We start from the raw sequence: 288,358 nt of genomic DNA, 5'->3' as shown, positions 1-288,358 counted from the left end.
CAATGTGGAGTTGAAATTTGCAAATTTCATTTTTCTTGCTGAATTACAATTTTATTCAATTTTTTTGTGTAACACAGAAGGTTTTACCAGAGAAACACTACTAAATATGTGTTGTCCAGATTCTGCAGTTTTTAGAAATGTCCCAAATATGGCTCTAGTGCGCTCGTGGACTAAAACACAAGCCCTAGAAGCAAAGAAGCACCTAGTGCAATTTGAGGCCTCTTTTTTATTGGAATATATTTTAGGCAGCATGCTAGGTTTGAAGAGGTGTTGAGGTGCCAAAACAGTAGGAATCCCCCAATAGTGACCCCATTTTGGAAACTACTCCCCTCAAGGAATTAATTTATGGTTTTTGTTTTCATTTTGACCACACAGTTTTTTCACAGCACCTATTTTAATTGGGCTGTGAATTTAAAAAAATAAATTTTTTTCCAATAAGATGTAATTTGTGATCAAAATTTCCTATTTTCAATACCCCATTTTGTTGCCCAATTTGTCCTGAGTGCGGCAATACCCCATTTGTGCTGATAAACTGCCGTTTGGGTCCATGGGACGGCTCAGAAGGAAAGGAGCGCTATGTGTTTGTTGGAGTCCAGATTTTGCTGGATTGGTTTTCGGGTGCCATGTCGCATTTGCAGAGCCCCAGAGGCATCAAACCAATGGAAACCCACCAGAAGTGACCCCATTTTGGAAACTACACCCTTCAAACAATTCATTTATGGGTAATGTGACTATTTAGACCCCATAATTTCTTCACAGAACTTATTTGAATTGGGCTGGGAATTTAAAAAAAATATATTTTTTCCAATAATATGTAGTTTTAGCTCAAAATTTCTTATTTTCACAAGAAATAAAATACTCCATTTTGTTGCCCAATTTGTCCTGAGTGCTGCAATACCCCATTTGTGGTGATAAACTGCCGTTTGGGCCCATGGGAGGGCTCAGAAACAAAGGAGCGCTATTTGTTCTTTGGAGTGCAGATTTTGCTGGATTGGCTTTCGGGTGCCATGTCGCATTTGCCGAGCCCCAGGGGTATCAAAGCAATGGAAACCCACCAGAAGTGACCCCATTTTGGATACTACACCCCTCAAGGAATTCATTTATGGGTGTTGTGACCATTTTGACCCCAGAGTTTTTTCACAGAACTTATTTGAATTGGGCTGGGAATTAAAACAAAATTATTTTTTTCCAATAATATGTAGTTTTGGCTGAAAATTTCTTATTTTCACAAGAAATAAAATACCCCATTCTGTTGCCCAATTTGTCCTGAGTGCGGCAGTACCCCATTTGTGGTGATAAACTGCCGTTTGGGCCCATGGGGGGGCTCAGAAGGAAAGGACCACCATTTGGCCTACTGGGGATTTTTTGGTGCGAAGCCATGTATGCAGAAGCCCCTGAGGTACCAGTACAGTTGAAACCCCCAAGAAGTGACCCCGTTTTAAAAACTACACCCTTGAGGCATTCATCTAGAGGTGTAGTGAGCATTTTGACCGGAGATATACACCCCATAAACTGTAATGTGGGTTCTCACGGGTATGGCAATACCCTCAATGTGGCTGTTATCAGCTGCCTGGGCACACAGCAGGGCTCAGAAGGGTATCTATTGTAGTCCAGGATGCAGTCTTGTTTGGGGGTCTCTGTACTGGTACCTCGTACAGGTACATGGATACTGGTGTGGCATCTCTCTTGCTCTCACCCCTTCTGAGTGTTTGCCCTGCAGAGTCTTAGGGAGGCCTCTCAGGTTTCTTCTAGCAGTGCCGCATGCCGCAGGACTTCTGGAAGTGAGGCAGTTGAAGAGTGGGACGCTGGTATAAAAATTATCCAGGTAGAGGTGGTAACCCTGGTCCAGCAGTGGGTGCACCAAATTGCACACAATTTTTGCATTAACTCCCAGTAAGGGGGGGAATTCTGGGGGCTGAATACTGCTGTCCTTCCCTTCATATATCCTAAATTTGTAGGTATACCCTGATGCACTCTCGCACAGCTTATACATCTTCACGCCATACCTTGCCCTCTTACCCGGCAGGTACTGGCGGAATTGAACCCTCCCTTTAAAATCTACCAAGGACTCATCAATAGAAATACACTTCTCGGGGGTCTATGCTTGGAAAAACCGGGCACTGAAATGGTCTAATAGGGGTCTCCGTACAAACGGTCATCTCGAAGTATTGCCTAATTTATTTATTTTTTTAGGTTCCAGTTCAGTTCTGAAGTTGCTTTGAGGGGCCTATATATTAGAAACCCCTATGAAACACCCCATTTTAGAAACTAGACCCCTCAAAGTATTCAGAACAGCATTTAGAAAGTTTATGAACCCTTTGGCTATGTTCACACGGAGTATTTTGGGGGAGGAATATCTGCCTCAAAGCTCCAAACGGAATTTTGAGGCAGATATTCCTCCCCCAAAATACTCCGTGTGAATAGCAATGATCGCGCCGTTTTTCGCCCGCGGCCATTGAGCGCCGCGGGCAGAAAACACGCTTTCTCCTGCCTCCCATTGAAGTCAATGGGAGGTCGGAGGCGGAAGCGCCCGAAGATAGGGCATGTCGCTTCTTTTTCCCGCGAGGCAGTTTTACTGCTCGCGGGAAAAAGACGCCGACGCCTCCCATTGAAATCAATGGGAGGCGTTCTCGGGCCGTTTCTGCCGAGTTTTGCGACGCGGTTTCCGCGTCAATAAACTCGGCAAAAGACCCCGTGTGAACATAGCCTTTAGGTGTTTCACGGGAATTTAGAGCAAAGTAGAGGTGACATTTTCATTTTTTGTGTCAGAAAATCCTTTTTATACCATTGTTTTTTATAACACAAAAGGTTTTACCAGAGAAACGCAACTTAGTACTTATTACCCAGATTCTGCAGTTTTGAGAAATATCCCACATGTGGCCCTAGTGCGGTAATGGACTGAAGCACCGGCCTCCGAAGCAAAGGAGCACCTAGTGGATTATGAGGCCGCCTTTTTATTAGGCACCATGTCCGGTTTGAAGAGGTCTTATGGTGCCAAAACAGTGGAAACCCCCCAAAAGTGACCCCATTTGGGAAACTAGACACCTTGAGGATTTCATTGTAGCTTTCATGGGGTGCATGCGACTTTTTGATCAGTTTTTATTCTATTTTTAAGTGGCGCGGTGACTAAAAAACAGCAATTATACTATTGTTTTTTTATTCTATTTTTTTTTACAGCGTTCACCGTGCGCTATAAATGACATTCACTTTATTCTGCGGGGCGATACGATTACGGCGATACCATATGTTTATAGTTTTTTTTTATGTCTTATGGCGTTTGCACAATAAAATACGTTTTGTAAAAAATCATTTACTTTTTGTGTTACCTTATTCTTAGAGCCATAACTTTTTTATTTTTCCATCAATAAAGCCGTGCGAGTACTTATTTTTTGTGTAACGAACTGTAGTTTTCATCAGTACCATTTTTAGGTACATGCGACTTTTTGATCTCTTTTTATTCCATTTTTTTGAGAGGTGAAGTGACCAAACAATTGTGATTCTGGTACGGTTTATTATTATTTTCTTTTACGGCGTTCACCGCGCGGGATAAATAACGAAATTATTTTGTAGTTCAGGCCGTTACGGACGCGGCTATACCAATTATGTATAGTTTATTTGTTTGTTTATATATTTTTATTAATAATAAAGGACTGATAATGGAAAAGGGGGGATTTTTACTTTTATTACCGTATATATCGGCGTACAAGACGACTTTTTACACCCTTAAAAAAATGTCAAAAGTGTGGGGTCGTCTTATATGCCGGACATTGTCTTGTACACAGGTTGTGTCTTACCTTGTGAGCCTGCAGTCCGGTACACAGGCTCCCGGGATGCACGGAATCCGCCACGGATCTGAGGGAAGCCGGTATTAGCCGCCAGGGAACATCTCTGTAAGATCCTGTAAGCCTCCGTAGATCTCCCTTTCCTCTCATTCCCTGCCTCTCAGATCTCGCGCGATGAAGCAGCCTATCTGCGCATGCGCGAGTTCAAAGAGACAGAGAGTCCTGGGTCCTGCCGCCGATGTCCATAGTGAAGCGCTCCTGCACGAAATGGCAAGTATATCTTAAATTCTATATTTTAAGGGTAAAAGTTGGGGGTCGTCTTATACGCCCAGTCGTCTTATACACCGACATATACGGTACTTTTAAATCTTTTATTTTCTTATTTTTACACATCTTTTTTTAACTTTTTTTTTACTTTATTACTTTGTCCCATTAGGGGACTTGAGGGCAGGAGGCCCTGATCACTATTCTAATACACTGCACTACATGCGTAGTGCAGTGTATTAGAGCAGTCAGCTACTCACTGACAGCAAGCATAGCGGGTCCTGACTTCGTCAGGACCCACTAGGCTTCCGTCGATGGCATAGCCGGACTCCATTGTTTGGTGTCCGGTTGCCATAGTCACCATCGCCAGCCGCTATCGTATAGCAGGCTGGCGATTGTAGCTTAACCCCTAAAAAGCCATGATCGCTATTGAACATGGCTTTTCAGGGGTTAATCAGCGGGGACACAGCGATCGGTCCCCGCTGTAGGAGCTGTGACAGCTGCTGTACGAGACAGTAGCTGTCACAGCTCCTGTATGTGTCGGGAGGACGGCCGAAATGGCTATTACTCCCGAGACGTACTATTAGGTCATGGAGCGCGAACGATATGGTTACCATGACCTAATAGTACGTCCAGGAGTGGGAAGGGGTTAATGACCAAGGATTATTTTTTGTTTTTTCACTGTCGCATTCCAAGAGTCATAACTTTTTTTTTATTCGGTGGACATGGCCGTATAAGGGCTTGTTTTTTGCGGGACGAGTTGTATTTTGTAATTTCACCATTTTTAGATGCTTATAATATATCGATTAACTTTTATTAACTTTATTTTAGGAGAGAATTTAAAATAAGCAGCTATTCCAGCATTGATTTTCACGTTATAAATTTACGCAGTTTACTATGCAGCGTAAATAACATGTTAACTTTATTCTATGGGTCGGCACGATTACGGAGATATCAAATATGTATAGGTTCTATATTTTTCACTACGTTTGCACAATAAAAACCCTTTTAGAATAAAATTACTTGTTTTTGTATCGCCGCATTCCAAGAGCCGTAATTTTTTTATTTTTCGGCCAATGTGGCCATATGTGGGCTTGATTTTTGTGGGCCAAGGTGTAGTTTTCATTGGTACTATTTTGGGGTTCATAGGACTTATAGATTAACTTTTATTTAATTTTTTATGGGAGGAGTGGGAGAAAAGAGAATTTTGCCGTAGTTTTTTGCATTTTTTTGGACGCCGTTCATCCGGCGGTTTAATTAATGTGTTAATTTTATTGTTCAAGTCGTTACGATCGCGGGGATACTATGTATGTGTATGTGTTATTTGTTTTGGCACTTTTACTAAATAAAACCACTTTTTGGGCCAAAGTTTTATTTGATTTTGACTGTAAATTATTTTTTTTTTTTTCACAAACTTTACTTAACCGCTTTACTTTTTTTTTTTTTTAGTCCCACCAGGGGACTTCACTATGCAATCTGCTGATTGCATATATAATGCTTTGGTATACTTAGTATACCAAAGTATTATTGCCTGTCAGTGTAATGGCCTAACAGGCATTTGCTGAAGACAGACCTGGGGGCCTTTGTTAGGCCTCCGGCTGCCATGGAATTTCTTTGCGGGGGCGCCAATGGGGTGACAGAGGGAGCCCCCTCCCTCAGTCAAACACATTAGATGTCGCTGTTGACAGCGGCATTTAATGGGTTAAACTGCCGGAATCGGAGCACACTTCGATTCCGGCAGTTGCAGCAGGAGCCAGGCTGTGTATAACAGCCGTGCTCCTGCCGCTGATCGCGTGAGTACACTAGCAGTACCCACGCGATCAGAGGACGGATATATCCGTCCTCCGGCGCAAACTAGCAGCTTCAGAGGACGGATATATCCGTCCTTTGGCGTTAAGAGGTTAAAAAAATAAATAAAAAAATTGTGTAGTACCGTGTTAGCCAGAAACAATATACAATGTTAAATACTTTTGTGTCAAGTATAGTAAGTATAATACTTTTATTGGCTAACCATAAAAGTTCTATATGCAGCTTTCAGAGCACAGAGGCCCCTTCATCAGGCAGTTTACAAATGAATGTCTTAGAAAAAAGCACAACATTTAAGATCTTAACCCTTTCCCGACCTATGACGAAAATGAATGTCATGGTCGGGTGCTAGTTGCCTCACCAGGACGTTCATTTTCGTCAGTATTTCAAACTGTCACTCTGTGTAAACACAGAGTGACGAGCCCGCGCTGACAACTGTCCCAGACAGCTGACACATCAGCCTTGCCGGTCAGCGGACCAATTACCCCCTTAAATGCGGCGACCGATTGCAATCGCAGCATTTAAGTGGTTTGAAGCACATCGGCAGCCTCCACAAAGTGATTGTGGGGGCTGCTGATGCTTGTTGTGGCAATCGGAGGCCAGACAATGGCCTCCGGAAACCATGTATGGAAGCCTCGGAGGAGCAGCCTCCGGCCAGTCCTCCTAGGCTTCCTGTCAGTGTGACTGTCACGTCACAATGACAGTTAGAATACATTACACTACGTAGGTAGTGTAATGTACTCTAGCAGCGATCAAAGCTGCAAGTCTAAATGTCCCCTAGTGGGACAAGTTAAAAAAGTTAAAAAAAAAGGTAATAAAAATGTTTTTAAAAAAAGGGTAAAAATAAGTTATAAGTTACATGAACAAAAAATGCATTTTTAGACTTTTATTATAGGGAAAAAATTATCACGTTAAAAATGTACACATATTTGATATCACCGCGTTCGTAACAACCCCAACTATAAAACTATAATGTTATTTTTCCCAGACGATGAACACCCCAAAAATATCAATAAAAAACTACGCCAGAATCACTATTTTGTTGGTCACCACCCCTCCCAAAATAAAGAATAAAAAGTGATCAAAAAGATGCATGTACCCAATAACAGTACCAATAAATAAATACACAGCTTTTTTTGACTAAAAAATAAAACAAATTATGGCTCTCAGAATATGGTAACACAGATTTTTTTTTTTATATAAATAAGTGATTTTATTGTGCAAACGCTGCAAAACATAAAAAAAAACTATATACATATGGTATCGCCGTAATCGTATCGACCTGCAAATAAAATAAAGCTTTCATTTATAGCACACGGTGAACGCCGCAAAAAAATAAACTAAAAAACATTGTCAGAATTCCTGGTTTTTGGTCAGGATTGCAATAAAATTTAATAAAAAGTGAGCAAAAAATCGCCTGTACCCCAGAATGGTACCAATGAAAACTACAGATTGTCCCGCAACAAATAAGCCCTCACACGGCTCGGGTGGTGAAAAAATAAAAAAGTTCTGGCTTTCAGAATATGGCGATGCAAAATGTGCAGAGTGTTCCAAAATCGGATAAGATTGGGCACCATTTATCAGACATCTATGAATTATTATTTATTTACCGCATTATTATACCCTCTTATTATGCCCTGATGTACTCTGCCCAGCCTACATGTGCCCCCACATTATAAGCTGAAATACCAGTAAAACTCCAAACTACTACCAAGCAAAATCTGCGCTCCAAAAGCAAAATGGCGCTCCCTCCATTCTGAGCCCTGCAGCGTGCCCAAACAGCAGTTTGCGCCCACATATATGGCATCGCCATACCCGGCAGAACCCGCTTAACGTTTCATGAGGTATTTGTCTTCAGTGGCACAAACTGAGCACAACATATTATGCACTAAAATGGCATATCAGTGGAAAATTGCAATTTTCACTTTGAACCATCCGCTGTGCATTAACCCCTTTGTGCACTATGACTTAATAGCACGTCATGGTGCGGGGGTTGATGTATGGAGCCGGCTCACGTGCTGATCCCGCTCCATACTCTGCGGGCGTCAGCTGTGTATTACAGCTGACACCCAGGACTAACGGACAGGTACAGCGATTGCTCTGTTACAGAAGCCTGTAAGGGTATGTGCACACACACTAATTACGTCCGTAATTGACGGACGTATTTCGGCCGCAAGTCCCGGACCGAACACAGTGTAGGGAGCCGGGCTCCTAGCATCATACTTATGTACGATGCTAGGAGTCTCTGCCTCGCTGCAGGACAACTGTCCCGTACTGTAATCATGTTTTCAGTACGTGACAGTGGTCCTGCAGCGAGGCAGGGACTCCTAGCATCGTACATAAGTATGATGCTAGGAGCCCGGCTCCCTGCAGTGTGTTCGGTCCGGTACTTGCGGCCGAAATACGTCCGTCAATTACGGACGTAAATAGTGTGTGTGCACATACCCTAAGAATAACAGTATACCGCAATACATTAGTAGTTATTGCAGTGTATTGTACCAGCGATCCAATGATCGCTGGATCAAGTCCCCTAAGGGGAATAATAAAATGTGTAGAAGAATTAAAGTTATTAGTAGTGAGAATTGTTTTTTTTTTTTAAAGTTCAAAAAAACAAAACCTTTTCCCATTTTTCTTCTAAAGTAATATAAAAAAAATGAACAAAATTGGTATCGCTACGTCCGTAAAAGTCCGAACTATTACAATATACCATTATTTAATTTGCACAGTAAACACGGTAAAAAAAATAAAATAATTTAAACCGCCAAAATCGGGTTTTTTTTGTCACCTTAGCATTAAAAAAAATGTAATACATCTTTTTAATAACTTTTTATGTACCAAAAAATTGTACCAATAAAAACTACAGCTCATCCTGCAAAAAATAAGACCTCCCACCGCTCAATTAACCGAAAAATAAAAAAGTTCCGGCTCTCAGAATGTGGTGAAACAAAATAATTTTTATTTTAACAAATAGATAAACTATATCACTTTGGTATCACCGTAATTGTATTGAGCCGCAGAATAAAGTAAAGTTTAAGTTTTTACTGCACGGCGAAAGCTGTAAAAACGAAAACCCCAAAAAATGGAATTAGATTTTTTTCCAATTTCAGCCCGCAAATAATTTTTTTTGAGTTTCCCAGTACATATTAAGGCACTTTAAATGGTGTCAATAGAAGCTACAGCTCCTCCCGCAAGAAATTAGCCCTCACACCACTCTATTGATGGAAAAATAAAAAAGTTATGGCTCTTGGAAGGCGGGGAGTGAAAAACTAATATAAGAAAGCAAAAAATGGATCCGTCCTGAAAGGGTTAATTCATTTCTAATGAAAAGACGTATGACCACATGTGGGGTATTTCCGTACTCGGGAGAGATTGCTTTATAAAAAATTGTTGTTTTTTTTTTCTCCTTTATCCCTTGTGAAAATGAGAAAATGCAACATTTTAGTGTAAAAAAATTTTATATGAATTTTCGCGACCTAATTCTAATAAATTCTGCAAAAGACCCGTTGGGTCTAAATGCTCACTATACCCCTAGAAAAATTCCTTGAGGGTTTTTCCAAAATGGGTCGTTTCCACTGTTTTGGTCCCTCCAGTGCATTGCAAACGCGACATGGCACCGAAAACCAATCCAGCAAAATCCGTGCTCCAAAATCCAAATGGCGCTCCTTCCCTTCTGAGCGCTGCCATGGGTTCAATCAGCAGTTTATTACCACATATGGGGTATTTCCGTAATCAGGAGAAATTACTTTACAAAAGTTGTGGTTTTTTTTTTCCTTTATTTATCATTTATTGTAAAAATTCAAAATGGCTGTTTTTTCAGAAAAAAAAGTGGATTTTCATTTTCACAGACTAATTCCAATATATTTAGAGAAAAACCTGTGTGGTCAAAATGCTAACTATACCCCTAGATAAATTCCATGAGAGGTGTAGTTTCCAAAATGGGGTAACTTTTGGGGGTTTCCACTGTTTTGGTCCCTCCTGGGCATTGCAAATGCGACATGGCACCGAAAACCATTCCAGCAAAATCAGAAATCCAAAATCCAAATGGCGCTCCTTCCCTTCTGAGCCCTGCTGTGGGTCCAAACAGCAGTTTATTACCACATATGGGGTATTGCCGTAATCGGAAGACATTGCTTTACAAATGTTGGGGTGCATTTTCTTCGTTATTCCTTGTAAATATTACAAATTTCGCTGTTTTTTCAGAAAAATGTAGATTTTCATTTTTACAGACTAATTCCAATATATTTATCAAAAAACCTGTGTGGTTAAAATGCTAACTATACCCCTTACTAAATTCCTTGAGAGGTGTAGTTTCCAAAATGGGGTAACTTTTTTGGCGTTTCTACTGTTCTGGCACCACAAGACCTCTTCAAACCTGACAAGGTGCCTAAAATATATTCTAAAAAAAAGGGGGCCCAAAATCCACTAGGTGCTCTTTTGCTTCTGAGGCCTGTGCTTCAGTCCATTAGCACACTAGGGCCACATGTGGGATATTTCTAAAAACTGTAGAATCTGGGCAATAAATACCTTGAGGGGTGCAGTTTTCAAAATGGGGTGATTTATGGGGACATTCTAATATGTAAGGCCCTCAAACCCACTTCAGAACTGAACTGCCCCATGTAAAAATAGTATTTTGAAGTTTTCTTTAAAATATGAGAAATTGCTGCTAAAGTTCTAAGCCTTGTAACGTCCTAGAAAAATAAAAGGACGTTCAAAAAACGATGCAAACAGAGTAGACATATGGGAAATGTTAACTAGTTAATATTTTTTGTGGTATTACTATCTGTTTTACAAGCAGATATGTTTAAATTTAGAAAAATGCTAATTTTATCACATTTTCTCTACATTTTGGTGTTTTTCAGAAATAAATACCGAATTTATCGACCAAATTTTTCCACTAACATAAAGTACAACATGTCACGAGAAAACAATCTCAGAATCGCTTGTATAGGTAAAAGCATTCCCAAGTTATTACCACATAAAGGCCAAAACAGGCTGGGTCCTGAAGGGGTTAAATGTTGTGCTTTTTTCTAAGACATTCATTTGTAAACTGCCTGAAGAAGGAGCCTGTGTGCGCTGAAAGCTTGCATATAGAACTTTTATTGTTAGCCAATAAAGGTATCATACTTACTATACTTTTTTCTTTTTTGACACAAAAGTATTTAAAGGGAATGTGTTGCCAGCAAAACATGTTTTTTTTTTTTTAATTAAACAGTTAGTGTATAGGTGATTAAACATTGTTCTAATTTTTTTTTTTTTTTCACGAGTCAGGAAATATTATAAATTGGATTCAATTTATAATATTTCCCATTGCTAGTCACTAGATGGAGCCATTCCCAAAATTGCAGCATTGCATGTGGTAAAGCAACCACATTGCTTTATGCTGCAAAATTGGGTAAAAATCCCTCGCTCTAGTGAGCTCTCAGAATCCCCCCCTCCTTTATCCTGGCTAGTGCCGGGATAAACGAGGGGTTTGAACGGTCTAACCTCCTACACTGTGTGTCGCCATTTTTTGAGCTAACACACAGTGTAGAAGGTTAACATACAGTAGTAAACACACTGAAACACGAACATACATAGAAATAACTTACCTGCTCCAGTCGCCGCCGCTCCCTCCGGTCCATCCGCTCCGTCTGCTGCCACTGCTCCATGTGCACAAGTCCGGAAGCCGCGACCGGAAGTTGTAATCTTACTGTCCGGCCGCGACTTCCGGTCCACAGGAAAATGGCGCCGGACGGCGCGCATTTCAAATTGAACTGTGTGGGAGCGGCGCATGCGCCGTTCCCACACAGCGGCGTACACGAAAGTGGATGGAACGGGCCCCGTTCGCAGTCCCAATGGGACTGGAGCTGCCGTATTCCATGTCTGTATGTGTCGTTAATCGACACATACAGAAATGGAAAAAAAATGGCAGCCCCCATAGGGAAGAAAAAGTGTAAAAATAAGAAAAAGTAACACACAAACACACAAATTAATCCAAACGTTTTTAATAAAGCACTAACATCTTTAACATATTTAAAAAAAAATTGTGGTGACACTGTTCCTTTAACATTGAAAAAAAAATAAAAAAAAGGCACTTTAAAAAGGTTTAAAACTTTAAAAAACTGCAAGCGTTTTCTAGGCTTTTTTTATGCAGTCTTAAAGATACCAAATAAAACCCTGTCTGAACTCAACCTTATAACGCCAAGCGGAATTTTATTCTACTTTGTCTGTATAACTCCCATGTGTTATAATAGATGAGTTTACAGATGTCATCAAGCATGAGTATTATTCTAGTTTCTGTTCTTATAGTGTATCTCCTACCCAAGAAGTATCATGCACAGGTCCTATTATTAAGAATTGGACTCATGCACGATACTCTTCGGGCACAGTATGGTTGCCACCACATCTGTGCCACCCAGAGTGCAGGAGTGTCTCTCCACATCCGATATCAGGTCAGGAGGGAGATCACAAGTGGAGGTACTCTTTCATACATCCTTGTGTTTTTCCAAGCATACTTCATTACATACAGGGTTATTTACAAGTTACGCCATGAAATCTGTGAGGACAATCTCTCAATGGCCCCTTTCTTTTATTATAATAACATTTTATTTTTACAAACCTTTGTACATTTGTACTACAGATAATATCAATAATAATAACCTCCCTGTCTGTTCATTATATAAGCAGTTTCTCTTCTCCAAAATATCTGCTTCATTGGTGGTCAAACCACATAAATATTGCTACAATCTACTTGTAAGTTTAGCAAATTTGGCAGAAGGCAAGATATTTTATACTTAGTACATTTTAAGCCGTTTACTCTTAACACCATTTAATATGTTTTTTATTTCAACTTGTTTTCTGTTCTCAGGAAATATCCTAATGGAGTAGTGAAAACTGAATAACAGAGCAACTTCTACTCATGTAATGGAGCTTTTCCATTCAACTCCACTTGTATTTGTGTGTAATGTATATCACCCATATCAATAGTTTAAATGTTTGTCCTCAGTTTTTGACCAGTAACTGTAATGTAATATTACGTTGTCTTAAAATGACCTAATTCTCCTACACTGCCACCCTGTGGATATATTTTAGTTAGCTACAAAACATACAATGTATATTTTACCTATAGTCTCCTTTATCTATATTTGTCTTAGTAAAGACATGCTACTAAAAAACAAATCTCTGCATGTTTTTTTTATTGTTTATGAAGACACAGGATGATGGAAGTTGCAGTTCAGAAATGGACAGAACAACTAGTCCAAAGGGATATTATAGAAGAGTCATTTGGAATTCTGTTAATACAATGTCTCATGATAAAATATAATCTACAATACAAAAGGTGGAGAAAAAAAAATAATGGTTTCCTGTTACTGTTTTTATTTTATTTTTATTTATTGTTTGAATGTTTTATTTATCACCTATACACAGGATAGGTGATAAATATTGATTATGGAAAAACCCCTTTAAGCAGTTTTTCCATTGACAGTTGCACTTGTATTTGCATTATGCTTTTACCCGTTTCTGTTTTGTACTGCATTGTACAAAGCCATAGAAGAAAATGCCTCTATATAAATAATAAACCCATAAAGGGGCTTTATAATGCAGCACCATGAAATTGCAACTGTAATTGAATCACTGGTTGAGCAATTCCCAGGGTGTCCGTTTTATGCAATTGTTATGTGAGCGATTCCCCAAAGGCTGTTGGAGACTGTCGGGACTGAGCGTGCAAATAAATTCGCAACCCCAAATCCATCACAACTCTGATCAACAGTGTGTAAGGCTACTCTATGGTTTTCGCCAGAGGACACCGCAAGGCAGGATGGTTTTTGCTGCATAGAACCCAGCTTGTTTTAACAGAGTTCGGTGTTAGATAAGAGGTGCAATGCAGGCAATACCAGAACAGGTAACAAGACAGCCTGAGGGTAAACAGAAAGTCCAAATCACAAAGCTAGGGGATGTCAGGAATAGCAGAGGTCAGTACCAGCCGGGAGAAGAAAGTCCAAATCCGTAAGCAAAGGGTAATCCAGAGATAAGCCGAGGTCCAGTTAAAAAAAGTCCAAGCTAGACAGGGTGCAGCACAGTCCAGGACAGGGGGAACACCCAGCACTGCTTTTGCTGGATGCTGAAAAAGCATTCGACAACGTTAGATGGAAGTGGCTGGATGCGGTTTTGGACAGAGTAGGGATTACCGGGGCTTTTCGAAACCTACTGCGACACATTTATAAGTCCCCTAATGCTAGGATCTGCACCACAGGGTTTCTATCTCAGCCGTTTCGCTTATATAAAGGCACAAGACAAGGCTGCCCGCTGTCTCCATTGCTGTTTAATCTGGCATTGGAGCCACTGGCAAGACATTTGAAATCTTCAGAGGTATTCAGAGGCATCTCGGTGGGGGAAATGGAGGTTAAGGAAACACTGTTCGCAGATGACATACTTTTATTCCTAGCAAACCCCTCACGGGACGTTCCACGGGTATTTCAGACGCTAAGTGACTTTGGGGAATATTCAGGATATAAAATTAATTATTCAAAGTGCCAACTGCTAGATTTGGGACCGAAGGAGGGTAGTCATGGTCGACTATTGGATGCTCTAGATGTGGAGATAGTGCGGTCACAGATCACGTATTTGGGCATCAAGGTGGGGCGAGCACCTAGCTCCCTATATGATCTAAATTATCCCCCTTTGATACGGGACATACAGGCGGATCTTCTGAGGTGGCACGGACTGCCCCTTTCACTCCTGGGAAGGTGTGCCTTGGTCAAAATGTCGGGATTTGCAAAACTACTATACCCCTTACAAACCATTCCATTACTAATCAAACACGGGGATATCAATACACTAAATTCGTCCTTCACTAAATTCATATGGGGGGGAAGAAAACCGAGAATAGCACTGGCAAAACTTATGTTAAGAAAAGAAGAGGGGGGCATTAACTTCCCTAACATACGGGGATACAACCTGGCATGCTTGAGCAGACACTTGCTGGATTGGCAACATGGCACCGGATGCCATTCCAACATCAACCTAGAAAGGCAGCTAGCAAAACCATGGGATCTTATGGCTTTAGCGCATACAGCATTTGCGTCCCTGCCCACTAACATTAAGAGATCGGCCCTACTACGGGATACCATTATCACATGGAAAGTATTGCGTAAGCATTATGGCCTTCCATATCGCATTTCAAAACACATGCCTATATGGAGACATCCAGATTTGTGGGCGGGAAGGCATAGTCAGCTACTCCAGAGATGGAGAGAGAGAGGGATAGCGACTCTGGGTGACATGTTCCAGGAACAGGAAGGGAGATGGCTGACCCTGCAGGAAATACAGACAAAGTACAATTTTGACCATCCCCAACATCTACAATATTATCAAATATTATCTTCATGCAAAGCAAAACTGGCGGACATATCCGACGAGACCCACCCCAACCTGTTTGACTCATGGTTCCTAAGCACACACCACAGGTCCATATCGCAACTGTATAACACCCTAAAGCCAGTGCTATTAAAGGTGACACCAGCTCAGGCATTTATGAAATGGGAAAAGCTATTTGGCTTGCCTAATATTGCCAAACATGTGGAAATGGGGTTGGTGGATCTCAGAAAACATATAACAAGCGAGAAATGGAGAGAAACCCACTTAAAAATCCTCCATCATGCCATATATGCGTTCACCTTGCCCCCTTCCATAACTAAACCAGATAGAAAGACTTCATGCCCGAGGTGTGGATCACCTCGCACAGACATGTACCATGGGTTTTGGGCATGCACCAAAATACAGCCATTTTGGAAAGAAATGACATCTTTAGTGCAACAAATAAGCAAATTTAAGGGGCTCCTGGGGCCAATGGAAGTTCTTTTACATGTCCAGCATGATGGAGGGTCAGATGACACAGAAGTAACCCACTTGCCCCCCATTACACATGCGGCATTGATGGTGGCAAAACGATGCATACTCCAGAAATGGTTGGTACCAGATATCCCGCAATCAAGTGAGGTTGTACAGGGGATGAAAAGCCTATTCTATTTAGATAGAATGGATGTTCTAAAACACAAAGATGCACAAGGGGGGAGATTTTTTGGGAAATGGAAACTATTCATAACAGAGCATTTCTCGGGGGAGGAGATATGCAAAATGATCGATCCATTCACGGGATCACCTTGGTACCTGATAGAGGATCTTAAGGGCACCTTAGGAGTGTTGAGAACACGTAGAACATAATATCTATAACTTTGAAATGATATCTAGGCCAACTCGGTTAGGAATGTAGCTTCATGTGGCTCCAGTTTAGGTTATTCATGTTTATACGTATATTAAATAAGTTTTGTATGCATTGTTTCTCAGGGATATTCATTGTTAACGCTGTTCACCAAATGTTATGGAAATTTCTGTAATGACCTTCAATAACTGTCACATAATGATGTAAACAACTATGAGCTTAGTGTCATTGTAGGAATGTGTTTTTCATACCATCAACAATAGGTGACTATATTCCTGTAACAGTTTATTGCATATCATGTTATGTGAAAAATTTTCAGAAAATCAATAAAAATATGTTTTAAAAAAAAAAAAAAAAAGTCCAAATAGTTAAAAGTACAGGGTATAGTCAGAAGCTTGATCAAACACATGTAGCAAGGAAATTCACAAGCAAAGAACACAGAGGCAGCCCAGGTTTAAGTACTCCACCCTTACACCTGATAGGAAGAAAGACAGAGAAAAGGGATAGGCTGAACAACCAAAACCAGAACCGCCCACAAGCTAGACTAGTAGTCATGGTAATCTTAAAGGGATGGCCGTTTCCTAACAGCAACACTGCAGAATAGCAGCTGCATGAAGAATTGTTTAATTGTGCACCCAGTCGGGAAGGCTGAAATTGTTTTTATTTTTACTATTTCTGCCTTTCTGGCTTGTGCATAAACAGCACTCAATATACCACTGCCTCTTGGCAATAATGTGACCGCCAAAACAGTCAGGTGACACTGCTGCTGGGTGTAACTAGATCCCTTTATCGGGACTGTTTTTCCCCTAAATACAAAATATTTAATGTATTTTCTGGTTTTGTGGTAAATGTTCAGATATGGTCGATTAGTCTTGGATATTGTGCAACAATTTATAGTACAATGCATGTGGATTGTGCAAAGTATGAAATGTGCAGCAAGCAAAATCCACAGCAAAATCGGTATGTAACACAAAATCTTCAGCGGAAAATATTTACCACATTTGAATCCAATCCCGCCACTTTTGTAAGCAGTTCTAAATAAAGCAAAAGAAACATATGGGATCAGTGTAGTACAGGATAGAGTAAATCAAAATGAATATATATGGAAATATACACAACACAGATGTTGGCAATGGAGACATGACATACAACCATCAGTTTACATACATCATTTTTTTTTTCTTTACAACCCCCTCCCAGCCGCGCAGGGCTGGTTTTAGGAGCGGATGGGCAGCACTGGAAGACGACAGAAGGTGCATCCAAACAGCGACTGCCACAGGCTTTCCAAGAGGCGAGTAAGTTGATGATACATCTATTACCCCCTAGTAAATTAAGTTCTGTCTTGCGGTCTCCTATTGGTTACACATTGTTACTTTAGCATGTGTCTCTGAGCCCTGGCTGTCTTCTTTTCTTTCATGTATACAAAAGCAGCAGTTCGTAGGAAGGCAAAAATACTGTGAAGAGAGGGCAGACAACCCACTTTCCTGGCCGGCCCTAAGTATAACAATTATGCACTGTACTGTGCTAGGCTGTATGTATCATACAGGGTTGGTTATGTACAATTGCACAGAAAGGGGGTGGGCAACTGGGCTGACAACACGGCCTATGAGGGGAGAGAGAAGATCTCTCACATGCATTGTGGACTTACAGCTGCTATGTGCTTCCTCCTCGCAGGTAGTAATCACAGCCAGGGCCAGCCTTAGGATAGATGACGGCCCGTGTAAAATTTTCTTTCAGCACCCCACCCCATCATAAAAAAATGCCCCATAAAATTATAATGCCCCCCCACAGTATAATGCCTTTTAGTGCGCCCACACAGTATAATGCCCTTTATAGTGCCCCCACACAGTATAATTCAATACAGCCCCCACCTCCCCATTGTAGACAGAGCCATACAGCCCCCCACCTTCCCCTTGTAGACAGTGCCATACAGGCCACCCCCCACACTTACCCCGTAACTATCGCTGTAGCAGCCATAGCGGTCGCTATCGGCACCACCGGGCATGGCACTGCCCTTTCATGCCGCGGTCCCCCTGGCAGCCGCTATGGCTGCTACATCAGTAGTTACGCCTGAGAGTAGAGAAGGAGCGCCCGGGCGGAAAGGCAGCTGCAGAATCACTGGGCCCGGCGCTTCAAAAACACAAGCAGGGGAAGGGAGCCAGCACAGCTCCCCCTTCCGGCTGCTGGAGTGAGGCGCCCTGTGCTATGGCACAGGTCCCACACCCTAAAGGCCGGCCGTGGTCACAACCTACTGTAGATGTGAGGAGGAAGAATACAGCTGCTGTAATTTGGCATTACCAGCTTCTAAGCACAACTGTTACCTTTAATAAAATGTACAATTTTGGTGGGCTCCCACCAGATATTTTGCCCAGGGGCCCCCACCAACTTTAATTTGGCCCTGACTGTGATGATTAGTGGAGCAGCAGCAGACAGAAGCACCAGCAGATTGCCACAGGGTACCCCAAGTGTCAGCAACAATGTCACCCTCTATTTTCAACCACTATATCCCCCAATGTCAGTCAGAATGCCCCTCTCATCCTATTTCTAGTCACAATGTCTACCCATTGTCAGCTACAATGTCCTACATTGGCGGCCACAATACTACCCCATGTCCGCCACATTGCCCCCATATATAGCTAGCAACAATACTCCCTGGCTGGAAGAAAGGTTGTGACTGTGACCTTGGCCAGATGGAGAAATTTGGGAAAGTGAACGACTTAAATCAGAGAAGACGTCTCTTGTCAGCCACTGGATTTAATTGTGTATTCTGCCTTTGACTTCATCTGATCAGTTTTTTATTGATTTGTACAGTCTACAGTGTGGTGATACCTCAGTATGGTAGTAATACTGCCACTTACCATACGGTGGTAATGGTGGTATGTTTTTTATTTATGTTTAATTACAGTATGGTGATGTTCTTCAGTCACGGTATAGGGGTTTTATCCAGTCACAGCATGGTGGTACTTAGTCACTGGGTGGTGGTGTTATCTAGTCATGGTACGGTGGTGTTAACTAGTCACTGCATGGTGGTGTTATTTAGTCATAGTATAATTGTGTTATCCAGTCACTGTATGGTGGTGTTATCAAGCCACGGTTTGGTGGTGTTATTTAGTCATGGTATGGTGGTGTCATCCAGTCCCTGTATGATGGTGTTGATTAGTCACTGAATGGTGGTAAAATTTAGCCACTGTATTGATTATTATTTGGAGGTTGGGCTAATCTATGTATACAGATTTTGGTAAAGAATAGTGTGCCTTGTATTTCCCAATAGAGCACATGCCTCTTCTGTAAACACAGTCCACACCTCTATACACCAGGACCTGGCTGTGTACTGTGGCAGCAATGCCTTGTGTAATCGTTACTATAAGCAGCATTTACATTTATCAATTGTGCCACAATTATTCAAGAATGATAATCAATGAAAAATGAGTTTTAAAGTTTTGTTACCACTTACAAATTAGCTCAGAAAAAAGCAAATCATGACAATAATTGGCGCATGTAAATAAGCATTTGACATGTGCGTATTCACATTTAAAGAGGCTCTGTCACCACATTATAAGTGCCCTATATTGTACATGATGTGATTGGCGCTAAAATGTAGATTACAGCAGTAGATTACAGCAGTGTTTTTTATTTAGAAAAACTATCATTTTTGACGGAGTTATGACCTATATTAGCTTTATGCTAATGAGTTTCTCAATAGACAACTGGGCATGTTTTACTATATGGCCAAGTGGCCGTTGTACAGAGGAGTGTATGACGCTGACCATAGTGTCATACACTTCTCTCCATTCATTAACATAGCACATAGCGATATAGCTATATCGCTATGTGCAGAAACACACTATAACGTTACTGCAGTGTCATGACAATGAATATACATTACCTCCAGCCAGGACGTGATGTGTATTCAGAATCCTGACCACTTCTGTAGCGTCTCTGTGTGAGACTACAGCACAGCACAGCGAGATCTCGCTGTAAATGACATCTTACAGCGTAATCTCGCGAGACTACGCCTGCTATGCTGTAAATCACAGAAGTGCAGAGAAGTGGTCAGGATTCTGAATACACATTACGTCCTGGCTGGAGGTAATGTATATTCATTGTCAGGACACTTGATTAACATTAATGTGTGTGTATGTAGCTGCACATCATGTTCTAGTAAGAACACGATGCTGCTGTCTAAATGAATGCAGAGAAGTGTATGACGCTGATTGGTCAATGATCGGTCAGCGTCATACACTTCTCTCCACAACGCCCACTTGGCCATATAGTGAAACACGCCCAGTTGTCCATTGAGAAACTCATTAGCATAAAGCTAATATAGGTCATTACTCCGTAAAAAATGATCATTTTTCTAAATAAAAAACACTGCTGTAATCTACATTACAGCGCCGATCACATCATGTACAAGATAGGCCACTTATAATGTGGTGACAGAGCCCCTAGTACAGTGTAAGCTGTAAATATGGCCCTGGCCAGTTGTAGACTTCAAATTGGTGACTTGTGCAACTAAATGACATAAAAAGCATATCCATGTATTCGCACATGCCGGGTTTTTTCACAATTCAATTACAGTAAAATATCATTTCAAAATCCACCTAATTTTTTTCTCTGATTAATTTTTCAGAATCCAGTTTTTGATTTTCCACTTTCTTTAAAATTCTTATTATAGTTTATTACCATTACTGCTCATACAAAACATTTTCTAAATTTGTGTATGATGTTTCTAGAATTATACAATATAAGAAAGGAATATATACAATGCAAGTAAATAGGGTTTTAGAAAACCCTTTTTTACATTGTCGAGAGTATCTGTGCAGATTTGAGAGCATTATGCAGATTTTAAAGTCCACAGCATGCCCAGTCGCAGATTTCTTATGGATTTTTGTTGCGGATTTCACTCATTGCAATGCAAAAAGTGAAATCTGCCACAAAATGTGCACGTAAAGCTTTCATGGACTAAAAGGTTATATTAGTTTATTTAATAATTCCATATCTTCCTATATTTTATATTAGACAGTGATGTCCTAACAGAAGGTGCTTGAAAGAGGGGGCAGGAGAGGTAAATAATCTGTGTATGTTTGTTTACAGGCTGGGTGACTTAGTGACTAAAGTTAGAAGAGGAAAATTTATGGGAACTTATAAGCTTTATGATTTGGGTCGGTATTTATTTTATTGGGTTTTCCGATTTCAGCAAATTAATGTAATTTTTGTATAAGGAAAAGATATATAATTTTCCAATATACTTATTTTACTACTTCCTCATGGTTTTTAAGATCTCTGCTTGTTGTTATTCATTAGGAACATTTATTGTTTACTCACCAGTGGATAAAATTCTGTCCATGGTCATGAGACGGACACACAGGTGCAGGGATCATTAGAAGACGCATCTCTGATACTGTATCAGGCTGTGCACCTGTGGATCCATCACATGATCATGGACAGAATTTTATCCACTGAAAGTAAACTATTAATGTTCCTACTGCATAACAACAAGCAGAAATCTTAAAAACTGTAAGGAATTAATACAGAAAGTATATTACAAAATTGTATAACTTTTAATTATACAACAAAATAACATTAATTTGCTGAAACTGGACAACCCTTTTTTAACTTGTGCTTGAGAATCTAAAAGGCAAGGAGCATAGTAAATTAATTGAGTCTTTTCTTTAAAAACAAGGAAAACATTTTCGTTTACTCGCTACATTGCAAGGGAGTAAAAGCCACTTTGCTCGCTTTCATCTGCTTGACAAGTCATGCTGTTGGTGTGTATTAATACGAGCCATCAGTAGTTGTAGTCAATGTGACATAGGAAGATTTCCACAACAGTATGTATATTCAGGCAGCTGAACAGCAGGCAAAAGAATGCCCTATCTCCTACATAATCTGTTTGACGCGGTACTGTAAATAACAGCAGTGGTTTTTATTTTGAAAAACGATAATTTTTGAGCACGTTATGAACAATTTAAGATTTATGCTAATTAGTTTCATAATAGACAACTTGTAAAGAGATGTGTATGACGCTGACCAATCAGCGTCATACACTTCTCTCCATTCCAGTCCAGCTACTTTCACTGCACAGCGTGATCTTGCGAGATCACGCTGTGCTGTCACTTACTCACACATTAACTTTACCAAAGTGTCTTGAGAGTGAATAGACATTGCCTCCAGCCAGAAGTCTATTCACACTCCCGACACTTCGGTAAAGTTTCTGTGGGACTTACTTACTCACACAGCACAGCGTGATCTCGCGAGTGAAAGTAGCTGGGTTGGAATGAAGAGAAGTGTATGACGCTGATTGGTCAGCGTCATGCACTTCTCTTCACAACGCCCAGTTGGTAAAAAGTTGTCGATTAAGAAATGAATTAGCATAAATATATAATTGTTCATAACTTGCTCAAAATTTATAGTTTTTCAAAATAAAAACCACTGTTATCTACATTACAGCGCCGATCACATTATGTAGGAGATGGGGCATTTATAATCTGGTGACAGAGCCTCTTTATTGTGACTAAATACAACTTTTAAAGTTCTGTCTTTTCTTTTTACTCTAAAGGAACTCAGATCTCAGCTATAATTCTCATACTGGAAAATATAACCCTATATAAAATTGTCTTTTTAGTTTTGCCATGGATTTAGTTGGCACTGTCATTCATCTTTGTTGTATGTTTAGTGTACATTTTTTGCTCATAAGAAACATATTATAAACTTGTGTATGATGTCATTACAATTACACATAGAGAGAAAGAAATATTAACAATTATTGTAATTTAGTTTTCATATCCTACAAAAAAAAAAAGATACAAAACTCATGCAATTTACAGGGATCGATAGCCATAAGGAGACAGCCCAATGTGTCCCTCAGCCCTTGGTTGATACTGAGCATTCGTATATTCATATTGTCACGTCTAGAGTAATAAAAAAGACTGACCAATAGAATATCAGATATTTGCTATACCTAAACATGTAGCATTTCATTGTAAGTAGCCAAAACTTTTCTATTGTCTATAATGACAATAATGTAGAAGGAAAACCACACTTGCTCCAGCTCATTCCAGTAGGGCCACAAATATCAGAACTTATCTTGTTTATACTGGAACAGGGCTGCTCAATTTTTTAGGCTTAACTTCAGTGCAATGGTTTTCTTCATAGCAAAGGTAAGCATTATCCTGTTAGTGACCGTCCATTAGTGTTTTTACGGCAGCCACTAATGGGCTTTATTCCGATGCAATTGCCTTTTTAGGGCGCTTCATCTGAATAAATAAACACTGACATGAGCAGGTAAAATCTCCTTGCTCTCAGCTACCTCCGGTAGCTGAGGGCTGGGGGCAGACCTACTTGAACAGGTGAGATCGAAATAAGTATAGCTCTCGCCCGTTTAACCACTCAGATGTGGCACTCAATAGCGAGCACCGCATCTGAGTGGTTTTGGAGGGAGGGAGCACCCTCTCTCACCCCATCGGCACCCTGTAATAAGATCGCAGGGTGCCGTGTCTTCTATGGCAACCAGGGGCCTAATAAAGAGGTCTGCCTCTGGTTAATGCCTGCTAGGCCATGCCAGAGGCACGGCCTAGCAGATGCCTGTCAGTTTTACATGGACAGGCAGTAATACACTGCAATACAGAAGTATTGCAGTGTGTTATAAGCCCCTGTTCACACTGAGTTTTTTGACAAGTTTTTTTTGCGCGGAAACCGCTCTGCAAAACTCTTAAAAAGATGCCCGAAAAAGCCTCCCATTGATTTCAATGGGAGTTGGACGAGTTTTTTTACTCGTGGCTCGTAAAAAAAACGAGTCACGGTAAAAAGAAGCGACATGACCCATCTTGAGGCGGTTTCCGCCTCCAAAATCCCATTTCAATCAAAAAAAATACCTTGACGACTGTTTTGACGAGTTTTTGTCAAACCACTGTGCAAAAAACGTCTGGAGCAGTTTTTGCAGGAGGAATTTTCCTCCTGGAAAAAACTCAGTGTGAACACAGCCTAAAAACGATCAGTAAAAAAGTTATAAAGTTACACATATTTGGTATCTCCGCGTCCATAACAACCCAAACGATAAACTTATTACATTATTTAACCTGCTCGGCGAACGCCGTAAATAATAAAATAAAAAACAATGCAAGAATTGCTGTTTTCTGTGAATCCTGCCTTAAATTTTTTTGATAAAAACTGATAAGGTCGCATGTACTCCAAAATGGTACCAACAAAATCTACAAGTCAACCCGCAAACAATAAAGCCCTCATACAACTGCATCGACAGAAAAATAAAAAGTTATGGCTCTCCAAATATGGAGATACAAAAACAAATTGTAATGTCGATGGCTGCGGGCTGTCAGCTCCAACCTTCCCCTGACAGCCGCAGCAACGAGTCGGCAAGCACTGGCCCCAGCCTCCTCCTCAGGAGACGCCAGGGCTCGCATCCACTCACCTCAGCCGGATCCCGTAGGGTGCGCTCGTGCCCGCTCTTAAAGGGGCAGCGTGCGCACCGGACCTCGTTGACGAACTTTGACCCGTGAGTACCCTGGACAATAAGAGGGGTCCAGTCCCCTAGTTCTATGCCTGAGCGTTGTTGTGTTCCCTAGTTTGTCTATGTGATGGCCTATTAGTGTGTTTCCTGTTCCAGTCCCTGTTCCAGTCCCTGTCCCTATTTGTGTTTCCAGTTCCTGTTCCTAGCAAACCATACATCCCTGGTCTAGCACTGAGCTGTGCCAAAGTCGTGCTGTGCTGCATCCACGTCTGACCTGCTCCACCTCGCCTGACGTCCGCCTGCTACCTAGTCCCAGCCGAGCTTGCCCTGCTGCTGTCTGAGCTGCCACAGGTACCTATAGACCTATAGACATTCACCTGCTCCCTGTTGGCCAGCTGCCTTACCGCCAATGCGGTACGACCCATTGGGTCCACAGACTCTTCGTGACACAAATAATTTTGAAAAAAAATAGTTTTTACTGTAAAAGTAGTAAAACAAACAAAATCTATATAAATTTGGTATTGTTGCAATCGTAACAACCCGCTGAATAAAGTTATTGTGTTAATTATACCACTCGGAAAACGGCGTAGATTTAGGATGCAAAAAAAGAGTGGCAACATTGCTGTTTATTATCTATTCCCCCCCCTAAAAAAGTTAATAAAAGTGAATCAATAAATTATACGTACACCAAAATGGTGCTATTAAAAAATACAACTTGTCCCGCAAAAGACAAGACCTTATACAACTAGGTTGACGCAAAAATAAAAAAGTTATAGCTCTTTTGAATAAGACGATGGAAAAACTTAAAATATAGCTTGGTCATTAAGGCCTAAAATAGGCTGGTCACTAAGGGGTTAAACATCACTTGAATATAGGAAATTGTCAATTGTCTGTAGCTGAAATGCTTCTGTAAGCCAATCTCGCATGCAGTAACCTAACCATGCTCCTGGTGTTTATCTCCTGCTTGTGTGACCTATTGTACACTAAATACTTTGTTACTTTCCTCTCCCCTTTCCTGTAGTACAGGAGCTCACACATCACATGCCTCTTATCTCCACTGCTCCCTGACTCTCCCCTCTCCCTCCCTGTCTGTGGAGGTGGGGGGGGGGTTCATGCAGGACAGCAGACAGTGCAGAGTCAGTGAGCAGCAGAACAGCAGAGCAGTGTCTCAGTAGCAGATCTGTGTTGTATGTGAAGACAGTGAGTAATTACAGCACTACCTTACACTTTGTAATAGAGGGGAATGCTGGCAGCTGTAAATATAGGCAATGTCTGTAAGAGGGGAGAGAAATCATTGGACCTGAAGTCTTTTACAAGGTAATCCCACCCATAGCAAGCCCTGGCAGCATCAAAACAAAGGTGCTGTAAGAACGCTGGGCAAGATAATCAAAAAATACCTACTTCTGAACTTTGGTGGCACCATCTAATGAGAATTTAGACGCATATAGGTACTTTTCTGTGTTTTTGCATAAGCTCGGAAATTCCTTCAATAGGTAGAAACAAGAGATGAGCAACTTTTTTCAAATTTGCTTCACAGTTTAATTTGTGGTGAATCATCAGCCTGTAACCCGCATTTACCACGAAGTAACAGTTCATCTGTAACCCACAGAAGAAAACGATACTGTAATTGGAGGGGTTGCTTCCATGGAAGGAGAATCAGCCTGGACAGTAAGTGGGTGTGTGAAGTGTTCTCAGGCCCCATGCACACGAAATTACGGGCCCATTGACTTCTATTGGCCACAGGTACCTCCCCGTATGCTTACGGGAAGGTGCCCGGGCCGTTAAAAAATATAGAACATGTCCTATTTTAGGCCGTAATTACGGCACGGGCAGCCCCATAGAAGTCTATGGAGCTCCCGTAATTACGGGTGACTACGTGTGTGCACCCGTAATTACGGGAGCGTTGCTAGGCGACGTCAGTAAATAGTCACTGTCCAGGGTGCTGAAAGAGTTAAACGATCGGCAGTAACTGTTTCAGCACCCTGAACAGTGACTTCCGATCACAATATAGAGCAACCTGTAAAAAAAAAAGAAGACGTTCATACTTACCCAGAACTCCCTGCTTCTTCCTCCAGTCCGGCCTCCTGGGATGACGTTTCAGCCCATGTAACCGCTGCAGCCAATCACAGGCTGCAGCGGTCACATGGACTGACGCGTCATCCAGGGAGGTCGGGCTGGATGTCAAGAGAGGGACGCGTCACCAAGGCAACGGCCGGGTAAGTATGAGTTTCTTTAACTTTTTCTGCGGAAAGTGCTGTCCCTTCTCTCTATCCTGCACTGATAGAGAGAAGGGCTGCCGATTACTGCAGTGTAATTTTGCAGCGAAAATGTCCCCGTAAATACGGGTGGAATACGGGTGACACCGGACCCGTATTTACGGGCACGGGTCCGTAAATACTGGTGCAATACGGGTCGAATATGTGTGACCAAGGACCCGTATTTACGCCAGTATTTACAGGAGGACAAAAATACGTTCGTGTGCATGGGGCCTCAGTCAGTTCATGTGTGAGGAGAACTTTTCTCAGATGTGGCATGTGTGAGCTGTGTACAGAGGAGAAGGCCAGTGAGTACCCTAAAGGGAACCAGCACTGTATCTGAGGATCTGTGCAGGGGTCAGCACCAGAGTGAGGTCTCCAGCAAAATAGAGACACTGCACCAGTTCGCAAATGGCTTAAAAGAACTGATGGCAAATTTACAGCGGAAGGAAGATCAAGGGGCTATTTCCGTTACTAATGCAGAAGTTGTGTTTCAGGATAAGTTTATTAAAGCCTCTAATACAATAAACAAAAAATAAAGAAAAACAAAAATACTTGCCCTAGTAGGTGGTAGGTACATTTTATGACAAAACACAATTTGCCTACACGGCAACTAAGCCTATTGAATTGTTCTATTCACATAATTCCTAATAATGGAAAAAACCTTTATTAAAGGCACGTAGCCTATATTCTAAAAACAATCCCTGAGCCCAGAAATGTTATCACTCATATAGATGTAATGGTTAGTAGAATTAATATATTGTCTGCATATCGCTATCCCAGAATTTATTCTGAGCTGATGGTATGTTAAAAACATTCAACAAAGCCCCCCCTTTATACTAGGCCTCAGAAATCAACTGTTGAGGAGAGCCCTGCAGTAGAAGCTGAAACGAGAACCTAATTTGACTTTACACCAGGTGCTGAAGCAAGCAATAACCTTAGAAAAGAAGGAGCAAGTTGGGATGGTTACAGTGGACCAGAAAGCAGAACTAGTGTCAGAAAAAGACAAAAGATCATGGAAGCCAGAATGGCATCTTTGAAGGTAATAATGAAAGAGTTGGAAGAAGCGCTAGCAGTCAAAAGAGGTGAAGTGGTGCCCCAGAAATTGAACCCAGGACATCAAATTACTAGAAGCCAAGCTCTAGGAAGAAACCTGCCAGGTAGAAAAGTGTGCTGGGCGTGTGGTCAAAAAGAAAATTTTACCCGGGACTGCCCATGCCACCCTGCAACCGAATTTAAACTAGAACGGCCTGTGGTTGAGGAGAAAACCACAGGAGAAAGTGGCAAATTATGCCACCTGTTAGAGGCTAAGGACTTGGTGGGAGAGTGCCTGGTGGTGGTCGCCAGTGTTACCTATAAGGTGCAAAGCCGCGCACCTTCCACAGTCCGCCCGCTCACAAAAATTTCAAGCCAGCGCACTGTCAAAGGCGGCAGGCGGATGCAGTGGCGTCGCTGGCACCGGAGGGAGCGCTGGTGCTAGCGACACGTTAAGCCTGCAGCCTATAAAGCGCATGCCGGACTGCGCATGCGTCCTGCCAGACAGGCAGTGTAGCGCGCTGTCTGACACTGGAATATACCCAAGGGGAGGAGGGGGTCTGTGTGGCACTATCTACAGAGGGTCTGTGTGGCACTATCTACAGGGGGGTCTGTGTGGCGCTATCTACAGGGGGTCTGTGTGGCTCTATCTACATGGGGGCTGTGTGGCGCTATCTACAGGGGGTCTGTGTGGTGCTATCCACAGGGGGGTCTGTGCGGCTGTGTGGCACTATCTACAGGGGGCTGTGTGGCACAATCTACATGGGTGCTGTGTGGTGCTATCTACAGGGGGTCTGTGTGGTGCTATCTACAGGTTGGTCTGTGTGTATTATTTTTTATATGTATTTAATTGTATGTGAGATGTATTGTTTGTATGTAATAAATATTTTTTTATTATTATTTTTAAATATCATGGGTGTGCACACTTCTTTTCTGGTTTGTTGCTTTTTGCTTGCTTTAATAGTCTATGAAATGCCATCTGTTGCAACCCTACAAATACATTTTTGTCAGTGCCCACCATTTTATCATGGTTGGAAACTCCCAATATGATGATGCCAGCCTGCAGTGAGAGTAATCAGTGGATACAACAGACCTGGATAGAGGGGCACTGAAGGAAGGTACAGGAGATGTACGATTTAGTGGCCCAGTGATTTGACCCCACACTGTTACAGTTAACTCAAAAGTGAAATATTTAGCCCTACATGCGGGAGATGGAGTCATTGTGCTCAACACAGGGGCCAAAAAGCGGGAAGCCCTATAAAATTGTACTACATTTACAAGATTTTGAGGTGAAACCTAAACTCAACCGAGGGTCTGTAAAGGCAGTGCATAGAAGAGTCTGCTGTGCCACTCGGAAGAGAAGAAAACTAAGCACCTAAACTGGACTTTTTGTTGTTGTTTTTTTTTATATTTGAGTTTTATCTAGTGCTTTGAAAGGGTTTTCTTGCTGTTAACTCATATAGTATGTCACTAGGTTAGGATGATATTTAATTGGAAAGGAAAGAGTAAGGCATTTATCAGTAATGAACCTAGATAATTCATGCTGTACCATAAGTATTTCAATACCTCAGACATTTTATTTATTTAAAGATTATTTAGCTTGTGGCTAGAGCCACAATAAATTATACAGTGGACAGTTGATATTCTTGATAAGTTCTTACAAGGATAAGTAAGAGCGAAGAACTGATGCTATGGTACAGTATCTGGAAGGCCCTTGGTGAGCTATACTAAGTATAAATCGAGGTTACAAAACTAAAAGGGAATGTACAGTGTTGCAGTGCAGTAAATGTGTAAGGCCAGCTTACAGTCTTCTGATATTGTCAGGTGCATGCCAGTAAGCCACAAAACCAACCTGGTCATTCATTATTAAGAAACTAAAGTCTAAATTCTGCCTAGCACCAAGTATTTTTGCCAAATGCTTAACATGAATATCTATAAGGGAAATTGACCAATAATTGACACACGACTCCCTTGCCATCTTCTAGAGCATAAAAAAAAAATGCTGCGGGAAGTTTAAACACTTGCAAAAACATTTTATAATGACCCCCAAGAAAATCATCTTGGCCAGTTCTCATAAAATGTAGTATGTTAAAGTGTAGCTAAATGTTCAACAAACTTCTGACATGTCATAGTGACATGTCAGAAGTTTGTATTGGTGGGGGTCCGAGCACGGAGACCCCCACCAATCGCTAGAACGAAGCAGCTGAAGCTCAGCTGCTTCATTTCTGTTCGGCTTTTTCCGGAAAGCCAATGTATCGGAGTCCGTACACGATACATTTATTTCCGGAAAAAGCCGAACAGAAACTAAGCAGCTCAGCGCTCACACGAACTCTACAGCTGCTTCGTTCTAGCGATTGGTAGGGGTCTCCATGCCAATAGAAGTATGGAGCGGGCTCAAGCTGAGTCTGCTCCATACACTGTGGTGATTAACCACAGCAACTGACTTGCAATAACAACTGGGATTGGAGATTACACATTACACCTACAGAAGCTTTTAGGACATCCCATTCTATATCCATAGCCATTATTTTGTAGTTGGTTCGCTCTGTGCAGATAAAACAGCTTCCACTCTTCTGTGAAGGCTTTGTACAAGATTTTCGAGTGTGTCTGTGGGAAATTTTGCCCATTCATTCAGTAGAGCATTTGTGAGGTCAGACACTGATGTTGGACGAGAGGGCCTGGCTCACAATCTCCATTCTAGTACATTTAGAGGGGAAAAATAAAAATAATAAAACTACAATAATGTGGTTGCATAAGTGTGAACACCCTCTTATAATTAGAAACTCATGTTAAATAGTAGTCAGTGCATAGCTGGCATTATTTAAAGTGATTCTGAGTAGCCCCATATAAAGTTCAGCTGTTCTATTAGGATTTTCCTGACATTTTCTTTGTTGCACATGACAGCAAAAGCCATGGTCCGTGAAGAGCTTACAACACATCAAAGGGATCTGATTGTTGAAAGGCATCAGTGAGGAGAAGGGTACCAAAGAATTTCCAAGGCATTAGACATACCATGGAACACAGTGTAGACAGTCATCAAGAAGTGGATTACATTAAAAAAAAACAGTAACATTATCAAGAACTGGATGTCCCTCAAAACTCGATGAAAAGACAAGACGAAAATTGGTCCGGGATGCTACCAAGAGGCCTACAGCAACATTAAAGGAACTGCAGGACTTTCTGGCAGGTACTGGTTGTGTAGTGCATGTGACAACAACCTCCCGTATTCTTCATATGTCTGGGCTATGGGGTAGGGTTTTTGGCCATATTTCCAAAAGGTATGTTTGGCACAAAGCCAACACTGCACATCACCAAAAGAACACCATACCACAGTGAAGCATGGTGGAGGCAGCAATATGCTTTTGGGCTGTTTTTCTGCAGCTGGAACTGGGGCTTTAGTCAAGGTGGAGGGAATTATGAACAGTTCCAAATATCAGTCAATATTGGCACAAACCCTGCATGCCTCTTCTAATTTTGCACATTATTTTTGTTCTTTAATGTTATTTTTCCACCCTAAAAGATTTCAGTTTGTTTTTCAATACAATTGTACAGATTATAGGTGACATTAAAGGTGGGAAAAGTTCTGAAATTATTAATCTTGGACTGAGTTTTTGACATGACAAAAAAATTGCATTTTAACAGGGGTGTGTAGATTTTTTATGTCCACTGTATTTTTACTGAATTTACTGGGTGCCATGTCGCGTTTGCAGAGTTCCTGAGGTACCAGTAGAGTGAAAAGTGACCCATTTTGGAAACTGCAGGCCTTAAAGAATTTATATAGGAGTGTGATCATTTTATGACCCCATAGTTCTTTTTGCAGAATTTAGTGGAAATCTGAGTTCAGAAATACCCCCAAAGTGGTCTAAATATGTTGTCCGGACACATAGTGTCTGGAAGTGAAGAAGCACCACAAGGATTTTGAGGCCTTATTTTTACTTGGATGATCATAGACCTAAATAAATTGTGCAGATCATACACATTTGTTATAGTATTAGGTATACATCTTTGGGTATAATGAGAATTTTTAAAATGGGTAAAAGACCAGAATGATAAAGGGAGGGGGTGGGGAATTATAACATTTTAATCCAGGAAGGTGTGGTAGATTTGGAAACAGTCTTTCATGCAGAGTCCGGGTTTGGATGGACAAGTGTCGCACTGATATATGGTATCCTTTCGGATACCTCTTTTTCGCAGACACGGCACCTTTTTTGTGCCCTGCATTTTTTTGGTGTGGCAAGCACTTCACTTGGAAAGTGCTGCCCAGGAACGATATAGCAAACACTACTTGAAGCACAAAAAGTTTTCCCCACCTTGTCTACAAGCAAAATAAAAGTTATAAATTTTTCTTGGTACACCAATAATGTATCCGGGTGGCCAGCTTTACGAAAAATTGAAAAGGAGTTATTTAGTGCCATCTGGACAAAGTTCACGGACATTTCCTTGTACCAGATTTTACTTTTTCTCATGCCACTATACAGTTTTAAAACCTGCTCATTCAGGTGAACCCCCCCCCCCCATGAATTTATTATATGCCTATATGCATATAGACTTCATCGTGGATGACGTGAATCCCCATGTGGGGACAGGGGTGCAGCTGGCATAATGAATAGTTGACAGCAAGCATGCATCTTTTTTGTCTCTGTATTTGAGACACAGGATCCCATCCTGCAGCAATGCCCTGCTTTCGCCAATTTGCAGGGATTGGCAGATGAGGGTCTTGGTGAGGTGCCTCTGTTTTTTTTTGGACCGTTCCACACGCCACTGTTTTTTTGTCTATTAGATATTTGAACAGGGGTACACTTGTATACCAGTTGTCCAAGTACAAGTTGTACCCCTGATCAAACAGTGGGTGCAGGAGTTCCCACACTATCTTCCCACTGGTTGTAATGCAGGGTGGACAGTCTGGGTGCTGTATTGTCCTGTCCTTTCCCTCATAAATTCGGAAAGCGTGTGTGTTGTGCTCCCGTAACTGGCACACTTATTGGGCAACTATTGTCAAAACTTCAGTCTGCACTTCATCAATTCAAATTTATTTTTCGGGGGTGTTAATTTCTAAATTATTTTGGGAAAAAATATTAACAAGGGGCCTAATTTTAAAAACTCTGTCGGAATTGGGGTCATCCTGGGGGGGCATTGGGAGTTGTCATAAAGTGCAGAAATTTATGGAGGGCCTCAAAGCGAGGTCTGCTCATAGTAATGCGGTACAGCGAATAATAATACAAAATGTCCGTGGATCAGTAGGATCTCACTTAGGGCTTTTTAGTGAGACCCATGTTGAGGACTAACCTCCAATACTTCTGAATTTCTGCACAATTTGATGGTTGCCACCAAGTGAGCTGGGCATAAAAGGAGTTGAGGTGTTCAGAAATAAATTGGTCGCATAAATGTTGGTTTGGTCCACCATAAGCTGTATCAAATTGTCTGTAAAGAACAATTTGAAAAAGCCCATTACAGGCAGCCCTTCCGTCTGCACATGAATTGCTGCTGCAGCAAATTTTGGGATTTTGGGGGTGTAATTGGTTGGGGGTGAACAATCACTGATGACAGTACCAGGGTCAGGCAGAACCTGGGCACTAACCCTCCTGCGACTATGAGGAGGTTCCTCACTGTCAGTGGAGGAGGAGGACGAAAGAATGAACGCGGGTTCCTCACCACTCGCTGAGTCAGTATCAGACGCAATCATAGCATACGCCTTCCGCAGCGGTGTAAAGTCATGCTGCCGTTTTATAAACGTGTGTGTATATATATATATATATATATGTAAAGGATCTGCCAGGCACAGCTTCTGTGTCAACGCCCATAGGTAATCAGTCTGCACCTGCTTCTATGTCTGTGAGACTGACTCCATCTTCCACCACTCAGCATGGCAGGCTTAGGAGTGGGAGAGCCTATCACAGTCGGGCCAGACGGAGCTAGCTCCTGCCCTCTGTCTATTTATACCTGCCTTTCCTGTTCCTCCTTGCTTGTGATTCTTCTCGTTTGGTTTCCTGGCCCTGCTGCAGCTTCTGAACTATTTGACCCTGCTTCATATTGACCCTGGCTTACTGATTACTCTCCTGCTCTGCGTTTGGTACCTCGTACACTCCTGGTTTGACTCGGCTTGTTCACTACTCTCCTGCTCTGCGTTTGGTACCTCGTACACTCCTGGTTTGACTCGGCTCGTTCACCACTCTTGTTGCTCACGGTGTTGCCGTGGGCAACTGCCTCATTTCCCTTAGCTTCTGTGTACCCTTGTCTGTTTGTCTGTCGTGCACTTACTGAGCGTAGGGACCGTCGCCCAGTTGTACCCTGTCGCCTAGGGCGGGTCGTTGCAAGTAGGCAGGGACTGAGTGGCGGGTAGATTAGGGCTCACTTGTCTGTTTCCCTACCCCCATCATTACAATATATATATATATATATATATACATACATACAAAGTGGATATAAAAAGTTTACACACCCCTGTTAAAATGACAAGTTTCTGTCAATATTGTCAAAACGTTGATCTTCTTCTGGTGAAAGCCATTCTTTTGTTGATTTGAAGGTATGCTTTAGGTCATTGTCGTGCTGAAAGGTGAAATTCTTCTTCATCTTCAGCTTTTTAGCAGAGGCCTGCAGGTTTTGTGCCAATATTGACTGATATTTGGAACTGTTCATAATTCTCTCCACCTTGACTAAAGCCCCGGTTCTAGCTGCAGAAAAACAGCCCCAAAGCATTATGTTGCCTCCACCATTCTTCACTGTGGGTATGGGCTTTGCGCAAAAAATACCTTTTGGAATTATGGCCAAAAAGTTCAACCTTGGTCTCATCAGACCAGAACACGTTTTCCCACATGCTTTTGGCAGACTTGATGTAGGTCTTTGCAAAACGTAGCTGGGCTTGGATGTTTTTCTTTGTTAGAAAAGGCTTCCGTCTTGCCACCCTACCCCACAGCCCAGATATATGAAGAAAATGGGAGATTGTTGTCACATGCACTACACAACCTGTACCTGCCAGAAAGTTCTGCAGCTCCTATACGTGTTTTCACGGCGGCCATTAAGGGTACTTATGTCAGAGCGCTGCCTTTTCATGGCAGCGCTTTGGCATAAGATAGCACCCCGGAAGGCGCTTAAACTCCTTGTACTCACCTACGGAGGTAGCTGAGGCCTCGGAGCACAGACCGAGGACCGTTTTGTCCGGTCCCCGGTCACGTGATCACCGTTATTCACCGAGTAACGGTGATCACCGTAAAAACAGCGGCGGTTAGTGCTCTCTTTTCTCGCAGAATATTTTTGGTGAGAGAAGAGAAAAATAAGGGCCAGCACCCACCCCCTATGAGACCCCCGATCTCCCCCCCCCCCCGTCCCTGATAATCAAAATGGTGCACGCATGCACCATTTGCATATTGCCAATGCTGCCTGTGGCAGTATATGGCAAATAGTAACAGCCAGGCACCAATCTGAGTGGTCCCTGCTGACATAGTCACTGTGATATACCTATCACAGTGATCTATATCAGTATGTTTAGAAAATACAGTCAGGACATGGGCTGTGTCTTCCTCTCCCCTCACTGTAGTTGATCTGTGAGAGGAGAGAGAGACACTATAACCAAATCCTGAGCTGTAGTAGTGAAGTAAAGTGAAGTGAAAAAAAACACAAACATTTCAAGTCTGTGCCCACTGCCCACTGATCACCCCGTTTGTGCCCCCTCATCCCCTGTATAAGTACAAGTGATCAATACATTTTCTGGCAGCGTCAGGTTATCCTGTTGTTAGACAATTTTACGGATTTTTTTTTGCGCTGGTTTTAGGAATCTTTATCTACCTAGTGCAGGGTATCCTTTTTTTTTCACTAGCTTGAAAAAAAATGTTAATAAAATAAAACCTTAAAAAAGTTAGTAGCCTAATGGTTACAGTTCGACCTAAATAATGTCTCGGAGAAGGTTTACTGCGGAGCAAGCGTATACCTTGCTATGCTCCGGCAGTTCAGGTAGTGAAACAGACTCTGCTTTAGAGGTAAAACTTTTTTCAGACAGTGATGACTTAAGTTCTACTTCTACCTCTAGACCCCATAGCCTTATGGTGGTGGAATCAGTCGTCGCTGTCAAATCCCCAGGTGCAGGGCCTAGTGCTGCAGGGGGTAGAGGTGCAGGGCCTCCCTTGTTCTGGGATCCTGCAATTTCATTTTCCCCCCAGGTCCCGCAACTGTCAGCAACTCCAGGAATAAAAGTGGATGTTGATAATTATACCCCTTTGGACTTCTTCCACATATTTCTCAGTGACCAAGTCCTGGAGTTAATTGTCCAACAGACAAATATCTATGCGAGACAGTTTATTGCCCAGAAACCCACAGCCATCTACTCATCATGGACCCCCACTAGTGTCCCTGAGCCTAACATTATTTTAGGCCTAACTCTAAATATGTGGTTGGTCAAAAAACCAACTATCCGCTCCTACTGGGCATCAAGAGCTGTCCACGCTACCCCTGTATTTGCAGCAGTTATGTCCCGTCACCGATATGAATCCATAATGCGCTTCATGCATTTTACAGATAACTCCCAAGTCCCCCAAAAGAAATGACCCAGGCTACGATCGCCTTAATAAATTGAGACCTTTAATTTCCCACCTACAAGATTCTTTCCTCAAATCTTACACCCCAGATCAAAATTTATCGGTGGATGAATCACTGATGAGCTACAAAGGCCGTCTTTCAATCCGGTAGTTCATCCCCTTCAAACATGCCAAATATGGTGTTAAACTATATAAAGTGTGTGAGAGCATGACAGGGTACATCTGTGGTTTCTTTATCTATGAAGGCAAAGACCGCCAAATTAATCCCCCAGGCTGCGCAGAGACAATTGGCACATATGGCAAAATTGTGTGGGACCCAATGGTGCCATTCCTGTACCAAGGGTACCACGTCTACATTGATAATTTTTATATCAGTGTCCCCCCTTTTAAATCCCTCCATGCTGCAAATACAGGGGCCTGCGGGACAGGCCGTAAAAACAGGGTGGGTGTCAGGATGCGGGGTGTGGACCCACTGGGCCATACCGCGTAGCGGGATAGCAGCTAGCCAAAAGGTACAATGCAATGTCTATAGTCCAGAAAAGGTACCTGAGGCAATGTAGACAGTAGCGGAAGATTCAGGCTAAGATGAGGATCCGACATTAGACAGACACCTGGCAGGGTGCGACACGATAGATGCAGCTGAAAACACAACACGACTCTAACTCTTGATGGAACAGAAGCGCGGTAGCACGAGATACAGGGTACAGGCAGCAGGAACAGGTAACACTGGGAACTGGAAAACACTAGGAGACCATTTGCAATGACAAACTTTAGGAACCACAACAACGCTCAGGCAAGGACCGAGAGGGTAGAGCCCCTTTTATAGTGCTGAAGAATTCTGGGCTGATTGCAGTATTCTGCAACTGTGCGCATACTGACCCTTTAAGGCCGTGCACGCACAGGCGCACGTGCGCCCTGCGGGAGACGGTGTCCGAACCAGGAAGTGAGTGCCGGCGTCTCTCAGGAGGGAGATGCCGCCGGGAACTCACTAAGTCAGGACAACTGTCCATGGCCATAGACGTTACAGTGGGATTCCCAAAGCACTTGGTGTCCAGACGTGCGGACAGAGGGGCGTCATTCTCACTGGCAAGCAAGCAGTTACTTGCAGTAAAGTGGAATGATAAGAAGGACGTCTAGATGTTGTCCACTCTGCATCCGGACACCACGGTGGCAGTTAGGGAGAGGGGGGGCCACCGTGAAAAAGCGTAAGCCTGTTTGTGTGACAGACTACAATAAATTCATGGTGGGTGTAGATCTGTCGGACCAGGTGCTTCAACTTTATTTGGTGCAGCGTAAGACCAGGGCATGGTACAAAAAGGTAGCAATCTACCTAATTCAGATTGCTACCTATAATGGGTTTGTACTGTGTAAAAAAAAATATAGGAACGCTCACCTTCCTTCAGTTCCAGGAGGAGGTTATTGAGCGTCTCCTATTTGACTCCAATGCCCCTGCACAACCCTAAGAGTCTGAGGAAAGTTGGATCCATTTTCCTCCATTTTTTGGAAGATATTGCCCGTCACTGCAGTACAGTTTATTTTTTCTTCCCTGACTGATTTTATATTAGGACAGAATTCTGTCCATAATGACATTATAATGGCACAGATGCGGGAGAACTGCTTCTTTAGCAAGACATAGTCATAAGTACAGGCAAATACGTATATAGCGACACGCATCCGTTATGAATACACGGCTTCACTTCTCTTTTGTATGCCGCACAACTTTATAAATGTGGAATATTTCTAACAAAATAACCTTCTACCACACGTCTCCTCTATTTCATGTGGAAATGTAATAAGAATTTTAAGAAAACATTATATACCCATAGTGTCTGAAATAATATCCATTATTTCAACCTTTAAAATTTTATTTGATCAGAATGCTCACTACACCACTAGATGAATACCTATAGGGTTATAGTAAGCAGATCAAGGCCACAATGGGGGTATTTTTAAACACAGGAGAAACTGGGTGATAGATTTTGGGTGCGTTTCTTCATTCCCATGTTCGCTTTACAAAGAAATCTGTCTTTACAATGACACATTTGTGAAAAAAAAATATTTTATTTTTTTCCACCTGCTTGCATTAAATTTAGCAAAAAACTGTGGGGTCAAAATACTCACTACAGCCCTAGATAAATACCTTAAGGGGTCTATTTTTTAAAATGGGGTCATTTATCAGGAGTTTCTATCGTTCTGGCAGCTCAAAGCCTCTCCAAATGTGCAGTGGGGCCTAAAACATTTTCAAGCAAAATATGTGTCCTGAAAGCCTCCAGGTGCTCCCTTCCTTTTGGGCCCTGCCGTGTTTTCAGGCAGCGTATTAGGGCCACAATGGGGGTATTTTTGAAAACAAGAGAAACAGGGTGATAGATTTTGGGGTGTGTTTCTTCATTCTCATGTTCCCTTTACAAAGAAATCTGTCTTTACAATGAGACATTTGTGAAAAAAGTGGAATTTTGATTAATTTTCACCTGCTTTGCATGAATTCTTACAAAAAAAACTGTGGGGTCAAAATACTCACTACACCCCTAGATAAATACTTTAAGATGTGTAGTTTTCAAAATGGGGTAATTTGTGGGGGTTTCCGTCATTCTGACACCTATGTGGCCCTGAAAACCTGGCTTGGTGCAGAAAAACAAAATGTACTTCAAAATTTATAAAATTATTATTACATTTGTAAGTCTTCTAAATTGCTCAAACTTTATTTAATTTATTATTTATTTAGAGAAAAGAGCTGGAAATATATATTTAATAAAAAAAAAAAGTACAGTATGTATGTACATATGTGACATATTGAAGTTCCAAATTTTTACAAAATGTCATTAATTTTTTTATTTTTTGTATTAATTTACGCAAATCGTATCAGTCTACTTTTACCACTAAAATAAAGTTCAACATGTGACGAAAAAACAATGTCAGAATTACTTGGATATGCAAAACTATTGCAGAGTTATTCTCTGATAGAGTCAGACATACCAGATTTGACAAATCTGGCTTGGTCATTAAGATTCAAACAAGCTTGGTCATTAAGGGGTTAATGTTGCTGTAGGCCTCTTTCTTAGCCTCCCAGACCAATTTTCATCTTGTCTTTTCATCAAGTTTTGAGGGACGTCCAGTTCTTGGTAATGTCACTGTTGTGCCAAATGTATTCCACTTCTTGTTGACGGTCTTCACTGTGTTCCATGGTATATCTAATGCCTTGGAAATACTTTGGTACCCTTCTCCTGACTGATGCTTTTCAACAATCAGATCCCTTTGATGCATTGTAAGCTCTTTACGGACCATGGCTTTTGCGGTCACATGCAACAAAGAAAACTTCAGGAAAATTCTAATAGAACAGCTGAACTTTATATGGGATTACGTCAGAATCACTATAAATAATGGCAGCTGTGCACTGACTACTACACCGCGTTCCAAATTATTATGCAAATGTTATTTTTCGCTGATTTTCCTAAATAGTCGATGCAAATGACAGTCAGTATAATTTTCAAGCCATCAACCGTTGGAGTATAATGCAAATTTTATTGAACAAATCTCCTAATGATAACAGATTTTTTTTTTAGAAGTAAAAAACTCAAAATGCACTGTTTCAAATTATTATGCACAACAGAGATCAAAACATATTAAAGGTTGTAAAGAGAACTAAAATGGTAATTTGTTGAATTTGCAGCATCAGGGGGTCATATTTACAGAAATCAAAAGCTCTTTCAATCAAAAAAAACTTAACAGGCCAAGTTACATGTTAACATAGGACCCCTTCTTTGATATCACCTTCACAATTCTTGCATCCATTGAATTTGTGAGGATTTGGACAGTTTCTGCTTGAATATCTTTGCAGGATGTCAGAATAACCTCACAGAGCATCTGTTTTGATGTGAACTGCCTCCCACCCTCATAGATATTTTGCTTGAGGATGCTCCAAAGGTTCTCAATACGGTTGAGGTCAGGGGAACATGGGGGCCACACCATGAGTTTCTCTCCTTTTATGCCCATAGCAGCCAATGACACAGAGGTTTTCTTTGCAGCATGAGATGGTGCATTGTCATGCATAAAGATAATTTTGCTACGAAAGGCACGGTTCTTCTTTTTGTACCACGGAAGAAAGTGGTCAGTCATAAACTCTACGTACTTTAGCAGAGGCACCAGCGGCTTCAAATACCTGTTTGCTCCTTTGCAATGGCATTTTAGCAGCTGCTCTCCTAATCCTATTAATTTGTCTGGCAGAAACCTTCCTCATTATGCCTTTATCTGAACTAACCCGTCTGTGCTCTGAATCAGCCACAAATCTTTTCACAGTACGATGATCACGCTTAAGTTTTCTTGAAATATCCAATGTTTTCATACTTTGTCCAAGGTATTGCACTATTTCACACTTTTCGGCAGCAGAGAGATCCTTTTTCTTTCCCATATTGCTTGAAACCTGTGGCCTGCTTAATAATGTGGAACATCCTTTTTAAGTAGTTTTCCTTTGATTGGGCACACCTGGCAAACTAATTATCACAGGTGTCTGAGATTGATTACAATGATCCAAAGAGCCCTAAGACACAATACCATCCATGAGTTTAATTGAAAAACTAATAATGAAATGTTTATGACACTTAAAACCAATGTGCATAATAATTTGGAACACGGTGTATTTAACATGAGTTTAAATGTGATTGGCTAATTCTGAACACAACCACATCCCCAATTATAAGAGGGTGTTCACTTATGCAACCACATTGTTGTAGTTTTGTTATTTTTATTTTCCCCCTCTAAATGATTTGTTTGTTTTTCAATGGAATTGTACAAATTCTTGGTCACATGAAAGGTGGAAAAAGTGCTGAAATGAATAATCTTGTACTGTTTTTTTGTCATGACAAAAACCTGGCATTGGCAGGGGTGTGTAGACTTTCTATATCAACTGTATATATATATATAGCAAACAAAAAATCCAAAACACAAGACAGCACTCCAAGTTCAGTGAAAAATAGGATCACTTTAACCCCTTCCCGACATACGCCGTATATATACGGCGCTGTCGGGAGGTGGTTCCCGCAAAGCGCCGTATATATACGGCGCAGTGATGGTGCGGGCTCAGAAACAGAGCCGGCACTATCACTGCGGGGGGACAGCTGTATTATACAGCTGGCACCCTCCTGTAACTGCCAGGACCGGAGCTACTCTCCGATCCGGCAGATTAACCCCTCAGATGCTGCGCTCAATAGAGCGCAGCATCTGATAGGTTTTCACCCGATCGGCAACCCAGTGATGCAATCGCTGGGTTGCTGTGGCAATCGGACGCCAGAAAATGGCGTCCGAGTCTGCCTTGTACGGGAGCCGATGAGGACCCGCCTGCGGCGAGTCCTCATAGGCTTGCTGTCAGTGAATAACTGACAGCGCTAATACACTGCACTACGTATGTAGTGCAGTGTATTAGAGTAGCGATCGGGGCATCAGGCCCTCATGTCCCCTAGTGGGACAAGTAAAAAAAGTAAAAAAAAGTAAATAAAAATGTGGTAAAACAATAAAAACACACACATTTCAAATAAAAATAAAGCTAAACTGACTTTTTTCCCATAGTAAGTATTTTATTATGGGAAAAACCGTAAAAATAAAAAAAACTATACATAATTGGTATCGCCGCGTCCGTAACGACCCAAACTACAAAACTATTATGTAATTTATCCCGCACGGTGAACGCGGTAAAAAAAAAACATGAAAAACAGCGCCAGAATCTTTGTTTTTAGGTCACGTCTCCTTCCAAAAAATGCTATAAAAAGTGATCAAAAAGTCACATTTACTCCAAAATAGTACTAATAAAAAACGCCAATCCGTGCCGCAAAAAATAATCCCTGACACCGCTTTGTGCACGCAAAAATAATAAAGTTATGGGTCTTAGAATATGTCGACAGAGAAAACAAATGATTTTATAAAAAAAGTGATTTTATTGTGCAAAAGCCGCAATACATAAAAAAAACTATATAAATTTGGTATCGCCGTAATCGTATCGACCCGCAGAATAAAGCTAACATGTAATCTAGGGCGCACTGTGGATGCAGAGAAAAAAAAACAATAAAAAACTATTCCAGAATTGCTTGTTTTTGGTAATTTCCTTTACCAAAAAATGAAATAAAAAGTGATCAAAAAGTCGTATGTGTTCTAAAATGGTACCAATAAAATCTACAGCCTGTCTCGCAAAAAACAAGCCCGCACACCGCTCAATCAACTGAAAAATAAAAAAGTTACGGCACTAGTAATGCGGTGATGAAAAAACATCTCAATGCGCAGGCCGGAGGGGAACATTCCTTCAGTTTCAGGGCCCTAGTATTTAGGAACTAGGAAAGGGCAGGGACATAGCACATCCGCTGGAAGCGAGGCCGCCCGTATTATATCAGCGCAAAACTTTCCCAGTAATATTTCCCAAACTACGAAGGAGAAAAAGTCCCCAAAAGGTGCAGAGCGTTACAAAGGAGGGATAAGAAAGAAAACCGTTTATCAGTGTGACGCCGGCCTGCGCATAACGGATCGCTTCACAGCGTAACACACATCTATGGATAATTGTATTATTTACCCCATGATTATACCCTCCTATTATGCCCTGATGTTCTCCGCACAGATTACATATGCCACCACATAAGCTGAAATACCAGCAAAACCCCAAACAGAACTATTACCAAGCAAAATCCATGCTCAAAATGGCGGTCTTTCCTTTCTTAGCCCTACAGTGTGCCCAAACAGCAATTTATGGCCACAAGTAAGGCATTACCATGCCCGGGAGAACCCGCTTAACAATTTATGGGGTAAGATTCTCTAGGGGCACAACATCTTGTGCGGTGAATGGGCAGATCAGTGGAGAAATTGCAATTTTCACTTTGCACCATCCACTGCGTATTCATTTCTGAAAAACACCTGTGGAGTCTAAATTCTCACTACACCCCTTGATAAATGCCTTTAGGGGTGTAGTTTCTAAAACGGGGTCACTTTTGTTTGGTACATCAGGGGTTTTGCAAATGCAACATTCCATCCGCAACCCATTCCAGCAAAATCTACGCTCCAAAAGATAAATACCGCTCCTTTTCTTCTGAATGCTCCCATATATGTAAACAGTCGATTATAACCACATATGGGGTGTTACCGTACTCGGGAGAAATTACTTTACAAATGTTAGGGTGCTTTTTCTTCTCTATTCCTTGTAAAAATGAAAAATGTGTATCTAAAACTACATCTTGTTGGAAAAAAAAAATATTTTTCATTTTCATGGCTTAATTCTAATTAATTCAGCAAAAAAACTTTGGGATCAAAATTTTCACTATACCCCTAGATGATTCCTCAGGGGGTGCAGTTTCCCAAATGGTGTCACTTTTGGGGTGTTTCCACTGTACTAGTACTACAGGGGCTCAGCAAATGTGACATGACACCCAGAAACCATTCCAAAATCCAAATGGTGCTCCTTCCATTCTGAGCGCTAACGTGTGTCCAAACAGATGTTTGTGACCACATGTGGGGTATTATTTTACTCGGGAGAAGTTGCTTTACAAATGTTGTGGTGCTTTTTCTCCTTCAGTCCTTGTGGAAATGAAAAAAAAATACCTAAACCTACATTTTCTTTGAAAAAATGTAGATTTTCATTTTTACGGCCTAGTTACAATAAGTTTTGTAAAAAACCTGTGGGGTAAAACTGCTCACTATACGCCTAGATAATTCCCTCATGGGGTGTAGTTTCCAAAATGGGGTCACTTGTTGGGGGTTTCCACTGTTTTGTCCCCTCAGGAGCTTTGTAAATGTGACATGGCCTCCGCAAACCATTCCTGCTAAATTTGAGTTCCAAAAGCCAAATGGCGCACTTTCCCTTCTCAGCCTCGCCGTGTGTCCAAACAGCCGTTTATTACCACATGTGGGGTATTGTTTTACTCGGGAGAAATTTCTTTACAAATTTTATGGTGCTTTTTCTCCTTTAGTCCTTGTGGAAATGAAAAAAAATTAGCTAAACCTACATTTTATTTGAAAAAATGTAGATTTTCATTTTCACAGCCTACTTGCAAAAATTTCTGCAAAAAACCTGTGGGGTCAAAATGCTCACTATACCCTAGATAATTTCCTCAAAGGGTATAGTTTCCAAAATGGTGTCACTTGTTGGGGGTTTCCACTGTTTTTTCACCTCTGGGGCTTTGCAAATGCGACATGGCCTCCGCAAACCATTCCTGCTAAATTTGAGCTCCAAGAGCCAAATGGCGCTCTTTCCCTTCTAAGCCCTGCCGTGTGTCCAAACAACTGTTTATTACCACATGTGGGGTATTGTTTTACTCGGGAGAAATTGCTCTACAAATGTTGTGGTGCTTTTTCTACTTTAGTTCTCTTGGAAATGAAAAAAAATTAGCTAAACCTACATTTTATTTGAAAAAATGTAGATTATCATTTTCATGACCTAGTTCCAAAAATTTTTGCAAAAAAACTGGCCGGTCAAAATGCTTGCTACACCCCTAGATAAATTCTTCGAGGGGTGTAGTTTCCCAAATGGGGTCACTTTTGGGGTGTTTCCACTGTTTTAGTTCCACAAGACCTGTTCAAAGCTGACATGGTGCCTAAAATATATTCTAATAAAAAGGAGGCCCAAAATCCACTAGGTGCTCCTTTGCTTCTGAGGCCGGTGCTTCAGTCCAGTAGCACGCTACGGCCACATGTGGGATATTTCCTAAAACTGCAGAACCTGGGCAATAAATATTGAGTTGCATTTCTTGGGTAAAACCTTCTGTGGTACAAAAAAAATGGATTCAAAATGAATTTCTGGAAAAAAATAATGAACTTTGTAAATTTCACCTCTACTTTGCCTTAATTCCTGCGCAATGTCTAAAGGGTTAAGAAACTTTCTAAATGCTGTTTTGAATACTTTGAGGGGTGCAGTTTGTAAAATGGGGTGACTTATTGGGGGTTTCTAATATCTAAGGACCTCAAAGCCACTTCACAACTGAACTGGCCCCTGTAAAAATAGCATTTTGAAATTTTCTTGAAAATGTGAGAAATTGCTGCTAAAGTTCTAAGCCTTGTAACGTCCTAGAAAAATAAAATGATGATCAAAAAACGATGCCAATCTAAAGTAGACATATGGGGGATGTTAGTTAGCAACATTTTTGTGTGTTATAACTGCCTGTCTTACAAGCAGATGCATTTAAATTGAGAAAAATGTTAATTTTTGCAATTTTTCGCTAAATTTTTGTGTTTTTCACAATAAATACTGAATGTATCGGGCAAATTTTGCCAGTAACATAAAGTCCAATGTGTCACGAGAAAACAATCTCAGAATCGCTTGGATAGGTAAAAGCATTCCGGAGTTATTACCACATAAATTGAAACATGTCAGATTTGAAAAATGAGGCTCTGTCAGGAAGGTCAAAAGTGGCCAAAGAGGGAAGGGGTTAATCACCCCTTGCGACGTTTTAGCCCTACTCAATGGGGCCTTTCTCAAGCAATTGCTTGGAGTGCTGTCTTGTGTTTTGGATTTTTTGCTGGCTATTTGGGACACTGGTCGTGTGTCTGAACAAGAACCTGTGCACCCGATACTGAAGAAAACGGTGCTGCTTCTGCTTTGCTTTTTCTTTATATATATATATATATATATATATATATATATATACTGTATATACACACACATAGCTCCGTGAACTGTAACAAACAGTTGTATAAAAAAGAAATGTTTTACATGCTACGTTTTTGTGTTTTGTATTTCACGTAAAACACTAGCCACTAACACTGACAAACACAATTTTTTTTATTTTTTTATAACACTTAGTAGCACTTACTTAAGCTGACACTGACTAACTGACAAGTGACGCGAAGGATACTACGGATTGACACTGACAACTGACACAACGGATTGATGCTGACGAACTGATGAACTGACAACGGATTGACGCTGACTAACTGACGCAACAAATTTACATAGACGAGCTAGACAACTACCTAACAACTAATTATTATTTTTAGTGAATTCTGATTTAAAAAAAATCTCCCTCATACACTGGGGGGGGGGGGGGGAGCTGGAAATTAGGTTTTATTCTCTTTTTTTAACTGAGGGGCACACAACACGACACAGGCTCTGATTTTTACAACTTCTCTTCACCAATAAAGAGTTCAGAGCCTGTGTCCGGTATTTTTCACTTGCCCTGGCTGAAAACGCACTGTGATTGGTTAGTCCGTTCAGACCCACCAATCACAGCAACCATCGGCAATGGACCGCTGCTATTGGTCCATTACAGGTCACATGGGACATGGTGTCAGGGGGGGGGCAGAGTCACCGTTCCCGGACTTAACGACAAGTCCCGGGAACGGTGTTTGACCACGTGATACTTAGATACAATGTGTTCGGTGGATCTGTACAGATCCACCAATCACATTGTTGGCCGGCATTGGACCGCATTTACGGGTCTTATACCAGGGCCTAGGGAGTGTAAGCTGTCAGGATGTCATGTCCGTGGCTGCGGGCTGTCAGCTCCGTTCTTCCCCTGACAGCCGCAGCCACGAGTCGGCAAGCGCTGGCCCCAGCCTCCTCCTCAGGGAAACCAGCGCTCGCGTCTACTCACCAATGCCGGATCCCGTAGGGTGCGCGCGCACCGGACCTCGTTCCAGAACTTTGACCCGTGAGTACTCTGGACTATAAGAGGTGTCCAGCCCCCTAGTTCTATGACTGAGCTTTGTTGTTGTATCCCTAGTCTGTCTTGCAAATGGCCCCCTAGTGTTTCCTATTCCTGTTCCTGTATCCTGATCTAGTGCCATGCTTGCTGTAGCCGTGCTGTGCTGTATTCTACGCCTGACCTGCTTCTCCACACCTGACGCCCACCTGCTGCCAAGTTCCTGCCTAGCCAGCCTTGCTACTGTCCAAGCTGCCACAGGTACCCTATACGAACTACACTGTGTTCCAAATTATTATGCACATTGGATTTAAGTGTCATAAACATTTAATTATTAGTTTTTCAATTAAACTCATAGATGGTAGTGTGTCTTAGGGCTCTTTGGATCATTGTAATCAATCTCAAACACCTGTGATAATTAGTTTGCCAGGTGTGCCCAATCAAAGGAAAACTACTTAACCCCTTAAGGACGCAGCCTACTTTTGGCCTTAAGGCTCAGAGCCCATTTTTCAAATCTGACATATTTCACTTTATGTGGTAATAATGTCGGAATGCTTAAACCTATCCAAGCGATTCTAAGATTGCTTTCTCGTGACACATTGGGCTTCATGTTCGTGGTAAAATTTGGTCTATATATTCAGTGTTTATTGGTGAAAAATTGCAAAATGTAGAGAAACTTTTGAAAAAATAGCATTTTTCAGAATTTAAATGACTCTGCTTGTAAAACAGACGGTTATACCACCCAAAATAGATACTAGTTCACATTTCCCATATGTCTACTTTAGATTGGCATCGTTTTTTGAACATTCTTTTATTTTACTAGGACGTTACAAGGCTTAGAACATAAACAGCAATTTCTCATATTTTTAAGAAAATTTCCAAAGCCTTTTTTTTAAGGTACCTCTTCAGTTCTTCAATTTTTTTTCTGGAACACAGAAGGTTTTACCAGAGAAACACTACTAAATATGTATTGTCCAGATTCTGCAGTTTTTAGAAATGTCTCATATGTGGCTCTAGTGCGCTCGTGGACTAAAACACAAGCCCTAGATACAAAGAAGCACCTAGTGCATTTTGAGGCCTCTTTTTTATTAGAATATATTTTAGGCAGCATGCCAGGTTTGAAAAGGTGTTGAGGTGCCAAAACAGTAGGAATCCCCCAATAGTGACCCCATTTTGGAAACCACTCCCCTCAAGGAATTCATTTATGGTTGTTGTTACCATTTTGACCGCACAGTTTTTTTCACAGCACCTATTTAAATTGGGCTGTGAAATTAAAAAAATTTCATTTTTTCCAATAAAATGTAATTTGTGATCAAAATTTCTTCTTTTCACAGGGAACAAAATACCCCATTTTGTTGCCCAATTTGTCCTTAGTGCGGCAATACCCCATTTGTGGTGATAAACTGCCGTTTGGGTCCATGGGATGGCTCAGAAGGAAAGGAGTGCTATTTGTTCTTTGGAGTCCAGATTTTGCAGGATTGGTTTTCGGGTGCCATGTCGCATTTGCAGAGCCCCAGAGGTATCAAAGCAATGGAAACCCACCAGAAATGACCCCATTTTGGAAACTACACCCCCTCAAGGAATTCATTTATGGGTAATATGACCATTTAGACCCCATAGTTTTTTCACAGAACTTATTTGAATTGGGCTGGGAATTAAAACAAAATTAATTTTTTCCAATAATATGTAGTTTTGGCTGAAAATTTCTTGTTTTCACAAGAAACAAAATACCCCATTCTGTTGCGCAATTTGTTCTGAGTGCCACAATACCCCATTTGTGGTGATAAACTGCCGTTTGGGCCCATGGGAGGGCTCAGAAGGAAAGGACCAATATTTGGCCTACTGGGGATTTTCTGGTGCGAAGTCATGTATGCAGAAGCCCCTGAGGTACCAGTACAGTTGAAACCCGCAAGAAGTGACCCCGTTTTAAAAACTACACCCTTAAGGCATTCTAGAGGTGTAGTGAGCATTTTGACCGGAGACATACATCCCATAAACTGTAATGTGTGTTCTCCTGGGTACGGCAATACCCTACATGTGGCTGTTATCAGCTGCCTGGGAACACAGCAGGGCCCAGAGGGGAAAGACGAGGGGGGATAAGCTGTGCGGAGTACATCAGGGTAAGTAAAATTGGGGTAAATTATAAACCAAGGGATGTATGATAAATTTTAAAACACTCCTTCATACAGAGCTCTGTTTTTTCGGGACACGTGTCACATTGATATATTGTGTCCTCCCTTATTCCCTTCTTATAGCAGACTTTGCACCTCTTTTGACTTTTTCCCTTCTTGCCAGTTTAGGGAACTTCTCCTGGAAAGCGTTGCCCTTGTACGATGCGTTTGGCCTCGCTTCCAGAAGTACTGGGTGCCCCCCCCCTTCTTGGTCACGGCCAGCTTCTTATACCACACCGTATGGCACTGTATGGCTTCAGGACTTGATCTGACAAGTCCACCCCTCCCATGTAGCTATTGTAGTCCAGGATGCAGTCTGGTTTGGGGTTCTCTGTACTGGTACCTCGTACAGGTACATGGGTACTGGTGGGACATGTCTCTTGTCCTTGACACACAATATGTTGCTGCTAGATTGTGCCCTGCTCTCACCCCTTCTGAGCGTTTGCTCAAGCAGAGTCTTAGGGAGGCCTCTCAGATTTCTTCTAGCAGTGCCGCATGCCGCAGTACTTCTGGTAGCGAGGCAGTTGAAGAGTGGGACGCTGGTATAAAAATTATCCAGGTAGAGGTGGTAACCCTGGTCCAGCAGTGGGTGCACCAAATCCCACACAATTTTTGCATTAACTCCCAGTAAGGGGGGGCATTCTGGGGGCTGAATACTGCTGTCCTTCCCTTCATATATCCTAAATCTGTAGGTATACCCTGATGCACTCTCGCACACTTTATAAATCTTCACGCAATACCTTGCCCTCTTACCTGGCAGGTACCCTCCCTTTAAAATGTACCAAGGACTCATCAATAGAAATACACTTCTCGGGGGTGTATGCTTGGTAAAACCGGGCACTGAAACAGTCTAATAGGGGTCTCCGTTTATACAAACGGTCAAAACTGGGGTAATCTCGGGGTGGGCACGGCTCATTATCAGTATAATGTAAGAAGCGAAGTATTGCCTAATTTATTTATTTATTTAGGTTACAGTTCAGTTCTGAAGTTGTTTTGAGGGGCCCATATATTAGAAACCCCTATCAAACACCCCATTTTAGAAACTAGACCCCTCAAAGTTTTCACAACAGCATTTAGAACGTTTATGAACCCTTTAGGTGTTTCACAGAAATTTAGAGCAAAGTAGAGGTGAAATGCACATTTTTTTTTTGTCAGAAAATCCTTTTTATACCATTTTTTTAATAACACAAAAGGTTTTATCAGAGAAACGCAACTTAATATTTATTACCCAGATTCTGCAGTTTTGAGAAATATCCCACATGTGGCCCTAGTGTGATAATGCACTGAAGCACCGGCCTCCGAAGCAAAGGCCCACCTAGTGGATTTTGAGGCCTCTTTTTTATTAGGCACCATGTCCGGTTTGAAGAGGTCTTGTGGTGCCAAAACAACCCCCCAAAAGTGACCCCATTTTGGAAACTAGACCCCCTTGAGGAATTCATTCTAGTTTTCTTGGTGTGCATGCGGCTTTTTGATCAGTTTTTATTCTATTTTTAGGTGGCGTGGTGACTAAAAAACAGCAATTCTACTATTGTTTTTTTATTCTATTTTTTTTACAGCGTTCACCGTGCGCTATAAATGACATATTCACTTTATTCTGCGGGGCGATACGATTACGGCGATACCATATGTTTATAGTTTTTTTTATGTCTTATGGCGTTTGCACAATAAAATACGTTTTGTAAAAAATCATTCACTTTTTGTGTTACCTTATTCTAAGAGCCAGAACTTTTTTATTTTTCCATCAATAAAGCCGTGCGAGGACTTCTTTTTTGCGTAACGAACTTTAGTTTCGATCATTACCATTTTTTAGGTACATGCGACTTTTTGATCTCTTTTTATTCCATTTTTTGGGAGGTGAAGTGACCAAACAATTGTGATTGTGGTATGGTTTATTATTATTTTCTTTTACGGCGTTCACCGTGCAGGATAAATAACAAAATAATTTTGTAGTTCAGGCCGTTACGGACACGGCGATACCAATTATGTATAGTTTATTTGTTTGTTTATATATTTTTATTAATAATAAAGGACTGATAAGGTAAAAAGGGGGATTTTTACTTTGAATACTTTTAAAACTTTGATTTTCTTATTTTTACACATCTTTTTTTAACTTTTTTTTTACTTTTTCCCACTAGGGGACTTGAGGGCAGGAGGCCCTGATCGCTATTCTAATACACTGCACTACATGTGTAGTGCAGTGTATTAGAACTGTCAACTACTCACTGACCGCAAGCATAATGGGTCCTGACTTTGTGAGGACCCACTAGGCTTCCGTCGATGGCATAGCCGGACGCCATTGTTTGGTGTCCGGTTGCCATAGTCACCATCTCCGGCCGCTATCGTGTAGCAGGCCGGCGATGGCAGCTTAACCCCTAAAAAGCTGCGATCTCTATTGAACGCGGCTTTTAAGGGGTTAATCAGCGGGGACACAGCGATCGTTCCCCGCTATAGGAGCTGTGACAGTTGCTGTACGAGACAGCAGCTGTCACAGCTCCTGTATGTGTCGGGAGGACGGCCGAAACTCCCGAGACGTACTATTAGGTCATGGATCGCGAACGATACAGCTACCATGACCTAATAGTACTTCCAGGAGCGGGAAGGGGTTAAGAAGGACGTTCCACATTATTAAGCAGGCCACAGGTTTCAAGCAATATGGGAAAGAAAAAGGATCTCTCTGCTGCTGAAAAGCGTGAAATAGTGCAATACCTTGGACAAGGTATGAAAACATTGGATATTTCAAGAAAACGTAAGCGTGATCATCGCACTGTGAAAAGATTTGTGGCTGATTCAGAGCACAGACGGGTTCGTTGAGATAAGGGCATAATGAGGAAGGTTTCTGCCAGACAAATTAATAGGATTAGGAGAGCAGCTGCTAAAATGCCATTGCAAAGCAGCAAACAGGTATTTGAAGCCATTGGTGCCTCTGGAGTCCCGCGAACCTCAAGGTGTAGGATCCTCCAGAGGTTTGCAAGTGTGCATAAAGCTATTATTCGGCCACCCCTAAACAATGCTCACAAGCAGAAACGGTTGCAGTGGGCTCAGAAATACATGAAGACTAATTTTCAAACCATGTTGTTTACTGATGAGTGCCGTGCAACCCTGGATGGTCCAGATGGATGGAGTAGTGGATGGTTGGTGAATGGCCACCATGTCCCAACAAGGCAGCGACGTCAGCAAGGAGGTGGCGGAGTCATGTTTTGGGCTGGAATCATGGGGAGAGAGCTGGTAGGCCCCTTTAGGGTCCCTGACGGTGTGAAAATGACCTCTGCAAAGTACGTAGAGTTTATGACTGACCACTTTCTTCCGTGGTACATAAAGAAGAACCGTGCCTTCCATAGCAAAATTATCTTCATGCATGACAATGCACCAACTCATGCTGCAAAGAAAACCTCTGTGTCATTGGCTGCTATGGGCATAAAAGGAGAGAAACTCATGGTGTGGCCCCCATGTTCCCCTGACCTCAACCGTATTGAGAACCTTTGGAGCATCCTCAAGCAAAATATCTATGAGGGTGGGAGGCAGTTCACATCAAAACAGATGCTCTGTGAGGTTATTCTGACATCCTGCAAAGATATTCAAGCAGAAACTGTCCAAATCCTCACAAATTCAATGGATGCAAGAATTGTGAAGGTGATATCAAAGAAGGGGTCCTATGTTAACATGTAACTTGGTCTGTTAAGTTTTTTTTGATTGAAAGAGCTTTTGATTTCTGTAAATATGACCCCCTGATGCTGCAAATTCAACAAATTACCATTTTAGTTCTCTTTACAACCTTTAATATGTTTTGATCTCTGTTGTGCATAATAATTAGAAACAGTGCATTTTGAGTTTTTTACTTCTAAAAAAAAATCTGTTATCATTAGGAGATTTGTTCAATAAAATTCGCATTACACTCCAACGGTTACATAGTTACATAGTTACATAGTTAGTACGGCTGAAAAAAGACACATGTCCATCAAGTTCAACCAAGGGAAGGGAAAAGGGAAGGAAAAATTTCTACACATAGGAGCTAATATTTTTTTGTTCTAGGAAATTATCTAACCCTTTTTTAAAGCCATCTACTGTCCCTGCTGTGACCAGCTCCTGCGGTAGGCTATTCCATAAATTCACAGTTCTCACTGTAAAGAAGCCTTGTCGCCTCTGCAGGTTGAACCTTTTTTTCTCCAGACGGAGGGAGTGCCCCCTTGTTTTTTGAGGGGGTTTTACAAGGAACAGGATTTCACCATATTTTTTGTATGTGCCATTAATATATTTATATAAGTTAATCATGTCCCCCCTTAGTCGTCTTTTTTCAAGGCTAAATAGGTTTAATTCTTTCAATCTTTCCTCATAACTTAAATTCTCCATGCCCCTTATTAGCTTCGTTGCTCTTCTTTGTATTTTTTCCAACTCCAGGGCATCCTTTCTATGAACTGGAGCCCAGAACTGAACTGCATATTCTAGATGAGGCCTCACTAATGCTTTGTAAAGTGGCATTATTACATCCCTGTCCCGCGAGTCCATGCCTCTTTTAATACACGACAATATCCTGCTGGCCTTTGAAGCAGCTGATTGACACTGCATGCTGTTATTGAGTTTATGATTTACAAGTACACCCAGATCCTTCTCAACAAGTGAATCCGCCAGTGTAGCGCCCCCTAGGACATATGATGCATGCAGGTTGTTGGTACCAAGATGCATAACTTTACATTTATCTACGTTAAACTTCATTTGCCAAGTGGATGCCCAAACACTTAGTTTGTTTAAATCTGCCTGTAATTCATGAACATCTTCCATAGTCTGAACTATATTACATAGCTTGGTGTCATCTGCAAAAATAGAAATAGTGCTATTAATCCCATCCTCTATATCATTAATAAATAAGTTGAATAATAGTGGTCCCAGCACTGAACCCTGGGGTACACCACTTATAACCGGGGACCATTCAGAGAAGGAATCATTGACCACAACCCTCTGGATACGGTCCTTGAGCCAATTCTCAATCCAATTACAAACTATATTTTCTAAACCTATAGTCCTTAATTTACCCATTAGGCGTCTATGGGGGACAGTGTCAAATGCCTTTGCAAAGTCCAAAAACACTAAATCCACAGCGGCCCCTCTGTCTAGACTTCTGCTCACCTCTTCATAAAAACAGATTAGGTTGGTTTGACAGCTTCTGTCCTTAGTAAAACCGTGCTGGCTGTCACTTATAATGCTATTTATTGTCACATAATCCTGTATATAGTCCCTCAATAGCCCCTCAAACATTTTCCCCACGATGGATGTTAAGCTTACTGGTCTATAATTACCCGGGGAAGACCTAGAGCCCTTTTTGAAAATAGGCACCACATTTGCCCTGCGCCAGTCCCTTGGCACTATACCAGTCACTAGAGATTCTCTGAATATTATGAAAAGGGGGACAGAAATAACTGAACTAAGCTCTTTAAGAATTCTAGGGTGTAACCCATCTGGTCCCGGAGCCTTGTGCACATTTATTTTATTTAATTTAGCTTGGACCATCTCTACATTCATCCAATTCAGTATATCAACTGATATATTAACAGCACTGGCACCGGCTACATCAGCTGCTCCTTCTTCTGTTGTATATACAGAGCTAAAGAACCCATTTAGTAACTCTGCCTTCTCTTGATCCCCTGTGATCAACTCCCCATTACCATTATCTAGGGGTCCTACATGTTCAGACCTTGGCTTTTTTGCATTTATATGCTTGAAGAATTTTTTAGGATTTGTTTTACTATCCTTGGCCACCTGCCTTTCATTTTGTATTTTTGCTAATTTTATTACATTTTTACAGATTTTATTAAGCTCTTTATATTTTACAAAGGCTACAGCTGTACCCTCAGATTTGTATTTTTTAAATGCCCTTTTTTTGTCATGTATTGCCCCTTTCACAGAAGGTGTAAGCCATGTGGGGTTTAATTTGAGTCGTTTATACTTATTACCTGTAGGAATAAAATTTGCACTATAATAACTCAAAGTAGATTTGAAAATCTCCCATTTATCATTTGTTCCATTATTTGACATTAGTTCTTCCCAGTCTATATCCTGAATTGCAGCCCTCATCCTGGGAAAATTGGCTTTCTTAAAATTAAATGTTTTTGCCCTCCCAGCCTGCGTTTGTTTTTTACAGTATAGGTAAAATGTAACTATATTATGATCACTGTTACCGAGGTTTTCACGAACATTGACATTCCCAACAAGATCTGCATTATTAGAAATGACCAGATCCAACAGAGCTTCACTTCTAGTCGGGTCTTCCACAAACTGGCCCATAAAATTTTCCTGCAACAGGTTGAGGAAATGTCTCCCCTTTGCAGTTGAAGCCGAACCATGACACCAATTAATATCCCGGAAATTAAAATCTCCCATTATCACTACAGTACCCGCCTGTGCAGCCCGCTCCATCTGTTTATATATCTGACCTTCCATCTCCTCAGTTATATTGGGGGGTCTATAGATTACACCAAAAGTAATTTTTTCAGTGTTTACCTCCCTTTCTAGTTCCACCCACAAGGTTTCAACCTCCTCACAGTCTTCACCCACTATTGTCTCTTTCACACTCGCCTTCATATCACTTCTCACATACAGACATACACCACCACCTTTCCTATTTGTCCTGTCTTTACGAAAAAGTGTAAAACCCTGTAGATTTACAGCCCAGTCATGTGAAGAGTCCAGCCATGTTTCAGCAACACCAACTATATCTATATTTTCTTCCAGTATCAAGGCCTCCAGCTCCCCCATTTTGCTTGCTAGACTTCTGGCATTTGTGAACATACACTTTAACTTGCCTGTCAGTTTTTCACTTTTATTATCAGAAATGTGATTTGACATTAATCGGTCCTTTTTATTTACACTGATGTTTTGTAACGAAAGGATCTCCTTATCTTGTTGATGGCTTGAATATTATACTGACTGTCATTTGCATCGACTATTTAAGGAAATCAACAAAAAATAACATTTGCATAATAATTTGGAACGCGGTGTATAGACTCTGACCTGCATCCTGTTGGCCAGCTGCCATACGGCCAAGGCGGTACGGCCCAGTGGGTCCACGAACCCCTCGTGACAGTAAGCTCAGGCCATGGACCCCGCTGGTCGATCCAAGACCATGACGACGTCACAGGAGATACGGGCGGATTTGCTGGATCTCCTGTAATGGCAGGAAGGAGGTGAAGGGAAAGTGAGCCCTAATCTACCCACCGCCCTGTCCCTGCCTACATGCAACGACCCGCCCTAGGCGACGGGGTACAACTGGGCGGCGGTCCCTACGCTGTCTAAGTGCACGGGAGAACAAAACAGGGAACACGCAAGGGAAGGGGCAGTAGCCCACGGAACGCCGCGAGGAAACGGAGCGGGGAATGAGTAGTCCGGACCAGGATGAAGTTGAGTATACCCAAGTGAGCACGGAGGAGGAAGCAAGCCAGAGGCAAAGCAAAGCAGGTTAAGCGGAACTGCAGCAAGGCAGAAGCACGGCAGAAGCAGGCTGGAGCAAGCAGCAGTGGGGCCAGGAATCCAGAAGAATTACAAGCACTGAGGAGGAGAACACGGCAGGTAATAAAGGACAGGGGGCGGAGCTAACTCCGACTGACCAGGCCGCGATAGGCTCTCCCACTCCTGAGCCTGCCACCCTGGTTGGTGGGAGATGGTGTCAGTCGAACAGGTCTGGCCTCAGGTGTGGATTGATTAATCCCAGGAGTATACCTAGACGTAGTACCTGGCAGATCCCTAACATCTCCAGTCTCGACAGGACCAACTCCTCCAAGCTTTGAACACACTCGTTCGTCAGCAGGAAGCAAGAGCTGCCGTTCCTGCTACTATACCTCATGGCAGTGTTGATCCTCAGACTACACCTCCTGGCAGTGTCGACGCACGTTTTTCTTTGCCACTTCCGGACCGGTATGATGGAGATGCAGGTTTCTGTCGTGTATTTTTGAACCAGTGCCAGATCCATTTCAGCCTGTGTTCTAGGACATTTTCATCTGACGGCACAAGGGTCGCTTTCATCATCTCTCTCCTCACTGGCAAGGCTCTTGCATGGGCAAACCCTATCTGGGAGAGACAAGGACCTGAGACCCGTGACTTCCAAGCCTTTCTCCGGAATTTTCGCATGGTGTTTGAGGAGCCTGGACGGGCCTCATCTGCAGGGGCTGCCTTGATTAAACTACGCCAAGGAGACACCTTCGTGAGTGAGTACGCCATCCACTTCCGCACCCTGGCGGGAGAACTGTTGTAGAACAATGAGGCTCTGGTGGCTGCATTCTGGAATGGACTGTCTCCTAAGATTAAGGACGAACTTGGCGCTCGAGATCTGCCATCTACCCTGGATGACCTTATCCTTCTGTCCGCCCGGATTGATATGCGGATCAGAGAACGCCTCCAATAGGTTCGTCGGGAGGGAGACCCTCCTAGTCTGGAACCTACTTTGCAGCAACCCCTGCTGTCCTCAGATGTCGATCCTCCTAAGGAGTCTGGGATGATGGACCGGGGTAAGCTATCCACCCAGGAGAGACAACGCAGACGCACTTCAGGACTTTGTCTTTATTGTGGCCTCAGTGGCCATCTTCTGCGCCTGTGTCCCCTAAAGCCCAAAGCCTAGGGTTGCTAGCAGTGACAACCCACGGTAAAAAGGGACTTTTGTCCAAATTGTCCATACCAGCAACCATAGTGTCCGGCGAGAGAATGCATCAGGTCTCTTCCTATCTGGACTCGGAATCCGCTGCTAATTTCATCCTTAGAGACCTGGTAGACCCTCTTCAGTTGCCTACCACCCCTACGGAGAGCCCGTTGACAATCGCTTATGTAGATGGTCTACCCCTGCCAGACCCAGTTATTGCTGTTACCAAACCACTGAGGTTCCAAGTAGGGGCTCTCCACTCCGAACTGCTGTCGTTCTATGTCCTACCCAGTGCCGTTGATCCTGTGTTGCTGGGCCTGCCTTGGCTCCGATTGCATGCCCCAGTCCTGGACTGGAACTCTGGAGAGGTTCTCCAGTGGGGCACCGAGTATCACAATCGTTGCCTGGGACAGATTAGTTTGGCTCAGTCACCTCTGCCTCAGTCACTGGCAGGATTGCCGATTCATTTTGCTTGATTTGCGGACGTCTTCAGCAAGAAAGAGGCGGAGACATTGCCACCACATCGGGCGTATGACTGTCCTATCGAGCTGGTTCCTGGTGCTTCCCTTCCCCGTGGCAGGGTATATCCTCTCTCTCTGTCAGAGACTCTGTCTATGTCCGCCTATGTTAGAGAGAACTTGGAGCGGGGCTTCATATGCAAGTCTTCCTCCCCGGCAGGAGCCTGGTTCTTCTTCGTCAAAAAGAAGAATGGTTCTCTTCGTCCCTGTATAGACTACCGGGGTCTCAACCAGATCACTGTGAAAAATAAGTATCCATTGCCATTGATCTCAGAATTTGATCGTATACGTGGTGCCAAGATCTTTTCCAAGTTAGACCTGCGGGGGGCTTGCAACCTAATCCGGATTCGCCAGGGTGACGAATGGAAGACGGCATTTAACACCCGGGACGGACACTATGAATATCTAGTAATGCCCTTCGGCCTGTGTAATGCTCCCGCGGTCTTCCAGGAGTTTGTGAATTACATTTTCCATGACCTCCTCTATGTTTGTGTAGTAGTCTATCTTGATGACATCTTAATTTTTTCTCCAGATCCTATGACTCATCAGAAACATGTCTGTCAAGTCTTGCTGCGGTTAAGGGAGAATCATCTATACGCCAAATTGGAGAAGTGCGTATTTGAGAGAGATGCTCTACCCTTCCTGGGCTACATCATTTCGAATAGAGGTCTCAAGATGGATCCTGAAAAGGTAAAGTCCGTCCTGGAATGGCCATGTCCTCAAGGTTTGAGGGCAATACAGCGCTTTCTGGGATTTGCCAATTTTTACAGACAGTTCATCCCAAACTTCTCTTCACTAACATCTCTTATCTCTAACCTCACCAAGAAGGGCATGAACGCCAAGGTGTGGACTCCTGAGGCAGAGTCCGCATTCAATACCCTGAAGAGTGCCTTCACGTCAGCCTCTATCCTCCATCATCCAGACGTTTCCCTACAGTTCTCCTTGAAGGTGGACGCGTCCTCTGTCGGTGCTGGTGCACTCATGTTCCAGAGAGGTTCCAATGGCAAGTCTAGGGTATGTGGATATTTCTCTAAGCTCTTCTCTTCCGCAGAACGCAACTACTCGATTGGGGATCGGGAGTTACTGGCCATCAAATTGGCCCTGGAAGAGTGGAGATATCTACTAGAGGGCGCAGCTCACCCCATCCTGATTTTTACTGACCACAAGAACCTCACCTACCTGCAGACAGCCCAACGGCTGAGTCCTCGTCAGGCCAGGTGGTCACTGTTCTTTGCCAGGTTCCAGTTTGAGCTCGGCTGACAAGAATGTGAGGGCAGATGCCTTGTCCAGGTCTTTTGAGATGGAAGACACTATGGAGATGCCCTAGAACATTAAAGACCCGTCCTGTATTGTTTCAGTCAATCCACTGCAAGTTGGGGACATCCCTCCAGGGAGAACTTTTGTGCGCATGGCTGACCAAAGGAGAGTCCTCCGCTGGGGACATGCCTCTAGACTGGCAGGTCACGCGGGGATCTGTAAGACCCGGGATTTGATTGCCCGTTTTTTCTGGTGGTCCACGCTGCTCAAAGATGTTATGAACTTTGTTTCCTCCTGCTCTGTGTGTGAAGCTAACAAGGTCGCTCACTCCAGACCCGCTGCTCTGCTCCAGCCATTGCCTGTGCCCGATGCTCCCTGGCAGCATATAGCTATGGACTTTATTATAGACCTGCCTCTCTCTGCTGGATGAAGCACTGTCTGGGTGGTGGTGGATCGATTTTCAGAAATGGCCCACTTTGTTCTTCTGACCGGTCTTCCGTCGGCTCCTCAACTGGCCAAACTGTTTATCCAACACATCTTCCGCCTGCACAGCTTGCCGCAGCATATTGTGTCTGATCGGGGGGTTCAGTTCACCTCGAGGTTCTGGAGAGCCCTCTACGGACTTCCAGGTGTGAAATTGGACTTTTCCTCGGCCTACCATCCTCAGTCCAATGGACAGGGTGAGAGGATCAATCAAATCTTGGAGAACTACCTGCGTCACTTCGTCTCTAGGCAACATGATGACTGGGTACAGTTGCTTCCGTGGGCTGAATTCTCCTACAACAATCATACCAGCGAGTCCACAAGGAACACTCCGTTCTTCATAGTACTTGGCCAACACCCACGAATACCTCTCCCGGTTCCTGATTCATCCAAGGTACCAGCTGCTGACGTGGCCTTTAGGGACTTTCTACAAATTTGGTGGTAAACTCGATCCCCCATCCTGCTGGCAGTTGACCGTATGAAATGGAGGGTGGACACAAGGAGAAGAGAACCACCTCAGTTTCTTCCTGGCACAAAGGTCTGGCTGTCCTCCAGGAACATTCGACTAAGAGTACTGTCATGCAAATTTGCTCCCAGATTCCTCGGACCATTCCAGATCCTACAACAAATCAACCCTGTCGCCTATAAGCTTCGGCTGCCTCCTATCCTCAAGATCCCCAACTACTTCCATGTATCCCTCCTGAAGCCAGTGGTCCTGAACCACTACACCAAGACTCCTAGCCCTGTGGTTGTCACCAGCGCCCCTTCAGACACCTTTGAGGTTCAAGAGATCCTGGACACCAAAAGAGTGAGAGGAAAGACCTTTTATTTGGTGGATTGGAAGGGATTTGGTCCTGAAGAGAGGTCTTGGGAGCCAGAGGAGAACCTCAATGCCCCTGCTCTTCTGAAAAAGTTTCTCTCTCGCCCTGGTCCCAGGTAGAGGGGGCATAAGAGGGGGGATACTGTCATGTCCGTGGCTGCGGGCTGTCAGCTCTGTTCTTCCCCTGACAGCCGCAGCCACGAGTCGGCAAGCGCTGGCCCCAGCCTCCCCCTCAGGAGAAGCCAGTGCTCGCGTCTACTCACCAATGCCGGCCCTCATTCCAGAACTTTGACCCGTGAGTACTCTGGACTATAAGAGGGGTCCAGCCCCCTAGTTCTATGCCTGAGCTTTGTTGTTGTATCCCTAGTCTGTCTTGCAAATGGCCCCCTAGTGTTTCCTGCTCCCAGTGTTTCCTGTTCCTGTATTCTGATCTTGTCCCGTGCTTGCTGTAGCCGTGCTGTATTCTACACCTGACCTGCTTCTCCACACCTGACGCCCACCTGCTGCCAAGTTCCTGCCTAGCCAGCCTTGCTACTGTCCAAGCTGCCACAGGTACCCTATACAAACTATAGACCTGCGTCCTGTTGGCCAGCTGCCATACCGCCAAAGCGGTACGGCCCAGTGGGTCCACAAACCCCTCGTGACACAGGAACAACTGCTCTCCCGGGTTCACTCACAGTATGCACCGGGAATATCTCAGTAACTGTACGCCCTGGTGCGCGAAGTAACCTCCTGACGGGACGTACAGTTGCATCCTGGTGCGCTTAGAGGTTAAAAGTTGCAGAAATAGGGAACTGGGGAAAAAGGTGTTGGAGCGGAGGAGGAAGATTGGTCCAGCCTTAGGATGACTATATAGTCAGTCACCACATACAATAAATTCTATAAAGAGTATATTTTATAGATTAATAAAATAATGTGAGTTTAAAGGCTATGTAAACCTTTGAAAGGGATTTTTTTAATTAAAATAATCAGTGTGATTGGTGCAACTTTATAATTCGTTTTTATTAAAAATTTATTTTACTTTGTGAGATACAGCTGCTCTGCATCCTGTATACAGAGCAGCTGTATCATTCGCTAAATCCTGTTCCCGTCAGGTCCGCAGGACTGACGGGTTTTAGTGAAAGCGGGTGCAGCTTAGATGTGATAAATTACAGGTGGGACTGACGGAATCAGGCGTTAGTGAATGATATAGCTTCTATGTATAGAGAATACAGAACAGCTGTATCTCAAAAACGAAAAATTATTTTTAATAAAAACGAATTACAAAGTTTCACCAATCACACTAAGTGAACTTTTAAGTTTAAAAAAAAAATCCCTTTCAAAAGGTTTACATAGCCTTGAAGCTAATGAACAATACTAGAAATTTCTAAGCCTTAATTTTAATATAGGGAAAATGTTATTGCGCAGGAAAAAGCCTAGTAATTTATTTCGCCCAACTGACCTTTTCCATGTTTCCTACTTCAAACCACTTCCGTCTGTCAGTAAATATGTTCCACGTGTAGGAGCCAAAGCTCCTTTAATCATCTTCTCCATTTCCCCATACACAGCTGCCAAAGATTAGGAAGTCATATATATGATGAACAAACATTGCCATGGTAGCCAAATAACAACTGTAAAGCATGTGCTATAAGTATATGTTGGTAAGTTTTTAACCTCTATTAACTGCTCTCTAAAGAAAAAAAAAAGTCTATTATACACTTGCCTTATTTTTTAGCTTTCTTCACAAAGGTCCTTCGCTAGATCACTGCAGGCAGGTGTCTCAAACATGCTTTGATCACTTTATGTGTTGCTTTCCAAATGTTATCTCTCTACGAATGGTCGGTGGTTTGAAAAACCATTCTGAGTATCTGATGAATGAACAGTAATCATTCAGCTGTATGAGGGAATCCTGCGCATCCTTATGTGTGGGTAAACCACTGGTGTCATTGTTAGCCATGGCTTTTGTACGAGCGGTGGGGGGGGGGATAGCTCTATAAACAACAGTTCCATTTACAGCTATTGCTGACGATAGTGATGATTTTTACGTAAGCACAATCAATGTAGATCAATAATAAAAATTTGTTCATGTGTATTTACACTGGGGAATTATCATTACAATTATTTGGAAACGATTGAACCAACATTTCATTATAGAAGCTTAAAAAAAGTGATAGTTTGTAGTCCGCTAATGGGGAAATGAAGACAAAATTACAGCATTTAGGTGGCAAACTTTACATTTCACATGGAAAACAAAGTGAATAACAATTATCTATTAACAAGTTGACTCGGTAGATTCAGAGCTAAATATTATGGAAGTAGTCCTTCTAACTCGTTACGTTTTTATACAGAGCATGCTTAAGAGTATTAAAATGATGGCTTAAGGTTCCAAACAAATATAATATATACATTGAAAACGCTTTGGATCAACAACAAACATTAAATTTCCTGACAAAATCCTTATCTTACTCCATGTATAAAAGCACAAGTTCTAATATTTTACAATATTTGTAAAATTATAATTATTAGAATGTTTTACAATATTACCATAACAATTCTAGCATCTATTTACAACTTTTTGTTTTACTGTCCCTAATAATACAAATTTCAACTGTTCAGTTTGACAAATATGCAATAATAAATAGAAATAACCCACTCAAAAGTATATATAAACAGAAAATATCAGCAGCATAGCCAGCAGTAAAACCAAGCGGACAAAATTTCAGGGGGGTGCTTGCAGTAGATAATCCCAGTCTAGGGCAAATAGTAAATCCAAATAAAGAAGAGGAAACCACAGAACTACCATAGAAAAGTGATAATCCTTTATTCACCAACGTTTCACTTGCCGTAAATGCCCCGAAAAACGGCTAAAATTGACTCAATAGAAAAACAGCTCCAAAAACGCAGCTAAAAATGCAAGTTCCTTGAAAACAGCTCCGTATTTTACAGCCGTTCTTTGTTAAGCGTGTGAACATACCCAAAGCCTTTTTGGGCCCCAGGGCAAGGGTTAATGGTGGGGCATCTCCAGCACGTCACAAAAATCTTTGCGTCACTCCGGCCCATGGCATTTTCTTAACTTGACTTCACCACATCACTCGTCTTCTCTTCACAGATGTTGGAGCAATATTAATCAGGCACAGTCAGAGGCAAAATAAACAACAATGAAAATTGATTGCCACAGACTGCCTATTAGAGTCACATGTCATTTGTGCCCCCATGATGGCCACAGATGTCCCCATAAAAGCACCATTTGAAAGCCACAAAAATCTCCAGGACAATCAAAGATGCCCCCAAGGCAGCCAGAAATTCAAACATAAGAAAGTTGCAGTCATTAAGATTTATTTGCTCTAACCGGAATACCGCTTTAATAGAAAAGTGTAAAATCTAACAGTTTCTATTATAGTATATGCTTGATACTGAAACGCATTGCACTACAATCTTGCACACCAGTACCTTTATCATATTTCTGGGGCTCTAATTAATAACATAGCATAAGGGTAAAGCCACACGTAGAAACTGATGTTTGGCAGAAGTGCAGCCATCCTGCAGCCAAAAACTGTACCAGCATGCGATTTTACAGAGAATCTGCACAGTTTTGCAATAATCGTTTATATTTTGCGGTTTTACTCACGTTAAAGAGAATCTGTAACTAGTTTAGTAATGCCGAATCTCCTGGCTAATCTAATAGGTGCTGTCACACTGATAATGCTAGTGAAAATATTGTCCCAAAAAGTTTAAAGTTATGAGCTTTTTTCTAAATATGCAAATGAGCCTCTACTTGACAAACACCAGCGATTCTCCTGAGGTGGAGCTACCTCACAGCCTGTGACGCTGTCCTATCAACATGAAGCTGCTTCACACTGTATGAAAGACTGAGGCTGGCGGGAATGGGGATCACTTAAAACTGCCATATTCCGGGCTGTGGACCACCCAGAACAGCGGTTCTGGTGGTATACAAGAAAGATGAGATTCTAATCTTTCATAGGACGCAGTTCTAGCTGTAAAACCAGAGATATCACCAGTTGAAAACACAGTCAGGAATGGAAGCTGTATACTGTATGATCAGGTCATGTTGCTGGGCAGGGAAGGGGGAGAAGCTGTAGGATGATTGGACAGCCTCATACAGAAAACGTTACACCACCCAGAGAAAAAATAAAGAGTAACCTCCCATTTGGCAAGTACAGCTAAATTAGCATATTTAGAAAAATGCTCAGAACTTTGCAAATAATAAAGGTTTTTGAAAACAAATCACACTAGTTATCAGCATCATAGCGCCTATTAGATTAGTTAGGAGATAGGAAATTAATAAAGTAGTGACAGATCCTCTTCAAAAGCGCATGGCTACAATGTGGCTGTCCTTCAGCCGAATTGCGGCCACTATGTGTGGCCTTACCCTAAGACCTTAAATAGGCACTGTTGTTTGAACAAACTTTGCATAAATCAATAAGCGAATATAGGAGAAATTGTAATAGATTTTAAGAAAAAATGCCTCTTCCGCCACTTATCAGCCTCCTTTCCTCCATGCCCTCCAAACTGTTTACTCACCCTAAATTTACTGCTAAATCTGTCTACCCAAGACAAGATAGACTACTAGCTCACTGGAGGTTACAGCTGACCATAAAAGTCTATGGAGAGGGGACGAGAGCAGAAGCAGAGTGAGAGAGACACACAAATACAGACGCTGGGCAACTTCTGGTAAGTGTTCTTTCTCACCCCAGTGCTACATTCACAGCTACACTGCTCATAACTGCTGTATGATGTCCTTGGTGATATCCATGTTGCTGTTTTTTTAAAATATGTGATAGATTGGTTATATGAGCGTAGCATGATCCTTTCGCTATGTGTGCAATTGCAGACATGATTGCACCACCCACTAGCTCAGGGAAAACTGAGAATAAGGGTATGTTCACACGCAGTAACAAAATACATCTGAAATTACGGAGCTGTTTTCGCCTGAAAAAAGCTCCCGAGACGTTTTTGTAACTACTCGCGTTTTTTGCGGCGTATTTTACGAACGTTATTGGAGCCGTTGTTCAATGGAGTCAATGAAAAACGAATCCAAAAACGTCCCAAGAAGTGACATGCACTTATTTGACGCAGGCGTCTTTTTACAGCAACGCGTAAAATTACACCTCGTGGGAACAAAACATCGCAAAACCCATTGAAAGCAATGGGCAGATGTTTGTAGGCATAATGGAGCCGTTTTTTCAGGCATAATTCAAGGCGTAAAACGCCCGAATTACGTCTGAAAAAAGTGCGTGTGAACATACCCTTAGGGATATCAAGCCTGTAGTGGAGAAAACTGCTAAAAATACCATATACAGTCCCATAATGGCCAAAAATTGTGTTATTCCTCATGCAAGCATTTATGACAGCTTATTCTGAAAAGTCACCTGAAACCACAGGTACGCTTAATATTTTGGATCAATTATTAGATAATCATAAAATAATATTGCTTTGTTATTAACAGTAAAGATTTTAATAAAGAGCATCTATAGCATCCTTTTTTTCTATTACCCAGGAAATAAAAAATTTGAATACTCTCTTAACATTTTTAAGACATGACATGAGGTTATATGGTTGCAATATTCACTTAAAATTGTAACTTATTAACTGTTTGCACCTTTTTAATGAAATCTGTTTTGTGCTGCTAATACTGGAACATTAGTGCTGACCATAACACCAGAATACATTCTTACATCACAGTGTTAGCAATGGTAATATGTTAATTGTTACAAGGACAACACAGATATAATAATACAGAGTATGACAACATTGGCATCAGAATGCTGTCCATAACAATTACATTATAGGGATCTTGCCTTTGTAATGATGACATCATAGTTGATAAAATGACAATGCAGGTTTACACCTTCTGTAAAAAGGTCAATATATGACAAAAAAAAGGGCATTTGAAAATACAAATCTGAGGGTACTGCTGTAGCCTATATAAATTATAAATAAAATAATAAAATCTGTACAAAAAAAGGTAATAAAATCAGCAAAAATACAAAATGAAAAGCAGGTGGTCAAGGATAGCAAAACAAATCCCAAAACATTCTTCAAGTAAATAAACGCAAAAAAGCCAAAGTCTGAACACATAGGACCCCTAAATAGTGGTAATGGGGAGTTGGTCACAGGGGATCAAGAGAAGGTAGAGTACCTATATGGGTTCTTTAGCTTTGTATATACAACAGAAGAAAGAGCAGCTGATGTAGCCGATGCCAGTGCTGTTAATATATCAGTTGATATACTGAATTGGCTGAATGTAGAAATGGTCCAAGCTAAGTTAAATAAAATAAATGTGTACAAGGCCCCGGGACCAGATGAGTTACACCCTAGTGTTCTTAAAGAGCTAAGTTCAGTTATTTCTGTCCCCCTCTTCATAATATTCAGAGATTCTCTAGTGACTAGTATAATGCCAATGGACTGGCGCAGGGCAAATGTGGTGCCGATTTTCAAGAAGAGCTCTTGGTCTTCCCCAGGTAATTATAGACCAGTAAGCTTAACATCCATTGTGGGGAAAATGTTTGAGGGGCTATTAAGGGACTATACACAGGAGTATGTGACAAAAAATTGTATTATAAGTGACAGCCAGCACAGTTTTACTAAGGACAGAAGTTATCAAACCAACCTGATTTGTTTTTATGAAGAGGTGAGGAGAAGCCTAGACAGAGGGGTTGCTGTGGATATAGTATTTTTGGACTTTGCAAAGGCATTTGACACTGTCCCTCATAGACGTCTAATGGGTAAATTAAGGACTATAGGTTTAGAAAGTATCGTTTGTAATTGGATTGGAAATTGGCTCAAGGACCGTATCTAGAGAGTTGTTGTCAATGATTCGTACTCTGAATGGTCCCTGGTCATAAGTGGTGTACCCCAGGGTTCAGTGCTGGGACCAGTATTATTCAACTTCTTTATTAAAGAGGCTCTGTCACCACATTATAAGTGCCGTATCACCTACATAAGGAGATTGGCGCTGTAATGTAGGTGGCAGTAATGCTTTTTGTTTAAAAAAACAATCTATTTTCACAACGTTAGGAGCGATTTTGGTTTATGCTAATGAGTTGCTTAATGCCCAAGTGGGCGTATTTTTACTTTCGACCAAGTGGGCGTTGTACAGAGGAGTGCATGACGCTGACCAATCGGCATCATGCACTCCTCTCCATTCATTTACACAGCAAAATCGCGTTCTTACTAGAACATGATCTGCAGCCACATACACAGCGATTCTGCTTGATTAACGTTAATCAAGTGTCCTGATAATGAATACACATGACCATCCAGCCTGGAAGTCATGTGTATTCAGAATCCTGACACGTCTGAATCTTTTCTGTGAGATTTCCGGCACGGGAAACAAAATCTCGTTTATCTCCGTAATCTCGAGAGATTTAGTTTCCCTTGCTGGAAATCTCAAAGAAAAGAGTCAGACGTGTCAGGATTCTGAATACACATGACGTCCAGCCTGGATGATCATGTGTATTCGTTATCAGGACACTTGATTAACGTTAATCAAGCAGAATCGCTGTGTATGTGGCTGCAGATCATGTTCTAGTAAGAACGCGATTCTGCTGTGTAAATAAATGGAGAGGAGTGCATGATGCCGATTGGTCAGCGTCATACACTCCTCTGTACAACGCCCACTTGGTCGAAAGTAAAAATACGCCCACTTGGGCATTAAGCAACTCATTAGCATAAACCAAAATCGCTCCTAACGTTGTGAAAATAGATCGTTTTTTTAAATAAAAAGCATTACTGTCACCTACATTATAGCGCCCATCTCCTTATATAGGAGATATGGCACTTATAATGTGGTGACAGAGTCTCTTTAATGATATAGAGGATGGGATTAATAGCACTATTTCTATTTTTGCAGGTGACACCAAGCTATGTAATATAGTTCAGTCCATGGAAGATGTTCATGAATTACTAGCCGATTTGAACACACAGTGTTTGGACATCCACTTGGCAAATGAGGTTTAATGTAGATAAATGTAAAGTTATGCATCTGAGTACCAGTAACCTGCATGCATCATATGTCCTACAGGGAGCTATATTGGGAGAGTCACTTGTTGAGAAAGATCTGGGTGTAACTTATAAATCATAAACTAAATAACAGCATGCAATGTCAATCAGCTGCTTCTAAGGCCAGAAAGATATTGTCGTGTATTAAAAGAGACATGGACTCACAGGACAGGGATATAACATTACCGCTTTACAAAGCATTAGTGCAGCTTCATTTAGAATATGCGATCCAGTTCTGGGCTCTAGTTCATAGAAAGGATGCCCTGGAGTGGAAAAAAACACAAGGAAGAGCAACTAAACTAATAAGGGGCATAAAGAATAAAAAGAAAAAAACTATTTAGTCTTGAAAAGAGACGACTAAGGGGGGGGGGGCATGATTAAAGGGTAACTAAACGTTTGAAAAAATTCTGACATGTCATAGTGACATGTCAGAAGTTTTGATTGGTGGGAGTCTGAGCCCCCCCACCAACGCTTAAACGAAGCGGCAGAAACCCTCATGTGAGCGCTCAACCGCTTCGAGTTTGTTCGGCTTTTTCCGGAAATCAATGTATCGGAGTACGGACTCAGTAGAAAGTTTATGAGCCTGTTCTCCGATACATCGGCTTTCCAGAAAAAGTCGAACAGAAGCAAAGCGGCTGAACGCTCACACAAGCGGTTCTGCCGCTTCGTTTAAGAGATTGGTGGGGGTTGGAGTGCTCGGATCCCCACCAATCAAAACTTCTGACATATCACAAAGACATGTCAGAAGTTTGTCAAATGTTTAGTTACACTTTAATTTATACAAATATATGAATGACCCATACAAGAAATATAGTGAAAACCTGTTCCATGTAAAACCCCCTCAAAAGACGAGGGGGCACTCGAGAAAATGCGTGTCGCCTCCGGAGAAAAAAACCTGCAGAGGCGACAAGCCTTCTTTACTGTGAATCTATGGAATAGTCACCGCAGGAGCAGTCACAGCAGGGACAGTAGATGGCTTTAAAAAAAAAGGCTTAGATAATTTCCTAGAACTAAAAAATATTAGCTCGTATGTCAATGTGTAGAATTTTTGTTTCATCCCTTCCCTTTTTCCCATCCCTTGGTTGAACTTGATGGACATGTGTCTTTTTTCAACCGTACTAACAATATAACATAATAGCTGCCACGAAAACACTGACGATAGAAGGATTATCAAATGGCTTTACACCACTGACATGAGTCCTCACCATATCTAAACTGACATTAGAATGCTGTTCGGCTATGCCAAAACTGACTCCATGCTACTGACCATTCAAACAATGATATCACAATGCTGAGCAATCCAACCTTGCCAATATAATGGTGACTGTGATAACCATTTTAAGAATGCTGGTTTCACAGTACTGGAACATTTTACTAACCATAACACTAGTTACCATGGCAATGATGAGATCACAACGGTTCACTACATTGAAAATTGTAATTTCTCACATTTAAAGAAGTGTGATATTTTTATACTACATTTTGTTGAAACGGTATGTCTATCCGCCTCATCATGACAACCGTGTTAAAATTGATCACTACTTTAACATTATTTCCTCTCTTTAGCCTTCTCTTTAAAAATAATTATTCTAAGCTTAATTGGACCATCAGGATGCTACAAATGGAAGATCAAACATGTAATAAATATATGTTCTTGCAGTGTCCGCCAGAATCGGTGACTGCTCTAGCAAATAGAGTGGTTCCAAATCGGATTAACCCCTTCTATTACATCCAAATGCTTAAAAAAGGTAGACCCTAACATGACTAATGACCGGGTCCGCTACAGCAGTAACCCCTATATTTTCTAATTATTAGAAACAAGATTCAAGCTTTTTTGGTAGCTGTCTGGAGATAGAGAGTAGCCAGGAGGCCACAGTCCAGGAGCCAGTGTGCGTATTCATCATGTAGATTTATGCCCTAAGAGTAATAACCTTTTTATTTATATGTATACTGTGAAAAGGGGGATACAACTGTATACTTTTTTAGCGATCTATCAAAAAAGTTTACAGTTGGCAAGAAAGTTTTTTTGTAATATGACTGTGAGTTAAGCTTTAGGCCATTTTCACACACAGCATTTAGCCACATTTTCCATGGCGTTTTTGTGTTTTTAAGGCTATGTTAGTTAAAAGCCTGTGGTAAAATATGAGACTCTACATAGCGGTTTAGGGGTCAGTGGTGTTCTTATCAAAACGCAGTATGCGCTAGGTATGGTGCTTTTTCTAGCGTTTTCTCAATAGCTTTCACAATAGAACTTCAAGGTCCTTACGAAATATCACAATATAAAAAGCCACTAAAAAGGCATGTAAAAATGCCATAAAATCTTTTTAAATTGCAAGCGATTCTTTTCAAATGCCTGCAAAAAAAACAAACACTGTGAAGGACGCCTTATTCTGTACGGGCCACTTCTATGTTCTTTCCACTGTTACCTAGGCATAGTATTTTCCATCATATTACAGTAGTTATGAAAATAAGATTTTCATAGAATATTGTTTTTAAACATTCTACCCCATTCCCGAGATAACCTCCTACTTTGTCACAATGATCAGGCCATTGTAGATTTTCTGTGCAAGTGGATATGGCTACCATTAGTCAGCGAAAACCCTATTCAAGCAATTTGCAGAAGCAAAGTTTTCCTTCCATTAAAACTGCAGCACTGGTACTGGGAATACCCACAAATGCCGCAAGTGTTGCTCCTTTTGCATATTTTCTAATAGTTTTCCAATTATGGCCAGCTCTATATCAATGTAACGCACCAGCTGAGTGCTTTTGTTAAGTATGCGTTGTTACATATTACATCAAACATATCTCTTATTAACCCATTATATTGTGAGGTCTATAATGTGAGGTTTTACTACATGTCCCAGCATACCCCTATGGGTATGCTGGGACATATAGTATAGGAGAAAAGCTGTTGGTCACGTAGGGAAGGCCTTGTAATTTATTTAGAGACCAGTGCTTTATTACCAGTGCTTTATTTGAGGAGAGTTAAAAACTTTATAATTGAAATGCAAATAAAACTAGAGTTAAAGTGTTGATTTTAACAGTATCAAATTATCATGTGACCATCATGAGAAAATTTCTGTTATGTGGATGGGAGTTCCATGCAATCGAAAGTGGTTCCGAAACTGTAGCCTTTACTGCTCCGCCATTGATTTGTTGATTAATGGCTACACACCACAATCCTTTCCAGAGACATGCATATGCATACAGAGTATATATGTGCGTGTGCCTGTGAAAAACACTGTCAGTGGACTCTACGGCAGTGGAAATGTGTTCTCTGGAATGATGAATCACGTTTCGCTATCTGGTAGTTTGGTAGATGCTAGGAGAACCCTACCGGAATGCATATTGTCTACTGTAAAATTTGGTGCAGTAGGTATAATAGTCTGGATCTGTTTTTCAGGGTTTGGCCTAAGCCACTCATTTCCAATGAAAGGACTTTTAATGCTAGAGCAAACTAAGAGATTTTAGACAATTGGATGCTTCCAACTTTGTGGCAACAGTTAGGAAGGCCCTTTCCTGTTCCAGTATGATTGCGTCCTTGTGTACAAAGCCCGGTCCATAAAAACATGGTGTAAGAAATTTGGTGTAAAGGAACTTGTGTGGCCCGCAAAGAACCCAGACTTCAATCCCATTAAACAACTTTAGGATTAATCGTCTAACATAAAAGCCTGACATCACAAATGCTCTTTTGGCTCAATATGTACAAATTCCCAAAGACATCTCCAAAATCTTGCGAAAAAATCTCCCCGTAAGAGTGAAAACTTTTGTACTAGCAAAACTATAACTATAGGTCCAACACCATATTAACACCCATGACTTTGGAATGGGATGTCAAACAGGCTCATACAGGTGTGATGGTCATGTGTCAAAATACTTTTGGCCAGATAGAGTGATCTCTGTCCATAGACATGCATGTACTTAGTTATCAGGCATGTTTGATACATCTCTCAAAGCAAACCCTAATGCATGAAAATTAATTGTTTTAATAGTATGGTGCCAATAGAAAGGATTGCTTAAATAACTTTCTTAATAATCATATAATTTTGGTAAAAAAAAAAAGCCCCTGCTATGCAAGGCCTTAATTTCCATTTAATAAATCAATGCGAAATTTTATAACATGAAGTGTTGATTTGCAACAAAAGCATTTAACCATAACTTAAATGTAAGATACCCTGAAATAGTGCCAAATTGGCACTCTAAGTTTACCAGGCAACCCTCTCAACTCCCAAAACGGTTTTAATCTAACATCACTAGACTTGCAACTGAACTGATGTAATAAGTAATATGCCTTGTGCTAATCTTTGGGAAATGTGGGGGAAAATACATAAAATATTCGGAACTAAATTAAAATAAGAGTTCCAATAAATGTGAACTTTAGGAGTAAACCCGGGACAAAAAAAGAAAGGAACATAGTTGTTCCAGCTGTAAAATCTGCTTTATACATATTTTGTGGTTTTTCAATAGAATGTTTTATGACTTGTTCAATGCTCACAAATAAATCAAACAAACTCCATTCCATTCTCTTTACAAGATTTTTAGTCACCACTGGGAAGATAAAATATCAGTTTGGCTCAAACTGCAGAGGAGTCCATGATTTTTCAACACAGGTGGCCTCTTTTTTTTGTTCTTCCGGCTTCCATAACCTTGCCGCTAGAATTACCAGGGGCATCTTCTGGACATCTATCACTTACAGGTCTATTAATAACTGAAATAAAACACTTCTTCCTGGACAGGCCCCAGCTACATACATGATCACATTTACCAATGATAAATGCTGGAAATGATCTGGGTGGTGTTCTCCAGATGTTGTGCTTTGTTTTTGTCATTACAGATCTGCCTTTTTAGTTAATGAAAAGATGATTACTAGTACAAGGAGGGAGTTGACTTCCATAATATTAAGAAAAAGTCATTAAAACTTTAAAAGAGAACACAAAATTAATGATATCTTAATTTCCCACGTATACACGATATATCCAAGGACTGGGATATAACATTTTCATTAAAGTAAAACCCCAGGCTTGTCCTCTTACTGATGTTCATGTGTAGGATATAACATTAAAAGTAGATCTCTAGGCTCCCTCTCATAGGCTACCCATAAACATTAATGTCGACGACTATCTACTGTGTATGGGCACCTCTCGACTGTCCCTCAAAGGCAGATGAAATCCAACAGGCCCAATCGAAGTGTCTAGAAATGGCTCATTTCCCTCTCCCCATTGAAATAAACATGTACGCTCGGCTGAGTGAGTTATAGTTCAGCCAAAAGCTATCTTGTGTGTGTGGCCAAGCCTTTTAATTCCATTCAATTATTGTAAAAAGCAACAACATAGAAGTCAATATGACAGGTAGAGCTGCATTTGGTAGGGGAAGAACACCCATTCCCTGTAGGCACTGTAGTAAGGCTGCAGGCTCTGTGCACTGCTGAAAACGCTCCGTTAGGCTCAGAGCATGCCATACAGAATTCAACAAAAAAACAAAACGTTGTACGCTTCGTATTACAATACTTCTGTAAGCGTCTGATTGTAAAGGGCTCATGCCCCTATATAAAAGCCCTATTAAGGCTCTGTACAAAACAGCCTAAAGACAGCCGTGCATGGGCTCTAAATGCAGTGTACCTACAAACTTAAGTAAAGGGAACCAGGAGTATCTCAACTTTCTAATAGTTAATTCACCAACAATTGATCAAGTTTGGCAATAAAATAGGAGATGGAGGGATTGAGCACCAGTACAAAATATGGTTTCCAGGGCATGGATTCCTGTAAATTCCCCTTTTATCCATGGGATGTAACCATCTATCACCAGCTAGTTGATAAACTAGTTCACACATGTTATAGACCCTAGGAAATAGAAGACAAGAATACTGTTAACATTCACCGAGATGACATTTCGATTTTAAAATGGTGCAAAGAGTTACCTTTGGTTGAAGTCCTATAGAAAGCTGTACACCTGACAGTCAGAGGTTACTCCAATAACTTTCAATGGAGATACACTGCATATGCAAGGTCCGTGATATAATATTAGGGTTAGTGAGTCTGCACACAGATGCTCCCCTAATCAACATGATATAAAGCTTGTTGTTTGTAAAGTCTCGTATGAGCAGACTAAGGAGTCATAAAATACCATATAAAAAGGTACTATAGGTCTACCAAAAAGTAAGAAGGGAAACGAAAATGACTCTTCTTAAAGGCTATGTACACTTTTGAAAGCTTTTTGTATTCTTAAATAAAATCTTTTGGTGATATTAAACATTTTTTTAATTGACTTATTACAAAAAAATTGTATTGTTTTTCCGATTCAGCTTTTATGTATCCTTTATACATAGAAGCTGTATCGTTTGCTGTTAGCCGGTTCCGTCAGGTCAGCTGAACTGACTGTTTGACTGAGAGCGATTTAAACTTCATAAACTTTGATCGATAACAGCTGGATCCCTGCTCTCAGCCGAGCCGTCAGTCCTGCTGATCTGACAGATTTGGCTTTGATATCAAAATACAGTTTCTATGTATACAGGATACATAGAAGCTGTATCTCAAAAAGTAAACAAATTTTTAATAAAAATAAAAAAAAACATTTAAAACCTGCTTAAAATGCCATAATACATTCGTTTTTTTAAACAACAACAACAAAAAAGTGCAAAGGTTTACATATCCTTTAAGTGTATGTTCAGTCTTTTTACATTTAGGATAGGGTGGTTGACCCATCTGACTTTATGGGTGAAAGCTTATGTATGTACGTAACTTTGTCCTATCTGAAAGGTTTGTGGTTTACTCAAGGAAAATAATGCACTTTTAGGATTTTGTTGCAAAAAATTCTGCAACTTAAAATCAGTTCCATTTATCGGATTCATGCAGAAGGGGCCTGGATTTCTGCGAGCTCTGTTCAGAAATTTCTGCTACAAAATGTACTGCGTGTGAATACACCCTTAGCAAGGTTTTGCTTATTTTGCCCCAGAGTGCATTCATGGAATGACATCTCACCGGTAGGGCAGATAAACTTGCCTTTTACCTGTAACTTGGCATTGTGTATAAACTCTTGAAAGGATAGATATGAATTTCTGTGTAGAAAATTTAATTTCGCATTTCTGGCTCTAAGGATATTTGTAACATTATTAAAAGACTGGCCAATCAGCAACCCAACAGAAGTGTCAGTCTTTACAAGAACCACGTTCGATAAAACACGGAATTTTAACCAAAGTGTGTTGGCTACATAATCTTTAGGAAATTAGATAAAAGTGAGCAGCAGTTCCGGGTGACATATTCATGCAACCAAAACCCAAAAGCTACTACAAATATGTCCACTTCAGTAGATAGCTGAGAAAGATTCTGTCTTTTGCCAAGATTGGATGTAAACACTCCTGGAAATCTGATATTTTGGAGTTTGCTTTTGCAAATCTGACGGATATTGGGAGGCTACCTTAACCATTGAGAGAGAATTATTATTAAAGATTGCCATGAACATTAGATAATTCTCGTTGAAATAAACTGACAATGTGTATTGGGGCAGCCGACTGATAGTGGACATTGGGAGATAGGAGGTTTTTTGGCAGTTTCTTAGCATGTAAACACGATAGCTCGGTGGATTCAAGTAAGCATGTTTATTGGGAAAGTGGTGGAAATAGTTGTCAATTGAACAGCTATCTTAAGGTGTATATCCAAGTTAATATAGTGTCTTCTACAAGTGGCGCTGAACGGTTTGGTCCTGTGAAACACCTGCCATTGGACACTTCCATAATAAAGTTTTGTAATGTAAAAAAATGTGCAAGCAAGGAGCGCAACTGTGATCTTTTGATACTTCCAGAAGTTTATTATTGTTACATAAATCATCTTTAATCTAAACTCCTAATACTTTTAACTTCAACATAAAAAATAGAACATGTATATGAGGGATATTGTGAATAATCGTTTATTAGTAAAATAAAAGAAAAAACAGGGTCTAGAACGTAATCACTTTCAATAATAGCTTTGCTTTTTTATGGAACATGTTTAAATATAAAACCAGAAACATAGATAAAAGTAGTTATAGTTACGAATGAGTGAGCAAATCATGTTTGGTACAAGATAAAAAATCTTCTTCTGCATTCCAGGTAATAAACATAAAGCTGGAAATGAAGATGCCAAATTTGTCATCCAAACAGATAATATTGAGAACAATGAAATGATTGGGATCTAGTGGACATCTCATTTTGTACTGCCAAAAATTTTTTAAATAAAATGTGCATGTCACTATATATTAATGTCCATGTGAGCCTCTGTTCACACCTGTCTTATGCGGTTTCAGTCAGGGAGTACAGCAGTGCTATTCTAGCTGTTAAAAATACCGTAATCTCAATGGAAAACGGACGGACCCAATGATAAGTCAATTGGATCCGTCTGGATTTATTTTTATCCTTTTGAATACGGATTCGACTTGGCAGTCATGGCTCGGTTAACAATGGAACCCATGACACTGGTGTGAACAGAATCGAACACTTTTTATAGCAAAATGGAAAAGCAAGACAAAAATAAAAGTACACCTATGTCTAAAAGGTAAAAACAATCTATTTTACTTGCATTACGACCTTGTAAAATTGTTAAAATTAAGAAGTAAAAAAAGAATATGAACACCACAATAAATAAACTGGTGATTAGAGAACAAACTATATTGGATACTTTTCCCTGTTGGAATAAAATAGCTTCAAACTTAATAAAAACATGGTGTGCATAATAAAATTATACTTTACTACAACAATAATAAAAAAAAAAGTAAAAGTGTCCATATAGGAACATGTCAATGCCAACCATTTATTGGATCTTGGTTAGATCACCTGATGAAACGATGCATCATAAAATCAATAGTGGTGCATCTGGGGAATTTGCCTATGGAGCTTTCTTCCACTGGCGTAAACACTTTAATCTGTCGCATATGAGTATCTCTTCCATTCTGATGATTTGCTAAAACTGCTATCTGGATCATAAAAGTTCGGATCGGTCTTTTATGTACATCTGTTAAAGGGACGTGTATCCAGCCGCTGGGCTCCACCAATTCTAGTTGCTATAAGAAAAACATAATAGTATATATAAGTTATAAAAACAACAATTAAAACATCTATACCCTCTTAGGGCCTGATCACATCAGCGCTGACTACCGTTTAGGATTTCCGTTCATCTGTTCAGTCAGAGGGAAAGACGAACGGAAAGCCAAACGGAAAGTATCGTGTCCGTTTGCATTACCATTGATTGTTTTTTTTTGTTTCAGTTCGTTTTCATTCCGCTAGGTTTCCATTTTTTCATGGAAGCAAGTGCTGCCGACTGCATTGTTTCTGTGAAAAAACAGCAGACACCTAGCGGAAAGGAGGCATACTGAAACAAAAAAAAACATTGAAACCAATAGTGATGCAAACGGAAGTGACGCTTTCCGTTTATCTGACGGAACAGATGAAAGGAAATGCTAAACGGAAGCAAGCGCTGATGTGAACAGGCCCTTAATTCAAAATAAACGGTCATTAATTGTTACAAATGAAGGGGAAATTAGAGATTCATTGCAGACAATAAAACTATTAAAATAAATGACAAAAAAATAAGGCTTGTGCTATATTTTTCAAGTCATTTTTCTTCAGGGCTATTTGCCACTCAGTTTGTACGTTAACATTATTAAAATTTATTAAAGGATCCATCATCACACATCTTCAAAAGGAGACTTATTAGACCACATAGGCACTGTCCGGACTATAGCTATATATATATATAATATTTATCATGAATCATGCTACTTAATACTATTACTTGGCTTGCACCCAGTGCCCCTAAAGTACGCTTACGCTGCATGTGATGGCAGAAGTATTGATACAGATACCTCTATACTTCTTCCCAGTGCTACTATACATCGAAGTAGAGTTGCTACTGGGTTGTAACATACCAGAGTCATTCTCAACCCATACAGACACTTCAAAACCGGAGCGTGAATCTGAAAATGCCATAACCTCTTACATGCTACTGAGCATGCTCCGTACGCAAGAAGCAATTGGCTTTTGTAGGAGCTTCTTATAACGGCTAAGTCCACTGTCAAATGTGTCTGAATGACCGACGATACACCAAGTCACCTGATTGGCTCCTGTGCACTGTTCCTAGTGTAGTGATGTTTTATGTGGTTTTCTAAGCCTCAAACTTGCTGTTTCCGTCACCATTGTCCCATTGTACCCTCCATTGAAGCATTTCGGGGGAGGGGGCTTTGTTGAATGTATTTAACATACCATCAGCTCAAAATCAATTCTGGGATAGCGGTCTGCAGACGCTTCCCTCTAGTATAGACAGTATATTAATCCTACTGCTGTCAGCGGAGACTGAGGCCCCATGCACACGACCGTGCCCGCAATCACAGCCCGCGCTTGCGGGCACGGCCGGCCGCTGACTGACAGCCGCATTTTCGGGCCGTGCTCCCATACAAAGTATGGGAGCACGGCCCGCAAAATGCGAAAGAACGGACATGTTCCATAATTCCCGGAACATTTCCACGGCACTGACACCCTTCCGTAGTGCTACGGAAAGGTGTCAGTGTTCAATGAAAGTGAATGGCTGCGTTTTTGCGGACCGAAAACGGAGGTTTTTTGCTGTCGTGTGCATGGGGCCTGACCATTACATCTATATGAGTCATAACATTTCTGGTAGTTGAGAAGTTTGAGGGAAAAAAAACAGATTTTCCCCAGCGCTGCTAAATGGTAAAACCCTTCTGGAGTAGTGAGGATTTAAAAACACGCTTTCAAGTATGTTGTGCTCCTAGTACAACCAACCAGGTCAGCAGAACGGATCACCTATCTGTGGCTTTTCTCCTATATCATTTGATGCACGATGTTGTTTTTTCTCCTCTACGGTTTATAACATTTCTGGGCTCATAGGTTGTTATTAGAGTATAGGCTACGTGCCTTTAATAAAGGTTATTTTCATTAGGAATGTGAATAGAACAATTCAATACCTTATGTCAGTAGTGTGGAAAATAGGGTTATTTTTGTTTTTCTTTATTTTTTGTTTAGTGTTTAAGGCCTCATGCACACGACCCGAGCCATGTGCACGGCCGTGATTTTCAGGTCGGCCGGCTACGGAGTGTCACCCACAAGCCGCCCGCAAATCGCAGGCCGTGCACATGGCCGCATCCATTATTTCCTATGAGCCTGGACCGCAGAACACGGCCGTAATAAGACATGTCCGTTCTTTCTGCGGTCCAGGCTCCTAGTCCATGCAAGGGCCGTGGAAACCACGGTCGTGTGCATGGGCCCATAGGAACGAATGGGGCCGCAATTCTCCTGTGGATTTTTGGGGGAATTGCGGCCGCAAAAGCACGTTCGTGTGCATGGGCTGTACCTAACCTGGCACCAAAACCTGAACCATGCAATTTATACCCAAAACCCTAAGGCCTCATGCACACATCCGTTGCCCGTCATACGGCTACTAATGACTGATCCGTGAAACATGGACCGCACACGGATGGCTTGCGTGTGCAGTCCGTTGTTTTAACTGACCAAATTAATGAAAGCAGGAGTAGGACCTGTCCAATTTTTGTCAAAACGGCCAAACGGTTCCATTAAAACAACGGAAGTGTGCATGGCTCCATAAAAATTTATTTGTCAGTGTGCTATCTGTTAAAAAAAACAGATAGCACACTGAAGGAAATAACTGAAGTGGGCATGAGGCATAAGGAGTACATGCAATTGCATATATTACTTAGAAATTAAAGGCTAACTTACAAAAACGTGTCAGAGGTTTTGGTTGGTAGCAGGCTGGGACCTCCGGTGATCGCTTAGCAGAGTGAATGTACACCTTTATTGTGGAGCTGTGCCACTTCGGCTCCTGTTGACAATTGTCATCCCTATTCTGGGAGCCATATAGAGGAAGTATACATTCAAAGTAACTTATATAGTCTATATGGCCCTCTTAAGGACCTTTTACACCTGCCGATAATCGTCTGATGCAGCGAGCGTCGATAAATGAGACATCGTTGATCGACGATCGTTTGCTCCTGTCACACGGCGCTATGGATAGGGACGAGTGGTCGTTACTCTGATCGCTCGTCCCCATACATTATCATGTCGGCAGCGCCTCCCCCTGTTCACACAAGGAGAAGTGCTGCCGACAATGATAATATTTAACTTTTTAAAACGATACGATCATCTGCGGATCGCTGTCCTGTTTAGACAGGGCAATAATCGGCAACGAGCGTTCTATGAATGCTTGTCTGCCCGATAATTGCCCAGTGTAAAACCCCCTATAGGAGAGCCCAGTAATCTTTTATCTCCACAAAAGAATCATGTAATGGCAAAAACAAAAAGCAGAGACGGTAGTTTCAGCTATTTAATTGGAGATTTTTTTCCCAAGACACACACCCATTAACAGCAAACTTGACATATAAAATCAGGAGGTGAAAAAAAGATGTGCACTTCACAGCCAGACCGAAGCTTTTCATGCTGGCCATATACACACATATACAATAGGGGTTTGCCATCTCCGCATTTCTGAAAACTTCTCCGTAAAACACGATTACTCGGATTGTCCAAACACGTTTATTTCAATAGTAAGAGAGAGGGAAAAACTAATGCCAGAAACACGCTCTTCACCCAGGGGAACAAAAGATTAGACATGTCCAATTGCCTCCATTCCCAATAGATTGTCAGGCGATTCCACTAAACTCAGTGGTATCAGCCGACATTTAATAAACGTTAATGTGTATGACCACTTAAGACTAGGCGTACTAGCTGTACTTACTAGTACATAAAACTAGACTCAAAAAGTAAAAAAAAATAATAATAATAAATACAGTACACTGCGACATGGTCCTAGCTATGTGACATCCCGGCCAGAAGTCAATGGCATGCAAACAAAGTGCAAAAATAAAAACTAGAGTGCTAGATGTCACACTATTGACACTACCTTTGCAGTGAGGTTCCATCCATCCATCATTTTTTGCACTCTATAGTTGGCAATAAATTATTGTGATGCTTTTTTGGGCTGAGGCGGTACAAATTATGCAGCTAGCTTCTACACCTAGGAAATATACAATAATACCATAACCATTCAAACTTTTTTGCCCACTGTGTTGAGGCCAGAAGTAACTAGTTGTTATTACCATAGAGCTTACTGAAAATAAATGATCCTATATTAAGAAATCCCATTATTTCCATGTTTGCTTAGGGCCTAGCATTATAAATAGAGTGATACCTCACCAAAAGCAAAGGCTACTTGTGCTGTAGAGAACATCGTATTATTTACTTGGATTTAAGTGAGCGTAATATTATTTGGGCATCTTTTCAGGTGGACATTTTTTGTTCCAAACCCAAAATTTACATTTAAGGCAAAAGGTGTAAAAATGTATGAATGACTTGGCTGAATGAGGAGAAAAAAAAAAAGAAAAGAGAAAATAAAAGTATCTATGTGGAAAATCATAGAAAAAGAGCTAAGGAAAAACTTAGCCACTTTGCCAGAAGATCTGCATGTATGTTTTCCTGTCTGGAAGGTCCTCAAAAACAAATGTCACACAGAAAAAAAAGCTTGCTTTCAAATCTATAGTCACTTGTCCTTTAACAGATATCACGGCTTTGCCATAGCACTGTACCTGTCAACACTTAAAGTGTTACAATCTGGCTTGTAGCCAACTCCTTTTTATGTAGGAAGAAGACGATCTTGTAGAAATGAGGCAGTAGTTCCAAAAAGGGAGATGTTGTTAGATCCAAAAGAAACTTCCACAGTTCCAAGCAAGTTAAAAGGAGAGCCCCTACAAGAGACGCTTTAAGGAAAAACCCAAACAAAAACAAGCAGAATGGATTCTGGTGAAAGAGGCAATTGTAGGAAGAAAGCTCTTTTATAGCAGCAAACAGTTATGAGACATTAAGACCACCATGTGCGGAGATGACTTCGGCATCTTTGGCAGTTTCTTCTGCTTGATCAGAAGCTTTGATTTTTCACTGGAAATAGCTAAAGAAGGGTAAAACTAAGAAAGGCGCAGCACATATTGAACAAGCATGGAGGCAGGAGTAAACAGCAGCAACAAGAAAAGCAGTTGAAATAATAAAATATACAATTAGGAAAAAAATTGAATACATATATATTTCTAAATCTGGTCAGTTGAAAAAAAAAAAAAAAGCATCATAACCAGGAAAAAAAACCCCAGCAGAATTCATGATTTGTAGCGTATTTATTACAATTATATTTCATAATAATTTAGCACTTTTATTGTAGTGCCCTTAAAGGGTACCTCCGGTTTTTTTTTTTCTTCAGATGAAGTTTATGCAGGACCTCCCTGGGGATGTTGTACTGTTCCTGAATCACTGTTTAGATCTGTCCTGTAATGTTTATTTCAGGTGATATTCACCCAGTTTACCCGGCGCCATTATCTGATTTTCAGCTTGGGGGGCATGGAAATCTGGCAATATTACACTGTCCCAGACTTCCTTCCCAAGGCTTTACAGCTTACTCGGGAGCACACACAAAGCCCCCGCTAATTGGCTTCGATCCCAGCCCCTCTGTGTGTCCCTGTCAGCTGGTACACAGAGAGGGCATGTGACGTGTCTTCCGACCAATTGAATGCGGGAATGATCGATATGCCCGCTCCTCTGTTTTGCCGGCTCAGCTTCTGTACTTGCTGGACAAACGGACATTCTGATCAGACTGCTCAATGGTAAGTCCGCTGCCCAAGCTCTGCGTGTGACTGACTAGATTACATTGCTTCACTGCATACGAAGTATCTCTTTCTCGATGTATGCAACGGAGCAATGTAATATGGATACAGAGGCTCTATTGTTGCTATAGTTTTACTCATAATGCTTATTTAGTTTGTGGTGCAGAAAAGGTTTATCAAAACACATGAGGATAGAGATGTGAACTATGTACAACATACACCACTGAGCAGCCATAATAAAATCACCTGCCTAATATTGTGTAAGTCCGCCTTGAGCTGCCAAAACTGCTCTGACCTGTCAAGGCATGTACTCCACAAAACCTCTGAAGATGTCCTGTGGTAAGCAGAAGATCCTGATAATGTGGTCACAACGTGGCAGATTTTGTCAAAGTAACATACAAATTAATGCCAGGACCCAAGGTTCCTCAACACATTACATTACCCAGAGCATTTCACTGCCGGCTTACCTTCTTCCCATAGTGCATCTTGGTGCCATCTCGTCCCCAGGTAAACAACGCACACACACACCTGGCCGTCTACATCATGTAAAAGAAAACATAATTCATCAGACCAGGTCACATTCTTCTATTGCTCCATGGTCCAGTTCCAATGGTCACGTGCCCATGGTAGGAACGTTCGGCGGTAAAAAACTATTAGCATTTTCACTCTGAATTACACTGCACTGCATGTTCTAACACCTCTCATCATAGTCAACATTAACTTTTTCATAATTCCTGCTACAGCATCTCTTCTGTGGGATCAGACCAGGCAGACTAGTTTTTGCTCCTCACGCACACCAACGAGCCTTCGCTGCCCATGACCCTGTCGCCGGTTGTCCTTCCTTGCACTACTTTTGGCAAGTACTAACTACTGCATACCGTGAACACCCCAGAAGACCTGCCTCTTTGGAGATGCTCTGACCCAGTTGTCTACCCACCACAATCTGGCCCTTGAAAAAGTCGCTCAGATCAACTTCAAGACCTGACTGATCACTTGCTGCCTAATATATACCATCCTGTGAAAGGTGCCATTATAATGAGATAATATTATTCACTTCACCGGTCAGTGTTATTTTTTTATGTTACGGCATACCTTTTCTAACAATGTATTGCATGTCTTCCAGCAGTTTAAACTTTTTTTTGCTGGACTTTCGCTTCTATTGACCGACTGTGTAGCAACTTGGAAGGACCAAGAAAATTGACTCTTTTGTACAAGTGAATGTGATTTAAGGCCCTATTAGAACGGCCGATTTTCAGCTGGTGGAGCGAGCTCCGATCAACGAAACATCGTTGTTTGGCGCTCATTTTCTCCCATCACACAGAGCTGTGTATCGGGACGAGCGGTCGTTACTCCGATCGCTCGTCCCCATACGTTATGTCGGCAGCGCGTCCCTGTTTACACTGGGAGATGTGCTGCCGGCAACGATAATATTTAACTTTTTTAAAACTATGCAATCAGCAGATGAGCGTTTGCTCGTTCATCTGCTGATCGCTGCCATGTTAACACAGGGCAATTATCGGCAACAAGCGTTCTATGAACGCTTTTTTGCCCGATAATCGCCCAGTGTAAAAAGGCCTTTAGAGGAATTATGCACCTCCACAAAAGTAAAATAAAATCCATAAAATTATGTCACTCAGGATTTCCTGATCACTAAGGAGTTGACAACACAATAAGGCAGATTTACTAATGTGATTGAGACTAGACCCGGTTGTAAAATGCATCAAAATGTGGCGCAATTCTGGAACGTCACATCAAGTTTTAAATCTATTTATGAAGCAAATGCACCTAAAAAACCCCACATATGTTTGCGCTTCCCTAGACACTTTTCAAGGGTCTCCAAAAAAGGATGTGGCTTAGTGTAAAGGGTTGTGGCTTAAAATGCAACAAAATTTCCCACATATAGTGTAAACTAAGCCAACCAAGAGGTTGTTATAAGGAATAGAGAAGTGTCAAACATGTCCAGCATGCTGAACCAAATTGATCATATAACGTGCACCACGGTGATAAATTATGGGGCATGGTGTAAGTTTATGCTTATATCGAAATATTAGATAGTATTACTAAATCTTCCCCAAGTACTTTTGGAGGTGTATACAGCAAACGGTTAACTTTCTAACCAGAATTTGATTGGGTGTGATAAAAAGTCATTATTTTTTAGGGCATTGGGAAGCCATTTCACCCAGATGTTCAGGCACAGATTCAAAGCATTTTAAACCTATTGTTCATCCAGCATGTGAGGTGCTGAATATTTTACTTCTGCTTTCATGATATACAACAGCCCCTGGTTTTACTCAGAGTAAGTAGAAAATAAAACCTGTATTATAACTTCAGAAAACTAGAATGGTATCTTATTTAAAAAGAGGACCTACGACCAGCATCTTCTCTGAGGGCTCCCATCATGTCCAGTGCTGTCCCGGTCACATTCCCACAAACCTCCGCAGCATAGACTGAATCAGTGAGATCTCGCTGCTCATCGTGAGATCTCGTGGCTGTGACTAAAGGAACACTGGTAAATTTGAATTATAGAATAAGAATTAACATTTTCCAGCACTCATTTAGTTACATATGCGAGATCTCGTGGGTTCAGGGGAATGTGACAGCGTTGGCGCTGGGCATGGTCAGACAGGACGCATGCGCTGACTTCTTAAAACCACTTTTTTTTAACAATTGTTTTTATTTGGTAGATTTAGAATTTATTTATTATTGTCAGATAATTTTAAGGCCTCTACTGGCGATAAGTCCTTCTTAAGGTCCTAACATCTTGTATACTTTGATACCATCGGTTAATGTAAAATATCAAATGAGAAGTGGTCTTGTATACAATAGGAGTTTTCGCTATGTTAATCTGATTTTAATTATGTTTTTAAATTTACTTCTGATCAGAAGTTACGTGTTCAGTATTCAAAATGTGTTGTCTAATCAGGACCATACCTCTCCGTATGCCCTGTTAAGGTATGTGGATGTCATATATCATATAGGGAAGTTCAACGCTCACGACCTCTATGAGGGACTTCACACTAAAAAGGGCTTGTCTAGTTGAAGCAAACCCCCGAAGAGTGCCCTTTGCCTAGTGGTAGCCGCTCGACCAAGAACCCAGGCTAAAAACAGCATTGTAAAACTGCGATAATTCACGGTAAAACAGTGTGCGCTAGGTGTCTCCGAAAACAAAAAATGAGATAAACCCACCTATACATATAGGTGCTTTCTATCAAGTTGTTAAAAACTCTGTTCAGCAGTTTTTCAGTTATATTCGATTTCAGTATATATATATATTTTAAGCTTGACGACAACAAATATGGCCATCAGTTTTCTCAAAAATCTGCCCAGTTAAGCAGCGTCTAAGGAACATGGGAAATTTTTGTACTTGAACGGGCTGATCTGCCATTGAGGAGTCTTGGGAAGCAGGATGGCAGCAACAATGTTGGCATGAGAATAAATATATATTACATTATTCCACATATATAGGAACTTATACTCTATAAAGAAAGATTATCTGGTCCTATGGCATAGAAAGCAAGCACTGCTCACAGTCTACCATGAGAAGAACTTTTCAGTGGCTTACAGCAGCTGATTCATAAGACATCACTGATGTCAACATTGGAAGTAATTAAGGGACCTGCCCTCTTGGCTGCAATGAAGTGCCACACACAACGGTACAGTACATCAAGTGTCTGTGTATGCAGACACATTAAACATATCCTCATGGTAAATATTAAACGCATATGTGGACAACGTTAGGCAATAGGACTTGAATTATCTCTTAGGATAGGTTATTTTCCAGCAACACATGCCCATTGGCACAAAGCCCTTAAGCTTGGCTGTGAACAAGAATCTTGTTTGGATTGAATAGATAATTTACTTCTATTTCTACTACAAAAGTCTGAAGAGCCTCCTGGCAAAACATTAAATGTGCATCATTGCTCACATGTATGAGGCATTATAAAGCAACAGAACGAAGGACCCATTATAGAAAAAGGGGTAAAAGCCCTTTTTGCACAGGTCAATGATCGGGCGAATGAGCGCTCGTATAAATAGTAAACAGGGCAGCAATCAGACAATAAACAAGTAAACAAATGTTTGCCGGTTGACAGGATCTTTTCTGCAGCCAGAAAAATGGTCACTTGTAGGCAGCACATCTCCTTGAGTGATGTGCTATAAACGGGGGATGTGCTGCCAAGAAAATGCAAAATGTATGGGATTGAGCGATTGTATTAACAATCGCTCGTCCCTATACATTCCGATCATTGCTCCGTTTATATGGAGCAAATGAGCGCTATTGTCGATAGATGCTCATTACTAGGCAGACAATTTTCCTGTGTAAAAGGGCCTTAAAGTTCAATGCCAATTTAGATACTAGAGATTATTTGGTTAAAGAAAAGCAAACATGATTTTTTTTCCCTTAAAAATTCGGTACAGTTAAAGAGATTTTTCCAGTTTTATGCAAGTAAAGCTTAAAAAGGCCAGATTATCAAATCCCTATCTCCTATTGAATGTGATGGGCACTGCAAGGTAGATAACAGCAACGTTTTTTGTTTTTTTTTAAAAACGATCATTTTTGCCCAAGTTATGAGCAATTTTACATTTATGCAAATGAGCTTTTCAATGGACAACTGGGCGTGTTTTCTCGTTTTACCAACTGGGCGTGTATTGTGTTGTTACCAACTGGGCGTGTATTGTGTTTTTACCAACTAGGCGTTGTGAATAGAAGTGTATGATGCTGACGAATCAGCATCATACACTTCTCATCGTTCCCACCCAGCTTCTTTCACAGCAGACACAGCGTGACGTCACCCACAGGTCCTTCAACCTTGTCGTCGGACAAAGGAGATACATCGGCTCCAGGCATCCAAAAGGTTAATATGCTCGTCTCTAGGGAGTTTGCTATGCTTACCTGCACATACCCTGCACTGTACTCTCTGATGCCTGGTGCTGATGTGTCTTCTCTCTTCCGACGCCAAGGTTGAAGGACCTGTGGGTGACGTCATCATTCCCAGCCAGCTTCTTTCACTGCAGACACAGCGTGACGTCACCCACAGGTCCTTCAACCTTGGCGTCGGAAGAGAGAAGACACATCAGCACCATGCGTCAGAGGTTACAGTGCAGGGTATGTGCAGGTAGGCATAGCAAACTCCCTAGAGACGAGCATATTAACCTTTTGGACGCCTGGAGCCGATGTATCTTCTTTGTCCGACGACAAGGTTGAAGGACCTGTGGGTGACGTCACGCTGTGTCTGCTGTAAAAGAAACTGGGTGGGAACGATGAGAAGTGTATGATGCTGATTTGTCAGCATCATACACTTCTATTCACAACACCCAGTTGGTAAAAACACAATACACGCCCAGTTGGTAAAACGAGAAAACACGCCCAGTTGTCTATTGAAAAGCTCATTTGCATAAATATAAAATTGCTCATAACTTGGGCAAAAATGATCGTTTTAAAAAAAAAAACAAAAAACTGCTGTTATTTACATTGCAGCGCCCATCACATTCAATAGGAGATAGGGATTTGATAATCTGGTGACAGAGCCTCTTTAAATTGTGTAACTAAACTTTTATAAAACTTGACAAGTCAGAGTGACCTGTCAGAAGTTTTGATCACCGAGACCCCCACCGATTGCTAAATCAGGTGAGCGCTCTGCCGCTTCGTTTCTTCTCAGCTTTGCTCAGCTCTCCAAACAGAAACTAAGCGGCACAGCACTCACCTGAGCGCATCGGACGCTTACTTTAAGCGATCAGTTGGGGTCTCAGCACTCTGACCCCGACTAATCAAAACTATTGACATGTCACAACGACACGTCAAAAGTTTTATGGAAGTTTAGTTACCTTCAACAAACTTCTGACATGTCATAGTGACACATCAGATGTTTCGATCGGTGGGGGTCTGAGCACTGAGATCCTCACCGATCGCTAGAACGAAGCGGCAGAAGCGCTCTAGTGAGCACGGAGCAGCTTAGTTTCGGATAGTTTTATTTTCGGAAAGCCGATCAGAAACCAAGTGGCTCAGCGCTCACCCGAGCGCTTCGGTCACGTCGTTCTAGCGATCGTGGGGGTCTCAGTGCTCGGACCCCCACCAATCAAAACCTCTGACATGTCACTATGACATGTCAGAAGTTTGTTGAAGGTTCAAACAATTGTTTAATATACTTAGGGGCAGATTTGCAAAGACTGGCATTTCGTAAGCCAGTCTTCGCTATCTGTTGGAAGTCATCTAACAACCAGGGTCCCAATAAAATTTGCACAGCAGCATGATAGGTTAACAAACCAGATACAGTGCTTTGCAAATGTTTACACCCCCTTGGTGTTTTTCTTGTTTTGTCGCATTACAATTTTTTCCAGTCCCTGACAATGAAAAGCATCCAGACAGCACAATTCTGCCACCACCATTCTGTGGGAATGGTGTTCTTGGGGTGATGGACACATAGCGTTTCCCATGATGGCCAAAAAATTGAATGTTAGTCTCATCTGACTAGAGAACCTTCTAGTCAGCCACATGCTATTTGGCGACCTCAAAACGTGTTTTCTTATGTATTTCTTCAAGCAATAGCTTTTTTCTGGCCACTTTTCCATAAAGCCCCACTCTGTGGAGTGTACAGAGTGGGTCTTATGGCTACTTCCATCTCCTCTGTGGATCTTTGGAGTTCCTTCATTGTTAACGTTTGAGTCTTTGTTGACTATCTGATTAATGCCCTACTTGCCCATTCTGTGAATTTTGGAGGACGGCCCTCTCGTTAGGTTTCTAGTTGTGCCATATTCTTTCCATTTTGTTATAATCGATTTAATGGTGCTCATTGGAACGTTTAAAGTTCAGGACATTGTGTTTAGAACCTAATCTGATCTACTTTGTCTCTGATCTGTTTGGAGAGCTCCTTGGTCTTCATGTTGCTTAGTGATGTTGTAGACTCAAGGGCATTTCAGAACAGGTGTATTTATACTGACATCATGTGACATTTTGATTGGACGCTGGGACCATATTCAACTAAGTATGTGACTTCTGAAGTTAATCGGTTTGATCAGACCTTATTTAGGGGTTTCATAGCAAAGGGGGTGAATACACAACTTTTCAGTTTTTAGTTAGATTTTTTTTAAACAAAGTATTTTTTCTTCATTTCACTGTAACAATTTGGATTATTATGTAAGGTCCATTACATGAAATAAAAGTTAAAATCTTTTTTAATAACTGGTTGTAATGCAATAAAACAGGAAAAACAACAAGGGAGGTGAACAGTTTCGCAAGGCACTTTAACTGCAGGAGATGTGTTAAGTGGGTTGTCTGCTTTAGACAATCATTTTCCTTATGCACGAATAGGGTATGGGGTCTTATACTCAGGACTACCTTTTATTAACCAGAGTGGAGAACGGCTGCAAAAGGCATCTTTCTATCCCACTTTTTTCAATGGGCGATGTTGAATACATAATTTCAGATGATCGCTTCGGGGACCAATCTTGTGAGCAAGAATTGCTCAAAGTGGACAACCCCTTTAAGGCCCCCTAAACATCATGTTTATTGAAATAGATTTTACATATACACCAGGAAAAGCTCCCAACGTATATGTTAAACGTAGGTTGTTACAGAGACCTAACAATGGCATTATAGTCTGAGTGACGGATGCCACTATTAGGCATCAGTCACCTATAGACTAACATGGTATCCATTTAACTCATACATCATGAAAAGCTATTAAAAAGCCAATGACAAATTAGGTAAACATATGCCTGTGATGTATGTCACAAAGTGGCATACGTCACCCATAGGATCCAATTTTTTATTTTTTTTTAAAACTGTTTATATAGCGCAGAATCGTTTTTTTTCTGTAGGATCCCAAGGGATGGAGTAGCGTAGACTTCTACGCTTTTCCATACCATAAAAAAAAAAAGTATACTGAAGTATACCAGCTTGTTGGAGGTCAAAAGGGCACTCTTTTGCCTTACGTCGAGCTAATGAAGCCCTATGTACCCGTTTAGCGTGTACGCCAGGAGCTTTCGACATGTACGTAGGGAATAAATGTGATGTGAAGGAGGCCAAAGTGACAATATATGTGTGACATGTTATTTTCTCTTGCCTATATATAGATTAATCTAAAAAATATATATATTAACCCCTTCCCGACATTTGTCGTATGGATACGTCATGAAAAGCTAGTGCTTCCCGCATTTTGCTGAGTCAGTGCCATCATCGTCGGATGTCAGTGATGTATTACAGCTGACATCCAGCTGTAAAGGCGGGGACCGAAATTAGCTTCGATCCCCGCCATTAACCCCTTAAATGCAGCAGTCAAAAGCGATCGCTGCATTTAAGTTGTTTGCAGCTTATCGGCACCCCAGAATGAAATTGCCGGGATTCCGGTGGCTGCAATGGCCTAATACTGGCCTCTCAGTCTGCCTAGCACGGAAGAATTCCAGGCCCCGCCCGGAGGCGGAGCCTGAAGGGCTTCCGAAGCCGACAGCAAGATGGCGCCGGCTCAGGAGATGAGCCGGCGTAATCAGCGGTGGATGTCAGCTGTATGTTGCAGCTGACATCCATTTGTAACGGCAGGAACCGGAACCAGCTCTGATCCCTGCCATTAACCCCTTAGAGGAAGCGATCGAAAGATTGCTGCATCTTAGAGTTTGCTAGCAGATTGGCAGCCCTGCCATGCAATCAGGGTTGCCGACTGCTGCTATGGTAACAGGAGGCCCAACAATGGCCTCCTGCTCTGCCATTATGGGAGGAAAAGCCTAATCGGCTTGCTGTCAGTGAATGACAGACAGATCTAATACATTACACTATAAAGGTAGTGCAATGTATTTTAAAAAAAACAAAGTGAAAAAAAGTCGCATGTACCCCAAAATGGTACCAATAATAACTACAGCTCGTCCCGCAAAAAAACAGCCCTCATACCACTACATCTATGAAAAAATAAAATTAGTTAAGGCTACAATAAGTCAGGAAACATATGCAATTGTGCAGGCCAGAGGGGAACATTTCTTCGGTTTCAAGAGGCGATTTATCAAGGCCCTACAATTAGGGAACCAGGAAGGGGAGTGCCCAAACATATCTGCTGGAAGTGAGGGTGCCCGTATTATAACCAGGACAACACTTTCCTAGCAAAATTCCTCAAACTGCAAAGGTGCAGAGTGTGGACCAAAAGGGGGATAAGTAAGAACCCCATTTACCAGAAAGGATTGCTTCACAGCATGTAACACATCTATGGATTATTTTATTGTTTTTTTTTTTACCCCATTATTATACCACCTGACTATGCCCCTAATATACTCTGCCAGCTTACATATGCCCCACATTATAAATGGAAACACCAGTAAAACTCCAAACAAAACTACTACCAAGCAAAATCAGAACTCCCTCCACTCTAAACCCTACAGCGTGCCCAAACAGCAGTTTACTTCCACATATATGGCATCGCCATACCCAGGAGAACTCTTTTAACAATTTTTGGGATGTGTGTCTCCAGTGGCACAAGCTGGGCACGACATATTTGCTACTGAAACAGCAAATCCAGGGAAAAATTTAAATTTTTACTTTGCACCGCATTCAGTTATGGAAAAGACCTGTGGGGTGAAAATGCTCACTACACCCCTTAATAAATGCCTTGAGTGGTGTAGTTTCCAAAATGGGGTCACTTCTCAGGGGTTTCAATTGTTATTTCACATAACAGCCTCTGCAATTGTGAACCAATACTTTGTAAATCGCCAAATTAGGCCTCAATTTTACGTGGTACTCTTTCAATCCTGAGCCCTGTGTAATGTCCAGGCAAAAGATTAGGGCCACATGTAGGGTGTTTCTAAAACCGGGAAACACCGCATAGAGAAAGGTCTTGTTATGGTGGCACAAAAGCTGGGCACCACATAATGGCATATCTATGGAAAAAAAAATCAAATTTTCACTCTGCAATATCGAGTGCACACTAATTTCTGCAAACCACCTGCAGGGTTAACATGCTCACTACACCCCTAAGTGAATACCTCGAGGGGTGTAGATTCCAAAATGGGGTCACTTCTGGGGGGCTTCCACTGTTTTGGTCCCACAGGCGCCCAGAAACCAATCCAGCAAAGTCTACACTCCAAAAGCCAAATGCCCCTCCTTCCCCTCTGAGCCCTACTGTGTGCACAAACAGCAGTTTATACCCACAAATGTGGTATTGCCGTACTCTGGAGAAATTGCAATTACAAATGTTGGGTTTCTTCTTTTCCCTAATTTGTTGAGAAAATGAAAAATTTTGAGCTAAATCTATGTCTTATTGAAGAAAAGGGATTGTTTTTAATTTCACTGCCCAAGTCTAATAAATTCTATGAAATATCTGTGGGGTCAAATTGATCCCTACACCCATAGATGAATTCTTTAAAGGGGTGTAGTTTCCAAAATGGGGTCACTTTTTGGGCGTTTTCGTTGTTTTGGTCCCTCAGGGGCTTTGCAAATGTGACATGGCCGCCGCAACCCATTTCTGCTAAATTTGAGCTCCAAAAGCCAAATAGCGCTCTTTCCCTTCTAAGCCGTGCCGTGTGTCCAAGCAGCCGTTTATGACAACATATGGGGTATTGTTTTACTCGGGAGAAATTGCTTTACAAATTTTGCTTTTTCTCTTTTAGTCCTTGTGGAAATGGAACCCAAAAAATCTAAACCTACGTTTTCTTTGAAAAAATGTAGATTTTAATTTTCACGGCCTACTTTTAATAATTTCTGTAATAAACCTGTGGGGTCAAAATGCTCACTATACCACTAGATAATTTCCTTAAGGGATGTAGTTTTCCAAATGGGGTCACATTTGTGGGATTTCCACTGTTTTGGCAACTCAAGAGCCCTTGAAACCTGACATGGTGCCTAAAATATATTCTAATAAAAAGAAGGCCCCAAAATCTTCTAGGTGCTCCTTCGCTTCTGAGGCCGGTGCTTTAGTCCATAAGCACACTAGGGCCACATGTGGGATATTTCCTAAAACTGCAGAACCTGGGCAATAAATATTGAGTTGCATTTCTCTGGTAAAACTTTGTGTTACAAAAAAAATGGATTCAAAATTAATTTCTGCAAAAAAAAAATGAAATTTGTAAATTTCACCTCTACTTTGCTTTAATTCCTGTGAAACTAACGTTATAAGAGTTAAACTTTCTAAATACTGTTTTGAATACTTTGAGGGGTGAAGTTTTTAAAATGGGGTGACTTATTGGGGGTTCCTAAAATATAAGGTCCTCAAAGTCATTTCACAACTGAACTGGCCCCTGTAAAAACAGCCTTTTGAAATTTTCTTGAAAATGTGAGAAATTGCTGCTAAAGTTTTAAGCCTTGTAACGTCCTAGGAAAATAAAAGGATGTTCAAAAAAAAAAAAACGATGCCAACAAAGTAGACATATGAGGGATGTTAATTAGCCATAATTTTGTGTGGTATAAGTGCCTGTCTTACAAGCAGATACATTTAAATTGAGAAAAATGCTGATTTTTGCAATTTTTCGCAAAATTTTGGTGTGTTTCACAATTAAATACTGAATGTATCGAGCAAATTTTGCCAGTAACAAAGTCCAATGTGCCACAAGAAAACAATCTCAGAATCGCTTGGATAGGTAAAAGCATTCCGAAGTTATTACCACATAAAGTGAAACATGTCAGATTTGAAAAACAAGGCTCTGTCAGGAAGGTCAAACGTAGCCAAAGCCGGAAAGGGGTTAACATTGATCAGTCTTAATTTGCAATATTTACATGGTACCAACATATTCGAGAACACTGTATAGGGTATGTGTATGCTCACATAAAGGTTCTGTCCTTCAAATTTCAGAGACATGCACATACAAAAACTAGGCTATTATGGACTACTGAGGAAATGCTTTTTATGCAATGATTTATGAAATCTGTCTAAAGGTTCTATGTGCCAACATTCTGCACTCACTGTCTTCGGATTCTTGGCTGCCAGCAAACTCAGCACAACGTTGAATAGCTTAATAAGATTAAAATGAATAAAAGGCACTCAGAAGAGCCTTTCAGTTCTAAAAGTATTTATATTCTGGTTTTATTGCCATCTTGACTGGCTCAAAACCAACCCTGATAAAAATGACTGCACTTACCCCATTATAAGGCTGTTGTCGCTAGGGCCATGAAAGTGTATTAACGGGTCTTTGTATTTTTTTTTTCTTTTTTGTGGAAACGTACTTCAGAGTGTTTTAATTTGTGAAGGAGAGTTTCATAATTTGTTCCATTTTACAAAGCTCTAATAAAAGTAGTTTCAGAATAGCCGGTTATAAGACGCAACTCAGAACACCCTCTCCTTCCATTAATGCTGAATATTTTAAGGTGTACACATTACATAATTTAAATAGGACTTTATTTTAAATGAAAGACAGATATGCAGGATTTTACATTTTTAAATAGCCATCAACAAAAGCCTTATACTTTTACTAGTGGATAATTTTACTTCAAAATGTTCAGTCTCTTATATTAAAGGGGTTGTCCCACTATTAAATGTTATTGCATAAAATTAATTTGTTTTGTAATTTACTTATGTTTCAATAATGCTCCAGTTGAGAGATATCCCCTTTACTTCATTATAAAGCTGCCCTCTGGTGCTCAATCTGTATAGTAAAGTGCATGTCCACCTACTGTGCTGAATGAGGGAAGAAGCACATGCGCAGTTCCACTCTGCAAATGCCACCAGCCAGTAAAAAATGCCTACTCTGCTTGTCAGTAAATACGTAGAGAAGAAGCTTTTGATTCAGAATCACAGCTTGTAGTGTGTGGATGGAGACGTACACAGTAAGAAACACACAGGAGAGCCAGCAGTTTTCTTAGATGAAGGGAGAGCCTTCATACAGCACAGTTTACATGCAGCATTGAGCTCTCCCATCTCCTGCTCATTTTCTCACTGTGTGTAAGCTGCAGGCTCTCCCTCTTCTTGAGTTATATAGGGATGGGCTCTCCCTAGTGTGGGGCATTTGTAAAGCTTCTCCTAGAGGATGCAGTGAAATAGAATGATCTGCCTATACAAACAATGACAGTCAGGGGGAGGAGCTGCCGCAGAAAGGACAAGCCCCCTGAGCTGCTTGCCTGAAGAAAATCTAGCACAGCAATTGGAGCAATGAATGGGGTGATCTCTGGATCCATGTAAGATACAGAGCTGGCTCTACCTCTGTTAGAAAGGGATTGTAATGCACAAAATTATGCCAGATTTTAATTTTTTTTCATTAATTTTGGGGCTAATCCGTTAAGCATATAAAAATTAAAGGGTAAATAAACATTCAAACTTCTGACTTGTCATAGTAACATGTCAGAAGTTTTGATTGGTGGGGGTCCGAGAACTGGGACCCCACCAATCGCTAAAACGAAGTGGCAGAAGTGCTCGTGTGAGCGCTCAGCCGCTTAGTTTCTGTTTGGCTTTTTGCGGAAAACCGATGTAGCGGAGTACGGGCTCATAGACTTGCTATGGAGCCCGTACTCCGTTATATTGATTTCCGGAAAAAGCCAAACAGAAACTAAGCGGCTGAGCGCTCACACGAGCTTTTCTGCCACTTGGTTTTAGCAATTTGTGGGGGTCTCAGTGGTCAAACCCCCACCAATCAAAACTTCTGACATGTCACTATGACAAGTCAGAAGTCTGTTGAGTGGTTTAGTTACCCTTTAAGTGATGCCTGGATAAGAACAGCAGTCACCTAATACAGCCCAAAATTTCTTTAAAAAATTGAACTGATCAATAGATTTTAAATAGATATAAAATATGAAAAATGTTTGATGATTAGTATAACAGCATCTTACTATACAATATAGGATACCACAACATTGCCACCCTGTGTGACTGTACCTTAACACAAACATGCTATTAGAATTTTTTTTAAATCGGCGTAATTTCCTAATTGGTTATCTCTTCTCGATCATTTGTTTCTGGTCTTGTTAAAATTCCACATGATATTGCGGTTCTGTGCTGGAAACGAGTGCTGGTATATCAGACTTTCTGGATCATTGATTATTTATGTTAGAAAAAAGGAATTCCACTGTATATATGAACTCAACTTTTATCAGCTATTTCATGGTCATCAGCAGTACTTGTTTTTTCCTGACAGAAGCTAAACATGCTCTAGGAAGGTATGTGAAATAGCTCTTTATTGTGAAAGATTCCAATATCGGTCTCCGACACAAAACCAATTTTCCATTCCATATTAGAATGTTCCAGATTTTCCAAGTCTTTCACAAACTGCAGCTAGATGTAGAGATGTCTTTTTTTTACAACAGCGTCCTCTTTCTCTCACTCCCATACAGTTGCGGTGAACCACACAGGCATCAGTTGTTGTATGCACAGTCTTCGCATGCCAGCCACGCAAGATTGTCACTACTTCATATCGGTCATAGGTCTCGCCTTTCACTTTTTTCCTCTTTGCACAGTCACTCTGTTTTTGAGGACAGCCTGCACTCGGCATCTTTACAATTGGAATATTCTTTCCAGTTTTCAATCATTTACTTAAAGAGGATCTGTCAGCTCTCCTGACATGTCTGTTTTAGTAAATACTTGGATTTCCCATAATGTAACAATTCTAGAGCATCTTTTCTTAGAACTCTGCGTTGTGCCGTTCCGCTGTTATTTCTTAGAAATGTATGAATGAATAGACAACTTTGTCAAAGGGGCGTGTCCCTACATAGTCTCACTGTCAGCACTGATTGGTAACTGTCAGTGTGTGCAAGGACACACCCCCAACTGGTAACACCCAGTTGGCAATTTATTCATACATTTCTTGGACAACTAACAGAGGAACAGCACAATGCAGCGTTCTAAGAAAAGATGCCCCAGAATTGTTATATTATGGGGGATACAAGTACGGTATTTACTAGAACAGGCACGTCAGACGGTGACAGGCCCTCTTACTATATTCTGAAGGATTTTCAATGATGTTGCGAGTCAGTGACACAGGATTTGCCTTCAATATTCTGTGTTTAGTAGCTACACAGATAAGGTAGATTAATAATCTGTGGATATATTCATGAACCCCCCCCCCCCCATGCCTCCTTCGTAACACCACCTCCAAGCAGTGATTGCTTGTGCTGGAAATTCAGTTTTTGCCACGAGATCTGAATCCTGCATTACATTGATAATTTGCATTCTCTTGGCAGGCAGCCTTCTGAAAAGTAAGGCCTCATGCACACAATCGTAGCCATGTGTATGGTCCGTGATTACGGCACAGACAGCCGGAGAAGTGTCATCCGTGGGCTGTCCGCAATCACGGACCATGCACACACAAGATGTGCAATTGTGCATTGACTTCAAAATGACATGTCCTATTTTTTTTGCGGACTGGGCTCCAGGCAATGCACGGACCGTGGAAACCATGGTCGTGTGCAATGGCTCATAGGATATAATGTGCCCTATACTATCCGCAATTGTGGATAGTATGTGGATGCAAATGCACGGTCGTGTGAATGAGGCCTTAGACATTGGAATGTAAAAGATGATACTTATTTTTTTAAATTCTTTAATGACTTACATTTTTCCTTTTTACAGTGAAATTTTAAATAAAGCCATCAGGAAGATGCCCATAAGTGGTGCCGAGGACTCCACATGAGCTACAAGACTTCATTTTTGGTAGGAGCAGAAAACAGAACTCTGGAACTTTGTATTTTCAGTTTTGTCTCTTTATGGGCATTTTATAGATACCTTGAAGTAAAGCCTCAGTCTCACGATAGTAGCATTTTCAGGGGTTGTTATCCACTATGGACATCAAGACAATTTGTAAATGTGCCTATTTTGTAATTCAGCCCCTCGACCTTCCACAGCCAAATAAAAAAACGTAATATGCCGATACTGAAAAAACAACTTTTTTGCCCCACAAATTCTGCGCAGAGGGCTTATTGCATGGGTTACAATCAATATTGGACTTCATTTAGAAATCAAAGAACAAAACCTACATACAGATAGAGTGAAAATAAATTGAAAAGGATATAAAAAATGAAATGCAGAAATTAAACAGATTTTGCAGGATAGAAATGATAATGATAACCGACAACCCCAGTTGGTTATAAAAGAGTAAAAGATGAACCAACTGCGCTGAAAACCAAGACGTGCAAACAAAATTAATCGGGTGCTTTTACAGAGAACAACAAATGTTCCATTGCCCTTCAGTAACACAGAGCCTTTATTCCAGAAGGAACTTTCTGTGAAAAATGATGTGTGAACAGCAGGCACTGATGTTCACACAAGTATACTGCATGCAGCCCAGCAGGCAAGTTTTTGGGTTTTTTTTGGACTGTGCCCTGGAGGTGCTGGCACAATGGAATTTAAATACCATAATTGCTTGTTTCTGTGAATGCCAATCTCTGAAATAACAGGTACAACAAAATGTATGTAAATTATGGCCATGATAAAATAAAATGTATTCACCCTGTCTACTCAAGAGATGTAATTTCTAATCACAACACGTGAAAGGACAGATGGAGAAAAGAAAAAAAAAATGCAGCAATAACGCAAAGTTCCCGAGGTTCATTTTACAAGGACCTCACACAAAGTGCTTTTTTTTTCCCTCCTCTTCTTCTTTCGCAACTCCTACTAGAAACAGCATTATTTGCTAAAATAGTAAAAGCTGCCAAAAGAGAAGGTACATCAAAAGAAAGAAAGATGGAAATAGGACAAAAATGCTAAAACTCAATATAAAAACGGGCTGAAAAAATAGAATTTACAGCAATACGACTGGGATTTTATTATTGAACAAGTTTCCCAATGGCACATAACAGATAGTGCCGCTATATTAAGTGGTTCAATATCATGCTTTCTAATTAGCCTCTTTTAAGGGGGTTGAGGGCACTTTTAAAACAGCCTTGGTTCACATGATAGAACAATAAGAAAATTTTACGAATGGCTGAACGCTAACCCTGACAAGTGTGGAGAGCCAACTACAATACATTATATAGTAGCATAACCTGCCACCCACGTTGCTGAGAGAACAGCTTTCGAGGACAAGCACTGAGCTGTAAAACCACAAAATCCCTTATTACACATTGTACTTTGCAGTTTAGGTAAAATACACCATTTTGTTTCTACTGCAGATATAAGGTTTATTTTCAGTTTGGATCATTTTTTAGTTTATTCAATAAGCAAAGAATAAGCCGCCGTCTAAGTCTGTATTTCAAATTTGTCTATTTTGTTCCAGTGAAAATAAAAAAAAAGGATCTTCTTGCAGAAACACACAGAGGTTTGACATCTGCTCCCTAGCTTGATCTTTCCCTCACTTTTGTATAGTATACACTTTCATTTCCTACCGGACACGGATTATACGTAGGATTGCATTTCGTGCACTCCGTATTGTTAATTTTGGGTAAAAACACTATGAATTAATTTAAAAAAATATATATAATTCTATAGTCCTATGGAGAGACAAATGAAAATACAAATTATGTATGTGGCTGAGATTTACCGAAGAATTGTGAGTGAAAACAAACATACAGAATTTTTATTTTTAAATACTTAAAAGTATTATTGCTGGTCTGGAACCTCCACTTACATATTATCTGATGCAGCCAATTTTATAGTTTTTTTATTTTCCGTTTTCCTCCCCTCCTTCCAAAAGCCATAACTTTTTAATTTTTCGTTGACATAGCCGTTATGAGGGCTTGTTTTTTGCAAGACAAATTGTCGTTTTTCATGGCACCATTTAAATGTACTGGAAAGTGGGAAAAAAAAATATTTGTGGGGTGAATTAGGCAAAAAAAAAAAAACAGTGCACGAGCGATTGTTTTTTGGGTTTCAGATTTACGCCGTTAATAGTGAGGTAAAAACAAAACGTTCACTTTATTCTACGGTTTGATACGATTACGGCGATACCAAATTTATATTGCTTTTTTTATGTTTTACCTCTTTTATAAAGAAAAAAATATTTGTTAAAAAAAAAAATAGTATTGTGTCGCCATATTCTGAGAGCCATAACTTTTTTATTTTTCTGTCAATATAGCAGTGTGATGGCTTATTTTTTGCGGGGTGAGTAGACTTTTTGATCACTTTTTATTCCATGTCTGGGGAAGCTAATGTGACCAAAAAACAGCAATTTGGGCGTTTTGAATTTTTATTTGTTACGGCGTTCACAATAATGTTATATTGTAAAAGTTCTGACTTTTATAGACAAGGTGATACTAGTTATGTTAACTTTTATTTGTTTAACATTACTATAAGTTTTTTTGTTGGTTTTTTTAAACGTAATTTTTTTGGTGCATTAAAAAAACAAACTGTTTTTGTTTGTAAGGCTGGGTTCACACGACCTATTTTCAGACGTAAACGAGGCGTATTATGCCTCGTTTTACGTCTGAAAATAGGGCTACAATACGTCGGCAAACATCTGCCCATTCATTTGAATGGGTTTGCCGACGTATTGTGCAGACAACCTGTCATTTACGCGTCGTCGTTTGACAGCTGTCAAACGACGACGCATAAAAATACAGCCTCGTCAAAAGAAGTGCAGGACACTTCTTTGGACGTTTTTGGAGCTGTTTTCTCATAGACTCCAATGAAAACCGCTCCAAAAACGGACGTAAAAAACGCAGCGAAAACGGCGCGAAAAACACAAGTTGCTCAAAAAACGTCTGAAAATCAGGGGCTGTTTTCCCTTGAAAACAGCTCTGTATTTTCAGACGTTTTTGGTCACTACGTGTGCACATACCCTAACATGTCCCCTTAGGAGACTTGAACCAGCGATCGTTGGATCGTATCCACTATATACATCAATACTAATGTACTGCATTCTATCGCATTTTTGACAGGCTCCTATTAAGCCCAGCCTCCGGCAAAGTTGGCAGATCTGGGGGCCTTAATTAGGCACCCAGGCTGCCAAGACAATCATCGGCACCCTGCGATTGCATTGCAAAGGGACTGATGGGCTGTCAGAGGGCCCCTCTTTCTAATGCCTTAGATCTCGTGGTTAATCGTGGCATCGAACGGGTTAAACGGGCAGAATCAAAGTGATCTTGAGGTATTACACAGCCGACAACCGCTAAGTATGGAGCACGCTCTGCCAACTCCATACTTCCCCTTAATGGCTACCACGTACATATATGTGCCATTTCGTTAAGGGGTTAAGGAACTACCTGAATAGTAATTTCCAATTATAAGGCTATAATTAGAAGTCGCGGTTTTTGAACTTGGCTTTCTGATTTTACGTAAACATAGCTTATTCATGGTTTAACCCCTATCCGCACCAGGACGTAACTGTCCGTCGTCGCGGGAGGTTACTTCCCGCACGAGGAAGTACAGTTACTGAGTTTTTCCCGGTGCACACTGTCGGCGACAGTGTGCACCGGGAGGTCAGCTGTCGCCGACAGCTGACACTCCACTCTTGCCGACCAGCGGTCCTTTGCCGCTGGTTTCGGCGAATTAACCCCTTAAATTCGGCGATCAGGTGCAATCGCCGAATTTTGGGGGTTTCTAACATATTGGCAGACCCCGGTCCGAAATCGCGGGGTTTGCCGATAGTTACTAGGGCAAACGGAAGCCAAACAATGGCTTCCGGGTCTGCCATGGACGGAAGCCCATCAGGACCAACCTTCGGCTGGTCCTGATAGGCTTCCTGTCAGAGTGACAGGAAGTCACTGTGTCGTTCCCGATGGCACACTGTCGGCGACAGCGTGCATCGGGAACTTGGAGATCAGCTATCCCCGACAGCGGACACACCAGTGTTGCCGATCAGCGGCTCATCGCCTCTGATTTCGGCAATAAACCCGTTACATGCGGGGCTCGATTGCGATCTCCGCATCTAGCGGGTTTGTAGCGCATCAGCAGCCCCCATGCAATCGTGGGGCTTCTGATGCTTGTGATGGCACCCGGGGGCCAGACAACGGCCTCCGGGTCTGCCATGTATGTCAGCCTATGAGGATCAGCCTCTGCTGGTCCTCGTAGACCAACTGTCAGAGCGACTCTGACATCACACTGACAGTTGGAATACGTTACACTACCTAGGTAGTGTAATGTATTCTAGCAGCGATCAGAGCTGCAGGTCAAAAAGATAAAGTGTAAAAAGTAAAAAAAAGTTAATAAAAAGGTTTTATAAAAGTGTAAAAATAAAAGGTTTTGTTTTCCTATAATAAGTCATTTATTATAGGGAAAAAGTGAAAACGTTAAAAAAAAAAAGTACACATATTTGGTATCACCGTGTTCGTAACGACCTAAACTATGAAACTATAATGTTCATTTTTCCGCACGGTGAACGCCGCAAACAAAATAAATGGAAAACTGTCAGCATCGCTATTTTTTGGTCACCACCCCTCCCAAGATATAGAATAAAAAGTGATCAAAAAGTCGCATTTACCCCAAAATGCTACCAATAAAAACTACATCCCGTCCCGCAAAAAACAAGACCTCGCACAGCTTTTTTTGACGAAAAAATAAAAAAGTTACGGCTCAGAATAGCGTCTCAGAAAATAAATTATTTTATAGAAACTTAATTTTATTGTGCAAACGCTGCAAAACTTAAAAAAAACTATACACATATGGTATCGGCGTAATCGTACCGACCGGCAGAATAAATTAAAACGTAATTTATTGCGCACGGTGAACGCAGTAATAAATAAAGAATTTAAAGCGCCAAAATTGCTGTTTTTTGGTCACTTTAGCTCTAAAAAAGATCCTGAGGGGCCAAAATGCTCACTATACCCCTAGAAAAATTCCTTGAGGGGTGTAGATTCCAAAATAGGAATCACTTTTAGGGGGTTTCCACTGTTTTGGTCCCTCCGGGGCGTTGCAAACCCGACATGGCACTGAAAACCAATCCAGCAAAATCTGCGCTCCAAAATCCAAAAGGCGCTCCTTCCCTCCTGAGCCCTGCTGTGGGTCCAAACATCAGTTTACGACCACATATGGGGTGTTGCCGTAATCGGGAGAAATTGCTTTACAAATGTTGGGCGGCTTTTTCTCCTTTATTCCTTGCAAAAATGAAAAAATTCTATGTTTCCACAGAAAAATAGGTGATTTTCATCTTCACAGACTAATTCCACTAAATTCTGCAAAAAAATTGTGGGGTCAAAATGCTAACTATACCCCTAGAAAATGCCTTGAGGGGTGTAGTTTCCAAAATGGGGTCACTTTTTAGGGGTTTCGACTGTTTAGGTACCACAAGACCTCCTCAAACCTGACATGGTGCCTAAAATATATTCCTAAAAAAAGGAGGCCCCAAAATCCACTAGGTGCTCCTTTGCTTCTGAGGCCGGTGTTTCAGTCCATTAGGACACTAGGGCCACATATTGGATATTTCTAAAATCTGCAGAATCTGGGCAATAAATATTGAGTTGTGTTTCTCTGGTAAAACCTTCTGTGTTACAGATTTTTTTTTTTTATTACAAATGAATTTCGGCAAAAAAATGAAATTTGTTAATTTCACCTCTACTTTGCCTTAATTCCTGTGAAACGCCTAAAGGGTTAAAATACTTTCTGAATGTGGTTTTGAATACCTTGAGGGGTGCAGTTTTCAAAATGGGGTGATTTATGGGGGACTTTCTAATATAGAAGGCCCTCAAAGCCACTTCAGAACTGAACTGGTCCGTGGAAAAATGGCCTATTGAAATTTTATTGAAAATATGAGAAATTGCTGCTAAAGTTCTAAGCCTCGTAACGTCCTAGAAAAATAAAAGTACGTGAAAAAAAATTATGCAAATATAAAGTAGACATATGGGGGATGTTAACTAGTAACTATTTTGTGTGGTATCACTATCTGTTTTACAAGCAAATACATTTAAATTGAGAAAAATGCAAATTTTTGCTAAAACTTGAAGTTTTTCACAAATAAATATTGAATTTATCGACCAAATTTTTTCACCAACATAAAATACAATATGTCACGAGAAAACAATCTCAGAATCGCTTGGATAGGTAAAAGCATTCCGGAGTTATTACCACATAAAATGACATGTCAGATTTGAAAAAATCATCTGTGTCCACAAGGCCAAAACAGGCTGTGTCCTAAAGGGGTTAAGACTTAATACATTTTGCTTCAATTTCGGTTTTCTAGAATTTGTCGAATGTGAATAAGAATTACAACACGTGAATGTCAAAAAAATGTTCCCATATTTTTTATTGTCAAAACAGTCATCATTATTTCATATACAAAGTGGAAAGAAATCCATTAACCATTCCTGATCATTTCCATCAGTACATAATTTCCATTATGAATAAGGGCTTATTTACACGAACGTGTAATACGTCCGTGCAAAGCGTATGATTTTCACGCGCCTCGCACGGACCTATGTTAGTCTATGGGGCCGTGCAGACAGTCAGTGATTTTTGTCCGCTGCGTGAAACGCACGCCATGTCCTATATTTGTGCGTTTCTCGCGCATTACGCACCCATTGAAGTGTGACGCGCGTGATTCGCGCAAAAGCAGTAAAAAGTATGAATGAAAACAGAAAAGCACCACGTGCTTTTCTGTTTACAAACATACAGAGTGTCATAATGATGGTGGCTGCGCGAAAATCACGCAGCCACGCATCATATGGTGATGACACACGGAGCTGTTAAGTGCCTTTTGCGTGCGCAAAACGCCACGTTTTTTGCGTGCGCAAAACGCACACGCTCGTGTGAATCCGGCCTAAACAAAATATCAACCTATTTTTTTTATGTTTTCCATGTCTCCTAATAATGAACATACAAGGCTCTGTTCACATCTGTACCCACCAAGGGTGTTTGATGGGATTGTGGTCAGAGATCCATGAAGGCCACTCAAATTCCTCCATACCAAACTGATCACACCATGTCTTTATGGACATCGCTTTGTAAACAGGGGCACACAGTCACGTGGGAACAGGAAAGAGCCCTCCCAAAAAATTGACACAGAGTTAGAAGCATATAATTGTCTAAAATGTCGTTGTATTCCCTAGCATTAATATTACTCTTCAGTGGAAATAAAGGGCCTAGACCAAACCCTGAAAAACAGCCCCAGACCATTATCCCTTCTCCACCAAATTTTATAGTAGGCACTATGCATTCTGGCAGGTAGCATGCACCTGGCATCGGCCAAACCCAGATTTATCCATCGGAATGTCAGATATTTAAATGTGATTCATCACTTCAGAGATGACGTTTCTACCAGTCCACTGGCGGCGTGCTTTACTCCACTCCAGCAGATGCTTGGCATAGAGTATGGTGACCTCAGACTTGTGTGCAGCTGCTTGACCATGGAAGCCCATTTCATGACGCTCCCAATGCATAGTTCTTGTGCTGAGCTGTTGTTACTCTAAGGCTGGATTCACACGAGCATGTTCGGTCCGTAAAGGATGGAACGTATTTCGGCCGCAAGTCCCGGACCGAACACAGTGCAGGGAGCCGGGCTCCTAGCATCATAGTTATGTACGACGTGAGGAGTCCCTGCCTCGCTGCAGGACAACTGTCCCGTACTGAAAACATGATTACAGTACGGGACAGTAGTTCCACGGAGAGGCAGGGACTCCTAGCGTCGTACATAACTATGATGCTAGGAGCCCGGCTCCCTGCAATGTGTTCGGTCCGGGACTTGTGGCCGAAACACTTCCGTCCACATAAAAACTATTCTTAGGGCTTGTCCACACGTGATGGAATTGCTGCAGAAAATTTCTGCAGCATTTCCGCTTAAACTAGCCGACAATCTGCTGCGGAAAAAACCGCACCATATCCTGTGTTTTTTTTTCACTGGAGAAAATGGTGCGGATTTTGTGTTTATTTTTTTTTCCAAGCCTGTGTGATTGTGACATCTATGAAAAACGCAGCAATTCAGTCCACTTTCCGCAGCAGGAATTGACATGTTGCGGAAAGAAAAATATTTTGGGACGGAAATTTTACTCAGCGTGTGGATAAGATACGCAGCAACTCTGTTACGTGTGGGCAAGAACTTACAATAAGTGTATTACACACAGCAATCAGATCATTTTTTCATTTTCTATAATATCCTGAAAAAAATGATGGTTTAAATCTTTTTGTTGGAACAGTTTTTACGCATGAAGCCCACTCATGTCTACTCGAATGTGTGCTCGCTAACAACATAGCAGAACAAGATAAAATATTAAACTAGAACGTAACGTCTTTTTACATCTTTAATGCACATGTCGATTTGTCTATGCCTTGAACTTATACAGGCGCAGTTTACATATTTGTAGATACATTCTTGCTTCATTACTGGCATGTACAGCTCAACTAAAAACATTCCGATATTTTATATACTCTATATGGTTTCTAAGGCGGATCACATTATAAATGTACTGCTTAGATTTTAGGCAATGTATTTATCTTTCAGCACACTCTGTACTCCACCCGCATTACACCATAAGGGCTTATCAGCCAAGAAAGTTCAGTCAAAGATAAAAAAAAAAAAAAAAAAGAAAATGGCAATAAAAGCAACATACTTTATGAACTAAAGTAGATACTTCAGAATTACATTTAAAAAAAATAAAAAAAATAAATGTTTGTCAGCAGCAACCTATGTAACAGTTCCCCTGCCACATTAGCGTGGAACTCAAGAGGAAGCTTAACAAGGATTGCCCAGGAGTGAAACGTAAATGTAATATGTAAGATTCAATTAATTAAAAAGTGAAAAAAGTACAAAAAAAATGTGATCGACAAGGTCTTGTAACACTGGGAAAACAAAGAATTCCCGAAAGAGAGGCATGGAAGCGCATGTAATATAAAACTCGTACACCCCTGAACAAGTACAAAGGAAATCGGACGATTTAACGAAAAGTGAAAGAAATGCAATAAATGAAAAATAACTGGGAGGGAGACTGGTGGAGGGTGAGAAACCACCGCCCCAGTCATCCTCATAGATCATGAACTTAAAAATGTAACTAGATCAGGAGTCCACATTATATACACCCCACCCCCCCCCCTCCCGCAGAAGCATAATGTCCCCAGATAAAAAGAGGTCAAGAATAAAACCCAGGAGCCACAAAATGTAGCGAATCTTCTTGGAGAAGGCGGTTGGGATGAAGAATCCATCACGCCCGTACTCTTACAGGTTATAGACACCTATGAATCATTTATTATATTTTGCAATACATATATTATGCGTAAAAAAAAATCTGTACGGTTTAAAAAAATAATTGTACCATTTTACTTCTGCAGTTTGCATGTATTACAATACACTGCAAGCTGCTCGGTGCCGTTCACTAACAATCCAAATAGATGCTCCTTAGCTGCAGAAGAAAAGCGGTGGAAATTTATTTAAGCCAATTACAAAAAATGCTTTAACCCATAAAACTTGCAATGCAAAATAAGATGTTTTTGAGAGTTCTTAAGAATAGTGGACACATTTTTCATTCACCACAATCCATTCCATTTTTGGAGTCAAATTCCATGGAAAATTTCCATGACTAGTTCTAGCATCAAAAAACAAGACCACATCCACGCAAGTCGTGCTCGGTAGTGACACTTTGTTAAATGAACCTCAGTAACAGAGAGTGGGAGAAATGTCGGGATCTCTTCATGTTATATGTAACAAACCACAATATGGACTTTTCTTAACTCTTTCATAAGGCTCAGTAGGTGGCACGTGCTGTACTAGCAGGATTTCTTTCACAAAGTAGAAAACCGGTCACGTAATCCCCACTCTGACTCCCTGAATCCCACAGAGTCGGACTTCCGGACCACACAGCAGTCCCAGTGCAAGCGTATGAGAGCCTCAATGTGAGTTTCATAGACTTGCATTGAGAGACTGACCTCCGGTCCCTACAGCAGACGGTGTAGTATGGATGGTGAGCTTGCAGGTCACGTGACCCAACAGCAGCCTGGAACTGAGCGGCTAACAGTATAATAAAGTGCCCGTTAAGGGAATAAACCTCACTACCTTTCACTTATTCACGTTCTTCTTTTATATATTATTTATTTAACTATTAGATTATATTTAAATACATTTTTTCACATAAAATGTTTTTGTTTTTTTTATTTACTCTTTTTTTACATGGATGGGGCTGCCACTTTTTATTGCATCTGTGTATGTGTCTCTTCACGACACATACACAGATGCTATATGGCAGCTACGAGGTATAGGAGTAGGGTCGGGAGCCGTCCCTATCTCCTATGCTTCTGCCAACTAACGAACAGTGCATGCTCTATGGCATGCACAGTTCACAGCGAAGCTGGTTTATAGGGGGAAAGCTGGCACCATTTTGTTGAGGACCGGTAGCAGGTAAGGTGTGTGCATGTGGGTGGTGTGTGTGTGTGTGTGTGTGTGTGTGTGTGTGTGTTTTGCGTGTTTATTCACCCTCAAGATTCTGTTTTTTAACAGAATCGTTGAATCGATTCTTTAGTGCCGCTGTGCTGCAGAAGGAAGTTCCGCCCTGCCGCCTCGTCACTGCCTGATCTGCCCCGTTCCGTCTCTGCTTCCCAATGGAATAGCAGTTCAGTGGGGAAGTAGAGACTCCTAGTATATTGCCACACCGCCCCGCTGTAGATAGCAACCCCCCTTGCATATCCCACCACCATCATCCCCCCTTTTCATATCCCACCACCCCCCCTTGTAGATCGCAACCCCCCTCCCTCCCTTGTAGATCGCAACCCCCCTCCCTCCCTTGTAGATCCCGCCGCTGTAGCTCCCACTCGGAGCTGAATCCCTAGCCAAAGCTCTGGCCGGGTATTCAGCTCCTAGTGGCAGCTACAGAGGTGCGATCTACAAGGAAGGGAGCGGTGCGATCTACAAGGGAGGGGGTGCTGCGATCTACAAGGGGAGGTCGGGCACTATCTACATGGGAACTGTGGCACTATATTGGGGGTGGCACTATGGGCACAGTCATTGTATGTGGGCACGGGCACTTTTATTACATGTGGGCACTGTGACACTATGTGGGTACTATCTACATGGGCACTGTGGCACTATGTGGGCACTCTGGCACTATATTTGTGCACTGACACTAGATGTGGGCAGTGTGGCACTATCTACATGGACATTGTGACACTATCTACATGGGCACTGTGGCACTATGTCACTATATGTGGGCACTATCTACATGGGCACTGTCACTATATGTGGGCACTGTGGCACTATCTTCAGGGACATTGCGGCACTATTTACATGGGCACTGTGGCACAGTAACAATATGTGGGCACTGTGGCACTATCTGCAGGTACATTGCGGCACTTTCTACATGGGCACTTAGATGCTTATTTACTGACGACAATTGGAATTGAGGGTTAAAATAATTGACCAATGAATCATATCTAATTGACGTAAGGAAGGTTAATGGACATGAGTCTTTTCAACTATGTGAATGAATGAAATGTCATATTGGTGAAGTGGTTTAATGGACTTATCACAGACATCTGGACCACTGAAGGAATTCTGTATGTAATTTTCTATATTCAGCTTATTGTGGAAATAAAATATAAAAATCTACCTTTTTAATGAAAGATCTAGGAAGACACAAGCAGAGCTAGCTAAAGTATTGTGCGAAGAAAATTTCCAACATATTAAAAATTCTAAGAAAGAAACCACTTCTCTTCTCAAAGAAAAATGGTATTTGAGGTGTGAGATCTATGAGAGGTCTCACCGACTGTCACGGTGATCTATGGCTGCCGCAACTGTTGCCTTAGCATATCATGTATTTGTGACCACAGATGTCCCTGTACCTTTATGGAACACCAACTATTTTTGCATAATAAGGATGGGCTATGAAGTTCAGTATGACCTTCAAAAACACATGCTGCAATAATAATTAGTACTACAATATCACAGATATATTTGTTTTGATAATATTACCCATGTCCCTAGTGTAGCCCTGTTTAAAGACTGTCCAAGAACCCACACAATGGTTTCATAATACATCTGAGAACACTTTATAGTACAGAAATAGACATTTCCATTTCTTTCTCTTTGCACACAAATTGTAAACTAATTTATAGCTCTTCCAAGATATTGTGTTCGCAAAATGTTTTGCATACTAAGAAATAAAACTGAAAAGCTAATAAACGTTAAACACATGACCACAACCAACATTAACATGTTCTGCAGAAAGAGCATTAATGACAAAATCATCTCTAACCATGCGTAGGCCAAACACGCCTCAACAAACCAAGGTATGCTAAACATTACTAATTTCTATACCAGATCCTTATTCAATATTTGATCCAATAACTGTACGGACAACACAACTTAGACTACATCTTTGGTTAGTATTGTGAAGAAATGTTCTTAAAGCGTACCTAACCTTTTAGGAGATTTTCAGAGTAAGCGGTCATATGTGTGTACATGAGAAATAATGTTTTCTGGGCATTATATGACTTGTATTCTGCATGATTTCGCAGTTTTCCCCTCTGCAGGCTCTGTCTCTAATTGTCAGTGGTCTCGAAGCTAGTGGGCGGAGCCTAACTGCTATCATGGCTTCTATACACTGTAGACATAGAAGAGGGAACTCCTGCTCTCCTATTGCCATCTATCACATATATAGAACCTGCAGTAGAAGATTATACAGCAGTAATAAGTAGTGTAGCTGAGAATCCAGCACTGGTGTGACATAGAAAGCTTACCATCACGTCTATCTCTCTATGCTCCCACTTCCTCCCCCTGCTCACCCTTCCATAGACTAACATGCATCGTATTTTGTGGAGTCATACTCGCTCTCTCTGCTCCCTCCTCCTGCTGTCCACTCCCCTCTCCATAGAAGTTACGGGCAGGAAGTGAAGTAACACACCCTTCGCTTCTGCAGCCTTCAAAGTTGACACACACATATATATATATATATATATATTATACACACACTCACTATCAGGTATACCATTAGACTAAACATTTTTGGGGAAAAGCGCATGTCCATTTGAAGATAACTTGTTCTTAGTGAGAGCGAGAGGTACATGCTGGATGGTTATTGCAGCGTGCACTTCTGTGCAGAGGTCGAGGCATTTTTGTGCCATCTATGCAAATTCCGTTATCGTTGTAAAGGTTTAATCATATTTGCCACTGTGTTTGAGTACAATAGGATTAACGCTTAGTGGGCAAGCGCAGGGACAAAGATGGCTCCTTTATAATGGCGCCATCAATTGCATGGAATATTGCAAAAACCTCCGAATATTAAAGCTCTCAACACCAACCTCTGTTTTTAGTCATGGAGGTGCACAGGGCAAGATAATTGCAGTGTGTACCTTCATGCCAGATATTATAGGGAAGGGAAAGATGAGCAGATTGATTTATAGTTGTGTGAGAAAAGGTACATTATAACATAAAATGTATGGATTTAAATCCCTGCTAAGGCCCCATGCACACGGCCGTAGATTTTACTTGTAATTACGGTCCGTAACTACAGACCCATTTATTTCTATGGCCGACGGACACCTTCCTGTATATTTACGGGAAGGTGTTCAGGCCGTAGAAAGCTTCCGTAAAAAAATAGGACACGTCGTATTTTTTTTATTTTACCGACCGTACTCCCATACTTTATAACGGCAGCACGGCCCGCAAATGCAGGTTGCTGTCCGCAGCCTTACTCTGGGCTAAGGCCCCATTGACAAGACCGTGCCTGTAATTACGGTCCGTAAAATAAAAAAAAATAGGACATGTAAATATACAGGAAGTTGTCCATCAGCCATAAAAATGAATGGGTCCGTAATAAAGTCTATGGTCGTGTGGTGGGGCCTAAGGTGGTCCTACTCAGTGATCTGCAGATATTCCTGTATTCACGCACATACAGGGAAGGCTGTCAATCAATGGTTGAGACCGCCCTCTGGACTATTTGGACCAGTGAGCAGGGATTTAAATGACTAAATGACAGGCTATATCTTATTGCACATAACTTTATATCAATCTGCTCAGCTTCTGCTGCTTCAGAAGACTCAGCCTACAGGTAGGACAGCATGGTCAATGTGACAGGTCCCATATAATGGCTGCTGTCACTTGAGGAGTGAGGAGTCGAATATTTGTGCCATTTACCCTGTGACAACTGCCGTGAGCATATTGGCGCAGACAGACGTGATGCAGTAAAGTTATCGCACCGGTCTGCGTCGAGCCACATATAGAACAGACCAGCAGAGGAATCTCTTCCATTCGTCGTAGTAATGTGGCTGGCTAGGTAAGTGTTTAATTCATTATTTTTAGGAGGCACTATGAGAACATTATATATTGCGTAGGGGGCATTATAGGGGAGGCACTATGGGGATATTATATACGGTGTAGGATGCACAGTAGGTGCATTATATACTGTGTATGGGGGCACTTTGTTGAGGCAATACATACTGTGTGGGGTAGCACTATGGGGGCATGATACTATTTAAGGAGGCACTATGGGGGCATTATTTTACCTCTTCATCTTTTCACTGGGCCCACCAATGGGTTAAAACGACCCTGCAAGACTATACAGGTAAAAGAAGCAAAATCAATCAGGAAAGAAATCAACCCCCTCCATGTGCAGTGTCATTTTCTACTCTAGCAGACCTCCTGAGGGAAAAGTGGGGTCTGGAGGCGGCAGATGAGCCACATGGGGAGTCGTGAAAAACAGAATCTTCTGTTCAGATTTCCTGAAATGACAAGACTATTTGAATAAGAAATTCATTTTACCAAGAGGAAACCAACAACGCCTGTTTACTGGAAATGAAACCAACTCAAAGAGATACCTTTAGAAAGTCAGTTCAAATTGGCGGCTGCAGAAAGGACAGCGTGCGCCTACAAAATAGATCTGGTGAACATTTCAAATTCAGTAAACAAAAAACATACAACTAAGAAATGTTAGTGAAGTCCAAGTATTGAAGGTATAATCATGATGCACCGTTAGGCTGAATGCACACGTTACGTAATTTGATGCGGAAAATCTGCATCAAAACCGCAGGTATGCGCACATAATTCCGCAGCTAAAATCGCACCTAATGGTGCGTCTTTTACATTTTGATGCAGAAATAGGTGCAGTTTTATGCTGCGGATTCTGGTGCGTTTTTTTGTAAAGCTAGTTATATACAATTCGCAAGCGGAAATGCAGGATAAATGGACATGCTGCGGATTTTAAAAAACGCACCACAGGTCAATTTACGTGCAGAAAAATACCGCAGCGTGTAAATGAGAATGAGATTTTCCTGGGCTTTGCCGCATGTAATACGCATCGTGTGCATTGACCCTTAAGCTACAGAATATTTTCTGAACACTTTTATGAACATGTCATAAACAACATGATTAACAAATTTCAAAACTGCATGTTAACTTGGGAGACCCCATACCTTTCCAACACGCAGTTTTTGGGTGGCTCTGGGCCGTGCACCACAACCGTGGCACGTGTAGCATTGCGACACAACTGTCTGACAAAATGGTTTACAAGAACCTTAAATGGGTTTCCAGAATCTACCTATCACCTATCCATAGGATCCCACTGCCAAGACCACCACCGATCGTGAGAGAACGTGGTGGTCTTGAAAAGGACATTGAATGGAGAATGACCGTTGAATACATCGCTCGGCTGTTTCCATCAGTCCCATAGACATTGAATGGAGCGGCGGGCGCATCCTCGATCGACACTCCATTCAAGCTCCTCCTGACTGCAGGGGGTGCAGTGAGGAGCAACAGGGGGTTTGGAACCCCTATTCTTGCAATCGGTGGGGTCACAGCGATCAGACAATTGCCACCTCTCCTGTGTATAGGTGATAAATTGATTTAACCCCGTAAAGATACAACTATTGTGGCAATAAAATATTTTTTTGTCTTCCGTTTTTGCATTACTGCGTACTAAGAGCCATAACTTTGACATATTTTTTAGTCAACGTAGCCGTATTAGGGCTGGTTTTTGAGGGACTTTTTATTCTATTTTTTTGAAGACGAGGTGACCAGACAACAGAAATTCTGGCATTGCTTTTTAGTTTTTTTTCTCCTGCGTTCACCACGCAGCATAAATAACGCATTCGTTTTATAGTACAAGTCATTATAGATGCAGCGATAGCAATTTCGTATAGTTTTGTTTTTTTTAACATTCATTTTTTTCTAATAATAAAGGGACTTTGCAAGGGGGCAAAAAGGCAATTTGCGTTGTTTTTTTTTTTTTATTAACTTTTTTCTTTTAGTCTCCGTAGGGGACTTAAACATGCGATTATCTGATCACTCATAAAATACACTGCAATACTTCTGTATAGCAGTGAATTATGCCTTTCAGTTTTAAAGTTACCTAGATGCCATCGTTAGGCCCCCGGCTGCCTAAGTTACCCATTAGCGCATTGCGGGGTCACTGATGGAGTGACAGAGGGAGCCCACTCTTCCTCTGTCTAACGACTTAGATGCCATTGTCGCTATGGAGCATGGCATCTAAGGGGTTAAACGACCGAGCTCAGAGCTAGATTCCAATCCTGCCCATTGAAGCAGGGTGTAAGCTAATATGTTCGCTATGTTAAAGATGACTCTGCGCCATCATTGTACCATACATATGTGTCAGATTGCGCAACTCCTTGGCGGCAGCGCTGTATTTTTATAGATTTCAGATTATTCAGCAAAAATGACACTACATGCTGAGAAAATTTGTAAGCAAGCTCTTTTTATAACATGAAACAGAACAAACATAAATTGAAATGTTCTTATTTAGAATACGCTAACATTAAGTTGTTCCTGCAAGATAATGATACTCCGCTACAAGGTGAAGATGCAATACTGAACCAGGCACTGATCTACATATTTGATGTTCATGCCAAAAACATTCCGGTCTTAAGACAACAGAAGCAAAAGCTGTCACTTTAAGGCTATGTTCACACGGGGTATTTTACCGAGTTTTTTGACGCGGAAACCGCGTCGCAAAACTCGGCAGAAACGGCCCGAGAACGCCTCCCATTGATTTCAATGGGAGGCGTCGGCGTCTTTTTCCCGCGAGCAGTAAAACTGCCTCGCGGGAAAAAGAAGCGACATGCCCTATCTTCGGGCGCTTCCGCCTCCGACCTCCCATTGACTTCAATGGGAGGCAGGAGAAAGCGTATTTCTCGCTGTTTTATGCCCGCGGCGCTCAATGCCCGCGGGCGAAAAACGGCGCGATAATTCCCGCGAAAATCGGCATGCAGGGAGAGGAATATCTGCCTCAAAGTTCCAAACGGAATTTTGAGGCAGATATTCCTCCCCCAAAATACTCCGTGTGAACATAGCCTTAAGCCGTATTTAGACAGTGCAGTTTTGGTGGTTTTTTTCATGCAGTTTTTAAAGCCACAACCAGGACTGGGTCGTAAAGGGAGGGAAAGTTTGTAGGAATGATTCTACTTTTCTTTTTTTGAATCCACTCCTGTTTGTGGCTCCAAAAACTGCACCAAAACAGCAGTGTGTGAATATATCCTTACAGTAAATTTATTTCATCCTGCACAAAGAAGCTTGGCATGGGAGCGGGTAATGCAGTCAATTAAAGAGGACCTGCCACCTCTCCCGACATGTCTATTTTAGTAAATACTTGTATTCCCCACGAAATAACAATTTTGGAACATTTTATTAGTATTCTGAATTCCCCTTTTACCCCTCCTAGAAATGTATGAATAAGTTGAAAACTGGGTCTTGCCATTCCCCTGGTCAAAGGGGCATGTCGTTACACAGTCCCACTCGGTCAGCACTGGACAGTGGTCAGTCTTTGTAGGGACATACTCCCAACTGTTAACACCTAGTTGTCAATTTGATTAATACATTTCTAGGAGGAATAACAGAGGAGTGGCACAATGCCGAGTTCTAAAAAAAAGATGTTCCAGAATTGTTATTTCATAGGGAATACAATTACTTACGGAGACGGACAGGTCAGGAGAAGTGACAGGCCCTCTTTCATCGTGGCCAGAATATAGATTATTATAAACCTGTTGCTATGCCCAATTTTTTTTTTTAGAGGCGAGAATGAGTAAGGAGTCTCTGGGAGTGCACAATATTTAAAAGGACTCCCCTATGATAATGAGGTCAGGAACAGCGCTGTATGTACGAAAATCGTATTAATACATAGCACAGTGCAAGAAAACAATCACTAAGGACCTGATGTATATAAACGAATAGCCATCGTCCATAAGATCAATCCGGGACCAAACGACTTCAGAACTGATATTACAAAGCACAAGTCCATCCAGTGCGGACGTCAATTACATTTTTCTTTATTTAAACCTGGAGAACCTCTAACATTACACAGACGCAAAACAGACTTGTGCACTTTATGAACAATTAAAATGTCATACATTTAGCCAAAACATTACAGAATTGCTTTATTCTGCAAAAACAGGATTAGACTTCCATAAAATAAAAGCATAATAATACATAAAAGTAAAATACATTTATATATGTAGACGGTTACACAGAAAAATAAAAAACGACTGCTTGTCTATGAAGCAGGAACTACACAGTAAGGATGTAATAAAAATTTCGACATAAAACCCAATTCATATAATAGAACATAAACTAAATACATGAGTAACACTTTCTAGAGAAAGATCGCAGCACTACAAAACCAATCCAACTGTGACATCTAGTGGAAGCCAAACACGGCCTGTGCGTCTGTGGGGAGGCTCATCATTTTCTTCTACAGTAAGAAAGGACCGATTGAATTTCTCTGCTATGATCTTCACTGTCAATTTAGGTATATTATGGGAAGTTTAAAATCTGTACATCGACCCCAAATGGTAACCACAAACCCAGCTGCATTAAAAAAAATTAAACTAAATGAAAATTAATAAGGCCCCAATTTTTCATCCGTAATTATAGACCCATTCATTTCTATGGGCTACGGACACCTTTCCATATTTTTACAGATGGGTGTCCATGCTGTAGACATTATAGAACATGCCCTTTCTTTGTCCATAATTATGACACGGACTCCCCATAGAAGTCTATGGGCGCTTCCGTAATTACGGACAGCTACGAATGTGCACCCGTAGCCGTCCGTAATTACGGAAACGTTGCTAAGCGACGCCAGGTTTGCAGATGCTGCGTGTAATTTGTGGTTTTCTTCTTTTTCGGATCTGTAAATACGGATGCACAACAGACCAAATTTACGGACACCGTTCCGTATATGCGGATTATTCCGTATTTAAGCTTGAATGACATCTACAGACGTGTGCATGGGGCCTTTAAAAGCATTTCCACCCAGGATAATAATAAAAAAAATGTTTAAAAATGGTGGTCTTTGTTGCATCTTATTCAACTTTATGTTGGTCCACCAGTTGTCCAATAATGAGTAGATATTACAGTCTGTAGCACTGTATCTGAATTATGTAAGCTGGCCCCCTTTCCCAGTAGCACCCTCTCTCTTCCTATGTGTACATTTTTACTCTCGTTATATAACATGTGGAAAGAGGATCCTCAACCCTAAAAAAGGAATTATTGTATTCTTGGCCCATCATGGTATTTTAAAATAGGATATATTGCTTGTGATGTGCACGGTTGGTAACATGCGCTGTTTTTATTGCATTGTGTCTTTTATCCCCCTAGGTGCCATTTCAGAAGGTGGAGTGGTCAGTCTGGCCACTGTATTCATACTGCACTTATGTCGTGTTGCCCTTATGTGGCCTGTGAATTATATGTTGCATTATAATGCTTATTATTGGTTTGCAGGAAAGTGGCCATGCTTGGCAGGCGTATATCTAAAACTGTTGGTGTCAGGATGTACGGGCCAGACCCCATCCTGTCTGCTTTGCAGCCCCGTAACAGGGTGAGGATGTGCAGTGTGGCTACGATACGTTGTATCGCTGTGGGCCCCGTTGAATGTATAAAACTCCTGCCGGTCAGTGTTCGGTGGAAGATTGGGAGAGACCTAGGCGGTGTTGTGCAGGAAAGAGAATGTGTTAGAGAGCTACTGTGGAAATATTGGGAGAGCAGTGTCTAGCTGCAAGTACAGACAGCACTTTTCGTTGGGCGCTTGGCAGAACTTCTGTAGCGAGTTGCAGGTAAGAGGCTGGAGTCTACTTACGGGTGCGTAAATTGTGTGAGCAGTGGTGGGTACAGAAGGATGCCTTCCCATGTAGACAGCCAGCAAGTAAATGGTCAGCCATTTGGGATCTACTAGGCCAGCTATTGCCGCCCAACGTAAGGAAGGTGGTCATAGTCCTGTACCGACGAGCAGCCAGCTATTGCCATTTGCCCGATCAGTGCCTAATTTGTAAGCCTCATATAGATAAGAACTGTAGTATGTTCCTGCTGTGGCCAACAGAGTCAGTAGTAGGGCCTCAGTTGAGTTTTGCATGCAACATGACTGCACCGGGCTACATTTTACAACGACATAGTTACATACATGATAAGGTTGAAAAAAAGACACAGGCCCATCAAGTCAAACCTATAATCCTACTGTGTTGATCCAGATGAGGGCAAAAACCTCTATGAGGCGGATGCCCCTTGCCCCATATTAATGGGAAAAAGTTCTCCCTGACTACAAATATGGCATTCAGAATAAATCCTGTGACTCCATGTCTCCAGAAAGCTAGTACACATAACTAGTAATATTATAATTTTTGCGAGGTACATAGTCTCACTGCTCTTACAATAAATAATCCCCATCTATGGTGATGGTGAAACTTTTTTTTCCTCTAGACGTAGAGGATGCCCCCTTGTCATGGATGCAGCCCTAGGTGTAAAAAGCTCATCAGACTGTTCTCTGTACTGTCCAATTATATATTTGTACTAGGTAATTAGATTGCCCCAAGTCATCCTATTTCTAAACTGAATAGCTCAGACCTCGATAACCTTTCTTGGTACTGCAATCCACCCATTCCCTTAATTACCTTGGTTGCCCTTCTTTGCACCTACTCAAGTTCGGCATATCCTTATACACAGGTGCCCAAATTTGTACACAATATTCCATGTGTAGTCTGACTACTGATTTGTATAGAGGCAAAACGATGTTCTTCTCTCTAGCATCTATGCCGCTTTTAACTTAATGACCGCCTATACGTGTTTTCACGGCGGCCATTAAGGGTACTTTTCACTGCAGCGCTTTGGAAAAAGATATACCGCCCCCGAGAGGCGCTTAAACTCTGCGTACTCAGCTACAGAGGTAGCTGAGGCCTCGGAGCACAGACCAAGGACCGTTTTGATCGGTCCACGGTCATGTGATTGCCGTTATTCACCGAATAACGGGATCACCGTAAATACAGCGGCGGTTAGTGCTCTCTCTTCTCTCAGAGTATATTCTGTGAGAGAAGAGAGAAATAGTAAAAATAAGGGCCAGCACCCCTATTAGGGGGGATTCACACGAGCGTGTATTCGGTCCGTGCGGGCCGCGTGGTTTTCACGCGCCACGCACAGACCAATACAAGTCTATGGGGCAGTACAGACAGTCCGTGCTTTTTGCGCAGCGTTTGTCAGCTGCGCAAAAAGCGCGACAAGTTCAATATCTCCGCGTATTTCGCGCATCACGCACCCATTGAAGTCAATGGGTGCGTGAAAACCACGCAGGTCGCACGGAAGTACTGAAACAGCGCACCAGCTGTCAAAAGGATGAATGTAACCAGAAAAGCACCACGTGCTTTTCTGTTTCCAAACATCCAAATGGAGTGTCTTTGAGATGAGCGAACCCGGACAATCGAACCGAACTTCACCGGGTTCGGCCGAACTCGTTTTGGCCGAACTCGTTTTGGCCGAACCCGGCAAAAAAATTTCCGGTACGCGACATCCGGAGATAGTCACTGTCCAGGGTGCTGAAAGAGTTAAACTGTTTCAGCACCATGGACAGTGACTACCGATCCCAATAAACATGAACCTGTAAAAAAAAAACGAAGTTCTGACTTACCGATAACTCCCGGCTTCTTCCTCCAGTCTGACCTCCCGGGATGACAATTCAGTCCAAGTGACAGCTCCAGCCAAGCACAGGCTGCAGCGGTCACATGGACTGCCGCGTCATCCAGGGAGGTGGGGCCCGATGTCAAGAGAGGCGCGTCACCAAGGACGCGTCACCAAGGCAACGGCCGGGAAGTTCTCGGTAAGTACGAACTTTTTCTTTTTTTTTTAACAGGTTGCTGTATATTGTGTTCGGCATTCACTGTCGAGGGTGCTGAAAGAGTTACTGCCGATCAGTTAGCTCTTTCAGCACCTTGGACAGTGACGGGCGTCGACTAGCCTCATCTCTATGATGGCGGCTGCGCGGAAATCACGCAGCCGCGCATCATACACGGATGACACACGCAGCTGTCAAATGTTTTTTGCGCGCGCAAAAACGCAACGTCCGTCTGTATCTGCCCTTAGATCCCCGATCCCCCCCCCTGATAATCAAAATGGCACACACATGCACCATTTGCAAATAGCAACAGCCAGGGACCAATCTGAGTGGTCCCTGCTGACATAGTCACTGTGATATGTCAGTCTGTTTAGAAAATACAGCCAGGACATGGGCTGTGTCTTCCTCTCCCCTTACTGTAGTTGATCTGAGAGAGGAGAGAGATACACTATAACCAAATCCTGAGCTGTAAAAGTGAAGTGAAAAAAATACGAACTTTTCAAGTCTGTGCACCCTGATCACCCCATTTGTGCCCCCTGATCAACCAGTTTGTGTCCCCTGATCCCCTGTGTGAGCACTAGTGATCAGTACGTTTTCTGGCAGGGTCAGGTTATTACCGGTTTGGCAGTTTTGAATAAAAAAATTTTGTGCTGGTTTTAGGAATTTATTTATCTAGTGATAGGCAGGGTATCCTTTTTTTTTTCTTAGTTTGAAAAAATATTAAAAAATAACCTTAAAAAAATAATTGTTATTAGCCTAACGGTTACAGTTCTACATAAATAACGGCTTGGATAAGGTTTACTGCGGAGGCAAGTGTACACCTTGCTATGCTCCGGCAGTTCAGGTAGTGACACCGACTCTGCTTCAGAGGGAGAACTTTTTTCAGACAGTGATGACAAGTTCTACTTCTACCTCTGGACCCCATAGCCCTATGGTGGTCGAATCAGTCGTCGCGGTCGAATCCCCAGGTGCAGGGCCTAGTGGTGCAGGGCCTCCCGTGTTCTGGGATCCTGCAATTTCATTTCCCCCAGGTCTCGCAACGGTCAGCACCCCCAGGAATAAAAGTGGATGTTGCTAATTATACCCCTTTCGACTTCTTCCACATATTTGTCAGTGACCAAGTCCGGAGTTAATTGTCCAATAGACAAATATCTATGCAACACAGTTTATTGCACAGAAACCCAAATTCGTCTACTCATCATGGACCCCCACTAGTGTCCCTGAGCTTAAATTTTATTTTTAGGCCTAACTATGGGGTTGGTAAAAAAAACATACTATCCGCTCCTACTGGGCATCAAGAGCTGTCCACGCTACCCCTGCTTTTGCAGCAGTTATGTCCCGACACCGATATGAATCCATTATGCGCTTCATGCACCAAGTCCCCAAAAGAAATGACCCAGGCTATGATCACCTTAATAAATTGAGAACTTTAATTTCCTTCCTACAAGAAGCTTTGCTCAAATCCCTGATGAGCTACAGAGGCCGTCTTTCATTCCAGCAGTTCATCCCCTCCAAACATGCCAAATATGGAGTTAAACTATATAAAGTGTGTGAGAGCACAACAGGGTACATCTGTGGTTTCTTGATCTATGAAGGCAAAGACCGCCAAATTAATCCCCCAGGCTGCGCGGAGGCAATTGGCACATTAGGAAAAATTGTGTGGGACCCAACGGTGCCATTCCTGCACCAAGGGTACCATGTGTACACAGATCATTTTTATAGCAGTGTCCCCCTTTTTAAATCCCTCCATGCTGCAAATACAGGGGCCTGCGGGACAGGCCGTAAAAAGAGGGTGGGAATCCCAAAGCAATTGGTGTCCAGACGTGTGGAAAGGGGGACGTCATTCGCACTGGCAATCGAGCAGTTACTTGCAGTGAAGTGGAATGACAAGAAGGACGTCCATATGTTGTCCACTCTGCATCCAGACACCACGGTGGCAGTTAGACAGAGGTTGGCCACCGTGGAAAAGCGTAAGCCTGTCTGTGTGACAGACTACAATAAATTCATGGGGGGTGTAGATCTGTTGGACCAGGTGCTTGAACATTATTTGGTGAAGTGTAAGACCAGGGCATGATACAAAAAGGTAGCAATCTACCCAATTCAGATTGCTACCTATAATGGGTTTGTACTGTATTAAAAAAAAAAAAAAAACGCTCACCTTCCTCCAGTTCCAGGAGGTTATTGAGCGTCTCCTATTTGACTCCAATGCCCCTGCACAACCCTACGAGTCTGAGGATGTGCAAAGACTTTCAGAGCGCAATTTCGTCACTCCGTCCCTTCCACCGAGACGCAAAGATATCCCCAAAAAAGGTGCCGGGTTTTCAGTAAGCATGGAATGAGGAGGGATAGTCGCTTCTATTGCCCGATGTGCCCATCTCAACCAGGACTCTGCAACTACGTCTGTTTTGAAACGTACCACACAGTTTACAATGATTAATTTTATTTAGGGAATGTCAAAATGGGGGGGGGGGCGGTCTTTTTAGGAAGTCAATTTTAATTTATATTTTCATTTTAGTTTGTGGGCTTCCCAAGTGGGGAGAAATTATTTTGGGAGAGGTAGTAGAGTTTATTTTTTCAGAAAATGTTACCACTTTCATATGTTTGATCATTTTGTTTCTTTTGACTGTTTTATGACTATATCCTGCCGAACAAAGCTGTTATTCTTATTAATATTTCTGTACGGTGATACGGGCATGATCTTTTTTTTATTTTGAGGATCACTAATAATCGAGTTGTTCCTAATCAATACACTATGGGCTTTACTACATTCAGGTTTTAGCAGGACCTCTTGCACCCGACAATGCTTCTGGAAATACTGACATAAGTTTGGGGATTAGTGATCCCTTACTGTACCTGGAGATGGTTTTGGACATTGCCCCTTTATGTTACTTTAACCGATTGGTTGTTTTGTGCACATAGCGGTTACTACCTTGCCGGACAGCGGCCTCTTATGGTGTACCGCGTCACTTTTCTCGTTCGTCCCTCATATAGGGATTGATTGAGTTAAAGAGACATTGTACAACAATTCACTGAAAAAAAGCGTGTCATGACAGCCCTACAGGTGTTCTTTTATCTAGTGAACAGACTCGAGTTTGCAACATGGTTGGATACATTTAACTCCATTTTTTTTACAATATTGCTTATCACTCCAGTACGGTTTATTTTTTCCTCTCGGACTGATTTTATATTAGGAAAGAATTCTGTCCATAATGACATTATAATGGCACCAACTGCTTCTTCAGCAAGACATAGTCATAAGTACAGTTAAATACGTCTATAGCAACATGTATCCGTTATGAATACACAGCTTCACTTCTCTTTTGTACGCCACACAAATTTATTAATGTGGCATATTTCTAACAAAATAACATTTTACCACGTCTCCCCTATTTCATGTGAAAATGTAAGAAGAATTTGAAGAAAACATTATATACCCATAGTGTCTGAAATAATACCCATTATTTTCTCCTTTAAAATGTTATTTGATCAGCATGCTCACTACACCACTAGATGAATACCTTTAGGGGTCTAGTTTTTAAAATGGGGTAATTTCTGGGTGTTTTTTTTGTTTTTTTTGTTCAGGCAGCTCAATGCCTCTAAATGCATGATATGGGGCCTAGAATTTATTCAATTGTGCCCTGAAAGCCAAAGGGTGATCCCTCTCTTTTTGGCTCAGCCACACATCTAGTAAGTAGATAGAGGCCACAATGGGGGTATTTTTGAACACAGGAGAAACAGGGTGATACATTTTGGGGGGTGTTTCTTCATTCTCATGTTCGCTTTACAAAGAAATCTGTCTTTACAATGACACATTTATGGAAAAAGTGCAATTTTATTTTTTTCCATCTGATTTGCATTAAATTTAGCAAAAAACTGCGGGGTCAAAATACTCACTACACCATTAGATAAATACCTTAAAGGAACAGTGTCATCACAAATTATTTTTTTATATGTTAAAGATGTTAGTGCTTTATTAAAAACGTTTATATTCATTTGTGTGTTTGTGTTTTACTTTTTCTTATTTTTACACTTTTACTTCCCTATGGGGGGCTGCCATTTTTTGTTCCATTTCTGTCTGTGTCGATTAACGACACATACAGACATGGAATACGGCAGCCACAGTCCCATAGGGACTGCGAACGGCTCCCGTCCCATTGACTTCAGTGTACGGCGTCTGTGTGGGAACTGCGCATGCGCCGCTCCCACACAGTCCAATTCGAAATTGGCGCCGTCCGGCGCCATTTTCCTGTGGACCGGAAGTCGCGGCCGGACAGTAATATTACTACTTCCGGTCGCGGCTTCCGGATTTGTGCACTTGGACCAGCGGCAGCAAACGGAGCGGACGGGCCGGAGGGAGCCGCGGCGGCAGGAGCAGGTAAGAGATTTCAATGTATGTTCGTGTTTGTGTGTGTTTACTACTGTATGTAAACCTACTACACTGTGTGTTAGCTCAAAAAATGGCGACACACAGTGTAGGAGGTTACACCGTTCAAACCCCTCGTTTATCCCGGCACTAGCCAGGATAAAGGAGGGGGGGATGCTGAGAGCTCACTAGAGCGAGGGCTTTTAACCCAATGTTGCAATGCTGCAATTTTGGGAATAGCTCCATCTAGTGACCAAAAATGGGTAGTATTATAAATTAGAATTAATTTATAATATTTCCTGACTCGTGAAAAAAAATAAAAAAAATTTGAACAATGTTTAATCACCCACACACTAAATGTTTAATTTAAAAAAAAAAAAAACATGTTTTTCTGGCAACACATTCCCTTTAAGAGATCTAATTTTTTAATGGGGTCATTTATGGGGAATTTCTATCGTCCTGGCAGCTCAAAGCCTCTCCAAATGTACAGTGGGGCCTAAAACATTTTCAAGGAAAATATGAGTCCTGAAAGCCTCCGGGTGCTCCCTTCCTTTTGGGCCCTGCCGTGTGTGCAGGCAGAGTATTAGGGAATATTTTTGAAAACAGGAGAAATAGGGTGATGGATTTTGGGGTGTGTTTCTTCATTCCCATGTTCGCATTACAAAGAAACCTGTCTTTACAATGACAAATTTTTGGAAAAAGTGGAATTTTATTCTTTTTCACCTGCTTTGCATGAATTCTTACATAAAAACTGTGGGGTTAAAATACTTACTACACCCCTAGATATATACCTTAAGAGTTATAGTTTTCAAAATGGCGTCATTTGTGGGGGTTTCCATCATTCAGACACCTGTAAGGCCCTGAAAACCTGGCTTGGCGCAGAAAAACCAAATGTACTTCAAAATGTATAAAATTATTATTACATTTGTACGTTTTCTAAATTGCGCAAAATGTATTTTATTTTTTGAAAAGTGCTGCCAAAATAGAGTAAAGAAATGGAAATATTTAATAAAAAAAAAAATTTACAGCGTATGTACATATGTGACATATTGCAGTTCCAAATAGGGAAAAATTTCAATTTTTGTATTTTTACCACTAAAATAAAGTGCAACATGTGACGAAAAAACAATGTCAGAATTACTTGGATATGCAAAACTATTGCAGAGTTATTCTCTGATAAAGTCAGACATACCAGATTTGACAAATCTGGCTTCGCCATTAAGGTCCAAACAAGCTTGGTCATTAAAGGTTTAAAGGCACGCCATGATTTTATTTGACTTGGAAGCAGCTGGCATTCTATTTATGGAACAGGAGGCTCTGAATCAACAGTATTTTAAGTCCCGGAGAAATAGAAGTGTGCAGCATTGCATGGGACTTAACCCCTTCACGCTCCTTGACGTACTATTACGTCATGGCAGCTCTATCGTTCGCGCTCCATGCCGTAATAGTACGTCTTGCAGTTAGAACAGCGGTGCGCGCGCCCGGCGCGTTCATGCGCTGTGATAGCTGCTGTTTCTGACAGCAGGCTATCACGGCATAATGGGACGGGACCATTTACTATGGTCCCGCCTCGCCGATCGCCGCTATTGGCTAGTCAGTGAGTAACTAGCCAATAGCAGCGATCGGTCTCATTCAGCACAGCAGTGCTCGAGCCCGGCGTTCCTGAGCTGTGATAGCTGCTGATTTACTATGGTCCCGCCTCGCCGATCGCCGCTATTGGCTAGTCAGTGAGTAACTAGCCAATAGCAGCGATCATTCTCGTCACTTCCTCTCTCTGACCTCACATCCTGCTGCAACCGCCCTGAACGCCCTGTTGGAGTTAGCGAGGCGTTGAGATCGGTTGTGAGCAGAGAGTCAGAGAGAAAAGAAGTGAAAAAAAGTGAAAAAAAGTTTCTAAAACAACGTTTTTTTTGCTTCCCACCACCCCATCCACTACCCACTCCTGTTCCCTTCCTCTTTGAGTTCTACCCACGTTTTTTGGTCAGTGATCTCCTATCACTGACCACTTTTCAGTCTTCAGGACCACATTTCTTGGTCCCTGGGGATTTTTTTTTCATTTTTTTCTATATAAAACATAAAACAAAAAAAAAAATATAAAAAGAAAAAAAAGAAACAAAAAAAAATAGTTAGTTTAGCCAATTTTGAAAATTTAACTGGTTAGTTTAGTATTAGCCCCTTCCCGCTCCTTGACGTACTATTACGTCATGGCAGCTCTATCGTTCGCGCTCCATGCCGTAATAGTACGTCTTGCAGTTAGAACAGCGGTGCGCGCGCCCGGCGCGTTCATGCGCTGTGATAGCTGCTGTTTCTGACAGCAGGCTATCACGGCATAATGGGACGGGACCATTTACTATGGTCCCGCCTCGCCGATCGCCGCTATTGGCTAGTCAGTGAGTAACTAGCCAATAGCAGCGATCGGTCTCATTCAGCACAGCAGTGCTCGAGCCCGGCGTTCCTGAGCTGTGATAGCTGCTGTTTCTGACAGCATGCTATCACAGCATAATGGGCCGGGACCATTTACTATGGTCCCGCCTCGCCGATCGCCGCTATTGGCTAGTCAGTGAGTAACTAGCCAATAGCAGCGATCATTCTCGTCACTTCCTCTCTCTGACCTCACATCCTGCTGCAACCGCCCTGAACGCCCTGTTGGAGTTAGCGAGGCGTTGAGATCGGTTGTGAGCAGAGAGTCAGAGAGAAAAGAAGTGAAAAAAAGTGAAAAAAAGTTTCTAAAACAACGTTTTTTTTGCTTCCCACCACCCCATCCACTACCCACTCCTGTTCCCTTCCTCTTTGAGTTCTACCCACGTTTTTTGGTCAGTGATCTCCTATCACTGACCACTTTTCAGTCTTCAGGACCACATTTCTTGGTCCCTGGGGATTTTTTTTTCATTTTTTTCTATATAAAACATAAAACAAAAAAAAAAATATAAAAAGAAAAAAAAGAAACAAAAAAAAATAGTTAGTTTAGCCAATTTTGAAAATTTAACTGGTTAGTTTAGTATTAGGGTTAGTTAGTGTCAGGGAACCGTCAAAAAGCGTAGTTAGGTATAGTGTCAGGGAATTTAGCGTCAGGAATCGGTCACCGTAGATAGGCTTAGCGTTAGGGATCCATCACCGTAGTTAGGTTTAGCGTCAGGGAAGCTCGGAATAATTAGATAGGTTTAGTGTCAGGCACCCGTCACCGTAGTTAGGTTTAGTGTCAGGGAAGCTTGAAATAATCTAGATAGGTTTAGTGTCAGGGAATCGTCGCCGTAGTTAGGTTTAGCGTTAGGGAAGTCCACATAAAATTTAGTTAGGTTTAGTGTTAGGAACCCTCGCCCTAGTTAGCTTTAGTGTCAGGGAAGTCCACTTGCTCTCTAAAAACAAAACACACATTTGTGCTAGTTGTGCTATCCTATTGCTCCCAGTTAGGGATTTATTTTTTTGCAGTATATAAATTTTGTCTTCGCACAACAAGCATGTCCCAACGGACATTTACTGCTGAAGAGGCGTATGCATTTCTGGCCTCCGACACAGACTCGTCGGATGGCGATACACTATTTTATTTGTCTACCTCCTCATCCAGCGATGAAGAGGAGGGACCCCCTAGGAGACGCCCCAGGACCACCACCATAGTAGAAATCCCTGAGAGAAGTGACCCCACAACAAGTGATACCCCTGAGCGAAGTGACCCCATTTGGACGCCCACACCAGACCATTATGAACCCCAAATCCCTGAGTACACGGGCAGCCCAGGCATCAAATTTAACACGGCAGGGTTCAGTGAGATGGACTTTTTCAAGTTCTTCTTCACTGATAACTTTATAGAGCTAATGGTCACCCAGACTAATTTATATGCCCAACAGTATATCACCAAGAACCCCAACTCATTTTATGCCCAATCCCAGAGGTGGACTCCTGTAAACGCAGCAGAGTTGGGCAAGTTCTGGGGACTGCTCTTGAACATGGGGCTTCTAAAAAAGCCATCCATTAGGACCTACTGGAGCACGGACATCCTATACCACACCCCGATGTACCGTATGGCCATGTCCAGGATGCGTTATGAGGCAATACTTCGCTTCCTACATTATGCCGATAATGAGCAGTGCCCACCCCGAGATGACCCCAGTTTTGACCGTTTATATAAACTGAGACCCCTATTAGACCATTTCAGTGCCCGGTTTGCCCAAGCATACACCCCCGAGAAGTGTATTTCCATTGATGAGTCCCTGGTACATTTTAAAGGGAGGCTTCAATTCCGCCAATACCTGCCAAGTAAGAGGGCAAGGTATGGCGTGAAGTTGTATAAGCTGTGCGAGAGTGCATCAGGGTATACATATAAATTCAGGATATATGAAGGGAAGGACAGCAGTATTCAGCCCCCAGAATGCCCCCCCTTACTGGGAATTAACGCAAAAATTGTGTGGGATTTGGTGCACCCACTGCTGGACCAGGGTTACCACCTCTACCTGGATAATTTTTATACCAGCGTCCCGCTCTTCAAGTGCCTCGCTTCCAGAAGGACTGCGGCATGCGGCACTGCTAGAAAAAATCTTAGAGGCCTCCCTAAAACACTGCTTGGGCAAACACTCAGAAGGGGTGAGAGCAGGGCACATTCTAGTAGCAACATATTGTGTGTCAAGTACAAGGACAAGAGAGATGTCCTTGTATTGACAACAATACATGGCCACACCAGTACCCATGTACCTGTACGAGGTACCAGTACAGAGACCCCCAAACCAGATTGCATCCTGGACTACAATAGGTACATGGGAGGGGTGGACTTGTCAGATCAAGTCCTGAAGCCCTACAGCGCTACGCGGAAATCGAGGGTGTGGTATAAGAAGCTGGCCGTGCACATCATACAGATGGCATTGTACAATGCGTACGTGCTACGTCGATGTGCAGGCCAGAGGGGAACTTTCCTGGAATTTCAAGAGGTGGTTATAAAGAACCTAATTTTTGGCGACCAGGAAGGAGGGGCACCCAGTACTTCTGGAAGCGAGGCCACACGCATCGTACCAGGGCAACACTTTCCAGGAGAAGTTCCCCAAACTGGCAAGAAGGGAAAAAGTCAAAAGAGGTGCAAAGTGTGCTATAAGAGGGGGATAAGGAAGGACACAACATACCAATGCGACACGTGTCCCGAAAAACCAGGGCTCTGTATGAAAGATTGTTTTAAAATTTACCATACATCCCTTGATTTTTAATTTACCCTGATGCACTCCGCACAGCTTATCCCCCTCATCTTTCCCTTTTGAGCCCTGCCATGTGCCCAAGCAGCAAATAACAGCCACATGTAGGGTATTGCCGTACCCGGGAGAACCCACATTACAATTTATGGGGTGTATGTCTCCGGTGGCACATGCTGGGCACAATATATCGGACACTGAAATGGCATATATGTATAGGAAATTGCAAATCTCACTTTGCACCATCTACTGCGCATTACCTTTTACACAATAACTGTTGGGTCAAAATGCTCACTACACTCTAGATGAATGTCTTAAGGGGTGTAGTTTTTAAAATGGGTTCACTTCTCGAGGGTTTCAACTGTACTGGTACCTCAGGGGTTCTGCCTACATGACTTAGCACCAGAAAAGCTCCAGTAGGCTAAATGGTGGTCCTTCCCTTCTGAGCCCTGTCGTGTGCCCAGGCAGCTAATAACAGCCACATGTAGGGTATTGCCGTACCCGGGAGAACCCACATTACAATTTATGGGGTGTATGTCTCCAGTGGCACATGCTGGGCACAATATATCAGACACTGAAATGGCATATATGCATAGGAAATTGCAAATCTCACTTTGCACCATCTGCTGCGCATTACCTTTTACACAATAACTGTGGGGTCAAAATGCTCACTACACCACTAGATGAATGTCTTAAGGGGTGTAGTTTTTAAAATGGGGTCACTTCTCGGGGGTTTCAACTGTACTGGTACCTCAGGGGTTCTGCCTACATGACTTAGCACCAGAAAAGCTCCAGTAGGCTAAATGGTGGTCCTTCCCTTCTGAGCCCTGTCGTGTGCCCAGGCAGCTAATAACAGCCACATGTAGGGTATTGCCGTACCCGGGAGAACCCACATTACAATTTATGGGGTGTATGTCTCCAGTGGCACATGCTGGGCACAATATATCAGACACTGAAATGGCATATATGCATAGGAAATTGCAAATCTCACTTTGCACCATCTGCTGCGCATTACCTTTTACACAATAACTGTGGGGTCAAAATGCTCACTACACCACTAGATGAATGTCTTAAGGGGTGTAGTTTTTAAAATGGGGTCACTTCTCGGGGGTTTCAACTGTACTGGTACCTCAGGGGTTCTGCCTACATGACTTAGCACCAGAAAAGCTCCAGTAGGCTAAATGGTGGTCCTTCCCTTCTGAGCCCTGTCGTGTGCCCAGGCAGCTAATAACAGCCACATGTAGGGTATTGCCGTACCCGGGAGAACCCACATTACAATTTATGGGGTGTATGTCTCCAGTGGCACATGCTGGGCACAATATATCAGACACTGAAATGGCATATATGCATAGGAAATTGCAAATCTCACTTTGCACCATCTGCTGCGCATTACCTTTTACACAATAACTGTGGGGTCAAAATGCTCACTACACCACTAGATGAATGTCTTAAGGGGTGTAGTTTTTAAAATGGGGTCACTTCTCGGGGGTTTCAACTGTACTGGTACCTCAGGGGTTCTGCCTACATGACTTAGCACCAGAAAAGCTCCAGTAGGCTAAATGGTGGTCCTTCCCTTCTGAGCCCTGTCGTGTGCCCAGGCAGCTAATAACAGCCACATGTAGGGTATTGCCGTACCCGGGAGAACCCACATTACAATTTATGGGGTGTATGTCTCCAGTGGCACATGCTGGGCACAATATATCAGACACTGAAATGGCATATATGCATAGGAAATTGCAAATCTCACTTTGCACCATCTGCTGCGCATTACCTTTTACACAATAACTGTGGGGTCAAAATGCTCACTACACCACTAGATGAATGTCTTAAGGGGTGTAGTTTTTAAAATGGGGTCACTTCTCGGGGGTTTCAACTGTACTGGTACCTCAGGGGTTCTGCCTACATGACTTAGCACCAGAAAAGCTCCAGTAGGCTAAATGGTGGTCCTTCCCTTCTGAGCCCTGTCGTGTGCCCAGGCAGCTAATAACAGCCACATGTAGGGTATTGCCGTACCCGGGAGAACCCACATTACAATTTATGGGGTGTATGTCTCCAGTGGCACATGCTGGGCACAATATATCAGACACTGAAATGGCATATATGCATAGGAAATTGCAAATCTCACTTTGCACCATCTGCTGCGCATTACCTTTTACACAATAACTGTGGGGTCAAAATGCTCACTACACCACTAGATGAATGTCTTAAGGGGTGTAGTTTTTAAAATGGGGTCACTTCTCGGGGGTTTCAACTGTACTGGTACCTCAGGGGTTCTGCCTACATGACTTAGCACCAGAAAAGCTCCAGTAGGCTAAATGGTGGTCCTTCCCTTCTGAGCCCTGTCGTGTGCCCAGGCAGCTAATAACAGCCACATGTAGGGTATTGCCGTACCCGGGAGAACCCACATTACAATTTATGGGGTGTATGTCTCCAGTGGCACATGCTGGGCACAATATATCAGACACTGAAATGGCATATATGCATAGGAAATTGCAAATCTCACTTTGCACCATCTGCTGCGCATTACCTTTTACACAATAACTGTGGGGTCAAAATGCTCACTACACCACTAGATGAATGTCTTAAGGGGTGTAGTTTTTAAAATAGGGTCACTTCTCGGGGGTTTCAACTGTACTGGTACCTCAGGGGTTCTGCCTACATGACTTAGCACCAGAAAAGCTCCAGTAGGCTAAATGGTGGTCCTTCCCTTCTGAGCCCTGTCGTGTGCCCAGGCAGCTAATAACAGCCACATGTAGGGTATTGCCGTACCCGGGAGAACCCACATTACAATTTATGGGGTGTATGTCTCCAGTGGCACATGCTGGGCACAATATATCAGACACTGAAATGGCATATATGCATAGGAAATTGCAAATCTCACTTTGCACCATCTGCTGCGCATTACCTTTTACACAATAACTGTGGGGTCAAAATGTTCACTACACCACTAGATGAATGTCTTAAGGGGTGTAGTTTTTAAAATGGGGTCACTTCTCGGGGGTTTCAACTGTACTGGTACCTCAGGGGTTCTGCCTACATGACTTAGCACCAGAAAAGCTCCAGTAGGCTAAATGGTGGTCCTTCCCTTCTGAGCCCTGTCGTGTGCCCAGTCAGCTAATAACAGCCACATGTAGGGTATTGCCGTACCCGGGAGAACCCACATTACAATTTATGGGGTGTATGTCTCCAGTGGCACATGCTGGGCACAATATATCAGACACTGAAATGGCATATATGCATAGGAAATTGCAAATCTCACTTTGCACCATCTGCTGCGCATTACCTTTTACACAATAACTGTGGGGTCAAAATGCTCACTACACCACTAGATGAATGTCTTAAGGGGTGTAGTTTTTAAAATGGGGTCACTTCTCGGGGGTTTTAACTGTACTGGTACCTCAGGGGCTTCTGCCTACATGACTTAGCACAAGAAAAGCTCCAGTAGGCCAAATGGTGGTCCTTTCCTTCTGAGTCCTGCCATGGGCCCAAACATCAGTTTATCACCACAAATGGGGTATTGCCGCACTCAGGACAAATTGGGCAACAAAATGGGGTGTTTTATTCCTTGTGAAAATAAGAAATTTTGAACAAAAATTACATCTTAATGGAAAAAAATATCATTTTTTTAATTCACAGCCCAATTCAAATAGGTGCTGTGAAAAAACGGTGTGGTCAAAATGATAACAACAACCATAAATGAATTCCTTGAGGGGTCTAGTTTCCAAAATGGGGTCACTTCTGGTGGGTTTCCATTGCTTTCATACCTCAACACCTCTTCAAACCTGGCATGCTGCCTAAAATATATTCTAATAAAAAAGAGGCCTCAAAATGCACTAGGTGCTCCTTTGTTTCTGAGGCTTGTGTTTTATTCCACGAGCGCACTAGAGCCACATGTGGGACATTTCTAAAAACTGCAGAATCTGGACAATACATATTTAGTAGTATTTCTCTGGTAAAATCTTCTGTGTTACAGAAAAAAATGGAATAATATTGAAATTCAGCAAGAAAAATGAAATTTGCAAATTTCACCTCCACATTGCTTTAATTCCTGTGAAATGCCTGAAGGGTTAAAAAACTTTCTAAATGCTGTTTTGAATACTTTGAGGGGTCTAGTTTTTAAAATGGGGTGTTTTATGGGGGTTTCTAATACATAGGCCCCTCAAAGCCACTTCAGAACTCAAGAGGTACCTTAAAAAAAAGGCTTTTGAAATTTTCTTAAAAATATGAGAAATTGCTGTTTATGTTCTAAGCCTTGTAACGTCCAAGAAAAATAAAAGAATGTTAAAAAAACGATGCCAATCTAAAGTAGACATATGGGAAATGTGAACTAGTAACTATTTTGGGTGGTATAACCGTCTGTTTTACAAGCAGATGCATTTAAATTCTGAAAAATGCAATTTTTTCAAAATTTTCTCTAAATTTTGCAATTTTTCACCAATAAACACTGAATATATCGACCAAATTTTACCACGAACATGAAGCCCAAAGTGTCACGAGAAAACAATCTCAGAATCGCTTGGATAGGTTTAAGCATTCCGACGTTATTACCACATAAAGTGAAATATGTCAGATTTGAAAAATGGGCTCTGAGCCTTAAGGCCCAAACTAGGCTGCGTCCTTAAGGGGTTAAAGAGGCTCTGTCACCACATTATAAGTGCCCTATCTCCTAGATAAGGAGATCGGCGCTATAATGTAGGTGATAGCAGTGCTTTTTATTTAGAAAAAATATCTATTTTTACCACGTTATTAGCGATTTCAGCTTTATGCTAATTACTTTCTTAATGCCCAACTGGGCGTGTTTTTACAGCGTGATCTCGCGAGATTACGCTTGCTCTGCTGTAAGTAACTCAGAAACGTTACGGAAGTGTCAGGATTGTGAATAGACATCCCGTCCTGGCTAGAAGGAATGTCTAGGTCACGTTCTAAACACTTCAGGAACGTTAATGTGTCAGTATAAGATATCACATACTGATCTAGCAGGATCCCTATGCGTGGAGTAAATGAATGGGGAGAAGTGCATGACGCTGATTGGTCAGCGTCATACACCCCTCTGTACAACGCCCACTTGCTCTTAACCCCTTCACGACCAGCCCACGTAGATTAACGGGATGCAGTGCTGGGCTTTTGTCGTGCAGCGCGTTAATCTACGTGGTGTCAGAACAGAGTGCACAGCGCTCTCCCTGTGCACTGAATCTCTCAGCACGCGCTGCTACTAGCAGCCTTCGTGCTGAGAGAAGACATCAGGACCGGATTGGTGCCGGTCCCGATGACGTGATCACCATGATAACCCTATCATGGTGTTCACAGCAAAGTTTGTTGCAGCAACAAACTTTCGTGCTGTTAGTTACAATGTTTCTCCTCCCTCCCTGTCAGATCGTTCTGAGACAGTGATAGAGAAGAAGCACTGTGCGGAGCAGCTGCTGTGTGTCTCGTACAAAGACACACCGACTGTGAAACACAAAAAAAAATCACCTCCACATAGATAGTTTAGTGTAGGCAGCTAGTTATAGTTTAGGTAGATAGTACTCAGACTAGGGCATTTAATTAATAATCAATTAGGGCTTATAACAAATGCATATATATCTATAAAAATCACAAATATATATTATGTATATACACACACACATACATGTCTATATATATATATATATATATATATATATATATATATACACACACACACACACACACACACACACACGTTAAAAAGTTTAGGGTCACTTGGAAATTTCCTTATTTTTGAAAGAAAACAGTTTTTTTCAATGAAGATAACATTAAATTAATCAGAAATACACTCTATACATTGTTAATGTGCTAAATGACTATTCTAGCTGCACACGTCTGGTTTTTAATGCAATATCTACATAGGTGTATAGAGGCCCATTTCCAGTAACCATCACTCCAGTGTTCTAATGGTACATTGTGTTTGCTAACTGTGTTAGAAGGCTAATGGATGATTAGAAAACACTTGAAAACCCTTGTGCAATTATGTTAGCACCGCTGTAAACAGTTTTGCTGTTTAGAGGAGCTATAAAACTGACCTTCCTTTGAGCTAGTTGAGAATCTGGAGCATTACATTTGTGGGTTCGATTAAACTCTCACAATGGCTAGAAAAAGAGAACTTTCATGTGAAACTCGACAGTCTATTCTTGTTCTTAGAAATGAAGGCTATTCCATGCGAGAAATTACCAAGAAACTGAAGATTTCCTACAACGGTGTGTACTACTCCCTTCAGAGGACAGCAAAATCACGCTCTAACCAAAGTAGAAAGAGAAGTGCCCGCTGCACAACTGAGCAACAAGACAAGTACATTAGAGTCTCTAGTTTGAGAAATAGACGCCTCACAGGTCCTCAACTGGCAGCTTCATTAAATAGTACCCGCAAAACGCCAGTGTCAACGTCTACAGTGAAGAGGCGACTCCGGGATGCTGGCCTTCAGGGCAGAGTGGCAAAGAAAAAGCCATATCTGAGACTGGCTAATAAAAGGAAAAGATTAATATCGGCAAAAGCACACAGACATTGAACAGAGGAAGATTGGAATAAAGTGTTATGGACAGACGAATCGAAGTTTGAGGTGTTTGGATCACACAGAAGAACATTTGTGAGACGCAGAACAACTGAAAAGATGCTGGAAGAGTGCCTGACGCCATCTGTCAAGCATGGTGGACGTAATGTGATGGTCTGGGGTTGCTTTGGTGCTGGTAAAGTGGGAGATTTGTACAAGGTAAAAGGGATTTTGAATAAGGAAGGCTATCACTCCATTTTGCAACGCCATGCCATATCCTGTGGACAGCGCTTGATTTGAGCCAATTTCATCCTACAACAGGACAATGACCCAAAGCACACCTCCAAATTATGCAAGAACTATTTAGGGAAGAAGCAGGCAGCTGGTAATCTATCTGTAATGGAGTGGCCAGCGCAGTCACCAGATCTCAACCCCATAGAGCTGTTGTGGGAGCAGCTTGACCGTATGGTACGCAAGAAGTGCCCATCAAGCCAATCCAACTTGTGGGAGGGGCTTCTGGAAGCATGGGGTGAAATTTCTCCCGATTACCTCAGCAAATTAACAGCTAGAATGCCAAAGGTCTGCAATGCTGTAATTGCTGCAAATGGAGCATTCTTTGACGAAAGCAAAAAGTTTGAAGGAGAAAATTATTTCAAATAAAAATTATTATTTCTAACCTTGTCAATGTCTTGACTATATTTTCTAGTCATTTTGCAAGTCATTTGATAAATATAAGTGTGAGTTTTCATGGAAAACACAAAATTGCCTGGGTGACCCCAAACTTTTGAACGGTAGTGTGTGTGTGTGTATATATATATATATATATATATATATATATATATATATATATATATATATATATATATATATATATATACACACACACACACACATATATATATATATACACACACACACACACACATATATATATACACACACACACACACACACACACACACATATACACACACACACACACACGTAATATATATTATATATAGACATATATTTGAAATTTGTTAATACTAAAAATGAATAATTAGGGATGTTATATATCTATAACATCATACAGATATATACGTACATGTAATATATTCGTATACACACATATACTTATATAAATCTCCATATATTTTACACGTCTGTAAATTCTAAATACATTGATTCATTGTTAGGGCTGTTCATAAATGTATTATTTATTTGGGTTGTCAATTTAATTAATTACATATATATCTATAATGTGGTATAGATATATATGCGCAAGTAATACACATATATATACATACAAACATTCATATAAATGATTAATTCTACATATCAAATAATTGATTGTTAGGGTCGTTCATAAAGTTATTAATTATTAGTCGTTCCAACAATTGATTAGTTGTAAAGATTCAATTGATTATATATGTATACGTAATATATACATATACACACACACATTTAGATAAAATAATTTATTCCTATATTTTACTGTTCTATTAATTCTAGATACTAATTGATTGTTAGGGTCGTTTATAAATGTATTGATTAGTGGACTTTTTCTTTGTTACTTTTATTGAAATTGTTACAAAAATGTGTTTAAAAAAAACAACGTAAAAAAATGGCACGCAAGTTATATACCGCTGAAGAGGCATTTGCTCTCTTGGATTCTGATAGTGAATGTCACTTTTGGGGGGTTTCCGCTTTTTTGGTCCCTCCAGGGCGTTGCAAATATGACATGGCACTGAAAACCATTATAGCAAAATTTGAGCTCCAAAAGTCAAATGGTGCTCCTTCCGTTCTGAGGGCTGTCGTGTGTTCAAACATAAGTTTATGACCACATATGCAGTATTGCCGTAATCAGGAGAAATTTCTTTACAAATGTTGGGGTGCTTTTTCTCCTTTATTCCTTGCAAAAATTTAAAATCTCTATGGTTTCTTCAGAAGAAATGTAGATTTTCATTTTCACAGACGAAGGACTCGTTTACACGAGCGTATTATTCGTCCGTGCGACGCGCGTGATTTTCACGCGTGTTGTACGGACCTATAATAGTCTATGGGGCCGTGCAGACAGTCCATGAATTTTGTGCAACGTGAGTCCGTTGCAAAAAACTCACGACATGTTCTATATTTGTGCGCTGTTCGCGCTTCACGCACCCATTGAAGTCAATGGGTGCGTGAAAACCACGCATGTCACACGGAAGCACTTCCGTGCGAACAGCATGATTCGCGCAACAGCAGTGAAAAGGATGAATGAAAACAGAAAAGCACCACGTGCTTTTCTGTTTACAAACATCCAAACGGAGTGTCATAATAATGGCGGCTGCGCGAAAATCACGGAGCTGTTAAGTGCCTTTTGCGCACGCAAAACGCCACATTTTTTGCGTGCGCAAAACGCACACGTTCGTGTAAACGAGGCCTAATTCCAATAAATTCAGCAGAACATCTGTGGGGTTAAAATGCTCACTATACAACTAGATAAATTCCTTGAGGGGTCTAGTTTCCAAAATGGGGTCACTTTTTGGGGTTTTCCACTGTTTAGGCACCACAAGACCTCTTCAAACCAGACATGGAGCCTAAAATATATTGTAATAAAATGGAGGCCCCAAAATCAACTAGGTGCTCCTTTGCTTCTGAGGCCGGTGTTTCAGTCCATTAGCGCACTAGGGCCACATGTGGGATATTTCTAAATACTGCAGAATCTGGGCAATAAATAATGAGTTGTATTTCTCATGTAAAACCTTCTGTGTTACAGAAATTTTTCTATTACAAATGAATTTCTGCAAAAAAAATTACATTTGTAAATTTCACCTCCACTTTGCTTTAATTCCTGTGAAACGCCTAAAGGGTTAAGAAACTTTCTTAATGCGGTTTTGAATACTTTGAGGGGTGAAGTTTTTAAAATGGGGTGATTTATGGGGTTTCTAATATATAAGGCCCTCAAAGCCACTTCAGAACTCAACTGGTCCCTGAAAAAATAGGTTTTGGAAACTTCTTGAAAATATGAGAAATTGTTGCTAAAGTTCTAAGCCTTGTAACGTCCTAGAAAAATAAAAGGACGTTCAAAAAACTATGCAAACATAAAGTAGACATATGGGGGATGTTAACTAGGAACTATTGTGTGTGGTATTACTATCTATTTTGCAAGCAGATACATTCAAATTTAGAAAAATGCAATTTTTTGCAAATTTTCTCAAAATTTTGGTGTTATTCCCAAATAAATACTGCATTTATCGACCAAATTTTTTCACAGACGTAAAGTACAATATGTCACGAGAAAACAATCTCAGAATCGCTTGGAAAGGTAAAAGCATTCCAAAGCTATTACCACATAAACTAACATATGTCAGATTTGAAAAAATCACCTGCATCCACAAGTGCCAAAACAGGCTGTGTCCTGAAGGGGTTGAGTTTTGAGTAAAAACACGCCCAGTTGGGCATTAAGAAAGCAATTAGAATAAAGCTAAAATCGCTAATAACGTGGTAAAAATAGATTGTTTTTCTAAATAAAAAGCACTGCTGTCACCTACATTATAGCGCCGATCTCCTTATGTAGGAGATAGGGCACTTATAATGTGGTGACAGAGCCTCTTTAAAGGGAATGTGTTGCTAGCAAAAAATGTATTTATTTTTTTAGTTAAACAATTAGTGTGTAGGTGATTAAACATTGTTCTAATTTTTTTATTTTTCACGAGTCAGGAAATATTATAAATTAGATTCTAATTTATAATATTTCCCAGCACTGGTCACTAGATGGAGCAATTCCCAAAATTGCAGCATTGCATGTGGTAAAGCAACTACATTGCTTTATGCTGCAAAATTGGAAAAAAATCCCTCGCTCTAGTGAGCTCTCCGAATCCCCCCCTCCTTTATCCTGGCTAGTGCCGGGAGAAACGAGGGGATTGAACGGTCTAACCTCCTACACTGTGTGTCGCCATTTTTTGAGCTAACACACAGTGTAGTAGGTTTACATACACTAGTAAACACACACTGAAACATGAACATACATAGAAATCACTTACCTGCTCCTGCTGCCGCCGCTCCCTCCGGTCCGTCCGCTCCGTCTGCTGCCGCTGCTCCAAGTGCACAAGTCCGGAAGCCGCGACCGGAAGTAGTAATCTTACTGTCCGGCCGCGACTTCCGGTCTACAGGAAAATGGCGCCGGACGGCGCACAGTTCAACTTGGACTGTGTGGGAGCGGCATATGCGCCGTTCCCACACAGACGGCGTACACCATAGTGGATGGAACGGGCCCCGTTCGCATTCACTATGGGACTGTAGCTGCCCTATTCCATGTCTGTATGTGTCGTTAATCGACACATACAGAAATGGAAAAAAAAATGGCAGCCCCCATAGGGAAGAAAAAGTAAAAAAATGTAACACACAAACACACAAATAAATATAAAAGTTTTTAATAAAACCTTAACATCAAACTGATATAAAAAAAAAAATTTTGGTGACACTGTTCCTTTAAGTACTTTTAAAAAATTTAAAACAACTAGAAACAAAACAACAGAATAGCTCTGAACAACTGCAAATATTTAAGATTCACATAATAAATACAGACAAATTTTAGGCTACTGGCTTGACTTTAGAATGTGCTTTCTGTCTAGTAAAAGCAGTACCTAAGAGGGGGTTTCATGTATATAACGGAAGCTAAACACTTTCTTATGAGCGTTGCCAAAAAAAAAAAAAAAAAGCATCCTTTAGGGTATTTACAAAAATTTGCCCAAACTCAAAGAAACTCCTGGCTGCCCATGGTACTGAAAGCGAAGCATTTATCCGTTTACATTTGATTAATGCACTGCAACCAGTCTGGCATTGAAACAACATATTTCCCTGCTTTTTGGAGCACCCTGTGGCACATTGTGCCTGGCACGCTTAGTCTATAATTGTGCAATGATTTCAGGCTCTTCAGGAAAAAAGAGTAATGTAGAAAAGTTATGATCAGTAACCTAAACATACACACAGACTCTATAACTACAAATAGTCTCCATCCAGACATCACTCATACAGACGGGCACACAGCTGTGTGTACCCAGCTTCCATTTTAATATTTATTTTTATATTCTGCCTACTCAGGAAGAGTCTACATCTTAAAAGGAAAATGCATATTAAATAAATCCCCTGCGGGCTAGAAATATCACTGAAAATCTATTTTCGGTTGAGCCCAGAAAGACATGAGTAAACTGAATTGCTACTACTTTTCTAGAGCTCCAACAAACCCTTTTCAGTGCAAAATGGAAACACTTCTCGCCCATCTCCAGTGCTCATAGTATTTCATGTTTGTATTTGTTTTAGCATTGCATAACTACAAGGAAGATTTCCCCGCTACATCAACATAAAGTACTTCTTACAGGTCAGTTTATGAGGGGTTAATGTGTTCCTCCACGATAAGGGCTGACTGTAGAGGAACAATGTTTAGATAGCTGTAGACATATTGACTTTTTCCAAGTTGGAGGTCATCTTAGCGGAGCAGTAAAAATACTATTACACTTGATATTTGCACTTAACACCTTCCTACAAAGCACACGGAGACCAGCATTATGATCCAATTTAGTTAGAAATGGGATATTGAAAACAAAGTTGGGAGTAAGTTGAAGCAAAAAAGAAAATAAACAAAAAGTTAGCTTTTTGTTTTTTTCAATACAGCAAAAAATAAATAAATAATATAAAAAAGAAAATAAAAAAAGGGCTGATTAAGGCTGTACAGTTTGGATTATCCACAGAACCTGCACCTATCTCTTGCATGGGGCCCCCTAAACCCCGTTCTACCGCTCTGTGTTCCGTCTGAATCGTGTGATTTCCGCCCACGAATTACGGAAACTGTGTCGCTCGCTGAGCTACGCGGTTTCCATAATTTATAGACGGAAATCACACAATGAAGCCACAACACAGCAGTAGAACGGGGGTTTAGGGGGCCCCATTCTAGAGATAGGTGTGGTCCCAGAGGTGGGACCCAAATCTATCTGAAATTTATGACATGACCCCTTTAAGAGTCTAGTGGGCGGTCCTACTTAGTTATTGGTAGCTAGAAATGTATTCCCATTCATAGAGGGAAGACGGTCAATCAATGGGTGAGACCGCCTATAGGACTCTTTAGCCCACAGTGAACAGGGACTTAAATGAGGTTATTCTGAATCTTTTTGCTCAAAACAATCAATCTGCTCAGCTCCTCCTGATCTATAAATGCTGGCCGCAGTTAGGACAACACGTTCAACGTAAAAGCTTCCTTAAAAGCGATTATTTCTAACGTCTAAGAACACTTCCTAAACTTCATTTAATGAAAAAAGTCCTAACAACTGTAGCAAATAGACGCTAAATAAATGTTAAACAAGCACTTTCGGTTTTTGTTTTTTTTGGGTCCACAAAAGTGAAGTTTTGAACTGTAACATTAAAGGCTATGTACACCTATAAAATATTATTTTTTTCTTTCAATAAAAATGTCTACCAGTGTGTTTGATGCAACTTTCTAAAATAGTATTAAAAATAATTTTTACTTTTTAAGATACAGCTGCTTTGTAACCTTTTGCAGGTTTTTTAATTCTACAGGACGGTACGAATGCGGCGATAACGTTTTAGTACTTATGCACAATAAAACATGTTCCGAGATCCATAACTATTAGGTTCCCGGCTGTCATGAGCCCCTATCCTCTGTCAAACAACTTAGATGCATCCAAGAGGTTAAGGGCTAGTACACAGTTTTTTGGCGCGGTTTTTGACACGGAAACCATGCCAAAAAAACATCCGAAATCGCCTACCCATGATTTCAATGGGAGAAAGGGGGCGTTTTTTTCCCCACGTGCTGGAAAAAAACGCATGTGGGAAAAAAAAAAGAGACACGCTCTTTCTACCCACGTTTTCGTCTCTGACCTCCCATTGAAATCAATGGGAGGCAGAGAAAGTGTTTTTTGCAGCGTTTTATGCCCGCGGTGCCCAATGGCCACGACCGAAAAATGCAAAACGCAGCAGAGAGTGCAGATTTTTCTGCCTGAAAAAAAACTCAGTGTGAACATACCCTAAACTGCCAGGATCTGAATGCTCTCCAATTCCTACAGTTGCAGCCAGCAGGATGTGTATAACAGCCGTGCTCCTGCCGCTGATCTCATGTGAACAGTGGCAGTACCCATGTGACCAATCTAGGCTCTCATGTAGAGGTACCTATGACGTCTCAATTTTGAAACTCCTCTTTGTCGCCAGGAAAATTATTGCATACTTTTAAATATGAGACTCCTGTTTCCACCTGGAAAAGGAGACTGTGATACCCAACATTTACAAGTATAGAAAAGTTTGAGTTTATAGAAACCCTGGCTGGAAAGGTTTAGAATAGAATTAAAAGTCTTAGTAGACTTTTTGGAATAACTGATGAGTGTTCTCGCTCTTCCTTTACTCGTTACTCACAGGGGAGGTTGGAGGGAGTAAATGTCATATGTGTTTATATGTGGTTACTAATATGAAAGAAATGGAAATTAATACTATGAGCGGAGGGTAGATATGACTTTCTCCGTTATTACAGTTTCTTAATTTCTTTTTGAAAACTGTAAGGGTTAAATAAAGAATTGTTAAATAGTTGTTTAGTCTGTCCCCAAAGGGGTCTCAGCCCAGACAGATCTATGAGTGTTGAAGAGGAGGCACTAAAAAAAAAAGTGTACTAAGTGACAGCAGCTGAAGTATTGCCCGATGTAAATTGGGGAAACTTAGCTAATTACATTTTTACAACACCCCTAATTGACTCAACTGGCCTAGACATTAAGGAGGCCAATGTGAATATCGTAGCCACCTTACCGCTTAACAAATACTCTGCGAGCTCGGCTGTTTTCGATACTCCTGATCACCTCATCAGGAAATGGTCGAGAAGCAGCAAAAGCCGGGCCATATAGAACAGGGTTCACGGGGCCCCGTTCTAGAGATAGGTGCGGGTCCCAGAGATGGGACCCGCATCTATTGGGCATTTATATGTCCAGGATGGGAGAACCCCTTTAAGATAGTTGTCAGCCAAACAACAGTCATTCAGCTGACAGTTATTCCTCCCGACCCCCCCATATACATGCACACTTCATTTGGCTGAGAGTGCAAATGATCTCAATAGGGAGAAAGGAGTAAGCTGCTGCTAGGTATCCGTGGCAGCGGCTTATATCCGTACAAAAATCTTTGGAAAGTCCAACAGCCTGATCTTTAACTCCGACATCTGCCCTCAGGCCATACACCTTAGATCAGGGGTCTCAAGCACGCGGCCCCTGGGGCTGTCATCTGCGGCCCGCGGGACACAGAGCCGCTATTATCGGCTCTGCTCCGAGACTCTGGAATTCCCTGACATCGCTGTCCACATATAAAACAGCGATGTCTGGGGCTTCCCCAGAGCCGGAGTCCCGGGCAGAGCGCTAGTACAGGCTCTGCTCCGGGACTCTGTGGAATTCCCTGACATCGCTGCCCATATGTGGACAGTGAGTCAGGGTCTTCACCAGAACGGAGTCCCGGGCAGAGCGCTAGTATAGGCTCTGCTCCGGGACGCTGCGGAATTCCCTGACATATCTGCCCGTATATGGACAGTGTGTCAGGGTCTTCCCCAGAGCGGAGTACCGGGCAGAGCGCTAGTATCGGCTCTGCTCCGGGACTCTATGGAATTCCCTTACATCGCTGCCCATATATGAACAGGATGTCTGGGGCTTCCCCAGAGCCGGAGTCCCGGGCAGAGCGCTAGTACAGGCTCTGCTCCGGGACTCTGTGGAATTCCCCGACATCGCTGCCCATATATGGACAGTGTGTCAGGGTCTTGCCCAGAGCGGAGCAGAGCGCTGGTGTCGGCTCTGCTCCGGGACTCTGTGGAATTCCCTGACATCGCTGCCAATATATGGACAGTGTGTCAGGGTCTTCCACAGAGCGGAGTCCCGGGCAGAGCGCTATTATCGGCTCTGCTCCAGGACTCTGGGGAAGCCTCATACATCGCTGTCCATACATCGACAATGATGTCAGGGGCTTCCCCAGAGCAGGAGTCCCAGTGATGTCAGGAGCACAGCTGGAGTCCCAGGAAGAGCCTACTAGCACTCTGCCTGGGACTCCAGCTCTGGGGTTGCCCCTGACATCTCTGTCCATATATGGACAGTGATGTCAGGAGCAGAGCTGGAATCCCAGGCAGAGTGCCAGTAGCGGCTCTGCTCCGGGACTCCAGCTCTGGGCAAGCCCCTGACATCACTGTGGCAGCATCTACAGAGGGCACTGTGGCAGCCTCTACAGAGGGCACTGTGGCAGCCTCTACAGAGGGCACTGTGGCAGCCTCTACAGAGGGCACTGTGGCAGCCTCTACAGAGGGCACTGTGGCAGCCTCTACAGAGGGCACTGTGGCAGCCTCTACAAGTGGGTGTGTGGCAGTATCTGAAGAGGACACTGGCATTATCTAGGGGTGTGTTGCATTATCTACAGAGGGCACTGTGGCCTTATCCACAGAGGGCACTGCGGCAGCATCCACAGAGGGCACTGCGGCAGCATCCACAGAGGGCACTGCGGCAGCATCCACAGAGGGCACTGCGGCAGCATCCACAGAGGTCACTGCGGCACTATCTAAAAAGGGGCTGCCCAATCTTGACATGTGTGCTAACTGAGCCGCCGGACTGCATTTAGCGACACAAACTGGAAAGCTGGATTGTTGAAATAAGCACGTGGAGAAATATCTCAAATTTTAAACCTAGGGCTATTATAGTAATTCAAATAACTAATTGATTAACAATAATTTTGTATTGTATCAAATTTGAAAGTAATGCGGCCCGTCAACTTCCCATTTTTTCTATATGCGGCCCACTTACCCGCACGAGTTTGAGACCCCTGCCTTAGATGGTCGGCTGCCTCCGCTGGAATCGGCGAGTTCAGGCAACAATCATCTAACGTGTATGAACTTCTATAGGCAAGGTTTTTTGCGGAACTAATTGGACTTTCTGTTGGTACCATTAATGGGTACAGAGGCTTTTGTTAAGGCCTTATTCACACGAACGTGTGCGTATTGTGTGCGCAAAAAACGCTGCGTTTTGCACGCGCAAACGCTCCGTGTGGCATCTGTATATGGTGCGTGGCTGCGTGATTTTCGCGCAGCCGGCATCATTATGACACTCTGTTTTTATGTTTACAAACATAAAAGCAGAGGGTGATTTTCTGTTTTCATTAATTCTTTTTACTACTGTTGCGCGAATCACGCGCGGAACCCAGAAGTGCTTCCATGTGCCGGGCGCGATTTGCACGCACCCATTGACTTCAATGGGTGCGTGCTGCGTGAAACACGGGCAAGTATAGGACATGTCATGAGTTTCACGCAGCGCACATACGCTGCGTGAACTCACTGGCAGTCTGAACGGCCACATTCACTAACATAGGTCCGTGCGACGCGAGTGAAAATCATGCGATACTATACTCCTTGTCAAAGAGCCACGTTTACACACTCTGACCCCGTCATATTAGTGCCGATGCCTCAGACATCATGGGACCTTGTCTGTTAAGGTCCTGCATACAAGTTCAATCGGCTTTTACACTTGCGAAGTCTCCCATGAACTTCCATTCGGGGCACCCCATAAGTTCACCGAGCATAGTACAACCACATGATCATATTCATTGCCATTTAGTCTATAAGTTGTTAACCCCTTGGCGCCGCAGCCATTTTTAGTTTTATTGTTTTCATTTTTCACTCTGCCTTCCAAGAGCCATAACTTTTTTAATTTTCCGTCAATGGAGTGGCGTGAAGACTTCTTTTTTTGCGGGAGGAGTTGTAGTTTCTATTGGCAATATATAAAGTACCACATAATGTACTGGGAAAGTGAAAAAAAATTCTTGGTGAGGTGAAATTGGAAAAAACTGTGATTCCTCCATGGTTTTTTGGGTTTCATTTTAACATCTTTCACCGTGCTGTATAAACAACAACTTAAAGAGGCTCTGTCACCAGATTTTGCAGCCCCTATCTGCTATTGCAGCAGATCGGCGCTGCAATGTAGATTACAGTAACGTTTTTATTTTTAAAAAACTAGCATTTTTGGCCAAGTTATGACCATTTTTGTAGTTATGCAAATGAGGCTTGCAAAAGTCCAAGTGGGTGTGTTTAACCCCTTCCCTCTTTAGCCACTTTTGACCTTCCTGACAGAGCCTCATTTTTCAAATCTGACATGTGTCACTTTATGTGGTAATAACTCCGGAATGCTTTCACCTATCCAAGCGATTCTGAGATTGTTTTCTCGTGACACATTGGACTTTATGTTACTGGCAAAATTTGCTCGATATGTTCAGTATTTAATTGTGAAAAACACCAAAAATTAGCGAAAAATTGCAAAAATTAGCATTTTTCTCTATTTAAATGTATCTGCTTGTAAGACAGGCAGTTATACCACACAAAATTGTTGCTAATTAACATCACCCATATGTCTACTTTAGATTGGCATCGTTTTTTGAACATCCTTTTATTTTTCTATGACCTCACAAGGCTTAGAACTTTAGCAGCAATTTCTCACATTTTCAAGAAAATCTCAAAAGGCTATTTTTACAGGGGCCAGTTCAGTTGTGAAGTGGTTTTGAGGGCCTTATATATTAGAAACCCCAAAAAAGTCACCCCATTTTAAAAACTTCACCCCTCAAAGTATTCAAAACAGCATTTAGAAAGTGTCTTAACCCTTTACACATTTCACAGGAATTAAAGCAAAGTAGAGGTGAAATTTACAAATTTCATATTTTTCTGCAGAAATACATTTTTAATACAATTTTTTTTATAACACAGAAGGTTTTACCAGAGAAATGCAACTCAATATTTGTTGCCCAGTTTCTGCAGTTTTAGGAAATATCCCACATGTGGCCGTAGCGTGCTACTGGACTGAAGCACCGGCCTCAGAAGCAAAAGGAGCACCTAGTGGATTTTGGGGCCTTATTTTTGTTAGAATATATTTTAGGCACCATGTCAGGTTTGAAGGGCTCTTGCGGTGCCAAAACAGTGAAAATCCCCCAAAAGTGACCCCATCTGGGAAACTAGACACCTCAAGGAAATTATCTAGGGGTGTAGTGAGCATTTTGACCGCACAGGTTTTTTACAGAAATTATTGGAAGTAGGCCGTGAAAATTAAAATCAACATTTCTTCAAAGAAAATGTAGGTTTAGCGATTTTTTTTCTCATTTCCACAAGGACTAAAGGAGAAAAAGCACCGCAAAATTTGTAAAGCAATTTCTCCCGAGTAAAACAATACCTCACATGTGGTAATAAACGGCTGTTTGGAGACACGGCAGGGCTGAGAAGGGAAAGAGCGCTATTTGGCTTTTGGAGTTCACATTTAGCAGGAATGGTTTGCGAGGCCATGTCACATTTACAAAGCCCCTGAGGTGACAAAACAGTGGAAACCCCAAACAAGTGACCCCATTTTGGAAACTATACCCCTTGAGGAAATTATCTAGGGGTATAGTGAGCGATTTTACACCACAGTTTTTTTGCAGAAATTATTGGAAGTAGGCCCTGAAAATAATAATCTACATTTTTTCAAAGAAAATGTAGGTTTAGCTAATTTTTTCTCATTTCCAGAAGGACTGAAGGAGAAAAAGCACCACAAAATTTGTAAAGCAATTTCTCCCGAGTAAAACAATACCCCACATGTGGTAATAAACGGCTGTTTGGACACACGGCAAAGCTTAGAAGGGAAAGAGCACTATTTGACTTTTTGAGATCACATTTAGCAGGAATGATTTGCGGAGGCCATGTCACATTTGCAAAGCCCCTGAGGGGACAAAACAATGAAAACGCCCAAAAAGGGACTCCATTTAGGAAACTACACCTCTTGAGGAATGCATCTAGGGGTGTAGTGAGCATTTTGACCCCACAGATGTTTCATAGAATTTATTAGAATTAGGCAGTGAAAATAAAAACAGTCCTTTTTCTTCAATAAGACGTAGCTTTAGCGCAAATTTTTTCATTTTCTCAACAAATAAAGGAAAAAAAGAACCCAACATTTGTAAAGCTATTTCTCCCGAGTACGGCAATACCCCATATGTGGTCATAAACTGCTGTTTGGGCAAACCGCAGGGCTCAGATGGGAAGGACCGCCATTTGGAGTGCAGATGTTGCTGGATTGGTTTCTGGGCACCTGTGGGCCCAAAACAGTGGAAACCCCCCAGAAGTGACCCCATTTTGGAAACGACACCCCTCAATGCATTTACCAAGGGGTGTAGTAAGCATTTTAACCCTGCAGGTGTTTTGTAGAAATTAGTGTGCGCTCAATGTTGCAGAGTGAAAATTGGATTTTTTTCCATAGATATGCCAATATGTGGTGCCCGGCTTGTGCCACCATAACAAGACAGCTCTCTAATTATTATGCGGTGTTTCCCGGTTTTAGAAACACCCTACATGTGGCCCTAATCTTTTGTCTGGACATATGACAGGGCTCAGAAGTGAAGAGTACCATGCGGAGTGGAGGCCTAATTTGGCGATTTACAAAGTATTGGTTCACAACTGCAGAGGCTCAGATGTGAAATAATAAAAAGAAACCCCTGATAAGTGACCCTCACTATGGAACTGCACCCCTCAAGGCATTAATTAAGGGGTGTAGTGAGCATTTTCACCCCACAGGTCTTTTCCATAAATGAATGCGCTGCGGATGGTGCAAATTAAAAATTTATATTTTTCCCTAGATATGCCATTCAGTGGCAAATATGTCATGCCCAGCTTATGACGCTGGAGACACACACCCCAAAAATTGTTAAAAGGGTTCTCCCGGGTATGACGATGCCATATATGTTGAAGGAAACTGCTGTTTGGGGACGCTGTAGGGTTCAGGGCCGAGGGAGCACCATTTGGCTTTTGGAGAGCGGATTTTGCTTGGTACTATATTTATTTGAGTATTGCTGGTGTTTTATAATGTGGGGGTACATGTAAGCGAAGCGGAGTATATAAGGGGCATAGTCAGGTGGTATAAAAAAATAAAAATAATCCATAGATGTGTGTTACGCTGTGAAGCAATCCTTTCCGCACAGGCCAGTGTCGCACTGATAAATGGTGTCATTTCTTATCCCCCTTTTGGTCCACACTCCGCGCCTTTGTAGTTTGGGGAATTTTGCTGGGAAAGTATTATCCTGGTATAATACGGGCACCGTCGCTTCCAGCGGATATGTTTGGGCCCTCCCCTTCCTGGTTCCCTAATTTTAGGTCCTTGATAAATCGCCTCTTGAAACAGAAGAAATGTTCCCCTCGGGCACAACTGCATATTTTTTTATTTCCTGACTTATTGGAGCCATAACTAATTTTATTTTTCATAGACGTAGCGGTATGAGGGCTGGTTTGTTGCGGGACGAGCTGTAGTTATTATTGGTACCATTTTGGGGTACATGCAACTTTTTGATCACCTTTTATCCTATTTTTTGGGATGCTAGGTAAACAAAAAAACGCAATTCTGGCACAGCCTTTTTTGTTTTTTTTATACAGCGTTCACCACGCATTATAAACTACATGTTACCTTTATTCTGCGGGTCAGTACAATTCCGGCGATACCTAATTTATAGCACTTTTTTATGTTTTACAACTTTTTGCACAGTAAAATTACTTTTGTAAAAATAATGTATTTTTTCTGTCGCCAAGTTGTGAGAACCATAACTTTTTAATTTTTTTGTCGACGGAGGTGTATGAGGGCTTGTTTTTTGCGGGACGAGCTATAGTTTTTATAGGTACCATTTTTGGATACGTGCGACTTTTTGATCACTTTTTATTGTAATATTTGTAGGGCAAAGTGACCAAAAAACAGAAACTCTGGTAACGTTTTTTACGGGTTTTTTTTACGCTGTTCACCGCGTGCAATAAATAATATAATATTTTGATACCTCCGGTCGTTGCGATACCAAATACATATGGATTATTATTATTTTTCAATAATAAAGGACTTGATAAGAGTAAAAGGGGGATTGTGTGTTATTTGATTACTTGAAACTTTTATTGTTTTCAAACTTTTATTTTTTGCACTTTTTTTTTACACTTTTTTTACACTTTTTCTCAAGTCCCACTAGGGGACTTGAAGGTCCAACGGTCAGATTTTTTTTTTTCTAATACATTGCACTACCTATGTAGTGCAATGTATTAGATCTGTCAGTCATTCACTGACAGCAAGCCGTTTAGGCTTCGCCTCCCGGCGGGGCCTAAATCGGCTTCCGTAATGGCAGAGCAGGAGACCATTGTGTCTCCTGTTGCCATAACAGCAGTCGCCAATCCCGATTGCCTGTCAGGGCTGGCGATCTGCTTGTAACCGCTACGATGCAGCAATCGCTTTCGATTGCTGCATCGAAGGGGTTAATGGCAGGGATCGGAGCTAGCTCCGGTTCCTGCCTTTACAGGTGGATGTCAGCTGTACAGTACAGCTGACCTCCACCGCTGATGACGCCGGATCAGCTCCTGACCCGGCGCCATCTTGCCGGCAGCTACGGAAGCCGATCAGGCTCCGCCGCCGGGCGGATCTTGACCGGCTTCGGTGCTAGGCAGACCGGGAGGCCAGTATTAGGCCTCCGGTTGCCATTGCAGCCAACGGAACCCCGGCAATTTCATTGCTGGGGCTCCGATGAGCTGCAAACACCTTAAGTGCAGCGATCGCGTTTGAGCGCTGCACTTAAGGGGTTAATGGCGGGGATCGAAGCTAATTTCGGTCCCCGCCGTTACAGTCGGATGTCAGCTGTAAGATACAGCTGAGATCCGACGATGATGGCACCGACTCAGCTTCTGAGCCGGTGCCAAACGTTTGACGTACATGTACGGCATTTTGCGGGAAGTCAATGCTTTCCATGACGTACATGTACGTCAAATGTCGGGAAGGGGTTAAAAGTAAAAGTCCAAGTGGGCGTGTATTATGTGCGTATATCGGGGCGTTTTTAATACTTTTACTAGCTGGGCGCTCTGATGAGAAGTATCATCCACTTCTCTTCAGAACGCCCAGCTTCTGGCAGTGCAGACACAGCCGTGTTCTCGAGAGATCACGCTGTGACGTCACTCACAGGTCCTGCATCGTGTCAGACGAGCGAGGACACCGGCACCAGAGGCTTCAGTTGATTCTGCAGCAGCATCAGCGTTTGCAGGTAAGTCGATGTAGCTACTTACCTGCAAACGCTGATGCTGCTGCAGAATCAACTGTAGCCTCTGGTGCCGGTGTCCTCGCTCGTCTGACACGATGCAGGACCTGTGAGTGACGTCACAGCGTGATCTCTCGAGAACACGCTGTGTGTCTGCACTGCCAGAAGCTGGGCGTTCTGAAGAGAAGTGGATGATACTTCTCTTCAGAGCGCCCAGCTAGTAAAAGTATTAAAAACGCCCCGATGTACGCACATAATACACGCCCACTTGGACTTTTACTTTTAAACACACCCACTTGGACTTTTGCATGCCTCATTTGCATAAATACAAAAATGGTCATAACTTGGCCAAAAATGCTCGTTTTTTAAAAATAATAACGTTACTGTAATCTACATTGCAGCGCCTATCGGCTGCAATAGCAGATATGGGCTGCAAAATCTGGTGACAGAGCCTCTTTAACTTTAATCTGCTGGTCAATACAATTACGGCCATACCAAGCTTATATATATTTTTTTAAGGTTTTACTATTTTTACAAAGAAAAAAACTATACTATACTTATATATATATATATATATATATATAGTCAAAACTTTTTTATTTTTTCGTTGATTGAGCGGTGTGAAAGTTTAATTTTTGAGAGGCGAGCTGTAGTTTTTATTGGTACAATTTTTTGGTAAATACAACTTTTTGACCACATATTTTTTTATTTTATGTACACGACTAAAAACCTTAACTATTTTTAACATCTTTGATACGTCCCCTAGGGGATTTGAACTAGTGACAGTCAGATCGCTGGTACAATAAACGAAAATACTGGCGCGTCGCCGTGTACTGTCATTTTTACCGGCTCCTATTAAGACCTGCAAGAGGCTGCCAGAAAGAAGGCAGACCTGGGTGCCTTCATCAGGCCCACGAGCTGCCATGACAGCCATCAGCACCACACGATTGCGTTGCGGATGTCGATGGGTCGTCGGATGGGGCCGCCTCTTTTCTAACGGCTTAGATTCTGCTGTCGCTATTGACCGCAGCATTTAGGTGGTTTATCGGCCAGGATCAGAATTCTCCCTGTTCCTGGCCATTAGTGCGAGGTGTCAGCTGACATCCGCAGTGCATGGAGCAGGCTCGGCCCGTGAGCCCATTCTGTACTTCAACCCCCGCATCTGGACGTACAGTGTCATTCTGGTGCGTCAAGGGTTTACGCAGCAAAAAAAAGTTCAAACAAACAGGGAACAACATGACATCCCAAGTTAAAAGGGGTCTGTCCTAATGACAGATTCACTTTAGCAGTTTTGATGCTGAGACAATTTTTATACTTTGACAAACATAATAATAAAAAATAATAATATTATACCCCATACACATATATTTTTTGAAATAAATTTTTTAAACAGGCACTTTACACTTATGTAGTTCTTCATGCAATTTCGCATCAAAGCGTAATGTTTTGCAAAGAATGTATACAAAAATAACTCGTGGCTAGAAGTCTGACCCAAACAGAGCCTGAGATGCACAATACCTCCTAAAAATAAAAAAAAGTTCATGCCACTTATGCCTATGTCTACATGTACATATCTTCACAAAATTATCAAAACTGAAAACAAAAATCTTTTTGATGCAGATTTACCCCTTCCCGCTCCTGGACGTACTATTAGGTCATGGCAGCTGTATCGTTCGCGCTCCATGACCTAATAGTACGTCTCGGGAGTAACGGCCGTTTCGGCCGTCCTCCCGACACATACAGGAGCTGTGACAGCTGCTGTCTCGTACAGCAGCTGTCACAGCTCCTACAGCGGGGACCGATCGCTGTGTCCCCGCTGATTAACCCCTTAAAAGCCACGTTCTATAGAGATTGCGGCTTTTTAGGGGTTAAGCTGCCATCGCCGGCCTGCTACACGATAGCGGCCGGCGATGGTGACTATGGCAACCGGACACCAAACAATGGCGTCTGGCTATGCCATAGACGGAAGCCTAGTGGGTCCTGACAACGTCAGGACTCACTATGCTTGCTGTCAGTGAGTAGCTGACAGTTCTAATACACTGCACTACTCATGTAGTGCAGTGTATTAGAATTGCGATCAGGGCCTCCTGCCTTCAAGTCCCCTAGTGGGACAAAGTAATAAAGTTAAAAAAAAGATGTGTAAAAATAAGAAAATAAAAGTTTTAAAAGTAATAAAAGTAAAAATCCCCCTTTTCCCTTATCAGTCATTTATTATTAATAAAAATATATAAACAAACAAATAAACTATACATAATAATTGGTATCGCCGCGTCCGTAACGGCCTGAACTACAAAATTATTTCGTTATTTATCCCGCACAGTGAACGCCGTAAAAGAAAATAATAATAAACCGTACCACAATCACAATTGTTTGGTCACTTCACCTCCCAAAAAATGGAATAAAAAGAGATCAAAAGGTCGCATGTACCTAAAAATGGTACTGATCGAAACTACAGTTCGTTACGCAAAAAATAAGTCCTCGCACGGCTTTATTGATTGAAAAATAAAAAAGTTCTGGCACTTAGAATAAGGTAACACAAAAAGTGAATGATTTTTTACAAAACGTATTTTATTCTGCAAACGCCATAAGACATAAAAAAAAACTATAAACATCTGGTATCGCCGTAATCGTATCGCCCCGCAGAATAAAGTAAATGTGTCATTTATAGCGCACGGTGAACGCTGTAAAAAAAATAAATAAAAAAATCGAATAAAAAAACAAATAGCAGAATTGCTGTTTTTTAGTCACCACGCCACCTAAAAATAGAATAATAACTGATCAAAAAGCCGCATGCACCCCAAGAAAACTACAATGGACTCCTCAAGGGGTCTAGTTTCCAAATTGGGTCACTTTTGGGGGTTTTCCCACTGTTTTGGCACCACAAGACCTCTTCAAACCGGACATGGTGCCTAATAAAAAAAAGAGGCCTCAAAATCCACTATGTGCGCCTTTGCTTCGGAGGCCGGTGCTTCAGTCCATTACCGCCCGAGGGCCACATGTGGGATATTTCTCAAAACGGCAGAATCTGGGCAATAAGTATTAAGTTGCGTTTCTCTGATAAATCCTTTTATGTTGTAAAAAAAAAAAATGGTATAAAGAGGATTTTCTGACAAAAAAAAAATATGTTTAATTTCACCTTTACTTTGCTCTAAATTTCTGTGAAATACCTAAAGGGTTCATAAACTTTCTAAATGCGGTTGTGAATAATTTGAGGGGTCTAGTTTCTAAAATGGGGTGTTTGATAGGGGTTTCTAATATATGGGCCCCTCAAAGCAACTTCAGAACTGAAACCTAAAAAAAATTAATTAGGCAATACTTCGCTTCTCACATTATACTGATAAGGAGCCCACCCCGAGATGACCCCAGTTTTGACCGTTTGTATAAACGGAGACCCCTATTAGACTGTTTCAGTGCCCGGTTTTCCCAAGCATACACCCCCGAGAAGTGTATTTCTATTGATGAATCCCTGGTACATTTTAAAGGGAGGGTTCAATTCCGCGAGTACCTGCCGGGTAAGAGGGCAAGGTATGGCGTGAAGATGTATAAGCTGTGCGAGAGAGTGCATCAGGGTATACCTACAGGTTTAGGATATATGAAGGAAAGGCCACCCCCAAACCAGACTGCATCCTGCACTACAATAGGTACATGGGAGGGATGGACTTGTCAGATCAAATCCTGAAGCCCTACAGCACCATGCGGTGTGGTATAAGAAGCTGGCCGTGCACATCATACAGATGGCATTGTACAATGCGTACGTGCTACGACGATGTGCAGGCCAGACGGGAACTTTCCTGGAATTTCAAGAGGTGATTATCAAGAACCTAATCTTTAGGGACCAAGAAGGGAGGGCACCCAGTACTTCTGGAAGCGGGGCCACACGCATCGTACCAGGGCGGCAACACTTTCCAGGAGGAGTTCCCCAAACTGGCAAGAAGGGAAAAAGTCAAAAGAGGTGCAAAGTCTGCTATAAGAGGGCGATAAGGGATGACACAATATATCAATGTGACACGTGTCCCGAATAACCAGGTTTGGTTTATAATTTACCCCAATTTTACTTACCCTGATGTACTCCGCACAGCTTATCCCCCCTCGTCTTTCCTCTCTGAGCCCTGCTGTGTGCCCAGGCAGCTGATAACAGCCACATGTAGGGTATTGCCATACCCGGGAGAACTCACATTACAGTTTATGGGGTGTAGGTCTCCGGTCAAAATGCTCACTACACCTCTAGATGAATGCCTTAAGGGTGTGGTTTTTAAAATGGGGTCACTTCTTGCGGGTTTCAACTGTACTGGGGCTCAGGGGCTTCTGCATACATGACTTCGCACTAGAAAATCCCCAGTAGGCCAAATGGTGGTCCTTTCCTTCTGAGCCCTCCCATGGGCCCAAACTGCAGTTTATCACCACAAATGGGGTATTGCGGCACTCAGAACAAATTGCGTAACAGAATGGGGTATTTTGTTTCTTGTGAAAATAAGAAATTTTCAGCCAAAACTACATATTATTTGAAAAAAATTATTTTGTTTTCATTCCCAGCCCAATTCAAATAAGTTCTGTGAAGAAACTATGGGGTCTAAATGGTCACATTACCCATAAATGAATTCCTTGAGGTGTGTAGTTTCCAAAATGGGGTCACTTCTGGTGGGTTTCCATTGCTTTGATACCTCTGGGGCTCTGCAAATGTGACATGGCACCCGAAAACCAAACCGGCAAAATCTGGACTCCAAAGAACAAATAGCGCTCCTTTCCTTCTGAGCCCTCCCATGGGCCCAAACGACAGTTTATCGCCACAAATGGGGTATTGCTGCACTCAGGAGAAATTGGGCAACAAAATGGAGTATTTTGTTCCCTGTAAAAATAAGAAATTTTGCTAAAAAAAATTACATCTTATTGGAAAAAATGCCATTTTTTTAATGTCACAGCCCAATTGAAATAGGTGCTGTGAAAAAACTGTGCAGTCAAAATGCTAACAACAACCATAAATGAATTCCTTGAGGGGTGTAGTTTCCAAAATGGGGTCACTTCTGGTGGGTTTCCATTGCTTTGATACCTCTGAGGCTCTGCAAATGCGACATGGCACCCGAAAACCAATCCAGCAAAATCTGGACTCCAACAAACACATAGCGCTCCTTTCCTTCTGAGCCCTCCCATGAGCCCAAATGGCAGTTTATCACCACAAATGGGGTATTGCCACACTAAGGACAAATTGGGCAACAAAATGGGGTATTTTGTTTCCTGTGAAAATAAGAAATTTTGATCACAAATGACATTTTATTGGAAAAAATGAATTTTTTTTCATTTCACAGCCCAATTCAAATATGTGCTGTGAAAAAACTGTGCGGTCAAAATGGTAACAACAACCATAAATGAATTCCTTGAGGGCTGTAGTTTCCAAAATGGGGTCACTATTGGGGGATTCCTACTGTTTTGGTACCTCAACACCTCTTCAAACCTGGCATGCTGCCTAAAATATATTCTAATAAAAAAGGAGGCCTCAAAATGCACTAGGTGCTTCTTTGCTTCTGGGGCTTGTGTTTTATTCCACGAGCGCAGTAGAGCCACATGTGGGACATTTCTAAAAACTGCAGAATCTGGACAATACATATTTAGTAGTGTTTCTCTTGTAAAACCTTCTGTGTTACAGAAAAAAAAATGAATAAAATTGAAATTCAGCAAGAAAAATGAAATTTGCAAATTTCACCTCCACTTTGCTTTAATTCCTGTGAAATGCCTGAAGGGTTAAAAAAACTTTCTAAATGCTGTTTTGAATAGTTTGAGGGGTCTAGTTTTTAAAATGGGGTGTTTTATCAGGGTTTCTACTACATAGGCCCCTGAAAGCCACTTCAGAACTGAAGAGGTACCTTAAAAAAAAGGCTTTTGAAATTTTCTTAAAAATATGAGAAATTGCTGTTTATGTTCTAAGCCTTGTAACGTCCAAGAAAAATAAAAGAATGTTCAAAAAACGATGCCAATCTAAAGTAGACATATGGGGAATGTGAACTAGTAACTATTTTGGGTGGTATAACCGTCTGTTTTACAAGCAGATGCATTTAAATTCTGAAAAATTCATTTTTTTCAACATTTTCTCTAAATTTTGCAATTTTTCACCAATAAACACTGAATATATCGACCAAATTTAACCACGAACATGAAGCCCAATGTGTCACGAGAAAACAATCTCAGAATCGCTTGGGTAGGTTTAAGCATTCCGACGTTATTACCACATAAAGTGAAATATGTCAGATTTGAAAAATGGGCTCTGAGCCTTAAAGGAACAGTGTCACCAAAAAAAATTTTTTAATAGGTTAAAGATGTTAGTGCTTTATTAAAAACATTTGGATTTATTTGTGTGTTTGTGTGTTACTTTTTTTTATTTTTACACTTTTTCTTCCCTATGGGGGCTGCCATTTTTTTTTCCATTGCTGTAAGTGTCGATTAACGACACATACAGACATGGAATACGGCAGCTCCAGTCCCATAGGGACTGCGAACGGGGCCCGTTCCATCCACTATCGTGTACGCCGCTGTGTGGGAACGGCGCATGCGCCGCTCCCACACAGTTCAATTTGAAATGCGCGCCGTCCGGCGCCATTTTCCTGTGGACCGGAAGTCGCGGCCGGACAGTAAGATTACTACTTCCGGTCGCGGCTTCCGGACTTGTGCACATGGAGCAGCGGCAGCAGACGGAGCGGATGGACCGGAGGGAGCGGCGGCGACTGGAGCAGGTAAGTTATTTCTATGTATGTTCGTGTTTCAGTGTGTTTACTACTGTATGTTAACCTTCTACACTGTGTGTTAGCTCAAAAAATGGCGACACACAGTGTAGGAGGTTAGACCGTTCAAACCCCTCGTTTATCCCGGCACTAGCCAGGATAAAGGAGGGGGGGATGCTGAGAGCTCACTAGAGCGAGGGATTTTTAGCCAATTTTGCAGCATAAAGCAATGTGGTTGCTTTACCACATGCAATGCTGCAATTTTGGGAATGGCTCCATCTAGTGACCAGTGCTGGGAAATATTATAAATTGAATCCAATTTATAATATTTCCTGACTCGTGAAAAAAAAAATAATAATTAGAACAATGTTTAATCACCTATACACTAACTGTTTAACTAAAAAAAAAAAACATGTTTTGCTGGCAACACATGTCCTTTAAGGCCAAAACTAGGCTGCGTCCTTAAGGGGTTAAACAGCAGAGTCATGGAGTCAACAAAGGTCCCAATTAAGTGCAGAGGGTTATTAGATGTGAAACTGCTCATCTTCTTGACCGTTTGGTAGAAAAACACAAAAAAAGCCACCCTAAGGTCTCCTTCACCCAGAGTTTTGCCTGGCTTTTTAAACTGAATGAAAAACCGTATGTAAACGCTACAGTGTTTTTTTCAAATGCAACATGCATTTTTTTATGCATTTATTTTTATTTTGTACATGAATTACATTTATTTTTATTTTGTACATTAATTGTCCCTAGTGTTTTTGAAGTCTCAGAGAAGCTTAAAAACACGCCATAGCTAGAGCATGCTGCGTCATGGACCTTAAAAACGCAACCAAATAGCTGTGTATGTTGGCTTTCTCATATTTTACCAAGTAAATATGTAATATATCAGACAGGGTAGCATAAAGAAGTGACGGACACGCTGATTTGAGTGTGCTGGCATTTATTAGGTAATGTTCAGCAGTTTATAAGAATTTAGTAGCTATACTTACGGCGTGCGGTTAGCGACGCACGGCTTCAGTCCTAGTGTATTTATACTCCACTGAGCTCTGGGACTCTGCAAGGACATAGAAAAAGCCTGTGAGTCCTGCTTGCCGTGCCCAGCACGGTGCGCTATTCTCTCCGGCAAAACGACAGGCACCATGACAGAAAACCGGTGCAACCCATTGTAGTCAATGGGTTCGGTCAGGCACCATTGGTGTCCGTCACACGACGTACCACCACTTCAGGTTTTTCCATTGTTCTGCTCCGTCATAAGAGAAGAATGGCGGGAAAAAACGTAAATCATAATTTTGATCAGGAATAGACTGGGGTCAATCAATTATGTGCCTGACCTGTAAAGAGTCTATTGTATCATGGTTTATATAGCGCTCCTGGTAGATTTCTAATTATAAAAACATGAGCTGCTCTACTTACAGCAACCGTGTATTTGCATCTGTTGGACGGTCACTTGTGAATACGGGTTGATTGGTTGAGATACACACATTTAAATAATAAGTCTGGAGAACCCCTACATGCATGTACTTTATACTACAGGTTAGGTTAAGAAACCTTAAACATCATTAAATAATCATTATAGTTATATGCTGCCTATATGACTAGGTGAAATGTCAAGATGTTTAGTTATTAGCAATCAGTTATACGGTGGTCAATGAAAAATCTCAGACCATCAAAAATTGCCATATTATATGTTCACAAATAGATTATTTCAAAAACATCTACAAGTGCTCAGTATCACACTAGATACGTGATTTTTACTCCCTGGTTGCCGTGTCTAGCTAAAGAGTAAAGCCATGTATAGTTTGAATGATCAGGACCATGGGAAAAGTTTTTTTTTTTTAACTTTTATTATTTTTTAATACATGTATATTAGAAATCTGTATGATTTCCTATTCTATAAATAAATTAATAGAAAAAATTAAAAAGATGGACAACCCCTTTAAGGATGGACTCACACAAAGCGTTTACTTGCCTTTTCAGTGGCATTTTACTGCCCGTCATTTCTGTCCCAAAAATGCTGCAGCCAGATGTCACTTTTAAGTCAGTAACAAAATATGATCAAGCCTACATACAAAGCGTTTCGTTGCATTTTTGTAGCGTTTTTGGGTTCACTGGCATTTTTTTTCAAGATGTAGTATGCTGTAAGTATTGTTTTTTTCATAGGCTCCTCTACAGGACTTTAAAAACAACAGGAAAAAGGTCATACAATAAAAAACGCCACTAAAAACACATGTAAAAAATTTCCAAAAAAGAACACTTAAAGGGGTATTCCAGTTACAACAAGTTACCCCCTTATCTGTAGAGTAAGGGGTAACATGCTGATCGGTGGGTGTCCCCACCGTTTACGAGAACACCCACCGTTCAGCAAGTTACCCCTTCACCCTACATAACTTGCTGTAACCGGAATACCCCTTTAAAACAGATGGCATTTTTTTTTTTTTTACAAAAAAGTGTGTATCAAAGGAGCCTAAAGGGTTTTTCGATCACTGATAAATTGGAGGGGTCCGACTCCTGGCACTCCCGCTGATCAGCTGCATGTAGGAGCCGCAGCCCTTAGTTGTTTACTCATGTATAGCGCCGTACATTTGGTGGTGGCTATGCCTTGTACTGCAGCTCACCCACATCGACTTGAATCAAATTATAGCCTCAAAAAAACCTTTCATTTTATGGATTTAAGACTGCAAGTTAAAAACGTTTTCTGGAATATGAGAGTGTAAATCACACCCACAAAATTCATTTTTGGTGTAGTTTTCCTTTAAGCTTAAAAAAAAAAAAATTAAGCCGTTACACAATCAGGACAGCCTTAGAAGCTCCATTATGTCAACTTGGAAATGGTTAGAAGTTTATAAACTTAACAACCCATAACTTACACTGCTAAATATAGAACCACTATTTTGTAAAGCAGAGTCAAAACATACAAAATCAACTTACCCGAATCTCTTGAAGGTTGTGAAAGTTGTTTCCCACTCTGACCGAGATTTTACTTGGTGTGTAGCTCTCATCCGACTTGTAGTCAGCATAAATACATAAAGCCTTCACAGTAGTCTTTCTTCTGTAAAGCCAGAAAAATAAAAGAACATAGTAAAAAAAAAAAGCACAATGAAAGCTCATCAAAATGTTTTTGTAGCATAGTAAAACCATGGGCACGGTGTACTTTTCCGCTCGAAATCATCTGTAAAGTCTTGGAACATACTTGCACATATAAACAAGTCCTACTAAACAATACGTTGCAGGATGCGCCGGAAGTGCGGTAATTAGGAGACCGTGGAAGCAAAATACTCATTTTAGGCTCAGGGCTATTTTGTGGATTTAAAAAGGACATTCTATGGGTCAATTGGCAATTAGAGCCTGCAATTATTTTATGAAATTGTTGGATCCTATTTACAGTTCATCCTATCTTTAGACAGGGAGCTTAAATGAAAGGTAATGATAAAACCAGAATTTTATGCTGGCCAAACAATATTTAGGGATGAATATAAGGTGATATGTTTTTGTGATGGTAATCACTCCTCTTTAGGAGAAAGGACTTGTACGTAATTTACTTGGTGGTACTTTAAAACTGTATTTTACGCATTCTCGGCCTGAGTATAGAACCGCTGTGTGACTACTTCGTATAACTTAAAGTAAATGAGGAAAATATATGGATAGAGTTCCAGACGCCAGGTTCCTTTAAAGGGAAAGTTTTGTCTATATTTATTTTACCCCTTAGGGTATGTGCACACACACTAATTACGTCCGTAATTGACGGACGTATTTCGGCCGGAAGTCCCGGACCGAACTCAGTGCAGGGAGCCGGGCTCCTAGCATCATAGTTATGTACGATGCTAGGAGTCCCTGCCTCTCTGCAGGACAACTGTCCCGTACTGTAATCATGTTTTCAGTACGGGACAGTAGTTCCACGGAGAGGCAGGGACTCCTAGCGTCGTACATAAGTATGTTGCTAGGAGCCCGGCTCCCTGCACTGAGTTCGGTCCACTACTTGCGGCCGAAATACGTCCATCAATTACGGACGTAATTAGTGTGTGTGCACATACCCTAAAACTAGATCTATAAGGCTTCGTTCAGATCTGCGTCGTGACTCCTTTCATGGGTCTTTTCTGTCAGGGGAAGCCATTAACGGAATTCAAACTGAAACAAATGGAAACCATAGGTTTCCGTTTGCATCACCATTAATTTCAATGGTGACGGACCCGGAGCAAATGGTTTCCGTTTGTCACCGTTGTGTAAGGGATCCGTCGTTTTTACGGAATGAATAGCGCAGTCGACCATAATTTCCGTTTGGATTCCGTTCATGGGTTCCCCTGATGGAAGGTTCAGACGGATCCCCGGCGCCGATGTGAACGAAGCCTAAGAAATATTATATAATGTAATAAAAACTACCCCAAAGCATCATACTTGCTCATCTCACAAGATGTTTTGAAGAGGAATAATAAAACTTTGTTCATTTTATTAAACGGATTAAAGACAACCAAAACCATTTGTTCTTTCTATTTTCAATGAAAAAAAAAGCTTTCAAACTGGTTCCAATAGCTCTTTTAATTGTTTTGATTTCTAAACAGGGTCGGGCTGTTACTGGGGCGTGCGGTGAACGGGATTTCACGGATACGCGTGCTTTTATCATATCAGTTAGGAGTATAATAAATCGCTTTTGTTTCTTACAAGTGTGTGGCAATACTACAATATCGCAGTTTATTTGGTCTAGAACAGGAGAATCTTATCCGACACATAAATACCTCTTCCTGACTCTCTGGCACCACCCCCGGACGAATGCTCCCAGCCGAAACGCGCGTCGGGTGTGACGCCAGACAGCACATCTTTCACCCATGGGTAAGCTGCTAGTATACAGCAATACGTACTTTTTATATAGCCATTTGTTTGTATGAGTTAACAATATGTATCTATGTTCCTTCTTGTTTACATTGACCTGGGACTTCACATGTTAATCAGAATGCTGGCGAATTTGCTACATTTTTGGAATTGCTCTGGGTTGTATCATGATATTCTATATATACACATACATTATGTGTATATACAGCTATATACTATTCAATATTAGTAGTTGTCTGGCCTCTTCTTTTCACACGGTGGTAATCATCTCTGATTTTAATGTTTGTATTTTTTATGTTTTCTATAAATAAAGATTATACATTTTATTAGTAAAAGCGTGGGTCTGACTCCATTTCTAGGTTTTCATCTTCATCCTCTATTTTTTAACATGGAACTATTTATTTACCCACATTTTCCCCTAGTCCCAGGACTGTCATTTTATTCAACAACCTTTTGTGTGGTACAGTATCAAATGCTTTGGAAAAATCAAGATTAATGACATCTAATGACTAAATGGGGTTTTACACAGGACGATTATCGGGCAGACGAGCGTTAATATAATGCTCGTTGCCGATAATTGCCCTGTATAAACAGGGGAACGATCCGCAGATGAACATGCAAACGCTCGTTCATCTGCTGGTCGTGATGTTTTAAAAAAATATATATATATATTATCGTTGCCGGCAGCACATCTCCCTGTATAAACAGAGAAATGCGCTGTCGTCATGATAATGGATGGGGACGAGCGATCGGAGCAATGACCGCTCGTCCCCGTCCATAGCTTCATGTGACAGGAGCAAGCGAGCGCCGATCATCGTTGTCTCGTTGATCGGCGCTCGCTGCACCGGCCACTTATCGGCCAGTCTAAAAAGGGCCTTAACCCCAGTCCAATCTTTTTCAACCATTATGATTCCCCTGTGATAGGTCCTCTAAGTATTTTTTGTTTGTGAGAAAAAATGGACGACAACCTACTTTAGAGTTGGCAATACAACTTCCATATTGGTTATCATCAAGATTTTACAGATGCATTATTGATTTAGAGGGGAAAATGCTCAAAAGATTCCCCTTAAAGAAAACTGTGAACCACCAGCCATCTTTTCTTGAAAATGAAATGGGCAATGGGACTGGTACACCCCTCGGATGCTGCGTTCAATAGGGATCTCAGCTTGTGAGCGGTTTTTAGCCACCGTGATCGCTGGGTTGACGGTGGCTGCAATGGCATACATATTTGGTATCGCTGCTGCCGTAACGACCTGAATTATAAAAAATAATCTGTTATTTATCCCGCGCACTGAACGCCGTAAAAAAAAACTAGAAAATACTGCCAGAAACGCTGTTTTTTTGGTCACTTTGTCTTCCAAAATTTTAAATAAAAAGTTAGCAAAAAGTTGCATGTATCCAAAAATGATACCTATAAAAACTATAGCCCTCATATGGCTGTCGACGAAAAAATTCAACAGTTATGGCTCTCACAACATGGCGACAGAAAAAATACATTCTTACAAAAGTTATTTTATTGTGCAAAAAGTCGTTAAACATAAAAAAGTGCTATAAATTTGGTATCGCCGGAATCGTACTGACCCGCAGAATAACGTTAACATGTAACTTATTATGCGTGGTGAACGCTGTATAAAAAGAACTAAAATACTATGCCAGAATTGCAGTTTTTTGATCACCTTGCCTCCCAAAAACACCTCTATGAAATCTATGACACACCTGTGGGGTAAAAATTCTCACTACACCCCTAGATGAATTCTTCAAGGGGTGTAGTTTCATGAATGGAGTCACTTTTGGAGAGTTTCCATTGTACTTGTACATTAGGGGCTTTGCAAAAGCGACATGGTGCAGAGAAACCAATCCAGCAAAATCTGTACTCCAAAAGCCAAATGGCGTTCCTGCTTTTCTGATCCTTCCCATGTGCCCAAACAGCAATTTATGACCACGCATGGGGTATTTCCGTACTCCAGAGAAGTTGCTTTGAAAATGTTGGGGTTCTTTTATTCCCTTTATTTGTTGAGAAAAATAAAAATTTTGAGCTAAAGCTACATCTTATTGAAGAAAAAGGATTGTTTTTATTTTCACTGCCCAATTCTAATAAAACCTATGAAACCCCTGTGGGGTCAAAATGCTCACTACACCCCTAGGTGAATACCCTGAGGGGTGTAGTTTCCTAAATGTAGTCACTTTTTTGGCGTTTTGGTCCTTCAGGGGCTTTGCAAACCATTCCTGCTAAATTTGAGCTCCAAAGGCCAAATGGCACTCTTTCCCTTCTAAGCTCTGCCGTGTGTCCAAACAGCCGTTTATTACCACATGCGGGGTATTGTTTTACACGGGATAAATTGCTTTACAAATGTAGTGGTGCTTTTTCTCCTTTAGTCCTTGTGGAAATGAAAAAAATTTGCTAAACCTACATTTTCTTTGAAAGAATGTAGATTTTAATTTTCACGGCCTACCTCCAATAATTTCTGCAATAAACCTGTGGGGTCAAAATGCTCACTATACCCCTAGATAATTTCTTTAAGGGGTCTAGTCTCCCAAATTGGGTCACTTTTGGGGGATTTCCACTGTTTTGGCAACGTAAGAGCCCTTCAAACCTGATGTAGTGCCGCAAATATATTCTAATAAAAAGGAGGCTCAAAATCCACTAGGTGCTCCTTTTGCTTCTGAGGCCGGTGCTTTAGTCCATAAGCACACTAGTGCCACATGTGGAATATTTCCTAAAACTGCAGAACCTGGGCAATAAATATTGAGTTGCATTTCTCTGGTGAAACTTTCTGCGTTACAAAAAAAATGGATTAAAAATGAATTTCCTCAAAAATGAGATTAGTACATTTCACCTCTACTTTGCCTTAATTCCTGTGAAACGTCTAAAGGGTTAAGAGAATTTCTAAATGCTGTTTTGAATACTTTGGGGGGTGCAGTTTTTAAAATGGGGTGACTTATTGGGGGTTTCTAATATAAAAGGCCCTAAATACCGCTTTACAACTGAACTGTCCCCTGTAAAAATGGCCTTTTGAAATTTTCTTGAAAATGTGATAAATTGCTGCTAAAGTTCTAAACGTTGTAACGTCCTAGAAAAATAAAAGGATGTTCAAAAAGCGATGCCAATCTAAAGTAGACATATGGGGGATGTTAATTAGCAACAATTTTGTGTGGTATAACGGTCTGTCTTACAAGCAGATACATTAAAACGTCGAAAAATGCAAATTTTTGCAATTTTTTGCTACATTTTAGTGTTTTTCACAATTAAATACTGAACATATCGAGCAAATTTTGCCAGTAACAAAGTCCAATGTGTCACGAGAAAATCTCAGAATCGCTTGGATAGGTGAAAGCATTTCGAAGTTATTACCACATAAAGTGAAACATGTCAGATTTGAAAAATGAGGCCCTGTCAGGAAGGTCAAAAGTGGCCAAAGAGGGAAGGGGTTAAATGTGGCAATAGACATAATAATCATTCAAGATCGGGAACAAATGATATTCCTTATGTCCATGGTACTAAAATGATCCTGACAGCCTGAAATTTGTTTCTTTGGTTGGAGTAAGTACAAGACTTATTTTCTGTTACTAATGAATGCTAAAATCTCCTACTTTTAACCCATATGAGCCAAAATACTTGAATCTACAACATTGGGAAGAGTATGTTCACACCAGGAGATTTTGCCACAGATTACTGCAACGTGTGTGTAAGCACACTGAATGATACATTTTTAGAACCTATACATTATAAGTTTGGAGTAAAAAGGTATTTTCAATTATATTTCAAACATTACTATGTGAATATTATGTAGAAGAGGAATTACTGAAACATGACATATATACCGAAACTGAATGTTCACTAGGTGCGGTTGAGATCCATCAGATTGCCAGTAGGTTTCAAGATTATCGTCTCGTAACTGGTCGACTCCAAATCCTAAGAAATACAAAAAAAAATGACAATTTTGTAAAGGGAGTAATGGATAAGAAAGGTAAAACAAAAAAACATATCTAAACTACTAGACTTACAACAGGTATAACTGGATTTTTAAAGGTCTATAAAATTTTATTTGGTAATGAAGACACAGCAAATCAGTAGACATTCCACATATCGGGAGTATATATAGCTGCGCAGAGCTATGATAACATTCTGCGAAGAAAACATTGTGATAGAGATTAATTTCTAGACAGATGTTGCAGGAATATCAACAAATAAAATTATTTTCCCATATGATAACATGGATATATCAATACATTAAATGATATTTAGGAGTACGGTGTTAAGATAAAACACATAACCTCTTCCTAGTGTATGATGAAGTAAAACGTAAAAAAGTAAATGTTTGTCTCTAGATGAAGTTGGGTTATCCGGCCCGAGATTGTAGAGGCAGGCAAGGAAGAATCAACAATTAAACCAAAACAGTCAAAACATGGTGCAGCTATCCATAGTAAAGAATCTAATTCTGTCCTAGACAAATGAGTCCTAGAAACTAACTCAAGGCTCTAAGCGATTTCTATGAGCACCAACCCAGCCACTGGACTTCACATTGTGGCAATCTGTTTTCCAGAATACTAATTAATTTTTCAAATTGGTGTATCTCTTTAATTTTGTTCAATGTCCTCAGGAATGGGATAGTTAGGGATTTCCAGCTAATGGCTACTGTCCATTTGGCTGCTGATAAAATATGAGAAATAAATTTTCTATTTTATTTGTGTACATCAGGAATTTCTGCGTTCAGCAACGCCGACCAAGGGGATAATTTGATTTGTAAATGTCATTTAGAATTAATAAGGCGCTCAATTTGTTTCCAATGAGCCTGTACTACTGGACAGGACCACCAGATATGAGCCATAGTGCCCCTCTCCCCACAATTTCTGAAACAAGCGTCAGAACTACCTGGAAACAATTTAGCTATTCTATCCGGAGTAAGGTACCACCTTGTTAGAATTTTTTACGATGTTACTTTAATATTATTCGATTGAAAGACTTTAGCTGTGTTATCGTATATTTGTTGCCACGAGGTCGAGTCAGGTATATTTCCCAGCTCCTGTTCCCAAACTAACATGTATGAAGTAGGACCATTGTATGTTTCGCTTCTGAATTGTGAGTACAAAACTGAAATCAGCCCTTTCCCCCTTGGTGAGTCTCGACAGTTTGCTTCATAGAAGGTTATACTGGAGTCGTGTGGTAAAAAGACAGATCCCGAGAGAAGATGGTGTATTTGTAGGTATCTAAAATGTTCCCGGAGTTGGATTTGAGAATCCTGACGTAAGGCCTCAAAAGGAAGGGGTTTACCATCCTTGCGCAATTTAATTCATGAAGTGAAACCCGATGAGGTCCACCACTGGAAGCCCTCCGGGTGCAATCCCGGTGGGAAATTAGGATTAAGTAATAATGGTTGTAAAGCGGATGGATAAGATACCAGTTTAAACTTTTCCCGACAAAGTAACCAGAGTGTGAGGGAGTGTTTGATAATGTTATTATCGATGCCAGGAATGTGAGATTTTAAAGCTGGGGACCACATCAGTGCCCTAAGTGAGGATGGAGCTGTTGTAAGGGATTCAAACAGTACCCATTTTACAGTGTTGGGGTCACAGTTCCATGCTGCGATCTGCGAGGCGTACTAATATAATTTCAGGTCTGGAAGGCTAAGTCCCCCACTAACCGTGGAGCGGTGTAAGGTGGATTTACTAACTCTTGATCCTCTGTTCGCCCATATGAATTTATTTATTATCCTCTGTATATGTGAGATGGCATAAAGCGGAACCCTGACAGGAAGGGCCCGAAATAAATACAGCAGCTTGGGTAGAATGGTCATTCGGAATGCAATGAGTCTGCCCATCCAAGATATATGGTACCTAGACCACTCCTCCAATAGTTTCCTGATAGACGCAAATTTTTTAGGATAGTTACTTATGTATAAAGTATATATACAGATTAACTCCTGCTGCAAATTCAAAAAAGGGGGGGCTAGATGCTATCAGGTAAAGCATACTCCCTAAGTAACAATAAAGGCACTCCTGTTTTTATACATTTATACACTGGAGAGAGAAGAGGAGCTTAGAGGCCATGTATTAAAATATTTGTTTATTAACACATAATGACATACGTACACAATACTTAAAAAGGTACAAAATGGACAAGAGGACACTGTTATAATTCCAGTAAGAACACGTTATGAACAGACTACCTATAACATATGGGGAAAAGTATCAAATTCGCATAGAGATAACTATGAGGTATGGGTGGTAAACAAAGTAGGAAGCACTGGTTATCATGCCATGACACAGTGTCAATAGTATTTACTGGTAGCAGAGATATGATAACGTGCTAATATATGAATCGTTCAAGAAACACAATGCAGCCACCCTTTCCCTTCGTTAGTAAAGAGTCTTACCCATTAGTGGTTAGTAGGAGAGTCTGACAGACTCACTTCCGGTTTCGGCAGAATACGTGCGCCGCAAAAACTCCTGGCATCAACAAAAATTCATGTCGGCTGCTGCTTATCCTATTTAAAGCAGCAGCTTAGCAGACACTACAAACCCCTTGAGAAAGCTCATTGCGAAACGCGCATTGGGGTCCTGTGTATAAATATATACACACAAATTTTTTTTTTAAATCTCCTGGCCAGGAAAAGATAACATACAGTTGGAACTGATCTTCTATACATAAATTGAATCCCTTAAAAGATGAATAACATTCATTATATATATATATTTATCCTAAGTATAATATCAGAGGAATAATTCTGAACAATTAGAGGTAAAACCTGTATGACCAATGGAAGTTGGGCTTGCCGTATAAAAATCTTGAAAAAACAGCCCTCTACAAGAGTAGAGATCGGGAGGGCTACATATTGACCCAACGGTCTATGAATAGACTGCCAGTCACCATTAATCCCTATAACAAAAAGGATGCAATTACTGAAGGGGAAGAGGGAAATAGACACGCTGTTAAATTTGTCTCCTTACTATATGATGGCCATCTTCCTATGACGGGAACCACACTATACAGAGGAAAAAAAATCATTACCAACTATCTGGAATAGGAGTTCTGGCCATTCTTAGGATAAAAAATATATATTGCCCAAAACCGCAAGTGTGAACACAACCCAGTGTTTGTTCAGAATTATTCCTCTGATATTATACTTAGGAAAAAAAAAAAAATATATATATATATATATATATATATATATATATATATATATATATAATGAATGTTATTCATCTTTTAAAGGGATTCAATTTATGTATAGAAGATCAGTTCCAACTGTATGTTATCTTTTCCTGGCCAGGAGATTTTTTTAAAAATTTGTGTGTATATATTTATATTCCCGAAAATATTCGGAGTTCAAAATAAAATAATTTTCATAAATTTCTATTAACCCAAGAGTGGCTAGTATATTTCTGGAATACCTTTTCTTTTCTATATACAAATGATTAAGTCAGGTATACATTACAATTATATATCGCTACCCTCCGCCTCAGGTCACAGTTGGTGTTCGTGATCTCGGTGAAACTGGTCCTGCAGGAGTCATATGCAACGGTCGGCGACGTGCTGTTGTCCAAATAGGTTCCAACGGGAGGCTTTGACGAGGTCGGTTAGCGGATTCCGGAGTAGGAGTCCCTTCATTGAGGCCTAGTCGGGTGACCAGTCTCCAGCCCATATCCAGTGCTGAGATAGTATGCGGAGCACCCTTGTAATGAAAGGTCAACCGGAATGGGAAACCCGCAAAGAGATATCCGCAAAAATCTGTAGTGGTTCTTATTTGAAGGAGAGTGGCGTTTTGTCGCGTGCCGCTTTAAGGACCGCTTCCTTCACTGTAAAGTAATGAAGTCGCAGAACAATGTCCCTTGGTCTTTCTCCAACCGCAGGCCTGGGCCGCAGTGCCCGATGTATACGGTCCATCTGGAATTGGTTCATCGGATAATTCGGTAACAGGTAGGCAAAGAGTTGTATCGCATTGTCCCTGAGATACTCCACCATTTCTGAGACTCCTCTTAAGCGCAGGTTATTCCGTCTGGATCTGTTTTCTAAGTCTTCCAGATGAAGATGTATCGATTCCTCAGAGGATTTCAGGAGATCAATTTCGGTTTTGAGATCACCGTGCGCTTTTACCAACTCGTCATGTTTTGTCTCCAGGAGATCTGTACGAGTGCCAATTGAAGTAATTTCCATTAGAAGATCATGCGTCACTCTTTGTAATTCGTTATGAAAGGAGGCCTTCAATTTCTGGTATAGCGCATCCATACACGTTGTTAAGTCCTCTTTCGTAAGATCATCGTCCCTGGCCATATCAGGAGCTATTGAGGGTGGAGTTCGTTTTGGAGTTCTTTGCGGTAAGGGGTCCGGGTCGCACACAATCGATGACTGTGATGCCGACATATCCGAATCCGTGTCCTGGAGTAAGGAGGGCAACGAATTTCTGTGAAATATATCTGGGATGGAAGATTGAGTTGAAGACGCTTTAGGAGTCTTGCCCCGCCTTGGCATTGGATCTTATTCAGGGGACCGGATAGTCAGATAGTTGTTATGTAGCTTATGTAGGTCCGTGGTAGACAGTTATGCGGTGAGTCAGATCATTGTAGGAAGACTAAGGCATCACATAGAGCTTTTTAGATGTAAGAGGGCAGCACTGTGACCACTTTGCAGTCCGTTAATATGATTTATTAAATTAGCAGAGCATGGAACCCCTGCACTGTGATGCTGTAATGTGCTCCGCTGAGGATTGGTCTGCAGGCGGCCTCCCTCACTACTCCAGGCCCCAGTCTTTCAGACAGTGGTAGGCCGCAGATGAGAATGTGGCTGAAAGAGTCTCTAATGGCCTCTAACTAGAGGAGAGGGCTCGTTTGTGTCCTGGGGAGCAAGGCAAAGATGTAGGGAGCGTTTGAGAAGCCCACCTGGTATCCTGAGTCAGCTGCAGCCAGGTCCGGACGCCCGAGTTCCGTCCGGGCCAAAATCTAGTCCCCGGCTCCGGCCGCATGTGTAGGCCCCGATCTCGAATTCCTCCGTTTTTGGCCCAAAAGTCAGGATTATGCTCATAATCGTCTAGGGGGATCCAGTCATGCAGTGGGGCTTCATCCCGAAGCTCGCCCGGAGGAGGATGCCTGCTGATTTAATACAGGAGCACCATGTAAGTGCGTCCGTTCGCCTTGCCGTCGTAGCCACGCCATGTGCTTCATTTATTAAAATAAAGACATAACTTTTTAATAAATGTGCCTCAGGCCCATGCTCATCAAATCTTGTGGCTGTATGTAGACAATACAGCAAAGAGACATCACATCACTGTGTATGCTCATATATATGACGCCTGCAGATCACGTTGCAAGGCTTTTCTAGGATAATACCAAATGGGCAAATGTCCTTTGTTTTCTCCACTGTGTACAGCGATCAGTATTGATCGCATTGGAAAAAATGATTAAATGATTAAATGACAATCTCTGCCAATTATTGGGAAGTGTAGCTGTCCCTGACATCGAAGTCACCCCCGATTGCAACATATATATGTACACCAATATCATTCACCTACATGTGTGTAAAAGGAAACTTAAAGAGGCTCTGTCACCAGATTATCAAATCCCTATCTCCTATTGCATGTGATCGGCGCTGCAATGTAGATAACAGTAACGTTTTTTTTTTTGTTGGAAAAACTATCATTTTTGGCTAAGTTATGAGCAATTTTATATTTATGCAAATGAGCCTTTCTAATGGACAACTGGGCGTGTTTTCTCTTATTTCCAACTGGGCGTGTATTGTGTTTTTAGCAACTGGGCGTGTTTACTTCTTTCACTGCACAATCACACTGTGCTGTGGATCATGCTGGGCTGGAACAATGAGAAGTGTAGGACACTGATTGGTCACTGATTGGTCAGCCTCATACACTCCTCTGTACAACACCCAGTTGGTAAAAAGTAAAAACACGCCCAGTTGTCCATTGAGAAACTCATTAGCATAAATCTAAACTAGCTCAGAACTTGCTCAAAAATGATCGTTTTTCAAAATAAAAACCACTGCTGTTATCTACATTCCAGCGCCGATCACATTATGTAGGAGATAGGGCATTTATAATCTGGTGACAGAGCCTGTGAAAAAAACATGCCAGTGAAAAAAACCAGCCGTTAAAAACGGATCAACTGTTAGTTTTTCATGGCTGTTCTGCATCAGCGTGTCTCCAAATGTTTATCAATTTTAACAGCCGTTTTCATAGTCGTTAAAAAAAACAAAAACACAACGGATGAATTTCATTCAGTATGTTTTTTTTGTCCCAACCCCCTGAAAACCCCACAGTGCCCAAGTAGATTGTGCCACAATCCCCTGTTGACAGTGCCACAGTGCCCACTACAGATAGAGCCCACATAGTTAGTGCCAATGCGCAGATAGTACCAAAGAGATAGTGCCACAGTGCCCACTGTAGATGGTGTGCACATAGTGCCCACATAGATAGCGCCCCTGTAGACCGTTCCGACATAGATACTGCCACAGTGCCCATGTAGATATCGCCACACCCGCCCTGTAGATAGCGCTAATCACCTGTCTCTGTTTCGTACTCTTCTCCAGCAATGCAGGCCTGGTTTTCTCTGATCAGGCCTGCTCCAGCAGAGAGACAAAGGCGGCGCAATGACATCATCGCGCCGCCTGCATCACCAAAAAGCCCTGAATGGTGAAGAAGGGAACCGATGGTTCCCTTGCCTCGCCAGCGCTATCAATTATATCTGCGTCCTAAAGACACGGATACAATTGAATTCCCTTGTGACCGATAGGCCGTTAAAAACGGATCTATTTAGTTCTTTGCGGGCATTCGGCCTTGAAAACGGCCAAACAGAGAATGTTCTATTTTTTGAAGGCGCGGCATTCTATTTAAAAAACGGCCGTGTGAATGCAGTCTAAGGCAAAAACGTTATTTTCCCCATTGCAACCTTTCAGACTCCTTGACAAAAAATGGTACAGCCATTCTAATAACTAAAGTAGTACAAATTTATTTGGTGACAACACTGGATCTGTATAATCTTGCGTTGATCCAGCTTTGTCATCGGCATTGAAACGAAGGGCTGGAGGAGTGCCTCCTACATTTCTGGTGCAGTCTTTAAGAGAGCGGAAGATGGCAACCAGGACACCGTGAATGATTACGGATTACGAGTTATTTTTCAATATTTTTTTTAAAAACTGTACATGCATAGGTGTTTAAGGGGTTGTCTGGGCACATGAATAGGACAGAGCTGCAGTACGGCCACTATGCAGTGTACAGAGCCATCTGTTTCCAGCACCGACCACTGCATAGCATCCAGTGCCCAAAGGCAGCCTGAAAAACTGAACGGTACAGGGTCCGGTTGTCGGACCCCCACCAATCAGATACTGATGACCTATCCTGTGGATAGGTAATCAGTATGAAAAACTGTCCCATGCCCAGACAACCCCTTTAAAGAGGCTCTGTCACCAGATTTTGCAACCCCTATCTGCTATTGCAGCAGATAGGCGCTGCAATGTAGATTACAGTAACGTTTTTATTTTTAAAAAACGAGCATTTTTGGCCAAGTTATGACCATTTTTGTATTTATGCAAATGAGGCTTGCAAAAGTACAACTGGGCGTGTTGAAAAGTAAAAGTACAACTGGGCGTGTATTATGTGCGTACATCGGGGCGTGTTTACTACTTTTACTAGCTGGGCGTTCTGATGAACGTGTTCTCGAGAGATCACGCTGTGACGTCACTTCCCCAGGTGCTGCATCGTATCAGACGAGCGAGGACACATCGGCACCAGATGATTCTGCAGCAGCATCGGCGTTTGCAGGTAAATCGATGTAGCTGCTTACCTGCAAACGCTGATGCAGAATCAACTGAAGCCTCTGGTGCCGATGTGGCCGACACGATGCAGGACCTGTGAGTGACGTCACAGATCTGCACTGCCAGAAGCTGGGCGTTCTGAAGAGAAGTGGATAATACTTCTCATCAGAAAGCCCAGCTAGTAAAAGTAGTAAACACGCCCCGATGTACGCACATAATACACGCCCAGTTGTACTTTTACTTTTCAACACGCCCAGTTGTACTTTTGCAAGCCTCATTTGCATAAATACAAAAATGGTCATAACTTGGCCAAAAATGCTCGTTTTTTAAAAATAAAAACGTTACTGTAATCTACATTGCAGCGCCTATCTGCTGCAATAGCAGATAGGGGTTGCAAAATCTGGTGACAGAGCCTCTTTAAAGAGAATGTGTCATCAGAAAATGACCTATTGCTTAAATCGAGTTTTTATGTTATTTATTTTCCACGTTTTTGGTGTTTTTTAATTTTTTCATTTTTTATGTCATTGTCCATATGAAAAAATTATTCTAAAATCTTGCAGTTTTCACTCTGGCCATTGAGCCTCAAAACAGACTGACACTTCCTGTTCTCTAGAGATCACTTCTCATTATCATCACAGGCAGGATTACAAGGATCCACCATTAATTATAGATGATGGACACAGCTCCCCTCCTGCACAAGTCAAAGAGCACGCCTAGAAGAGTCTCCCTCCTGACAACAACTCAGATAACATGGCTCCCTTAATAATCGTACAAAGAAAATAGAAAAAAAAATCTACAATAAACAGATAAAAACAGGACATCTCCCCTTCACGCAGATGAGTGTATCTGTATAAAACCATAACAAAGGTGATCTAGCGCACCCGCAAAAAAACGAAAACAAACTCGTGTAAAGTCGTTTAGAGGGCCAGTAGGGAGCCCTGCCCCTAACCAAGACTCCATGGTGGGTTGTGATTCCTGTCAGAGAGAGGGAAGGAGCATAAGGGCAAGATGTACTTTAAACCACAATTAGCCCTCTGGGGGCCATTTAGTGTGTAGAACTGTACCCACTAACAATCAAGATGCTATTATAAGGAGAAACTCCTTGACTACAGCAGGCCCCCATCACTTTATCCCTAACGTTACATTATTAGACTTGAATATTAAAAGAAAAGCTTACATAGCCTCTAATAGAGAATTTACAACTTATGCAAGTTGTAGGTGAAACGTTCATTCCGTAAATATGCAGTTTCTGTGCACATTTATTTTGGTAAATACAAAAACAAAAAATGAATTTGAATTATTAAAGTACCTGGTTTACAGGAAGACAAAGACCAAACCGCTTGAGAGCCAATTTCTCGTACAGTGCCGGTTCTTTTTAACTGGTTGGGATCGGCACCAGGTGGGGTTTTGTTGGGTGTTGTCATTTCCAACTATCTGGAGAGAAGAAAAGAAACTGCACTGTGATTACTGATTAGAAAACGTTAACACAACGAAGGGCCTGTTTACATCAGCGTTGCTTTCCGTTGAGGTGTTGCATCTGAGCTTTCCGTCCGGGGAACCCCTCAACGGAAAGGCAGACCAAGCAGCTGCTATGGGGCCCTAGGGTTGGGGAAGGCCAAGCAGCCCTGTCGATTGTCCAAAATACCCCTTCCCTTTCTGCCCCCCCCCCCCACCTCTACCATCACTTTTTTCTCTCGTTTTTTTGCATCCTCCATTCTGTAGCAGAAAGATGGCAGATTTCACAGTGAATTTAACCCTTGCCATTACAAAGGATGAACTCGGTGGTCAATGTTGCATCAAAATCCACCGGAGTATGGGGAAAGGCCCTTTCAAAAGTCTAACAGTCCGCGGGCCCAGTATTTTTTAGCTACGCTTTTGAACGGATATGTAGTATTACACAGCGCCCATTCAAATATTTGGGTGACTATGTAATACATGGGCATGCCAAATCTACCAGAGCAGAAGACTCTCTTTATAGCAGTTCTCTGCTCCGGCTAATGGAAAGGGAGGTCCTGAGTGGGTAGGATCCCATCTATTAAAAGGAGTTGCCAAGTTGTTCACTTCAATAAAAATGTAAAATATAATGTTTTTTCTTCCCTCAGTGTCAATGGGTAGGAAAGGGGTGGGTTTTTGTTTGTATTTGAAAGTTCAAATAAAGAAAAATATTTTTTTTAAAAACGTAAATAATGATAGGCCTAATTCACATGAGCGTGTTCGGCCCGTGATATACAGTCCGCATTTCCCGGACCGAACACACTGCAGTGAGCCGGGCTCCTGGCATCATAATTATCTCTGACGCTGGGTGTCACTGCCTCGCTGCCGGACAACTGTCCCGTACTGTAATCATGTTTTCAGTCCGGGACAGTAGATCCGCGGGGAGGCAGGGACTCCTAGCCTCGTACATAACTATGAATCTAGGAGCCCGGCTCCCTGCAGTGTGTTCGGTCCGGGAAATGCGGCCAACATGCGGACTGTATATCACGGACCGAACACGCTCATGTGAATTAGGCCTTAGACTTTAAGCCACAAACCTCGCTATTGTTCTTTATGGAGATGTTCTGAAGTTTAAGTCAGTGCAGACGACCTGGGGAAGAAATTGAAAATAAAATGCAGCCATGTCATTGAATTGCCTTTATATACAATTTATACAGAACAGTGTGTTTGTATATATGCATTCTGCATGCAAGGACACATTTACAACTAAAATATGATCAATTCCATTCAGAGTCATCATCTCCACAAGTCCGTACATTCAGGCGTTGGTGAATTACAAAGGTTACAATAGTAGAACGATAAGACCAAGACCTGATATGCTTATAAGAATTTGAAACAAAAAAACATGGCTGGATTACGTGGGCCAGTTTTCCCTTCATCCAGACAACGATCTCAAAATTGGCATTGGCTCTGCATTACTCCGCTAGGGAGCAGGATAAATTGCACTAATCCCAGAAACATGAAGCGCTGCTATTTTTTATGAGAACTACTTCTGAATGTTGTTTTAACGCGGCCATCATAGCGATCAAATTGGAAAAATATCTATGCAATAATGATTGGTTTGATGGCTCCAAATTCTACTATAGACCCATATTTCATGTATGAAGACAGAGACATCTGCTACTTGTAAATCCAGCCAACAATACGACCAATGGTAACCGATGTATAATAGTACACATAGAATGAGGATGAGCGCTATTTGCCCAGCAGCCCGGCTCTGGATTAACAATGCACTAACCACAACTCACAAAACATCATTTAAAGAGGCTCTGTCACCAGATTTTGCAGCCCCTATCTGCTATTGCAGCAGATAGGCGCTGCAATGTAGATTACAGTAACGTTTTTATTTTTAAAAAACGAGCATTTTTGGCCAAGTTATGACCATTTTCGTATTTATGCAAATGAGGCTTGCAAAAGTCCAACTGGGCGTGTTTAAAGTAAAAGTCCAACTGGGCGTGTATTATGTGCGTACATCGGGGCGTTTTTACTACTTTTACTAGCTGGGCATTCATCCACTTCTCTTCAGAACGCCCAGCTTCTGGCAGTGCAGATCTGTGACGTCACTCACAGGTCCTGCATCGTGTCGGCACCAGAGGCTACAGTTGATTCTGCAGCAGCATCAGCGTTTGCAGGTAAGTAGCTACATCGACTTACCTGCTAACACCGATGCTGCTGCAGAATCATCTGTAGCCTCTGGTGCCGATACGATGCAGGACCTGTGAGTGACGTCACAGTGCTGCACTGCCAGAAGCTGGGCGTTCTGAAGAGAAGTGGATGATACTTCTCATCAGAACGCCCAGCTAGTAAAAGTAGTAAACACGCCCAGATGTAACACACATAATACACGCCCAGTTGTACTTTTACTTTTCAACACGCCCAGTTGTACTTTTGCAAGCCTCATTTGCATAAATACGAAAATGGTCATAACTTGGCCAAAAATGCTCGTTTTTTTTAAATAAAAACGTTACTGTAATCTACATTGCAGCGCCTATCTGCTGCAATAGCAGATAGGGGTTGCAAAATCTGGTGACAGAGCCTCTTTAAAGGGCAGCCTGTAATCTGACTATTCTAAAACAACCTGCCATGGCCAGGCATCAGAACACCGTCAGAATTGCACTGACAGACTGCTATAAGCGCACTTGAATTCTGCTGACAGCACCTGCTTTATCATAAGATCACTCCTGCTTGTAAAAAATAAAATGCACAAATAGATCCGGACTACAGTCTGCCATAAATTAGACAAGCGTGTCGCCCCCCCCCCCCCCCATTCAATTAGATTTAGATGGCTCCAGTAACTAAATAGAAGTATATCCTTCATAATGTCATGGCAAGGAATTTCTATTAAAAAATCCCATACTATGTTCAACGCAGGATTCCTATTGTGGATCTACACAAACAATTTTCATGACCAGAATCACACACAGTTTTGATGCCGTTTTTGGCTGTTTTTTTTTTTAACCAGAGCCAGAAGTGGATGCAAAAAGAAGGAAATGTATAAAAGGTAGAAAAGACGGATGCATCAAGTCTTTTGTATCCACACCTGTGTTTGGATCAAAAACCTGAGCCAAAAACTGCATCAAAACTTTGTGTGTGTGATCCTGGCCTTAAAGTTGGAGAAACCAGACAGTCGGTGACAATCCATAGCGGGGATAATAGGAGTGAATAAATAAGTGTCGTCACTATTATTATAGTGTTATTACGAGAACCCCATACTAGCCACATTAACATAGAGTGAGACTACCCGAACGCTTGAGAGCAGAACACATAGATACCAGTCAATGGCATTCAAGCCTACTCTGTACTGATGGTAGATCACATAGACTGGACACACTGCTCAACCATCCCAGGGAGTACAGGCTTCACTTCCAACGACGCTCAAACAGCCCCGCCAGCCTCTCACTGTTTGACTCCAACTGATGACGTCAACCCCGCGACTAGCGAACGAACGAAGCGTTCCATGGTGGAACGCATCGTCTACGCATCTCTGCACGCCAGTGGTGTGGGACGGGGTCGGCAGCGGCGGCCATTTTGGCCGGTTTCTCTTCGTGTGCTTTACACGCTGCTGCTTGGGAAGAAGTGTGAGTTTAACCGCTGAGAAAAGGGGGGACAGAGGTGGTCGTCCGACATCCCGCCCTTTCCCCAGCAGCCCCTCCTCAGGTGAGTTACCGTTAGGGCCTGGCATTTACCCTTTCCGTCTTGTAGAGTCCCGGTTGTGCTGGGAGAGGCTGCGTCTGCCCGAGTCTTGTATGTAAATGAATGGTGTAACTTACAGCTGAGAAATGACAATTTTTGTACTAGACTTGTATCTGTAGGGTTGTACGCCCATAGTAATGCCATGTCCATGTATTCTGCAGCTATTCCATTCGTCCTGGGCTTAGATGCTAATGTTGGTCTGTGGCCCCCATCCCTCTACAGCTGTTGGGAAGCTATACGTCTCAGCATGTATGACGTCTACAGCTCTCATAGCAACAGGCTGCTAGCCATATGGTTAGAATCCTGGCGATCCAATATTCTTCTGGGAATACTTGTTATAAGAGAGATGCCTTATCCACTACATCACAGAAAAAATGCAATTATTTTGGGTCTTCCATGTGACCCATTTCGCCTATATCCGGGGAGCAAATTCTCTCAATCCATAAAACGATAAAAAATGGTGCACAACTCAGCCCAGGCCACTCTTAGCACTGAGAACTGTGATGGAAGCCGCCCTATAGACACGGATGTCATACATCACAAGTAGTACTGCAGGCAGGGCTAAACTACTGCTCAGCCTCTCATATCCAACCCGCTGATCTCCAGTGCTGCTGCTCTCCGTGCTGAAAGCTGCGGACAGACACGTTTCCACAGGGGAGATGTGACTTTAGGTGACCATGTAATACACAGTTGGGTCAAGTCGGCCATGGTGAAAGCCGTTCTTTGCAACAACTTTCTGCCCAGGCTTATAAAGGAAAGTCCCGAGTGAGCATGTGGCACAGAGTTGTCTAATAAGTTGGCCTTTCAGTTTGGATTACATTATCGCTAGTTCCCTGGTATGCCCATTCTCTAAATTGTTCTCACCGGTAGCAGCCAGAGCAGGGAAGCCATGGTAAATTGTACCTATGTTTACTCTTGAGGCCATCAATAGGCTGCAGACTACCTTTCAGCACTGGCTAAAACCTCTTCATTTTCAGTGGACAATCGCCAGGAATTTGATCGCCCGGCTGCTGGTTGTGCCTGCTCTGGAGAGTTTTGGTTGTGAGATTCCCTTCTATATTTGCAAAGCTAGAGAGAGAGAGACCAGTGAGATGTGCAACTATATCGCCGTCTTACAAGAGCCTTCTAGTTCCTCCATGATTTATTTGGCTGTGTACGGAGGCAGCACGGGGGGGGGGAAGAGAGTGACAGAATGCAGCACGGGGGGGGAGAGAGTTGCAGAATGCAGCACGGGGGGGAGAGAGTTGCAGAATGCAGCACGGGGGGGAGAGAGTTGCAGAATGCAGCACGGGGGGGAGAGAGTTGCAGAATGCAGCACGGGGGGGAGAGAGTTGCAGAATGCAGCACGGGGGGGGGAGAGAGTTGCAGAATGCAGCACGGGGGGGGAGAGAGTTGCAGAATGCAGCACGGGGGGGAGAGAGTTGCAGAATGCAGCACGGGGGGGAGAGAGTTGCAGAATGCAGCACGGGGGGAGAGAGTTGCAGAATGCAGCACGGGGGGAGAGAGTTGCAGAATGCAGCACGGGGGGGAGAGAGTTTCAGAATGCAGCACGGGGGGGAGAGAGTTTCAGAATGCAGCACGGGGGGGAGAGAGTTGCAGAATGCAGCACGGGGGGGAGAGAGTTTCAGAATGCAGCACGGGGGGAGAGAGTCCCTGTCTGTATAGAAACCGTTATGTCAGGAGCAATACAATGTGGAGTACCCGGTCATGGCATCTGAAGCGCTCTGGCCTGGAATGCCAAACACCACTCGCACGGCCGTCCTATATCGCTCACAACCGCGAGAGCTTTAAAGCGGCTGTAGTCTTCGCTTCTTTCAAAGCAGCCAAAGTTATCGGCTTCTATCTCTGCCCTTGGAAGCTGTCACTGGAGCTTCCCTGGGTTAGAGAGAGCAGCTGGGCACTCTGGCTGCTTTGAAAGCAGCCGGGGACTCCTGCGGGTAAAAGTCTTGCGGCAGATAGGGCAGCCTCTGGTGAGTCAGGAGGCTCCTGCGATAGCTGTCCAAATATGGTCACTTATGTCACTGAAGCATCTCAATGCATACATTTAACGGGGGCCTGTGACAGCTACCATATAGTGGCATCTGTCATCCATAGGCCGCCATGTTAAAAAAAAAACGTACACCGCACACTATGTTTTTTGAAGGCTCCCATGGGATGATAGAGTAGTCTGCTATACTATTCCGTCCTTTAAAAAAAGGTATGATAACATCTACCAACCCAATGGGGGGAAGTGGAGCCCTTTGGAAACTTTTACCATGTAGTTGCGGGTGGTTTCCTGATGTACATGCAAACGATAGGGCCAAAACCTGATGTGAACTCCGTTTAATAAGCCTGGAGCTCCGCATATTCATGAGGTGCATTCTCACCCCAGTGCCGATTGACAGGACTGGTGAAAGCTCATGAATATACCCAACTCTGGGACTGCGCTGCAGTACCAGTCATGGCCACATGTTAGGCTGGGCCACTGTACTCCTTCATTGTGCTTTGGCGGGGTTTGGACTTCCACTGTACAAACTTTGATGGCTTATCCTATGGATAGACTGTTATTATTAACTCCCAGAAAATCTTTTTGAAGGGAAAATGGCACAAAGTCTTTAACTTTTAGGTTATTTGTCGGATTCCTTGGTAGTGCACGAGTACGTTTCAGCATCTGCTCAGGAACGGCTGCGGCTAGAAGCAAATGACACAAGAACATTGACTGCCGGTCTATACAGTCGCTGGTGACACATATTGAAAGAGTGACTCAATTACTTATGCACCCAGGATAAAATTATTCTTTAAGAAGAAAAAAAACAACCCTAAAACGTGTATTAATATTTAGCATTTATTATCTTATTTTGTTATAGGTTTGGGCTTTAAAAATTGCCTGAAGCAGGAATAGCCAACGCTACACCCAAGATGGCAGATAAACTCACAAGAATAGCCATTGTTAATCATGACAAATGTAAGCCAAAGAAATGCCGTCAGGAGTGCAAGAAGAGTTGCCCTGTTGTGAGAATGGGTGAGTGCCCTGATTAAAAGACTTAATTAAAATGTTTCCGATTTATTCTGGGAAAACGCCAAGTTCCTATTGTTGGGTAAGGTGTATGATTTTTCCTTATTGTATTTGGGTGCAAAGTACAATGGAAGCCACCAGCAGACTCTATTGCTCACTTCCAGAGTCTTTAACTTTTTCCCGTAAATGGAGGTACTGTTAAGTCCTAATTGCGATCCGTTGGACATAATGGTACGTCTTGGTAATCGCGTTTTTAGCCCGGCTCTGACTTACAGCTGCACCCCTGTGTATAGGCTACGATCGGGAAAAACGTTTTAGATCAGTACTGATTGCAGCATCTTCGAAGCATAAACAAAGGGAGTTTTGATTACTGATACATCGTCAGCCTGGTAGCCTAAGGCTGGGTTCACACGAGCATGTTCGGTCTGTAAAGGACGGAAGGTATTTCGGCTGCAAGTCCCGGACCGAACACAGTGCAGGGAGCCGGGCTCCTAGCATTATAGTTATGTACGACGCTAGGAGTCCCTGCCTCCGTGGAACTACTGTCCTGTACTGAAAACATGATTACAGTTGTCCCGCAGCGAGGCAGGGACTCCTAGCATCGTAAAACAGAAAGATGTCTCTTCAACAGAAAGATAGAATAACAGGAAGCGTTTTATTGTCAAAAATCCCGGCAAAAAAGCGTCTCCCATTGATTTCAATGGAGTTTTTGAGGCGGAAAACGCCTCAGGATAGGGCATGTTGCTTCTTTTTACTGCAAGCGTTTTTCTGCTCGTGGTAAAAAAAAAAAAAAGTCTACACGTCCCATTGAAATCAGTGGGAGTCAATTTCGGACGTTTGTTTCCGCAGTTTCCGCGGCAAAAAAACTCACTGTGAACAGGGCCTTAAGGTCCCCAGTGAGACAAAAAAAAATACATGTTAATAATAAATAAACATTATGTAATAAATAAATAAAAATTAATCAAAGATAGAATAAACACCCTTTTAAAAAAAAATAAAAAATTTCCCCCTTTAACCGTAACAACACGTACTATAAAGCTAGTGTGTTGTTCCTAACTGCCAATAAAAAAAATCAAAGCCCTTATGCAACTACAAAAGGAAGTTTTGGCTGACGGAATGTAGGGTGAATAGAACAAGAGCATTTCTCTCATCCAAATACGGTGGCCATAGAGTTGCATAAGGTCTCTGCTCTACCACCGTATTTTTCACGAGAATGGTTTTTACATCTTAAACTGCATCAAACATTCCCTATCGCCTAACTAATTTTAATAGGCGCTCTGATGCTGATAACTACAGTGTGATTATTTTTATTTTATTTTTTTAAACTTTTATTTGCCAAGTTATGAGCATTTTTATAAATATGCTAATTTGGCTAAACTTGCCAAAAGGGAAGTGACAGCGCCTATTAGATTAGTTAGGAGATTGGGCATTACTAAACTAGTGACAGATCCTCTTTAAATGGAAAAACTCCATTAAAATGCATGTCACATCTTAGTGTCATTTTGTACATGTTGTTTTTCTGGCGTTTAAAAGCCTATGGTAGAATCGCCAGAAAAAAACGCCATGCACAGCATGCTGCGTTGGGAAAAAAATGCCACTGACCACAATTTCCTCAAACGCCACAAACCAAAACGCAGTTGTGTGTAGTGCATTTTATATTTAATATAGACTTTAATGTATCATCTGGCTGCACAAAACAAATTGCTGCAAAGTAAACCGTATCAAAACATTGTGTTTGAACATAGCCTTGGACACACACAAATTGTAGCATTCGCCATTGGATGTTGTATATACAGAGGTATTTTCCTAATAAAGTGCTTCTTCTAAAGGAAAATCTTTTTACATACGTCATCTGTAGTAAGGAGCGCCTGTGTACCGCTATACAGACTCCGCCATGCGCATGTGCCCTAAGGCCTATATTGGGCTCATCCTGCAGGGGTTATTCTGTAGGGCGCAGAGAAGCTCTTGCTCTAAAGGTATTCAAATTAATGTATACACACATATATATATATATATATATTATATTATTATTATTTTTCTGCAGGAAAACTGTGCATTGAAGTCACTCCCCAAAGTAAGATTGTATGGATTTCAGAAACACTTTGCATTGGGTGTGGTATATGCATCAAGGTAAGATGATTAAGGTTTTTATTATATTATTAAATAGCATAGCCTAAATCGATGCGTTTGTACATTGGTTCCTGCATGGCCGTACGTGCTCCATCGAGCACTCTGTGTATGAAAATATTCTGACTCCATACATAGTCCAATGGAAAAATGGCACAATTTTTCCTGTCCGATTTATGCCGAATCTGACAGGAAAAAAAAGCCTCTGAGGTACAGTAGAGGCTCGATGTACCTCTGGCCACCTTGTTCCGGAGCTGTAATAAGGCCATGTGCCTGAGCCTTTAGGAAATACTATCTTAACCCCTTAACGCACCTTGACGTAAGTGCATGTTAGGGCTTAATCAGATGAACGTATAATACGTCCGTGCAACGCGCGTGATTTTCATGTGCGTCGCACGGACCTATGTTAGTCAATGGGGCCGTTCAGACTGTCAGTGATTTTTCGCGCAGAATATGTCCACTGCGTGAAACGCACGACATGTCCTATATTTGCCGGTTTTTCGCGCATCACGCACCCATTAAATTCAATGGGTGCGTGAAAACCGAGCACGCCACACGGACGCACTTCCGTGTACCGCGCTACAGTAGTCAAAGCTATGAATGAAAACAGAAAAGCACCACATGCTTTTCTGTTTACAAACATAAAAACAGAGTGTCATAATGATGGCGGCTGCGTGAAAATCACACAGCCACGCATCATATGCTCATGACACATGGAGCTTTTGCGCACGCAAAACGCACACGCTCGTGTGAATCCGGCCTAAAGGTGTCGGGAGAGAAGGTTGGAACACGCTGAGCGGCAGGGCTTAACAGAAGCCGGTAAAATTGACTATACACTGCAATGCATTACTATTGCAGTGTATTGTACAAGTGATCCAACGTTTGCTGGTTCAAGTTCCCTAGGGGGACTAATAGATTGTGTAGAAAAAAAACGTAAAGTTTTTAGTAGTGAGAAAAAAATGTGGAAATTTTTTCCTTTTTAATTAATGTAAAAAAACAAACAAAATTGGTATTGCTGCATCCGTAATAAGTCCGAGCATTTACAATATTGCATTACTTAATTATCATGGTGAACGCCACTGATGTCGCTGTAATCTTATTGACCAGCAGAATAAAGTACATTTGTTGTTTTTACCGCATGGTGAAAGACGTAAAAACTAAACCCAAAAGAAAATTTAGGAATCAGTTTTTTCAAATTCCACTCGACATGATTTTTTTTTCCAGTTTCCCAGTACATTATATGGTACTTTAAATGGTGCCAATAGAAACTATAACTTCTCCCACAAAAACAAGCCTTCACACCACTCCATTGACGGAAAAATAAAAGTTATGGCTCAAAGAAGGCGGGGAGGGTAAAACGGAAAGAAAAAAAAATGACTGGCTTGTACTGTAAGGGGTTAACCTAAATAAAAATGTAGATCGTGATGCTTCTCGTCTATTAGTTGAAATGTCTTATGCTTCAGACTGAATGGATTTCTCATTCTTTCAGAAATGTCCTTTTGGCGCCTTGTCTATTGTTAACCTGCCAAGCAACTTGGAGAAAGAAACCACCCACAGATATTGTGCCAATACCTTTAAGCTTCACAGGTAAGACTAAGTTTTCAGACGTCAACTTTATTGCTGAAAATGTGTGTTATAAAGACCCCTGAGATGGAGCTACTTTTTATTGTCTATGGGTTTAAATGAAGGAGGTCTGGTCTGCAATACCAGGCCTAGCCCATGGACAAGAGTGGTGCTATTTTTGTGGGAGGTTGTAACAGAGCCTTTCTCTTGATCGCATACACTATATGGCCAAAATTATGTGAACACCTGACCGTCAAACCTATATACCCTGCTTTCACTTCGCAATAATAGCATGGTTGACCAGGGCAAGAGATCAGAAATTTCATAAACTGACTTGTGGCATGTTTAACCCCTTCCCGCTCCTTGACGTACTATTCCGTCATGGTAAGCACATTGTTAGCGCTCCATGACGGAAAAGTACGTCTCTGGAGGAACGGCAATTTCGGCCGCCCTCTCGACACATACAGGAGCTGTGACAACTGCCTCATACAGCAGTTGCTGCGGGGACCGATCGCGGTGTCCCTGCTGATTAACCCCTTAGAAGCCGCGTTCAATAGCGATTTCGGATTCTTAGTGGTTAAACCACCATCGACGGCCCGCTAAATGATAGCGGGCGGCGATGGTTGCTATGGGAACCGGAGGCCTAACAATGGCCTCCAGCTATGCCATCTAACAGAAGCCTAGTCGGTCCTGACAAAGTAGTGCAGCATATCAGAATTGTGATCAGGGCCTCTTGCCTTCAGGTCCCCTAATGGGACAAAATAAAAAAGTTAAAAAATAAAAAAAAGAAAAGTTTAAAGGGAATGTGTCGCTAGAATTTTATTTTTTTTTTCAGTTAAACCGTTAGTATATAAGTGATTACACGTTGTTTTAATTTTTTCACAAGTCAGGAAATATTATAAATTAGGTTCTAATTTATAACATTTCCATGTGCTGGTCACTAGAGGGAGCAATTCCCAAAATTGCAGCATTGGCAATGTGGTAAATCAACCTCATTGCTTTATGCTGCAAATTTGGGGCAGACACTTGCTCTAGTGTGCTCACACAATCCCCCCCTATCTTCAAACCTCCTACACTGTGTGCCGCCATTTTCTGAGCGAATGCACAGTGTAGGAGGATTAGATACAGTGGTAATCAGACAGTATAACATGAACATAATACGCACATCACATACACAAACATAAATTACCTGCCGCCTCGGCTCCTATTCCTTGCGTCTTCTCCGCTTTGAACATATGGCCGGAAGCCGCAACCGGAAGTCTTTATCTTACTTAGTAGTATGGAAGGAAAAGGGAAATGGGAGGAAACCTCCAGCTCACCGATCTGACACTCCTGTGTTGGTAATCGCCCGGGTCAGCCGCGACGGCACACGGCAGCAATAGCAGAAAAAACAGAAATGATCCAGCGATAATGATATCAAAAATGGGAAAAAACTAGGTTTCCGCTTTATTGAGATGCAAGCTGTCAAAGCTTGGAATGGAACATCAGGAGGAAAAACAAAGTGGTGATGCGGCAATAGATTAGCCTACGCGTTTCAAGCACTTAGGCTGTGCTCTTAGTCATGGCTGTATCGAGTGAGCTCTTGCAAGCTGAGAGTGAATAAATACCTAAGAAATTGGAGGTTGGACCTTGGACGTAACAACTCTCTCAGGTGTGATAATTGCATATCAGGAAGTGAATCCTCCGTAGCGAAATAAAATAGAAAATGTATAGTAACTTGGTTTTATATAACGATGTCATCAACATATAATGATAGAATAACCACCAGATAAAGATAAGGAAAATATAAAGTATATCTAGCTTTGTACCAATCATATAAAATCGCTGGGATTCATTATAGGATCACATCACTGAAGCTTGCTGAGCAGCACTCGACACATATCCAATCATGGAAAACATGTGAAAAGAGAAGAGAAAACCATGGAAAAATGTAACGAATATATACATTTAGCATAAGGAAAAACAAACAACTGTATACAAACAAATAACATGTATAAACACATGAGAAAAAAAACAAAACATACATATGTTAGATAAAATAACGATAATAGAAAAAGTACCTCCGGAAAATGCCTGATACTTAGAATGACAAACATATTTACGGCATATTAATTCTTATTATGGGGAATATATAATGATAATGATGATGATATGCATAAATAATTACAAATGAATAAATGTTAATGTAACCCCATAAACTAAAGTAATCGGAGAAAATATTTCTATGTTAAATCAAATGAAACAAAAAAAGAAAAAATAGATGTGTAAATAATGATCAATGCATAATGATTATGAATAAATGTATGTAAACTCCTGTAATATATATGAACGAATTTTATTTAGAATAAAAAAAAGGAGCTAAATCTCAATGTGGAAAACCTTGTATACGCAATTAGAAACATAAAAACGAAAAATCTTGGTGTGAAAATATCAAAATGAAGCCGACATTGGTAAGCAAATAAATGAAAGTATATATATATATAAATATATGTTTAAGATTGGAAAAGCTGAAGTATATTGTCTAAGTTGATGCCTGTACATGAAGATATCAATATATCAATTAAATCTGGGATCTAAAGAAAGAGTACATGGAAACTAACCGCGATGTTATAATGTTGTGGAACTTGGCTATAACGTAGTAGATAAGTGCATGAATGCATAATAGTGTTGTATTATAGAAATATTGGACCCTTGAGGTAAAAAGGATATTTTGTTATGTGAGTCGAGTGTATATCAGATAAATGCCAGCCAATAGATGAAATATACTACAGAAGAGGAAAAATCACTATTATCGAAAATATGATATATTAATATATTAGTTAGAAGTTATAAGACAGATAAATAATGGAGACTAATCTGTCATAAAGGGAACTAGTGTGTAAATATTAATAATGGAACATTAGTTCCTTACGGAGATTAAGACCATTTGGGAATCTGGTGTTCAAATGGTAAATCCAAAAGGCTTCCCTTGTCAATACAAAAAAGTTTTTGTAAAACTACAAAAACTTTTTCTGACTCCCATGACACGATCAACTTTTCAATTAAAACTCATATAAATTGTAATAGTGATCATGTGGTCTACATAGTGGAATGCTCACAATGTAGACTAAAATATGTGGGATGTACCACAAGGAAACTAAAGATCAGAATCCTTGAACATCTGAGTTATATCAGAAATCCAGCTATCGTTAACATTTCAAATGTCAGCAAACATTTCATCACTTGCCACAACAGAAATATTAATTCTCTCAAAATTTATGGTATAGAAAAAATGATCAAAACTATCAGAGGAGGCGATCTGAAACATAGACTATTGACAAGGGAAGCCTTTTGGATTTACCATTTGAACACCAGATTCCCAAATGGTCTTAATCTCCGTAAGGAACTAATGTTCCATTATTAATATTTACACACTAGTTCCCTTTATGACAGATTAGTCTCCATTATTTATCTGTCTTATAACTTCTAACTAATATATTAATATATCATATTTTCGATAATAGTGATTTTTCCTCTTCTGTAGTATATTTCATCTATTGGCTGGCATTTATCTGATATACACTCGACTCACATAACAAAATATCCTTTTTACCTCAAGGGTCCAATATTTCTATAATACAACACTATTATGCATTCATGCACTTATCTACTACGTTATAGCCAAGTTCCACAACATTATAACATCGCGGTTAGTTTCCATGTACTCTTTCTTTAGATCCCAGATTTAATTGATATATTGATATCTTCATGTACAGGCATCAACTTAGACAATATACTTCAGCTTTTCCAATCTTAAACATATATTTATATATATATATACTTTCATTTATTTGCTTACCAATGTCGGCTTCATTTTGATATTTTCACACCAAGATTTTTCGTTTTTATGTTTCTAATTGCGTATACAAGGTTTTCCACATTGAGATTTAGCTCCTTTTTTTTATTCTAAATAAAATTCGTTCATATATATTACAGGAGTTTACATACATTTATTCATAATCATTATGCATTGATCATTATTTACACATCTATTTTTTCTTTTTTTGTTTCATTTGATTTAACATAGAAATATTTTCTCCGATTACTTTAGTTTATGGGGTTACATTAACATTTATTCATTTGTAATTATTTATGCATATCATCATCATTATCATTATATATTCCCCATAATAAGAATTAATATGCCGTAAATATGTTTGTCATTCTAAGTATCAGGCATTTTCCGGAGGTACTTTTTCTATTATCGTTATTTTATCTAACATATGTATGTTTTGTTTTTTTTCTCATGTGTTTATACATGTTATTTGTTTGTATACAGTTGTTTGTTTTTCCTTATGCTAAATGTATATATTCGTTACATTTTTCCATGGTTTTCTCTTCTCTTTTCACATGTTTTCCATGATTGGATATGTGTCGAGTGCTGCTCAGCAAGCTTCAGTGATGTGATCCTATAATGAATCCCAGCGATTTTATATGATTGGTACAAAGCTAGATATACTTTATATTTTCCTTATCTTTATCTGGTGGTTATTCTATCATTATATGTTGATGACATCGTTATATAAAACCAAGTTACTATACATTTTCTATTTTATTTCGCTACGGAGGATTCACTTCCTGATATGCAATTATCACACCTGAGAGAGTTGTTACGTCCAAGGTCCAACCTCCAATTTCTTAGGTATTTATTCACTCTCAGCTTGCAAGAGCTCACTCGATACAGCCATGACTAAGAGCACAGCCTAAGTGCTTGAAACGCGTAGGCTAATCTATTGCCGCATCACCACTTTGTTTTTCCTCCTGATGTTCCATTCCAAGCTTTGACAGCTTGCATCTCAATAAAGCGGAAACCTAGTTTTTTCCCATTTTTGATATCATTATCGCTGGATCATTTCTGTTTTTTCTTTATCTTACTGTCCGGCCGCGGCTTCCGATCCACATGAAAATGGCGCCGTATTTCGCTCTGCCAAAGACCTTCCTTTTGGTCTGTGTGGGAACGGCGCATGCACCGTTCCCACACAGACGGCGTACGCTATAGTGAATGGAACGGCTCCCGTTCGCATTCTCTATGGGGATGTATGTGCTGTATTCCATCTTTGCGTGTGTCGTTAATCGACACATACAGAGATGAAAAAAGAATGGCAGCCCCCATAGAGAAGTAAAAGTAAGAATAAGGTAAAAAAAGTACAACACAAGAACACAAATAAAATTTATTTTAATATCCTACTAACAGCAATATCATATAAAAAAACAAACAAATTCGTGACACCTTCCCTTTAAAAGTAAACCCCCCCCCCTTTTTCCCTGATCAGTCCTTTATTAGAAAAAAATAAACAAACTATACATAATTTGTATTGCCGCGTCCGTAACGGCCTGAACTACAAAAGTATTTTGTTATTTATCCTGCGAGGTGAACGCCGTAAAAAAAAATAAGAAAAAATCCTATTAGAAAGTTAACGGTAGTGGCGTGGCCTGGCTGGGGATGTGAGCGGACGCGCAGTGGATTAGCTCCTGCTAGAACTCCTCCATTTCTCCTGTTTCTGAGCTTTCTCCTGGCTTGATTTGAACCAGCCCGCCAGCACTTACCTGGAGGATCGTCCATGAGAGCAGGTATCTCTGTTGCGCTGATCCTGAGGCCATGACTCGCCATAACAAAGACTCGGCGGTGGAGAAGGACAGCCAAGATGGAGCCGGAGCCCCGTCGGCAGCCGCACGTGCTGCGGCCTCTAAGCTGGCAGGATACGCCAGAACCCCATCTGCTGCCGCCAGCAAACATCTACAAACTGGTCTGACTCCCAAGTCCCTGCAGATTCCAGCGCTGGAGGGGACTGATGCGATGAGCACAGGTGAAGGGAAGTTAGCACACGTGGGTTCTCAGCCTGAGGTGGGTGCCTGCTCCTCAATGTCTCCTGTTACACTGCCTGTGTTTCGGAGGGGTGAACCCTCCATGAGCGATGTATTTATGGCCATTACAAAGTGCAATGCCACATTGTCCTCAATGTCACTGCAGTTACGAGGTGTGCGTGAAAATGTGGGGCTTATCCGGCATGATCTACATAAAGTAATCGGACAGGATGTCAGCTGTAGAAGGTCGTGTCAGTGAAATTGAGGACGCCATTTTACCAATACAAAGTGATCTCTCCAAACATGCTCGCGCCATTTTGAATCTGCAAGCCAAGGCGGATGACTTGGAGAACAGACTCCGACGAAATAATGTCCGATTGGTGGGAATGCCTGAAGGTAGTGCCCCGACTGAATACATTGAATCGTGGCTGTAAACTACCTTTGGGGATGCAATCCTGTCGCCTTTGTATGCTGTAGAACGTTCTCACAGGGTTCCTTTGAGACCACTACCGCCTGGATCACAGCCGCGGACCATGCCTGTCGAGTTTATACATTACCGTGACAGTGATGGCAACCGCATAGCATTTTTTCCGGAGTTCTCAGCGGATGTTCAAAAGAAACGTATGCTATTCCAAGAGGTGAAGAGGAGATTGCGCACTCTCCAAATTCCGTATGCTGTGCTGTATCCGGCAAAACTCCGAGTGGTCGCCATGGGGGAAACGCACTTTTTTGAAAACTCTAAAGATGCCGTGAGACGGTTGGATCGCAGTGAACGCCGTATTCGAGATGCTGATGGATAGCTGGCGGAATGGGCTCTACTTTCTTTGTGAACTGTTCTCTCCAGGGAGCCGGTTGCTCCGAAACACACATGCTTCTTACATGTTGATTTGATGGACTTTCCTTTGAATCCAGGAGCTGGTACAGGACGCTGACGGTTGCTTTTTTCGATTCATGTTGTCCAAATTCAAGGAGGACTGGTGCCCCGACTTGCTTTGGCTAAAGCAGGTTTTTTGGATATCGGGGGCGGGGGAGTGGGGTGTTTTTTTGGGGTTCTTCCAGAGTATGCATATTTGTCCTGATGTTGTTATGGGTTTATATCCTCCTAACTGTGTGAAACTGCTACTGTACTCCTGTTTTCTTATTCTCTGTATGCATTATGGCTCTTAATATCAAGCTTATATCCTGGAATGTGCGGGGCCTGGGGATCCTATTAAGCGTACAGCTATCTTTGAATATATGAAGTCACATTTTCCTGTTCTATTGTTTCTGCAAGAAACTCACTTCTCCAGGGAAAAACTTTGCATTATACACCGTACATGGATGGGCCATGAATATCACTATTCACACCAGCTACTCGAGGGGTGTCAGCCTGATGATACATCGTCTGATACCTTTCCAGTGTCTTCAGGTGGATATTGATGTTGAGGGGAGATATGTCTGTCTTCATCGCACTGTATATTCTATTCCATATATATTTGTTGGCGTTTATATTCCGCCTCCCTTTAATTATGATGTGCTTAGGCGGATTTTACATTTCACTGGTGCTAGGCCGGGTGTACCGTTTGTCTTGCTGGGAGATTTTAATAACTATGTACATCCTTATTGGGACAAATTTAATAATGCTACAGGTGTAGATGGTCCTGTAACTGCTTTCGGAACTTTCCTTCAGGAGGTACAGTTGTTAGATCTGTGGCGACTGAAACATACACATGATAGGCATTATTCCTGTTTTTCCAGCTCACATAACAGCCTGTTCCGTATAGATATTGGTCTGGGTCCTGAACCTGTAGCCAGAGCGGTTGTGAATATTGAATTCTTACCTAGGGCGCTTTCTGATCACTCCCCCCTCTTGCTGGACATCGCAATATCTCAAGGTCCTACTACTCATAAAACACTATGGCGGTTGAATGCCTTTTGGTTAACTATTATTGATGTTTCTGTTATCTCTAAGGTACTGGGAGACTATTTCTTGGAGAATGTGGGTACGGCGGACATAGGTGTGGTCTGGAACGCTATAACAGCTACGCTGCGAGGGTGTTTGATCCAGTTAATAAGTCGGGTTAAGAAGAAGACTAGGCAGCTGGGTGAAGCTCTTAGGAGTAGAGTGCAACAGACCGAAGTGATTCATGTTTTGAATAATACCACTCAATCCCTGGCGGATTGGCGTGAAGCCCAGGAACTATTGCAGAAGCATCTACTGGAGATGGCTGCGAATAAGAGGATGTTTCAGCAACAGCGCTCTTATGCAGAAGGGGAGAAGGCGGGACATATGCTAGCAATGGTGGCAAGGGCGCAGTATGGTCAAACATATATTGCAACGATACAGAATACTGATGGGGCCCTGGTATACATTAATGCGGAGATAGCAGAGGTATTTCGCTCCTACTACGCATCCTTATACAGTTCACATGTTCATATGTCTGTGACTCAGTTAGATAAATAGGTCTGCTATCCCCTTACCATGTTTAGCTTCCAGCGATAAATAATTTTTAGAGACCCCTCTGGCTCTGGAAGAGCTGCAGGAGGCGGCGGCATCCTTGGCCAATGGCAAGGCTCCGGGATCGGATGGCCTGCCGGCATAAATTTTAAAAAAAGTGGGTGACGTACTTCTGCCACATCTTTTTGATGTCTTTACATCTGCTGTTAGAGACCAGAGTTTAACTGACACTATGAGAGAAGCGGTGATAGTGGTTCTTTTGAAACCTGGTAAAGACCCCTTGTTAACGGACTCTTATAGGCCGGTATCTCTGCTACCCGTAGATATTAAAATCATTGCTATGGCCATAGCTATACGCCTTTCCAGGATTATCACATCGATAATACACCCTGATCAAACTGGCTTTATGCCAAATAAATCTACAGCCCTTAACCTGAGACGGTTATTTTTGAATCTACAACTTCTAGCTGACAACTCGGGTAAAAGGGTACTCTGCTCTCTAGACGCAGCAAAGGCTTTCGACCGTGTAGAATGGGCATATTTATGGGCAGTACTTCAGAAGATGGGCTTTGGGGACTCGTTTATCTCCTGGATTCCGATGTTTTATGACAGACCTGTGGCTAGAATCAGAGTGAATAACTTTTTGACTGCCGCATTCCCGTTGGGTAGGGATACAAGGCAGGGATGCTCGCTTTCTCCGTTACTTTTTGCCATAGCCATAGAACCATTAGCAATATTGATTAGGGGTTCTGTCGACATTGTTGGATTCAGACACGGTGAACAGGAGGATAAACTGGCGTTATACGCTGATGACATGCTACTGTTTCTGGAGGATGATGCTTCCTCCTTGGATGCAACTATGACAGCTATTAGGGAGTTTGGCCGATTCTCAGGATTGACCATTAACTGGTCCAAGTCTGTCCTGATGAAGGTAGATGATACATACTCGCAGGTGCCATATACTGATCTCCCTATGAAATGTGTCACCTCTTTTAAATATCTAGGAGTTGAAATATCCATGAAACTGGAGGAATTTGAACGATTGACCTTGACCCCCTTACTGGCCTGATTTAAACTCAAGCTGGATGTGTGGCGTAAATTGTATCTTTCAGTTATTGGAAGATGTAATTTAATCAAAATGATCTGGATTCCCCAACTGCTATATCTCTTACACAATGCACCAATATGGTTACCTCAGTGGTTCTTCTACAAGGTTAACAGGCTATTTTGGTCTCTTATATGGAGCGCAGGACATTCACGTATTAAACTGGAGACTTTGCAGAGAGATAAGACAGACGGAGGCCAGGCGGTTCCTAACCCCCGCTTGTATTATCTAGCTTCTCAGCTGCAACATGTCAGAGGGTGGGATATGGATGACTCGGCTGATTCCACTAGGCTGCTCTTACAGCATTTCCTGTGTTCAGACTCTTTATACGAGGCGCTGGAGGCCCATAAGTTTAAACGGCATACTAAACATTATCCAACGCTGCATCTGATGCACAAGGTCTGGTGGAGTGTTCGAAATATTCAGGGTATTACTGGTTGTACACAATATACGGCTATCTGGGATACGCCGTGGCTACCCCATATGAGCTCTCTGACAGATTTTGCCCTATGGAATGACCATGGGGTTCGTAGAATAGGTCAGTTGTTGGATGGTCAGGAGTTGAAATTATTCTCAGGTTTTCAGGCGGAGTTTAGTCTCCCACATACCCAATTTTACAAATATGTGCAGGTTCGACATGCGTACGGTGTGGAGCATAGGAGTAAAGCTGTCACATTGATGGACAATGTCCTGATAGGAGTTATTAGTAACACTAGTCACACTTCTGGCCTTATATCCCTTTTATACAAAAGTCTTCTGATAAGATTCCTTGATGACTCCCCTTCCCTGCTGCGAAGTAAATGGGAAAGTGATCTTAGGCCCATAGAAGAGGGTCAGTGGGGTGATATATTGTCGCGGATCCCTAAACTATCTCTGAATGAGGCACACCGTATTTCTCATCTGTTTCTGGTGCATCGGGTCTACAGAACGCCGGAATTTCTAAATAAAATTGGGGTCAGGGACTCCTCCGACTGTCCTAGGCGTGGTAGGGAACCTGGCATGTTGATGCATATGATGTGGCAATGTGTGCGGCTGCGACAGTTCTGGTCAGAGGTAGTGGACACTATCTCTTCTGTGTATCGGGTGTCGATAGATTTCACCTCTTTTGTATGTGTCCTAGGGTATGTGGAGGATATTTCTGCCTCTGAACATGTTAACCTGGCCGTTGCTCGTATGCTGTATATGGCAAGGAAACTTATTGCGCAGCATTGGTTGGACGACGAACCGCCTACGTTATCGGAATTTTGTACCAGTCACGTGTTTGACACGCATGGATAGATATGTATGCACGGCTAGAAATGTTAAACAGGCCTTCGATAAAATATGGTCTCCATGGGTGGAAAGTAGGGGCCTGAGTACATCAGCGGGGGTTGCAGTTGGGATGCAGTCTAGTGTAAGGTAGTTGGGAGGAGAATAGACGCTGCTTGGAGGAATCTGGTCAATCTTGGGGGGGGGGGGGGATTATGTTAAATTGTGTGTGCATATGTCCTGGATATGTATATGGTATTCTGTATATTTGACACTGATTTCGGTATTGATCATGATGTATACATGAACAAGCATAATTTGGAAGAAGGGGGATGGTATATCTGTGTTGCGTCACTGTGACGCAAATGTTGTGTTTTTGTTGAAAGTAAAAAAATTACTTGATTCAAAAAAAGAAATTTAGCGGTATATCTCTGACAACTTGCGACGCTTTGCAGTGAAAGCTAAAATCTGCAGCTATATTTCCTTAAATTTGACTTCATTTTATCATTGTTTTCATTCTATACACATTTTTTTTTTTAAAAACACATACAATTATGTATGTATACATTTTTGGCTAATAAGTAAAAATTTGATAAAATACGATCTAACATTAGAGATACTATAAAATGTGATTCAAATTGTATATGTATGCCCTAGTTCATTGTGTGTGTGTGTGTGTGTGTGTGTGTGTGTGTATATGTATGTATATATGTATGTATATATATATATATATATATATATATATATATATATATATATATATATATATATATATATATATATATATATATATATATATATATATATATAAATAATAATAATATTATATGTGTTTACCCGCTAATATGACCTATAACCCTGACCCGGTAGTGGTTATCTCAGCCGATACCACTCTCGGTTATATAACATGGATCTTGCCTACTTTGTACTAAATAAAAATCATTTATACTCCCCTTTGTGACTGGGTTGAACGAACAAATCCAACACCGGCTGAGCCAGAGGAAATATCCGCCTTTTCTTTCGCATTGTACTTATAATGTGGTGACAGAGCCTCTTCTTTTTTTAGGTTTAATGTAAAATGTTTTAAATACATTGCTGTTAAAATAAAGTACACATATTGTACCGTGCATTTTATAACCCGTTCGCACAGCATGTACTAAAATTGGGAAAAAATATATATATATTTTTAAATGTCTTATTTTTCTCAAATGCAAGTCTTATCGGCCTACTTTTGCCACATATATACAGTACAATGCCACACACATATGTTCGTTATTCGGATATACAAAAAAAAAATCAATTAATTTTCACATCTGGCTTGGTTCCTAAGGCCAAAACCGGCTCAGTCCTTAAGGTGTTAAGTACGACCCATACTCCTCCTCCTCCTCCGCCGCCGCTTTGGTTGGATTTGTTCTAAGGGTGCCCAGGAGGCCAATCCGTGCCCTTGTATTTTCTTGGTTTATGGGAAAATAACTAGTAGCCCTATATACCCCGGCAGGTACTCTGTTTATTTCAATTTTAACTTCCTAAATACCGAACAGCTAAACTGGTAGGAAATGGAGTCATAAGATTGTGACAGAGCCTGTTGATTAACAGCATTGGCAGTTTTATTACCAGTTGGCCATTGGGGGATCATAATTGAAAACTGCGTTATACATGAAAGCCCACTCGTTAGAGCACATGATGTTCAGCTTGCTTTCTGGCCTGGGTTCAGGCAGTAGTCTCTGCCCTTCTGAGAGCCACCTGTCTTATCTGTTGCTGAGAGAACTTGAGTTTGCTGAGGAGTTTCAGCAGCTAGAGCAGCAGCAGTATGACGCATTTGATCAGCTTTCAGTTGGGCAAGAGGAGCCTCTGCAGCTAGTAATGCAGCTTTCCTCTTGGCCATCAGTAATCTGGTCGCTATGGGTAACCGCTCCCCTGTACCTTTCCATCTAGGATTATCTTGTAAAGTGCGACCTGCTACTGCCTGGATAAAAACATCTTTACTATAAAAGCGAATGTCTGTATTCGCTTTTGTGTAATATTGGTTAGTAATCGTGTGATAATGGCTGATAACAGAGAACAACGGCAAGGTTGGGACATTTATGGAAACCTTCCTGGACACCCGATGTACCTATGTGCTAAATTTGGGGTCAAATCGTTCAGGCGTTTGGATGCCTATAGAGGACGGACATTCACTTTTATAATCTAGAATAGCAGAGTTACCCGGCTTCACACTGGTCTGTCCAGTGCAGGGTTCCTTTTTGGAGGCATGACTAGTCTGAAAGGGGTTAAATTTGAGAATGATGAAATCCACGGGCTTGGTTCTGTTGAGAGATTTCAGCAGCTTGGGCAGCAGCCATGCTCTTAGACAAAAGACTCCTATGGCAAAGTGCAGGGGTCCTTTTTGGAGGCATGACTGGTATGAAAGGGTTTCAACCCATGAGAATGCTCAAATCCAGTATAGGTACAGTTAGTATACGGCGAGTAACACGTCGAGTAAAGAAAAATGGCTTCGTTATGGAAGCCTGGTCTAAAACTGTGGGTATGTTAGTGAGGCTAAGAATAAAGGACCTGCGAGCTTCTATTGGCTAATACAGGTCATCTGATGTAATATGGAGGAAGGTCATTGATGTGGAAGCCAGTGGTGCCATATTTGCTTATGTGAATGTCGAACGGTAGGTCCTGGAGAGCTGAAACCCGGTCTAAATCTTCGGAAGCGCGTGATTTACTTATGTGCCAAATTTGGTGCAGATTGGTCCAGTCATTTGGCCGTGCATAAAGAACAGACAACAGAAATTATATATATATCTATAATATGTGTGTGCAGCCCACCAAATGACACTACACTAATTAACTAAATGCATATGCATTTTATGCTCTCGGGGTCACAAATTAAAAAACACGTGTTTAATACTGATATCGTTCCCTGTATTATTTATTTATAGATCTCTCTGCTGCACTATATAATCGAATGGAGTCATAGGACACTGTATTAGTAGTATTATCATTCTACTGCCATCATTAATTTTTCCAAGGTATTGATGTTTACATAATAAAGCGTCCTAAGAAATACGGTGGACTTATGTCTCAAAGCCCCTCTGGTTCAGGGATAGGATTACAGGTATTTGAACAGATACATCAACACGGTAATTAAAAGGATAATACAACATTGCTGATCACAACCTCCCCCCGCCTCCCCAACATGTACATCAAATGACACAACTTCATCAGGGGAATGTGTTTGACCTGCTCTCTCAGGTGTGATTTGTAGGAGGGGGTTATCACATGAAAATCAGCGACAGACTATTTTTACATTTCAACATCGGTTAGACCCTACATCGTTTTTTTTTTTTTTAGTGGGCAAAAAAAACTTTAGGTCTCAAACATCACTCTTTCCTATGAATTTGCTTTTCAAGGTCCTCTTTCGATCTTGTTTTGCCATTATGACATCATTTTTTTATCTACATAACTGTTTTTATTTAGAATATTTAAATTGACATGTTGATCTCACGTGTTTTGTTTTTTTTATTTTTATTTCAACGGTTTTTTTATATCAAGTTTTGGTTTTGCGAAAAGAATAAACCGCACAACTGGGGAACAAAAAAAGCATAGCAAGGTGTAGCAACACAACACCAAATAGAATATGAAATAAAGTGTATGATCGTTGACTCAGTTGCACCTCGAGCAGATCAGGCAGGCAATGAAGTGGTTCCAGTAGGTGGCGTGCAGAGCGGCTTGTAACTTAGTGATTGCCTTAACTTTTTGGAGTGAGAACTCTTCTGCCATGAGTGGACTACAGGGTCTTTTTTTTTTTTTTTTGCAGCTAGGAGAAGGGAAGGTGAGGAAGCAAAATTGTGTGTGTCCGTGTGGAGACCTTATAGTAGAGACCGGGAACCCAGGGGGTTGGATGGATGATGACACAGGCTGTGTATAAGGCCCTATACCAGAATCTGAAGGATTTAATGTGCAAATTCTGGGACTTAAAATGCCACGATAGTAACAACGTGGTTACAAATAACATTATTGTTTTGTTTTTTTACGAAAACTAGTAAGAAAATAAAAATATTTCTGCTTTAACTTTGTAACTTGCGTCAGGAAAAACTACAACAATGAATCTGATGGGTGGGAAGACCATGGACTGTTTTGTTTTGTTTTTTAGTGCACCAGATTTTTAAAAATGTCAGGTCACTAGTCTGTAAAACTTTTCAGAAACCAATGTATTGAGGAGTGAGCGAGAATAATGGACTTAAAGTGAATGAGCACTGTCTGGACATCAGAATATATACCTAAAGCCTGAAACAAGGAATGGGCAACTATAAGCAGTTAGAAGTCTATGAAGATATCACTTTACTCTAATAAGATCAATGACAAATTTTCAATTGTTCATATGCAGTACGGATTTATGGCAAAAACGGGCTGTGTAATGTCATCCATATGTCTTACTCCTTAATATTACTCCTAAAATATGGTCATTTTCAACCTACAGGTTGCCTATTCCCCGGCCTGGTGAGGTGCTTGGATTAGTTGGCACCAACGGTATTGGAAAATCAACTGCATTGAAAATTCTGGCTGGAAAACAAAAGCCTAATCTAGGGAAGTATGATGTAAGTAAGCTACAGGTTTTGTGTGTTTTTGTTTTTTCTTATTTTAAGTCCTTAAAGAGGCTCTGTCACCAGATTCTCAAATCCCTATCTCCTATTGCATGTGATCGGCGCTGCAATGTAGATAACAGCAGCGTTTTTGTTTTTTTGAAAAACGTTCATTTTTGGCCAAGTTATGAGCTATTTTATATTTATGCAAATGAGCTTTGAAATGGACAACTGGGCGTGTTTTTATTCATATGTCCAACTGGGCGTTTATTGTGTTTTTAACTGGGCGTGTTTACTTGTTTTACTAACTGGGCGTTGTGGAGAGAAGTGTATGATGCTGACGAATCAGTGACCAATCAGCATCATGCACTCCTCTCCATTCATTTACACAGCACATAGTGTTCTTACTAGAACGATGTGCAGCCACATACACAAGTGTCCTGATAATGAATACACATGATCATCCAGCCTGGACGTCATGTGTATTCAGAATCCTGACACTTCTGAATCTTTTCTGTGAGATTTCCAGCAAGGGAAACGAAAGCTCGTTTACCTCGTAATCTCGCGAGATTTCGTTTCACTTGCTGGAATCTCACGTAAAAGATTCAGAAGTGTCAGGATTCTGAATACACATTACGTCCAGGCTGGAGGTCATGTGTATTCATTATCCGGACACTTGTGTATGTGGCTGCACATCGTTCTAGTAAGAACGTGATGCTGCTGTGTAAATGAATGGAGAGGAGTGCATGATGCTGATTGGTCACTGATTCGTCAGCATCATACACTTCTCTCCACAACGCCCAGTTAGTAAAACAAGTAAACACGCCCAGTTAAAAACACAATACACGCCCAGTTGGACATACGAAAAAAAACACGCCCAGTTGTCCATTTCAAAGCTCATTTGCAGAAATATAAAATAGCTCATAACTTGGCCAAAAATGAACGTTTTTAAAAAAAACTAAACTTTACTGTTCTCTACATTGCAGCGCCGATCACATGCAATAGGAGATAGGGATTTGAGAATCTGGTGACAGAGCTTCTTTAATGACCACCCACAGTCTTTTAATGGCAGGAATATGCAAATACATAAGTGGAAAATAAAGATGTAAATAAAGTTATCCCTTAACCCCTTAATGACCAGCCTATTTTGGACCTTAATGACCAAGCTATTTTTTACGTTTTTCCATCGTCGCATTCCAAGAGCTATAACCTTTTTATTTTTGCGTCGACATAGCTGTATAAGGTCTTGTTTTTTGCGGGACAAGTTGTATTTTTTAATAGCACCATTTTTAGGTACATATTATTTATTGATTAACTTTTATTAACTTTTTTTTTGGGGGGGGGAATAGAAAAAAATCAGAAATTTCGCTACTCTTTTTTGCGTCCTAAATCTACGCCGTTTACCGTGTGGTATAAATAACACAATAACTTTATTCAGCGGGTTGTTACGATTGCAACGATACCAAATTTGTATAGTTTTTGTATGTTTTACTACTTTTACACAGTAAAAACGCTTTTTTTTTCAAAATTATTTGTTTTTGTGTCTCCATATTTGAAGAGCCGTAAAGTTTTTATTTTTTCGCCGATGCGGTTGTAGGAGGGCTTTTTTTTTGCGGGACGACTTGTAGTTTTTATTGTTACCATTTTGGAGTAGATGCGACTTTTTGATCACGTTTTATCACATTTTTTTTAAAGTCAGTATTCACAGAAAACAGCAATTTTTCCATAGTTTTTTATTACATTTTTTACGCCGTTCACCGTGCGGGTTAAAGAGGCTCTGTCACCAGATTTTTCAGCTCCTATTGCAGCAGATAGGCGCTGCAATGTAGATTACAGTAACGTTTTTATTTTAAAAAAACGAGCATTTTTGGCCAAGTTATGACCATTTTTGTAGTTATGCAAATGAGGCTTGCAAAAGTCCAAGTGGGCGTGTATTATGTGCGTACATCGGGGCGTGTTTACTACTTTTACTAGCTGGGCGTTCTGAGGAGAAGTATCATCCACTTCTCTTCAGAACGCCCAGCTTCTGCCAGATCACGCTGTGACGTCACTCACAGGTCCTGCATCGTGTCAGACGAGCGAGGACACATCGGCACCAGAGGCTTCAGTTGATTCTGCAGCAGCATCGGCGTTAGCAGGTAAGTCGATGTAGCTACTTACCTGCAAACGCCGATGCTGCTGCAGAATCAACAGTAGCCTCTGGTGCCGATGTGTCCTCGCTCGTCCGACACGATGCAGGACCTGTGAGTGACGTCACAGCGTGATCTCTTGAGAACACGGCTGTGTCTGCACTGCCAGAAGCTGGGCATTCTGAAGAGAAGTGGATGATACTTCTATACACAACGCCCAGCTAGTAAAAGAAGTAAAAACGCCCCGATGTACACACAATACACGCCCAGTTGTACTTTTGCAAGCCTCATTTACATAAATATAAAAATGGTCATAACTTGGCCAAAAATGCTCGTTTTAAAAAAAAAAAACGTTACTGTAATCTACATTGCAGCGCCGATCTGCTGCAATAGGAGATAGGGGTTGCAAAATCTGGTGACAGAGCCTCTTTAAGTTGTAAAATGCTGTCCAGTCAGGAGGAGAGAATGATGGGAAGAGTAAGAATTCTGCCAATTGGAGGTGAATGTGATCGCAGCTTGTTGATAAATTGTAGCAAATTCTGCATATACTTGTGTAATATACATATTGCTTGATTAATCTATTTAGGACCCTCCGGATTGGCACGAAATCCTGACTTATTTTAGGGGATCCGAACTGCAAAACTATTTCACCAAGATTCTGGAGGATGACTTAAAAGCGATCATTAAGCCTCAATATGTGGACCAAATTCCAAAAGCTGCAAAGGTTAGTGTGCAACTCTTGTAAATTTAGTTCTTCTGCTAGTGGTTAACCAATAAAAAGAATTACCGTTACTTCAGGGTAAATTCTCCTGTTGTAAATTATACAATTTTGTTTCAAACTTTGCTTTTTTTTTATTACGTGATGCTGTTATAAATTGTGAGGAGGTTGATCTTGATTTGTCTTCACAGGGCCCAGTGGGGACCATTTTGGATCGAAAAGATGAAACAAAGACCCAAACTATTATATGTGAACAGCTGGGTAAATACAACCAGGAAACAGCGGCCTGAACTGTGTTAAGCTGACTGTCGACTTTGCATCTATCACCAATTTTTTGAAAGCTATGTACTTTTGCGGTGTGCTTTTTTTTTAAATTATTTTTTTATTTTATTTATTTTTTTAAATAATCAGGTTAGTCTTTATTAAAAATTTGTTGTACTTTTGGGTCAGCAGGTCGACGAGCAGGATCCACCTGTAATCTATCACATCTGAGTTATGAATTTAGATGTGATCGGTAACAGCTCGATCCTGCATGTCAGACACACGGGATCCACTGTCGCTGAACCAGTCAGTCCTACGGACATGACGGGAACAGGATTTAGCAGTACATACAGCTGCTCTGTTTGCAGAATACAGAGCAGCTGTATCTCAAAAGGTAATTTTTTTTGAATTTTTTTTTATTAAAGACTATTTTAATCGTTACACCAAACACCACCTGACCTTTGTTAAAATAAATAAATAAATGCCCATCAAAGGTTTACATAGCCTTTAAGGTTTAATCCGTGTTAATCTATTAAACATTTGCATCTAGTACTTCGGTTACAATACATGATTTTTTTTATAGATTTTTTTGTCGGTTCTGTTATTTTTCAGTCGCTTTCACTTTGAGCTAAAGGTTAGCTTATGTATAATTAAGTCTAAAGGCTGAGGCAGCTGAGAGCGCTCTAACCAGTCAGATTCAGCGGAGTATGTCGAGTGACCTGCTTGACCAATCGGATGCTAAATCATGTTTTCTTAGGCCTCATGCACACGAACATGCTTTTGCGGCCGTAATTCCCCTGAAAAACCATGGGAGAATTGCGGCCCCATTCAATCCTATGGGGCCATGCACACGACTGTGGTTTTCACAGTCCGTGCATGACCCAGGAGCTTGCGCTGCAGAAAGAACGGGCATGCCTTATTGCGGCAATGTGCTGCGGTCCGGGCTCATTGAAAATAATGGCCGCGGCGATGTGCACGGCCCGCGATTTGCGGGCAGCTCGCAGCTGTCACTCCGTGGCCGGCCAACCCGAAAATTACGGTCGTGTGCATGAGGCCTTAGAGGGATGGACAAGACCAGACGCCCTAATGAAAATTCAGAGCAGCCATTTTGTTGAGGCCTAGATAAAAATCTAGACCGCATTGTAAGTTACTGAAATCGGTGACTTAGGTGTAGAATATATTTCTCATATGATTCTACAATGATGGCTTCAGAGGGAAAGACAGAATTTTGGTGACACATTCTTTAGGATACGAATACTTTTATAAACGTTCACAGTTGGATTGGCTTATGTGCGTGTTTATTTCAGTAGAGGCAGGAATAAATGGCTGTCAGACGGCATTTTAGATTTCAGTTATTGAAGTGGGATAAAGGGTCAGACAGGCACATTCTTTCTATAGTATAATATAGCTCGAATACCTGAAAACCCTATTAATGAGGTTCTGCCATACTACCGTATGTTGACTTAATCCAAATGTTTATGGTCACAGATCTTACTTTTCTGAGGGATCGAAATGTGGAGGACCTTTCCGGAGGAGAGCTTCAGCGATTTGCCTGTGCTGTCGTTTGTATCCAGAAAGCTGACATGTAAGAAAATCAAATACCGTATTTTTCGAACTATAGGACGCACTAGACCGTAAGACGCACCCATAAATTGTAGTATAAAAGAGGGTAATATTGAGATGATAGGGTACCACAGTGCCCCAATACAATGTCAGACACAGAAATACAATATATTGGCAGCTATAGTTCTCTCACCCTCCCCTGAATTCACCAAACATCAGAGATGTGGAGAGGCAGGGGTTAATGGTGTTGAATCTGCTCTTGCGCTCTTTACATAGGAGGTGGCTCTTTACATAGGAGGTGGCGTGGCTAGAAGGTCCTTGCAGATCAGTACCTGCATAGATTTACTGTGCTGTGTGTACTAATGTCTGTTATTTGCTCACTGAACAGTCAGATTTTACAGATCTCTGTGTGTAAAGGGGGTTTTACACTGGGCGATTATTGGACAGACGAGCGTTCACAGAATGCTCCTAGCCGATAATTGCCCTGTGTAAACAGGGCAGCGATCAGCAGATGAACGAGCAAACGCTCGATCATCTGCTAGTCGCATCGTTGGTCGTATTTTACAAAAATTTCAAATATCGTTGTCGGCAGCACATCTCCATGCGGAGTAACGACCACTCGTCCCCATCCATTTCTCCGTGTGACAGGAGCAAACGAGCGCCAATCAACAATGTCGGCGCTCGCTGCATTGGCCGGTATAAAAGGGCCTCAGAGAGGCTCTGTCACCATATAAGTGCCCTATCTGCTACATAATCTGATTGGCGCTGTAATGTAGATAACAGCAGTGGTTCTTATTTTGAAAAACGATCATTTTTGAGCAAGTTATGAGCCATTTTAGATTTATGCTTATTAGTTTCTTAATAGACAACTGGGCGTGTTTTAACTTTTTACCAACTGGGCGTTCTGGAGAGAAGTGTATGACGCTGACCAATCAGTGACCAATCGGCATCATACACTCCCCTCTACAACGCCCACTTGGTAAAAAGTAAAAACACGCTCAGTTGTATATTAAGAAACTAATTAGCATAAATCTAAAATTGTTTATAACTTGGTCAAAAATGATCGTTTTTCAAAATAAAAACCACTGTTGTTCTCTACATTACAGCGCCGATCAGATTATGTAGGAGATAGGGCACTTCTAATCTGGTGACAGAGCCTCTTTAAAATGTGACACTTCAGTGAGGAGAAAACACAGAGATCTCTTACACACAGCACAGGATATGCTTCCATTACACTGCACTGCAAAGACCTTTGAAGCTCGGACCTCCGTCTCCTGCTCCTGTCATGTGTTTGCCTTCAGGAGATAAGACGCAGCAAAATATTACAGCACAGATTCTAAGATAAAAACTGCGTCTTATAGTCCAAAAAATATGGTATTTATATGTGTAATTAAGTACTTTTATGGGTCACTTTTAACGAGAATCCAAATAATTTTCATTCGTGTTACAATCTTTGCTTCTTTTTTTTTGTTTCCCTAGCTTCATGTTTGATGAACCATCCAGTTACTTAGATGTGAAGCAGCGTCTTAAGGCTGCTATAACCATCAGATCTCTTATTACTCCTGACCGGTAAGAGAACTATACTGTTCAGAAGAGATTCAGAGAGAAAATATGACAACGTATTGGATTGTCGCCGTACTCTGGAGAAATTGCTTTACAAATGTTAGGGTGATATTTTTTTTTTTCCTCGTAAAAATGAAACTATTTGGTTTTACTGGAAGAATTGGTAGATTTTTATTTTTCACTGCCTAATTCAAATGAAGTCAGCAAAAATTCTGTGGAATGAAAATGCTCACTTTATACCCCTAGATGAATTCCTTGAGTGGTGTAGTTTCCTAAATGGAGTCACGTTTGGGGGGAGTTTCCACTGTTTTGGTATCTCAAAGCGTTTGCAAATGTGACATGGCACACGAAAACCATTCCAGCAAAGTTTCAGCTCCAAAAGCCAAATTCCCCTTCTGAACCCGGTCACATATCCAAACAGCAGTTTATGATCACGTTTTGGGGTATTGTCGTACTCTGGAGAAATAGCTTTACACATGTAGGGGTGCTTTGTCTCCATAATTTATGAAAAAAATCTGAGCTAAAACGTTATTTTATGAGGAAAAAAAATATAGATTTTCATCTTCATGGCCTAATTCCAATAAATTCAGCAAAAAACTTGTGTGGTAAAAATGCTTACTATATACCTTTTAGATTAAATCCTTAGGCCCCATGCACACAAACGTAAAAACGCCCGTAATTACGGGCCCATAGACGTCTATTGGCCACGGGTACCTCCCCGTATGCTTACGGGAAGGTGCCCGTGCCGTTGAAAAATATAGAACATGTCCTATTTCAGGCCGTAATTACGGCATGGGCAGGCCCATAGAAGTCTCTGGAGCTCCCGTAATTACGGGTGCGTTGCTAGGCGACATCAGTGAAAAGTCACTGTCCAGGGTGCTGAAAGAGTTAAACGATCGGCAGTAACTCTTTCAGCACCCTGGACAGTGACTTCCGATCACAATATAGATCAACGTGTAAAAAAAAAAAATAGAAGTTCATACTTACCCAGAATTCCCTGCTTCTTCCTACAGTCCGGCCTCCCAGGATGACGTTTCAGCCCATATGACCGCTGCAGCCAATCACAGGCTGCAGCGGTCACATGGACTGCCGCGTCATCCAGGGAGGTCGGGCTGGATGTCAAGAGAGGGACGCGTCACCAAGACAACGGCCGGGTAAGTATGAATTTCTTTTATTACGGAAAGGGCTGTCCCTTCTCTCTATCCTGCACTGATAGAGAGAAGGGCTGCCGATTACTGCACTGCAATTTTGCAGCGAAAATGTGCACAGGTCCGTAAATACTGGTGCAATACGCGTTGAATACGTGTGACCAAGGACCCGTATTTACGCCAGTATTTATGGGAGGAAAAAAATACATTAGTCTGCATGAGGCCTTAGGGAGTAGTTTACAAGGTGTCTTTTGGGGGGGGGGGGGGGTTTCTTTTGTTTTGGCACCACAAGACCTCTTCAAACCTGACATGATGCCTAAAATATATTCTAACAAAGGAGGGCCCCAAAATCCCCTAGGTGCTTCTTCATCTCTGAGGCCTGTGTTGCAGTCCAGTAGTACACTGGGGTCACGTGGGATATTTCTAAAAACTGCAGAATCTGGGCAATAAATGAGTTGTTTTTCTCTGGTAAAACTACTTTGTTACAGAAAAAAAATTAATTAAAACTGAATTTCAGAAAAAAACTAATTTAATTTGTAAATTTCACGTTGCTTTAAATCCTGTGAAATGCCTAAAGGGTTAAGAAACTTTATGCTGCTTTGAATACCTTGTGGGGTGCAGTTTTTAAAATGGGGTGTTTTTAATTATATAGGCCTTTCAAAACCACTTAATAACGGAACTGGTTCCTAAAAATAATAGGTTTTGGGGGAAAAAAATGAAATATGAGAAATTACTTCTAAAGTTCTAAGTCTTGTAACGTCCTAGAAAAGTTAAAAGGACTTTCAAAAAATGGCAACAAAAAGTAGACATGCGTCAACTGGTTACTATTTTGTGTGATGTTACTATCTGTCTAAGAGAATGTTCACATCACCGTTGCCCTTCCGTTGAGGGGTTCAGTCGGAGGTTTCCATCTGGTTAACCCCTCAACGGAAAGCAAACGGAAATTGATTCCGTTGAAAATGACGGAACCCTGTCACAATGTTGACAAACTTTTAGCAACGTTTCCGTCACCATTGATATCAATGGTGATGCAAACGGAAGCTTAGGTTTCCGTTTGCCTTTCCGTTGAGGAGTTAACCCGACGGAACCAGTCAATGGAAGGGCAACGGTGATGTAAACACAGCCTTACAAGCAAATATATTTTAAGTTTCTAAATGCAGTTTTCACGAACACTGTACCACTAACAAAGTAAGATGTGTCACTAGAAAATCTCTGTCGCTTGGATAATTAAAACCATTCCAAAGTTATTACCACATAAAATTACAAATGTAATTTTTTTATTTTTTTTAAATGGGCTGTCTATAAGGGGTTAAAGTGTATTCTCCCTTATGTCAGTAGACTGTGCCACTTGTAGGTGGACACCTAGCTTGTCCTACACAAGCTGTACCCCAACCCGCCCCCCGACCAGTATTCACCCAGTGTCTATATGAAGTAGAACTCTGCTTTTTGGAGGGTTTTTTCTTTTTCCTTGCTCTCGCTCTTTATCTTTCGCTCGCTGCCACTAGGTTAGCCACTGAAACTCTCTCAATCTGAAGACCCCTCTCCAGGCATTTTCCCGTCAGCCCTCTCCCTTGTCTCACCTCCTCCACCAGAGGCTCGTTCTGATGTTTCTTATTATAACTGGGTTGAAAAGACTTGTCAGATTTGAAACTTTACGTGACGTTTTTCTTCACCTCTCCTTTAAGGTGGTATTTTTTTGTGGCGGTCACATCCATCTTTCTTGTTCTACTTTTCTAGTTGTGTGTCCAGTCCCTTCTTTGTTTCCGAAAGTAATATCCTCCCATCTGAATGAAGATGTTTTACTTCACCGGTTTCTGCCCTTCTCTCTCCCATCCCAGCAAACTCTCCATCCACCATTTGGACAGTCAAGCCATTCAAATCTATTCGTCTCAGACAGCTTCCTTCCATCATTCTGATTTATTTTTTTGGGGATATTTATTTTTTATTTTTATCATCCCTGGTGGATGACAATCATCGGGTTGGCTAGGCGTACCGCTCTAAGGGCAAGATCCTCCCATTCCGAGTCACAGCACATGTTACCAAAGCAATAGAAGGTCCTATGAATCTATACACCGCTTGCTCGCCTTTCCAAGGAAAGCCAAACAGAAACAAGGACACCGTGCTCACTCAAGCGCTTCTGCCACTTTTTGTTTTAGCGATCGTTGCTCGGACCTCTACCGATCAAAACTTCTTACATGTCACTAACATGTCAAGTTTATTTACAATTTAAAAAAAACAACTTAACTTTCTAGTAATGCTAGATAAATATACAGTGCTCACCGTTGTGACCAAGACTTGCTCCCTGCACTCTAAACGTTTGGCAGCTGAGTTATCCACGCGGTGCTGAATGCATGGAGGTGGATGCTGTGACTGACAGGATCCAGCTCTATCTCCCTGCAGAAGCGATTACAGCCCACTTCTGCATGGAAGTGTAATCACACAGCAGATGCCATACAATGACCGTGCTATGTGCTTCTCCTGCATCTGTCTGTCTTAGCAGACTACTGAGTGGGGGATGGGCTGGGGTTAGTGATGCTGTGACTTACTAGCGGAGTGGGTAGCCCTGGACACAAATTTTAGGGTATATTGACACAAGCAGAAATATATAGATTTCCGTTTAGTGTGGATTTTGCATTGTTGCCTTATTTAGTCACGCCCTGCTATTGATACCATTGCATCCGATTTAAGTAGACTTTTCTAACCATTTGCGCTAATCATAGTATACCTGATCTATATCAACTTTGTCATTTACTTACTCTTAAAACTTAGTAGCTTTATCCATGCAAATTGTATAATGTTAAGGCCCGATAGGTGTCTCCCTTTCTTGAAACTGCTGTCCCACTGTTAAACTAAATCCGTCTCTAGTTACAGAGCAGAGAAGGTGGACTGCAGGAAGTGGGAATGTGTCTCTGTTAAAGCACACTTCAGTATCTTCACAGACTGCCCATAGTCTATGGGGGGGGGAGCAGAGCGAGACACACAGATTCTGCTACCTATAGAAGTCTATAGAGAGCAAGAGGCGGAGAGAGGGGAGACACAGATTCTTTTTCTTATAGAAGTTTATGAGCAGTGGAGAGCAGGAGCAGAGACAAATACTGCTGCCCATAGAAGCTTATGTAATTGTCAGCAGAGAAAGGAGACACCGAAATCTATGGGGAGAAGGGAGCAGAGAGAGGGAGATGACCCAGATTACTGGTATCGCCACAGTGCTGGATTCTCTGCTACACTGCTCCTTACTGCTGTATGTTGTCCTCTCTACTGCTTCTGTTCCTAAAAGTGTTACAGAATGGATCAGGATTTTTACTGCCCTGCCGGTGCTGTGTATAGAAAACATGATGGCAGTTAGGCTCCACCCTCTAGCTAAGGGAGAATTAGTGCATGCAGAGGTACAAAATGCCATATACAAGTCATATAATGGTCCGGTATTGTTATTCCTAATGTGCACACATATGACCGCTTATTCAGAAAAATCACACGGAAAGTTAGGTACGCTTTAAGACATAATTTAACTGTATTCAATAAGGCTATTGGAAATTTCAGATCGTGTATATGTCGGATTTTACACTTTTTTTTAATTGTATTTATTTGAATAACTGTTTTACCTACTTAATACCCAAAGTCTGCTGCATGTGTTAATTTTAGACGTTGATTCTTGATTGAATTATTTCTGCTTTTCAGTTACATTATTGTGGTAGAGCACGATCTGAGTGTTCTTGATTATCTTTCGGACTTCATTTGCTGCTTGTATGGTGTTCCAAGTGCTTATGGTGTAGTCACTATGCCTTTCAGTGTCAGAGAAGGTAGGTTTTGCTTTGAAAATAATCTGTAGAAATGAGATATAGATTTACAGTAAGCCTACCTAATCTTGTCATTTCATTTAGGCAACTGACATTTAGAACAAGTTGTGATATTACTTTCTGTGTACTTGTCTTCAGTTAATCTTATTATACTCTAGGCGACAATATTTGATTACATTATGGTATAGTGGCTAAGTATCTAATCTTTCTGCTCTCTACCAGGCATCAACATCTTTTTGGATGGTTATGTTCCAACTGAAAATTTAAGATTCAGGGACTGCTCTTTGGTGTTCAAAGTAGCTGAAACTGCCACAGAGGATGAAATTAAGAAGATGTGCATGTACAAGTATCCATCCATGAGAAAACAGTTGGGAGATTTCCAGCTTAGAATTGTTTCTGGAGAGTTCACAGATTCTGAAATTATGGTCATGCTGGGAGAGAATGGTGAGCAGCCGTTAACATTTACTTTTGATCGATTATAATTTTAAAGCTGCTTCCAGTAGAAGTAAGGGTGTATTTAAATGGCATTTTCTCTGCTCATTTTTACACAATAATGTGGTGAAAACGACAGGGAAATACTAAAATAATAGAAAAGAATCTGTAGAAAAAAATGCCACTTGCACATGCTATAATAAAAGAAAATTTTGAAATTGCACTTGCAGTTTCCTATTAATTAAAGAGACTGTATGAGATAAGAATTCTGGTCAATGAGCTGTGCCTGGTATTACTGCCCATCCCCATTCACTTGGCAGCACAGTGGTTTGCATTCAACACTTTTTTGTTCTAGGCTCGAATCCAACCAAGAATATCTCCATGAAGTTTGTATAGTCGTCAGTCAGTCAGTCCAGTGCTGGGAAATAAATATATTCACTTGAACTAACCCTGATACCTTCTCATGATCTTATTTGCAATCAGACAAAACATTTTCCACACTAATGGTGTATAACAAAACACATTTTAGTTTGAATTGCAAGTTGCAGTAGTAAAGCCTATAGGAAGATTAAACTTAAAGCTTTGACTCTCTCGGAACCCTTCTCTCTTTGGGGCCATTTCCTGCGGTCACCTGGTGGTTGGACGAGCAACGTATAGTGTTTTGCACCACTCGTCCAATCAGTGCCGCAGCCCACGCTTTCTACTTAAAGAGGCTCTGTCACCAGATTTTGCAACCCCTATCTGCTATTGCAGCAGATCGGCGCTGCAATGTAGATTACAGTAAGGTTTTTATTTTAAAAAAACGAGCATTTTTGGCCAAGTTATGACCATTTTTGTAGTTATGCAAATGAGGCTTGCAAAAGTCCAAGTGGGTGTGTTTAAAAGTAAAAGTCCAAGTGGGTGTGTATTATGTGCGTACATCGGGGCGTTTTTAATACTTTTACTAGCTGGGCGCTCTGATGAGAAGTAACATCCTCTTCTCTTCAGAACGCCCAGCTTGTGACAGTGCAGATCTGTGACGTCACTCACAGGTCCTGCATCGTGACGGCCACATCGGCACCAGAGGCTACAGTTGATTCTGCAGCAGCAACAGCGTTTGCAGGTAAGTCGATCTTACCTGCAAACGCTGATGCTGCTGCAGAATCAACTGTAGCCTCTGGTGCCGATGTGGCCGTCACGATGCAGGACCTGTGAGTGACGTCACAGATCTGCACTGTCACAAGCTGGGCGTTCTGAAGAGAAGAGGATGTTACTTCTCATCAGAGCGCCCAGCTAGTGAAAGTATTAAAAACGCCCCGATGTACGCACATAATACACACCCACTTGGACTTTTACTTTTAAACACACCCACTTGGACTTTTGCAAGCCTCATTTGCATAACTACAAAAATGGTCATAACTTGGCCAAAAATGCTCGTTTTTTTAAAATAAAAACGTTACTGTAATCTACATTGCAGCGCCTATCTGCTGCAATAGCAGATAGGGGTTGCAAAATCTGGTGACAGAGCCTCTTTAAGTCCCTAGCTCAAGGACTGTGTTCCCCCACAGGAATTCTCTCTTCCCATCAACCTTCTGGAGTTGAAAGCCATCTTCCTTTGCCTGCTGCAATGAACATAGCTCTTTTCTATAGGGGGTCGCACATGCGACTCACCCTTATTGTCCTTCGATTTCTTTGTGGGATCTCAACTTGGTTTTGGAGGTTCTGCAATTTGCTCCATTTGTACTTTTGCGAGAGGTCTCCATTCACCTTCTTTTGTGAAAGGTGGTTTTCCCTGGTAGTGGTGACTTCCATCTGGAGTGTCTCTGAACTGGCAGCCTTGTCAACTACTTCTAGAGGTAATTCTCTTCTCGGAGACCAGACAAGAGGTCTCCCCCAATGACCACAAACTCCCATCTTTCAAGCACTTTAGACTCCATCTTGGTCACGAGATTGCGCGTCTGCTTTTTGCCAGGCTGTTGACCTTTTCTCCTACGTAAGGTTGTCCTTGTTCCTCGGTAGGAACGTTTTCAGGGATTCTACTCTATTCTCTTCACATTACCAAAAAAGGCCTGGATCAGTCTGTCAGAACCTGGATCTGAAAAAGTTGACCACTGGAGTTTTTGCATTAAATCACTGCGTTTAACTGCTGGAAAAAGGAGTTCCTCTTGTCCATCGACATTTTGTGATGCGTACCGGCACATCCCTATCTCAAGGACCCACCAGTGCTTCTTTTGTTTCACAATACATTCTTAACATTTCCAGTTCCCCTTCGGGCTCTCCATTGGTCGTCGCCAATGTCGTGGTGACTCTCCTGGCGCTTCTCCACGCCAAGGTGGTGTCACTGTCCTCCTTTTCTTAAATGACCTCTTGAAGGTCTCCTCGACACAGGACAATTTTCAGTCTTCATTCCTCTAGACACGTTGGAAAAGTTAAGGTAAATCATGAATAAGGAAAAATCCTCCCTGGTCCTGATTTCAGAACATGGAGTTTCTGGGAGTGAATGTCAGGTCCAGGTCTGCAAGGTCCTATATCTCGGAGGACAAGATCAAGACCCATTTGCGTAAAAGTGGCCCTCCTTTGCCAGAACAATCCCTCTACCATCCACTTCTGTATGCCGTGATTTGGGCAGGATAGTGTTGATATTTTTTAGGCAGTTTCATATCGCATTTCTACTCAAAACTCTCCCAATGGGACAAGTTTGAGACTTCTCTGGACAAGTTGATTGTCCTTCCTTCTTCTTTATCAGGAGCTGTGCTGGTGTAAGACTTTGCCTGCCATCAATGATGGGGTGGATGGTCTTTTCTTCTACTTTAGTGGTTTGGCATCTCCATAGTTGCTAGTCTGCCCTGTGGGGTGCAGGAATTGGCCTCTACACTGCTCTGGGCACTTTGTTGCAAGTGAAGTCCTCGTGCAGATCAACTTTTGGCCCTTTCCTACTGAACTCTCCTTTTCCTGGGTCACTTAGTCAGGGTACAGACTAACAACCTCATGTTGATTGCCTATCTGAACCACCAGGAGTCAGACTGCTCTATGGAAGTCCTCTCTATGGGTAGAGGGTCATGTACCAGCGCTGTCAGCAGTCCACATACCAGAGGTAGAAAGACTGGATCCGGTAGAAGGGTCTCTTTACCCAGGTGTATTCCATCACCTTTGTGATAAGTGAGGCACCCCAGACGTGGATCTGTTCATGTTGCGTTTCAACCACAAGGTTCCAACCTATGTGGCCAGGACGAGGGAGCCCAGGACTTTCGCAGTCGACGCCCTGGTCACTCCGTTGGTCAAGTTCTCCCTCCTGTATCTTTTCCCTCCCCTTCTGCTCTTGCCCAAAGGGCTTCAAGAGGGAAGGAGTTCCTGCGTTTCTTGTGGTACCGGGCATAATGCACGACCTTGTCAACCTTAGTTTCTTCCAACTTGACCCGACCTCCTTTCCAACGGTCCGCTATTCTACTTTATCTCAGTTGTGTTTAACGGAGTGGTTAAAGCCGAGGTTTTAAGGACTTGTAGCCTTTCTAAGCCAGTCATCGAATCAGAGTTGAAGGCCAGGAAACCTCAATCAGTCAAGGTGTACCACCGTATGTGGAAGGCTTTTTTTTTCTTCACCTTGGTGTGAACAGCATCCTATAGTATTTTCCCCACCTAGGAATCCTGTCTTTTCTGCAATTAGGCTTTGATTAGCATTTGGGTTGTCTTCCTTTAAAGGTAATGTGTTGCCAGAAAAACATGTTTTGTTTTTTTAAATTAAACATTTAGTGTGTGGGTGATTAAACATTGTTCAAATTTTTTTTATTTTTTTCACGAGTCAGGAAATATTATAAATTAATTCTAATTTATAATATTTCCCATTTCTGGTCACTAGATGGAGCTATTCCCAAAATTGCAGCATTGCAAAATTGGGTAAAAAGCCCTCGCTCTAGTGAGCTCTCAGCATCCCCCCCTCCTTTATCCTGGCTAGTGCCGGGATAAACGAGGGGTTTGAACGGTGTAACCTCCTACACTGTGTGTCGCCATTTTTTGAGCTAACACACAGTGTAGTAGGTTTACATACAGTAGTAAACACACACAAACACGAACATACATTGAAATCTCTTACCTGCTCCTGCCGCCGCGGCTCCCTCCGGCCCGTCCGCTCCGTCTGCTGCCGCTGGTCCAAGTGCACAAATCCGGAAGCCGCGACCGGAAGTAGTAATATTACTGTCCGGCCGCGACTTCCGGTCCACAGGAAAATGGCGCCGGACGGCGCCAATTTCGAATTGGACTGTGTGGGAGCGGCGCATGCGCAGTTCCCACACAGACGTCGTACACAGAAGTCAATGGGACGGGAGCCGTTCGCAGTCCCTATGGGACTGTGGCTGCCGTATTCCATGTCTGTATGTGTCGTTAATCGACACATACAGAAATGGAACAAAAAATGGCAGCCCCCATAGGGAAGAAAAAGTAAAACACAAACACACAAATAAATATAAACGTTTTTAATAAAGCACTAACATCTTTAACATATAAAAAAATAATTTGTGATGACACTGTTCCTTTAAGGGTCAGGTTTCTGCTCTGTCAGTGCATTTTCAACTAAATTTGGCCTCCTTGTTCTCAAGTTTGACTTTTCTGCAAGGGGTGGCTCATGCGGTCCCTCCCTTCAGGCATTGCACTGAGTCTTGGGAGCTTAATATTGGTTCCGGTTTCTCCTATTGGTGCTCATCCCCATCAGATGGATTATAGAACTGGCTGTCCTGTCCTGCAAGTCTCCCTTTTTGGTCATCCAAAGGGATAAAAAGGTCATCTCTACCTTCCATATCAATGAAGAGATTGTTCTCCCATTTTTCTGCCCTTCCTCATCTCATCCAAGGGAACCAGTTTTGCACTGTGGTCAGGAGCCCACGTCTATCTGGCTGCGATATGCTATGATGCGGTGTCTCGCAACGATCTAAACGAGAAAATAGGAATTTTGTACTCCATGTGAAAGCTTTTTCTCGTATCTATTGACGCAAAACCCACACTCTGAAATGGTTTGTCTCTGTGGGAAGAGTATGGCTGGCCTAGGCAGAGCCAAGACTTTTCCTACCTTGTCAGCTTCCAAGTGGCAAGGGCCTATACCCATGTTACTGTGTCCCCCATTGAAAAAGATGAGCTCCTGGGGAGTACAAAAATCATTTTATTTTTTTTTATTTTTTTTTTGCATCTAGCATTATGACCAGTCAGCTATACTGTGTGTTCTGTGTAGTTTCGTAATGCTTGTGAATAATTATGTGTAAGAGACAACTATTCATTTGTTACTAATCGTGTTTATGTAATTTTATCTCCACAGGAACTGGTAAAACTACATTTATCCGTATGTTGGCTGGGCGACTGAAGCCTGATACAGGAGGTAAAAAAGGAAAATCCAAAACTTGCCAAGATAGTTGTTTGTGTTTTTTTTATTTTTAGTTAATAATGCTATCAACATAGTTGACTGTTCACATGGTAATTCGTTTTTGTAGTGTAGTTAGTATTGTGGTGTGTCTCTTTTTGTTTTTGTTTTTTTAATTTAGAAAACACATCAGATGTAGATGGCAGAATGTATCCGTTAACTACTGTTGCTTTTATGTTGCAGGTGATGTACCAGTTCTTAATGTGAGCTACAAACCACAAAAAATCAGTCCAAAATCAGCAGTAAGTGTTTCCAGACATACTTAATTATAATTCAAGAAATTACACTAAATGTAGATGTCTACCTGGCGGTTTGTAGGTCTGTGTCCTCCCTGTGTGGTTGTCAGTTTGTCATAGTTGGACATAATTGGAAATTTCTTTGCGTTTTTTAACATTTTAAAAACCCAGCAGTTTTATCATCTACCTACATTTTTCCCTCCTCCCTGGACAGCATAGCCGCTCCTGCTGATAGATGGACATGTGACACGACGCCGTCCATCAGCACCTTCTATTGAATGCGCACTGTGCATGGGCTAGTTTCCTGGTCTTCTAGGGCTGCTACAAGCCCAGATGAGATCTTGATATACTTTTTTTCTGCGCTTGCGCACCAGGCAGTTAGTGCAGGCGCAGTGCGTTTCAATGGGAGGCGCTGATGGACAGGGTCGCATCACTTGTCCCTCCATTAGTGGCTACTTTCAGGATGGGAACGGTGGTGCTGTCCTGGGAGAAGAATTGGCATACAAGGGGGCGTGTCTTCACGTTGCAATTAACTCCTTAACGCCGAAGGACGGATATATCCGTCCTCAGCAGCTGCTAGTTCGCGCAGGAGGACGGATATATCCGTCCTGTGATGGCGCGGGTACTGACAGTTTACCCACGCGATCAGCGGCAGGAGCACGGCTGTTATACACAGCCTGGCTCCTGCTGCAACTGCCGGAATCGAAGCGCGCTCCGATTCCGGCAGTTTAACCCATTAAATGCCGCTGTCAATAGTGACAGCGGCATCTAATGTGTTTGACAGAGGGAGGGAGCTCCCTCTGTCACCCGATCGGCGCCCCCGCAAACAAATCGCGGGTCGCCGTCAGGTTTCCATGACAGCCGGGGGTCTAACAAAGACCCCCAGGTCTGTCTTCCGCAACTGCCTGTTTGGCGATGCCGGAGGCATGACCTAACAGGTTGCCTGTCAGTTTTACACTGACAGGCAATAATGCTTTGGTATACTAAGTATACCAAAGCATTATATATGCGATCGGCACATCGCATAGTGAAGTCCCCTGGTGGGACTTAAAAAAAAAATGTCAATCAGTTAAATAAAGTTTGTTGAAAAAAAATAAAATAATTACAGTCAAAATCAAATAAAACTACTTTTTTTGCCCAAAAAGTGGTTTTATTCAGTAAAAGTGTCAAAACAAATAACACATACACATATATGGTATCCCCGCGATCATAACAACTTGACCAATAAAATGAACACATTAATGAAACCGCCGGATGTACGGCGTCCAAAAAACCCGCAAAAAACAACGGCAAAATTCTCTCTTTTCTCCCATTCCCCCCATAAAAAATAAAATAAAAGTTAATCTATAAGTCCTATGTACCCCAAAATAGTACTAATGAAAACTACGCATTGGCCCGCAAAAATCAAGCCCACATACGGTCACATCGACGGAAAAATAAAAAAATGACGGCTCTTGGAACGCGGCGAGGCAAAAACAAGTAATTTTTTTCTAAAAGGGTTTTTATTGTGCAAACATAGGAAAACATATAAAACCTTTACATATTTGGTATCCTCGTAATCGTGCCGACCCGTAGAATAAAGGTAACATGTTATTTATGCTGCATAGTAAAGGGCATAAATTTATAACGTGAAAATTAATGCTGGAATAGCTGCTTATTTTCAATTCTCTCCTAAAATAAAGTTTATAAAAGTTAATCAATATATTGTAAGCATCTAAAAATGGTGCAATTACAAAATACAACTCGTCCCGCAAAAAACAAGCCCTTATACGGCTATGTCGACGTAATAAAAAAAAAGTTACGACTCTTGGAATGCGACCATGAAAAAACAAAAAATAATCCTTGGTCATTAACGCGCAAAATGGCTTGGTCATTAAGGGGTTAAACCAGACATGGGCAAACTACGGCCCGCGGGCCACATACGGCCCGTTAGGCTTTTTAATCCGGCCCGCCGAACTTGTCCAAGATATATCCGTCCTCAGCAGCTGCTAGTTCGCGCAGGAGGACGGATATATCCGTCCTGTGATCGCGCGGGTACTGACAGTTTACCCACGCGATCAGCGGCAGGAGCTCGGCTGTTATACACAGCCTGGCTCCTGCTGCAACTGCCGGAATCTAAGCACGCGCCGATTCCGGCAGTTTAACCCATTAAATGCCGCTGTCAACAGTGACAGCGGCATTTAATGTGTTTGACAGAGGGGGGAACTCCCTCTGTCTCCCGATCGGCGCCCCCGCAAACAAATCGCGGGTCGCCGTCGGGTTTCCATGACAGCCGGGGGTCTAACAAAGACCCCCAGGTCTGTCTTCAGCATCTGCCTGTTAGGCGATGCCAGAGGCATGACCTAACAGGTTGCCTGTCAGTTTTACACTGACAGGCAATAATGCTTTGGTATACGAAGTATACCAAAGCATTATATATGCGATCGGCATATCGCATAGTGAAGTCCCCTGGTGGGACTAAAAAAAAAAAAGTAAAACCGTTAAATAAAGTTTGTGAAAAAAAATATAAAAAAAATTAGTCAAAGTCAAATAAAACTACTTTTTTGCCCCAAAAAGTGGTTTTATTTAATAAAACGGTCAAAACAAATCACACATACACATATATGTTATCCCCGCGATCGTAACAACTTGACCAATAAAATGAACACATTAATTAAACCGCCGGATGAACGGCGTCCAAAGAAAACGCAAAAAACAACGGCAAAATTCTCTCTTTTCTCCCATTCCCCCCATAAAAAATAAAATAAAAGTTCATCTATAAGTCCTATGTACCCCAAAATAGTACTAATGAAAACTACACATTGTCCCGCAAAAATCAATCCCACGTACGGCCACATCGACGGAAAAATAAAAAAACAAGTAATTTTTTTCTAAAAGGGTTTTTATTGTGCAAACGTAGATAAAACATATAAAACCTTTACACATTTGGTATCCCTGTAATCGTGCCGACCCATAGAATAAAGTTAACATGTTATTTACGCTGCATAGTAAACGGCGTAAATTTATAACGTGAAAATTAATGCTGGAATAGCTGCTTATTTTCAATTCTCTCCTAAAATAAAGTTAATAAAAGTTAATCAATATGTTATAAGCATCTAAAAATGGTACAATTACAAAATACAACTCGTCCCGGAAAAAACAAGCCCTTATACGGCTATGTCGACGGAATAAAAAAAGAGTTACGACTCTTGGAATGCGACCGTGGAAAAACAAAAAATAATCCTTGGTCATTAACGTGCAAAATGGCCCGGTCATTAAGGGGTTAATGTGGCGCGTATTTCTCTTTATTTCACTTTAATTTTCACTTCGTTTCACGTCACCATTAAGCCCTTCGGTTTTCAAAGAGTACAATATCAGCCGTCACTTTGCCACGAAGCATGCAAACTATGCTAGCAAGCAGTCAACACAAGAACGGGCGGCTACTGCTCAGAGGTTGGCAGCTAATTTACAGAGTCAACAGAACTTTTTTCTTGATAAATCACAGTGCGTATGTTATTTTAATCTATTTACATTTCCTCCTCCCAGTATCTGCGAAATAGTATGTAAATGCCATATCTTGCATATTCCTTGAGACAAATTTATTAACTGATAAGGGCTATTTTTCACATTTGAAAGACAGTTAATAAATTGGGTTGTAGTGTTCTTACTGTGCTATGAGGTTTGCACACACTACATTTAATGCTTTAGTATATCCGGCCCAAACACTCCCTCCAAATGCTCCTGGCCCGGCCCCTCTGTCAAATTTTAGAACCCATTGTGGCCCGCGAGTCAAAAAGTTTGCCCACCCCTGGGTTAAACCGTTCAGAACTTCTAAACCTCGTATGTTAGTAAATTTCCCCTTACCCGCTTATTTATATATATTCTATATGAAGTGGCCAACCCCTTTAACAGGCCTTGATAGTTCTTATGAATACATATTGAAGTACGAAGTCATTGCGCAACCATGCTGATGTGCAACCAACCAATACCCTCATATTTAGAATGTGGTCGAAACTGGACAAATTGTAACTGAGCAGCTTCACTGTAATAGAAAACGACATTCTCTTAAATCAATTTTTTTTAATGTGTTTTTTTTTAAATAGGGATCTGTCCGTCAGTTGCTGCATGAAAAGATCAGAGACGCCTACACACACCCTCAGTTTGTTACAGATGTGATGAAACCAATGCAGATAGAAAATATTATTGATCAAGAGGTATATTTAAAAAAAAAAAATAATTCAACTGCATGCCATTCATTTTGCTAATAAAATGTCGGGGTAAAGAAACTTTTCACACCAGGTGAACCTGTTTCTGCTTATATGATCTAACAGGTTCAAACCTTGTCTGGCGGAGAGTTACAGCGTGTGGCTTTGGTACTATGTCTGGGTAAACCTGCTGACGTGTATCTTGTTGACGAACCTTCGGCATATCTGGATTCTGAACAGCGTCTCACAGCCGCCAGAGTAATCAAAAGGTAATTTATATATGCCTTACATGCAAGAAATCTAGTGGATCCACCAGTATTTGAAAGTAAATAAAGCTGCTGTTTCCCAATGACTTCCTTTTATAAAGGCTTGTGTACTCCTTGATGGTTTAGAGCCAATACTTAGTCTGTTTAATATATCGTAGATTTATACTTCACGCCAAGAAGACCGCTTTTATTGTGGAGCACGATTTTATTATGGCCACTTATCTTGCTGATCGTGTGATCGTTTTCGATGGTCTCCCTTCTAAAGACACTGTGGCAAACAGGTAAAACGGATTTATTATTTTTCACTTGACTTATTTCTAAAGTTCGTTTTTAAACGTGCAACGTGCGTTTTCTTCTTCAGCCCTCAAACACTACTTGCTGGTATGAACAAGTTTTTGTCTCAACTGGAAATCACGTTTAGGAGAGATCCCAACAATTACAGACCAAGAATAAACAAGCTTAATTCTATTAAGGTAAGGTTGGATATTTGGTGCAGACCTCGCGCAAAACGTTTTAGTTATAATGTAGCAATTTCAGGTTCTGATTATGATTTTCTCAACGATCAAAAACATATGCTTGTGTAAAACAGTAATACTACACAAAATAATTACTATTTCCCATATGTCTACTTTATGTTGGCATCGTTTTTTTGAACGTTCTTTTCTTTTTCTAGGATGTTACAAGGCTTAGAACTTTAGCAGCAATTTCTCACATATTCAAGAAAATTTCAAAAGGCTATTTTTTTAGTGACAAGTTCAGTTGCGAAGGGCTTTGAGGGGCCGGCCCATACAATACAAACCCCCATTTTAAAAACTGCATCCCCTCAAAGTATTCAAAACCGCATTAAGAAAGTTTCTTAACCCATTAGGCGTTTCACAAAAATTAAAGCAAAGTAGGGGTGAAATATACAAATTTTGCTTTTTGCAGAAACTTATATTTAATCCTTTTTTTTTTTCTGTAGCAGTGTTTTACCAGAGAAACGCAACTCAATATTGCCCAGATTCTGCCGTTTTTAGAAATATCCCACATGTGGCTCTAGTGTGGTAATGGACAAACACAGGCCTCAGAAGCAAAGGAGCAACTAGAGGATTTTGGGGCCTCCTTTTTATTAGAATACCGTATTTTTTAGACTACAAGACGCAGTTTTTAGCAAGAATAAATCGTACTAAAAAGTCCCTGCGTCTTATAGTCTGCAGTCAAGGGACCTGGCATCGCTGGGCCCCATGACCGCTTCATTACTTAACCCCTTCCCGACCCATGACGTTCCGGCACATTATGGAGGGGGATGTATGGATAGGGCTCACGCGCTGAGCCCGCTCCATACACTACAGGTATCCGCTTCTGACACGCTGCTCTAACGGCCAGGAACAGCAATTTCGCTGTTCCTGGCAGTTTAAAGGGCATGTGCCATAAAACACATGTATCTCCTATCCACAGGATAGAGGATACATGTGTGATCAATAAGGAGAACAGGGACTGAAAGTTACCAAGAGCGCTGCATGAGAAGCTGTGACTTCCGCGTTCTGTGTCCGGCAGCTTCATAGAGATCAATGGGATTCTTCTGCGCATGCGCAAGCGGCTCTCCATTAATCTCTATGGAGCTGCAGAACAGATAAGCCGGACACAGAACCCGGAAGTCCAGGCTTCTCATGTACCGCTTTGGGTGACTTTAGGTCCCCTGTTATCGCTGGGGGTCCCAGCAGTAGGACCCCCAGCGATCTCACATGTAGCCGCTATCCTGTTGCTAGGGGATACATGTGTTTTATGGCAAATCCCTTTAACTAGTTAAATGCCGTGGTCAATAGCGACCGCGGCATTTATAGGGGTTTTTCTATGAAGGACATTTATGACCACAGGATATGTCATAAATGTCAGATAGATGCAGGTCCCACCTCTGGGACCCGCACCTATCTCTAGAACGGGGACCCCTAAACCCCGTTCTAGCTTTCTGTGCTTTCCCGGCCACTTGATTACATGTGGAGTTACTGAAACCGCGTAACTCGCGGAGCTGCGCTGTTTCCGTAACTCCCATAGAACTGAACAGTAGTTACGGAAGCAGCGCATTCTACGCTGCTTCCGTAACTGCCATTCACTGCTATGGGAGTTAGGGAAACCGCGTAATTTCAGTAAGTCCACATGTAATCAAGTGGCCCCTGGTTCAAGTCCCCTTAGGGGAACTAATAAGATGTGTAAAAAAAAATACATTTTCAGGAGTGTAAAAAATAAATAAATATATTAGAAGTTCAAAAAAAAAAATCCTTTTCCCACTATTTTTAAACTATTTTCTGTCTAAAACCTGGGTGCGTCTTATGGTCAGGTGCGTCTTATAGTCCGAAAAATACTGTAGGCACCATGTAGGTTTGAAGAGGTCTTGGGGGGCCAAAACAGTGGAAACACTCTCAAAGAGACACCATTTGGCAAACCACCTCTCAAGGAATTTATCAAGGGGTATAAGGGGGCATTTTGACCCCACAGTTTTTTTGCTGAATTTAGTGGAATGAGGCAGTGAAAATGAAAATCTAAATTTTTTTTTCCAATAAAACGTAGAAATTTTAAATTTTTGCAAGGCATATAAAGGACAAAAAAACACCCCAACATTTGAAAAGCAATTTCTCCTGATTACTGCAAAACCCCATATGTGGTGATAAGCTGCTGTTTAGACACCTGAGAAAAAACCTACAACTGGAGAGGGTCAATAATTGGACAATAATCATAATATAATGAAAAATTTTTTTAACTTTAATAAAGACGTTATCAAAAATGATTCAAAATGAGTCGTACAATGCAAATGATGGCGTCAGCCTGTGCCAGGAGTATATATTGGAGTTAAAAAGATATGTAAAAAATGACAAATGGTGTACTGGTGTAGATATATGCAAAATATATATCTATTTGCACAAGGTCTCATTGCAATATTTCTGTTTGCAAATACAATATCTGATAGAACTCGTGTTGGAACAAACTTCAGCTAGCAATTACAAACAAGCTGATGTAATACGGGTCAAGCATATGAAAAAACCATGTCCACAAGCATGAATATGAATAAACAAATGTAATAACAGCCAGAAAAAGGCAAAAAAAGTTGCGCCCAGAAAAAGTAATGATAAATGTGATCAAAGTGTAGGCACACTATTCAGCGTGGCAGTAAGGCAAATAGAAAGTGGATCATGATTTAACATGTACAGGAAATCAGAAGATCGGATCTTCAAGTCCCATAGGAAGTGTAAAAAGACACCATGAAAAAAGTAAACAAAAAAAAAATACTGTTTAAGAAAAATTAAACAAAACGCACTGTTTCCCTGATCAAGTCCTTTAAAATTAGAGAAAAAAATAATCGTTATTTTTACCGCATGGTGAACACCGAAAAAAATTCAATTAAAAACAATGACAGAATTTCTTTTTTTGGTTACCTTGTCTCAGAAAAAATGCAATAAAAGTGATCAAGAAGTCGCAAGTACCCACAAAAACTACAGTTCGTCTCGCAAAAAAAAAAGCCCTCCCAAAGCGATAAACAGAAAAATAAAGTTATAGCAGTCAGAAATGGCGACACTAAAGCATGATTTTTATATATTTTTTTTTTCGAAGAGTATTTTTATTGTGGGAAAGTCGTAAAACGTAAAAAAAAAACAATATAAATTTGGTATCGCTGTAATCGTATCGACCACAGAATGAAGTTAACACGTTGTTTATACTGCACGGTGAACACTGTAAAAAAGAATAAAACAGTGCTAGAATTGCTGTTTTTTGGTTGATGAAATTGCTGATGTACTCCGCCCAGCTTACACCTATCCGGATGTACTCTGCCCAGTTTACACATACCCCCACATTATAATCGGAAATACCAGTAAAACCCCAAACAAAACTACCACCAAGAAAAATCTACGCTCCAAAAGCCAAATGGCGGTTCTTCGGAGCCTGACCGTGTACCCAAACAGCAGTTTATGACCACATATGGGGTATTACTGTATTTTGGAGAACCCGCTTAACAATTTATAAAGGTGTGTGCCTCCAGTGGCACAAGCTGGGCACAACATATTGGTCACTGAAAATTACCATTTTTCCACTGATATGCCATTTCAATCTGCAACATCCACCGTGCAGTAATTTCTCCAACACTTGCGGGGTCAAAATGCTCACAATACTTCCACCCCAAAAAGCAAATTGCACTCCTTCCCTTTATAGCCTTGCTGTGTGTCCAAATAGCCGTTTATGACCACATATGGGGTATTGCCTTACTCGGGAGAAATTGCTTTACAAATGTTGGGCGGCTTTTTCTCCTTTATCCCTTGTGAGAATGAAAAAATTCTACTTTTTAGTGGAAAAAATGTTGACATAAATTTTTACGGCCTAATTACAATAAATTCTGCAAAAGACCTGTGGAGTCTAAATGCTCACTATACCCCTAGATAGATTCCTTCAGGGGTGTAGTTTCCCAAATGGGATCACTTTTGGGGGGGCCCCCTACCGCAGAAGCTTTAGAAATGTGACATGGCACCTGAAAACCATTCCAGCTAAATTTGAGCTCCAAATGGTGCTCCTTTCCTTTTGAGGCCAGCAGTGTGTCCAAACAGCAGTTTATGTCCACTTATGGGGTATTGCCGTAACCGGGAGAAATTGCTTTTCAAATGTTGGGATGCTTTTTCTCCTTTATTCCTTGTAAAAAAAATATTTAAATGTAGACGTATCTACGAATGTGGCTATTCAATGTCATGGCCCAATTCCACTAAATTCGGAAAAAAACTTGTGGGGTTAAAATGCTCACGATACCCCTTGATAAATTCCTTCAGGGGTGTAGTTTCCCAAATGGGGTCATTTTTGGGGGGTTTTCACTGATTTGGTCCGCAGGGGCTTTGCAAATCTGATAGGACGCCGCAAACCATTCCAGAAAAATGTGAGCTCCAAAAGCCAAATGGTGCCCCTTCCCTTCTGAGCCCTGCCGTGGGTCCAAACAGCAGTGTATTGCTGTGCTCAGAAGAGGTTGCTTTACAAGTTTTGGGGTGCTTTCTCTTTTCCTTGATTTATTGTGAAAATGGAAAAATCTGAGCTAAAAATAAATTTTCTTAGAAAAAAAACGTAGATTTGTATTTTTCCACGACCTAATTCCACTAAAGTCAGTAAAAAACCTGTGGGGTCAAAATGCTAACTATACACCTCAATAAATTCCTTGATGGGTGTAGTTCCACAAATGGGCTCACTTTTGGCGGTTTTCCACTGTTTTGGTCCAACAGGGGCTTTGCAAATGCAACATGGCACCCGATAAGCATTGTAGCAAAACATGAGCTCTAAAAGCCAAATGGCGCTTATAGTGCAGTGTATTGTAACTGTCATTCTTCATCTGACAGTTAAGCCTATTAGGTCCTGCCTTGGTTTCTATGGAAACCAGGAAGCCTAGCAATGACTTCCTGGCGGCCAGGTACCATCGCAACCTGTGATCTCTCTCGCGGGAGGGGACTGCTGCATTGAAGGGGTTAACAGAGGCGATCGCCGGTAACTGCGACTGCCGCCTTTGCAGCGGGATGTCAGCTGTATATTACAGCCGACACCTGCTGAAGATGAAGCGAGCACAGCTCCTGTGCCTGCTTTATCTTCATGACCGGTCTGGTACGTTGGATTGCGGGAAGTTACTTGCAATGCCGACATACCAGACCCGTCAATTTGCGGGAAGGGGTTAAAATAGTCAGTTGTCATAATGCTAAGAAAAGAGTAGAGCAGGCAGTGTCATGAGCTGGGAGATGCAAAAAAATAACTGCACCGATATCGAGAAAGCGGAGGAGAGTAGGAAAAAAATGTGAAGTGCCCCAGGGTTTGTGCAGCCCTCCCTATTATATGCTGCACTCAGCTGCACATGTATGGGGAGGGGAGGTGAAATGTTCTCTTTAACTGAGCTTCTGTAATGCAGTAGGAGAGTTAGCTTTAACTGCATCAGATTGCAGCATAGTCCCTGGTGTCCACTTCCCAGAATGTAAATTACCAGAACAAGCTCTGTGTAGTAAATGTTGTTAATCCTTGGATTTAATTTTTTTCAACTTTTAATTTATTTTTTCCCTTTTTTCAGGATGTGGACCAGAAGAAGAGTGGAAATTACTTTTTCTTGGATGACTAAAGCAAATCCGATTTATCTTCAGCTGCTTATAATAAATTTGAAATGTACTATTTGCAGCCTGATGGCTTTTATACAGACCCACAGGAATCTCCAACATGCTGCATTGTGTTACAGTATAAATGGCCAACGTTGGCACCCTAAACAACTGTGTAGTAAAGGGAAGAGTTTTTTTATTCCATACATATTTCACTACCACTGCAAGAAGATACACCTATTAGTTATGGTTTCATGAAATACTTAATTTATTCATCAAAGGTCTGTTTCTCTACTGTTGGAGCCTGAAAATCTGTATTTCTATAAACGATGGCTTATAAAAAGCTGCCATCAAAAGTACAATGTTATTTTAAAGACCCTAAACCTCCCTTGAGGTTTTGAAAAATGAAAGTGGCCTATTACTTATATTCTTGTTTCCTTTGATTTTGAATTTGTGTGGAGGTTGCTTACAACACTGTCAAACAAATTGTGTATATTGAAGTGTGTGATTGTGCTAAGAGCAATCAAATTGCTGTAGCTGTCAAAGGCTTATTCAGATAATGTAAGTATTCCCAGGTCTCTCAATCTACGTATATTGAGTGCTTAAATGGTCAATACACTTACAGCAAACTTTGTATAAATCAATAGTGCAAGCAAATATAAGAAACTTTGTAATATCTTAGAGAAAAATTCATCCTCCTAATTATCAGGTACTTCTTCCCTCACTCCTGCACTGATCGTTTACTCTTAATTCAATAATAAAACCTGGATTATCAGCTCACTTAGGGATTAGGTTAGATGCTGGCCAAAGTCTATGGAGGGAACAGGGTAAGAGGCAGAGATACGCACGCACGTACGCTGCAGCTTCTGGTCCGTGTTCTATCTCGCACCAGTGCTGCTGCTACTACATTTAATGGCCAGATATAGTGTTATTACTTGTGCACAAAAGCCAAGATGTTAGGTACCCTTTACATTATATGCATTAGTGATTTTTAGATGGCTGTTTTATGAAAGATTTGTCCAAGGTTGTCTAAACCAACCACCCCAATAGACCAACTACATAAGTTAAAATGACACTGACCTCTTTGTCCTATGGTAGTATACATTGGGTTAATAGTGACTCATACTGATAGGACAGAAGAGATGCAATTAAGTAGTTTAAAACCATTATAGTGAAGTACACCCTTATAATGAAACCTCCAGCAGAGTTAAAAAGGTGGATTATTTTTTTCTCTTTTGCTAGACAGGAGACACATGGATTATGTACCTCCAGGTGTACACAGGGAGTGTTCTGACCCTCACCTTCCCACCCCTTGTGTGTGCTGTATACAGGCACCATCCTGTCCCATGGTTGCAATCATCTTTGCACTAGTATGCGGTTTCAGGTAAATTAATAGGGCAACCACTATCTTTTATTTTATTCTTTTACAAAAACAAACAATCCAAAAATGTAACACTCAAGGACAACAACATATCTGTGGATGCAGGGCACTTCTTTGCCACGTAATTTGAGCCGTTCTTCATTGAAATCAATGAAGCACGGCTCAAGGTTTACGAGCGTCTCAGACGCCTCGTAAATTACGAGGAGGAGCTTTTACGTGTGAAACGAGGCAGCTGTTAACAGTCTGTCTTTTCACACGTAACTGCCTCTCAGCGTGTGAACATACCCTTAGGGACATATATTTCTCAATCTAGAAAAGTAGAATCCTCCCATTTTCAAGCAAAATGTGTGTCCTGAAAGCCTCCGGGTGCTCCCTTCCTTTTGGGTCCTGCCGTGTGTCCAGGAAACACATTAGGGCCACAATGGGGATATTTTTGAACACAGGAGAAACAGGGTGATACATTTTCTGGTGCATTTCCTTATTCTCATGTCCTCTGTACAAGAAATCTGACCTTAAAATGACACATTTGTGAAAAAAAGTGAAATAAAATTTTCTTTCCACCTGCTTTGCATTACTTCCTGCGAAAACTGTGGGGTCAAAATACTTAGTACACACCTAAATGAATACCTTAAGGGGTCTAGTTTTCAAAATGGGGTAATTTATTGGGAGTTTCTATCTTTTTGGCAGCTCAGTGCCTCTATAAATGTGTAATGGGACCTGAAACATTTTCAAGCAAAACATGTGTCCTGAAATTCTTCGGGTGCTTCCTCCCTTTCGGGCCCTGCCGTGTGTCCAGGCAACGCATTAGGGTCACAATGGGGGCATTTTTGAAAACAGGAGAAACAGGGTGATAGATTTCGGGGTGTGTTTCTTCATTCTCATGGTCGCTTTACAAAGAAATCGGTCTTCAAAGTGATACTTTTATATAAAAAGTGTTGTTTTTTTTTATTTCACCTGCTATGCATTAAATTTAGCAAAAAAATGTGGGGTCAAAATACTCACTACACCCCTAGATAAATACCTTAAGGGGTCTAGTTTTCTAAATGGGGTCGTTTATGGGGAGTTTCTTTCGTTCTGGTAGTTCAAAACCTCTCCAAATGTACAGTGGGGCCTAAAACATTTTCAAGCAAAATATGAGACCTGAAAGCCTCCAGGTGCTCCCTTCCTTTCAGTCCCTGCCATGTGTCCAGGCAACGCATTAGGGTCACAATGGGGGCATTTTTGAAAACAGGAGAAACAGGGTGATAGATTTCGGGGTGTGTTTCTTCATTCTCACGGTCGCTTTACAAAGAAATCGGTCTTCAAAGTGATACTTTTATGAAAAAAGTGAAATTATATTTTTTTACACCTGCTTTGCATGAATTCTTACAAAAAAACTGTGGGGTCAAAATACTTACAACACCCCTTAATAAATACCTTAAGGGGTGTAGTTTTCAAAATGGTGTCACTTGTGGGGGTTTCCACCATTCCGACACCTATGAGCCTCTGAAAACCTGGCTTGGTGCAGGAAAACAAAATGTACTTCAAAATGTATAAAATTATTACTAAACTTGTAAGTCTTCTAAATTGCTCAAAAAAATAATTTTGTTTTTCAAAAGTGCTGCCGAAATAGAGTAAAGTGATGGAAATATATATTTAATAAAAAAAATTGTACAGTATGTATGTACATATGTGACATATTACAGTTAAAAATAGGGGAAAATTATAATTTTTACAAAATTTCTTCCATTTTTCTATTTTTTAATTAATTTCCGCAAATAGTATCAGTCTACTTTTACCATTAAAATAAAGTACAACATGTGACGAAAAAACAATGTCAGAATTACTTGGATATTCAAAACTTTCGCAGAGTTATTCTCTGATAAAGTCAGACATACCAGATTTAACAAATCTGGCTTGGTCATTAAGGTATTTTCAGGCCCGGTCATTAAGGGGTTAAAATAAAAAGGTAAAGAAAACAAGGAGAAAGTAAATAAATAAACAGTATGTCAGGCGGGGGGGGGGTCATCTGACAATGTCTGCGGCCACTAGACCCAAAAAGAAACATTTTACTGTAATCAGCCCACAAAATGTTGCGCCATTTCTCTTTGGGCCAGTCAACGTGTTCCTTGGCATATGTTAACCTATTCAGGACATGTCTTTTTTTTCAACTTTGTGGGGAAGTTCTTGCTGATAACTTAGCGGACTATTAAGTGAAGCCGATTGTAGCAGTACTCGCTGGTAACTTCACATCTTCTTTGATCTTTCTGGAGGTGATGATTGGCTCAGCCTTTGGCATTTTGTCTATTCTTCGATCCATTCGAACAGTAGTTACCCGCTTCCTTCCGTGTTTTTCAGGTTTTGGCTGCCACTCCAAGGCATTTGAGAAAGTTTTAGCTGAGCAGCCTATAGTTTGCTGCACTTCTCTGTTTTCCCTCTACAAATCAACTTTTTATTCAAAGTACGTTTTTCATTAGAACAATATCTGGAACTACCTATTTTCCCCAGTATTTCACAAGAAAATGCACTATAACCAACATGTGCAACTTTTGTCACCCTCCTACCTTAAACAATGACCAAAATCGACACCGGTTGCTCCACAGAATGAATGACTTCACCAATTTAAGTCCTCCCTGTTATTATTTTGAACAAGGCCTTTCACTTAACCCCTTCCCTCTTTGGCCACTTTTGACCTTCCTGACAGAGCCTCATTTTTCAAATCTGACATGTTTCACTTTATGTGGTAATAACTCCGGAATGCTTTTACCTATCCAAGCGATTCTGAGATTGTTTTCTCGTGACACATTGGACTTTATGTTACTGGCAAAATTTGCCCGATACATTCAGTATTTAATTGTGAAAAACACAGAAATTTAGCGAAAAATTGCAAAAATTAGCATTTTTCTCAATTTAAATGTATCTGCTTGTAAGACAGGCAGTTATAACACACAAAAATGTTGCTAACTAACATCCCCCATATGTCTACTTTAGATTGGCATCGTTTTTTGAACATCATTTTATTTTTCTAGGACGTTACAAGGCTTAGAACTTTAGCAGCAATTTCTCACATTTTCAAGAAAATTTAAAAATGCTATTTTTACAGGGGCCAGTTCAGTTGTGAAGTGGCTTTGAGGTCCTTAGATATTAGAAACCCCCAATAAGTCACCCCATTTTAAAAACTGCACCCCTCAAAGTATTCAAAACAGCATTTAGAAAGTTTCTTAACCCTTTAGACATTGCGCAGGAATTAAGGCAAAGTAGAGGTGAAATTTACAAAGTTCATTATTTTTTTCCAGAAATTCATTTAGACTCCATTTTTTTTGTACCACAGAAGGTTTTACCCAAGAAATGCCACTCAATATTTATTGCCCAGGTTCTGCAGTTTTAGGAAATATCCCACATATGGCCGTAGCGTGCTATTGGACTGAAGCACCGGCCTCAGAAGCAAAGGAGCACCTGGTGGATTTTGGGCCTCCTTTTTATTAGAATATATTTTAGGCACCATATCAGCTTTGAACAGGTCTTGTGGAACTAAAACAGTGGAAACCCCCCAAAAGTGATCCCATTTGGGAAACTACACCCCTCAAGGAATTTATTTAGGGGTGTAGCAAGAGTTTTGACCGGCCAGTTTTTTTGCAAAAATTTTTGGAACTAGGCCATGAAAATGAAAATCTAAATTTTTTCAAATTACATGTAGGTTTAGCTAATTTTTTCTCATTTCCAAAAGAACTAAAGTAGAAAAAGCACCACAACATTTGTAGAGCAATTTCTCCCGAGTAAAACAATACCCCACATGTGGTCATAAACGGTTGTTTGGACACACGGCAGGGCTTTGAATGGAAAGAGCGCCATTTGGCTCTTGGAGCTCAAATTTAGCAGGAATGGTTTGCGGAGGCCATGTCACATTTACGAAGCCCTTGAGGGGACAAAACAGTGGAAACCCCCAACAAGTGACCCCATTTTGTAAACTATACCCCTTGAGGAAATTATCTAGGGGTATAGTGAGCATTTTGACCCCACAGATTTCTTGCAGAAATTTTTGGAAGTAGGCTGTGAAAATGAAAATCTACATTTTTTCAAATAAAATTTAGGTTTAGCTAATTTTTTTTCATTTCCACAAGGACTAAAGGAGAAAAAGCACCGTAAAATTTGTAAAGAAATTTCTCCCGAGTAAAACAATACCCCACATGTGGTAATAAACGGCTGTTTGGACACACGGCGAGGCTGAGAAGGGAAAGAGCGCCATTTGGCTTTTGGAACTCAAATTTAGCAGGAATGGTTTGCGGAGGCCATGTCGCATTTGCAAAGCCCCTGAGGGGACAAAACAGTGGAAATCCCCAACAAGTGACCCCATTTTGGAAACTACACCCCATGAGGAAATTATCTAGGGGTACAGTGAGCAGTTTGACCCCACAGGTGTTTTACAGAACTTATTGGAAATAGGGCGTAAAAATGAAAATGTAAATTTTTTCAAAGAAAATGTAGGTTTAGGTATTTTTTTTTAATTTCCACAAGGACTGAAGGAGAAAAAGCACCATAACATTTGTAAAGCAACTTCTCCCGAGTAAAACAATACCCCACATGTGGTCACAAACATCTGTTTGGACACACGGTAGGGCTCAGAATGGAACTAGCACCATTTGGATTTTGGAATGGTTTCTGGGTGTCATGTCACATTTGCTGAGCCCCTGTAGTACTAGTACTGTGGAAACACCCCAAAAGTGACTCCATTTGGGAAACTGCACCCCCTGAGGAATCATCTAGGGGTATAGTGAAAATTTTGATCCCAAAGGTTTTTTGCTGAATTAATTAGAATTAAGCCATGAAAATGAAAAATATTTTTTTTTCCAACAAGATGTCGTTTTAGATCAACATTTTTCATTTTTACAAGGAATAGAGAAGAAAAAGCACCCCAACATTTGTAAAGTAATTTCTCCCGAGTACGGTAACACCCCATATGTGGTTATAATCAGCTGTTTACGTATATGGGAGCATTCAGAAGAAAAGGAGCGGTATTTATCTTTTGGAGCGTAGATTTTGCTGGAATGGTTTGCGGACGCCATGTTGCATTTGCAAAACCGCTGATGTACCAAACAAAAGTGACCCCATTTTAGAAACTACACCCCTAAAGGCATTTATCAAGGGGTCTAGTGAGAATTTAGACTCCACAGGTGTTTTTCAGAAATGAATACGCAGTGGATTGTGCAAAGTGAAAATAGCAATTTCTCCACTGATCTGCCCATTCACCGCACAAGATGTTGTGCCCCTAGAGAATCTTACCCTATAAATTGTTAAGCGGGTTCTCCCGGGTATGGTAATGCCTTACTTGTGGCCATAAATTGCTGTTTGGGCACACTGTAGGGCTAAGAAGGGAAAGACCGCCATTTTGAGCATGGATTTTGCTTGGTAATAGTTCTGTTTGGGGTTTTGCTGGTATTTCCGTTTATAATGTGGTGGCATATGTAATCTGTGCGGAGTACATCAGGGTGTATGTAATCTGTGCGGAGTACATCAGGGTATATGTAATCTGTGCGGAGTATATCAGGGGTATATGTAATCTGTGCGGAGTACATCAGGGCATAATAAGGGTATAAGAATGGGGTAAATAATACAATTATCCATAGGTGTGTGTTACGCTGTGAAGCGATCCGTTATGCACAGGCCGGTGTCACACTGATAAACGGTGTCCTTTCTTATCCCCCTTCTGTAACGCTCTGCACCTTTTGGGGACTTTTTCTCCTTCGTAGTTTGGGAAATATTACTGGGAAAGTTTTGCGCTGGTATAATACGGGCGCCCTCGCTTCCAGCGGATGTGCTATGTCCCTTCCTTTTCCTAGTTCCTAAATACTAGGGCCCTGAAACTGAAGGAATGTTCCCCTCCGGCCTGCGCATTGAGATGTTTTTTCATCACCGCATTACTAGTGCCGTAACGTTTTTATTTTTCAGTTGATTGAGCGGTGTGCGGGCTTGTTTTTTGCGAGACGGGCGGTAGATTTTATTGGTACCATTTTAGAACACATACGTCTTTTTGATCACTTTTTATTTCATTTTTTGGTAAAGGAAATTACCAAAAACAAGCAATTCTGGAATAGTTTTTTATTGGTTTTTTTATCGGCATCCACAGTGTGCCCTAAATTACATGTTAGCTTTATTCTGCGGGTCGATACGATTACGGCGATACCAAATTTATATCGTTTTTTTTATGTATTGCAGCTTTTGCACAATAAAATCACTTTTTTTATAAAATCATTTGTTTTCTGTGTCGCCATATTCTAAGACCCATAACTTTTTTATTTTTGCGTGCACGAAACGGTGTCAGGGATTATTTTTTCCGGGACGGATTGTAGTTTTTATTAGTACTATTTTGGAGTAAATGTGACTTTTTGATCACTTTTTATAGCATTTTTTGGAAGGAGATGTGACCTAAAAACAAAGATTCTGGCGCTGTTTTTCATGTTTTTTTTTTACCGCGTTCACCGTGCGGGATAAATTACATAATAGTTTTGTCGTTTGGGTCGTTACGGACGCGGCGATACCAATTATGTATAGTTTTTTTTATTTTTACGGTTTTTCCCATAATAAAAGACTTACTATGGGGAAAAAGTCAGTTTAGCTTTATTTTTATTTGAAATGTGTGTGTTTTTATTGTTTTACCACATTTTTATTAACTTTTTTTTACTTTTTTTACTTGTCCCACTAGGGGACATGAGGGCCTGATGCCCCGATCGCTACTCTAATACACTGCACTACATACGTAGTGCAGTGTATTAGCGCTGTCAGTTATTCACTGACAGCAAGCCTATGAGGACACGCCGCAGGCGGGTCCTCATCGGCTCCCGTACAAGGCAGACTCGGACGCCATTTTCTGGCGTCCGATTGCCACAGCAACCCAGCGATTGCATCACTGGGTTGCCGATTGGGTGAAAACCTATCAGATGCTGCGCTCTATTGAGTGCAGCATCTGAGGGGTTAATCTGCCGGATCGGAGAATAGCTCCGGTCCTGGCAGTTACAGGAGGGTGCCAGCTGTATAATACAGCTGTCACCACGCGGTGATGGTGCCGGCTCTGCTCCTGAGCCCGCACCATCACTGCGCCGTATATATACGGCGCTTTGCGGGAAGCACCTCCCGACAGCGCCGTATATATACGGCGGATGTCGGGAAGGGGTTAATGATTCAATTACTAAGAATGAGCGGCACGCATGTCCTAACTGTTGTTTTTTTTTTTGTTTTTTTTTCTACTACACTTACAAGTACATTATTTGCTATGTAGAAATATCACTTTTACCAAAAATATTGATTTATCAGGTTAATAATGTGGAATTGCTAGTTTTATTATTATTTTTTTAACACTACCGTATATGGCTCCCTTCGTTTTAGGCCTTATTTACACGAGCGTGTTAAACGTCCGTGGGACGGCCGTTGAAACAGCGGCCGTCCCACGGACCTTTGTAATTCAATGAGGCAGTTCACACAGCCGTTGTTTCGACGGACCGCGTGAAGGGTCCGTGGGAAAATAGGACATGTCCGTTCTTTTCACGCATCCCGCATCCCTCCATAGACTCTCAACTATGGGGGGGATGCGTGACATCCTGTCCCATAGCGCTGAGCACGGATGCACCTCGGACGTGAAAAACTGCAGTTTTTCATGTCCGAGATGCGCAGCGCTCGTGTGAATCAGGCCTTATTCATTTACGGTTTACTCGTTGTACTGTCTTTTTAGATGCTCAGCTAATGCTTTAGGCAAGAGAGGGAGGAAATCTAACCATAACCGCTGCATTTTTTTTTTTTTTTGTCTTTCCTGATAATTGGAACTATAATGTGTGTATATTGTGGGGGATGCAAAAAAAAATATTTGCAGTCTGATGCCAGAATTTTCTTAGGCTTCGTTCACATCTGCGTCAGGGCTCCGTCCAGGGGTTTCGTTGGAGTTTTCCGTCAGGGGAACCCATGAACGGAACCCTGACTGAAACATAGGTTTCCATTTGCATCACCATTGATTTCAATGGTGACTGATCCAGTGCAATTGGTTTCCGTATGTGTCTGTGGTATTCATTCCGTCAATACGACACAACCATTGCACAACAGACAAACGGAAACCATTTTCACCGGATCAGTCACCATTGAAATCAATGGTGATGCAAACGGCAACCATTGTTTTCAGTCACGGTTCCGGAGTTTCCTTGATGGAAGGCTCAGACCGAGCCCTGATGCAGATGTGAACGAAGCCTTATCCTGGTTAAAGCAACAGTTTTAAACATTTCAGGAGGTCAAATCTAAGAAGAGTAAACAAAAGATCTAAAAATAAATCTTTACGGATAAGGATTCTGCTAGATCTCCGTATCCACTCCCACAGGTTCTCTATTAGAGGGTGTAAAGTATTGTCGGAAGGGCAGGGCGAGGCGCTTCTGAAGATCGTCATCTCCTCCATTAAGATAGTATCTCCAAGCTTATTAAAGATGTTAAGGAGATGGAAGTCAAATATTGACTCTGATAACATGTCAAAGACAATACAGCAATTTTATTTTCCCAAAATTCTGCCAAATCATCTAGTCTTATAAGATTGGTTCCAAGGAGATTGGAACAAGCTTGGTAAAAGCATATATACAGGCGCTAGGTTTAAAGCAACCTATAAGCTAAATGTCAAAATCTGTGTCGGCTGGGACTCTGCTCCTAAGGTTGGCCTACCGGTCGCGAAAAAGTCTGTCTGAAGCGTCAGCTTTTATTTCCGAACCAATAGACAGAATGGCAGATTACATATTTAAAAAAAAAAAAAAAGGCCTCAGGTCTGACTGACTACTCTACCGTGGAAGTAGGTTTTGCTTCAGTTCTAATAGCCAGGGCTGTAGACCCATGTAGTCACCTCTTCTATAATATCATGAGAAGGCTATCTAGAAAAAAAAACTGATAACATCTCCATGCTCAAGTCTACAGATTTATTTTTTTCATTTTCACAGAATAAATGCCGTAGTAGACTACGCTATTAATTCTGTCAAAACTATGTAACCCTTGCATGACAGAGACAAACGGAAACCATTGGAACCGGATCCGTCATCATTGAAGTCAATGGTGATGGAAACGGAAACCTATTGTTTGTGTCTGTCAGGGCTCCGTTCCAACGGAAAGCTCAGACCGAACGGAGCCTTAACAAGTCATTTGCGGTTTGAAAGATGTACTATTACATGTGACAATAATTGCTAAAGACATTCTCTGTTCAGTCATTAATGTGTGCGCATTACAAACAAAGATTGAGCTTGTAGATGGATGGCAAAGGACTGATCTGCTAACGACTGGAAGACTTCTGATTAGACGAGATGTGGTAGCAACAAACTATAATCTTTCACCTAGGTAGCTGTGGCCGACCCACAGAAACCAGTGATTTATCGTTTGATCGTTCCACACTATTACACATGACAATTGTCTTTTACATTTGAACGATTACGTGAAAATTCGTACGATAATCACTAATAGGACCTTTAGGTTATTACAAATGCATGTTTTTTTAATAAATTACAACAACAAAAAAATCTCTGCTCACACCAACTCGTCACCTGAGGATGTCTGGGGTTTGTGTTGAACACTCACGATATGACTAACTTTGTAGAAAGATTTAATTTAAATTTGTTTGCAATATTCGTCAAGCAATGAGCGTCCTAGGCCTTCTGGAGTCATCAATAGATGCAGTAGCTAGGGACAAATTCCACATCAGAAAACTCCAGCACAATGTCCTCTTCTAGAACAAGAATCCCAATTCCTTACACAACATTTTTCTCATCGTTCCTACTATCAAACAAGATCTGAAGTGGTGGATTTCAAAGGGTCATCTCATGGAGACAAAGAAAATTCTCACCACATGCTCAGGTTGGGGCACTCATGTAGGGACTCACTGGGTGAAAGGGGAGTTGGCTTCTATTGGACTTAATCTGTCCTCCAACATACAGGAACTCAGAGCTCTTAAGTTAGCCTTAAGTATTTTTCTACCTCTTCTATACCATCGAAGTTCAATCAGAAAATCTAGTCTGTTATATAAACAAACTGGGTGGAACAAAGAGTCCCTCCTTAACAAAGTAGTTAAAGAGGCTCTGTCACCAGATTTTGCAACCCCTATCTGCTATTGCAGCAGATAGGCGCTGCAATGTAGATTACAGTAACGTTTTTATTTTTAAAAAACTAGCATTTTTGGCCAAGTTATGACCATTTTTGTATTTATGCAAATGAGGCTTGCAAAAGTCCAAGTGGGCGTGTTTAAAGTAAAAGTCCAACTGGGTGTGTATTATGTGCGTACATCGGGGCGTTTTTACTACTTTTACTAGCTGGGCGTTCTGACGAGAAGTATCATCCACTTCTCTTCAGAACGCCCAGCTTCTGGCAGTGCAGACACACAGCGTGTTCTCGAGAGCTCACGCTGTGACGTCACTCACTTCCTGCCCCAGGTCCTGCATGTTGAATGAATAAAAGATGCTTTGATTAGCCAATCGTCTAAGTATGGTAAGATTCCCTTTAACCTCAGAACTGCGATTAACACAATAAATTTGAAAAGTAAACTGGTAATGGGTTATGGAATCCCTGTGAGCCACTGCAAAACCTTCTGTGGGACACAAACCGGATGTGAAAGTAAATGAATGTAAGGTCACCATATAGTGTCCACTCTGCAGGGTGATATAAACCGACTTGATCGTCTCCATCTTCAATTTTTTCTTGTCAAGGTCAATGACTAAGTGCCACTTTCCCCCTTGCTTGGAAAATACTTATTACTGGGAGTCAATTAAACCTTGGAATCAGTAGTCGTTTATTAATATCGTACCTTCAAGAATTATACTGTGGGCTGTCGGGAGGGAAGGTAGGCTAATAAGAGTTACCTTTTACTAGATTTCAGTTAAAAGAACAAGAAAAAAATTACATGCATCAGCTCCTAAGTCAATACGTTTTGAATTGTAAGACATTTCAGAAAATTGTAGGGAATGACGCTCATTAGTAATACGATAGGTATTAAGTGCAGTGGCCCTTAGTCACCCTATAGTAACTAGTTATTGTTCCAAATCTCTTCTCTATCGTCAGAATAAAGCTAGGTAACTGCCCTGACAAGAGCGACCCTCAGTACCGACACTAGAACCTCATCCTGCACTTATTGATCTATCACTACTATGCAGGTTCTTGCTGTAACACCTTTCACCAGCTATATCCCAGATCATCAGGGAGCAGGGATAGCATATGAATGGCAGTGGCCATGTTCGTCTTAAATTGTAACCCTGATAAAGGACTGCACACGCTAATCTATGGGGGGTCCTGACCTCTTCAACATCTTTTCAGGAGTTGTAAAATCACGCCCTCCTGTATGACGTACCGTTCAGCTTACATACCAAACTGGAAACTTTCTGCGCATCTTCACTGGCTAGTTATCCTATGAATCCTTGGATAATTTGTACAAGATAAGTATCTGTATGTGTTAGGGATCTGCCAGGTACTACGTCTAGGTATACTCCTGGGATTAATCAATCCACACCGGAGGCCAGACCTGTTCGACTGACACCATCTCCCACCAACCAGGGTGGCAGGCTCAGGAGTGGGAGAGCCTATCGCGGCCTGGTCAGTCGGAGTTAGCTCCGCCCCCTGTCCTTTATTACCTGCTGTGTTCTCCTCCTCAGTGCTTGTAATTCGTTTGGATTCCTGGCCCCACTGCTGCTTGCTCCAGCCTGCTTCTGCCGTGCTTCTGCCTTGCTGCTGTTCTGCTTAACCCGCTTTGCTTTGCCTCCGGCTTGCTTCCTCCTCCGTGCTCTCTTGGGTATACTCCACTTCATCCTGGTCCTGACAACTCATTCACCGCTCCGTTTCCTCGTGGCGTTCCGTGGGCTACTGCCCCTTCCCTTGCGTGTTCCCTGTTTGTTCTCCCGTGCACTTAGACAGCGTAGGGACCGCCGCCCAGTTGTACCCCGTCGCCTAGGGCGGGTCGTTGCAAGTAGGCAGGGACAGGGCGGTGGGTAGATTAGGGCTCACTTTCCCTTCACCTCCTTCCTGCCATTACATAATTACAAGCCACTTACCTAGTCTACCATTTCCCCTACGCTGACGCTATCATGGACCCCCTTGAGGCCCTGACCCAGCAGATGCAGGGCCTCTCCCTACAGGTCCAGGCCCTGGCCCAGAGGGTCAACCAGGGGTGACGCTGCCGTAATAGTTCCCCTCACCTCACCTCTAGAACCCGACCTCAAGTTACCTGACCGGTTCTCAGGGGACCGTAAGACGTTTCTCTCCTTCCGGGAGAGTTGCAGACTGTATTTCCGCCTTAAACCCCACTCCTCAGGTTCCGAGAACCAGCGGGTGGGTATCATCATATCCCGACTCCAGGAAGGGCCCCAAGAGTGGGCCTTCTCCTTGGCTCCTGACGCCCCTGAACTTTCCTCTGTTGATCGCTTTTTCTCTGCCCTCGGACTCATTTACGACGAGACTGACAGGACTGCTTTAGCCGAGAGTCAGCTGGTGACCTTACGTCAGGGTAGGAGACCGGTTGAGGAGTACTGTTCTGATTTTAGAAAGTGGTGCGTAGCTTCTCGGTGGAACGATCCGGCCCTAAGGTGCCAGTTTAGGTTAGGATTATCTGACGCCCTGAAGGATCTGCTGGTTAGCTACCCCTCTTCTGACTCCCTTGACCAGGTTATGGCCCTAGCAGTACGACTTGACCGACGTCTCAGGGAACGTCAGCTTGAACGCTTCAATGTGCTCCCCTCTGACTTTTCTGCGATCCCCCCCCCCCCCCCCCCGAGGTCCCGTCTCCTCGCCCCTCCACGGAGGACTCGGAGGTACCTATGCAACTCGGGGCCTACATGTCCCCTCGACAACGTAGGGAGTTTCGCAGAATGAATGGTCTCTGCTTCTACTGTGGGGACATATTTTCTCTGTATGTTTTTGTACGTGTTTGTATTAAAACTAATAAAAAACTTTGAATTGGTAAAAAAATAAAAAGTTATGACTCTCAAAATTTGGCAATACAAAACATTGTTTGTTTTATTTAATGCCGACATCCGGGTAGTTTAAACCCTTTATGTCAGAAATGATGCGCCATGCATGTGTGATACCCAGGAAAATTGCTGTTTATTTACTGTCATTGTACTGTTGCTTTAGTATGCAGGTTTTAATGTGCTTTATTCTGTAATCATGGTTGGTACTGAATTCACTTCCCTATATGACTCAGCAGAAACATAAATGGGCTGCTTCACCTTTAAGATGTATTCTCCAGAGAGAGGGGAGGGGTGTAGCTAGCTGGGGACAGAGGAACAAACCTCACCCAGTGCAGTGTGTGGAGCAGCGCAGTGCAGAAGTGAGGAGAAGTGTGCAGCAGCGTGCAGGCAGAGGAGAGCAGACAAGTCAGTGTCTGTAGTTGGATTCAGTGAGATGCTGCAGCAGACATGTGGAACTGAGAGGAATTCTGTGAGAGGATCAGCTACAGCCATGTGGAAGTGAAAGGAGTGCAGGTCAGTGTGTGTTGCCTGTGGCCCAGAAGCCAGACAAGGAGCTTGGACACTACTGAGAGTGCCTAGAGCAAAGCAAGGAGCTTGCACACAGCCTAGAATCCCCAAGCGACACCATTCCTCTGTGATAGTGCAACTGGATTGGGACAGTCAGCAGCACACCTTCCAGCACAGTATAGAAAAGAAAGAGGAGCAGAACTCACAGTACACTTGGAGGAATTACAGACAGAGTCAGGGAGGTGAAGCAGGTACCACCATTTGCAATACCCTGTGATATGTTTATACTACTTAAAGAGGCTCTGTCACCAGATTTTGCAACCCCTATCTGCTATTGCAGCAGATAGGCGCTGCAATGTAGATTACAGTAACGTTTTTATTTTTAAAAAAACGAGCATTTTTGGCCAAGTTATGACCATTTTTGTATTTATGCAAATGAGGCTTGCAAAAGTACAACTGGGCGTGTTTACAGTAAAAGTACAACTGGGCGTGTATTATGTGCGTACATCGGGGCGTTTTTACTTCTTTTACTAGCTGGGCGTTAGGAATGGGAGTGTATGATGCTGACGAATCAGCATCATCCACTTCTGTTCGTTAACACCCAGCTTCTGGCAGTGCAGACACACAGCGTGTTCTCGAGAGATCACGCTGTGACGTCACTCACTTCCTGCCCCAGGTCCTGCATCGTGTCGGCCACATCGGCACCAGAGGCTACAGTTGATTCTGCAGCAGCATCAGCGTTTGCAGGTAAGTAGCTACATCGACTTACCTGCAAACGCCGATGCTGCTGCAGAATCAACTGTAGCCTCTGGTGACGATGTGTCCTCGCTCGTCTAACACGATGCAGGACCTGGGGCAGGAAGTGAGTGACGACACGCTGTGTCTGTACACTGCCAGAAGCTGGGCGTTCTGAAGTGGATGATACTTCTCGTCAGAACGCCCAGCTAGTAAAATTAGTAAACACGGCAGATGTACGCACATAATACACGCCCAGTTGGACGTTTACTGTAAACACGCCCAGTTGGACTTTAGCAAGCCTCATTTGCATAAATACAAAAATGGTCATAACTTGGCCAAAATGCTCGTTTTTTTAAAATAAAAACATTACTCTTATCTACATTGCAGCGCCGATCTGCTGCAATAGCAGATAGGGGTTGCAAAATCTGGTGACAGAGCCTCTTTAAAGACATTGCCTCTGTAACAAAAGTAACCACCAAGCATATTGTGCCCAGTAAAACTACTGTGAAAGTTTATTGAACCCGGTCTCCTGGAACATCCTTATTTCGGGGTACACCACATAACATCCCAGGGGACAGAGAACAGTGTATCCTACAAGCACCACTTATTTCACTGGTTCTGCGGCCCGAGGCGTGGGAGAGAGAAAGTGCGCCACCGTGACAAAAGGGCGCGAAAACCAACTTCAGCTCAGAGAGCCCCGCCCACCGCGACTCGGCGCCCGCGTTACCACAAATGCGCATAAACTTGCCTTCTTTACATATTGCATCCTGGTGTCATCTATTATCCAAGCAAGCGATTCACATTCACCCAGCTATCCACGTAATGTAAAACAAAACTTAATTCATCAGACCTGGCCATCTAGTTTCATTACTCTATGGTCCAGTTCTCATGTGCCTATAGTAGGAACTTTCGGCGGTGGACAGGAGTCAGAACGGGCACTCTGACTGCTCTCTGGCTTTGCAGCCCTAAGCTGTGAGGCATTGTGTGTTGTGATACTTGTCTATCATAGCCAGCATCAAAGCAAACCCAAACTTTCAGGTGGCTTTTCAGAAGAACGGTCATGTGTGTATATGATGGTCATTATGTGACTTGAATATGTCGTTTTTTGTTTTTTTTTAGCAGTTTTCCCCTCTGCGGGCTCTATCTTTAAATTTTCGTTTTCTCTGAGCTAGTGGGTGGAACCTAACTACTAGAATGTCTGCTACACACATCACACGGAGAAGAAAACTTACAAATCCACCATCTCTGTAGCACACCCTTAGAAGCTGCTGCAGCAGCATGGAGGATATCATACGGCAGTAAGGCCTTATTTACACGAGCGTAGTAGTGAAAATCACGCGCGTCGCACGGACCTATGTAACTCAATGGGGTAGTTCAGACAGTCCGTGATTTTCACGCAGCGTGTCCGCTGTGTAAAACTCACGACATGTCCTATACTTGAGCGGTTTTTGCGCATCACGCACCCATTGAAGTCAATGGGTGCGTGAAAATCACGCGTGGCACACGGACGCACTTCTGTGTGCTGCGCGTGATTCGCGCAACAGTAGATCAAGAAATGAAGGGAAAAATAAAAACACCTCCTTCATTTCTTTTTCTAAACATAAAAACAGAGTGTCATAAGGATGGCATACGCGCGAAAACACTTATGACACACGGAATTGCAACGTGCAAAAAATGCTGAGTTTTTTGCGCGCGCAAAATGCACACGTTCGTGTGAATTTTGCCTAAGGAGCAGTGTAGCGGAGATTCCAGCACTGGGGTGACATATAACTCTTACCAGCAGCCTGTGTCTCCTCTCTATGGACTTCTACGGGCAGCATCTGTGTCTCCTATCTCTGCTCCTCCCTCCTCCTGCTTCCCTCTCCAAAGGCTTCTATAGGCAGCAGTGTCTGTCTCTCTAGGCTCCTGTTCCCCCTCACCTCTTCACAGACTTCTAATGGCAGCACCATTCTGGTCTCTGCTCCCACTATCCATAGACTTCTGTGGGCAGTAGTGTCTGTCTATCTCTCAGCTCCTGCTTCCTCCTCCCCTTTCCATAGATACAACTTTCTATGGGAAAGCTGTGAAGACACTGGCGTGTGCTTTGGCAGAGACGCATCCCCATGTCACATAATCCTTCTGCTATGTATGGTTGTGTTCAGACAGCACCGGTATCTTCGGGTGCTCGAGATAGGGTCCCAACCCAGATGTAGGTCAAGAATTGTAATCTGCACACCTTGATTGTGTTCAAAAAATATCTTTTTATTTATTAATATCTCAGGATAAATGCCAGAGGCTATACACGCAACGTCAGCGTTTCGGTCGTGAGACCTTCGTCGGGCACTAGAAAAACATATACATATAATTTATAAGTTTGGAGAATTTCCATTCTTTCTTTGATTCGCTGGGTGGTTTCGCCTATGTAGGCCAGTCCACAGGGACATTTGATCATATAGACCACGTAGTTGGTGTTGCAATCAAAGTATTCTCTAATCGGAATACTCTGACCAGATGAGGGATGATGAATTTTATCTCCCTTGATGATATGTGAACATTGAAGACAGCATCTACACAGAAAATATTGCATACTCAAAAGTGTACCATTACCAATACCATCTCCAGTCTCCAGCCACCCATACTGGCATTCACTCTATTGTGGCTACTGTACCTAGGATATCTGTAACTGTATCTTCCTATTGTTTTTAATTTCATCGTCTTACTTTGTAAATATTGACCTAGTTGTATATATTATACTATATCTAGTCTATATATGACATATTATGTTATGTTGTGTACTATATGGTAATTCTCCAAACTTATAAATTATATGTATATGTTTTTCTAGTGCCCGACGAAGGTCTCACGACCGAAACGTTGACGTTGCACGTATAGCCTCTGGCATTTATCCTGAGATATTAATAAATAAAAAGATATTTTTTGAACACAATCAAGGTGTGCAGATTACAATTCTTGACCTTCTGCTATGTAGCTAGTGATGGACAGAGGATGGACATAATATTATGGGAAGGGAAAAACCTGGTGGCAGTAAATTCACACAGAATTTTTATGGATAAAAATGACAAAATTTTAACCGTACGTAAATCACAAAGTTTATCCACTTAACCGCTTCCTGACCGCCCACTGTATATTCACGTCGGCACTTGCTGGGCTCTGTGCAGTGCCGACGTGAATTCACGGTGGGTGTTAAAAGCACGATCCGGGTGTCTCAGAGTAGCGCTGACACCCAGATCGCGCTGTTATCACCTGCCTCTGGTCCCGGAGATATGATCGGGACCTGATTAGTTCAGGTCCCGGTCATGTGATCGCAGGGAAAGTGTGTTGTAGCAACGAACTGGAAAGTTTGTTGCTATAAAAAACTGGAAAGTTTGTTGCTACAACAAACTTTCCCGGGGACCGATTGCTGGTGCTGCAGTCGGTTATAAGGCAGAACCGGGGGCCATATAACAGCCCCCGGGTCTGCCATGCACAGCAGCCTATGAGAACCAGCCGGAGGCTGGTCCTCATAAGCTTCCTGTCAGTGTGACTCTCAGCGTCACACTGACCGTTTATAATACGTTACACTACCTAGGTAGTGTAATGTATTATAGCAGCGATCAGTGCTGCCAGGCTTCAAGTAAAACAAGTAAAAAGTAAAAAATAAAGTAATAAAAAAGTTTTATAAAAGTGTAAAAACAAGTTATAAAAGTTACAAAAAAAATAATGCTTTTTTTTCCTATAATAAGTCTTTTATTATAGGAAAAAAATGAAAATGTTAAAAAAAGTACACATATTTGGTATTACCGCGTTCGTAACGACCCAAACTATAAACCTATAATATTATTTTTCCCGCACAGTGAACACCGCAAAAAAAATAATTAAAAAACAATGTCAGAATCACTTTTTTTTGGTCAGCAACCCTCCAAAAATATAGAATAAAAACTGATCAAAAAGTCGCATGTACCCCAAAATAGTACCAATAAAAACTACAACCCGTCCCGCAAAAAACAAGCCCTTACACAGCTTTTTTGACGGAAAAATATAAAATTATGACTTATAAATAATTTTATCAAAGTGATTTTATTGCGCAATCGCCACAAAACATAAAAAACCTATATACATATGGTATCGCCGTAATCGTACCGACCTGCAGAATAAAGTAAAATGTCATTTATACCGCACGGTGAAAAGTGTAAAAAAAAAATACAAAAAACATTGTCAGAATTTATGTTTCTTTGTCACTTTGCTTCCAAAAAAATCTAATAAAAAGTGATAAAAAAAATCACATGTACCCTAAAATGGTACCAATGAAAAGTACAGATTGTCCCGCAACAAATAAGCCCTCACACGGCTCCGTTGGAGAAAAAATAAAAAAGTTCTGGCTCTCAGAATATGAAGAAAATGTGCAGAGTGTTCCAAAAGCAGATGAGATCGGGCGACCATTTATCAGTGCGACACCTGCCACATATCTGCGGATTATTATTTATGTACCCCATTATTATACCCTCTTATCATGTCCTGATGTTCTCCACACAGGTTACACATACCCCCACATTATAAACTGAAATACCAGCAAAACCCCAAACAGAACAGTTACCAAGCAAAATCTGCGCTCCAAAAGCCAAATGGCGTTCCCTCCCTTCAGAGCCCCACAGCGTGCCCAAACACCAGCTTACGTCCACATATATGATATTTTATATCCGGGAGAACCCGCTCAACATTGTATGAGGTATTTGTCTTCAGTGGCACAAACTGGGCACAACATATTGTGCATTAAAATGGCATATCAGTGGAAAATTTTAATTTTCAATTTGCACCATCCGCTGCGCATTAACGCCTTGGCGCACAACGACTTAATAGCATGTCGTGGTGCGAGGGGTTATATATGGAGCGGACTCACGCGCTGCGCCCGCTCCATATTCTGCAGGTGTCAGCTGTGTATTACAGCTGACACCCGGGACTAACGGACACAGGAACAGCGATCGCGCTGTTACAGGAGCCTGTAAAATGACATTATACTGCAATACATTAGTACTGCAGTGTATTGTACCAGCGACCTAATGATCGCTCGTTCCAGTCCCCTAAAGGGACTTTTGGGAGGTTTCCACTGTTTTGGTACCTCAGGGGCTTTGCAAATGCGACATGACACCCGAAAACCATTCCAGCTAAATTTGAGCTCCAAAAGCCAAATATTGTTCCTTCCCTTCTGAGTCCTGTCGTGTGTCCAAACAGCAGTTTATTACCACATATGGTGTATTGCTGTAATCAGGACAAATTGCTTTACAAATTTTGGGGTGATTTTTCTACTTTATTCATTGTAAAAATGAAACATTTCTATAGATTTTCATTTTCATGGCCTAATTCCACTAAATTCAGCAAAAAACCTGTGGGGTCAAAATGCTAACTATACCCCTAGAAAAATTCCTTGAGGGGTGTAGTCTTCAAAATGGGGTCAGTTTTGGGGGGATTCCACTGTTTTGCTGCCTCCAGGGCGTTGCAAACGCGACATGGCACTGAAAACCAATCCAGCAAAATCTGCACTTCAAAATCCAAATGGCGCTCCTTCCCTTCTGAGCTGTGGGTCCAAACAGCAGTTTAGTACCACATATGGGGTATTGGCGTAATCGGGAGAAGTAGCTTTACAAGTTTTGGGGTGCTTTTTAATCTTTATTCCTTGCAAATATTATTTTTTTTTATATTTTTTCAGAAAAAAAGTATATTTTCACTTTCACAGACTTACTCCAATAAATATAGCAAAAGACCTGTGGGGTCAAGATGCTAACTATACCCCTAGATAAATTCCTTGAGGTGTGTAGTTTCCAAAACCCTCTCACTTTTGGGGGATTTCCACTGTTTTGGCACCACAAGACCTCTTCAAACCTGACATGGTGCCTAAAATATATTCTAAAAAAAGGAGGCCCCAAAATCCACTAGGTGCTCCTTTGCTTCTGAGGCCGGTATTTCAGTAAATTAGCGCACTAGGGCCACATGTGGGATATTTCTAAAAACTGCAGAATCTGGGCAATAAATATTGAGTTGCATTTCTCTGGTAAAACCTTCTGTGTTACAGAAAAAAAATGTATTACAAATGAATTTCAGCAAAAAAAAGAAAATTTTTTAATTTCACCTGTACTTTTGCTTTAATTCCTGTGAAGCGCCTAAAGGGTTAAGAAACTTTCTGAATGCTGTTTTGAATACTTTGAGGGGTGCAGTTTTTAATATGGGGTGATTTATGGGGTCTATCTAGTACATAAGGCCCTCAAAGCCACTTCAGAACTGAACTGGCCCCTGTAAAAATAGCCTTTTGAAATTTTCTTGAAAATGTGAGAAATTGCTGCTAAAGTACTAAGCCGTGTAACGTCCTAGAAAAATAAAATAATGTTCAAAAAACATGCAAATATAAAAGTAGACATATGGAATATGTAAAATAGTAACTATTTTGTGTGGTATTACGATCTGTTTTACAAGCAGATACATTTAAAATAAGAAAAATCTTAATTTTTGCAAATTTTCTCTAAATTTTGGTGTTTTTCACAAATAAGCAATGAATTTATTGATCAAATTTTTCCACTAACATAAAGTACAATATGTCACGAGAAAACAATCTCAGAATCGCTTGGCTAGGCAAAAGCATTCCAGAGTTATTAACACATAAATTGACACATGTCAGATTTGAGAAAATGGGGCTGGTCATGAAGGTCAAAATGAGCTCGGTCTTGAAAGGGTTAAAGGCATGGTGTTGCCAGAAAAACATGTTTTGTTTTTTTAAATTAAACATTTAGTGTGTGGGTGATTAAACATTGTTCAAATTTTTTTTATTTTTTTCACGAGTCAGGAAATATTATAAATTATTTCTAATTTATAATACTACCCATTTTTGGTCACTAGATGGAGCTATTTCCCAAAATTGCAGCATTGCAAAATTGGGTTAAAAGCCCTCGCTCTAGTGAGCTCTCAGCATCCCCCCCCTCCTTTATCCTGGCTAGTGCCGGGATAAACGAGGGGTTTGAACGGTGTAACCTCCTACACTGTGTGTCGCCATTTTTTGAGCTAACACACAGCGTAGTAGGTTTACATACAGTAGTAAACACACACAAACTCGAACATACATTGAAATCTCTTACCTGCTCCTGCCGCCGCGGCTCCCTCCGGCCCGTCCGCTCCGTTTGCTGCAGCTGGTCCAAGTGCACAAATCCGGAAGCCGCGACCGGAAGTAGTAATATTACTGTCCGGCCGCGACTTCCGGTCCACAGGAAAATGGCGCCGGACGGCGCCAATTTCGAATTGGACTGTGTGGGAGCGGCGCATGCGCAGTTCCCACACAGACGCCGTACACTGAAGTCAATGGGACGGGAGCCGTTCGCAGTCCCTATGGGACTGTGGCTGCCGTATTCCATGTCTGTATGTGTCGTTAATCGACACACACAGAAATGGAACAAAAAATGGCAGCCCCCATAGGGAAGAAAAAGTGTAAAAATAAGAAAAAGTAAAACACAAACACACAAATGAATATAAACGTTTTTAATAAAGCACTAACATCTTTAACATATAAAAAAATAATTTGTGATGACACTGTTCCTTTAAGGTATATTATTAGATTAGCATAAGTTGTTTGAAAATATAGTGTCCATTTAACTTTTACAGCAATTTGTGCTGCAATAGCTCTTCTGGCTAGACATCTCTTTTCCCGCCGATTGTTCCTCCATGTGTTTTGTATCTGCCGAAGTCCAATAAAGAAACCACCGGGAAAAGAGATGTCTAACCGAAGCTCCTAACGGACCCTAACATGGGTGATACAATAGTGTATATAAAATAAAAAGTGTAAGAAAGTGTTTTTTGATACGTCTTTCCCAAACGAAAAATACAAAACATTTTTGCAAAAAAGAAATGGTCTTTAATTCAACACGCGCTTTATTACACATATTACGTCAATATTATTCACGCCACTGATTTTAGTATCTACTCCCTTAGGAACCAATGAAAATATATTGAAATAAACTAATATAGAGCGGATATGTGCAGGCTTTATATCTGCTGTCAGAATGCAGATCTTCACAATCCTAACAAGCTGAGAAGGAGTATTCTCAGCTATACGGTCATGCTACTGCAGAGGCTCTACTCCTTCCCTTGACAAGCGGAGAAGAAAGTTCACTTATCGCCAAAGGACAAAAGATATTAGAAATTCATAAAGCTTATTTCTACGATTTCAGGGTAAATTCAAGTAATAAAAGGGCAGAAAGCTAACCATGGCCTCCTTAGCATGAAAATTCAGGGAGACAGAGTATGACAAATTTGAGGGGTTGGAAGTACCCATTTGTATAAGAGCCCATTCAACGCAGTCCACACCCACTTTGGAGGAAGTTTGTCCAGATTCCTTTGGAAAAGATATGCAAAGCAACCTGTTTTATGTCATCGATGATCATGATACGTTACAGAGTGGACACTGCTTCTTAAAAAGGAACTACTTTTAATCCCCCCCCCCACCTCTCTCTCGGATATTGTTTTTCAGATCCCACTCTGCTGCTGTAAAAAGTCCGGGAAAGATTACATTTGCCTAACTGAAACTTAACCCCTTCCCGCTCCTGGACGTACTATTAGGTCATGGTAGCTGTATCGTTCGCGCTCCATGACCTAATAGTACGTCTCGGGAGTAACGACCATTTCGGCCGTCCTCCCGACACATACAGGAGCTGTGACAGCTGCTGTCTCATACAGCAGCTGTCACAGCTCCTACAGCGGGGACCGATCGCTGTGTCCCCGCTGATTAACCCCTTAAAAGCCGGGTTCAATAGAGATCGCGGCTTTTTAGGGGTTAAGCTGCCATCGCCGGCCTGCTACATGATAGGGGCCGGCGATGGTGACTATGGCAACCGGACACCAAACAATGGCGTCCGGCTATGTCATCGACGGAAGCCTAGTGGGTCCTGACAAAGTCAGGACCCACTATGCCTGCTGTCAGTGAGTAGCTGACAGCTGTAATATACTGCACTACGCATGCAGTGTATTAGAATAGCGATCAGGGCCTCCTGCCCTCAAGTCCCCTAGTGGGACAAAGTAATAAAGTTAAAAAAAAAAAAGTAAAAAAAAAGATGCGTAAAAATAAGAAAATAAAAGTTTTAAAAGTATTAAAAGTAAAAATCCCCCTTTTTACCTCATCAGTCCTTTATTATTAATAAAAATAGATAAACAAATAAACTATACATAATTGGTATCGCCGTGTCCGTAACGGCCTGAACTACAAAATTATTTCGTTATTTATCCCGCACGGTGAACGCCGTAAAAGAAAATAATAATAAACCATACCACAATCACAATTGTTTGGTCACTTCACCTCCCAAAAAATGGAATAAAGAGAGATCAAAAAGTCGCATGTACCGAAAAATGGTCCTGATGGAAACTACAGTTCGTTACGCAAAAAATAAGTCCTGGCACGGCTTTATTGATGGAAAAATAAAAACGTTATGGCTCTTAGAATAAGGTAACACAAAAAGTGAATGATTTTTTACAAAACGTATTTTATTGTGCAAACGCCATAAGACATAAAAAAACTATAAACATATGGTATCGCCGTAATCGTATTGCCCCGCAGAATAAAGTGAATGTCATTTATAGCGCACGGTGAACGCTGTAAAAAAATAGAATAAAAAAACAATAGTAGAATTGCTGTTTTTTAGTCACCACGCCACCTAAAAATAGAATAAAAACTGATCAAAAAGCCGCATGCACCCCAAGAAAAGTACAATGAATTCCTCAAGGGGTCTAGTTTCCAAAATGGGGTCACTTTTGGGTGGGGTTTCCACTGTTTTGGCACCACAAGACCTCTTCAAACCGGACATGGTGCCTAATAAAAATGGTGCTTCAGTCCATTACCGCACTAGGGCCACATGTGGGATATCTCTCAAAACTGCAGGATCTGGGCAATAAGTATTAAGTTGCGTTTCTCTGGTAAAACCTTTTGTGTTATAGAAAAAAATGGAATAAAAAGGATTTTCTGACAAAAATAAATATGTAAATTTCACCTCTACTTTGCTCTAAATTCCTGTGAAACACCTAAAGAGTTCATAAACTTTCTAAATGCGGTTGTGCATACTTTGAGGGGTCTAGCTTCTAAAATGGGGTGTTTCATAGGGGTTTCTAATATATGGGCCCCTCAAAGCAACTTCAGCACTTAACTGGAACCTAAAAAAAAATAAAAATGAGGCAATACTTCGCTTCTCCTAATTAGCATTGCATACTCCAGGACTACCCCAGTTTTGACCGTTTGTATAAACGGAGACCCCTATTAGACCGTTTCAGTGCCCGGTTTTCCCAAGCATACACCCCCGAGAAGTGTATTTCTATTGATGAGTCCTTGGTGCATTTTAAAGGGAGGCTTCAATTCCACCAGTACCTGCCGAGTAAGACGGCAAGGTAAGGCGTGAAGATGTATAAGCTGTGCGAGAGTGCATCAGGGTATACCTACAAGTATAGGATGTATGAAGGGAAGGACTCAAGTATTCAGCCCCCAGAATGCCCCCCCCCTTACTGGGAGTTAATGCAAAAATTGTGTGGGATTTGGTGCACCCACTGCTGGACCAGGGTTACTACCTCTACCTGGAACATTTTTATACCAGCGTCCCACTCTTCAACTGCCTCGCTTCCAGAAGTCCTGCGGCATGCGGCACTGCTAGAACAAATCTGAGAGGCCTCCCTAAGACTCTGCTTGGGCAAACACTCAGAAGGGGTGAGAGCAGGGCACAATCCAGCAGCAACATATTGTGTATCAAGTACAAGACGAGAGATGTCACACCAGTACCCATGTACCTGTACGAGGTACCAGTACAGAGACCCCCAAACCAGACTGCATCCTGGACTACAATAGGTACATGGGAGGTGTGGACTTGTCAGATCAAGCCCTGAAGCCCTATAGCGCCATGCGGTGTGGTATAAGAAGCTGGCCGGGCACCTCATACAGATGGCATTGTACAATGTATATGTGCTACGTCGATGTGCAGGCCAGAGGGGAACTTTCCTGGAATTTCAAGAGGTGGTTATCAAGAAACTAATTTTTAGGGACCAAGAAGGGGGGGGCACCCAGTACTTCTGGAAGCGGGGCCACACGCATCGTACCAGGGCAACACTTTCCAGGAGAAGTTCCCCAAACTGGCAAGAAAGGAAAAAGTCAAAAGAGGTACAAAGTCTGCTATAAGAGGGGGATAAGGGAGGACACAATATATCAATGTGACACGTGTCCCGAAAAACTAAGGCTCCGTATGAAAGAGTGCTTCAAAATGTATCATACATCCCTAGATTTTTAATCTACCCCAGTTTTACTTACCCTGATGCACTCCGCACATCTTATCCCCCTCATATTTCCCTTCTGAGCCCTGCTGTGTGCCCAGGCAGCTGATAACAGCCACATTGAAGGTATTGCCGTACCCAAGAGAACCCACATTACAGTTTATGAGGTGTATGTCTCCGGTAAAAATGCTCACCACACCTCTAGATAAATGCCTTAAAACGGGGTCACTTCTTGGGGGTTTCAACTGTACTGGACTCCAAAGACTCCAAAGAACAAATAGCGCTTCTTTCCTTCTGAGCCCTGCCATGAGCCCAAACAGAAGTTTATCACCACAAATGGGGTATTGCTGCACTCAGGACAAATTGGGCAACAAAATGGAGTATTTTATTTCTTGTGAAAATAAGAAATTTTGAGCTAAAACGACATATTATTGGAAAAAATTTTTTTTTTTTTTAAATTCCCAGACAATTCAAATAAGTTCTGTGAAGAAACTATGGGGTCTAAATGGTCACATTACCCATCAATTATTTCCTTGAGGGGTGTAGTTTCCAAAATGGGGTCACTTCTGGTGGGTTTCCATTGCTTTGATACCTCTGGGGCTCTGCAAATGCGACATGGCACCCGAAAACCAATCCAGCAAAATCTGCACTCCAAAGAACACACAGCGCTCCTTCCGTTCTGAGGCCACCCATGGGCCCAAATGGCAGTTTATCGCCACAAATGGGGTATTGCTGCACTCAGGAGAAATTGGGCAACAAAAATGGGGTATTTTGTTCCCTGTGAAAATAAGAAATTTTTATCAAAAATGACATCTTATTGGAAAAAATTAAAAAATTTTTCATTTCACAGCCCAATTCAAATACGTGCTGTGTAAAAACTGTGAGGTCAAAATGGTAACAACAACCATAAATTAATTCCTTGAGGGGTGTAGTTTCCGAAATGGGGGTCACTTATGTGGGATTCCTACTGTTTTGGCACCTCAACACCTCTTCAAACCTGGCATGCTGCCTAAAATATATTCTAATAAAAAAGAGGCTTCAAAATGTACTAGGTCCTTCTTTGCTTCTGGGGCTTGTGTTTTAGTCCACGAGCACACTAGAGCCACATGTGGGACATTTCTAAAAACTGCAGAATCTGGACAATACATATTTAGTAGTGTTTCTCTGGTAAAACCTTCTGTGTTACAGAAAAAAATTGAATACAATTGCAATTCAGCAAGAAAAATTAAATTTGCAAATTTCACCTCTACTTTGCTTTAATTTCTGTGAAATGCCTGAAGGGTTAAATAAACTTTCTAAATGCTGTTTTGAATACTTTGAGGGGTCTAGTTTTCAAAATGGGGTGTTTTATGGGGGTTTGTAATACATAGGCCCCTCAAAGCCACTTTGGAACTGAACAAGTACCTTAAAAAAAAGGCTTTTGAAATTTTCTTAAAAATATGAGAAATTGCGGTTTATGTTCTAAGCCTTGTAACGTCCAAGAAAAATAAAAGAATGTTCAATAAACTATGCCAATCTAAAGTAGACATATGGGAAATGTGAACTAGTAACTATTTTGGGTGGTATAACCGTCTGTTTTACAAGCAGATGCATTTAAATTCTGAAAAATGCTATTTTTTTTATAAATTTTCTCTAAATTTTGCAATTTTTCACCAATCAACACTGAATATATCGTCCAAATTTTACCACTAACATAAAGCCCAATGTGTCACGAGAAAACAATCTTAGAATCGGTTTAAGCATTCCGACGTTATTACCACGTAAAGTGAAATATGTCAGATTTGAAAAATGGGCTCTGAGCCTTAAGGCCAAAACTAGGCTGCGTTCTTAAGGGGTTAAGGTATTTATCTAGGGGTGTAGTGAGTATTTTGACCCCACTGGTTTTGGCTAAATGTAATGCAAAGCAGATGAAAAAAATTAAATTCCACTTTTTACACAAATGTGTCATTGTAAAGACAGATTTCTTTGTAAAACGAACATGAGAATGAAGAAACACACCCCAAAATCTATCTCGCTGTTTCTCGTTTTCAAAAATACCCCCACTGTGGGGAATTATGAAGCCTGGACACACGGCAGGGCCCAAAAGGAAGGGAGCACCTAGAGGCTTTCAGGACACAAATTTTTCTAAAGGTGTAGTAAGTATTTAGACCCCATTATTTTTATACAGATTTAATGCAAAACAAGTGGGGAAATATTAAAATGTTAATTTTTATGCAATGGAGACTAAGGAAATGGACTTGTTTTATTTTGCTATTTCTTCTATGTTCAGAAATTTCTCCATTGTGGCCCTAATCTGCACACTGGAAATATGGCTGGGCCTAGAATGGAGGAAGCACCCTTTGGCATTGAGGGTGCAAATTAATAATTGCCAGGGCCTCATTTCATGCATGCAAAGGCATTGAGCTGTAAGAATGACAGAAAGCTCCAAGAAGTGACTCCACTGAAAACTATACCCCTTAATATTTATCTTGGGTTGTAGTGCACATCGTGATGGCAAAGTTTCTTTGGCAAGAAGTAATGGAAATTATTGTGCTTGTGTCTATGTCCTGATAACAAAGCAGTTGTCCCGCTATTGTTTTAGTCCGCAGCAATTATTAACGGTCTGAGTTTGGACAGATTGAGCATGTTTACAGGATGCAATAAGACTAAGGGTATGTTCACACGGCCTATTTTCAGACGTAATTCGGCCGTTTTACTCCTCGAATTACGCCCCTAATACGCCTACAAACATCTGCCCATTGCTTTCAATGGGTTTTACAATGTTCTGTTCCCACGAGCCTTCATTTTACATGTCGCTGTCAAAATACGGCGCGTAAAATAACGGCTCGTCAAAAGAAGTGCAGAACACTTCTTGGGACGTTTTTGGAGCCGTTTTTCATAGACTATTGAAAACAACTTAAAAAACGGCCGTAAAAAACGTGAGTTGCTCAAAAAACATCTGAAATTCAGGAGCTGTTAAGCGTGTGAACATACCCTTACAGAGCTATATCATTTTTTTTTTTTTCAAAAGGGATTGGTCGTACAACATCTGTTTAGCCCCATCAATCCCTATATGAGAGATAAATGTTGCCAAGTGACGTGGCACAACATAACAGGTTTCTGCCTGGCAAGGTAGGAACCAAAATGTGCTCAAAACAACCAAATCACCAGAAAAATAAAGCCCATAGTATATTGATAAGTAGAGAACCAACCCACAACAAATATGATCGACTAAGGCACAAATTCAGAGAAAGATACAAAAAATTCTTTATTGAGATAAAAACATGAGACAAATAAAAATGGAAATAGGGGATGAGTCACACAGTAAAAAGGACGTCTAATCAATCAAGAATATCAGGTATGGATATTGTGTCCACATGTAGGCAGAGTACATATATTATAGTAATGTAAATACGTGCATGTAATCACATAAGAAACTGTATCTAATGAAAAGCAGCACGAATTCAAGCAAGGTACATCAAATGACAACAGCACAATATCAAAAAAGTGAAATCAGGTACCGGTAGCTGTGGTGATTGTCAAGTAAGTATATAACGTCAGTAACAGTCACACATAGTTACACAGGAGGTATGAACCAAATTATGCAAAATATGTGCTTGAAATCAGAGGATGACCAGCAAGAAGTGAGCACAATAGAGCTATGACTGCTACACAGGACAGAAAAGGTAAAGCAACATACCAGTGGACATGATGTAACCAGGGATTCGATGTCCCAACCCGACGCGCGTTTCGGCGATTGCCCCGGACGAAGGCAATCGCCGAAACGCGCGTCGGGTTGGGACATCTAATCCCTGGTTACATCATGTCCACTGGTATGTTGCTTTACCTTTTCTGTCCTGTGTAGCAGTCATAGCTCTATTGTGCTCACTTCTTGCTGGTCATCCTCTGATTTCAAGCACATATTTAGCATAATTTGGTTCATACCTCCTGTGTAACTATGTGTGACTGTTACTGACATTATATACTTACTTGACAATCACCACAGCTACCGGTACCTGATTTCACTTTTTTGATATTGTGCTGTTGTCATTTGATGTACCTTGCTTGAATTCGTGCTGCTTTTCATTAGATACAGTTTCTTATGTGATTACATGCACGTATTTACATTACTATAATATATGTACTCTGCCTACATGTGGACACAATATCCATACCTGATATTCTTGATTGATTAGACGTCCTTTTTACTGTGTGACTCATCCCCTATTTCCATTTTTATTTGTCTCATGTTTTTATCTCAATAAAGAATTTTTTGTATCTTAGTCTGAATTTGTGCCTTAGTCGATCATATTTGTTGTGGGTTGGTTCTCTATCAATTTTTTGATCGATGCACCAAGTATATCTTGGTTACTATGTAGGATCCAAAAAATATAGTGCATCTAATATGGCTAGCAATGTTGCTTTACAGCTTATTTGGTGATACTCTTTAGCACTACTTTCCTATTGCATCCTATTTGTTGGTATTTTATCGGTTTTATATTGATAAGTAACAGATTGCTTATTAGAAATTCACGAAATAACATCATGCCACAATTCTAGCTTGTTCCAGGTGCCTCTTTATTTTGCAGACGCTTTGAGGGGTTATGTCAAAGAAAAATAATTCTATGAATTAAAAAAAACCTCAAGATATTCATCTAGGGGTATAATATTATAAGTATTTTAATTTTAGCGTGGCCAATATGATGATAATGGGAAATGGGGTGAAAAGGATCAGAAAATCAAATAATGGAAATGTCTGAAGGGACAAAACTGTAGTGCAAATAAAATCTGCAAAAAAAATTAGTAATCTAGTGAGGAATGATATATTCGGAAACACTCGTGTAGGCACAGCCCTGGTTTGTCTGGGCAGGACTCACAGTGGTAGCCCGTGTCTTTCCGAATACCATTTTTAAAACACACACACACACACACACACACACACACACACACACACACACGACACCTCTTTTGGGGACGTGTCTTTTTAGCGGTTGGGGGCATTTGGGAAGGGAAATTCTGTCCCGGAATCACCCTGCTGGCCTCACTTGAAGTTGTAGCCCTGCCATCCCCACCCTGGTTTCCCCCCAAAAAATTTTATGACTTTTTCCTGGTAGTTCAGGTAAGGTCCGTTGTTGCCTGCCTTCCGAAAAATAATAAAAGAATTATAAAGTGCCATTTGCACCAGATGTATTGCCAATTTCTTGTACCAGACCCTTGACTTCCTTACTGCGCTATAGGGCTGCAGCATTTGGTCGGCAAGGTCCACTCCTCCCATGTGCTTATTATATTGCTGTATGCAGAGGGGTTTAGAAATAGGTGGTATTCCTCCCATGCACAGGAACAGGGTTGCTTTCATCTGCATGAATTTATGTTAAGATAAAGACATCTTTTACATTTTCCTTACAAAGGGTTTTCTTTTCACCACGTTTTAATTTTAAATTTACCAGGGTCTTTGGAAGGCCTTTTTGGGTCCGTCTAATTGTGCCACAGGCTACAGTTTTTCTGGCCAATAGACATTGGAACCAGGGCACACTCGTATAAAAATTATCTATATACAAGTGATGACCCTTGTCCAACAACGGGTGAATTAGGTCCCAAACAATTCTGCCACTTACATTAAGCATGGGTGGGCATTCGGGGGGGTTGATCTGAGTGTCCTTTCCCTCGAATACCCTAAAACGATGGGTAAAACCAGTGCTGCTGTCACAAATTTTATATACCTTCATGCCATATTTCGCCCTCTTGATTGGTATATACTGCTGAAATTTTAGCCTCCCTTTAAATTAAACCAGGGATTCATCCACAGCAACATTTTTATCAGGGGTATATGCCTCTGCAAATTTAAAAATGAAATGCTCTATAAGAGGCCTAATTTTAAGTAGCCGATCATGGCTGGGGTCACTTGCTGGGGGGCATTGTCGTTGTAATGGATAAATCTCATTATGGCCTCAAAACGCTTGCGCGTCATCACTGCACGATACAGGGGCGTATCGTACAGGACATCCATCGACCAGTACGATCTTATAGTCGGCTTTTGTACAAGGCCCATGTTCAATAGTAGTCCCCAATATTTAAGCATTTCTGCTTTGTCAACTGGCTTCCAGTTGCTTTCCCTGGCATGAAATGAATCGGGGTGAGTTAAAATAAAATTGTTGGCATATAAATTTGTTTGAATTAGTATTAGATTAATTAAATCTTCTGAAAAGAAGATTTAAAAAAAATCTCCCTCGCTATATCCTGTGCTGTTGATGTTAATTTCTGTGGCAGTTATGAAATCAGGAATTTGGGGAATAAATGTGGCGGCGGACTGCCAATCAGGGTCACTAACACTAGGCTGACTTTCACTAGGCCTGCTCCGCTGTGCTTGGGGCTCATCACGGTCGCTACTAGATGATGAGGATGATGACCATAAAAACTGCTCCTCGCTTTCGCTTGAGGTGTCTGTATCAGAGCAAATCATCGCATACTCTGCTGTAAACATTAAGCGAGCCATTATTTTAGATCAAAATATTATATATATATATATATATATATATATATATATATATATATACACACACATACACAAGCACTACCGTTCAAAAGTTTAGGGACACTTAGAAATTTCCTTATTTTTGCAAGAAAAGCTGTTTTTTTCAATGAAGATAACATTAAATTAATCCAAAATACACTCTATACATTGTTAATGTGCTAAATGACTATTCTAGCTGCAAACGTCTGGTTTTTAATGCAATATCTACATAGGTGTATAGAGGCCCATTTCCAGCAACCATCACTCCAGTATTCTAATGGTGCATTGTGTTTGCTAACTGTGTTAGAAGGCTAATGGATGATTAGAAAACACTTGAAAACCCTTGTGCAATTATGTTAGCACCGCTGTAAATAGTTTTGCTGTTTAGAGGAGCTATAAAACTGACCTTCCTTTGAGCTAGTTGAGAATCTGGAGCATTACATTTGTGGGTTCGATTAAACTCTCAAAATGGCTAGAAAAAGAGAGCTTTCATGTGAAACTCGACAGTCTATTCTTGTTCTTAGAAATTAAGGCTATTCCATGCGAGAAATTGCCAAGAAACTGAAGATTTCCTACAACAGTGTGTACTACTCCCTTCAGAGGACAGCACAAACAGGCTCTAACCAGAGTAGAAAGAGAAGTGGGAGGCCCCGCTACACAACTGAGCAACAAGACAAGTACATTAGAGTCTCTAGTTTGAGAAATAGACGCCTCACAGGTCCACAACTGGCAGCTTCATTAAATAGTACCCGCAAAACGCCAGTGTCAACGTCTACAGTGAAGAGGTGACTCCGGGATGCTGGCCTTCAGGGCAGAGTGGCAAAGAAAAAGCCATATCTGAGACTGGCAAATAAACGGAAAAGATGAATATGGGTAAAAGCACACAGACATTGGACAGAGTAAGATTGGAAAAAAGTGTTATGGACAGAGGAATCGAAGTTTGAGGTGTTTGGATCTCACAGAAGAACATTTGTGAGACGCAGAACAACTGAAAAGATGCTGGAAGAGTGCCTGGCGCCATTTGTCAAGCATGGTGGAGGTAATGTGATGGTCTGGGGTTGCTTTGGTGCTGGTAAAGTGGGAGATTTGTACAAGGTAAAAGGGATTTTGAATAAGGAAGGCTATCACTCCATTTTGCAAAGCCATGCCATACCCTGTGGACAGCGCTTGATTGGAGCCAATTTCATCCTACAACAGGACAATGACCCAAAGCACACCTCCAAATTATGCAAGAACTATTTAGGGAAGAAGCAGGCAGCTGGTATTCTATCTGTAATGGAGTGGCCAGCGTAGTCACTAGATCTCAACCCCATAGAGCTGTTGTGGGAGCAGCTTGACCGTATGGTACGCAAGAAGTGCCCATCAAGCAAATCCAACTTGTGGGAGGGCCTTCTGGAAGCATAGGGTGAAATTTCTCCCGATTACCTCAGCAAATTAACAGCTAGAATGCCAAAGGTCTGCAATGCTGTAATTGCTGCAAATGGAGCATTCTTTGAAGGAGAAAATTATTATTTCAAATAAAAATCATTATTTGTAACCTTGTCAATGTCTTGACTATATTTTCTAGTCATTTTGCAACTCATTTGATAAATATCATGGGAAACACAAAATTGTCTGGGTGACCCCAAACTTTTGAACGGTAGTGTTTATACATTTTAACACAAACTACGTAATGTGTAACGACAAACTATAAACTATGTAAATTACTAACGCTACACCTAACGCTAATTAACGCCCAATCCCTAACACTAAACAATTATACAAGACCCTAAAACGCACATAATTAGCCCTACACCTATCTAATGCAACTTAACAGCCAATCCCTAACGCTACCTATAACACGAAACAATTATAAAAAGAAATGTTTAGAGTTTTTTTTATAACAAAAATAAAATAAAAGTACGCTAAATAATGCCCTACACCTGGCGCTACCTAACTCTACCTGAACGATAAATTATATTTTTTTTTTATAAAACATAAAGAAAAAATGAAACGGGGTGGATAAGGGGAATGGTGGGGTCACAGGGACATTGGGAAGGCCGTGTAGGGGTTTTATTTCTCTGCTTTTTAACTTTTAGGCGATGACAGGAGGATCAAGCAGCGCAGCTCTGATCTCCTCAACACCACTGACAGGACTGAGGAGATCAGAGCCGAACATCGGCTTTTCCTCCGACCCCACTACATTTAGTTCTATGATTGGTAAGTAACTAACCAATCATAGCGATTGTGGGGCCGGGACCGTCGTGATTGGTCCCTCGACGCCTGACAGAACTGATCAGCTGTCTGGGACAGCTGTCAGCTCGGGCTCGTCACTCTGTGTTTACACAGAGTGACAGTTTGAAATACTGACGAAAATAAATATCCTGGTGCGGGAAATAGCACCCGACCATGACGTTCATTTTCGTCATAGGTCGGGAAAGGGTTAAATTAAAGGATTCTTCCACTCTTCTGCACATGTGCCCATCAACACAGCAATGTCCCATTGATTTCTCCCCTGCACACATGAATTAGCACTGTAACGATGTTGGGTTAACTCCCATAGTAAACACTTCCTACCATGCTGGATCATATGTGAGTCCTCCTCATTTGTATATCCGCTAAATAAGCACAAGTGCACTTTATTACTTATCATAAAACAGACGCTACACCAGGGGTCTCAAGCAAATGGCCCGCGGGCCGCATGAGAGCCCCTGGTGCTGTCATCTGCGGCCACGCGGGACACAGAGCCGCTAGTATCGGCTCTGCTCCGAGACTCTGGAATTCCCTGACATCGATGTCCACATATGAACAGCGATGTCTGGGGCTTCCCCAGAGCCGGAGTCCCGGGCAGAGCGCCAGTACAGGCTCTGCTCCGGGACTCTGTGGAATTCCCCGAGATCGCTGCCCATATATGGACAGTGTGTCAGGGTCTTCCCCAGAGCGGAGTCCCGGGCAGAGCGCTAGTATCGGCTCTGCTCCGGGATGCTGTGGAATTCCCCGAGATCGCTGCCCATATATGGACAGTGTGTCAGGGTCTTCCCCAGAGCGGAGTCCCGGGCAGAGCGCTATTATCGGCTCTGCTCCGGGACTCTGGGGAAGCCTGACATCGCTGTCCATACATCAACAATGATGTCAGGGGCTTCCCCAGAGCAGGAGTCCCAGTGATGTCAGGAGCACAGCTGGAGTCCCATGAAGAGCCTACTAGCGCTCTGCCAGGTACTCCAGCTCTGGGGTTGCCCCTGACATCTCTGTCCATATATGGACAGTGATGTCAGGAGCAGAGCTGGAATCCCAGGCAGAGTGCCAGAAGCGTCTCTGCTCCGGGACTCCAGCTCTGGGCAAGCCCCTGTGGCAGCATCTGCGGAGGGCACCGTGGCAGCATCTACGGAGGGCACCGTGGCAGCATCTACAGAGGGCACCATGGCAGCATCTACAGAGGGCACCGTGGCAGCATCTACAGAGGGCAGAGAGCAGCATCCACAGAGGGCACAGCGGCAGCATCCACAGAGGGCACAGCGGCAGCATCCACAGAGGCAGCATCCACAGAGGGCACAGCGGCAGCATCCACAGAGGGCACTGCGGCAGAATCCACATAGGGCACTGCGGCAGCATCCACAGAGGGCATTGCGGCAGCATCCACAGAGGGCACTGCGGCACTATCTAAAAAGGGGCTGCCCAATCTTGACATGTGTGCTAACTGAGCCGCCGGACTGCATTTAGCGACACTTTAAACTGGAAAGCTGGATTGTTGAAATAAGCACGTGGAGAAATATCTCAAATTTTAAACCTAGCGGTATTATTATAGTAATGTAGTATTATTATTATAGTGTTATAGTAGTTCAAATAACTAATTGATTAACAATTTTGTATGGTATCAAATTTGAAAGTAATGCGGCCCGTCAACTTCCCATTTTTTCTATATGCGGCCCACTTACCCAGCCGAGTTTGAGACCCCTGCGCTACACTATACTATGAATGTTATTGCAGGTCTACTTACATGCCATAAATGCACAACTGTAATGTGTATCACCCTTCTCACTGGGATGCTTGCAGGCATCCACTATTTTAACTGTAATTTGAAATTTTGCTTAATTGTACAGTGATGATTGTAAATTGCTTATTCACTTGCTCATCCTTTATATACGTGTGTATACCCACTAACAAACTGCTTGACAAAGTCTCAGGTTGTGTGAGCTGAAACGTCACGCTTTTGGGTTCAATAAAGCACCCACTTTTTACTATTGCATGAATATAAATATGTATATATATATATATATATATATATATATATATATATATATACATATACATATACATACACACACACACACACACACACACACACACACACACACACACACAGTCCAATAGTAGATGAACACAGCACTCCAATGGTTTCCAGAAAATCAGGCCATGTGCTCGTTGCCTGGGGGTGAATCAATTCCCCAAAATCCAATAGAGAAAAACATAGAACACAGCAACGGCACCAGGACTTCAGAGTAGATGAAAGCAAAAGGTGGATTTTATTCACCTCAGTACAGCAACGTTTCGGTTCAACAGGAACCTTTACACACATATATACACACACACACACACACACACACACACACACACACACACACGGTGAAGGAAATAAGTATTTGGTCCCTTGCTGATTTTGTAAGTTTGCCCACTGTCAAAGTCATGAACAGTCTAGAATTTTTAGGCTAGGTTAATTTTACCAGTGAGATATATATATATATATATATATATATATATATATATATATATATATATATATATAAAAAAAGAAAATCACATAGTCAAAATTATATATATTCATTTGCATTGTGCACAGAGAAATAAGTATTTGATCCCCTACCAACCATTAAGAGTTCAGCCTCCTCCAGACCAGTTACACGCTCCAAATCAACTTGGTGCCTGCATTAAAGACAGCTGTCTTAAATGGTCACCTGTATAAAAGACTCCTGTCCACAGACTCAATTAATCAGTCTGACTCTAACCTCTACAACATGGGCAAGACCAAAGAGCTTTCTAAGGATGTCAGGGACAAGATCATAGACCTGCACAAGGCTGGAATGGGCTACAAAACCATAAGTAAGACGCTGGGTGAGAAGGAGACAACTGTTGGTGCAATAGTAAGAAAATGGAAGACATACAGGAAAGATACAACGTATCAGTGTGACACATGCCCTTCTAAACACGGCCTCTGTATGAAACAATGCTTTCAGATTTATCATACCTTCCTTGATTACTAAATTAAATTATAATTATTTACTAGTATACCCCTGTAACTATTTTGTCCATTAAAAATTATATATTTTTAAAAATTCGAAACTATTATTTCTATTATCAAAATGCCCACAGATAAATTGGCTTTCCACCAAAATACCAAACAAAACTAAAAATTCTCATTATACCCCTAGATGAATACTTTGGGGATGTAGTTCTCTAATTCGTTTCTGGAGAATGCTTCTATGTTCTGGCACCTGAGGGCTAATTTAAAAAAAAAAGGAATTCAGAATTCTATCTCCAGTTTCGTATTCATACCTCAAAAAACGGTGGGTCAGCATGATCACTACACCCCTTGATAATTACTTTGAGGAGTGTACATTCCAAAATAGGGTTATTACTCAGGTTTTTTTTTTAATTTTACCTCGGAGCCTATGCAATTATGGGCCAATACTGTGCAAGTCACAAAATTACACCTAAAAATGCGCATGTTGCTCTTTCACTACTGAGTCCTGTCATATGTTCAAGCAAAAGAGGAGAAGTTGTAAGTCCAGGCACCCCAAAGACGGTTTCCCCCTCTGTCCATCTGCCCACAGGTAGAGATTTTCACACGTTTGGTAATGGACGACTTTAAATCAATTTCAACTAGTAGACAATTTGACAGCATCCCAACGGACAGCGCTGAAATAGCTACAGTCATATGATGACGTTGTGTATAAAGCAGCAGATAAAGGGGGAAACATTGTCATCTGGCCAACCACCCTATACGAAAAAGAGGTTATTAGGCAATTGAAAGATAGACAAACCTACTCCAAATTGACACACAATCCAGTGGGGAGCTTTTCATCCAAGTTGAGGAAAATTTTGATCTTGGCTGAGGAGAAGGGGATAATTACTAAAAAGATCTGTGAGGGCTTAACTGTGACATTCCCTAAAATCCCAACTTTCTATTTACTACCGAAGGTACATAAAAGCCTCATAAACCCCCCCGGAAGACCTATTGTGTCAGGGATTGGCGGATTATGTGAGCCTCTATGCAAATTTATTGATTATTATTTAAAACCGCTAGTTGAATGCCTACCCTCCCACGTAAGGGACACTACAGATGTACTTACTCGCATTGATGAAATTATATTGGAACCTGATATGGTTTTAGTGACTGCTGACGTAGAGTCTCTCTACACTTGCATTAAACACAGGGATGGAATTGAGGCGGTCCGCCTCTTCCTGGGAATGAGCAACTGGGACAGCCAAATATGGGATTTATTAGTGGAACTACTGGAGTACATTCTGACGCACAATTTGTTTGTGTTTAGGGATGTATTCTATTTGCAGAAACAAGGCACTGCCATGGGGGCGGCGTGTGCGCCGTCATATGCGAACCTGTTTCTCGGAGCTTGGGAGAGGCAGGTTCTGCATGGTGACGGCGCTCACGCCGTGGACCATGTGCAGTGCTGGTTACGCTACATTGACGATCTCTTGATTATCTGGCAGGGGACTGAGACACAACTTTCGCAGTTCATGCAGGAACTTATCAACGATCGCAACATTAACCCCTTTAGGACACAGCCTGTTTTGGCCTTCAGGACACAGCCGATTTTTTCAAATCTGACATGTGTCACTTTATGTGGTAATAACTCCGGAACGCTTTTACCTATCCAAGCGATTCTGAGATTGTTTTCTCGTGACATATTGTACTTTATGTTAGTGAAAAAATTTGGTCAAACAATTCAATATTTATTTGTGAAAAACTTCAAATTTTAGTAAAAATTTGCAAAAATGTGCATTTTTCTAAGTTTAAATGTATTTGCTTGTGAAACAGATAGTAATACCACACAAAATAGTTACTAGTTGACATCCCCCATATGTCTACTTTATGTTTGCATCATTTTTTTTCACGTACTTTTATTTTTCTAGGACGTTACGAGGCTTAGAACTTTAGCAGCAATTTCTCATATTTTCAATAAAATTTCAAAAGGCTATTTTTTCAGGGACCAGTTCAGTTCTGAAGTGGCTTTGAGGGCCTTATATATTAGAAAGTCCCCATAAATCACCCCATTTTGAAAACTTCACCCCTCAAGGTATTCAAAACCACATTGCCGAAATTCATTTGTAATAAAAAAAATCTGTAACACAGAAGGTTTTACCAGGGAAACACAACTCAATATTTATTGCCAAGATTCTGCAGATTTTAGAAATATCCAACATGTGGCCCTAGTGTCCTAATGGACTGAAACACAGGCCTCAGAAGCAAAGGTGCACCTAGCGGATTTTGGGGCCTCCTTTTTTTAGGAATATATTTTAGGCACCATGTCTGGTTTGAGGAGGTCTTGTGGTACCTAAACAGTCGAAACCCCCAAAAAGTGACCCCATTTTGGAAAATACACCACTCAAGGCATTTTTCTAGGGGTATAGTTAGCATTTTGACCCCACAGTTTTTTTGCAGAATTTAGTGGAATTAGTCTGTGAAGAAGAAAATCACCTATTTTTCTGTGGAAACATAGAATTTTTTCATTTTTACAAGGAATAAAGGAGAAAAAGCCGCCCAACATTTGTAAAGCAATTTCTCCCGATTACGGCAATACCCCATATGTGGTCTTAAACTGATGTTTGGACCCACAGCAGGGCTCAGGAGGGAGGGAGCACCTTTTGGATTTTGGAGCGCAGATTTTGCTGGATTGGTTTTCAGTGCCATGTCGGGTTTGCAACGCCCCGGAGGGACCAAAACAGTGGAAACCCCCCAAAAGTCACCCTATTTTGGAATCTACACCCCTCAAGGAATTTTTCTAGGGGTATAGTGAGCATTTTGGCCCCTCATAATCTTTTTTAGAGCTAAGGTGACCAAAAAACAGCAATTTTGGCGCTTTAAATTCTTTATTTATTACAGCGTTCACCGTGCGCAATAAATTACGTTTTAATTTATTCTGCCGGTCGGTACGATTACGCCGATACCATATGTGTATAGTTTTTTTTACGTTTTGCAGCGTTTGCACAATAAAATTAAGTTTCTATAAAATAATTTATTTTCTGGGACACGCTATTCTGAGCCGTAACTTTTTAATTTTTTCGTCAAAAAAGCTGTGGGAGGTCTTGTATTTTGCGGGGAGGGTTGTAGTTTTCATTGGTACCATTTTGGGGTAAATGCAACTTTTTGATCACTTTTTATTCTATATCTTGGGAGGGGTGGTGACCAAAAAATAGCGATGCTGACAGTTTTCCGTGCGGAAAAATTAACATTATAGTTTCATAGTTTGGGCCGTTACGAACGCGGCGATACCAAATATGTGTACTTTTTTTTAACGTTTTCATTTTTCCCCTATAATAAATGACTTATTATAGGAAAACAAAACCTTTTATTTTTACACTTTTATAAAACATTTTTATTAACTTTTTTTTTAACTTTTTACACTTTCTTTTTTTGACCTGCAGCTCTGATCGCTGCTAGAATACATTACAATACCTAGGTAGTGTAATGTATTCAAACTGTCAGTGTGACGTCACAGTCACTCTGACAGTTGGTCTACGAGGATCAGCAGAGGCTGATCCTCATAGGCTGACATACATGGCAGACTCGGGGGTCGTTGTCTGGCCCCCGGGTGCCATCACAAGCATCAGAAGCCCCCACGATTGCATGGGGGCTGCTGATGCGCTACAAACCCGCTACATGCGGAGATCACAATCGAGCCCCGCATGTAACGGGTTAATTGCCGAAATCAGCGGCGATGAGCCGCTGATCGGCAACACTGGAGAGTGTCAGCTGTCGGGGACAGCTGATCTCCACGTTCCCGATGCACACTGTCGTCGACCGTGTGCATCGGGTACGGCACAGTGACTTTCTGTCACTCTGACAGGAAGCCTATCAGGACCAGCCGAAGGTTGGTCCTGATGGGCTTCCGTCCATGGCAGACACGGAAACCATTGTTTGGCTTCCGTTTGCCATACTATCGGCAGACCCCGCGATTTCGGACGGGGGTCTGCAAATATGCTAGAAACCCCTAAAATTCGGCGATTGCACCCGATCGCCGAATTTAAGGGGTTAATTCGCCGAAATCAGCGGCAAAGGACCGCTGGCCGGCAAGAGGGGAGTGTCAGCTGTCGGCGACAGCTGACCTCCCGGTTCCCGGTGCACACTGTCGCCGACAGTGTGCACCGGGAAAAACTCAGTAACTATACGTCCTCGTGCGGGAAGTAACCTCCCGCAACGACGGACAGTTACGTCCTGGTGCGGGTAGGGGTTAAACTTACATATGTTGCCGACAAACATAAAGTCAACTTCCTGGACATATCCATTGAAGTAGATGCCAATGGGGCGCTGCAGACGGATGTGTTCAGGAAGGAGACATCCACGAACTCGCTATTACACGCTACGTCGGCACACAGATTCCACGTTCAAGGCTGTCTCGGTTGGGCAGTTCCTCAGGATGAGGTGGATCGGGTCATCAAATGTAAAATTCGAGACCCAGGCTAGCGACTTACAATCTAGATTTCAGGAAAGAGGGTACAGTCAGAGAAGTATTAAGAACGGCTATAGACGAGCCAAAAACACAGATAGAAGAGCCCTGTTACATCCGCCAAGGGCGGAGAAGAAATCGAATGATAATAATGTGGTTAGATTTATATCAACCTTTAATACTCAATGGCAAGTGATGAGGGCAATTCTGAAAAAGCACTGGCCTATATTACAAACTGAACAGGTGTTTGCTAAATCATTATCAGTAAATCCTTAAATGACAGCAAGGAGATGCAAGAACCTGAAAGATATCTTAACCAAAAGTCACTATGTCCCAAAACAAATCTGCCCCTTTTCATCCAGAGGCCCCACCCAGGGCTGTTATCCCTGTGGTGACTGTGTGGCCTGTGCCAACATTGTTCGAGCAACGACGTTCGAATCGGCAGGAGGCGAACTAACTTTTAAGATCTTGGAGTACATATCTTGTAGCACCACGTTTGTGGTGTACTAGGCTACCTGCAGTTGTCCCAAGATCTATATTGGTCTAACAAGTAGACAACTAAGAATCCGAACCCGGGAACATGTGAGGGACATTAAGGCTGCTAAAGAAATTGAGGACTTAACTCTCCTTAAAACCATTCCCAAACACTTTAAACTGTACCATGGGGGAGACCCTAAAAGCTTTAGAGTTAGAGGAATTGATAGGGTACACGGTGGTGTCAGAGGTGGAGATGCGAAGACCCTTTTGGCCCAAAGGGAATGTAGATGGATCACGACTATGGGCTCTATGGCCCCAAGGGGTTTAAATGAGAAACTAAGTTTTGCGGCATTCCTTTAATATCTCTATCTTTTTATTCTTTTAATTTGTCTTTTTATTGTGATAATAAAGTGCTTCTGTCTTTATCTATGTCCATGCCTAGATTTGGATCCCTTTCCTGATCTGATATCCCCGTCTGGTCATCATAAGCATACGTTTACAACAAATATTGATCCCTTAAGGCGTCAGAAAAGAAGAGGACGATGTTCATACTATATCTCTACTTTCTACTGAGTATCTCTCATTGTAATATACCTATCTATTGAGTATTTTTAATTTGATGTTGTTATTCATGCCATTTATAACAGTGGTCGTAATTTACTGATGTGGATACTATTTTATCCATTTATTTTGTGTTTTTTTACTTTTATGATGTACATTTTTATAAAAATATATATATAAAATTATATTTTTTTCTTTTGTGCCTCTTTTTTTCTCTGGCACCTTATCACATTGTACTGTGTACTATTGTACGCCTTAATCACTCATTATTATTCTTTATTATTTTTTATTTCATTTATTATTTATTAATATTTTTTTATTTATTAAATTTACAATTATGTATACTTTCAGTCACGTCAATATATATATTTATTGATTTAAATGGAAGCACTGTATTGTATTTGTATAGATACGTACAAAATAAATACTATATTTTTATAATTTTTTACTTTTTACATCTATCGCTGTACTTAATTCATTTAATTAATTATATTATTATTCTCTTCCTGTGGGTTATTCTCAAAAATATCCACAAGAGGGCACTGGTATACAGTTTAGGCTTTACCCACATATTACAGTATGAATTTCCAAATTATGTAATTTTATTTTTACATCTACATTAATTTATATTTATATTTTTAACTATATTAATGAAATATTGATACGTTCACGTGGTAGTACTGTATTTATTGTTGTATTTATGTATAAGGAAAATGTCATATTCCTATATTTATGTTTGTAAATTTATTATTGTGTTTAATTAAGTATCACAATCATTATAACCCACCTATGGGTTATTTCTGAAAATATCCACAAGAGGACGTTTACACATAGCTCATTTTATATTTATACATCACACTGTAAGTCCGTAATCACCATTCATTTTATTATTTTTTCAACAGCTTTCTTATAATTTATTAGTTACTCAATTACATATGTAGATATTAGAGGTACACTCACGTTTTGCACCGTGACTGGGGTTGCGCTTGTGCAGTGACGAGGGATGCGGACCTCCCCCGTCGGCCTTCAGCTCTCGCTTTATGTGCATGTGCTGTCTCCCTGGTGACGCGTCCTGGGATTCGCGCATGCGCTGTTCGGCGATGACGCCCGACATTGGGGATTTCGCGCTGCCTTCTGAGGTCACGCACAAGCGCTGGGATGACCGGCATGGATTGGCCCGCATTACACCACATGACCACACTAGGGCCACATGTGGGATATTTCTAAAAACTGCAGAATCTGGGCAATAAAATATTGAGTTGCATTTCTCTGGTAAAACCTTCTGTGTTACAAAAAAAAAAATAATTTATTCGAAATGAATTTCGGCAAAAAAAATAAAATTTGTTAATTTCACCTCTACATTGCTTCAATTCTTGTGAAACTCCTAAAGGGTTAAAACACTTTGTGAATGCTGATTCGAATACCTTGAGGGGTGCAGTTTTCAAAATGGTGTGATTTATGTGGATTTTCTAATATATAGGGCCCTCAAAGCCACTTCAGAACTGAACTGGTCCCTGAAAAAAATGGCCTTTTGATATTTTCTTTAAAATATGAGAAATTGCTGCTAAAGTTCTAAGCCGTGTAACGTCCTAGAAAAATAAAAGGACGTTGAAAAAATTATTGAAACATAAAATAGACAAACTAGTAACTATTTTGTGTGGTATTACTATCTGTTTTACAAGCAGATACATTTAAATTTAGAAAAATGCAAATTTTTTAAAATTTTCACTACATTTTGGTGTTATTCAGAAATAAATACTGAATTTATCGACCAAATTTTTTCACTAACCTAAAGTACAACATGTCATGAGAAAACAATCTCAGAATCGCTTTGATACTTAAAAGCATTCCGGAGTTATTACCACATAAAGGAACTCGTCAGATTTGAATCGGCTGTGTTCTGAAGGGGTTGAATTAACAAGTGTCAATGTAAATTGCTAAAGCACTAGACAAATGATTATTGATACATTTGTATCATCATTTAGTTCATGCAGATATATTGAATGAACCAAATATCAACGGTTATATGGTAACCGAGAATAACAAGATCCCTAATGGGTAAAAGACTCAGTGAGAGGGGTGCTCGCGAGCTACTAACCAAGATGGCCGCATGCTGAGGTAGCTCCGCGACTCCTGGGCACAACAGCTATCAAAAGCTAACTTTTGAGGTGAACTCTCTCGCTATCGTACCCCTCTTTTTCCCCCAGACGACCCCCTGGCCAGTTTGTTCATGGCCCGGAAGAATTTAGTGGGGCGAAAGGACTTGAAACCACCAGAGTCCTCCGTCCCTGCCCCCACGCCTGAGAACGCAACTTCTCCCGCCATGTCGACAGTCTCCGAAGACGAGATACAGGCCTCGCCCGAGCTCATTGCCGACTCCCAAGAGGACGGGTCCCAGCTACCAGAACCCCAGTTTACTACCAGGGATGCCTCCCTGCTTCAAAAATGTAAACAGCTACTACAGAAGGAACTGCAACTTACAGCTTCCAAGATGTCCAGGGATCTTACTCGGGAGATACGCGAGCTGGGAGCCCGGACGAATGTCCTGGAAACGAAGATGGACGACACCATAGAAGTCTTAAATGCGCACGACGCAGAATTAGATTCCTTGAGGGCAGATTTGGATTCCACTATGCTCCGCTTAGAGGATTTTGAAAACCGTGCGCAGCGGGGAAACCTTCGAATTAGAGGTTTGCCTGAAACCTACGAAGACCTTAATTCCTCTGTCACAGCTCTTTTTCAAGGGGTTGGCGCCAGGTCTCCCTATAGATAGATTGTAGATGGACCGTCTCCACAGTTCGCTGGGTCCTAAACGTCAGGAAGGTAAGCCACGGGACATAGTGGTGAAACTTACCTACTATGCTACTAAAGAAACGCTGTCTCAAAACGCCAGAGCTGCATCAACCCTGCTGTTCCAGGGTCACGAATACCAAATCTTTGCTGACCTCTCTCCGATCACCATTCAAAAACGGCGGAACATGAAACCCCTGCTGGCCGTCCTGCAACATCGCCAGATTAGATACCGCTGGGGATATCCTTTCAAGCTCCAATTTTCTATGGACAATAAGTTTTACTCCGCCAGCTCAGCTGACGACCTCAAGCAAATTTTGGTCACCCTGCAACTTCTACCTGCGGATGCTGACAGATCGAGTCAACTTTCTCAAACGCGCCGTGACAGGCCTCCCCTTCGCCCCATCTGGGAGAAAGTGCCTCCACGCAGACCGCCTGGGAGATCTGGAGCCATACCTAGAGTTCGTGACGATCCCGCCTGATGGATGAGTACTTTCTGCTTGGATTCATCCTATGCAGTGGTTTACCCGACCACCTTTTATTTCCAATAACCTTGGAATGTTATCATGCCCCAATTGCAGTGGTCTACCTACAATGGGGATTGATCTCTGTAATGGGCAGTTAACCTCATTAGGCGAATTGTCTTGTTGTATTGGATTCCTCATCCGTTCATTGCATATAATGTATTTTTGCCTTGTCCTCACCCTCTCTCCTTCACCCCACTCTCAGTCTAGCCTGCCAGACGTGTTTTGCCTTATCCCTTGGTGGAACTACAGGTATGGGCCGCTGGGTATCCATCTAAACTGTTACCTATTCTTTATTGGCACCGACTACTGCAATATATTTGTCTCGGGCCGTGGTCCGGCCTGCCTTGCGCGCCCTGCCTCACAGTTTGGTGGTGGTGGGTGTCGGGTACGCTGTCTCTCGGCTTGTGATTTTATACCATACACGGTACTCCAATATACCGCTTAGTAGCAATGTTTTAGTTCTAGCCCGCCGTCCCATTATGTATGTTATTGGCTACCTATGCTCTACATTTTCTGTCACAATGCTTATGTCCCACTTTCCTTACTCTGCCTTTGCTACACTTTTGGGTTCGCCTCGACAAGATGCCGATACCACAACTACTACCCGTAGTACTACCCGTACTACTGTCCACCCTTTTTTGCAGTTTTTTGGGCATTTTCTACATCTCGATTTCTATATGCATAGTTTTTTCTGTATCCTTTTTTATTTAATTTGTCTCTCCGTCCCCTTTCTTTCCTTCCCTTCTCTCCTCCTCCCCCCGTCGGTCAGAGCTGTTTTTCGGATCATTAGACCCTCCTTATGGCTCCTCCTGCCTTGAAAATAATCTCTCATAATGTCCAGGGCTTTAACTCCCCACATAAACGCTCGAAGGCCTTTCATTTTTATAAAGCTAGCCACGCCGATATTGTTTGCCTTCAGGAAACTAGATTCTCTGTCACCTCTAAACCACAACATCTAAGCGCACACTTCCCCGTTTTCTATGGCGCATGCGCTCATGAAAAGCGGTGAGGGGTAGTTATTGCCTTTAGAAAGAATCTCCCTTTTATTTGCAACACAGAGATTATTGATCCCATTGGTCATTATGTGATTTTAGTTGGCACATTATTTGATGTAGAGGTGACCTTAGTAGGTTACTATGGTCCTAATGATTTTCAAACAGGGTTTTTTTCTCACCTATTTAAGCTGGTAGACGCTAATCGACGGGGTCTCTTGGTGGTCATGGGCGACTCGAATCTGGTAATCAATCCCTGCGTGGATAAATCCCCGGCTCCTAATCCATACACACCCCACACCTCCTCCTCTGAGTTCAGAGACATGTTGCACCTCCATGACCTTCACGATCTCTGGCGTGAACTCCACCCCACCACAAAAGATTTTACTTTTTACTCCTGCCCCCATTCCGCTTTTAGTCGTATTGACCACATATTCACATCTCAAAGATCACTACCACTTTGCTCCACAGCGAAGATTTTAAGCACACCCTGGTCTGACCATAATCCCGTGGAGGTTTCTTTTTCTTCTCTGGTCCCACGGGGGCTCTCCTTTAATTGGCGTCTGAATGACTCCCTTTTGTGCTCTAAAGATACTTTTGCGCAAGTTGAAGTGGCTGTTAAGGAATACTTTGACCTGAATGTGGGTTCCACGTCCTCCCCGATTATATTGTGGGAAGCTTATAAAGCCACATTGCGGGGGGCCCTCATTCGGCTGGGCTCCATTAAAAAGAAAAATAGAGAACGGAAAATCGCGGATTTGTATCGCATGTTAGAACAAAAGGAACGTACTTGGAAACAGAACCCCTCGATTGCTAATAAAACCTCAGTAGATGCCACTAGGTTGGAACTGGACCTTCTCTTGTAGGAGCAGGTAGAACGTAAACTAAGATGGTCCAAGCAGCGTTATTATTCGCAAAGTAATAAACCGGGTAAACTCCTGGCCCGTCAATTGAGGGTCCCTGTTTCGCCAAAGGAGCCTATTAGATTAAGAACTGCCACAGGTAATGTAACAGCGGACCCCAATAAGATTACTTCCCTATTTCAAAATTTCCTCTCCAACTTATATTCCTCCCCCCCCCATTATTTGATTCCTTGAGGGCTGAGGGCTTGTTTGCAGATCTGGCTTTCCCGGATATCACTCCTTCCAATCTTGAAGCCTTGGAGGCTGAGATATCCGAAACAGAGGTTCAGACAGCCACCAAGGAGTTGAAACCCTCCAAATCCCCTGGTCCCGCCGGTTTTTCCTTTATATTATAAAAAAAAAAACTCTCCCCATTACTAGTTCCGTATTTAACCCAACTCTTCAATGCCCTCAGAACTGGAACAACCCCTCTCCCACCAACCCTTCATGCCCATATCGCTATGATCCCTAAACCTCAAAAGGACTCCGTCCAAATTAGCAACTACAGGCCAATATCCCTCTTAAATACAGATATTAAAATCCTGACCAAAATACTGGCGACTAGGATTAACTGCTTCCTTGACGCAATTATCCACGGGGACCAGGCTGGCTTTGTCCCGGGCAGACAGACAAGTGACTGTACTAAGAGAGTCATATCTCTGCTTCATGTGGCTCGCAGGAGAAATGTGGCTTCAATGCTCCTTTCACTCGATATTCAAAAAGCCTTTGATATGGGAAAATGGGGCTTCTGACGTCACTTTATGTCTTGGGTGCATGCTCTCTAGTCTAATCCCACTGCCAAGGTTTGCTATGCTGGATATCAGTCTGCTCCTTTTCCTATTGAACGAGGCACCAGACAAGGATGTCCTCTATCTCCCATTCTATTTATCCTGGCTCTTGAGCCCTTGGCTATGATGATACGCCAAAATCCGAACATCAGGGGATTGGAATTAGCGGGTGTGCAACATAAAATGTCCCTTTTTGCTGATGACATGCTACTAATGCTCTCCCAACCCACTGTTTCCCTTCCCAACTTATTGAAAACTTTATCCGATTTTGCCTCAATTTCCGGGCTCGCTATCAACCCCACAAAATCTATCGCATTAAACATTAATCTCTCCCAGCAAGTCCTACACTCTCTACGTAGCCACTTTCCCTTTCAATGGGCCAGACACTCATTGGATTACCTGGGTATTCACCTGACCTCCTCCTATGACCAGCTATATTCTGCCAACTATCCCTCCCTTATTCGCTCCCTTACCTCTTCTCTGACATCATGGCAATCCACCGATCTCTCTTGGGTTGGGCGGATATCTGCGGTTAAAATGACCATCCTTCCAAGGCTTCTTTACTGGTTTCAAACCCTGCCAATTAAAATCCCGCCACACATATTACGTCTCCTTCAGAACCGTATTTCTTCATTTATTTGGCGTGGCGCGCGTCCTAGAATATCCAGGTCTACTCTCTGCTCGCTGAAAATAGACGGGGGACTGGGTGTTCCTAATATTTCTAAATATTATCAAGCAGCTATGATAGCATCCTTAACTAAATTACACGTTTCTGTGAAAATGCCTCTATAAGTGTACCTAGATATTCCGGAGGTGTCGCCCACCCCTATCCAATCTTTGCCTTGGTTGCCCCCCTCCCTACGCTCTACCCATCTCTTCCCCTCTCTTGCGCACATTTTAACGGTTTGGGACTCCATCAAATACTCTAGCAGATTGAGTTCTCCACATCTTCCCCTCATCTCCCTATGGCACAACCCTCTGTTCTCTCCAGGCGCAGACAACTATCACGCCTTTAAATGGTGGTGGTCAGGTGGCATACTCCGGGTTCACCACCTTCTCACGCCCACTCACTCTCGGATTCTCTCGTTCTGTGAACTCCAGACCTCTAAGCAGATCCCCAGTGGCGAGTTGTTCAGATATCTGCAGCTCAAGAACTGGATTACTTCTCTCCTTAACAACAAGGCTACATCTGACTCTTGCTCACAGTTCGAGAGAATCTGTGACACCTGCCCAACCTCTAGAAGGGTCATATCTCTCTTATATAAATGGCTCCTTAGCAATCCATCCCCTGCTCCTCATACATATGTTGACCGATGGCACCAGGCCTTGGGGACAACGCTTGAACCTGCAGAGTGGCGCAGTATTTGGAGCACAGTTTCGCATTGCTCTATTAACACGAATATTCTAGAATCTGCCTATAAAGTCATGATGCGGTGGTACTTGGTCCCTAGCTGAATTGCACACGCATTTCCCACTTATTCTGCCTCCTGCTTTAGGGGTTGCCCCGCGCCCGGTGACATGCTCCACATATGGTGGTCTTGTCCTAAGCTTGTTAGATTCTGGAGTAGAGTCTTTGGTCTTGCCCAGAGTCTGTTTGGTATAATTTTACATAAAGACCCCAAGTTAGCTCTCCTCCACCTCAAAACCCCTGAACTAATGCATGCACAATTTCGGTTGTCCTCTTACATCCTTTTGGGTGCTAAAATGACTATTGCCCACTCCTGGAAAAAGCAATCTGTTATTTTTGCAAGTGTCAAAACCAGAATGGACCAAATATTTGTGAATGAAAAACGTACAAGTATTTTACTAGATAGGATTGCCGGATTCGAGTCGCTTTGGCTGCCCTGGATCAGCTACACCTACTCTCACTTGCCTGCTGCAATGATCACTGCTTTTTAATTTTAACGACTTATTTTTCTAGATCTCTGACCGACCCCTCCTCTACCTTACCCGTTTTTCCGTTCCCCTTTCTCCATTCCCTCTTTCCACTTCCTAATTTTGTTTTTTGTGTGCTTTTATCACTACTGCCATGACTGTTTGACATATAGTCTAGTTCATTGCTGTATTAGTCGTTGTATATTATATACTTCTCTTTTTGTGTTCACGCAATACATTTCCTTATTTTGTTGTAAAAGACTCAGTGAGAAATAAACTACATATTCTAGGGAAAATTAACAGGATATTTACATTATTAACAGTGATAAAATTATTTGCATATCCCGATTGATCCAGACCACAGGAAGCACCTAAGAGTCGCTTATGCCCAGGAGGGCAGAATAAAGCATCTGCAGTTTACTGCTCTACTCTTTGGCCCGGAGGGTCTTTACCAAGTCCACAGTGGTTCTAGCAGCAGCTCTGTGTCTGCAGGGTATTTGTCTAGTTCTCTACCTAGATGACTGGCTGCTGAAAGCAGCTTCTCTAGAGACACATCCAGGTTGGTATAAGATTTCTAGAGATGCATGGATTCATGATCAACAGGGAAAAGTCCCTTCTATCCCCAACTGTATCTCTGAGGTTTCTGGGCATGCAGTTGGACAACTGGTCCATTAGATATATCTTCCTTCAGCGATGATCCACACCATAAGTCAAGGAGTCCTGTCTAGCACGTACAAATTCCTTCCATCAGAGACGCTATGAGGGCATAGAGGCCACTGACTGCTTCTATAGAGGCAGCATCCTGGGCTAGAGCACATCTCAGACACTTACAGGCAGATTGGAACAGAGAACCAGCCGTTCCGTTCAAGAGGATTTCAGTGTCTCCAAGGATGAAGTTAGTCTTCAGATGGTGGCTGAAGAGGAAGTATCTTCAGACGGAGATTTGCTCCCCAAGAATGGTTCGTGTTAATCACCAAAGTCTCCAGCCAAGGCTGGGGAGCCCACCTAGACTAGTCAGTGGTCCTGCCAGGACAGCAAGAGGTCATCAAATTTCAGAGAGATAAAAGCGGTAAGACTAGCTCGGAGATATTTTCAGAACCGGTTAAGGGGTTCTCATGTCAAGATTCAGACAGACAACCTAGTAATAGTTGACCTCAACAAGCACGGTGGTACCAGGTGCCAGCTTCTAGAGAAGGAATATTGGAAAATTGTGACCTGGGAAGAGAGTTATCTGCCCAGCATCATGTCAGTCCACATCAGAGGCAGCAATAAAATCTCTGCAGAGCCGCTAAGCAGAGAAGAGCTCAAGCTTGGAGAGTAGGAATTGAATCCAACCGTGTATCAGCAGCTGGTGAAGAGATGGGGCAAGCCAGATTTGGATCTTATGACAACAGTCTCCAACAGAAAGCTCCAAGGATTCTGTGCCCTAAGCAGGGAGGGCCAGCCCGATGGCTCTGGACGCATTCTCTCTCTCATGGAGGAAGAGATTTCTACAGAAAATCAAACAGGATAAAGCCAACGTACTAGCAATAGCTCCTTTCTGGCCCAGAAGGACATGGTTTCAGACATTACCTTTCTAACCTATTTGCGTTTTCCTCTCAGAGGGGACCTGATTCTCCAAAGAGGGTTTCATCATCCAGATCTAAAGAAACTACACCTGACAGCCTGGAGGATGAATTTATCAAGTATGGGGCTCTCGCGGATTGTCATCTTGACTCTTTTGTCCCTCTCGTAGAGTCCCGGCCCGTAGGGTCTATAATAGAGTTTGACGCATATTCTTCAGCTGGTGTGTTGATCATAATCAACCTCCTAAAGACGATCAGACTTCAGAGTTGCTTGAGTTTCTCCAAAAATATTTTCAGCATGGCCCAAAATGGAATTCTCTCCGTGTCCACTTTGCAACCATCAATGCCGGTCTTGACTTCAAGTTCTCAAGTAATCATCTTGTCAGACATTTGTTTCAAGGTATCAAGATTCTCAGGCCAAATGTACGATCTCCTTGCCCCATTTGGGATCTGACCATTGTACAAGACAATTCGCATCAGAACCATTCGAGCCTCTTCAGGAGGTGGCTTTAAAGTTTCTACCCATGAACCTTATTTAAAGATTCTTCCAGACGTATGTGACGAAGGACTGTTCCATCCTTTGCTCCGAAAGTTCTGACGCATGCCAATATAAAATCAACAAATCTATTTGCCTGCCTTTTCTCTGTCTGATTCTGTCGCAGATGTGCAGTACTTGCACCTACTGGATGTTAAAAGGGCTGTGTGTATCAACAAAGAACAGAGAGACTTTCTACAGTTCTTTCGTGCTAGAAGAGGGCAAGCTGCAAGTAAAGCCTCTCGAGCTAGATGGTTGAAAACCATTATCTCCTTATGCTATACCTTAGAGGGAATTCCAGTTCCAGAAGGTATCCATGCGCACACCACTAGAGCCTTAGTAGCTTGCTCAGCAGAGTTGGGAAAAGTTCCCCTACAATTCTTCTCTCAGACAGCATCAAGGGATTCAGCGCGTACCTTCCTGAGACTCTACAGACTAGACAATCCTTCTGGGCATTCAGCTTTTCGCACAGGATCCTTGAGTAGGGCGTTGCAAGTTAATTAGCTATGCAAAGTCCTAGCACAAGAGTACCTGTAAAAGTCCAGACTGTAGCAGAGGCTTAGGCAGATGAAACTTGAAGGTAGTTGTCGCAAAACATGGCGGATGATACCAAGCGTGGCAGAGGACGCCAGATGTGGTGTACGACAACAGGCATGGCAGATAACACTAGTTGTGGTGTACAACAGGCGTGGCAGATGACACCAGTCGCGTATGACAAGCGTGGCAGAGGACACCAGTCGTGGTCTACAACAGGCATGGCAGATGACATAACATGACTCCAAAACTAGAAGAGGCACATGAGCAAACAGCATCAGATTCAGGTAGCAGGATACGACCATTTGCGAAGACTAACATGGGAATACAGAACAATGCTCAGGCAAGGAGTGAAAGGGCAGAGCCCTTTTTATAGTCCAGGGTGATCTGGGGTTAATTTGCAATTATTTTCATGTGTGCGCGCTAGCCCTATAAGACCGGGAACGAGCGCACGCACACTAGAGGACACTGCAAAGTGGAGCGGAAGCAAGTGCTGGCGTCTCTTAGGAGGGAGATGCTGGCCAGAACCCAGGAGTCTGCGGTGGAAGCCATTGAGGGGTGAGTGAGGATGACGGTCCGCGGACATTACACAAACATTTGTGAAAGAATGGGCCGTTCTAAAGGGCTCACTAAATTTGAGCGTGGTACTGTAATAAAATGCCACCATTCGTGGAATATCTAGGCAGGAAGAAACTTCACAAACAAATGAGTGTTTAGGAACCACAGCAACTCATCCAAAAGAGGCAAACCATGTAAAGTTATCAAGCGGAGTGCGGAGGCTTATTGTGCATAAAGGTCACCAACGCTCTGCTGACTCAATAATGGCAGAGTACCAAACCTCCTCTGGCATAAACATTTGCACAAGAACCGTGCGCCGGGAGCATCATAGAATAGGTTTCCCTGGCCGGGTTGATGCATGCAAGCCTTACATCACCAAGCACTATGCCAAGCGTCGGATGGAGTGGTGTACGGCACGCCGCCACTGGACTCTGGAGCAGTGGAAGTGTTCTGTGGTGTGACAAATCACCTCTCTATATCTGGCAGTATGATGAACCAGTCGGGGTTTGGAGAATGGCAGGAGAACGTTGTCTGCCTGACTGCATAGTACCAACTCTAAAGTTTGGTGGAAAAGGGAGAATGCTATGGGGTTGTTTGCTTCCTTTGTTGGACGGCCTTATTCTGTTCCAGCATGACTGTGCCCCAGTGCACAAAGCAAGGTCCATTAACCCCTTCCCGCAAAGCGCAGTGTCTGGTACATTGTAGTGCAGGGGGGGGGGGGGGAGAAAGAATGTATGGAGCGTGCTCCATACGCTGCGGATGACGGCTTTGTTTTACAGCAGACACCTGGGACTAACTGCCAGGAACAGCAATCACGCTGACAGCGATCGCGTTGTTCCTGGCTGTTTAACCCCTCAAATGTTGCGGTCAATCGCGACTGCAGCATGTGAGGCGTTGAAAAGCAGGGGGCGGCCACCTCAGACAGCTCATCACTCCCCCATAGTCACCCCCCCCCCACAGTGAGATGGGGGGGGTGACTGGTTGTCATGGCAGCCCAGGGGCCTAATGAAGGCCCCCAGGACTGCCTTCGTGGCAGGGCTTAGCAGATACCTGTAAAAATGACAATATAATGATTGCTGGTTCAAGTCCACTAGGGGGACTAAATAAATAAATATTTAAAGTTTTTAGTAGTGAAAAACAAAACAAAAAAAAAACTTTTGCCGTTTTTCCTCTAAAGTAATGTCAAAAATAAGTTAACAAAATTGGTATCGCTGCGTCCGTAAAATGTATTAAAATATAGCATTATTTAACGCGCACGGTGAACGCCGTAAAAAATAAAAAAAAACAACATTTAAAAACACCAAAATAGTGTTGGTCAACTTCGCTCCCAAAATTTTTTTTTAATAAAAAAGGGATCAAAATATTATATGTACCAAAAAATAATACCGATAAAAACTACAGCTCGTACCACGAAAAATTAGCCATCACACTGCTCAATCGATGAAAAAAAAAAAATATGTTATGGATCTCAGAATGTAGGGACACAATTTTTTTTTTTCAACAACTTTTTTTTCTTTCCTTGAAAAGTAGTAAACATATATATACACTACCGTTCAAAAGTTTAGGGTCACTTAGAAATTTCCTTATTTTTTAAAGAAAAGCACAGTTTTTTTCAATGAAGAGAACATTAAATTAATCAGAAATACACTCTATACATTGTTAATGTGCTAAATGACTATTCTAGCTGCAAACGTCTGGTTTTTAATGCAATATCTACATAGGTGTATAGAGGCCCATTTCCAGCAACCATCACTCCAGTGTTCTTATGGTACATTGTGTTTGCTAACTGTGTTAGAAGGCTAATGGACGATTAGAAAACACTTGAAAACCCTTGTGCAATTATGTTAGCACCG

At 41.7% G+C, this 288,358-nt stretch overlaps 2 protein-coding genes across 16 annotated transcripts; one reads left to right on the top strand and one right to left on the bottom strand.

Annotated features, from left to right (window-relative positions):
- Positions 1-77,578: 77,578 nt before the first annotated feature.
- ANAPC10 (anaphase promoting complex subunit 10) lies at positions 77,579-182,041 on the bottom strand. 15 transcript variants are annotated; one of them, XM_075860398.1, is made up of 8 exons: positions 181,388-181,610; positions 179,130-179,182; positions 177,908-178,032; positions 168,663-168,753; positions 162,945-163,065; positions 161,006-161,070; positions 83,920-83,988; positions 77,767-77,842 (listed from the first exon to the last, which is right to left on the bottom strand). In XM_075860398.1, exons 3-8 carry the CDS (start codon positions 178,020-178,022, stop codon positions 77,836-77,838), a joined length of 468 nt encoding a protein of 155 aa, XP_075716513.1. In that variant the 5' UTR covers positions 178,023-178,032; positions 179,130-179,182; positions 181,388-181,610; the 3' UTR covers positions 77,767-77,835. The 15 variants fall into 15 exon arrangements, with proteins under 15 accessions (XP_075716508.1, XP_075716502.1, XP_075716504.1 ...); XM_075860393.1 differs by lacking the exons at positions 161,006-161,070; positions 181,388-181,610 and adding an exon at positions 181,863-182,041 and having other exon boundaries at positions 77,579-77,842; positions 177,908-178,028; XM_075860387.1 differs by lacking the exons at positions 161,006-161,070; positions 181,388-181,610 and adding an exon at positions 181,863-182,040 and having other exon boundaries at positions 77,579-77,842.
- Positions 181,574-231,859, top strand: ABCE1 (ATP binding cassette subfamily E member 1). The gene is made up of 18 exons (XM_075860385.1): positions 181,574-181,749; positions 184,632-184,786; positions 186,825-186,910; positions 188,397-188,494; positions 203,573-203,690; positions 206,391-206,528; positions 206,714-206,783; positions 208,272-208,368; positions 209,826-209,915; positions 214,736-214,857; positions 215,077-215,298; positions 220,568-220,627; positions 220,853-220,911; positions 224,988-225,098; positions 225,216-225,358; positions 225,514-225,636; positions 225,717-225,828; positions 231,411-231,859. The coding sequence occupies exons 2-18, from the start codon at positions 184,684-184,686 to the stop codon at positions 231,456-231,458; spliced, it is 1,800 nt and encodes a 599-aa protein (XP_075716500.1). The 5' UTR covers positions 181,574-181,749; positions 184,632-184,683; the 3' UTR covers positions 231,459-231,859.
- Positions 231,860-288,358: the final 56,499 nt, after the last annotated feature.

Source organism: Rhinoderma darwinii, chromosome 1, assembly GCF_050947455.1.
Source record: "Rhinoderma darwinii isolate aRhiDar2 chromosome 1, aRhiDar2.hap1, whole genome shotgun sequence".
Lineage (NCBI taxonomy): Eukaryota > Metazoa > Chordata > Amphibia > Anura > Rhinodermatidae > Rhinoderma > Rhinoderma darwinii.
This window is presented reverse-complemented; position numbering and strand designations above follow the sequence as displayed.

Excerpts from the sequence above, each read along its gene's own strand:
- ANAPC10 (XM_075860393.1), bottom strand. The coding sequence starts at position 178,022 with ATGACAACACCCAACAAAACCCCACCTGGTGCCGATCCCAACCAGTTA. Across the intron at positions 163,066-168,662 it reads CTAGTGAACATTCAGTTTCG|AAGAAAGACTACTGTGAAGG; the intron begins GTATATATGTCA and ends CTGGCTTTACAG. Across the intron at positions 83,989-162,944 it reads ACAACCTTCAAGAGATTCGG|ACGGCCAGGTGTGTGTGTGC; the intron begins GTAAGTTGATTT and ends TACATGATGTAG.
- ABCE1 (XM_075860385.1), top strand. The coding sequence starts at position 184,684 with ATGGCAGATAAACTCACAAGAATAGCCATTGTTAATCATGACAAATGT. Across the intron at positions 215,299-220,567 it reads GGTCATGCTGGGAGAGAATG|GAACTGGTAAAACTACATTT; the intron begins GTGAGCAGCCGT and ends TTATCTCCACAG. Across the intron at positions 225,359-225,513 it reads GCCGCCAGAGTAATCAAAAG|ATTTATACTTCACGCCAAGA; the intron begins GTAATTTATATA and ends AATATATCGTAG.